At 41.8% G+C, this 266,103-nt stretch overlaps 2 protein-coding genes across 11 annotated transcripts; both read left to right on the top strand.

Annotated features, from left to right (window-relative positions):
- Positions 1-93,384: 93,384 nt before the first annotated feature.
- Positions 93,385-221,257, top strand: MYO3A (myosin IIIA). Of its 10 annotated transcripts, none has more exons than XM_037385718.1 (37): positions 93,385-93,697; positions 106,112-106,294; positions 110,458-110,592; positions 131,118-131,222; positions 131,987-132,086; positions 146,138-146,214; positions 147,551-147,696; positions 149,365-149,430; positions 149,847-150,002; positions 159,972-160,071; positions 162,354-162,470; positions 164,571-164,675; positions 164,760-164,843; positions 165,596-165,798; positions 168,038-168,136; positions 168,237-168,351; positions 171,641-171,767; positions 172,787-172,997; positions 174,128-174,275; positions 181,662-181,815; positions 182,323-182,411; positions 184,144-184,273; positions 184,391-184,561; positions 186,708-186,787; positions 186,918-186,959; positions 187,418-187,495; positions 189,495-189,700; positions 191,852-191,963; positions 194,207-194,369; positions 195,017-195,103; positions 198,125-198,248; positions 199,345-200,323; positions 201,008-201,146; positions 212,055-212,164; positions 214,615-214,655; positions 216,405-216,545; positions 218,748-220,226. In XM_037385718.1, exons 2-37 carry the CDS (start codon positions 106,127-106,129, stop codon positions 218,860-218,862), a joined length of 5,223 nt encoding a protein of 1,740 aa, XP_037241615.1. In that variant the 5' UTR covers positions 93,385-93,697; positions 106,112-106,126; the 3' UTR covers positions 218,863-220,226. The 10 variants fall into 10 exon arrangements, with proteins under 10 accessions (XP_037241615.1, XP_037241616.1, XP_037241621.1 ...); XM_037385719.1 differs by lacking the exon at positions 93,385-93,697 and adding an exon at positions 96,648-96,709; XM_037385724.1 differs by lacking the exon at positions 93,385-93,697 and adding an exon at positions 96,760-96,859.
- Positions 221,258-221,553: 296 nt separating this feature from the next.
- GAD2 (glutamate decarboxylase 2) lies at positions 221,554-263,176 on the top strand. Its single transcript, XM_037385728.1, has 16 exons — positions 221,554-222,017; positions 222,279-222,338; positions 222,493-222,642; positions 223,713-223,946; positions 228,832-228,922; positions 229,764-229,876; positions 233,845-233,960; positions 243,818-243,897; positions 247,591-247,645; positions 249,102-249,218; positions 250,309-250,373; positions 254,280-254,358; positions 256,060-256,209; positions 257,976-258,083; positions 259,851-259,940; positions 260,590-263,176. The coding sequence occupies exons 1-16, from the start codon at positions 221,942-221,944 to the stop codon at positions 260,761-260,763; spliced, it is 1,758 nt and encodes a 585-aa protein (XP_037241625.1). The 5' UTR covers positions 221,554-221,941; the 3' UTR covers positions 260,764-263,176.
- The last annotated feature ends 2,927 nt before the right edge of the window (positions 263,177-266,103 follow it).

The raw sequence follows: 266,103 nt of genomic DNA, 5'->3' as shown, positions 1-266,103 counted from the left end.
TGGAAGAGAAATCCATCAAGATCCCTGAACATGGTGGATGCAAAGCTATTAAATCCCTAATCTGTAGATGGCTGATAAGTAGGAGAATTGTCTTTGCATAATCACCCAGTTTTCTTTCCATAATCACCCACTGCTGGATGTGGTGCTAGATGAGCATTTCATCTAGCATGAGCTTTGTACATTCTTATGTCTCCATAAATACAGATAGTTAGGCTCAATTAGTTTATTTTCCATTGTCATCCCTGTTTACCCATTATTGATGTTCAGCTGGATTCTTGCACGGGCATGTATATATTCACTTGTACCTTTCCCCGTGCCTCCTGGGTTGAAACGCTGCCGTTTGGGTCAGCAGTCTGAATCATGTTATCAGGCGTAATGGAGACGTGAGGGGGAGAGAAGGGGAAGGGGTTTACTTATGTTCAGTAAATGAACTGTGTACAAGTCCTTTGCAAGCAATACCAGCAAAATAAGGCCTGGAGATTTTCCTCTGAAGCACTTCATGGGGCTCAGCTCAAACGTAGAGCAGCTTTGCTCTCTCAGGTGCAGGGTGTCAAAACCAATAGTTGCCTTCTGAGCTCTGCTTCTGATATTTTTCAGCTTTTAAGAAGTAAGGGACTGGTTTCCAAAGTTTTGTGGCTTTGGAAGTCATCCACAGCTGTATTTTCTGATACCATCTTCTCCTATTATAAAATTTATTTCATTTGAGAGGAAACTGGCTGCTCCTGCCCAGCCATGAGAAGCTGGAGGTGGTGGGTCCCACCAGCAGTGGGCTGAGACCCACGTGGAGGGTATTGAGAAGACAAGAGATGGGCTTTTCACAGTGGTGTATGGTGGGAGGAAGAAGGAGAATGGGTATAAATTCAGACAAGAGAGGCTCGGATTGAATTTTCAGAAAACTTTTTCACCATTAGAAGTCAGGCAGTGAAGAAGGTTGTCGAGAGGTTATGCAGTTCCCATCCTTGGAGCTTTTCATGCACTGACTAGATAAAGCCCCAGTCTTGTAGCTGACCTTGCTTTGAGCAGCAAGTTGGACTGGAGATCTCCTGAAGTCCTACCTGAATAATCCTATCATCCTGTGAACAGTGGTCACTACTAGAACATGTTCTTCTTACCATTCTTTTGAAAGCCTGCAGGTGGGTACCCCAGGCATCTTTGATTCCTGCTTAGGAGCAGAGGACACGTAGTCGTTTATACAGTATATAACTGCGGGCAGGCCCTCTTCACCAATGCCAGCTGCTGTAACAGAAAGGAATTTTGTTTTTCTTCCGATCCCTGCAGCCTAGAGTGATCACAGTGAGAAAGAAGGAAATTATTTTGTAGAGCTGGTTGGGAAGAACAGTTTTAACTGCCTCTGTTGAGTGAGTGTTTGAGCTGGTGCACAGCTGAAAGAATGTCTTCCACAAAAACACCCCAAACCCTAAAAAAGGGATAATGTTTTTCTGTAACACTTTGAGGATTTTTTTAAAATCAGTACTGGATTCTGAAGGAACCATTAAAGAATTTCTAAACTGGGGGGATGTGGGGGTGTGGTGTGAATGCAGTTCTTCAAAATGGGAGTTGATTTGGTTCAGGGTTACAGGGCTGCATGCCTGCCTGCAGAGAAGTTATTTCAAGCTGAACACTTTTTTTTTTTTCTTAATAAAATAGTATTTCTGACAGGTTGAAGTGAACTTTTTCCAATTCTAAAGGAGCTTTTTTCATCAACTTGGAAATTAGCTTTAGCAATTCTAGACATTTAGTAAAAGATATTGATTGTTTCACTTGGTTTGGCAGGCTGCCATCATATTGCAATATTCAATCTTCTGGTTCTTTAATCCTTGGAAAATTGAACATTATCTCTCCATTTATGCAGGTGATTTTTCTTTTTTTCCCCACTTATTTATGAGTTACCTCTTTTAGTCACTGAAAGTGTACAAACAAACACTGGACATTTTACCATGAAATTACTGGATTTTAGATTTCTGGATATATGAGTTGGGTTCCATTTTTCACTGTGACAAAGCATGGAAAAACATTATGCTGTACCCAAAATAGGCACATATTTTTGAAAAGTGCATTTATATTCTGTATAATATATATATATATATGCCTGCGTGTTTGCTTCTTGGCTGTTGGGGAGATCTTCTGAGGCAGAGCAAATGCAGGTGCCTCTCCAGTCCCACCACAGCAGGGCTGTCATGCCCACATGTGTGGACCTCTTGCTTTCCTGCTTGCTCTTGGCCTGCTGTGCCTGCACTTCATGATGGGGAATCATGGAGAACTGAAAAACCTGTATTTGGCTGATCTATTTGGCAAACACCCATAAGGGTGGCTTTCTGTCATACCTCTTCCCCTTGGTGCTGCACAAATGTTGACAAGAGCAGTGGCAATGAACTGGGTTTGGATGTTGCAAGGTTGCCAGAGCAGGGCAGAGTAAGTCTTTTGAAGGTTGCCTGGATCTCTTTGGCGTCGGATACTATTAGCTGTACTGCCTGACAGATGATGTTGACAGGGAGTTTAGACTGGCTGCAGTACTACAGATGAAAAACAGGTTGATTTGACATACTTCAGTGCTAAAAGTAGTATCATATAATAATGTCTTTGTTCCATGGAGATTTTTTTGAAGCTGCAAGGTGGTAAGAACCATGTGGTTCCAAGCACTCATGTTGGAGACCTCACCAAGGGAAAATGACAGCAGCCCTGGAGAAGACACCTGTCCAGCTCTGCTCCCACATCGTGTTTTATGAGGTACTTGGCCAATGCACATGATTTGTGTAAACTAGAAAAACTGGCTAGTGCTCCTTTGTATGCAGTGTATTCTAATACTTATGTTTATACTCACTTTAATGCTTTTGTTTTATAATATTTGTTTCCCTTTGTTGACAGCAGTTCTGTCTGTGATGATTTTTTTCAATTGTTTTAAAGGAACTTGCTACAAAACTTTGATTTGCATCTCAGCTGCTCCATTGCAAGGCCAGCATTATCCTCACACATTTCTTTCTTTTGGAAGTCAGGAGGCAATAGTTTCACAGTTCATGGAATTTTCCTTCAGAAATAGTTAAATGTTATAAAACGCAGCTTTGACAATTTTTATTCTGATTAATTATGTATTCTGTTTTAATGACCAACAAAATGACAATAAGTGAGAACTGCTAGCAAAATGCTGCATTCATTACTTTCTAAGTGTTATTTAGATGTATTTTTACTTCTAAGATTTGTGATTAATTGTAGATTGCAGTTGTGCACTGCATGACCTTTCCATTCAATTGTTTGTCTGCATTACAACTGGAATGATAAAGTTGTATTACAAAAATGCAGTGTCTAGGTGGAGTTTGGGGCTTTTGGATTTGCCATCGTGTCTGTGTATGACAAGCATTTTTACATACAAACTAAACTACCTGCTAAACCACTTGCTTTGGTGTTTTATGCATTACCTTGTAAATTTAGATATTCTTAATTCTTTGGGAAGAACATTATAATTCAATATAATGGACTAGCAGATAATAATAGAAAATCAATGAGATAAAACTGCATATTTTTTTCTTTTTCTTTGTTAAATACATGATAGTGAAAATGTGAATACCTTGGCATTTCTGGGGAAGAAAACAAAACAAAACAATGAGGATTTTGTTTTGTTACTTTCCCATTCAGCACTGATTATTTTTAGTATTGAGGAGCTTAGGGAAAACTGCTACATGTCTTAATGATCAAATACTGCTCTGTACATTCTGCCTATTTAAAATACTTGTGATTTCAGCTGAAACAAATATGTATCATGTAGTTCTTGCCCAAACTCAGTTTTTACTAGGGGTGCATTTGACGCAGAGGGGATGGATTTCAACAGAAGGTGCAGAAACCAGGTCTGCATAAGGGTCCATGCCTGTGTATGATTGTGTTTATATTAAGGCACCACTTTATGCTGTTCCTGCTTTTACCTCACAGTAAATTACCTTTCTGTGGAAGTAAGTTATTTGGATATTGTTACTTCAAAAGTATGCGCATGTTTAGAGTATCAAACAGGGAGGTTATAAAAGGAAATACGTTTACACCAAACAAACAATGCAGCTTTTAGGGGCTGTTCACACACAGTTTGTACCTTAAATGCTTGTTTCTTGTCTGCTCACATGGGAAACACATTTTCTAGTGTAACTTAACAAGACTCAGAAGAAGACTTAGAGGACAGGAGATATCAAGTTACTGAATGAGAGGCAAACTGTTAGTTCATTAATTCTTAGCATAGAAATTACTGATTTTCAAAACCATCAGAAAAGGAATTTAGTCTCCAGTCCTCTTTGAATTCAATGACTTCCTTGAAAAATCCAATCTGAAAGACTGGATTATTGTTTTTGACAGTGTGACGAATCTTTATAAATGGTAATAGAAAATCTGCAAAGTCAGCAAAAGAGTCCATGCCTGTGTACAACCACGTGGAGAAACAAGCTGATGCTAAGCCAGGTGGACTGTTGGCATGGGAAACTATTTGGAACAGTACATGGGATATGCAGAATTAAAGCATTTTTGACTACCAGCAATGAGTTGTTAGAGCCAAACAGGAGAGAGAATGTGTTTGACAGCATAGGTACCTTTTCACCAAGACTGGGACGGAGAGACCACAAGCTCATTTTAACTAGGCCACTGAATGAGCTGGCCCATGTTAAGTCAGGATCTGGTTCACATTCACACCAGGGAAACAGAAACCTGCTGTCAGCAATCCGCCTGATACAAAAACCCTTAAGGAACAAAAAAGCATTCATCATCCCAAGAGCTGCCACTGCCCGTTCACATCCCTGCTTTCCAGCTGGTGGTCCCACCAGGTGCTTACTGCCCTTTGCCACCCTGCAGGTAGTACAAAAGGTTCGCCTTTTCATTGGAAATGTCGCAGTGGCTTATGTTCGGGATTGCTCTCTTTTCAGCCAGAGGCCAGAAGCATTGTGCTGCAAACTAAAGCTCTTTTCAGCTTTTTCTCCTGGCTGTTCAGCTGCCTTTGATCACCCAGAGTTACTTTCCCAAGCTCAAGTCCTGGGCAGATGGCAGCACTATTATCCTCCTCTTCCCCAAACATCCTACTTTATTTTTAAATGACCTGGTACCATACAGACTAGAGCTGTCTTGGTGAAATGCCTCCCCCCTGCCCCAAACCAGAGGTAGCTAGGATAAAGCCACACTCATTCACTTTTCTGCCTAGCTGTAAAATTCCGGTGTAATATTTGGCTTATAATTTAGGGGCAGATTTTTTACATAGGTAGTGGTCTGGCTCCCAAGCTCCCTGTGCCTTAATTTTCCATCGTTGTGTGGGGATGACCTAAGAAACACACGCATGATACTGCTCCTCACTTTTTATATGACAATGGATTATATACTGTTGAATAGTATAAAATGCATATTGATGCACAAAGTAGGTGAATATCAAATTGCAAGTTATGGAAGCTTGGTTAATGTAATACATTTTATAGTATGTGAAATTTCCTCTTGGCTCTTATAATTGCAGCTTTTCTTAGCAAAACAGATAAAGCCCAGACAAGCTCAAAGTTGAAATGACCTGACCTTTTCCTACATAGAAGTTCTTACAGTCTTCTGAGCTTTTCAGATGTAGGAGATGTATACCTGCTCTTTTTTAGCACCACCATCCAGAGTTCACCAGAATTTCCCTTGCCCACCCGTACAGCTTGCCGGGCTATCATGGCATTCCCGTGTGCACATGAAGAGCAAATTAAAAATTCTCCTTGCTTTTCCAAATAGTATCCAAATGTCACAGGGCCTGTCTTGGGTATTTGTGTCTCTGGTACATCTGGTACAGTTTTGTACGTTTGTTTAATTTCAGCAGCTCTTCATCTCTGTTCAAGTCCATGGAGCCAGGTGAATTTGAAGAAAGTATCAAAGTCCATTCCTCTTTACATCCTTAACAAAAATAGCTGGGGTCTGTAAACAGAGCTGACTCTGCTCAGAAGAAAGGTAAGTTGCGGCACAATGTGGAGATCAAATCTGTCATGAGCATCCAGTTTATTTGTATTTAATGTCACTGTTGTAACCTTCGTGCAAGAAAAACCCAGATCTTGCAGAAAGCTTTAAGTGCATTTACCCTGACGGTCCTTTCTGTGTCCTCTACTGATCTCCAAGGATTGCATTTTCTCCCTCCTCTCTTCTCAGACGCAGAAACTTTGTGTTGTTTTCTTCTGCCTTTTCCACTAGGCCTGCGCTTGTGCCTTTGCTAAACCCTACTCATATTCCTCTTCTTGCAGCTTCAAAATCATTGCAGTTAGCAAAGACAACATGCTCCGTCCTCACATCCCGAACATTCATGCCCCCTCACCCTGACTTCTGCTCTGGTTCTGTCCTCCCCACTGACACACGGGCTTTGCCCCGGGCACTGCTGCCCTCTTGGCTGAACCACCCCTGCTGCCGCTCTCCGCCCCGCAGCCTCTGGATTCCCCCCGCAGCACAAGGCAGGACTGGCAGTATCGTTGCATTAATTCAGGTTGTGCCAGGCACTGGGGAAAAATGCCCATACAAAAATATGCGCTGGTTTTATATATATATATATATTTTTTTTTAATTATTATGTTTTTTTAGTCCTTACGGCCTAGGGTTATGGGAAGATGAAGACAAAAAGAGGAAGAGGAGTGACTATCACGTGAGTATAATGAACACATCACTGACAATAAAAAGATGTATTCACCACTTTTACAGCACTATTTGCCTGTTAAGATATTGTTTAACATTTGATAAGAGTATTTTCAGGCAAAAATAAAAGATAAAAGACATCAAAATAATTTTAAGAGGTGAAAATAATTCTGTGGACTAAACTAAAGTCTGTGCGTATCCATACTGTCTCAGGAACCACATACTCCACAGTAATGTAGGACAACTCTGCTTGTTTGTATAAACTGCAAATTCTCGAAGAGTTCTATAGCTTTGTTTTCTAGCTGCTTTGCCGACAGCAATCTAACCATGTGCATGGACTGCTGCTTCTTTCTGGTCCATCTCCCAAAATCTTGATTTTTCCTTTCTTAGGACTATGCTGGATTAGGATGTGCTTTGTTTGGAAAAAGCTTTTGGTGGCAGCTGGCTGTAGCCAGGGCTGTAGTGCTGATAAATGAATGACACTAAAGGACAAGGTCTGATGCTGCTGTGTTGTACCTTTTGGATGCGTCTTTTAAGTGTCTTGGATTTTGAATTAAATGCTTCCTTAATAGTATTACCACCAGGAGGAGTCGTCCTTTCACCTTGGTGCTGTTGTCCCTCTGCTGTGTGACACTCTGGTGATAGTGTTCATGCACTGTGTTTTTTCCAGCTCCATCTAATGACAAAGACTTCACTGTCTTGCTGATACTAACCAGCTCAGCTTTCTGGCTGAGGTGCTACCTGTCCCCCACTACTTTCCAGTATATTCAGTGCCTCACTCTCTGGAGTCTGTAGACACCTTACCTACACATCATGTAAGTATGTCTTTGTTTAGTGAGTTGTCCATTTAGCATTGTTACATTTTCTCTTGTTTGCAGTCCCTTGCTTCTGCATGGGACTGCAGTGGACAGTCTCCTCTCAGAGGATTTCCGTGCTCCCTTAGCCTCTGTGGAAGTCTCTGCTTCCTAAGGCGTGTATTGCAGTGGCTCAGCGTTCCCAGGCAGGGATTCTGCCCATTTTGGTGGCAATGTGTATTGGCAACTGGGTCTTTCTGTTGCTTTGTGGAACCCAGCAGCAGGTGCTTTTTGATGGGACCGTCTTGAATGAATCTCACCATGTGGAAACGTACATATGAGTGAGTTGTCTTTGGACCCTTGTATGGTCAATGGAGATTTATTCAGTATGCTCACTGGAGTCGATGGCATAATTTGTTTCACACTAAAGACAATGCCTACAGATGGTCTTTTAAATGGCACCCTAAAGCTGCCATCTTTCCATTTTCCAAGGGAGATTAGGATGACTAGCTCAGATCTAGAAGTAACCAAGATGTGTCATCCTAGGTGAGATGTGGGATCCCACATAGGACATGATTCATCCAGTATTGTACATATTGGCACTGACAATGCCTTAGCCTTCTTTCCAGCCTCCCAACTTTTCATCTGGCAAGGATCATTCAAATAGATGATCTTACAGTACTGGTGACTGTCTCAGTAAGGCAGAGCAGACAAGGCTAGACAAAAAAAAAAATCTTTTAAAACAGAATACATAGTACTCCTTAGTGTTCAGTATAGAGTGGTAATGCATACAGAAATAATATACTCCTTATCGCTAAGAGGTAGCTGATCTGTTTTGATCTCTCCCAGGAGCTGAGTAGGGATTTCATTAAACTGAAGTGTCTCCATTTGGTTATTCATCACTGTTTATTGCACACTTTGTATCGTTGCATGTTGCATGTATACTCTCACGCAATCCCTTGCACCCAGCAAATGAATAACAGCCTACCACTGGGGGATCAACAAACCCCGATCCAACCAAGTCCAAACAATAATTATTCCATGGTTTCTGCAGTGGGGAAATTCTGTGCTTTCTGCAGTAAGAGACATCTGAAGGAATAAAATGTAATTACAGTTCCACCTAGAGCTTGGTCAGACTCCATCTGTTTTGCTGAGATGAACGTTGCAGCTACGAACTGTGCCAGAAGCTGATATGTAGGAGTCTGCCCAAGTTATCAGCCTGTTGTCTGCTCCTTTCATGAGTGTGGTTCTGTTATTTAGTGGCAGTCTGATATGAAGCCCAGTGAAGCCACAGGGAGTTTTTCCACTGACTTAAGTAGGTTTAAATCAGGCCCCAAAATAAAAATTCTCTCTTTAGAAGACAGGATGTAACAGAATGATGAGGAGCTGTGAGTGGCTTAATCATTACATTTACTCAGCTTTATGACTAATGCCTGTGTCAGTTAACAAGTTTTATTAACAATGTAGTGACCTTGAAAACTCTGCATCTGACTAACTCATTCTCTTTTATGAGTAAGTGCTCTATATATTGAGCAAGGATGTAATTGAAATGATGTCATATAAAGTGACTTAAGGCTTAAAATGACTTAAATAATATATGGATTGTAATTTCACTTGAAACCGATGTAGTTTTTAAACATTGAAAGAATACCTTAAATTACTGAAATTAAGGATGGCAGCATAGTATCAGTATCAGGTAAAACATATGTGTATAGTGAGGTGCATATTAAGGCTATTAATCAGAGAGGTATGAAGTGCTAGGTAGTAAAGGATTATTCCAGCACTGGAAACTATTAAATGTGGATATGATGAATTTGGGGTCTATAATTTGCCAAGTTTGAATATCTGTTTTGACAGTGAAAATGGATATCTATGAAGTGTATGGATCATAATGTTAATGTTGTGGCAGGTCACGCTGAACATGAAGTGAGGCTTAGAAGATGCTTCATACACAAGCAAGTGCAGAGAGCTGGACAATTACTGTATAGTTGCAGGGCATGGCTGAGATTCGCTGTATCAATGGTGAGGGTGCAAATCATACATCACACTCCAACCCACCCAGAAATCTAACCACCCCTTCTTTCTGGCCCCAAAATGTCACTTATCACTGAGCTAAATCAGCACATCTACTTAGCCATTTAAGTTCTTTCTCTTCCTCAAAAATATATATGCCGTAGCACAGGTATGATATATGCAGTGTAATCACACCTCCTGAGATACATAGCTGGCCTGCCTGCTGTTGAAGCCAATCTTTTACACCACCCAGCTAGATATCATACCCTTTCTCTGAGAAATGAATATCCATACATTTCTCTGCGCATGCATGTTGTGTTTTGCCCTGCATTATAAATCTGCAGCCCATAGCAACCATCAGTGTAATAAACTATATGCATCAGTAATGCACCGTGGTTGAGCACCATGACTTCATATTCCCCTTGATGGCTTCATTCATGCAAGAAACAGATACCAGGACCCACATGCAGGTGAGACATGACCTCCTTCCAAATGCTTAGTTAAACCCTTTATTGAACCCTGCTTAAATGTGCAAGGACAGTACTCCTGTGTCAGTTCCCTCATTCAGGAGCACAGTCATGGCACAGCCTTTCCAAATGACAACATGACTCTACCTCCTTGAGGCATGCTTTTTCACCACAGTGCCCAGCTGCATCTGCCCAGGCTCCTCTCATCGCTTTTAGAGATCTAGCACAGGCCTGTTGACATCATGTCGTGGTGAAAGGGCTGAGCCCAGTGTAGGCAAATAGTCCCTGTGAGTACCAGAGCCTTCTGTCAAACCTGCTGTACAGATCACAGTGGTCTACCAAGATGACCGCCCTTCACACCACGTTCCAGCCAAATCCTATATTGGGAACCAAGAGGAGCCATGATTCTCCTGTGCTGCAGGAGTTGGGGGGAAAAGCAGCAAGAGAGAGAATTCCACCATGGAAGGTGTGTGGGAGGGATGAGTGAGGGAACTGAGGAAACCTGGGAAGTACCAGCAGCTTTCTTTACAAAGACTACCCAAAATAGTATCTGCCTGAGTAAGAGGCAGTGTCTCTATCTGTAAGACTCCTTGGGTCCCCTTTATAAACAGAGATTGAATCAATATAGTTGAGGGAGTCTGGGACACAATTATTCTCCTGCTGAACTCTGCATCTAAGAGATCAATTAAAACACACCCCAAAATATCTTGCAAAGCACTGGAACAGGCTGCCCAGGGAAGTGGTTGAGTCACCATCCCTGGAGGTATTTAAAAGACATGTAGATGTGGTGCTTAGGGACATGGTTTAGTGGTGGATTTGGCAGTGCTAGGTTGATGGTTGGACTGAATGATCTTAAAGCTGTTTTCCAACCTAAATGATGATTCTGAGATAGTGTGATTCTGTACTGATTCTCTCTCTTGAACATGAAGGAAGTTAAGGTTCAAGTTCAAACATCAGTGTTGACCATATACATGTCTAAAATATAACCAGGGTAAGAGCCACCACTTTTGTCTTTACTAGGTGTGCTGGTTTGGGTCAGGAGAGTTTGTTTTCTTCACAGTAGCTGGTACGGGGCTGTGCTTTGGATCCGTGCTGAGAGCAGCGCTGATAACGCGGGGCTGTTCTCGTTCCTGCCGAGCAGGGCTTGTGCAGCCCCAAGGGCTTTTCTGCCTCTCACCCCCCACCAGCGAGCGGGCTGGGGGGGCGCACGGGGCTGGGAGGGGGCACAGCCGGGACAGCTGACCCCAGCTGACCGGAGGGACATTCCGTACCCCATGGCATCATGCTCAGCACGTAAAGCTGGGGGAAGAAGGAACGGAGGGGTGTTTGGAGTTGTGATGTTTGTCTTCCCAAGTAACCGTTACATGTGATGGAACCCAGGTTCCCTGGAGAAGGCTGAACACCAGCCTGCCCATGGGAAATGGTGAGTGAATGCCTTGGTTTGCTTTGCTTGTGTGCACAGCTTTTGCTTTACCTATTAAACTCCTTATCTTAACCCATGAGTTGTCTCACTTTTACTCTTCTGATTCTCTCCCACATCCCACCAGGGGTGACTGAGTGACTGTGAGGTGCTCAGCTGCCAGCTGAGAAAGCTACATTTCCTTCCCAGAATACTGTTAAGCACGATTACTAATTATGAGTAACAAAGCCTGTGTATGTCAGGTGTGTCGATAAATGTAATCGTTAAGCATTCATTTAACTTCTTGTGAGTATACTGTAATTTTTTTCCTCCTAATATTCCATAATTATAGATCTCCTTTTTAATCTTCTTATCTTGAATAGTCTTGAAACACTTAACTAAAAGTTTGGGAGAATCTTATGTTTGCACCAATTCAGTTTGCTGTCAGGAGGCAGGTGAAGTCTTTACTCTGAAGTCTGTCCCTGTGCCTACAGTTCCTGCAGCTGCCTGCCGGCCGCCCTTGGCTCTTCACTGACAACGTGCATTCTTGCTCCATGAAGGCTGCTCTGACTTCAGCCAGAATCCCTTTGGGAGCATCAACGGTAGGTAGGAAGCAACATGCCACGACTGTCTGCTATGAGTCTTCAAAATCCCTCTTGTACCATTCTTTCATGAATAGCCAACCAAAGTAATTTCTGTAGAAAAATAGTTTGTGCGTGTGTATGTACATATATAATGTATATGTGTATATATAGATACATGTATGTATGTATATATCTCTGGAGGGAGGGTGTGTGTTGGTGTGTGTATATATATATAATGCATGTAAATACACACATAGGCACACATACACAGGTATATCCAGCTATTCCTGATTTGTCTCCTAGGTGCTGCATAAAGACCCTGACATATAAAAGTAGTTATTTACAAATACAAACAAAAGCTCTAAAAGCAGGAGGCTGGTACTGTATGTTAACTTTGTTGTTACGCATATATATTCCATCACCACTGCAGCTGCAAATCCATTAGGCTATACCTTCCCTCCAGTAATGTTTATGCAATGCTCCAGAGTTTAATTGATCAAATAAGATGACAGTCAGTCCATGTACATTGAATAGATGCTACTTCAGAGAAGTGTGACTCAGAATAAAGTGCCGTTGGGGAGATTTTCTGTGTTATATCTACTGAAGTGAGTCACTACGGAGTGAACTGCTACTTTTTGCAGGCAGACCTTTAGACAAGAGACTGTGAAACATCAAGAAGCTCTGCAACATCAGCCTTGTTCTAGAAATCCTTTTATGTAAAAAATATCCAATCTACTCCAGCCTACTCTGACATGAGATGCCAATCCAAGTCTTCTTCTGTCTCAGTTTATTGGGGTTTACTATCTGGCAGTGCTTTTCCCGGAGTGCAGGAATGCTCTGGTGGTGTTAACATTCCCATTCAGAGGTGTCCAATGTACAAAATGCTTCTGCTTTCTGTACCTGAGTGTTATAGATGACTAGGCTGTTGCAGCTGTAGTCCTGATTGTTGCTGGCAATATGCAATATTCTTAATATCTTATTGAACACAGTTAAAGTTCATCATATACAGCAGCAGCCTGAAGAGAACCAAAATGTTTATGTTACCAGAAAACGTGTAGCAACTTATGAATTCAGCCACAATTTAAAATCTAAAAGAAATTATGAGCATTTTTGAAAGTAAGGAAATGCATAGCTTAAATACCTTGGAAACCCCAGCTCTGCCGCTCTAGCAACATCAATCCAACTTCCTCCTGGCAGAGCTTCTCCGAGACTTATGTTCTTTGAGCCAACATACAGTGTGTTGCCATTAGGGGAGGACTAAGGAAATCTGGAAAAATGAAACTGTTCTGTGGAGAGTGTCATTGCTTGCTTACGTGGTTCTTTTCAAGTTTAATAAAAAAATTTAGGAAGCGTGATGGTAGCTTGGAGGTCATGGCGACATTGGTGCATCATGGAGAATTATCTTCTCTTTGACTAGCTGTACGTTATGAATTAAAGAAGCTATTGCTGGGTAAAGGTACATCACTACATTGCCATGAAAAAAGAAAATGGGCTGGCACATTTTCTGACAGCAATATGAAAGGCTTCATGAAAAAAAGATCTTAACCAGCTCCGGTGAGGGTATCTGTGCTATTGTCCTGGCACAATAAGTGTCCTCTGTAGTTTAGCTTTTGCCCTTTGATATGTTGCTTTCAGAAGGGCTTAAAAAAATCTTCCTGTAGCTATTGCTGCTATCTCCCACTAAGCCAGACCGCTGTATGGTGTTACTTCTCTTCCTCAAAGTTATTGCTGAGGAAGTCAACAATAAGATGAAACAGTGATCTTAAGCTGCATCTAAGAGCATTGTTTGCTAGGAAGGGAGCTGCAGAAGTGGCTTCATTCATGGTTTGCACATCTGTGGTTGAATCAGAAATGCATTCTTCTCTTTTCCCCTCCTCCTACACCCTTAAATAATAATGCAGGAAAACATTTGAAATAAAGAGCTAGTCCTTTGATAAAAATGTGTATCTTTAGTTTCCTTACTTAAACACAGGGACTTCATTAGGTAGAGAAAATCAGCTTTCATTTATATGAATTTATATGAATTAAATAGCTGCAAAGAGGATCATAAAAACATGAATCCTAAAGGCTCAAACATCAGAAGGCAATTAAACCTTGAGGCTTTGCACATACTGAGAGAAAGAGCGGCTATACAAAAATAACTTTGAGGAGGATACTTCCATGGCAGAGGAGCAGCTAACTCCTACATGCAGCAACACATACATGCAGCCTACTTTTTGTTAGGAATGGATTCAAAGGTCCCCAGGGGTCCTGTGTGAATACTGTCACTCTGCATTCACAGCTTCAGGCACAAGAAAACCCACTGCAATGTGCACTTAATCCTTCAGAGGAGCCTGGGAAACCCAGCCTGGACTTTGTTACACTCTTTATGTCAGAAATCTTCTTACAAATCCATACCTGCCCCACTTCAGGTTTCATGGAGAGCCCTTCCCTGGGCAGGTGAGTTCATTCTTCTCATTTCCTCCTCCTTTACCAGCAGCCACTGGTCTCTGGGAGTAAGGATGCAGGCAACCATCACGATCTCGGGTGGACATACTTGGGTGAGTATGTAGGCCACCTAGCAATATGAAACTGCACTGCACTCTCCCAGTCCTTTCCTGCACAACTGGACCATCACTGGCATTGGTTGCTGAATTTCCAGGGTCCCTAAAATACTCTTTTTACAACACCAGTTAAGAAAAAAACACAATGAGCACTTCAAATTCCATGTCTGATTTAAGTGTTCCTTGAACTCTATTTAAATCAGGTGCAAAACAAAACATCTCCAACATCAGTGGCCATATCAATTAGTAGAAGATGATATTTTAAGCAGAATTCTCCATGGGAGGCTCCATTTTCCCATTAGAAACTTCCTTCTCTTTCTTGATTATTTCTCCGTCATCACTGGTGGTTGCAGTTCTTCTCAATTACTGAGAACACCATTAATGTTATGCACCAGATACGTAATAACATGACTAAGAAGGGGTAAACTAGTTCACAGTAGGAAGCCAGAAGTGTACCATGCTGTGGATTAGCCTGTGAAAAGGAGCTCCAAGTGTGAGGCCAGAACCTCACAGCTATATGGGTGGATGTATATTTCATACAACTGCCTCTTACTAATTTATTTCTTCTTCCTCTGAGCCTCAAGTAATGTTACTCCACTGGGAGGCTATGAATGCATTGTGTGGGCATGAGCTAGGAAAAAAAATTGGGCCCAGCACGTTTCCATCCAAAGATGTGGAAAACTCTGATCATTCATTAGGCAAGAAAGAGCAGTATTAAAATTGTACTAAAATTAAATCCAAAGTGCAGAAATGAGTTCTGCAGCCTGCCATCAGCCTGATCCCCCTGAGGGCTACAGTTTAGGCGAACATTGTGGCAACTGTATTTGCCTAATTCTGATAGGAGAGTGTCGGTCCATCAGGGCTTGAGAATTCAGTCTTCTTTACATACTGTTTTCTTTTTTTTCCTCTGTAAATTCGTTACATTCAGGTTTGGATTGGAAAACTTTCCCTGTTTCTGTGGTTTTGTATATTTCAGGTGGTTTTGTTCAATGAACCTTCCTGGAGTACAAAGGTACTTACAGCATTACAAGAAAGCGCTTGATGCTGTAAGGAATTTGGGGTAAAAGCAGCTCCTTCTTATCCTTGGGCTTTCCACTTTGGTGTTACAGCGTTCTTCCTCCCCTGCAATGGGGAATACTGAAATCCTATGAATACCATGTTTGGGTCATGTGCTGGAGGAAGACAATCTGGAAATGCGAAGTATCTCTTTAGTGTCTGTAAGCCAAAACAAGACTGGCAAAAGATGTGAGAAACCATATCTCTGAGTAAAGGCAAATGTAAAACTTAATAACTAAGAAAGGTTTACAGACGGGAATAAAAATATAATGCATCTCTGATTTGCAATTGTCTCTTTAAGTCCTCCCAAATAAACTACCTGTATAGATAAAGTATATTGCATACATGAGGTCAGTGAAAACATACAAAACAGGCTGGTAAAGTTCATTCATGTTTTATGATTCCTTAAGAGTTAAGATGGATATTATCTTCAGAAAATAGAGCATAAGGCATGTATCGGTCAAAACTGTAACAGTGGTTGGATTAATGTTGTTAAACATGTGAGTGAATCTTAATATAGAAGCGTAAGTATTGTCGTACTGGTTTCCATATGTCTCTGGCTCCCATATACCTTTCATCCAGTAGGCTGGCTCAGTAAAGAAGCATGTGGAAGATCCTCAAGGAAAGATGCAAATATTGCTTTAGTAAGTCTTTATGGAATACACAGCCTTTTGCAAGGTGGCCCACTTACTCAGAATAATTGTATCACTGATGTTCACCCTCCCGTTGTTGAACCCTGCTTTGTTGTGGTGACCAGATTTTAAATCCTTTTTCTGGTCACAGACAGATTGCTGGTTTGTGATCTGCAGCAATGGACCCTCAGTGGAATCTCTTATGCCATTTCTTCTCAATCTAATTCTCCCTATGCCTTTCCCCACGGCCGATGCGTGCTGAGTGGCAGAGAGGATGCAGGTCGTGGTTCAGCCCAACGATGCTAAGGTCCTGGGAGGTTGTGGAGCTCTGAGGGCTACTCAGAGCACACAGGAGAGGGGCTACCACAGGCCACTGACCATCCACCTCAGGCATCTGAACTACATACCTTTTTCTACCTGGGAGTATTAAATTAGACTGCCATTATCCCTAATTACTCCTGCCAGTCACCACACTGCATGCCATCTCCCACCTCACTGCTCGCCCAGCTTTGCTGCAGTAAGTCTTCCTGGACTCTTCTCCATGTCTCATATTTAAATGCAAAAAAAAAAAAAAAAAAAATTGGCAGCGGGGGTGGTGGGTGGGGGTGGGGGTGGTGTTACCTCCAAATTATCTCATTTTACTGGACTTTTTCCAAAGTAATTAGTAAGCAGAGTACATATTCCTGTAGTGAATACTGTAGGCTCACCTTGTGCCATGCTGAAAATGTATTTGTTCTGATTGTTTGCTTCACTAACTGCCATTGATTCTGGTGAAAAAAAGCCTTGCATAAGAGATTAGTGAGGGACAATTTTTCTTTGGCAAAGTTACAGCAAGAACCTCATGATATCGTGACTACCCAACAGTTTTCACCATTTCACAGTTAAAATTCTTGTTAGAGCCAGCTACATACTACTGAAAATAATCCTGGGTGATGTATGCTTTTCCTGAGTTATGTCTATTAACAAGAGGACAAACACCTATTGCTTTCTGTTTCTCTCTTAGAGCCACTGCATTTTAAGAGCTGAAAAAAACAGACAGTGGGAAGTAGGAAATCCCAACAGCATGGAGGTGTTTAAGCCAACAGCTCATTGCAACCGCGTGTCCAAAGTGAGCCTATAGGAGCACATTTGGTGGAGAAGTTACAGATGATGATTCAGACCTTGGTGACGTAAGTTACAGTAGTGGGTGTAACACGAGGGTATAAAGGAACCATGCAATGCCATAGATTTACCTTACCGCTCCTCAATACAGCTTTAGGTAGCCAAAATGTAATCTTGGGCTCTATAAAATGAGTTGGAGACACTTGATGAAAAACATGGCAAGATTTACAAAATGGGACCTTTACGTCATTCTGTTTGTTCTGCATTTATTGCTAGTTGAATAAAGCGAGCCTAAGGCAATATCCTACAGGAAAAAGGCTTGTTTTCTTGAAGGTTAAGTTCATTAAATCAAATTATGACCTTTTAGAGTTTACTCTGGCTGAGCTTTTCTGCTCCCTGGACCTCCAAACGAAACTTTCGGTCCACAGATCTCACTTTTCCACAAATATTGCCCATCTTCCCGACTATTAAATGCCCCTCCTTGTTCTTAAAGTCTTTGCTGCCATTCATCAAAATGCAAACAACTAAAGGCCATCTATGAAGCAACTGTTAAAACAACATGGCTTCAGTTCTAAAGGAAATACTTTGCAAAATAAAACCATTTCTGCAATCACAGCAAATCAGCACAAATGTATAGTCAGAAGAATATCTGCATGCATTTATACATGCACATACATATTATATTTTTATAAAGATACATGTACACACATGCACACTTAAGCAGGTAAGACACTTTTTAGCTTGTTGTGGTGGCTGTGCTGTGGCCCTCACCTGAATACATCATGTTCCTTTAACTCCAGCCAGAGATGAACAGATTGCCAGCTGAATGGAGTCTTTTTATATCGCTAGTCCATGGGGAGATTCTTCAACAAAAATGTTTTTCTGATCACATTTGCAATTCATATATGCTATGAACAGGATTCTATTAATTGAACACTGAACAAAAATCCTAATTATTGCATATATTATTAATGACTTTCATGCCTCTACAATAAGCAAAACAGTGATGTTCAGTACTGATGCACATTCTGAGAGTTTTCTCCCTGCGGTTTCTGTACAACTGCTCTTCAAATGGTTATTTTTTTCCTAAGGATTTCTACATTTAGATGACAAATCAAGCTTCTCTAATTGCCAAATTGTATCTGCTCCTTCACCAAGAGACACCTCACAGAGCTTCTGAGTCAGAGTAACCAGGCAACCCCAAGCCTCTAGACTAGGAGACAAAGAAAAACCTGTACTCCTACAGTAAGAAGAAAAATGATCATTTCAATCTCTATTCAAAATTTTGTCATAATAGATAAAATGTTTGCTATGACTCAAACATTTTAAAGGGTGTTATAAATCCTCAGGTTCCCAAGATCTCCCAGACAGAAGCTGAGGGGTTTCTTGCCAGTTGTCCCAGTGCTGCTGGGCAAACTGGAGCCCTGGCAAAGAGCTGGTCAGGCAGCGCTGAGCCTCTGAGCTCTACCATGGTAATGCCTTTTGATTTCTGTTAACTGTGTAAAGTCATATCAGGGAGATAGGAAATGCCAGTCTGTTGTCTTTCCTAGTGAGAAATCCCCTGGTGGCCTGGTCAAAGCCAAGTCTTTATAGTGCAGATTCCTGCAAACCCCAGTGGTGGCCTTCCACCAAGGGCAGCTGCGTAAGCCCAGCTGTGCTTTGAGTCTCTGGGGTTCATCCAATGACCTGAAAAAGACCGCAAAATCTGAATTATTGTGGAAACCTCCACCTTATAAATAGCTATTTATACACATCTTGGACTTCTAAGCACTCTGTCATCATTTATCCTCTGTCATCTGAAAAAGCAAATCTCCTCACAGGTCAAATGTTTGTCACATCTTCTGCTGGGACTATCTCTGTTCTCAGTTTAGCAGGTAACATTTTCTACAGCTATCCACTGCACTGTTCCAGGAACACTTTGCCCAATCAGGCCAGACCAAACTGGGTTTCCACTGCAGAGGACCTGGGAACCTATCTGCTATCAGGCCTATGGGGACATACCCTGTGGACTCTGAGAAAGCCACCTTTCCATGCCATCGTATCTGTCCCATGACTCTGCAAAAGCATGGCTCCCATGGTAAAACATGGAAGCTAAAAAATAGATAAAACATTAAGTTAGGCATAGTTCCTGTCTGAAATACCATGTGAAAGGGTGTAAGTGAGAAACAATGTTAAAAAGAGTCAGTGATGAAAAAAAAAAAAAAAAAGAAGAGGCCAGAGGAAAGGGCCATCATCACTGGTCATGATGTGGGAGGTGGCTAAAATGGGGATTCAAGGTATGTCTCGGGGTGCTCCCCATCCTGGGAAGTGTTGTCCTGTGCCGAGGAGTGCTGCTATGGCTTCAACAAGGAAAGCAGCAGGCTGGAGGGCCAAACATTCAATGGTGATTATGTGCTTGTCCCTCTCTCAGAGGCAGTCATCTCCCACAGCTAGGCAGGCAGGAGGCATAGATGAAATCTGCTTTCTATCGAAGTATTGGTTTAGGCCAGCAAATCCCTGTCCTGATTGCTTTTGGTCAGCTTGGTTTCTGTATGCAGAGTGCTAAAATAGCAGCAAAGTGACAGATACTCCTCCTCCAAGCTTCTAACCTTCCCTTCTCTTAAAGGACATGTCTGTTTGCTGATGCACAGCCTCCTCCCTACTCACTTTGTACAGCTTTTGCCCCACTTGTGGTTGTTAGTGGGTGACCTAGAGGCTAGCAAGTCTCTTTTCCATCAGTGACTATGGTTTGGAGACTTCAATCACAGTCCAAAGGGATGATCTTCTGCCTTTAAAAGGCTGACATGACACCCCCAGATTAGTCAGCAGCACTCAGCCACCATGAGATGCCTCAGGTTCAACTATACAAGACCACAAAGGTGTCAGCTACACTGTGGGTACACAGTTCCCAGGGAAACGATAATTTCTGCAGGTTAGTATCAGGACTTCCTGGTATCTAACGAGGAAGAAAAAGAAAATCTAAATACTGGAATTATCTTTGCATGTATGTGTTGCATTTACTCTCCTGTTTCCAGTGCTGGAGAGTTGCCTTCTGGCAGATACTTCTAACAAAATCCTCTGGGACTATACTCTTCACACATACTTGTTTCCCTGCTCTCTCCTCAGGGGCTGGAGCAGCAGGGAGCCACAGACCCCAGCTTGGCTGGTCCCTCTGGCTTCCTCCAACAAGGCTCTTTGAGAATGTTCTCAGGACCTTGGAAGAGCAGGACTCATCCTTTTTTCCTTTTCCTTTTCCTCCTCTTTTTCCTTTCTCATGCCAGTCCATTGGTTTCTTCCAGCCACTTGCACTTTGGGCACTGGCCCCAGGGGCTGCCACTGAGGACTCTGCACAGAACTCAACAGTCTCACAAAGAAAAATGCTTTTGCTCAGAGCACTTGCCCTTGGCCCCACTAGGTGAGACGAAAGAGGAGGAGGAGGAGGAGAAGGAGCAGCGTTCACCGGCCCCAGTTATGGACAGGAACCAGCTGCATGCTGAACCTCAGCCATAGACTTTAGCCCCATTGATTTCACTGGGACATACCTGGATGTTTCTGTGATTTGCTGCAGGTAAAGGGATTTAGATAGTTGTTCAAATGCATAAATTAAAGCTTTAATAGTCCATTTGTATTAGCTGCTCCTGGAGTTAGATGTAGTTTGAGGCAGTAAGAGATGTGACTGGGCCCCATACTGGGTAATTTTTCATTTCTGCCATTCTTAGAAGCATATTGGATTACTGTGTTGGTGTTTTGTGAAAAATCACAGCATGAGAAATGCTATAATCCTCATATCTGAAGTGCTCTGGGCAGCCTGGCTGGAGAAGGCTGCACACACAGGCAGGTGGGTGGGAGAGAGGAGCATCCACAGGGCAAGACCGATTAATGGGCAAAAAGCACCAGGGCAGTGCTGGGTGCTTCTGTCGTGACACGGGGACCAGTCAGCAGAGTCACCCGGCTATAAATGAGGGGCACAGGGCCTTTCCTGGGGGCCTTGTCACCTCTTTTGGAGCTCCCTGGGTGCTGTGTCTCCCAGCCCCCGGGAAACCACCAGTGCTGGCAGCTCTCCCACGGCTGGGGCTGCCGTGTGCCCACACTGGGATGGGATCGCTGGATCAGCCCACTGAAAGCATCCACTGCAGGTAATGAAAGCGTCTAATAAAACCTACGCTCCTTCAGCAAACCGCCAACAACCATCGCAGATGTCCTCCCACCTCCCACCTGGGAGCCTTCCCCAGTCCCCCTTCCCAGAAGAGCCTCCTTGCAAACTCCCTCTCCCACGGGCCCTGGACCACTCCCTGTGTATCCCCCGGATGGGCACAACAGCACCACACAGCTGCACAGTGTTATTTGGCATTGAAAATTTAATTCGAGGGATATTCCTTAAAATCTGTATTTGGTAAAACGTGCGTCCTTACATATGCAAGACGTATGGCTTTACATTTATAGGGAGGATTTTCAAGTCGAACAGAGGGGCAGAGCTCCACCTGGTGATATGCTGCTGCATCTCTACCACGCCTGGGTGGGACTGGGACACTAGTCCTGCAGCTCTTTGCTGTTGGTGAAGGCTCTTGGTGCTCTTTCCAGCTTCCATTCGTAGCTTCTGCTTATGAGGACCCAAACAATATTTTAAATGAAGGAGTTTTAAGGGGAAAAAGCCCTTGTGTTGAACCATTTCTAGCATGACATTAATCTAACTGTTCACAGTGGTTATCTTACAGCACTACAAAATCCTATTTAGCAACTAATTAACATTTTCCTTTTTTTGTAAGTTGCAATACAGTCCAAGACTTAAAAAAAGGTCTTTCAGTGCCGGTTCAATGCTTAATTAGGCACTCACTCAAATCCAAATTTCCCCAAACTATACAATCAGAGTAGGGAATCTAAAGAGTGCTTTGTGTGCGAGTGTCCTAAGCATTTGACATTTCTTAGTGAAATCTGATGGATTTCTATGATATTCTGTGCTCATAAAAGCAGCTGAGTCAGATCAGTAGGTATTTGTTGCAACACAATTTCTTTATCTATAATTAACTGCAATGGAAAAAGTTCCCCCAAGTGGTTTCTAAGCCTATTGCAACATAAAGTAGAAGATGTGGATGACTCTGGAAGGAAAAATATCATGGTTACAAAATAATAGAAAAGAAAGATGCAAGGTGAGTGAATACGTAAGGATGATATGCAGTATTTATGCTTCTCCCCTTTACTATATGACCCAGTTTCTTATTTCCAGGTAGCGTTTTGGTAAACAGAATAAAAGGATACACCGGTGCTTCCAGCAAGGTGTTTTACACCTCAGTTTTAGGAGATGAGCATGCAAGAGAAATGCACTGCTCCAGGCGGCTGCCCCTTGGCCCAGGCTGCAGCAGGTGGGCATGGCCACTGAGAGCCAAGGGCTCAGCCCCAGTGCAGAGCACTGCATGGGCAAGCACTTCGTCACACCCATGGGGCAGCCTCCTCTGAGCAGGCGTGGGAGGGGAAGAGCAAAGCACCACTGTGTACTGCTGGGTTTGTCAGCAATGAAGAGCAACGGATAAAGAACAGGGCAAAAAGTGAAGGTAGGGGCTTAAAAGACTCTTAATAACTGCAGCTTTGCTGCAGGTGCTGCCTGCTGCTTCTTTTGCTCCTGTGAGCAACTCCGTGGACTTCCTGAGCCCTGCACGGATGCAAGGTGCGTGAGGCTTGAGGGAGCTCATCACACAGAACAAACCAGCAGCATCTAAGCTCACGTCTTGGTGCTTTTTGAGTCCCTGCAAATAAAGAATGCTAGCAAAAAAAGTTTGACATCTGTGATAACATGTCTGCAAACAGACGTAAAATCACATTAGTTGCAGGCAGTGGGAGGAAAGGCACAATTTAACTGTATCTGGGCTAATGAGCACCACATTTCCCACCCCCATAAACTCATTTTCCCAAACAAGGGCGGATGCAGAGAGAAAAGGAAAAGCATCTATCTGAGCATTGCATACAGCTCTGGGGTCTCATCATAAAAGCAAAAGCTGGTCTTTGGCAAAACACACAGAATAAAGGAATGAAAAGCAGAGCAGAGACAGTGGGAATGTCACACCTGAAGCACATCAGCTCCTCATGACTTCAATACCAAGTTATCTACCTATGCCCAGAGGCCATTTAGCCTACAAGTTAGTGAGGGCAAATGTGGGATTGAAAAATGGAGGATTTAATTTTCAACAAATAGCCAAAATTGTGATGCCAAGCTGCCGATAGCAGTAAGGTGCCAGACCCTGGAGGGGCCCACACAGTCCTCTCGGACAATGCGGGTGGTGATGTGCGACTTGTGCAGCAGAGAGGGAAGATAAGCAGGAGACAAAATACAAGTTGCAAACATAAAATGGCCCCTGAATAAGTGAGAAAAAGGCCCCAGAGTCCTAGAAACACTTCAACCCTGTGCTTGATAGCAGCCAAAGAGGAAAACTGAATATTGAGGATTTAACAGTGGGAGAGTAGTGACTAATGCAGGCAATGCTGCATGCCTCAGCGTAAGTACTGTAGTTATTATTTGGAGCCACCTTCTTTCCCCACACTAAAAAAGCATATTATAGGCCTGAAAAATTACTGTTTAAGATGGTCAGTGTATCTAACAGCTACTGTTTCAAGAGAGTAAACAGCCTGAAAAAATGATGACCAAAGAGACACACACTAGCAATTATTTTTAGAATAGTTTCTACACAGCAAGCAGTTACTTGGCATGGCTCCCCCTACAAGAGCTGGGAGTCACCCTGCAAAGTTTGTGCACAAAGGACTTAAAATAAAATTAAGGCTTTGTAAAAATCTTTTATTCACCACTGTGGGAATGGCAGCGCAGGTGAGCTGAAGAGCAGTCGTGGTTCCTTGCCATGGCCGAAGCCCTCAGAGCCACACACATTTTCTTCATATTTGAAATTCAGCCCGTGGATTCAGAGCTGTATTTTCCACAGTGGCTGCTGTTTCTCTCATAGGTGTTATATCCTCTTCCCATATTAGTTTCAGAAACTGCACTTTGTATGAGATTAGCAAAATCAGAATATTTTTAATGCTATATGAGATGCAGATGAGCAGGTTTGGGTGGCAGAGGTGGCCCTGGCAGAGCCCCGGGGTTGCTGTCTGCTGAGCCATGCACAAAGAGCAACTGAGCACTGTGGTGAATAGAAATGGCATGGGAGGCAGTGGGGAAGCCCGAGACCCTGGCGGTGCATGTGTCAGTCCCCCAGGGAGGCACAGGGAGCTGGAGGGGTCAATGAGCCTTCAGACAGCTGGGGGAGAATATTGGTTTGGACTTCAAGGTTTTGTCTTTGAGCCAAGAGCATGAGATCATTTGCATTTTGGTCCTGTTTTGAGGGGGAGATGTGGGCTTACGATAAGCACATCCAGTCACCTCTGAAGTTGGTTTTCCATGGAAAATTCATGGGCAATATTAATTTTCCTTCATCCTGCCCTCAAAGTTATACTCCAAATCTGCTTTGTTGGAAAGCAAAATGTCCTCAGCAAATCGGTTCTTCTTTCTCGGTGGGATCGCTGAGGGAAGACTTATTATTTAATGCTGGCACAGTGAGATCTGCCCTCTGCTGCGAATAAAAAATGTTTATTCCCAACCAAAGGCTTCCAAAGAGCTAGCTGCTCTGTGACACTGTCCTAATTTTTAATTTCTTCAACTCTGTTTATGAACAGCTCCAGTTCATTTGATTTACTTCAGTGTCTGTGGTTTATTGAATAGCATTCGCAGTATGGTTTTTGTTGATTTTCCCTAAGTATCAAAATTATTATGACTTGCAGTTAATTGTGCATTACTTTCTTTTCCTTTCTGAGAACAGGCTTAAAAAATATGTTCTCTTTTTGCAAAACTGCTTTATTAACCAGTGGAGCCCACACAGTACAGAGAATTCTAGAAATTCATGGCTATGCATAGGCTGGTATTTACTCTGGGAACATTTCCACTGCTGTGTGACGGCAGGATGGAGACGTGGAATCAGCCTTGTTTCCTCTCCCACGGGGCAGAGGAGGAAGCAGGAAAGTACAGGTATGTGAAGAGAGGCTGTAGCACATTTTCTGCAGAGTCTCTGCCTCCAAGGGAAATTTGTACCGTTGGGAGATGCCTTGGCCGGACAGAGCCAGCAGGTTTCCTCCTCTGCTCACAGGGTCCACGGGGGCTCCAATCCAGCGTACAAGTAGTAGTTCTTCATGGAGGTCACTGCCTTTCTTCATTGTGATAAATAATATTCCCTGAAGGACTAATACTTGGAAAAAGTTCTTTAGAAGGGAGAAAAAATTGGAACAGATTTCCCACAAGACTTTGAACAGATTTTTTCAACATACTTACTGTCATCATTTACTACTGAAATAAAAACTTCTGAATTAAATGTCTTTATCTGTTGAAATGACCCAAAAGCATGTGGTATCAGCCCATTGCCTCCTGGGATGTGTAGCAGATGTGGGGCTGGCTGCTTGGCAGGCCAGCAGCTGCCATGGAGCGCCCACACCTACGTCACTCTCAGCAGGTACCACAGTAGCTGAAGCCACCAAATTAGTCATGACTAATTTCTTGGTTATCTACAAATGTGTGAACTTTTCTTTTAGGAAACGGACATTTGCTGGAGCTTGCAACTAGTGGAAGTGCCTCTCTATGGAAAATACCCCCTAGAGTTTTTGTAAACCATATCATGAAAAAGAGGCACCAAAACCACTGTTAAAATTACATTAGTTATTTTCTTATGTTGGGAAAAGAGCAATGGAAATACCCAAGATATGTTAGTTTCCAGGAAGAAAGGAAAGAAGACACTAAGAGGGGCAAAGGAGGTCCCTAAATTTTCCATGCACGTATAATTTAGAATGTAACACGGTGATAAATTAAATCAAAAATACTTTTTAGATTTAATTTCAATATACATGAAAGGAAACATATTAAATGTTGTTTCCCCTTTTCCCACACAGAATGCCTCTCTTCACTCATCTCAGAAAAAGGCAGGCATAAATCTTTTATGTGACTAGAATAAAGGATGCGGGATATTTTATTCAAGGAAACTTATATGAAAAAGAAACCTAAAAGCATCAACATACCTCAGAAGGATGTGTTGTTTAACAAATGCCCTCATTATGTGTAACTCAGTTCAAGCCGCAGAACTATGTATAAAAGCCTGTGCCTGAGCAGCTGTAAAATCAGAGCCTCACCTAGGCTGGAGGGGACCTCCAGAGGTCCAACGTGTGGTGGCTGGAGGGCTGGAGAGAGCAAATGTTGCACACTTGCAGCACAGAAATGGAAATCACAGCACAGCTGCTGGTCTTAATTGTTTCTATCTTGTTCCCAGCATTCTAATAAGATGTTGCCAAGGCAGAAGACAGCATCTTTAAGAAAGTTTAGATAAAGATTTCGCTAAGAGACATTAAGCTGAGAAGTTCAGTCAGAGGCCAGAGTGGGAATAACCCAAACCCCAATTTCTCATCTTCATCTGTCACCCTTATAAATTCTGATGCCAAACAAGAATACCTGGAAGAAAGCAGTTTTTAAAGGCCACTAAACCTCCAGGCCATAATGTAGAGGAATTATAGATGAATGAGGCAGGTTAATTAACATTGATAATATACAGCTGTGGGCTTGCTTCAGGGGTGGTGGGTTGGCTGATGTGGATAATGTGCAGCTGTGGCTGGTTCCTACGAAGTAGTTAAATAGCTCTAAGGTGTATAAAAGAGGAGGAGTGGATGAAGAGAGACTCAGAAGGAGCAGAGAGAGTATGTGTGCTCTGGATGTAGGTGAGGCTGGAGAAGGAAGAATCTGGATGCAGCAGAGGCAAGAAGCAGGGTGGGCTGGCCTGAAGAGGATGGAGAAACAGCACAGACAGTAGATGAACTGTTGAAACCTTGTGTGGATTGGTGGCTGTGCTGGGGCAGGGCGTGGGAGCTACTTATTGGAGTTAACCTGGTGTGGGATGGTAAAAGCCTTGTTGCAGCCGGCTAGTGGTGCAACACCATAACAATTGCAGAGACAAGCAGTTACGTGACAGGGCAAGCCCTGGCAATGTGTGTGACTGCCCAGGAAGGTGTGAGCCATTTCCCTAAAGCCTCCATTGGTCTATGGGGTGAGAGATTGAGTAAAACAAGTTGTGCTCTGAAGTATATGCCAGACAGCAAATGCTGGCTGGGTGGCTAGTGCAGGTTTCCTTTCTCCTCTGGCACAGGAGAGCATCACAGGGTGTCCCCCAGGGGAAGAAGTGTGGATGCCAGGATTAGCTCTGCTTTGGTGGCTGCTGCCTCTCCTGATTTCTCCTTTAGTTTACATTTGATGTTAGAATTGTCTCTAATCTAGATCTGGGGAGAATTATACCCCCCACAGTCATGTATCTATCTTCTGCCCCTTCCAGTTTAGTGAAGAAAAAACAGAAGTCAAATGGCAACAAATTCTACTTTAGAAGGTGAAGTCTGGCCAGATCAGATGTGGTTTTGCCATAATAACATGTGAACTTGCCTCATTCGCTCTTGTCATCACAAGATGGATGTCACTCTCATAAGGTGGTGGCAACAAGATGTGGCAGCACATCTGCCACCTTCTTTCTCCCCAGGGGAACATTAACTGTCTCCTGCTGCTGTGGATGATGCAATTTAAATGACAAAATGCCTGTCCGGGCCCCCAGGCATGCCACGACTGTGGGCTCATCATGCTAAGGTGGTTCACAGCCGAGGGGAACCAGTGGGCAGCAGCCCTCTGCCTCCCCCGGTCCCTCCCCAGATCTACTCCTAAGGGACTAAAATTCAGGTGCAATTGCCCTCTCTGGCTGCTTCTTCTTGCAAGGGGAAGATGTTTTACTCAGGAGTGGATTAGCAGAGAAAGTTGTGGAGGAGTGCATGCACCTCATTTGGGCAGTGAGCAGCATCTCACCTGACACTAGTCCTCAAAACATGGTACCTCTGTAGCAAGGAGTTAGCAACCTGTCCTCTGCAAACGCCCACCTTAGCTGGGAGTGAACTGCCTTTTTTAAGACCTGTCTTGATCCACTGATTCTCCCTTAAGTGGTTGTTTCAGAACACAGTTGCCAAGTGAGTGTAAGTGATCCCAGCTGCAAAATATTCTATGGCACCAAATGCTCAGCAATGAAGCTGAATGCTGAAGGGCTGTACAGGGCTGATGGGATGGAGGGAGGGTCCTCAGGGCTTCAAAAGGGGATTGTGCTAGCTATTAAGTCATCATTTTAAAGTAGCCCCAAAGATATATTAAATTTCATTTTCTATCTTAAATATTTGCTGTGCCACCAGTAAAATGGAACCAGATTAGTCAGCTTTTCCTTTTGACAGCCCGTGCCCTTTCCTGCAACGCCCAAAACACAAATAGTATGGTGTGCTGTGCCTCATACCAAAATAATTTTTAAAAAGCTCCTCCTTAAACCTTTGCTCCTAAAATGGGCGCATCTCTGTAGAAGTGCAAAGTAGGTGACTAAATGTTATAGGACATGTGGTATGGTGACAGTGTAAATTAAATGCTATAATCACCAATTTGCTCATCTTTATGGGTATGCGATATAAGTGAGTCCACATCCTGAAATGTGCCAGCTGTGAACATGGGCACCTTGCAGCTCTAGAATATGGATTTCTGATGCATTTCTGTTTCAATCTTGTACTGTATCACCCAGGTGTATAACTGCCATTGCTGGCTGCCCTCTCAGCATTCTGGTACCATTTACTCTTTGGCTGAAGATAAATCACAGCAAACATGTCAGAGCTCTGTCGGATCATACATGTGTGTTTGGATTCCTGAGCAGGTGAAATTGGTGATAAAATTGCAGCTCTCATGAACCTCCTGTTCTTTCACCAGGCAGCATCTGCTGATACTTAAGCAGTATCTACCTGTCCACCATATCTAGGGCTATTTGCTTCAGGCTTACGTACGTAACAGGAGGAAAGCAGAGCCATCAGCAGATGGCACTCATGAAGGTGCCGGTTCCCCTTCCCCTCTCCTGGGGAAGAGATGTGAACTGTGAGGTTCAAAAGACCAGACCCAAAGGGCAATTCCTGTGCTTCAGGCCTAGATGGGTTGATATAAACGTTATACCTCTTGTCACCTGTTTCAAGCTGGATAAAGGACGTTCTTTTGTTCAATTAAATCTGCTGTGATTGAGTTAGTTACCTAAGCCTCTCTGTGTAGACTGGTGTGTGCTTCTGAAAGGTCGCCTTGGGTGGGGAGGAGCGAGGCAGGGGGTGATGGAGCAGGGCAGACAAGCAGGACCGACCTGCTGTCACACCTGCTGTAGCACCCAGCAGAGCTGGCAGAGTGACACTGGTCCCCCTGGCCCATGGCTGTGTCCCCTGGGGCAAAGGGCAGCACTGCCTCTGGGCAGCAGTGAGACTGTCTGGCCACCACAGAGGCACTTGTTACGGGATAACTTATAGTTACCTCATGGCACAGTTTTTGTAAGTTGTGCATTTCCTCTCAGCTACTGCTACAGGCTGTCCTGACTTACTGAAAACTTCATTTCACTCTGGCTAAGAAATAAAAATTGTCAGTTATTGCTGTTCTTGAGGATACTCTCGGGTTTATCGCCTTCATTCAAATGCTGAATTGACTAATGGATGTCTTCAAAATGAACAGAACTTTAGGATCATTAAAATTTGTGAAGGGAGGAAAGTTATCAATAGTATTGCAAACGTTTAGAGCAGACTACTTAGATACAGGCTGATACTTACACAGGGCTGTATATGCCACCCAGAACATAAAACTCATACTTGTCATGAAAGTCAGTGTTTGAGGATTTCAGTCCTTTCTGCAGTATTAATATAATACTGTGAAAGTTAAGTATTGGAAAATATGGTGTCATCCTCCAAATTATGAGAATGCATTTCAAATGTTGCACTTGAGCGGTTTTGAAATAATTTCTGGCTAAGATTTATAAAATAAAGCAGAAACTAAAATGCTGAGGATGTCCCTTACCTCCAGTGATTGAGATTTTAGAAGAACACAAAATATTAGAAGAAACTGGGAAAACTTGTGAGAGTTAAGAGTGTCCAGGTAGAGCACCATATAAACCACATAAAGCTGTACTAACCTTTTCAGGCTGAGCAAAGTGCTGTTTTGACAAGCTAAGTTGTTAAAATAAATTGCGCAAAGCAGTTGAAAATCTTTTCTTTTAGGCTGCCATATCACTTTCATGTCCTGGAAATGTAAAAATGAGGTAGTTCATTAGCTCGCCATGCACTGTGACATCAGTTTCCAGTTCCTGCCACCAGCTCTACCATTCCATACATCTCCCTGGTCAGCCTTTCACTGCTCTTGGACACTTCACTCAACATTTCTCATAACTACCAATTAATTATATAGTTGCCATCAAAATTTGTGCTGAAATGCCAGTTTCTGCTTGGAGATCTTGGGGGTTCAGTTTGTCCCCCTGCTCTGCAATGATCTGGTAGCCCCCATAGGGACCTCCCAGCATTGGGTACTCTCAAAGCCAAGTACTTTGTGGAGGCAAAGCTGCTTTGATAACATGGCATCTCCCTCTGGGAAGCTTCTTTCTGGTCAGTGGTGTAAAGGAAAGCCCTGTTAGTGTCATTCCACCTGGCACACCATTTGTGTATCACTTGAACAGATTCATAGTGTTAAAAGAGCTGTTTCTGTGTGTTTTGAGCAGGTGGACGTGGAAGAGAAGCTCCCACTCTGGGCTTTTGCATCTGTAAGTGGTAAGAGCAGCATAGCCCTGCTGTTGTGTGCCTGGGTGAGGGTGATGCTGATATCTTACACTTTAATTAAAAGTGTCTGACCCACTTTTCTTCGAAGAACACTGAAGGGATGCTTTGAAGACTTACTTGTACTGGGCCTGCCATTTGCTTACAGCTGTAGCTCTGTGAGGAAATTTTCCTGCATCTATATTTTTCCTAGGGGCTATTTATGACAAGTAAATCATAAGTGAATACCAAAGATGGGACAGACAGAGGCAGATTTCCTTGCAGAGTTTATGAGTAGAGAGGCCACCCATGCGGTCTCTGGTGCAGACTAAACCCAAAATTCCCCAGGCTGGCTCTGCCAGCAGGGCTGGTTCCTGGAGGCATTCAGGCAAATGACATGATAGAGAAAACATGTCCTGGGATGGAGAAACCGTGACCTAGGATGTGACTTTGGTGGCAGTGTGCCCTGCCCAGCAACCCACCTGCTCACAATCCCCTGTCCTACACCAAGGGTGGTGGCCTGGATGGGTAAATAATGAAGCTCAGAGTATCCTCCCACCCCAAACCTACTGCTCACAACAGCTGAACTAATTTTGGCCAGAGGTGGTTGCATGAAATGTCCTTCATTTTCTGCCAATACTGCCTAACACCCTGTGACATGAGCAAGGAGGGAACTGTATCCTTCAGCCACCTCTTTGAAATGTCTGGGAGAGCTGTGATCTCTTTAGCACTGCTTCCTTAGGACTACATAGAATGGCATGAATGTAGCTATAGCTGTGAGACCTGGCTTTACTGTGAGCCCTGTGACATGCAACATGCTTCTTCCAGCTCTTACAGCAGTAGAATAAACAAACATCTCAGCTTTCACCTTTTAAAAAATTGCTACAGTTGTGAAGACAGGCGTGAAAACATGATGCAAGAGCTGTCTGTATATACAAAAATGAAAATACCCATCATGCTTCCATTGAAAAGGGAATAAGTTAGTTCATTTTAATTTTTGTCTATTAATGAGTCAGTTTGGCAACTTGGCAGCATTTCCAGGCTTGGAAGGGCAGGGAGGAGAATCTGTTCCAGGAAAGCTTGAGCTGCTGGAATGATGCTGGTGAACTCAGTGGTGCAAATGAAGGTGAAGGTTTGCAAAATCAAACTTTCCTACCACATACAATCAAAACAAGTCAGATTTGTCATCCCTTCAGGGTCTCTCTAAGGGGTTGCCTTTTCTGTGGTGAACATCATCTATCCTGAAATCTCCCTTCTTTCCATGAGAAACAATTGATTTTTTAACTCTTACCTTCTTCCTGCTGGCATCTGATCATACTGGTTCCTTACAGATCAGCAGCTGTGCTGTAGGTAATAGCATGCACTGTACCTCGTGTAGTTTCTGAGACAAAGGCAATAATTAAAGAGAATACAGAGCATGAAGCCTATATCTCTTGGCTCTGCTGTCAAAACTGACTTCATTTTTTTTCACCTTAGTTGCATTGATTGAAATGTGAAATTGTGTTAGTAAGTGGCTGTCTCCTACCGATTTATTAGGGTTCATTTGTTCATTAAGGCAGGCGATGGCCCGTATCTAATGCTGAATCCTCTGTTGCTTCACGCAAGCTCCTCCTTTGGCAAAAGGAGGATTTTTACCCTTAGAAATCATTTTGAGAACTGAAGTAAAGCAGTGCAGTACAATGAAATACCTGATTAAGCTAATTAAATACTACAATTGGATTAACATGTTCGCCTGAATGCAGGAAGCCACCGTTGTTACCGAAATCTCGAAATGAAGAACTTAACGACACCAATGTGATGTAGATAAGCAGACACTTCTTTATTAATGGCCGGGTGCGTGAGTGAGTCTTCTCATGATCAACACACACCAAGTTTCAAAATCAGATACCATATATAGAACTTATTCATGCATATTCATTAAGTATTCATACATAATCATGATATTTCCTGAAAATCATTAACATATTCTCCTCCCATATCCAATTCTGCGCAGTAAAGGTTAGAAAGGTCCAGAAATGGGTCTGGGGTACGATTTGAGTAGGTGGTATATGAGTCGGTGGTCGCAATCTCCCCCTGCCGGAATTACCTTTTACTAAAGTTCACGGTTTCTTGGCAGGTAACTAACTACAAGCTGTTCCAGTCGACTCTGCCCAGTTCCCATTAATCCTATATTCTGACATTTCAATACACTTTCTACATACGGAAGACTAGTTAACTACAAAGAAACCTTTCAAACCCTAAATTTATTACCTAAGTTTTAAACACTGATTCTAGCCCATTTTTCTGGCCTTGGTACGTGACTGTACAAAGGATTTCATAACAGCTTTTACTGTGCAAGTATAAGTTTCATTAAAATATATTTCTTATCCCTCTATATTTCTATTAAAAATGATTTTATAAAATCAAATAAAGTCAATCAATCTTAACTTATTAGCAAATCTGTAACACCGTGACTATGACATCTTGACTCTTGCACTGCTCCTGGGCCAGATTTTTTTCAAATTGCCAAGTTCGTTTCATGCTGTGCAAAAGGTGCAAAATTCATCTGACACCAGCTGACGTGTGGACATGAGAACTTGACTGTGCGTGTTAGGTAGTGATACAGGAGGGGAACAAGCTTATGGCAAGGGACAAAGAGCTGTATCAGTGGTAGGAATGGGAAAGAAGGCAGGTGACTTTCTACCTGGATCCATTCAGCTAAGGAAAGAGCGTGCCACTGAAGACATCGTAATACAGCACCTGCTAGATAAGCCCCTGTGAGGTCCAGGAAGCCCTGAAGACACAGACCCAGGTGGCAGGCAGCAGTGGCAGCTCGATGCTGCAGCCTGTGCTGTTGCCTGAAACGAGAACAACCACTGACCACCTTGTGTCAGCAGCTAACAGCAAAACCTACATAGAGCTGCTTTCACGTCCCACGGCTGGACCTTTGAAATAAAAGCCTTCTCATGTGTTTTCAACTACAGCTGAGAACGAGCTGTGGTGGTTTCCAGAACCGAGGAGACAGAGCACTAAAAGTCTAAGCACCCAGAAGGACGCTACCAGTTTCTGTGTGTTGTGGGCTTCGGGGATGTGTGGCTGCAATGACGCAGTGCTGCCAGTATAAGCAGCTGCCTGCGTCCACCAGGACTCCAAATCCAGCTTCTGAGAAACTTCAGCTCTGTGAAACAGTGGTGTGTATTTTGGGTGCCCAGCCTGCCCTGGCACTGCACATCAAAACTTCCACCCCAGCATTGCTCGTCTCTGGGTGAGTGCAGAGATGGAGTTTCTAGGTACCATAACTTTTTGGCACCAAATGTCACCTTGACTGCACTAAGCTGAAGATTACTCATTACTTCTAATGACGCTGCACATACAGACGCTTGTGATGCAGAGCAGCAGACATGCAGCTGACATGGAGGCACGGGGCTCCCACCTGCAGCAGGAGTGCCCACCTGGCATTGCCCAGCCCCATAACATCCCCACCCGCCCATCGGAGCTGATGCGGTTGCAACTTTGGCTCACCCTGTACTTACAGCTCTTACTTCTAGAAAGTTATTTTGATTTTTTAGCAACTGGTTTGAAGGTGGGTTGCCTGCATTTCCATGATAATAACTACTATCAATTGTTTGTGTACTGCTGTATCCCATTTCTAATGCAGGACCCAATTATATTTATGAAAACGAATGTGTCAGAAAGTACCAGCAAATTATACCAAAGAAATCTCAAGATGGTTTCACAAGTCGTTATTATCATCATATGAGGTCAGGAGCAAACTGGTTTGTTTAGTGACACATTGTTTGATTTAGCAGCTCAGTGACTCACACCAAATTGAAGATTTGTTGCTACACTGAATGCCTAATTGCAAAGATAAGCCATGCTGTTAGTTCAAAGATAGTGTGTAGGCTGGGACGAGCAGATGCCAAAATCATGAAGACAATTACTGAAGTTTAAATTATAAAGTCTGAATTTAAAGCTGTGATTAAATATGGACTGTTCTTCATTAATCACTGTTTAGGGTTTTTCCCTCTTTGTTTCATTCCTCACTTTGACAGAAGCAACCCTATAGAGAGGACCTGAAGCGGAGCTAAATACCAGTGTCTGATTTGAATCTAGCTTACAGGGATCCTCTGTTTCCACCACTTAATTAAGACCAGTGAAGCCACCCAGGTGCAAAAGTAATCAGAATTTTTGCCTCATCCATTTTGTCTGAAATGAGGTGACAACACACAGACCTCTCCCATCACCTTTGTGCCCTGTGCTCGGCCCAAAAGGCATGTACGTGAGCCTCACATAAACTGTTCCATGTAATTACCGATGCTCACTCCTTATTCACTGTCTGGTGCAAAGCAGGGCAGCCAGCTGAGCACCTGCTGGCTCAGAGGCAGCAGAGGTTCTGCAGGGACCGGGAAAAATGGGGTGCTGAGGGGGGTGCAGCTGGAGCCTCCCTCCCTGGGGCTGCCTGGGGCTGCGCAAGGGAGAGCTGAGAGGGGGAAGAGACGCTTTTCATCTCTAAAATGTCAGTTTTAAAAGTTCTGGAAGAGGCACTCCCTGTTTCTTAACTGGGAGCTGGAAGTCTTGTCTCAGTGTCTCTGGGGGAATTAGAAGGGAGGCACCAGAGATGAAGCTCTGTCTGAGTGGGGTGTCAGCTATGTATATTTAGTTTGATAATCTTCACTTTTCATCTGGTAAATCCACAAATATCATAAACTGTGGGGGCAGGAAAAGTGTGTTTGGTTAAAACTGAAGCTCCTGGCCTTGTCGCCCCTGCAGCCAAGGGGTGACCACCAGCTGCAGCCCAGCATTGCTGCTACAACACCCCAAGAGCAGCCTCATCTCCCACCATGCGTCCCCTGTGAGGGCCACCTCCCTCGGGTCACCTGCCCACCCTCCGCTTGCGATGTCTTCCCTGACTCTTCACTTCAGGACGTCGCAGCAAGACCATCACCTTGGCATCATGGTGCTTTCGTTGCATGGGATGGTCGTGGTCCCCCTGGCACGTTCTGGGGTGCATTTGGGTTTGGCCCCTCTCCGGTGCAGCGGGTGGAGCACGGGGATCCCCGCAGAGGGCTGGCAGGGCAGGGCGAGGGGTCCCAACATCTCGGGGGAGCCTCGGGCACCAGGAATGGCAGGGACACCCTTGCGACACCTCCTTCCCGCAGAGGGGGGGGTTGATGGCAGAAATCCTCCCTCGCTGACGTGAGCTCCTTCGCTTAGCTCACCAGCAGATGGTGTCGTCTCCGGTACCGGCAGACGCTCAAGGTACAGAAGAGGAAAAGCTGAATTATTCCTGCCAGAGAGCCCGTACGCTCCCCCCTCCCCCTCCCCCCACGCCGCCTCAAGGGCGGCTGCTGGTGCTGCCTTCTCGGGCACAGGCACACGTGTTCGCTGTGCCCACACGCAGCAGAAATGACTGTGGCCGACAGAAACAAAGGTAGAAACTATGATGCAATGATGCGGTAACTCCCATCGCTGCAAGCAATGCCGTGTTTGCAGTGATGTTGCTCACGCTCATTACTGGGGCAGAAGTCCGGCATGGGGCAGTGGCTCCGCAGCCAAGCGCCTCCATCCATCCCACCGCTGCCCTTGTGTGATGGCAGCGGGATAACCCTCTCCTGTGTGTGGGGAAACGTGTCTGCCAAAGCACTGCCCACTTGCCTTTCTAGGTGGAGACTGGTGTAATAATGCCCACCGCACCTTCCCCAGCCCAAGGGAGAGGGTGCGAGGTGCTAATTCCCAGGGCTGCCCAAGGAGCCACAGCTGGGTGCCCGGGTGCTCTGACAGGCGGCTGGCCCGCTGAACCCCCAGCACACTTGCGCGTTTTGCTGGGGGGAAGCTGCAGGATGTATTTGAACAGGGTAAGCACGCAGCGAGAGGACCAAAACAGAAATCATCAATAAAATAACCCCCAAAGCTGTTGGCTGAAATCCCACAAGATAGGCACGCTGAAAGGTGGAGGTGTGGGTTTGTGATGCTCTCAGCACGGCACTCCATGGGTCTTGCCATGAGCCAGGGCAATGCACTGAGGGGGGGGGGGACACGGACGGACAAGGTGGTGCACAGCACTTGCACAGCTTTCCTCCCTGCCACCGCAGCCCCAAACCTGCACCAAGGAGATGACAGAGCCTTTAATCTGCAGAGGGCACCCTGAGCACACCCCATTGCTCTCATCACACCCCACATTCAGAAGCCAAACAGCTGCAATAATTTTATGGAAGTTACAGAAAAAAAAACAGTTATCAACACAGAGCCAATAGTCATCTTTTCTCATTGTTTGGGGGAAGATTAAATAAGAACCCAAGCAAAGCAATAATTGATTTGATTCAGAAATCATGAGCTTGGGGGGCAAGTTAATCGCAAAGCAAAGCTTTTCCCACTTCTGGGAGGGGGCACAACTGCACGGGATGAATCATCACTCCCAGGGGGAAAATAGCTGGGTAAAATCCTCCCCACGGCACCTAGTTGTTCCCGTGGAATAACAATACCAGCTGCAGGGCTTGTTCTCCCTTGCAAATAGATTAGGCTGCTGCCTCGTAAGCTTATTGGAGATATTGCCCCTGAGCGCGCAGGATTACCTTATCAGCAGCAACCAGACACAGCATATCAGGGCCGTGCCAGTCATTCCACACCTGTTGATCCTACATGGGACCCAAAAAATTAATTGCTTGGAAATGTAAAAGCAAAAGCTTAGAATAATGAAAAGAAAGATTAAAGGGAAAAAGCAGGGAGGACAGGGAACTTCTTGCTGATATTGGTATCAGTGTCAGCACATTTTGGAGAATGACTTACGTGGCATCTGATGCAGTTTGCAAATGCAAGAGAGGCGGAGACCCCAGAGAGCAGATATTTTTGGCAAGAAATACCTCTTTAGCAGCTACCAGCCATATTTAATTTGCATACATTTAACTCTTGGAGATAACAGCAAATGCAAAAAGCTTTCTGAAAGGATGCTGCCCAGGCAATGCGATTAGCTTCCCGCTCCTGCTCAGGGTGTCACTCCCACCCAAAGCACCCCCAGCAGGACCAGGGCTCCCTGGCACGCGGCTCTCAGCACACGAGGAGCCGCGAGGAGGAGCCCCCGTGTCAGCGTGAGTCCTCACACCCGGGCAGGCTGTGTCTGCCTCCAAGCCTCCCTGCACTGTGGAGCATGAAGGAACAATGTTTCTCAGCTCCCTTCCCATGACAATCTCCAAGTGCCAGACCCACAAGCGTGAAACCGATCACATCTCCACGGCCACCATGGGAATGTGTACCATGAAACAGCTTGGGAAGCAAACACATGCAAGCTCTCATGGGCAGGATCAGGCTTGTTCTATCTTCTGTGAATCCCTAGTCATGCTGCGGGTGATGGGAATAATGGCAACAAATTAGGGGAAAATGAATGTAAAGATGTGAATGAGAAAACTGACTTCTTTTAGCCTTGCCTTCTGCCCTGACACTCCCAGACCTGGGGAGGAGTTGAGGATATGGGCGTGTTACCCCCTGCACCCATGGGGTCTCGTGCAACCCCTGCAGCACTGGAGGAGACAGAGAGCTGTAATCTCACCCTGCCCCACACCTGGCAGCATCTCTCTGAGCGCTCTGCATGCTGCTTAGTGTTATACACATAATCCATACGCAGCCCTGCCTGTCAGGCACATGGCCTGCGGCCGGGCAGGCAGCACAGCAGCCGTGGCTTGATGGCAGCCACCAACGGGCAAGGTGCCTGTGGGGCGAGCAGCACGCGCTCAGCTGCCTGGCCTGCCCACGGCTATGGGGGACACTGGCTGGAGCCCTGGAACATCACACACCTCCAAGGAGCGCCCTAGGTTGCCTGGCAGGTACAAGCCTGCTGGTGCCAATCAAAATAAGACTCAAGAAGATGCAACTAGGGTGTCTGTGCACACCCCAGAGGGACAAGTTTTCTTCCTCTGTCTCTGTAGGTACCGGTAGCCCAAAGATACAGGTGATAGCAGGGGTTTGTGTTGTGGAGAAATGGGAGAATCACCTGTCACACCCCAGAGAAACCCTGCTCCAAGCAGTTACTCCAGAAAGCCTAATTTTTGGAAATGTCATACTGTTTTGATTCGCTGAGACTAATTTTGCATGATTCACACATATTGCTGTGCCCTATTAAATGATGGCACAAAGAAAATTCCTTTATTTACAGATAAAGAATGAAAATAGCATTGCTAAACCCAACAGTGACCGAGGAGTGCTCCTATTTAATTTGCACAGCATGCATTATTGCACCTTGTGGTTTTGGCATGATTTTTAATTAAAATTGGCAAACCTCTTAGGCCAGCCTGTATTCATGACCTTTAGCCCCAAATTTGTCCTTCCTTGCTAGAATAATTAGGCTTTAATTCTCAATCCTTGCCTCTTCTTTTAGTTCTGTTCTATTCAGTGATTCAGGAAACCATCAGAAATTTCTTATTCTCCTTATTTACACTGTTCAGACTTGCCTGACCTCTTAAGAGGACCTGGATTCTGATACACACTTCTGCACAGCTGCTATCTCATTGCATGGACCATTCATGCTGGGTGAGGTCACTGAAGTTTTAAATAAGTCCCTAACAGTGTTGCTTGAAATTCACATGGGTGTGAGGTGGAGAACAGCTAACAGAGCCAGTCTATTTACATGCAAAGAGCGGACCACTTCCTTAGCATTGTATTTCACGTCCTGCTGTAGTAACAACAGTTCTGTTTTCCTCAGTGTAAGCCTTTGGGAGCTGGGGACTGGGCTGAAACTGGGATTTATGCACCTGCCACCAACAGGAAATGTTTTTTACACCTAGACTGTAGCACTGATAATGAAATGGCACTGGAAGACTTGCTGGGCATGGGAATGCCACTGCCCATACTGCTAAATTGTCAGATCAGCTCCTGGTGTGTTTTCGGCAGGTGCTAACGAGGGCTCTCTTGAACCACTTTCAGTCCTGGGGAAGGATAGCACAGTTGCTGGGGGTTACTTTGGGGAGAGTTATTCAGCATCACGTGCTTCTTCTGGCATGTTTAGCATTGGGGAAATATGTAGAATAGTGGAGTGAAGTTTATGTAGGAAAGATCTACACACTGTTTCCAAAAACCCCTGCTGCAGAAGAAAGGGGTAGGATTCTGCTCGTCTGATGAGTCTACCCTGCAGCTGGTCACTGAAGGCTCCTGCAGCATCAGCTGGCCGAAATAGGTGCCTGTAAGTCTTTACTTACCTGACCTATCTGCTAGAAGTGTTCTTTCAGATGGAATGGATTGCTTTCCTGGAATTGCCTGTTTCTCTCCGTGGTCTTTAAAGAGAGTTCTATGTCTTCATTTGGCCAGCTGAATACCACCCCAGGCAACTGATGGGGGAAAAAAAGCTCTTCCCTTTGTTAGGAATGGGGTCTGAGTTTCTCACTGCCTCATAGTACAGGAGGTGCCTGATTTCGATTTCTGGTCAGAGGCTCTGCACACTCCTCTGTAAGGGTGGAGGGACGCAGACACCTCCGGGCAGCGCTGCCCCCGGCAATGCCTGCCCCCGCCCCCCCCCCCCAGGGCTGCGGGCAGATACAGCAGATGGATGATGCCTCTCACCAGCAGCTCGCTCCTCTATGCGACCACAGCTGCAAGCAGTCCAGCTGAGGTGAGTTACAGTATTTCCCAGGAAATAATACAAATGGAAGCAAAAAAATCAAAAATACAGTTGAAATGCATTATGGCAGCCCTGCCACATGCTACATCTACCACAGCGGAAAGCAATCCTTTATGGGAAAGATGCCTCTTAGTGCCACAAAAGGACCCATAAACACAATCGTTGTAAAATAGTTATTGAAAACGTGAGTGAGAGCTAGGGGGTTGCACAGTGGTTCTGTAATTTCGATCCTTGTGCGCAACAGTTGCGGGGGAGGGAATATAAATACATATCTATTTATTTATTAAACATTATCTGTTAAAAAGCTGTCAGTAAGATTTTTGTCTTTCATGAAACAACAGTGACATCCAGTGGTACTGTACGTGTAGCCAGGGGAAGGTAAAGCCGCCTCCCCCTGGGACGGGGTCCCTCGCCCTGGGACGGGGTCCCTGCGCCGTGGCCCCTTGGAGGACACTGGCAGGACACAGGCAGCTCCAGCTGCCCACAGCTTGGGGTAGCACTTCGGTAATGGATGAACCTGTACATGAGAAAAGAGGGGTGGAAAAGGCGCATGGAGTGAGAACACATGCATTTCAGAGGCTTTGTAACTGCACAGGGGGAAAAAAAAATCAGCCTGTTTTTGAAAAACAGTATCTGCATGTCAGTGAAAGTCTACTTCTATGTAAACAAATGCATTGTAGAAAAATTATTCCTAGGCACTTAATTTCACTTGCTCTAAGACATAATTAAAATTGCCTCTTTCTTTTCTTTTACCCCTCCCCTTCCATTTTGCATATTGATATATAACCTTCTCAAAAATATTTTTGTTGGGCTTTCTTTTTAATCTCTTCCAATTTCCCTTTATCTCCCTATGGTTTAGATTCGGATTGGCCCAGTTAAATTTTCTTTTCTACTCTTGAATAAGCTCTCAGACAGCATCTGTCTCATTCTGCTGTCATTTTGACTTACTTCCTTAGAGTTTTCCATTTATTTTCTTGTAGGACTTAATTTTAATCCAATTTATAGTGTCGGTAATCTGGGTAGCTTCTCTTAGTTAGATTTAGATTCCAACCTATGTCCTTTCCATTGACAAGAGTCCGACTTTCTCAATTTAAATCATTGTACTCACTCTGTCTTGGCCAGGCTGTTCTCTTTCTGGCTGGGGCTTTGCTGGGTCTTGCCTGCTGCTGCCTGGAAAGCAGAGTGAGGGAATGGCTGGAGCTCAGCTGGCAGAAGACAGAGTGTCGGAGACAGGCACCCTCCTTACCGTGGGTTTCGGTTATTTAGTTGTGGCAAGAGCAAGGAGAGGGAATGCAAATATTTCCTCTGCGCCAGCGTCCCCAGCAGTCACGGTGGAGAGTCCCGCTGGATGCAGGAGTGCAGTGGCAGAGGTGATTGCTTCTGGAAGGTCCCAAGGGATGTCAAATCCAGCTTCCCAAAGACCCATGGACATTGATGGGGCTCTGGCTCCATTCAGATGGTTCTGCTGGTCTGGGTTTGTCGAGGAAGGGTCGTTCACCAGGGGCACATGTAAAGAGACATTAACTAGCAGTGTGAAGCCAAGAGTCAGTAATCACAGCATCTGAAACCCTCCCCCTCACCCCCTGAGCACAGATGCATGGGGGTTTTTTTCCTGCAGTAAAATGGTCAAAATCTGTTGCACTTTAATTGCCCTTTGTCAGGCATGAAGCAAGAGTGAGCTGTGAACACTCTCCTCTCCAGGATAAATCTAGGAGGTATTTGTAGCTGTATGATGCGCTTCTTTCTTTGGTTTCTTTCTTTTTCTTCTGCCTTATTTTCTTTTCTTACATGATTCACCCATCCAATTGCTTCTTTGAAATGTAAATGAAAAAGCTATTCCATGAGATCTATGTAGAAAATCATCAATGCTCTTATCTCAAATAGCCTAACCACACATTTGGGGAAGAAAACCTCACATTATAATACAAGTATATTTTTCTCTGAGAAATGTACTTTTTAATAATATTTAATTAAAAATAGAAAAATAGTCTTTCCAATAGATATGCCTTTCATTTCTTCTGTAGGAACAGCGGACAGACTCTTAAAAAGGAATTAAAAAGTAGCTGTGCTTGACAGGAAAGAAGCAAAGCTGCAGTATTTTCTGCTACTTACTTGACCACCACCACAAACTCCACTGCATCTATTAGGAAACATTATGTGCTCTTTCCCTGCCATGCACCCGTCTTTTGTCCAGTTGCCAACTGGCTTGATTTTTCATCAGCAAATAATTTCCACTTAATGAGAATTTACTCTCAAGTGCCTTCTCCCTCAGGAGCATGCATTTCCCCTTTGTCCAGCACGAGTCTTTCTATGCAGATTGCAGCAGTTACTGGAGCATGATGAGACTTATTACAGGTATTGATTTGTCTTAGGCTGCTGTCTAGACAACTATTCGCATTGAACCACCACCACTCCCCCACCCCACCCCCCCACCACCCCACCGCCCCCACTACCCCACCGCCCCCACTGATCTGCCTTAATTTTTCCGTGGCTACTGGCTGGGGGATAGGCAGGTTTACTCTGACCAGCTCAGGTGATCCTCTGAAGCTGTGCTGCTCCATAACTTGTGAGGGCACAGCGAGCAAAGGCAAGACGGAGGCTGTAATGGACTGTCACAACTCACAGACTGCACGGGTTTATTTTTAGATCAGTACATCAGACACGCATTTGAGTGATGGGAACTTGCTCTCAGCTGCTCCTTCTCTAAGTGACTTTTTGAAGTAGCTCAGTGCTCCTCCCCACAATGCCTGCTCCAGGCTCTTCACTCCTGAGAGGCAAGAGAGGGGCTGCTGGCTGAGCACTGTGGGGGGGAACAAGGGAGTACAAGAGAGGTACTGAAGACAGCGAGGGTAGCACCTTGCTATAAACACGGGCAGGGCTGAAAGTCATTACAAATATCTTCAGGATGCCCTATAATGTTCTTACCTTTACATGGGCCCACTTCTTGCTACGCTCCTTGCACTTGCATAACTTTTAGCAAATGGAAGGTCCCTGGTGGGGGGTCTTGGAGCCCAGATTTTGTTCTCTTGTAACATACAAAAACACTTGAGGGAAGTTGCATGAGCAACATCCTATTGTTGTCTTGCATTTCTGCATTGATGCTTGCTGTGTTGCATATTGAGCATGTAAACACTCACTTTCAGAGTATGTTTCGCTTCCGAGGAAAACTGCCATGATATCCTGAGTGCTGCTGCTGCACAAAGGCCTAGTCCAAACTTTCCAAGGATCAATTTGCAAAAAAAAAAGGGTTATTTTCCTTCAAAGAACTTCTCTGGAAAAGATTAACCCTGTTTCTTTACTGTCTCCAGTATTATGCTGGGGCTAGTTTTCATGTACTTGGAGATCTTTACTGAAGTGCTGGGCAGCTGTTCAGTATTTATGTCCTCATTTTTTTAAGGGCCTTAGTACTATTTGCACAGTCTCCATTTGGCTGCTTCTTTTAAAGGGGAAGAACGAGCACCACAGTCTCTATTTTGTCTGGCAAAAGATGAAAGAAGGCTTGCTCTAGACCAACTTTGAATTCAAGAGGCTGCAAGTTTTTCTTTAACAAGGTATGTTAAAGCAACGATAATGTTATGCTTTATCCCCAGGCTTACATCTCCTGGGCTTCTGGTCCCAGCTTCCCATTGACTGCGTGGGACCATCAATGAATGAAGAGCCAGCCAGGCTGGGAACCTGGCCCCAGCTGCCTGCGTCAGGCAGCCAGTGTCCTCCTCTGTGGGCTTCATCAGGCTACATGGCTCATGGGTTGCCATGCAGGGGATTGCACTTAATAGAGAAGTTATTTCAGCAGTGCATCCCTTGCTCTTGAGGGTTCAACACTCTGCTAAAATATGAGAGACAATCTGATCCATCCCAAGTTAAGCAAGTCCTGCAGCCCTGAAGAAGTGCCCTAACTACCACACAGCCCTCACAAGAGGTCCAGGCAGACCAAACCCACGGGGAGTTATGGCACATACTATACCCTGCTGGCTATTAATGTTGGAATCCCCCACTGCAATGGCCTGGAGGACCCTGCGGTCCCTCAGACCTCTCCAACCAGTCGGTGCAGGGAGCAAGGCTCCCACGTGGTGTGGGCTGGGTCTCTACCTACAGCACCTTTCTCCATGCGTATACAGAAGTTAGGAAGAGTCAGCAATCCTCCTCCTCCTAAAATTCTGGGGACACAGTGCCCAAATTAAACTCCTAAAGGAAAGGCCAAGTCTGCCTCACACTTATCCTAGAAACAGGGAGCTGCCAGATACACTTCCCCTTCTCTGCCGTGACCCATTTATTGAGTTACAACATTAGGCGTAATTAGTTGTACTGCTGCATTTGCAATCAATTTAAAATTAGCAACTTCAGTTTGTTTGTTTGTTTGTTTATTTTCAGTAAAACTATCTCAAGGTCTGAAAGTACGTGCAGATTGAGAAATAATTGAAGAGATTTACAGTTCAAGTCAGGCAATCTCCTTAAGGATTCGGCAGCTGTTCAGAAGATAGCTGTTGTCAGTCACCACCAGACCCTGATCCCACCAGCACTTCCATGCACGCAGTCAGCAGCTTATGTTTTTGGAAATGACTAGTGGTCATTGAAGCTTAATATGAAGGAATTGCTACCTGACTGTACACACCTATTACAGTGCCTGAAATTAGACCTCAAAAATGCAGACTTGGGAGCCCACTGCCACTTAGTAAACACAGGGCAAGGTGTGTATGTCTTTTTCAGATCTTTGGCATATATATTTAGTTCCTTACATTTCATGGACTATTTGTAAAATAGGGTAATAGAATCATAAGTAAATCTGAGATGCAGCTGCAGCAGAAGTAGGTATCTGAGTGCTCAACCCTGAATAAAGGAGGTCTTTTTAAAGAAGTCGTTTAACAGACATCATTTGTATGCATGTTTCCTTAAAAATTTTACCTTTAAGGGGAATTATCCAGAGAAAGACTATCCTGCATTGACGTAGAAACAAAAGGAGCGATTTCATGACACTTGAAATCATGGAAGCTCTTCCCATTGAACGCAATGAGAGCAGAGCCTGTGTTTCATGACTCTCACATCAGTGCGGCTCAGACAGGCTTGCAGCTCTGTTACCATAGCATCAGAGCTCCTCTTGCAGCACATTTCCCATTAAGTGCTGGTTAAGATTTTTTTCTTAAAGCCCGTAATTCAAACCAAGTAACATGTTAATGAAATATTTTAAGAAGAAAATATATGGCTGTTAATATTATATTGTAATAAGGATGCTGAATCTGCAAGTTTCCCTTTGATTTTTCTGTCTCCTCTTTTGCAAGATATTGAATTATCATCTTCCATCAATATACTATGATTTCCATTGGCTAGAATGGAAATTTGCCATGAACTATGGAAAATGGGTGGGAGAATAAATGTAGGTACGCCCTCTTAACAGCACTGTGGATTTTGTTTCTTACTATTACATGTATTATAAATACTGCTCAAACAGATAGATAGTAAGGAAAAATCCTTGTCCAGTCTTGGTCCAAGACGCAATTAAACAGACAAAATTAAGAAGGAAGGGTGAAATGGGAGCGATACCTCCTCATATTTTCGGCCTGTGGCTTAGATTTAGGAACTTCAGGTGCTTTTTTGAGTTGCAAAAATTAGAAGCCCAGGATCCCTCAATCCTGCCTGAAGAAATAGTCACCTTCAGAGCACTTTTGATCCCATTGCTCCAAGAGATACCCCAGGCTGATGAGGGTCAGCCAGCTGTCATAATTAACTAGGATAACTTCAGTTCCATGTTCACAGTTTTTAGATATAGAGAGATTTTTTTAGTGCTCAGTTTGTGTTTCTAGGTCCAGGATGTAGTTCATCATTTACAAATATCTAAAATCATATTCTTCAGCTCCATCAAATTACTTTTCACTCAACCTGAACATTTTTATTGGCTTCTCAGCTCTCATAAACCAGTTTGCTCTCATTAGAAGATGGGAAGGCCTACCACTGCTGCCTGCCTATAAATCTAGTACCTTTTAATCAAAGAAGGAAGCTTTGTACTGTAGCAGGCAGCTTATAAAGTGGCTTTTACCAAGCTGAGCCACTTATTTGTAAGCCTCTCTGTTAGGGAGCTACAGATAAGCCATTCGTGAACTGAGCAAGGTCTGAGAGCTGGAAACCACGGTTTGCTCTCAGAGTCACCGATGCAGATTTGCAGCAACCTCCCTGAAGTCGATAGCTGGATGTATATAAGTTGAAAAGACCTCCAGCCATACTTTTGTCCACTCCAGCGTGCAGGCGTTGCTTCTCTGGAGCTTCCTGTTGTTACTGAATGAAATATTTAATTCAGAGGGAAACAGGAACACTGGTTTGTTTTTCAGCACCCTTTTAATCTTGCAGCAGGATTAAAATGCTTTTTGGTTTAATGCTTATCATATGCCCCCTGATTTTAGAGTAGCCTGGAGTTCCTCTAAATTGTTCGTGAGGCATGACGAGGGTGTTTCTGAGAGGATTAGAGAATTGTGCATGTCATTTAAGGTCAAAAAGGCCTCCTATTCATTTTCAAAATACCAACACTTCTTTTCTTAAAAATTCAGTTTCCCTGCAAATACAACCATATGCATAATGCTGAAAATTAAAGTATCTTTTGTCCACTTCAGAGGCCAGCCTGGTGAGGGAAGCATCCCACATGCCATCAGCAGTGGTTACTCTGGGCTCTCACTTCCAGAGGGGATGTCCTGGTGTACCCCCAACACTTGGCTGGTGAGTGAAAATCCCCTTTGGCACCCCAGTGTCACACCAGTGGGGCGTACCCCAGGGATGTGGCTGGTTTCTCACTAGACTTCTCCTCCTGCCAAGCTGGGATAGTGGTGTTTGTAGTATTACTGTTTCCTTTACATCGTTTTGCCCCTCAGGCAAGGCCACCAGGGAAGCTTGGGTTCAGGATTGCACAAACACGAATTAAAATCTCATTAAGGGTCAAAATATCTGTCTGCAGATCTACTGCGCATTTTGTTTATGTAGCCTGCTAAGTTCTGACACACAGTGATAAAGGGCAGAGAGACTAAATCACCTTGGAGAATTAAATTATTTTCTTATAAATTAGCCATTGTCACTTTTCTAGTCGATAAATTTAGCAATGTTTTACAATATCTCTTCCTAAAGTTCTGTTACATTTAAGTGCAAATTTTTAGTTCGTGTAAGAGCGTGATGCAAGACATTTGAAGGTTTGGGGTCTTTGTCAGCAGAATTGATTGGCAGCCTGAGGTGAAAATAACTCATTATAGTCGGAAATATATAGAATATATTAATTTCCTATTGCATTCAAATGATTTGCGGGATGGAATTTTCTATGCTAGCTTAAACTCCTGCTTCTTTTCCTCCTGCCTCCTCTTACGTCTCCCACACATACTTAGGTGGTTCCTGCTGACATTTTTACTTCTGCTTTATTGCAATATTTATATTTTCAAATCTTCGAGTGTTTGAATTTGTTGCAAGACCAGAGGACTAAACAGTGAAAATAATCTTAGCCATCTCAGCACTATCTGAACTGATCTCCATCTTCAAATAGTTATTCTTCTTAGGCATATTAGCTTTATTTAAAAACATTTCATTAAGTTACTTGATTTGCTAATCAGTCATTTAACATTCAAATCTTGTCTATGGGAATATATTCTGTATAAAATCAGCTTAGAGAAACGTGACTCAGGAGAGAGAAGATAGAGAAGTATAGAAAAGGTGAAAAATTAGTGACTCTTTCTCACATGCAGCAAGTAAAGGGCATTAAATGACATTTCCAGTAAGTCTCAAAAAATGAAGCGATTTGACATAGAATGCATAATTAAACCGTGGAACTCGGTTGCTGCCACAAAACGCCAAATGTGGATACCCACACAAGGCTGGGTACTGGAGATAGGATAATGAGCTAACCTGAGCTTTCATCCAGCTCAGCATGTTGGGTCTTACGGTCTCAGGTTCTTGTTGTATTTCTTACCCTGCATCTAGAAAATTTAGAAATTCATCTAATTTCAGAGTATTAGATAACAAGTAAGCGCATTACTAATGCATGAATGTAGTGGGAATTCTTACCGTATACACTGAAGGCATAACTCCCTCAACCCATGGGGGCAGGACTCACGGTTCAGGATGACTTCCTGGCCCTAGCCCCATGGCCCATTCAGCATGTGGAACAGATGCACCATTTTGTTTCTCAGCCCTCAAGGAGAGTGATCACATTCAGATGGTAGATGGCTTTTTGAAAATAAGAGAACAGAATTTGAATAGACATGACAAGCCATGATGCACCGACACTTTGGCAGGGAAAAATGTTCCCTTTCTGTGCCAGTCCCTCATTGTCCTCTCAGGTAAATACATTGCCTGCCAAGGAGATCTGCTGCTTGCATATACACAGGAATATGCAAATCTTCAACGCTGTGTTTCAAGGGAAAGCAGGAAGAACGAGGCAGCCTGGACTCAAAAAGTCTAGTCACTGTCAGATTTCAGCTTCATGTCTTTTTCTCTTCCTTTAAAAGAGAAAGAATAAGTCTGTGTTGCTTGGAAAGTTGTGCCTGAAAGCTGCTGGCGACAAGTTTTTTGTATCATCCATGGCCACAAGCAAGCCAGAACCTTGGCCAGGGGAGCAGTGCACAGCCCTGGCATGTGGCTCAGCGCAGAAGCCAGCTCAGGGCTGCTCCTCCCCAGGCTCTCTGTGGTGGTGCTCCAGGGGTGGAGAGTTTCTGAAGCTGCAGAAGGGCATTTTTTGGAAGAGCCTGAATGCATTTAAATAACCACTGGGGGTTACCATACTTAGATAACCACTGGGGGTCAGCTACGTAAAGCACCTCAAGAGGCTCTGCACTTTTACATAACCTATGCCTTGCTTTTCTTTCGTAAACTGTGCACCTCTGGATTAGCTGAACTGAGGACCTGACCGAACTCCCTAGTCATAAACTCCATGGTCCTGACCTCAACTCCATGATCAAGCTAGGCTAGCAAAGGTACATGGCATTTTCTGTAAAACAAGAGAGATTACGTGGCTTGGTGGCCTGTTTTAAGAGAAAGAAAGATTTGATCTAACTCTTCGAGTCCTTGTGTCCTAATGATTTAGAAATATCAGTGTTCTCAGGTGGGCTCCTCTTCCTTCGGAGTCAGAGAGTACTGTGATCCTCTCCTCCCTCCTACTTACAACAGAGGTTAAAAAAAAAAAAAGAAAAAAAGTATTGATAGCTTTTTCTGTGTATAACTTACTTGTGCACGTATTTTTTGCAAGGATGGAAGAGCATTTGACAGCTCACAGGATGAAGCACTTCTGTCACTATATGGTTGCCCATGTTGTCAATGCCCATTTGCACAGCAAACAGGCAGGATCCCCTTTTGCAGAAAAGAGGGTCAGACAATGCAGTGTAGAAGCTCCACAGCATTTCTCCAGCCCTTCAGCCTTTAGAACTCCCTGAAGAATCAGTATGCATCTGTTTGGTGTTACACTGGGAAAGATACAATTCTCCTTTATGGTTATCCTAACGCTGTTTTTCTAGGCTGATGCAGTATTTCAAAATCATGCAGCTTCACGTGGCAGCACTTTGGCTCCTTTACTACTTCTGCTTGAGTTTTTTGTTTCGTCCATCTTTGCAGTTCAATAGATCAGCTCCGTTTAATTTTAAATAAGGCAATGGATCTCAGCACTGAAAATTTCCACTCTTTGGGAGGAGAAGAAGGAGTCAATAAGCAGCTGCCACGTGCACAAACCTTCTGTGAGGGCTTTTCTCAGACTCAGCAGGGGAAATGAGATTCAGGCGGACTGTGTAATCAGTGATTCTCTCCAGCTCCTGAAAAAGGGCAAATAGACTTAAACATCCAAATTAAAAAATGCAGCTGAATGGGCCATGAAATACAGTATCTACAAAACTAGCCTTCTTTGAATGGTGCTCGCTTTGCAATGCGGCTTCTGTGTATGAGTAGCTGTGGGAATAAAAGGAAGAAAATAGAAGACAGCTGTGCAACATAAATATTACTTTACTTCTGTTTTAAGCATAAAATATCTCTAAGCTCATCAGGGTTTGTAATAGAGGGTTATTATTTTTTGTAAATGAAAATGTCAGAAGTCCAATGTACACGTTCGTGAGTTTAATAGAAATGGTCTCTGTTGTAACGGTATGCTTTATATTCTAGTCGTGATGCATCAGCAGTTTATTCTGGAGTTCATTCTGAGGAGGTAATGACTAGGAAAATGACAAAGAAAACTGTTACTGACCATTAGTGAGCAATCACTCTGTCATATTACCAAGATAATTTAGATAAATGTGGGGTTTAGCTGTCTCCAAGGGAGACAGGATGCTGATATCTTAGATAGTGCTGCTTTTTAAAGCTTTTCCATTTGATGAATATATATTTTAGCCTCAAAGACACAGACTAGTTTCCCATATCTTCATGATGGAAATAGTAATAGCTCATTTCAGTGCTGTCATCTTTGCTTGGTTGTGTAGAACACGAAGCTACATAGTTTTGCGGCAAATATAGAAAGCTCTGTTTGGAAACATAAGGTATTTAATAAATGAATGTAGGCCATACCATGTTTTTTCTTCAATTGGCTTCCATTATTTTAGCAGCTGCTAATTATGCAGTGTTGATATTTAGAGAAAGAGTAACAGATTTATCTGTTCCGTCTGGATAGTCAGGCTTTTAGACCATGTCCTTCTACCAACATTGGACTTAGCTTTTCCTGTTTCTTTTTTCCTCCTGAGGCCATATCAGGTTAAATTAAAAGGTGCAGAATTTCATTTAGCTAGACATTTTTTTGTTCTAGTTTTTAAAAGTAATTTCACTGCAGTCATCACTGGCATAAGATGACTTACAAGGAGCTGCATTCGATCACCTTGGTGTTAATGTGCGGATTCACAGCATGGAGGCCAAAGACTTTCAAGATCCATCTGCCAACAGTAGGTTTAGGCATCCTGTATAATATGGGCTTTTCCATGTTGTACAAAAAATAGCACATCCTTCTCCAAAAGTATACAGTTTTGCAGGAAGATTTTGCAGCAGTCAAATGGTTGCCCAGCTCTAAAACCCGATATGCAGGTGCAGGGTACCCAGAGAGCCACATTTACACATTGTGCATACAGTTGAGCTACACATGCACAAGGCAATCCTACAGAGCATGTGAAAGTGCTGTAAAGCCACTTCTGTGAAGAACTCGGTTATCATTGTCCCCACAATTGCCGTATGTCCATGAACAGCCCTTAAATGGATGTGCACCTACTCATCTTGTTTGGCAGGAGCCACTCAGCTGTTGTTCCACAGCCCGAGCTTTCATCTTTAAATTGGCTTCACATTCTTTAAATTGATGCTCCACAGGACAAGAGGCAATGGGCATGAACTGCAGCACAAGAAAATCTATCTGAATATGGGGAAAAACTTCTTTACCTTGAGGGTGACAGAGCACTGGAACAGGCTGCCCAGAGAGGCCGTGGGGTCTCCTTCTCTGGAGACATTCAAAACCCACCTGGATGTGACTCTGTGCAACCTGCTCCAGGTAACTCTGCTTTAGCAGGGGGGTGGCCTAGATGACCTCCAGAAGCCCCTTCCAACCCTGACCATTCTGTGATTCTCGAGCATTGCCAAAGTGGTGAGAACTACCTGGAACTGAAAACATCCTGAGCCAGGAGCAGAAGGAGGTGCAAATCACCCTGATTCACCCCCAAGGCCATTAACTCTCTAAGCACAAATGACAATTTATATCTTCAGCTTCAGTAATCTTTGAACTAGGGATCAAACTAAACAAAAGGAGGGCTATTATAGTGTCAAAAACTGATGTTGTAATAGCGTTAGGATTAGACTTTGTTACTCCTGAACTTGTGGTCAGTTTTTGCAGTACAGCAGGATACTTTTGCCTCAATTTAAGTGGCATAGCAGCTGAATATTAGAAGGCCAACATTAAGTGCATGGTTGGAATGTGGGGGAGCAAAAAAGACAAAACTGGTGCAGTGGGCTTGTCAATGGGTGGGCTGGAGACGCAGGCTACAATGTCTTTGACTTTGATGGGATAGAAATGGTACCTGGACAGTGCGTTCAGATTAATTTGGCATGCAAAATAAACTGCCATAGGCTTTCTGTGGGGCTGAGATTTTGTTGGGCTGATGTTTTGTGGGGCCCTGCCAGTCTGTGAGAATAATCAGCAGCCCTGGCTGCAGCCTGCATGCATGCAGTCCCCTGGAGCAGGCTGCCTTTGCTCTCCAAAAGCTACTTAATTTTTCCAGTTAAGTCATGATTTCTCAACCCATGGTGTCAGCACCATTGGGTGAAAGCCAATAAGACCACCTCAACTAAATATATACTCAGCAAAATAATAAACTCATTTTGGGTGCTTGGGTGCAAGTAATTCCTCTCTGCTGTAATCCTCTTGCTGGGGGTGAGGGGCGGGGGGCAGTCCCTCTCTCTGCAGGTAAAAAAAGCCAATGAAAGCAGAATTAATAAAGGCCAAATTTTATTATCACTATTAATGTATTGTTGATACAATTCACTCGATTGGTCTACTCTGTTGACTTGGTTTACCTGGGTCAGAGTTTTCTGTTTTTTTCAGCCTGTTTTTTAAGACAGCAGAAGTCGTATTGAGCACACGATGCTGTGGCTATTTCCATAGCAACAAGCTCTTCTAAATCTTGATAAGGATTTATTGGCCAAGCTGTTTTCTCAGTGCCTGTTTTTTGAAGGAGAAAGCTTTAGTCAAATACAAATATCTGAAGAATACATATACAAAGAAAACTTTTTATGGAAAAGCTCTTCAGAATTTGGTAGGATGTGTTTCCATAGGGTTTTTGAACCTGCAACAATTGTGAGATAAGATATATGCTACATAAATCACATGGTATGTGGTGCCAAACGATGAGTAAAAAGATCAGCCTTGGGACAACACTTGTTTCTTCATATCTAAACCATACATTTTTCCCCCCAAAAGGCATGTTGCAGCACCTCCTTTCTTTACAACAGATCTTTCTCAGTGTCAGTGTGCTGATTCCTCTTTCAAGTCAGACATGTTTTCACCAAGGCTGCCTGGTCTTTATCTGGGGACAAAAGAGAGTCTATATGCTTTTGAAGTCACTTAGCAGGTACTCATTTTTGTTTGTTTTCTTTTTTCCCCTAATACATCTCTACTTTTCTGAACTTTTCAGTCTCCATGTGTTTAATTCACTGAAAGTGCAGTTCCTGAAGGGGAAAAAGAAAAAATATATGCTTGTTATGTAGTCAAAAAACTCAGACCAAAGATGCTGATGAACTGGCATAATCTCTCTAATACTATGTAAAGGTTTCAGGAGCTTTCTGATTAATCTGAATCAATCCTAAGAAATAACAGAAGAATAATGAAGCCCCAGTGTACTTTCTGCAAACAGTAGCATAAAGGCCAGCAATGATTTAATTTGGTAATCTTATATAAGCAAATTTTTTTTTATTTATCCTAGCTGGTAAATATGAGCATGGTGGTCCTCTGGCCTCCGATCAGTTCTGTACCAGCAGAGCACGGTCACGGAGCTGGGTCAGTTATAAAATACCAATTTTGACTCCCTTTACCAGGATGACAGTGCAGGTTCACTCCCCAGAAAGTCCCTGTTTTTTCAGTCTGATCATTAGTGAAAATGTTCAAGCTTACCATAGATGGACAAAACTTATAGAAACATATCTCCCAGGCAGACTCTACCAGAACAGCAACTACTACAGGATCCATTACTGCACTGTAAGGTGTTTGTCAGTTTGCCACTTTTTCAATTCTTTTTCAATATTTGTATTTAAATAATTGTAAAATGTGGAAACGTGTATTTATTGTTTGATACTTTTTCTCACAAGAGCGGTAATAACGGCCAGACCCCAACCACAGGTAGCCCAGGACTTTGCCCCGAGTAGTGCCCAGCGGCTAGAGAACAGTAAAACCACCACAAGGCAAGCTTGGAATGAGGCATCCTGGCTTTACCATTCCAGCCTCTGAAAATTTTCACCTCAGACACTTCTTGAGACAAAAATAACTTTGTATTTAATAACTGACAGTGGATTTTTCTTCCTGGAATTTGTCTCCTTGGTCCTATGGAAACAACGCTTAGAAGCCACAGTTCTGCAGCAAGGAGTATCACAGTTGTACTGTACATCATGGGAAAATCAACCTCATTTGATTTGCTTTGAGCCTATGACTTTTTTCATCTGAAGTCTGTCTACTCTTTCCTCACTATTACATCCACCCTGTCTAGGTCATTTATGCTTTTATAGAGTACCTTTGTCATGTATTACTACTCCAAGTAAAAACATCCTAGTGTATGTAATCAGTACTTAAACGGAAGCTACGCTATATCAATAACCATCCTTCCCCCTTTCTCTGAACTTCTTCCAGTTCCAGTATGTCCCTGTGGGCTGGACTCTGAGGACCAGAACTACATAAACAAGTCAAGATGCAAATGCATCATGCATCTATACAGAAGTACAACCATGTTCCCTGAGTTGTTCTCTGTTCCTTTCCTGTAACTCCTCGTTTGGTGCATTTCTTTGACTGCTATTGAACTTTGAGATGACCGTTTTAATGGGATACTTCTAGCCCAGGTTTTGCCCAAGTCAGTTTAAACAGTTTCATTGTGCTTTACATTCAACCTTATTTCCTACTTTGTTTCCCCAGTCCCTCAGCACTTGCAGGTTCTTCTTCTGCTCTTAACAATCAGCCCTTGTCTTTTTCTCCCTGAATAACTTTGTGTCACCAGCAGGCCATGTCACCTGCCTGCTCATCCCTTTTCCAGATTGTCTATGACGATGCTGCACCACTCAGGCCCCACTGGCAACCACCTCTACTGTTAAAACTGACCATTTATTCTCATCTCCTTTTTCCTATCTTTTCAGGCCAGAGCCATCTCTCTTCCTCCCTGACAACGGAACTACTTGACAAGCCCCATGATAAGGAACCTTGTCAAATAACTCTTGGGTATATACATGACATCATGTGTGTTAATGTCTAGATCTATTGATGCTGGCTGGACGTTCATCTGGCCTCAGCAAGCTGTTGCAGTTCCATTTGTCCATATTTCCTCCATAACTTTCCCCCCTGACCCTTCATGATTACTTTTTTCCCACGTATTTGGTACTAGATGTCTCCGGTACAGTCTGATGGTTCATAAGCAGCACCTGGAGTGCAGGCTGTACAGGGAACATGCTATACAGGAGCACTGAAGGTAAAACAGCCTGAGCATTACCAGGGCTCTCATTTCACATCTTATTTCTGCAAGTAATTCTAACACTTAACCTTTCGTGTCCAGTATGGATACACTCCCTAACGCACACTCATTCTTTGTTAACAGTTTCATATGTTGTTCAATGAATACAGCAACTGTCCTGTTGAAAAAAAAAGAAAAAAAAATAGTGTGAGGAAAATGCTACAAATCCTCCTGTCCTCCTTGGAACAGGGTAAAAAAAGGTCCAGTAATACCGTGTGTCTGCTGGTACCCCACATAAACAAAAACAATTCAACAGAACATTGGTGGGACGGAAAAACTAGTCAAATGGTGCCAAAGTGAAGGTCAGCAGTGCCTTGCTGAGAGCACATCAGTGGTGGTCTCCTTGCTCCTGCTGAGACCCACCAGGCTGAACCCCACCAGGCACTGGAACACTGTCACATATGCCCCATGGGCCCTGGGGCTGCAGCACACCTGTCTCACTCCTGGTTTGGAGACCTCTTCCACAGTCTCATTGCCCTTCATGCCTCTGACATCCCCAGGTGTCTGCCTCTCCACCCCCCTCTTCAGCAGCATTATGAGAGGGTGCTGACCCTCCATCTTTATTGCTCGCTGCTCTTCTTCAGCACTGCATGTCAGAACAGGAGCCATACAGTAACGACAGCCCCAGCGAAGGCAAACCACAGGATCCAGTGTCTGTTCCGTAGCTGGAAATGGGCTCCCCATGACTTCCCTGGTGCTTACAGAGCCACCCCTGCAGCCACCCCTGCAGCCTCTGTGTGCTCCTGCCACCCCCCCAGCCCCGCACAGCTGAACAGCTGGTCTGTTTTAATAAGGGAGGAGGAAAAACACAGGCTGAAACACCAAAGCTGCCAGCAAATCGCCTTCCAGGATGTTATGTTTCCCTGAAATGGTGATGCTCTTATACAGCCTAGGGAGATTTTTAAATTGCTGTTTCTCACAGCACCATCATTCAGGTTGTGGATACCCGATAGTATGAGGGGAAGCAAACTGTGCCACTGATGGAGGAACATGGGCTGTCCACCTGTGGCTGGGGAGAGATGTGACCTGGTGTTGCAAGGCAAAACCAGAGTCTTTGTTTCCTTCTATTTTTAATGATGAAAACGATTCTGTGTTAAATGTAGTAAGAGACACTACAATATTATTTTGTTTTTCTGTCAACGCACACACACCCTGCAAAACCTAAATTTTCCAAAACCAGGAGGAAAAAAGTCAGCTTTCTGTCACAATTTTCTAATGTTTTGTAGTCAGCTGCTTGAGGTCACCATTAATTCCAAGCCTTTTTTTGAGCAGGGATTTCAGTTATCATAGCAAGTGGTTATAAGCTTGGGCTTGTCTATTTGGGGATAGAAAATCTATGCAAGATATATGAAGTAAAAGGATCTGGGGGAAGTAAATGAGTTCCTCTTCTAGCTGGATCGTGCATAACATAAGGTCACAGCAAGACAAAATAGGGTCACTTTCAGATAAATTATATGTAATAATATCAGCAAGGAATGTCTTTGATTAAAGATAACTTCTAGAGGAATTAAGTGATGTTATGAAAGTGATTTCCAAATATAGTTGCAAGATAACCTTTACTGCACTGCCTTTATGGTTATCAATTAAAATACTTATTCCCATGAAATTTAATCTGTCAGTTATAATAGCTTTGTAAATCTTAATGTTCTTCCATGTGTAGTTCAAGAGGTAAATCCATGACACAAAAAGAGGACATATTCTTTACTTCAAGCAAGTATCTGGTACTCCACAGGCATACCAAGCATAAAGAAATATAAACTCTTACACATACCAGACACATATATGCATATACATACAAAAGTTATTTAAAACCTTGTATTTCTTTTAAATGTGCTGCATCCATGGTGCTCCATGTTGAACTGGGTGCTTAACTCCTTTATCTGGGGCAACGTGGCTTCAACATTGATCACATTGTCCTTCAGCCACTAACCAATAAAAATGAAATAATTCAGCATAAACTAGACAGACATGGACCCCTGATGTCAAGTCTGCTGGAACCAAGACAAATGAATAAATAAATAGATGTCATTCTTTGCTTAGGTTCATTCTCAGACAGCAGAGCCCCGAGCAAGCCAAGCGGTCATTTTTGCAGTGCTGTTCAGGGCCCAACACGGTTTTGATGGTTTCAGTCTCCAGTTTCCTTTTGCCAGCCCAAGGCATTGCAGCTCTTAGGGGCTAAGCACAGCTTCCTAGCCCCACGTCTTGCACATCAAGCTACCTTATGTCACCAGGGTTGCTTTTGTCCACCATGTTCACTAAGAGGAGGGTAGGGTGACATGGTGGCATGCTCCTGCGCTGTCTTTATAAGTCTCCCCGTCTCACACTACCCCAGGGAATTACCATCAATTTTTTCAAGCTAACAAAAGGCAATCCTAAAAAGGACCTCACTGGTAAAACCTCAGGAAAATTCAGCATACTACAGAAAATAATGCTTTGTGAGACAGACACAATGCAGCATGCTTAGCTGTATTGCTTCGCTCTCCAATAGACTCCTTTCATTATTATATTATGACAACCTGAATAGGACTACACGTCCTCTTTATGCTTAATGATCACATGCATTTAACTAATTTTGCCTTCAAGATACTGGTAGGGACCAAGAGCTGTACCATGGACATGCCATACCCTGGACTAAAGCAATATATATTACTCAAGCAAAATGAAACATGTTTTAGGTTTGGTGCGCTGCTGAACATCACAACCATAAATTGAACGTGAACGTTTCTTCAAAATAATGTGGATACCTCAGGTAAATGTTGCCACTGTTATTACAGAACCTTTTATACTCATATAGCTATAGAAGTTTTATTATTAGGTTTTCTTCCCTCAAATCTCCTCAGCCTGCTGTAGGTGACAGGTATAAACCCAGAAGACTGACCCTCCACAAATGCCAGGCAAATATAAAACAACTGCAGTGCCTTTTACAAATGCATCAGTCACTCATATCTTAGCACACCAGTCACTCACCTCCCAAGGCTGCAAGTTTTTGATCTGAGTCATTGCAGCCTTTTTTATTTCTTGTTCTCTCTGTCCTTTGTCGGGTTCAGGATTGTCTCAAGCCCTGAGTGAGTGTGCTGTTGCTTGTCCTCCTCCAAAAATCAGCTGGTTCACTTCCAAAGGGAGAAGATTCTTTGGCTTTAGTACAGTTATCCTGCTTCCCTCAGTAGGTGCCCTGGTGCAGCCCAACATACCTTCACTAGGCAACAGTGAACTAAGAGGGTGCATTTTTTTCAAGTTTTGCCTACTAACCTCAGACCCCAGGTACTTCCCTTGGGAGTATGATTTTCAAAGTATTCCCTCCCATTGTAAGAACTTTCTAGTAAAACAAAATCTCAGTAAATTATGTTCAGCCTCTGCTTTTACAGGATACCCCATTTAAGCAAGATGTTCACCCCAAAGTATCTTCTTAGTCCTAAAACTGGTCCCCTTCAGTCTGGTGGAAACATAAAGAGTTGACAGTACATTTTACAATACAACAGGGCACAAATCCATCTGTTCAGTGCTGTGATTGACTTTTGGATCCTGATCTCTTAGATGACATTGATTACTCTGCATCCAGCAATTTAGTAGCAATCTTGCTGACATTCTGGGGTCTCCATAGATAGAGAACTCAATGCTTTAATTTATTAGACTGACATTTTGTTCTGCTATTAAACAAAAGAAAAGGAAGAGTTGAATGTTAGGGTTCATCAGAACAGTTATTTCTGATTCAGTCATTGACTAGCTGGAGCATAAATACGGTTGTTTTATGTAGGAGCAAGATGTATTGCTTTTAGCTTTGCCTTTAGGGAACAGATCATTCACTTCCCATTGCATTTAATTTTACCATAGGGAAAAACTTAATGTGACTTATGAATAAAATCATTATAATCATGATTATTGAGCATGATGAGAAGAAAGTTTGCCAGGAACTGAGCAATTTCTGTTCCTTGGCTACATATTCTATTTACTGAATAATAATGTCATTTGGAAAACAAATGAAGACTAAGATTAGCCTTGCTAAAAAGAAGACAAGAACTGCTATTAAGCAACATTTTCTCTCAGGTTGTTAGAAATAATATTCCATATGGTTTATGTTTCAGCATTTCTAGTTTTGCTGATGTAAATATTTTTCTTTTTACATAACTGACTTAAAAAATATGTCCTAGAGATCCACAAAGATACATGTCCCTCATTCAGATAGCTAGATCTTGCTTTCATGTCAAGGCTGATTAAGTCCGAGTCCATATTAAAGCATTACGCTATTGGCCATGGGAATCATAAGATGTGGCTTTTCCTGCTTCTCAAGAACGTAGAGCTGATTATTGTTATAGGCCAGGCTTCTCCTTGGCTGGGGCATTTCTGTGCCTCATTCGTGGGTGTGTGTCCACATCATCACCGTGGTTCTGACCAGGAGAGCGCTGTTTAAGCTGTCACCCCCTATCATCCAGTGTAATCTGACAGCCTGCGAAGTGTCTCCCTTTTGGGTGAAGCCAAGCAGAAGCTGGGCTCTGCAGCCACACCTCGGGTGCTTCGGCTAGCCCTGGGTGTTTGGAGGTGGCCCAAAGTGGCCCCCAGCTGCAAGCAGGGTGGACATCTTGCCCTCAGCACCAACTGCTTCACTTATCAGCTCTGCTGCTGCCGTGCCGCTCTTCCTAACACAGACAGTGGTTAGTCATTCATGCCACATGTCAGGAAAAATGATGCTAGATGAGCAACTGACAGGTCTGTTTGAGACGTGGCTGGTAACTGATGGGTGTCACGGGACTAACAGATCTGTCTATTGTAAGGGCAGAAAGAGGCTGCTGTGCTCTCTTTTTTATGACTGTGGATATTGCAAAGGAGAAAGATAACCCCGTCATTAATATTTGTACTACCCAGTCATAACACCTGCAACAACTGGAGGAAGCAGGACAAACATTTCAAAAAGAAACCCAACTTGTTTACATTTTCAAGTGGTGGCAGCAAGGACACAATCTGTAATGGTTTGTCCCCATGACTTATTGCTCTCCCTATTTAAAAAAAAAGGCCTTGTTTCAAATTGTTCAGTTTGCTGAGCTTCAGCTGCTCAGCTCCGCATGCCTGTAGCAGCCAGCCAGTGCTGGATTGCTGCAAGACTGTCTTGGTGAGGGTGCCCCCCATCCATGTCCCACCACTGCCCCATTCAGCTCCTCTCCACAGCCCCCAGCCATGTCTGTACGGCTTATGCACAGGCCATTGCTGTGCCCTGGCCTTCACCATCCCTGCCACATGCAGCACGTGAAGTTTTTGGGGAGGAAAGAAGTAGTTTGAGGACTAAGCTCTTTTCCCTGAGCACCACAGCAAGAGCAAAGGTAGCGTGTTATTTCTGAAGGCAGCTAGATGGTTTCCCGGCTGTTTCACCAGTGGGGCATCCTTGTGGCATCATCTGCCTGGATGTCCAGAGCAAAACAATGTGTGTAGTTGACAAAGTGGTGCTACCACCATGCTCTGTGACATCCATATAGATGAAGACCTGTCTCTCACCCTTAGAGCTGGGGACTGCCTGTGTGAGGAGCTGCTACCTAACATGAATAACCCCTCTGGACTTCAGCATCAGTGCCCACACATATTTCTAATATGAAGCAGATGCCAGCTGTGTATTGAAGAAGTTTAAAAAAAAAAAAAAAGAAAAAAGAAAACACAAGAGGTTAGACAGTTGTGTGTCATACTAGTTTTAAGTGTCTCTTATTTGGCATTTTCTCCCATAAAGTGGCCTTTGGGTGAGGGGTGGAGGGGTGTGTGTCTATATGGAGGGAGAAGAATGGCTTTTTATGCTCAAAAACTTGTAGCCAGATAAGATAAAATTTAATAATCTCACCCAGCACAATTACTTGGATTCTAATAAAACATGTAAATATAGTAAAGATTAAAATCCTCCTGTCAACAAAGAACATGAATCTTTAAAAGTTCACTCTGAACCAGAGGGAATGTCTCCTGACAAAAGCCTGTCAGTTCAGCAGGATCCTGTGACTGAAGCTTTGCAGTGGAAATCTGGCCAAGAAACTACTGTTCTGCTGTTCCCCCTCCATCCTCCTGGACACACAATAACATCAATTAGCTGAAGGGCTTGCAAGGCTTTCACTGCTTGTGTGCCCTCATTTCAGTTCTGCAGGCACATCTGGCAGTGTCACACTTCACTAAGTGGTACCATATAAATGGGTGAGAAACAAATGGAGGAATAGTATCAGCCAATATGAAACTGCATCTGTCATGTTAAGATACATTAAAGTAATAGCTAATGTAATTTTAATTAGGAGAAAATGCATACCTTTATTAGTATTTAGCAGGAAATTGTAAATAGACCATCACCAGGAATATGTTATGCCTATTGATTTTGCATGGTATCACTGAAGGTGGTTTTAATTCTTTTTGTGTGATTGTGAGAATGTGGGACATTTTACTTTCTTCAGTTAATTTTTCTGTTACAAAAGAACAAATATATTTGTCTTTTTACAAACAGGATGATGCCAATTGCTGGACAAGGACTCTGTGAAACCACGTGGTATATGGCATCTATTTTAGCTCTTGTATTGCCCTAGCACATTCAGGGTGAAAGCTTCACGAAATACAAAGCCCATAGGTCTCCACATCCAGTAGCTGCTCCTTGATTTCCACAGCCTACAGAACATTGCTGAGTGAAGAGGCTCTTCCATGCAAACAAGCTGCTTCCCAAATTCAGGATAAAGGTAGTTCCACTTCACTGCTAGGAAGGCTGAAGCTGCACAGTGTCACTGGGGTCAATGAATTGTCTCTTTATGAATGACTGCATCTTAGTGAATGGTAAAGAAGTTATTTAAGGAGAAGTTTGTCAGGGAAATACACTGGAATTTTATTGTGATGGTCTGGCTTTGGAGGACTCACACCATTAAATCACCGAACAGGTGAGAAAATGAATCCCAACTGACTGTAAACACAGAGCAGTGGGGTGCAATCGATAGCAAGCCATCCTTGGTTCTTACTGCCTGTCTCTTTCTAAGCTTTAACTAGAGTACCTGTTTCTCTACTAAAGAGAACAACATAGGAGCATAACTACTGCTACTAGTAACATGCAACTGACACCTTTTATCTTTAAAGTGTTTGCAATGATAACTAAATAATCTTCAGAACTTCCCATCATGTATAGCCAAAGTAATTTAAAGTGTTTTCTAGACCTTCAAGGCAGAATTTTCACGTATTTTGGCAAGATTTCTGGTTCTCTGCAAGCAGCTCAGATGGAACTTTAGAAAACACTGTATTAAGAGGAGGGATTTCTCTTACACGTGAGTTCTGGTTTGATCTTGTGAACTGTCTGTGTCCTTAGGGAAGTAACTTTCAGGACCCCCAAAGACAAGGTAAGTAACTACCTGGGTCACTGTGAGGCTGTCAGCCAGCCATGGCCCTGCTGCCTGCTCTGCCCATGCCAAGCCCTAGGACCCAGCCTGCTAACTGCTGGCACTGAGGAAGGAAGATGTGAAGACTGGCAGAGAAGTAATTACTTTCAAAAGAGTTTTGATACATTTTCCCAAAAGCACTTACTACCCTCCTTCACGTGTCAGCAGCAACAGAGCAGCTGCGTTAATGACTTTTCACTGTTCCTCTTTCCTCATTCCCAAACTCAGCCATACCTTCATCCTAGTTCAGATGCTTCCCCAACACCTTCGCTAGCCCCTCTCCCTTAGAGGGGTATTAAATATATGAACTTGCCTGTGCTGCGATTGTCAGCTATGCTGTATTTTATACTATACACCCCCTGTGCTTGTGTTGACAAGACAGAGAAATTGCACACCACAAACAGATCTTGTTTGGGAAGAAAAAGGCCACTGGCAGGACAGCAGCAGGAATGGAGCACAGGAAAAGTTCAGAGGAGAAACTGTATTTTGGTGCAGGACTCCAGGTACAGAGTTCCCTGGTCATATACTGGAGCAATGAGGGCACTGAGACATAGATCGCACATTTGCGCCTTACCTCTTGGGTAGAACAATACATTTTAAATGTATTTAATGTAATCTGAAGTGAATAAAGGACATTTTGCAAAGGATGGAGCCATTCCATTCCCAAGTGCTCCTGAATTGCTCAGCAGTATCCTACAGCAGCTCCGAGATTGGAGATCCAAGGAGGACCACACATGAGCAACTCACATCTAGGAAGGGTACCTGTGCTGGGCTGGAGCATCCCATTTTCCAAGAAATGAGAAAGGGCAGCCAGTACTCTGCTCAGGAAGGATTCCAGAGGCTGAAATGTGAGATAATTCTAGAAAATCTCCCCAAAATCTGGAGATATTTCAAAGCAAACTAAGACAGCTGCCTTGAGTAATGGCTCTGATATCTTGACTGCAACCAGCTATCGCTCCTGATTAGCTAGTTATGAAACCAAGGGAAGGACCACTTCACTCAAGTATCTATTTAACATCAAAATTCAAGAGATGACATTTCTGCAGTGTGAAGCCAATTCAAACACTCAGAGAAGGGGACAACCCTGTACCAATGCTGTTGAACTGAACACCAGCCAGCCAGCGCCCTGGACCGATGCACCTTCACTAACTGGCCTCGTACTGCCAGTCCTGAAAACCTGCTTTGCTGCAAAACGTTCCCTTGGGTTCAAAGTAAAACCATCTTGTTTGGGTACATATGAGAAAAAAGGAGCCTTGTGAAGGGGCAGCAGCACAGGGCAGCTGAGGGAAGAGGTGTGACATTTCTGGGTTATTAGAACAGACATGTGACGGAGGTCAGCAAGGTTTGGTGGTCTCCTCTGCATGGATTTAGAGACTGTTTTCTAAAGTATTTATCACTAGGGAAGGAGTGAGAGCAGGAAGCCCATTTCTTACAGATTTTTTTTTTCTTAACATTTGCATTTCCTCCCACCCACACAGAAATAGACTGAGAATGATGCTCACACCTACTGAGCCATAGACCATTTTCAGTCATTTGTTTTTTGACTCAGTGAATCTTCAAGTATTTTAAAGAGGATGACAAAAGCACCTTTCACAAGGATAATTACCTAGCACACCTGCATCAGAAGAGGGCCTCATGTTTGATTGCTTTAAAGAAGAAAAAGAATCCGATGGCAAACAATAGTATTATAAATCTATTATTTGGAATCACTCCATGACAGTAAATCAATGACTGCATCCCTTAGTTCCATTTTCAGCCTCTGTAAACTTCTTGGTACCCTTAATTGGTTTGATTCTCCTATTGATTTTCACAGCCCGCAGGGTCAGCAAGGTTACGGAGAAGCTGCCTCCCTCCTTAGCCCACTCTGTGTTACCACCCACTGTATAATAAGCCTCCTGCTACCTTTTAAAATGCTAACTTACTCTCTTTCAATATTTGAAACAAAGTACCAAAAACCAGCATTAAGCATATAAAGAAGTCATTGTCAGTAAAATGCTAGATTTTTATATAGTTTTGAATGTAGCAAAATATTGTAGAACCTTATTATAAGGATTTTAGCTTGGCTGAGTTTACTTCTATATTTCAATATTTATGTCTGGAAGAGAGACAAAGAAAAGGGGGAAAAGACAGACCAAGAAAAAAAAAAAGGAAAAAAAAGGAGTAATTATTCAGAACTCAGTTGCCTGAATTTCCACTCACAGTGGATACATGATGGTGTTCCTCCCCTGCATCATTGCCATCACCTGCAAAGATTGCTAATAGACGTTATGAGGGTCTCTCAACTATAGAAGTGCTAATAGATGCTATTCTAATGCTGTCCATCATAACAAATTATAATCATTTACAGCATGTCCACAGAGAGGTAGGAACAAAGCAGAGATTAGTAATTGAAATAGTGCAGTGACAATTAAAACACTTGTGGTTAGCAGCTGCTTCTAAATTGCTAGAAATGGGTATTTACATAAACAAGGGCTTTCCTTTACTGAAAGGGGCTTATGTGTCATGTAGGGTTTGCTGTTCTCTTTTCTAGTTTCTGGGCATCTAGCAGCAAATGGAGGTATTCAGCTGCATGATAGTATTTACTCCTTCCTCCTATAAAGAGCTGCTTTAGGGCATTTGCATGTCTGGGTGTCCCCTAGCAACAAAGCAATTAAATTACCCTGAGAAATAAAACACATTCTTAACTTGTAATCCAAATGCAGACATTTCGTTTTTCATATACTTTTTGAAAGGTCTTCCTTAGGTACTTCAAAATGCAATCCAAGACTGTCTTCTAAAGAAATCTGTTTGGTCTTTGGACCTTCAAGGTAATACTGTTTGAAGGATAGGATTTGTCTGAACTCCCCCTCTATGGAATTGCCTTTGGTCCCTGAGGATGCACAGAGGGGTGGCCTTACCAGCTATACCACTGGCAAGTTTTCTTTTCTGATTGTTCTAGGTATTTTCTAAACACAAGAAAAAATAAGGAGAAGTTATTATTTTAATGCACTTAGTTACATTTGTACCTATTATTAATCAACCAAATTACTCTCTCTGGTTGCAGAACCAGTAATTTCAAGAGAAATTTCAATAGCAAGTGGCCCAGGAGCAGCCTGTGCCAAGGTGTGGCAGGGGCTGGGGCCAGGGTTGGCTGTTGGTGCAGGGCACTGGGACACAGGCAAGAAAACGGGAAGAAGGGTGATGCTGGCTGTGAAGGAAGGGATGCTTCAGTGCTCAGGTACCAGTGGGAGGGTGTGATGGCAGGACAGGTATATGTAAGAGGCACGGCAGGGGCACACCTGTGCCCTATCTGAGACAGGGCAGGCAGGGGAGGTTGGTATAGGGTCCTCCTATAAATAAGTTCTTGTGGTTGATGCTTCTAAGGAGACATGGGCAGCTTAAGGTAGAGAGTCTGTTTCAAAGATTATTTGAGAAAAAGGTAACCAGTGAGAAAATAATCAGTGAGCAAAGATGCTTGCTGGCTTGTGTGTTTGTGTCTCTAATGGAAGCAACAAGCTAGGGAGAAGGGGATGTTTCTAGGAAAAGGAAAAGGGATAGTATTAGAACATACTAGTTTACTTTATAAAGACATCCCCCCCTTCTACCCTCTCTGTATAGAGAGCGTTCTTATAACATGCATCCTAGGTAGGAAGGCTTTGCTAGTGCACAGAAATACCACCCAGAAACTTCTTGACAAAAGGCAATTTTCAATGTCTGCTGACAAGATGATGCACTAATGACTTACCTTTACTTTTTTTTTTTTTTTCTATAGGCAAGTTCTGTATAGGAGGCAAAAAGAGAACTTCTATAGGAAAGAAAGAAGAAATAAGAGAGAAAAGCAATTTTCTCTCTGGGAACTGAACACTGTCAATTAAGTTATCAGATACAACAATGTGGAATGTTATTATATTAGAGATAGGTTTTGTTACCTTTTACAGACCACTGACTATGACTTGACAGCTGTCTGTAAGCATCTGGAGGGGATGAAGATTTCTCACAGCACAAGGTTCACTTTTTTCAGAAAATAAAGACATTCAGTCAAAATGACATATTACAGATAGGCAATAGAATTTAACAGTGAGAAATTAAAACTGGAAAATATCAACTTGATAAGGTATGTACCCTTCATGGTATGTGGCTGCTAATGATGCACATTAGTGCTTTAGAAAGGTAGTGGTTTCTCCATTATTTGAAGCCTTAACACTGCATGTTTTCCTAAAAAAACCCCTCTCTTGGATGAGAGTCTGTAGTTGTATTGGGCAGGAGGTCATAATAAAAGGAAGATAATGGTCCCTTTCTGCTTTTAAAACACATAATTCTATTAGCAATCTGCCATCTGGGCAGAAATATCAATTTGTTGGAAACTTCTTCACAGGTACTGGAGGATTCTGACACACACCTTTCATTCATTTCAATTCCCTTGCATGACTTTGCAAAGTGTTGACTAATATTGTTTCTTGAAAAACTAATCTTCTGAGCCATATGACATTTCAGTTTGATCTATAAGCTAGCAATGATTACACTATGGAAAATATAGAACAATAGTTAATATTATAGATTTCTCTATCACTCTCTGTCATGGGTGTTATACCACTGATGCAGTCTGCACATGCTGAGAGCTTTCCACTGTTGTCTACCCAGACAGCTGTAACAGCCCCATTTGCCTGTTGCAGGAACAGTCCTTGTTCACTCCTCACAGTTTATGACAGCGAGAGTCAACTGTGCTAGTATGATCCTTTTCTTTGGTTCCCCCCCCTGCTTTTTTCTATTAAGTGATATCCCAGTCTTATGTGATAAAGTGTCAAAGTCATAATTCTGTTCTTTTTTGTCTTATATCCTTCCATTCCTTATCATTGATTAATGATTCTCATAGACTTTTGCTTTTGACTTCTTTTTTTTGCCATTTTTCATATATTATGATGCACACAGATATGTGTGATAAAGACTCATCAATGTCAGCATTGTTCTACATCTGTTTCTTTTTGAAATATCACTCTATTTGCCTGGATCTGTCTGCTCCTTTCAGAGACAGACTACTCAGGCTGCCTCTCACTGATGCCCTGCTTCATGCTGGCTGTAATTTTTGTACCCAAAAAATCTAAAATGTAGCATTTGGGGGGTTGGCGGATTGTTTGCTTTGTTGGTAGGCTATGTCTCAAAATGAAGGTGAAGCAATGTCCTGTTACAGCTGACACAGCATTAAGGTTTGGAAAATTTCAGTGGAAAAAAGTTCTAAATACCTGTCTTTATTACAAATCCTTGCTGCATCTACTGGTGCTTGTGGCTTCCTCACACGTTGTCAGGGAGGCTGACTAGATGTCCCTCTAACCTGACAGCTGACTATGTGGTACCTGCACCTCGGTCACTGGTAACTGATGGCAGCTGCTTTTCTAACTGCCTTTACATGCTGCATCTTCCAACCCTACAGTTTTCTTGGTCCATTTCGTTTCTTTTCTAGATGGCAGCTAAGATTTTCTTCTTCTCAGTGATGGCCTCCTCCGTTATGTGACTTGCCCATTACCAGTTTTGCTCATTCAGACTTATTTTGTACCTTCAATGTAATATCAACTTTTACCGTGCCTGCTGTGCTGGTGTACTTGCCACTTGAAAAGACCTGTATCACCAGGTGACAAAAACTTGCTCGAGGAGCCAGCCTCACCAGGGCACAGGCTTCCACCTATCAGTCCCAGTGCCTTGACAGTTTGTATTGCCTGCATTTCTTCCCCAAAACTATGAAAGAAATTAAATTTCCATAGGTTTTGAGTAAAGATCCCTTTACAGGTGAAAAGCTGAGTAAGGAGCAAGAAGCAAGTGGTGGTTTTTAACAATCACTTTTCAGGATGGGGAGAAGTCTGCAGTGTGGACCAGACCTCGGATGAGCTTTGTTCAACATCTTCATCAGTCACAGTGAAAATTCCAGGTTTGGACAAAGCTTTACTGGGCAGTGACATACAATCTAAACCATGCCAGATGCTGGTGAATGGAACTGGCATGTCCAACACAGGAAGGAGGTCTTCAGGTGCTCTGAAGCAAGCACAGCAGCAAGCAAGAAAGCCAATAAAATGTTGCATGTCAGCAGGAACAATACTGAGAACAAGACGGAGTGTTGGTGCTACATGTTTTGCATGTTAGCACATCCACATCTTCAGCAGCACGTGCGGTTTGGAGTGCACATCTCAGGAGAGACATGTGGAAGGGGCAGGGGCAGCTCAGGAGTCACAGGTGTGGGACAGCTGCCCTACAAGAGAGGTGAGAACACCCACTGTTCCAATGGGGCACTGGAGAAGAGCCCAGCCTTTTAGTCTGTCCTCATGAGGCAATTGCAATTCCCCCACTGAGGGTGCGCTCAACATTTACAAGATTGTGAAGGTCATGGGAAAAATGAATGTGGGCCATTATTCACAAAGTCCCACAATTCAAGAATTGTGAGGCTTCATGAAATGAGTAGGAGGTGAGTTTAAAGCAGAAAAAAAGCAAACACTTCCTTAACCAGTAGCAACTCAAAAGTTGCCTCCTTAAAAGTAGCAACCAGCTGCAAGAACCTGCTGCCATGGGAGGTTTCAGAGGCAAACAGTGTCAGTAGGTTCAAAAGCACTTACACCATTTTTTTAACAAGTCCATAAGGAGTTCTTAAAAGGATTAGGCTGGGATAGTCCTTCTAATATCCCTAATTCAACAGCCATGGATGCTGGGGGAGGTGTGAGAGGATGGACTGCAGAATGCGACCAGGCCCACATGTGCCCCCCAGACAGCAGCTCCAGCTGATGCTGGCAGAGACAGGAGGCAGGTCCTTGGGCTGTGACCCAGCAGGGCGTCTCTTCTGTCCCCATAGGTGCATGTCTGTGACACAGTAGGGCAGCCATAGCCACTGCAGCAGCCAGGACCCTCCACCCCATCCAGCAGCAATCCTGGTCCCCCATCGCCCCGTGCCAGACACAATGGGGCAGACCCGCTGCAGAGCAAGATAAAACGTGGCTTATCTTCCATGCATGCTGCGTGCAGTAATATACCCTGGCAAACTGAAGATAGATGCTCATATCTGTCTGTTCTGAATTTCTGTTACCTGGAGAGTTAGGACAGCGATTTTTTTTCTTCACACAGCCAGGTCCTATCTGGCACAAGCAGAGCATGCTCATATCTAACAGACCTTCTAGATTCAACATAATTCTCACTGAGCAACTTCAGTATCTGTCCACTGTACTCCCCCGAGCCCCAGGCTGTTGATTAATTACTCATATAATGAAGAGTTAACAGCAAAAGAATTTCCCATGAGGCTGATGTTTCAATTTCTGCGAGTCTGAGATGTGGATGATTCTGTTTAAAAAATGGAACAAATAAAGTAGCAAAAGATTTTGTATGGTCTTTATCAGAGTAGGAACATTAAAGAATGAGAAAATAAATCTCAAGGTCAAAAGCACTGTTATCATACAGTCAACGCTATTTTCATTCACAATATTTCTAGTAAGAATGTACTTCACGTGATGCTGCAGGAGTGACACAGATGTTCTTCCTACCCTTGAAAATCCTGCCCTGCAGTGCTCAGAAAAGGATCAGGTACCTCACCAGGAGGATGGAGTCAGGAACCGCATCAGTCAGGATGTGTCTCAGCAAGTAGAGACAGATTTGACCCAGAGCAGTGTACCAAAGCCCTTCAGAGGCCACACTGGAAGAATGATAATAAAAGATTGCTTCCTCTTTTTTTAATAATCTGGGGAAAATATTCTGAGTCCAGATGGCTAAGGGAAAAGAGGTGAACTCCTGTAAAAAAGCCTGCAGTTTTGGTGTTCAAACACCTGTGGCTTCAGGAAGGAAGATCTCAATGCTGATTTAACTCCCAGATGTTCCAGATTTTCTCTTATGTCTCAAAATGTACATTTTTAAACCTGCCGGCAAAACCTTATGTAGTAACATAGAGCAAGAACCTGAAGGTCAGAAAGCCCAAACGTGAGCTGAACATATCTGACCGGGAAGTAAACTGGCACAGGCAGGAAAGCTGCTGTCTGCTGTGTCCACACAGGAGAAAGCAGAGGACGACATCTAATCAGAGGACAGATACCTTGAATCTTCTCTACTGTGTCCCCAGGGATCAGCTGTGGAACTTGGTAATACCTGTTCATCTAAATGCCATAATAAGCAGCTGTGATATACATGTTTCTCCCAAATGCCAATCGAGGAAATCTTGCAGTTCATGGGACTCTGAGGAACAGCTGCTTCCCATATTGTGAAACAGACTGGACTGGTGGTAACTTATTTTCTTCCCTGTTTCTCTCATTGCAGCTGAATATCACATAGGGGAATCAGAAACCCAAAATTCAGCAGTGCCCTAAAAATTTAAAAAAAAAAAAGCAAAAAAAAAAAAGCTGGAAATGCAAAATCATTGGCATTACTTCTGCTTAAAGCCAAGCAGGCTGCCAGTTTCTACAGAAAAGGAGACTTACAGATGAGAAAATTACGAAGTTCAAAGGTAGAATACAACCACAAAACACCGAGCCCGATGACTGCCTGTGGCTAGGTCCTATGTGAAAACCGGGCAGTCGACCAGCTTCTAGCAGATAATTTAACTATTTGACTGTATAAAACTAACGGAGGAGGTTTCTGCCTAAATGTTTCTGTGCTTGGTGTGGTGCACTGCAGTAACTGTTCCCAGGCTGAGTGGCACTATGAAATACCCTCTGTGTTCCCTTCCCGTGGAAAGAGGGGTTCATAACAAAAGTGACACCGTCACTCAATTCAAAGCACTGAAACGCTTACTCTGCCCAAAATTGCCCCCCACTCCCCCAGTTAATTTCTTTTAATTGTTATTCTAACTTTTATCTGTATCAGATAGTACATTTCCGCACTAGATGGGAAAGTGAGTGTTTTCACTCACACCATTTCACTTACATTTCTGCCTCTCCTTTCTCCCTACAATGGTCCAAACTCACCATTCCTTGTTGTTCCCATTCTCCTTTCTGAACAGGCATCATACAGCCCACCCTCCCCAGGTTTGGACCATCCCTCCCTGATGCCAGGTACCTCTGCTCCAGTACAGATTACCTCAACTGTGGGTTGAGTCTGTGCTCAAGAGGCGGCTGCCCTGAAGGCAGAACTAGTCCATGGGGAGGAGGCATTTGCACTCGCCTTTGGATGTGATCCCAGCTGAACTGGGGTGGAGGATCTGATCTGCCTGGGTTTTGAGGACATATGGCCCTACCAGAGGAGGTCATACTCAGAAACAAAGTGTAATGATCACCCTCTCAGCACCGGTAAGTACCCCTGTAGACACCACATGAAGAGGGGCAAGGCTTTAAGGCAAGCCACAGGAAGACCACAGAAGAGGATGGAGGTGCTGGGACTGACATGTTCTGCCCTAGATACGAGGGGCGAATCCTCAAGGGACTTTTGAGATAAGTATCAAAGACAGAGCTGTTTAAAAAATGTAAATGTGGTGTTTAGGGACATGGTTTAGTGATGGACTTGGCAGTCCTGGGTTAATGGTTGGACTTGATCTCAAAGGTCTTTTCCAACCTAAATGATTTCATGATTCTGTGTTTGTTTGAAGGCAATTTGCCACTTAAGAGGACAAAACAGAGGGCAATGACCAAAGTTTCTTACACACTCTGTCAATGTGGACTATTGCTTCAGGCCATATTTGCTGTGAGGCCATTCTATCCATCCCTGCTGCATGGGCCACAGCTCTACCTGGCTGGTCTGGCAAAAGGGAGTACAGAGCGGTAAGCTGAGAAACCAAAGGTAGACATAAATACAGATTCAATCATTTTTTATCCTGAAGGATATTTTATGCAATAAGATGAAGTACTTCAGGGCCAACCCCTCAACCCAGCATGTCCATCTGTATTAAAGCAGCTGACTTCTCCACTGAGAGCACCAGACACCACTCATTTCCCAGAGTCAGCACATCCACCAGACCTGTGTATTGCACGAGACACACAGGACTTGATGGCAAAGAGTTTCTTCTGTCCTGGCATGACAAGAACCACCGTCACATCCTCACTGTGATTAATATGAAGGAACTCAGAACACATCAGAAAACGGGAGCACTATGAACATGCTGGCCTGGGGAACAGGGCAACTGCACATGAAGAGGTGGCATGCAGGTGCCAGTCTTCAATTCTGTGAGTATACAATGGCTGGATGCAATCCAGTACATTTGTACTTTTTTTTTTTTGAAAAGGAACATCACCTGGAAAAAAGCATTCCATATTGACCTGTAGTGGAACGAAGCTGGGTTAATTAGCATTGATAATATACAGCTGTGGGTTGGCTTCAGGGGCAGTGGGTTGGCCGATGTAGATAAGGTGTAGGTGTGGCTGGTTAAATTAAGTGGTTGAGAGCCAATGAAGAGAGAGCAGCCGAGGAAGAAGGGGAGAGAGAGCACATGCCTGGCATGGGGAGAAGGTAGTAGAGGGACTGGCATGAAAAGCATGCTAGTATGAGGTGGTGAAAGACCTTGTTGCAGCTTGATGGTTTGGAGAGTGCTGCGACATTGACCAAAAACTTTTTTTTTTTTTTTTTAAGTTCTTCACTTTTGCAGTGATATCAGAACAATGATTACTTAAACAATTATAATTTTAATATAAAGAATCATGATTTGTAAATGCAAGTCTAACAGTAAAAATAATCCACCTCTGCAGTTCTCTGAAAAAAAACATCCCTTTCCTTCCAATGAAAAAATGATAGTATTTCCTTCCTTGTTCTTTCAGTAGAGTGTGACAGAAAGTACCGAAATATTGGTATATATTTCCATGACTATACGTGTGGCCAAAATATTTTCTTGCTGTAATCCAAAGCCCTCAGTAAAAGTCACTGTACACCGCAAAATGGCATACACAGTGCATAACTACAAATAGTTCAAAATTGCATGTTTGTATTATATTCATATTTCAAAATGATGCAGTCATTTCACTGTATCATTGACAACATCAGACTTTTCTTTGTGTCTCTTTTCCTAATTAGGAAAAGCCAAGATATGACACATAAAGCAAAAATATTTGTTTTGTTGGTTTATCAAAATGTTGTGAAGAAGTCTTCAAATATTTAATAGTTACATCTTGGAATAAAAATTACAGTGCAAGAGTTTACAAAACCAAGTTCCCTGTATATTTTTAATGTATTAGTAGTATTATTGATTTCTGCTATTTCTAGTAGAAATTTGATATTCATCTTTCTTTTTCTACTAATTAATTCAATAGCCAACTAATATCAAATAAGTTCTCTAGTGATTATTTCCTTCTCTGTAGGGTTTATGAGATGGGCTTGATAATCTTATATGATTTTCTACCTCACATTAGGCTGACTGTGAAATGGAGTAATGCTGAATGAGCCTGCAAAGTACCTAATCATGAACTCAGTTTTAAGCAATTCTTAAATCTCATTAACATTTGAATTGACTGTGCATTGATAAACATGTATCTGACATAGTGCACCAGGATGCTTAGGGAAATGATACTGAATACATACATTTTTATATATAATATGTATATCTATATATACATACATACATATTTGTAGGAGGGTTGGGGTAAGTTGTTATTTGAAGACTTGCATTTTAGTAGATTTGCTCCTAAAATGGGATGAAGAGTTCAGCAATTGCACATCTTTGTTAAGGGCTCTTGTGGATCCTACCTTATTGCTGTAGGTCAGAGGTAAAATATCAGAAGATGTACCTAAGAGAACATTGAATACTCCCTCCTGAACCTATTGGTGCTGTTGGACAAGTGATGGCCTGTGTGACAAATCACACAGAAGAGATCCCTGTCCTAATGTTACAGATCTCCACTTCATGGTGCTTCCTGGAATCATCTATGCCCCGTCCAGCCTGCTTTTCTGCAGCAGCTCTTAAGGAACAGTACACAAGTCTGTGTTGCTGTTAATCACCTTTGGCTGGCCAGGAGACTGCAGACCTTACAGCATTCATCCATGACTCCGTCTCCGCCAGGTTTGTCTATTGTCGTGCAACTATTTTGAGTTGTTCACTGAGCAGTGTGCTGCTGATGGAGGGAACGCCAAATGCCTTCTTGCAAGATTACCTCAAATAGGTATGGTTTTTTTCAGTGATTTTTCTTGTATATTTATACTTCTAAACCAATTAATTTCCATTCTATATAGAAAAGTGATATAGTGAGATTTGGTATTGCATGATGTCTGTGCTGTCTCTGCCTTTCAGTGCTAATCAACTGCCTAGAATAACAAATACAGCTGTAGATGAGCAGGAGTTTCCACACATTCCGTTGAATTATAGACAAAAAGCTTCTAAGTAGCTAATATGTTTTATGGTAAAACGGTTTGCTTGTAACAGTGTGCGGGAAATGTACACTTAGCATACTTGGAAGTTTAGAAGAGAGCCACTTCTTTTAGTAGAGGAAATAAGTACCCAGAAACTGCCTGACTACTAAGCTGCTCCAGTTTTCTTTTACTTGCAAAGATTCTTCCAGGCAGACCTAGAAAAGATTTGAAGTCGTACAAGTGAGGTACACAAAAAAGAGAGATATTAACAAGGTTTAACTTACAGGCCTTCCAGGAGGAGTCTTTCCATATTCCCATGCCTGCAGAATCTGGCTGCTTTTCAGGGCTCTTCTTTCCAGCAGGGCTTGATCCCATCAATCTGTCAAACCCCTACAAACATCGGAAAGGGACAGAGCTCCTGAGGTCACAAGCTGACCCAAACCAGAGCACTGTGAGTAGAAAGAGGGCCATTCCCCTTGCTCCTGACATTCCTTGCTCCCAACTCCCACCCCACACTCACCCACAGGGCTGGGGCAGGCAGGGGAAGGGGTAGGCAGCTGGGACAGGTGCAGGCAGCAGGGGCTGGTGCAGGCAGGTACAGGGCTGGTGCAGGCAGGTGCAGGCAGCTGGGACTGGTGCAGGCAGGTGCAGGGCTGGTGCAGGCAGGTGCAGGCAGCAGGGGTCACGGGCAGGTGCAAACGGCCGGGGGTGCGGTGCTCTCCCGCCTTCCCCCCCACCGGGCGCTGCCCCAGCCGGCGCGGGCTGCCGGAGCCGCTGGCCGGCGTCGCCCCTGCTGGCCGGGCCCTGCGGGCTCCCGCGGCGGGGCGGGCTCCGGGGGCGGTCGAGCTGCTGCCCCCCGGCTCGCTGCGGGCCGCCACCGCCGCGCTGGCTCGTGGTCCCGGTCTGAAAGTGACTCCTCATGGCGCCAGCGATTCCTAAAGCAGGGCTTGCCTTTCTCTGCAGGAGCGGCTCGTCAGGTCGTGTGTTCTTCACCCCGCCAGTCCTGGGAAAAGAGCAGGGAGCGGGTTTGGTGTAGAGGCAGCCCAGCCACCGCAGCCTGCTATGCCCCCGGCGAAGTTCTGCTCTCATCGTGTAGAGGATGCAGGCTAAAACTGCACCAGTCCCATGGATCTGGAAATGCTACTGATTCGGTTGCTAATGTTCTCTAGTAGTCACCTGTCCCCTGCAGCCCTTCCAGTGCACCTCAACACCGGCAAGGGCAGACCCCATCTAGAAACTCGGGCTTAAATCGGGGAGTGGGTGGCCACAGCTGTCTGCAACACTTCCTTGGCTGTTGGGCATCCATATGTCCAGTGAAAAGGCCTGAGAGAGAGGGCAGCAGGGTGGAAGGCTGCTCTTCATCCTGATGGCTCCCTTCCTGGTCCGAGGAGACCGCGCTGTCCCTCGGAGCCATGCAGCCAGCTGAGGGGACGGTGGTGTCTCAGAGGGAGGGGATGGAGGCATAAAGGCAGAGGAGAATGAAAAAGCCCCGCAAGGAAGTACAGCATTGAGGAAGGTTGGACTCAGACACAAAAGTGTTTGTGTACCACAGGAAGCCACTGAAGGCGTGTCAGATGGAGAGCAAGCCCTTACGCGTCAGACCCAGTGCTTCTGTGTCTACCACTACCCACATCTTTGGGGTTAAGAGAGTTTCATCCAGAGTGGAGTACTAAGCCAAGTGCTGCCTGATGCTCTCAGTTTAGGGGCTCAGATGCTCAGCCTGGTAACTCCTGTCTTGGATACATAATGTTCTTCCTTCCTTTCACTGTGGGTGAATGTAATGTGGCTTAACTTGCAGGAAACAGAAAATGGGAAGTGACCTGAGACCAACGTGTAAGAAATGAGTTTCTGGAAATTATGCTATATATATATATATAGTGTGATCAGTAAGTACCTCCCAATTCTGGAGAATAATACACCTACAAAAGGAAACAGTAAATATACAGAGAAGATTATATGCCTTTGGTGACAAGAAAACCTAAATGGTCATAGCCACTTTTTACTTAAGCGTACATAAGAAAAAGGTGCCTTCAGCGACTTTATATAGTAACAACAATAATAATATTACTTATGAATTGTGGCATCGACTGTGCTGTGCATGCTGGGTCTCCAGACCTGCCCACATAGGCTGTGACTGTATCAGTTCTAACATAAATATGGCCAGGCTGGGCTAGTGATTGAGTGAAGGTGATCTGCATCCTGTGGAGAGGTGGCAGGTAGCATTCTACCTTCCTTACCTGTCTGATGCAGCACCTCAGAATGGTTTAGGGACACTATGTTACTGTCCCTTTAGTTTTATAAAACAATGAGAGGTACTCCAGGCACTGAAGAACTCTGGCTTTGCCTGTCTGTGTTTCCCACCACATATACATTTGGCATAAGAAAGGATCATTAGGCTCAACTTCCCATTTTCTCTTCGCATAATTATGCCCTAATGTAGTGAAATGCCCCATCTGGCTGTGATAATCCTCTGTGTATCTTGGTGTGCACTGTAAAATGTGGGGTGCGTCACTAATCAGCTGCCAGGAATTACACTAACAAACTCTATTTCAAATACAGCTAAAGTGATTTCTCTTGTGCGTGTGTGCATTGTAACTTGCTATTACCCTTGCCTCATCTGGAACGTAGACTGTTGAAGTATTTCACATAGATCTATCGAACTATGGGCTCATTTAGTACTTCACTTAAAAAACTATCGCAAGTGGCTAGAAATACGAGAAATCTTGAAATACAAGACACATGCTAGCCTCTGATTGTTACAGTTTCCCAGCCTGCTCGCCTCATTTGCTAGGTGTTAGCTCTAACCTGACCCTAATGCAGAGCGTTTTACTGGAACAGTTTACTGCACAGAAGTTCACAGTTAAGTCCCTTAGGAGACTTTTCACAAAGGTTTGTGCAGTGGGTAATCTGATAGAGGTGATCAGAGCGTTTGCAGTTCTCTGTATTTTATTATTGAATGGAATTTCAAGTTGAGTCTTAATAGGGGAAAGTGAATCACTGAACAAGTGTGTACACTGTCCCAGGTAGTAAACCACAAAATTCCAGGCAGCCAAGCAATGTCCAAACCAACCCAGTGACTGTTCTGAAGGACAACCTGCATACATATCAGAACACATCTACATTTGTATATGCAGGTATAATTTGGAAAACTGCACCTTTTACTCATAAGATTATTATTTTTTTATTCTTTTTTTTTTTATAAGCAGTAGTCAAAAAGAAGTTTTGATGTGCTCACTTAAGTTACTTAGAGTCATAAGCTTTTGATTCCAGAATGGGGTTTGAGCAGACTGAAGCAAAAGTTTAGCTGGGCACTTCGAGAACAGGCAGAGCTAACAACCCCCCTGGATTTCTTCCTTTCGTATCCGAACACTTCAGCAAGTAATTACAGGCTAAGTATGACAGGAATCAAGAGACATACTGGTCCCTTAAATGTGATTTTTCATCCGTATGCGAAATTATTATATCCTTTCATACGTCCTCTCTTCATGAATTATTTTCTGCAAGACTTGTAGGACAAGGTCCACCGGAATTTAATCCCAGAGCGGAGGAATTATGATCCAGTGATACAAGTGCTGTGTGTGCTCTATGCAGACTTCTTACTGATGTACTTAGCTTGATTCTTCAAGCCTGTAAACCAGAGTAAGAGCTTTACAAGTGTGTTAACAGCTCACATTTATCTTGGTTCATAAAAATGAAGGCAGAACTAACACAGAAACCCCCTTTCTTTTAAGAGAGAGATTTACAGGAGTTTTAGATTAGTTCAGTGAATATTTAATGTAGGCCAAAAAAAGATGATTCAGCAAGACCAGGGTAAGATAAAAGCTATTGTGGTTCCTCGTGGATACAAAGACATGTTAGCAGTGGTCAGACCTTTGACAACATATTAACGCATTGTTGAATAGTTGATACTTGGTTTCTCTCTCCTTTGGTATTCCAGAGAGCCTTGGCTTGCTCAAAGCACTCTATGGTACTTTGTTGCTCTGGAATATTTCTTCTTATAGTTCACTACATATGATTTTTCCTCAACAGGAGGTACTGCTTTGGTTCATGCCATCCAGAGTTATACACCACTGCATAGCCATCTGCAGTATATGTACACACATGTGCATTTAAATGCAAAGTCTGGTTTAAAAAAAACACTGCATTATTATGCTTGAGATGTTAAATAAATAATATTTGGAACCCTGTCTGCAGAGGCAGCACAATGTACACACAAGTGCTGGTAAACCCCAAAGTTTTGTTTGATAGCTAGTTATCTGGAGGGATGTGGGAATGGATACCATAGGTAGATGGCTTTATCCTTGATAGGTGAGAGACTGTTCTGTATTTTTGTTGAACATCCATTAGTAGCCTGGCCACTCTTTGACTTGTAACTCATTAACACAGCTCATCAAATTTTAAAAATTTGGTAAAAATAAATTGTCTGAAAATCAGTTATTCAATCATCCAGTAATCCGACAGCACCGAGCAAAGGGGGGGCACCTGTGCATATTAGGTACTGTAAAGCAGTGTACTAACAGTGGGTCTCAAGTTCAATTTTAAATACTTGGTTTTATTCACAAAACAGACCAAAGAGCTCGTTCTGCCACACGGAGCATGTTACTCCAGTGGCTACTTCACAGTCATAGACTGGCTGGCTGAGCCTGTACTGCTCCTGTTAGGATATATGCATTGCCAGACAGGATCAAGCAGCTGTTTTCTGTTTCTCCTGTACCCCCAGCACTCCCTCCTGTTGTAGGTTCCGTGCAGCTCCCTGCCTTGTTTCCACAGCCCAATTTTCTTTCCTGTTTGCAGTGGGAGGATGTCTGTTAGGCAGTCTCACAGCGGTTCCTCCTGTCTTAGTTTCCTGACATACAATGGCTCTTTTTAACTGCCCTAGGGACTATTGTCTTTCACCCAAGAAGCCCGTGAAAGTTTGGCCCTTTGCCTGTGACGATTTCAATTAAAAGTTGCCATGTGTATTTCTGACATTGCTCAATAAATGGATCTCTCATATCTGTCCAATACCACTTTGGTCTGACTCTCTGCAGTCCTGTATGACTGCACACGGGCAGGCATAGATAGAAGTTTTCAGCTGATGTAGCAAAGGAAATTGCAGTAACGAGGAGCCACAGCCACTCTGTGCTTTTCACTGATCTGGAAAGCCCTGCTGAGCGAGCACACTGCAGTTCAAGTTCTGTCACAGCACTGGTCTGTGGTGCATGACTGTCCATACCTATGTCTCTACTCAGGAGAAGTTTCTGGTAATTCTGGAAATGTAGGTATGCTTGGACAATTCTTACACACTTTGCCTTCTGTATTTCCTCTGGATTTCATTCACGGATATCTCTACCTCTGCCAGCTATGTTTCTTTATGGTGATGCACACACCATGAATGTTCCAGACTCATCCCCTGGGCCAGATCCCTGGCTGCAATGCTGCACTGACTTGGGACTCCCAAATACATTTTTCACCTAGAGTATTACCATTTCCATTCATTTTCTTGTTGGTGTTCTTAAGTAGGTAAGTTGCTATTTCCTTCTAGTCCAGTGTTGCATAGAGCTCTCTGCAGGACATTGCTGAAGATGGACATGGCGCTTGTCACCACAGGGGCTGAGCCTCAGCCGAGTGCATCCTCCCGTGCTTTGCTGTTTCTTGACTTGCCTGGCTCACTTCACACTAAAGACAGAGTGCCAAAACTGGGGCAGCAGGATAAACTGGGAGGTTCGACTCACATGCAAGTTTAAGCCCAAGGCTACTGTGACAAAATAGATCTGAGATGATTACAAAGTCCTCTTCTCATTTCTGCAGTTTGAAAGAAATTATCTTAGCAGCTCACGCTGATAAAATGGAGCTCCGAGGCAAAGTGAGAAAGTGAAGATTCTTACCTAGGTTGTGCTTGCTTAAATTCCAGACCTTCTATAGGACATAGATTAAAGGGGAAGAAAATAAATTACTGAACTTCAAGCCTGAGTGACAGACAGCTTCCTCCTTCCAAAAGCACAGGCCTGATCCTGCTAGCAGTCTGTGCAGTGCTGGTGAGGAAATCCAAAGCATCCGATGAAGCACCTAGCTGCAGCCTCTGGCTAGTGGCAAACACCTGGATTTTCCATACACAAGAAATGAACTTAGAGCTTTGTAAGGAGAGCTAATAAGGCAAACCAGACTAATGCAGCTAAGCTGCAGATGTGATATTGAATCCATTTGCATGACCAGACATTTTTTATAGTGAAAAAACTCACTGAGGGCATCAGATCAGCTCCAGAAAGATAGGTGGTAGTTCATGGGTAGTTTTATGTAGCCAAAATCTAGAAATCCCATTTTGGATCTTCCAAACCAAGAAGGTAGTCTAGGAATTTAGCCCCAGAAGCTGCCTTGCTCAGGATTATGGTAAACCAAAAAATTCCCAAAGTCCTGAGATTTTACCTTGCTAGGAGAAAGATTAAGGTCTAGCAATAGAACTGCATGATGGATGCTGCTTGAATTGCCATCCAGAAGACAAACTGGGGGAGTCAAACTGGAGCCAAACAAAAAGTTCAATATAAATCACAAGAAAAATATATTTTACAGGTTTGAAAATTATAGCAAGTGAACTGGATGTAGGTAAGATGACAGATGAACTGTCATTTTGAAAGTATTTTTTGGAAGAGTTCCCAAGTGTTTCTAGTTCCTTCAATGGGGCCAGACTGGACTTTTTGGGGTTTGTATGTTAAAATGTTTAAACAGAAATACATTTCATGCAGCTGAAGCAGTGACAAGAAATGGATGATTGTTAGCTTGTCCTGGTGCCTGAAGAGCTTTTTCAAGTGTGGTTGGCCAGCTCTTCCTTTCTGCAGTCTCTGCTTTCATTTCCTTGAAATGAAAATGCCTTGATTTTTCTGTCTGGGATCCTCAGCATTTTGAAAGACCTCCAAGGCATCTGTAGGCTGCATGAGATATATCCTTAAACACTGAGAAGCCATTCTGAGCTTCATCCCCATTGGCATCATTCTAAGCTCAGACAGCAGGACAGAACTCTTCAGATGCACTTCATGACTCAACACAATGCCAGCATCAAAGCAGACCACTGAGGCACTCACTGATCTCCTCAGGGGTGACTTTTATTTCAGTGCACCAGAGGATGTCTTACACGTGCTCCCACTGCACTGGCAGGGAGAAACCTGAGGAGCAGCTGGTCCACCCTTGCAGTGCCCTCAGCCAGTCTGGCCTCTCTGGGAGCCTGTTCAAGCCCATGTCCCATCTGTAAACAGCAAGGCATTGCCAGTGACAATCCTGGCATGACATCCTGCTCCTCTTCACTGGGCAGATATGCCTGGGAGAGGATGGCCTTCCTGAAGCCATCCAGCACTACTGCACGTGCTGCATCTCAGAGGGGTTTGTGTTGGCTCACGTTGTGCACCAGACGCATTCTCATAATACAGTAATTTACTCGTGAATATACAAGTGGTAGAATAGGACAATAAATCCTTTGCCTCTTTACATGAAACATTTAAACATCCATGACCCAGAATCTCATCTATCTTTGCAGCATGTTCAGATGTCTCCCAACATTTGATTTAACTGTATTTTTTCTGGTTTAGGTACCTTTGTGTCCCGTACTACCCACTTCAGAGATTTGTATCTTTCTCACAGTTGTCCCTGTGACATTCCATTTTAGTGTTACCATTTTTCAACAGTGCAGCAAGGAATTTGAAAGGTATACTGGTAGGACTGGTTTCCAGATAACAGTAAATATGCAGGATTTCAGAAGAACCTTTGCTTTATTTGCACCAAAGGAGTGCAACTGTAAACAAACAATAATTATTGGGAAGAAGCTACAAAATCACACTGTAAGAACAGAAAATAGCTGAAGAGTAACTTGTTGAGTACTACAAATAAGCATGCCTGCATTTATGATGGAAATATCTGCTTATACTTTAAATAAAGTGTAAATAAGCAAATATAAAATTTACTTGTTATACCAAAGCAAATGTAGGCAATGCTCTTATTTTTTTCCTTGATTTTTTGAAATTTATTTATATTATCTTCTTTTTAGTTCTGCCCTTACAATGTTGATTTTTGGACAAATATTTACGTTACTTACTGCTGGGTTTTCTTAGAAGTTGGAATAATGCTGTTGCAATTTACCAGTATGATATAACAAAGAAAAACCCCAGCAGAGGCGCAAGAGTTGGGGGACACACTGCATTATCTTTGTACCAGTGCTGATTTTAGACTGCATGGTACTAACAAGTCAAAAGAAGCCAGACTGTTGGTTGTTGATGTTGGTGTTACATGGTTCAGGTTTCTGTAGTCTCTCAAATATTGACAGTATTTTTATTCTGCAACTGAATGGATTTGTTCTCTCATCTGTACATGAGAGATTAATTTGTCACATTCCCATTAGCATTAATAGGAGCTACTTGCAAAAATCTCTTGATGGCTCTGAGCCAGGTCATTCAATAGCAACACAGGCCTAATTCTGCTCTGTAGGCAGCTGTACGCTGCCTACAGACCTGTGTGAAATGAACAAAAATGGTGTTGTGGACTCAGTGTGCTGTGTTGCATTCTTTGCAAGTCACTCTTGAAGAACTGAGAGCAAAGATGTCTTAGCATTGAGGAACTTTAAATAAATGAGCCTTGAGCTTTGTCTTCTATATTTTTTCTTTGTTCTACTGGTTCTAAAGCAAAAAAAAATAATATTCATTTATCAATATGATGATAGGTGTTTTAGATAGATAGATAGATAGGTATGGAAAAATAGTTTACTATTTACATGGAGAATACAGTAAATAAAAATGTTCCTTTACCACTTTAGTGAAATCTTCTCCTTTGAGAAATGTTTCACGGGAAATAAAAAGACAGCAAAACAATAATAATACAAAAAAAATCTGTGTTATATATAACTGGACAAAGGTTGCTGCTGCCTATCTAATGTAACTTTCTTGTTTGTCTTCTTGCATAAGAAGATGCTCAAGGTAGGTTACAGAGGCAAAGTTATAAGCTATAATAAATGTCATTCAGCATCCCAATTTCCCTAGTTGGATTTAGAAACTGCAGAACATATGATACATGAGAAGAAAAAGTATTTTGAGCTATCTAAAGAATAAAATTACAGGCCCCGATCCCGCCAGCAGCCTGTGAGCTGCTGCCGAAGAAATCCAAAACAACCAACCCGAATTGCAACAGGCCTGAAAAACAAACCTAAGACTCTGACCCAGGATGATAAACATGAAGGAGACTTGGAGAAGACTGACAGAAGCTAGAATTTATTTTTTGAGCAGCTCCAGACTGAATCTTAAGAAAGCTACTGCAGACAAGGTTTGCCTGGAAGCCACATGAATCATGGTGACTTCCCAGAAGCTGTTTGAAGGCTGGAGGTTGGATGTAATTCTTATTTGCTGCTGTGTCTTTGTAAGCCCTTCATTCTGTTCTGGGGGGGGGGTTCACTACCAGATGCTTCAGCACCAGAGGTTTTCACAGACTGCCACATCACCCACTTTGCAAACTAAACAGGTTTTTTTTAGTTCTTAGATTTCTGTAGGATGAATTACACACCTCTCATACTGAGTATATGACTATTTCAACTAGAAAACAGACAACATGTCTGCAGTTTGATTTGAAGCTTTGAGCCCTGAATCTCATGATAAAACTGAGACTGAACCTCAGCATGTTGTGAAACAATCTTTACAGATTGGAGATGTGTCCCTAAACTAGTAAAGACAGAGCTGCCTATTTTGAAAGAGAGGAAAAGAGATAACTCATGTGCTAAGAAGAGGCAGGACACTCGTTTATTGTTCTAACTGATCATAACTCCACTGGTTCCTTGATAAATCCATCTTGGCACACCTGCACAAGAGGACTGCGAATCAGATGCATAACCGTCCAAGCTTCGGTATAGGCCTTCCAACTGACATGCTCAATAAATATGGTATAAAATAGAACTAGTTAAAAAAAGTTTTTTGAGGAGTATTAATTCAGCATTGATTCATTTTTAAATGCCCTTTTGAAGAAAAATGTTATCGCTTTTAGATCAGCCAGTACCTCAATAAGCCCTCTGCTTCTAAGTGAATGAAAAAATAAGACCCTCTGTCTTAAACTGTACCTGGCACCAGAGCAAGCATTGTAAGATGGTACTGCCATCTTCATGAATAAGGAACATTTGATTTATTTATTAGTTTGAAAGTGAGAAGATTCTGGGAATTCGCTGTCAAGCCAAAAGACTTTCTATTGTATTACCTGTTCTTCCAATTTGTATTAATGAAGCTGCAGAGAGAAAGAAACTACCGAGTTTTTCTTTTATAAATTCTTTCCTCAGTTATTTCCTAAGTAATCACACAAAATAATGGAGTCCTCTATATTCATATTCCCTCAGTAGTGGTTTAGGACCTGAGTGACCTGTTGCAAGTCCAGAGGAGGGGCTGAAGATGATCAGGGGGCTGGAGCATCTCTCCCGTGAAGACAGGCTGGGAGAGTTGGGGTTGTTAAGCCTGGAGAAAGAAGGATCCCAGGAGACCTTACAGCTGCCTTCCAGTACTTAAAGGGTACAAGAAAGCTGGAGAGGGACTTTTTATGAGGGCGTGTAGCGACAGGACAAGGGGGAATGGCTTTAAACTGAAAGAGGATAGATTTAGATTACATATTAGGAAGAAATACTTCACTATAAGAGTGGTAAGGCACTGAACGGCTTACCCAGAGAAGCTGTGGATGCCCCATCCCTGGAAGCTTCCAAGGCCAGGCTGGATGGGGCTTTGAGCAACCTGGTCTAGTGGAAAGTGTCCCTGGCCATGGCAGGGGGGTTGGAACTACATGATCTTTAAGGTCCCTCTAACCCAACCCATTCTACAATTCAGCTTGTCACCTAGGTCCTAGGACACAGTCCCATGTAAGAAGTGTCTAGGAAATGAAAGTCTCCTGCCACCTATGTGCCAGGAGAAAGTGATGGAAAGGTTATTTCCTTCCTTGTTTTCTCAGGGCTGGTCACTGTAAAGAAACAGAGCAGTAAGAAATTGGTAAATACTCACCCCGTGTACCTTGTTTATCATTCTGCTCATCAGGGAGTATAGTTTAAAGGTAAGGTAGAACATTTATTTGAATAGTCCACTAGAGATGCTCTTTATGCAAGGTCTGCATCAGTTAACAACATTTTTCCAGTCTGAGAGATGGTATTTTTCTATTATATCAGAAACTGTAGACCTCCTGCAGGCTGGTGAAATTCTTTTTATTAGTCCCAAGGGCCTAGCTGTTCAATAAATTAAGAGCAGGAAATCCAAGACATGTTATCTCTTCTCTCTAACACTACCTGAATTAATTGGCAAATTGTTCTCTGTTGCATAACAGGTGCAAAACACATCATATCCTGTGCCTTACTCCTTCTGAGGTGCCCTGTTGCTTTCTGTGCAGCGGGTCAGATTCCAAAACTGAAATCTTGTCTGTGAGCATGGAGATCTCTACCACCTACTGCAACCCCTTTGACAACGGGATGACGATGTGTGTAGTCTGTGGCATGTGCAGAAATCCTAGGAATAAAAAGTGCTAGAAAATGTAAAGTACTGCTCCTTATTGTTGTCATATGTCTAAACAGTCAGTAATGGAAATAACTGAATTTCTTTTAAAAATACTGCTTTCAAGGGTCAGTCCTTAGCCCATTCTAAACCAACACAAGTTCTACTGTTACCTTGAATGAGATCGAGTTTAGGAATGTAAATCTTAATAGGTACATCCGATAATCAGAAACCTGCATCCGCTCCCCAAATAGAAAATAGTGCCATATTGAACTCCCTCGTACAAATACAGTAGTTAGACGTTCGTTACTTGCATGCAGTAGCGTTCCAAACAGTAAGCCAGATGAGGTAGCTTTTCACATAACAAATTTAGGAGTTCCTTCTTGAGTCAGACAGGTGCCGGTAGCAAGGAATCAGGGCCAGTGTCCCTTGAGCACTTACAAACAGGGGAGTCAGGAGTTTTGCATCACATGGTGAGACACAGGGATAAGATTTTGCATCTCTCCGAACCTGCAGTCCCTTTTTTTAAAAAAAAAAAAAAAAAAACAACACAAAATTGTTTGTATTTGCAGAAAGTTTGTAAGCAATTTTCCGCTTGCTACGCACAGCTCCTTTCTTTGGATTCAAGCAGAACTGAAGGTAGAAATCTGAGCTCAATTGTCAGACGCAAGCAGGGGAGGCGGCGGGTGGCCCTTCTCTCTGCTGTGCCTCTGTGGTGAGCGCCAGCCTTCCCCCGCTGTTCTGATTTCTCTTTCCTTCTGTGTCCTGCGGTGCCTGCTAAGTAAGGCAGTTGCCACAATCAAAGCTAGAACCTCAGGACACAAAACCACCTCCGGGAAAACAGAACCTCTTCTGCGCTCAACAGGCTAATTGAGGCTGGCAGCGCACACAGGACAGCCGCAGCAGCCCTGGCCTCTGTGTAGCTTAGGTAAACAATCAGAAATTGCATTGTGTGTGAAAGCAATGATTAACTAGTGTGTTTGAGCAAAAAGGGGAAAAGGAGACAGTCTTGGAGTGTGCTGAGGACATTCTCCACAGGAGACCATGGCAGGCAACAACAGGGTAGGAAGACACCCTAATCCCGCGGCCAAGTGGCTGCAGTGGGAACACCGAATTTCCATAGCTGTGAACCAGACCTGTGGGCTACCCAGTCCAGCATCGGGTCTCCCGCAGCGAGCAATTTCAGCTCCATCAAAGAAAGGTACAGAAAGCACGGTAACAGGCAAAGGTGCGATAAGCCAACCCCATATAAAATGCCTCATCCTAATCCTTAACTGGGGACTGGCTTGGCAGCTGAAATGAGAGTTCATCTGGTCTTTCCAAATAGTGTGTGGGTTCACAATTGTCACAGTTGTGTAAGGACAGGTGAGGGAGGTGGAAATAGCATTAACTACTATAAGTTATTCTATGTAGTACATACAGCTTAGGTAAAGAGAACATTATTACGGTTGCAAAGTCAAGAACAGCCGTTAGGACAGGCTGTGCTTAAGAGTGCCTGGGAGTGAGGGCAGACCACATCTTGGGAAAAGCTGTTCTTCTCAGTGCTTAGCTTTGTAGTAGTGGGTGAAACAGCCCTACCTCTACTTCCAGCAATGCATTTCCATCCCCGTTCCCTTATCCCATGAGACACCGTGCTCTGGTGTGAAAACCAGTTCAAAGTCCAGTTCACACAAGACTCTGTAAGGGAAAACATGTCACCTACATGGATGCTTATAATTTAAGGCGGATTGACATTAAATCTCACTTTGCATGATCCATTTCTCAGAGGCAGTTCAGCATTAGCCACTGCAAAGGCTAATTGCAAAGGCTGAGTTTGAGGAGTAAAGTTTGCACCCCTCAATCTGTAACTTAGAGCACCTTCATAAAGACCATTTTCATCTTCAGGACTGAAAACTTCCACGTGGTTAGATCCATTATGGCTCCTCTGCAGGTTTGCTTAGAAATCCTTTTTAAAAAGCAATTTTAAAAGGCCAGCTAAAGATCTAATTCTGGCACTGAAGAGCAGCTAGACACAGTAACTGACGGACCATTACACTAATTGCAACTTAAATGTTTTAAAGAACAGCCAGATAAGTTTACCTCAGCTTTGCAAAGGTATATTATTTAACAAACACAAACAGTACAGTCTTCTTTGCTATCTAGAGAATGTAAAGGAGAAAACAAGCTTTTTTTGACTGCTGGCTTTTGAATGTTGGCTTTTTGATTTAATTTAAATCTTGTTTATTGAAACTTTCAATAACTTTCTTTACTCCAGAAAATTTACCTTGCCATCCTGTTGTGACTTACAGATCATACTGAACTGTCAGATACCATCTGAGGGCTAAGTGTATATAAGCCACAAAATCAGTACTACCTGATGTAGAAATTACATATAAACTTATAAAATGCATTCTGTGACAATTATTTTAATTTTTTATAATGCCAACCATAACATAGGACAGATAAGATGCATTTGAGAACTGGGAACTGGGACTCTAGTTGGAAAAACGTGGTGGGGTTATTAATCTTACCTTGATTGTCTTAAGAGTGTTTTTGACAGAATATATTAATAGCTACCTTCTTAAATGTGGGCCCTTGCTAACTACAGCAGCTTATATGAAATACCAGAGCCAGTCATTCTAGACAGCTTATATTAGTCCTAAGAATCTATAAAAGCAGTCAGTCACCATTGGACAGATTGGAAACTGGCTGCTTGTAGGTCTCAAAATCTATCATGAAATTAAAAACATCTTAAACCAGGTACATTTCTAATCAAAGTCTGTATCAATTGGTCTTGGTGCTAAAGATATTTTTCCTGACAATAGCTGGGAAGCAAGAATATTTTCTGAGTTTGTAGCTAATGGGAGAAATTGGAGGAGTTATAAATAATGGAGAGAGATGGTCATGGATAGGGCAGTTGGGACCATTTAGAACACAAGCTGCCATAATCAATATGCAATTAATACTTTCAGGAACACAGAGTTCTTGATGTTTTAACAGCCTTTCATTGTTTTAAATTCTTTGCCTTCATTTGAAGGTATTCTGAGATGGATAATATACTGGTGCCTTTCATATTTCACTGTTTAAACTACCCTCAGTGTTTAAAATCAGTGGTTTTATTTCAAAAAGTGCTTGTCAACTGGAAGAGTCCTAATGACAATTTGGCTTTAAAGAAAATGTCACCACAGAAATGCTGGAAGTACTCTGTGGAGAAGAATTGCCTCCATTGCTGCTAGCAGCTGAGATGACACAGCTGTCCCGTCATTCAGTCATTCAGGAGCACGAAGTGTTTGAAATGCTCCATACAGTTAACTGGTTGAGCACTGGGACACACGTATGGTAATAAAGGCAGATAAGAGGCTAAAAATCAGGATGGCACATAGCTTCCCTCTTTTTTTCTTTTTTTTTTCTTTTTTTTTTCAATCTGTAATTGCTCTAAATAAACATGTTATTTTCAAATGTGTTTACAATCAGCCAGAAAAGAGGAGGAGGAGCAGCTGGGAAAAGAGCAAGCTGCAGAGCAGGGAACAGGAGCTCAGCATGGCTGTGTCGCTGGCATAACCAGGCATGGGCCCCTTCAAAATGTAATCCTGTTTGTGTCACTGTTTGTTATACTCCATAACCGGATTAAAAAGAAAAAGAAGACAAATCCAGATCCTCCAAGGGCTATCTTTGGAACATCCTCAGAGCTTAACGACAGACTCATGAATAGGAAACTGTTTACAAGACTCATTTGTGGTGTGCCTCCAAATTAGGAGGCTGAGGAATTCGTAATAGTACCAGCTGAATAATGGAGAAAAACAACTAAACAAACTTTTCAGGTTATTCTCAGATTACACTGTCATTCTTCTTTTCAGCCTAGCGTGATACAAACAACCTGTCCTTTTTGCCTGAAAGAAAAAGAGAATTTTCTAGGGTTTATCTATTTGTTTATTATTTTGCAACTGTTTGGGATTAATGAAGTGTAGATCTGTGAAGTTTGTGAAGTCTGGCACTGTGCTTGTTACCTCTGGCTCCAAGGCAAGGATGATCTACACTGACAGCAAGCTCCTGGTATGTCTGAAACAGTGTAAAATAGGAAAAAAATGAGCAAAAAAAGAACACTTGAAACTTTCTGTGTATCTTTTGGAAGTATTCTGCATATTATGAGATATTCCAAACTTGAAATTGTCCAAGAATAGTTATTTGAGTACTTCCAGCCTCAAGCTTCCAAACTTCACAAGTCATACCCCTTCAAAATCATTATATTGGCTTTACAAAAGTATGGTATTAAAAATGAAAGCATAGCAAAATAAAACTCATGAAATTTCTTGCTTATCACACTTTTCTATCTTATTCCTGAATATGTAGATTAAATTTTACAGTCCTTTATATATTATGAGGATTAGAAGCTTCATTTTTCCCAATGGTAACCTTAATGTCCAGTTAATCCACAGATTAAGGAGCTGGTGCCCTGTGACTCTTGTGAGGGCCGCTGGAACTGATTCAGTCTTGAGAGAAGTGGTCTTATGTAAACCATAATGTCTTTAGTGCCTGAAATTTAACTTTATAAAGAGCTGTGATGGGTGTTTGTGGGAGGTGTGAATGTGGAGAATCTTCTGCACTAGCCAAGGCTGATTGAAACAATCAGGTCAGGTAGAAGAAAAGTGAGTGAGAGATTTGGACACCTACTGGTCAGGCAGACCCACGTGCAACTTTCTGTACAGAAATGTATGTGTTCTGGCTGCTGATCAAGACTAAATCTCTCTCCTTTTCACTCATACAAAATGCCATCTATCATTCCTGGCTGACACTTCCATTTGTGCGCTGTGACCCCTTCAGAGGCAGAAGAGAAGACACACTTGCTCAACACTTAGCCTTCTTTTATCACCTGATATAAAAAGACCTCTATTTGCTCCATTAATAAACATGGTTAAATGGCAGCACCTGGAATGCAATGAACGCAGAGACTGGATGCAACATGCTGCACACATATATATTATGTATGAGCCTCTACACTAAACAACTTCTGGGCTTTAGGTCTTATTTTAATTCAGGGTGGAAAAAAAGTAGAAATAATCTTACAGAAAGATTCTGCTGTATATCTTTTGGTTTTTTTAGCTAAAGGTCTTTTCAGCTTTCCTTAAGTACATACCAGAGCAGTACAGACGATAACTAGATGTAGACACCAAACATCAGTTTGACTGCTTGAATTATCAAGACCTTGATGCTGCTTATAGTTCACTAGTTGACAGTCCTATTTATGTAACAAAGTACATTTTGTTTAGTAATGTTAATGGTGATATTTGTTTAATGGGTATTTTTCTTAGTGCCAGTCTGATTACCTAAAACTTCAGGGGCTATGGAGAAATACAACTGTAAAGAAATACCCAGTTTATATAGAATATATTTTTGTTCACTTGGATTGTGCATAACATAGGCACTGTTACTCCAGGATATAAATAAGACCCTCCATACAACTGATTCAAAAATAATTTGCGAAAGAATATAAAGTGCCAAACCTGGAATATCTAAGCAGTTAGTAGGGAAACTGATGTATTAAGAAGATGAGCCACATGACCCATATTACCACGTGACTGGTGTTTATTGCTTAGTTTAGTTTTTCAATCCCACAATTTTCAAGCCAGCTTCAGGACTTTGATGGATCTGTTGTGCACACTTGGAAATGGCAGTAGTACAACCCCAGATCTTTATCTGCATGTTTTCAAGATTAGCACCTCACATTATACCCGGGCATGCAAAAAGCAGCACTCCTCAGATGTCCCAGCACCTTATTAGTTCACATCATTGCACGTAAGCAAAATCCTTTAAGGTCATTTTGGTGATCAGTGCATTCCAAGGAAGGGATAAGTACGCTCTCTAAGTAACTGTGGACGCTAGAAGCCATTTTGTAGCACAGATCTTCTCTGCAGTTACCACTTGGCCCCTGACCTCCTATGTGATTATTTTTTGAACAATTGTGAAAAGTTTCATATTCCCAGTTTTCCAATACCTCTTTTCCTGATACTTTATTTAAAGAAAAAAGAAAATAACTTCAGAGCATTTTTTAAAAAATCTAGTTTGAGACATGAGTTCGAATTGGGTCTGACTTAAGACTTTCTTAGATGGAAAAAAACCCACCTGCAACCCCCTAAAACCACTGGCAAACTCCTAAAAATTTGCTACCTCAAACCCTGTCAAGTAGAAACAGCTGTGAAATTCCAACACAATGCCTTGCATATGTTTGCTTGCTTGCTTGTTTGTTTTTTTCCTGCTGGGTATGACTGAGTAAGTGTGAGTTAGGCTATCACCATTCAAAGGCAATACTTCTGTGCTAGATGTGCAGCTCCTGGGTCTGATGACAGGGACTGATACAAGGAAATTGCAGTGAACTGTCAGTTTTCTAAATCACTCCTACTTTCCAGCAATTCCTGCTTTTTGATTACTATAATCCTTGCTTGTTGAGACTATGAAGGTAGTTTTGGAGTGGGAATTTTCAAAATTCTTTTGATTGCAGTTTTAATTGGATTCATTAATTGCCACTGAGCTTTTTAATTATTTACCTGTTTGTCAAATGTTCTGTATTACATGTGCAGTTGAAAAAGCCTGAAAACCACATTCTGTAAACTTAAAATAATACATACATTTCTCCTTTAGGAACTGGGTTAGGTCACAGGAGATGAAAGAGCTGTTAAATAGTCACAACTTTTCATCTGCACTGATCTGGGTTGGATGTGAAAGGTTTTGTATCCTATTAACAATCTCCTGAGCTAACCAGCCCCTTAAATGTGATTACAAGGATCACACATCTAAGACCTTCAAAAGGGGTTACGGAGCTCTTTTGATCAACTAAAGAAAATATCGGGCAAAGCTCAGGGTTTCTTCAGAGAAATCTATGCATTCAATAAATGAAGTATGCTTTTGGGCATGCCTGGTTATTCATTGTGGTGGATGGTATTTATGATCAAAGGATTATTAAGCTAGTGGTAGACAAACTCTGTGGTGGTTTTCCTAGAGGATATTTACTCGGGTGTCGCAGGAAGTATTGTTTCTCTGTAATAAACACCAAAAGGGGAGGAGTTCCTCATATTTGCTACAGGCTGTGCTCAGTTAAGCAGCCAGAGAGGTCAAAAAGCAGTCCCCCAGAGAGGTAAGTTCTTTAATTCTTACAGTGGTTGTCTCTCTTCTGCTAGTTAAACATGTTTGTTTATTGTCTTGTTATAATTTATATACCTGCTGATCTTTTTGTGCGTCACTTGTTATTTGCATATGTACATAATTAGCCATCAAAACACCTCCTCCCGGGTAGAACAGCATTAAAAGCTCAATTATAAAGGAAAGAAACAAGATTAAAAGAGGGAGCATATGCCCTAGGTCACACAAGCCCTCCACAGCTGAGCTCTGCCTAGGATTCAGAACCTAGCAGGAGCAGGAGGACCTCTTTTTGTAGGGGGGTCTGCAGTGTCCAGCACAGCAGGATTCTGACTTTATTTGGATGTGGTAAGGACTTTCACAATACAGGAAATATTTTATTAAATAAATTATAGTCTTAATTTGGTGCCTTAATCACAAGAACTTTTTTTTTCTTTTTGTCATTAGAAGCTGCTAAGAACGTAAAAGTCTGAGTTTTCCAGCTCTGAAGTAAAAGAGGTCCATTCTACTTATGTATGCTTCTGGTCCATTATATTACAATGAAGAGTAAGATTTATTCTATAAGCAGTTGTCTAGTGTGATCTAATGTTGCAGATGCTTTGAAAGGTTCATATTGCTTTCACACTTCTTCCATAGTAATTTAAAATCAGTTTTCAGATTTACACACAGTATTTCTAACAAAGTTTAAAAGTATGTTGAAAGGCAAGGGGAGAGACTGAAACCAATCTAATCGCAATCTGTTAAAAAGGTAGCGTAGTACAGACGCTCTCTCATGGCATTAAGTGCAACTTAACCTCACACAGGTACAGCTGGAGATGATCACACTTGTCTTTTAATATGTATCTAGACGTTATCAATACATAATACTTGTCCTCAATTATTTCAACTTTATTTGAGGGAAAGGGGAGCATATACCCATGTTCCCAAAGGAACTTCAAAATCTCATCTGGAAAGCTTCCTATAGAAAAGCAAAGCAGTAAATTTTTGGGAAAAAAGAGGAGCAAAAGCCAAGGCATGTTGAGATGGAGAAACAGGGAGTGAAAATGAAGGGAAAGGAGAAGTGTGGCTGGGCTGCATGACACAGAAAGTCACTTAATCACTTTGTGTCGAAGTTTTCCAGCACAGTCAGTGTCTATTTGGCATGTAGACTGTCACTCAGGGCTGAGGCTGCCTGTTTGTTTGAACAGTGCCTGCCTTTATAGGCCTCAGAGGCTGGTTGTGACTTTCACTGGTTTAAACTAGGATCCTTTCCACAACAGACTGTCATTACTTACACATCATTCAGGATCATCTAAATGAAGCAGATACTAGTTTGGGGGAATTTCACAGACCAGTTCACCTGAATAATTAATTAATGCAGGAGACAAAAGTGTGTACAACACTCCAAATGTATTCAGTTAGCTGAGTCACATCATGGATTTTTGCCTTTGAGGGCCCCTTTGACAGAAAAGGGAGAGCTCACAGGGAATTTCAGTTCTTCAGTGCTAAGGGACAGTGACTTTGGCACACAGATACTGGGAAGCAGACAAGATGGGCAGCAGTGGTTTTGTTTTAAGACAGCACTGCTAGAAGTGGAAGGGGGTATATGAACCAATCACTGAAGTTACTGTCTTTTCTGGCTCCTAAGGTTGTGTCTAAGCTTTTCTCAGCTCCTTGTTCCAGGCTTGGGATGCGTGCCAGCTCTGCTTGGGAAGAGAGGTGTGGGTGTCCACCATCCCATTTTTGTACCTGAGCTCCCAGAAAGGCTTCTAACCTTTTTTCACGGTGCACTCTGGTCAAGCTTCTGCATGATCAGAGGATTAGACTATCATGCTTCTGCATGTGACCTGCCATCCATCCAGACACACTGCCTAAAGGTGCTGGGCACTCATAAGCACAACTGAAGTCAGTGAGAGCTTTGCTCATGGAGGGGGAACCTTTGCACAATGTTGCTCACATAGCAATTCAGGCCTAAAAAATACCGATGTTTTTGCAACTGAGGCCCTATTCTGCTAGTGCTCCTAACCCCAATTAATAAAATGGGATAATAAAACTAGGAAGCTCAATTTGTATTTTTACAGGGTCTCATCCAGGGGAGGAGGAGTGGCTATAAAGAGACAGAGCAGCCAGCCATGAAAGGAGTTAATAAAGACTATATGGCATCTTAAACTTTCCCTCATAAATTCCTATGTGCGTAATGCTGTGCACAGTCTGAATATGTTAACATTTTTTATACAGTAAATAAATAGTACTTTGAGGAAGGGAATTAAGGAGGCCTCTTGTGCTTACAAATACCTGGCTTGTGGCTGTTTACTTTGGCATTTAAGAATATAGAAATCTCTACTGATTTTCCCCTAGTGATGAATTTTCTAAGTCTTCTTATCCACATCATGTCTTTGATGTCTTGGGATGGGATAAGCCACCTTTCCCATCACAGATATATTCCCATGGAAAGGCCATCCTGGTCTCTACCTTGGCCATGAACTACCTGGTCTCTATTACGCTTTCGTGAAAGACGTAGAAAATGTATAGCTCTGAAACAACTTCCCTACTGTCAAACTTGTCTGAAAACATAAAACATTCAAATGTTACTAGGAAAATGGAAGGAGACAAACTCAACGCAACAGCAGAAGTCTCCAATGGAGGCCCAAGCTCCCTGTTGCTGATTAAGTTCAGCTTCTTTGCAGTGGCTGTGGCCCTCCAAAAAAAGCATAAATAAAGCCTGGCTCACATATCATTTAGGAGCTATACTGATAGAATTCATCCATTTCCCAATGTCTGAGTACTTTGGCTTGCAACTTCACCCTGCTATTGTGTATTATGCTTAAGTTGCGTTGCTGCTGCATATTGGTCTCTCTGCGGTGTAATAACGTGAGCCCTGTGCACGCAGCAGATCTCAATTATTTTTAGCGGCTCAGGTTAAGTCCATTAGGTTTAGGCAGGGTGCACGGCCGCCGGCAGCCCCGGGGCCGCCATTCACAGCTCCCGTGAGCCGAGTCCGCGGGCTCCCCGGGCGATCCCCGGCTGGCAGGTTCGTCGCGATTCCCCGGGCGGCGGGATCCCCTGGATCCCCCGACGGCGCGATCCCATCCCCGGGCGGCAGGTGCGGCGCGATCGCCGTCGGGTGGCTCAGGCGGCGGCGGCGCGGCCCCGCTCGAGACGCAGCCGGCCCGCATCGCAGGTTGGTGGTGGCCCGCGGGCCGGTGCCTCGGCTGCCCCCCCCGCAGCCCGTTGCCCCGCCGGGAGGGAGGCCGGGCCGCCCCGGCGCCCCCCGCCGCGCCCTGCCTGGGGCGGGCCGAGCCCTGACGGCTTTGCCGGCGCTTGCGGGGGATTAGCGGGGCAAAGCGCTCATCCGCCGCTGACCCCGAGGCGGGACTGCGGCCGGCCGCGGCCGGCCGGAGGAGGAGGAGGAGGGCGGCGCACCCGAGGCGCGGTTGCCGGAGGTGGCGCGGCTCCAGGCGGGGCTGGCGCTGCGAGGACCGGAGGTTTCGCTGCGGGTAATCCCGGGACGGGCGGGCAGGGCAGGGCAGGGCAGGACGGGGGGTCCCGGGGCCGGGTGCCTGCCGGGCAGCTCCGCCGCCACCGCGCTACGCAGGGGGCCGCGCTACCCGGCGGCCACGCCTCGCCAAGGGGCTGCGGGGCGGCCCGGCCCCCGGGGGTGGCGCGGCGGGCCGGGCCGGTGCCTCCCGTCGCCGGCAGCCCCCGTGGGCGGGCGGGGCCGGGGTGCGCGGCCTGCGAGCGGCGCTGCGCGGGGCTGGGGGGCCCCGGCGCCGGCCGGCGTGTGGAGGGCGCGGGGTGGCCGGGCCCCGGCCGCTGGGCTCTCTGGTTCTGGCCCCGGGGTGAATCCGGGTTGTTTGTGCTCCTCGCTCTCCCCGTCCCCTCTGGGTTTCTGTGTGAGGAAGGTGTGTAGGGCCCTGAGCAGGGGCGCCCGGGCGGCTCCGTGTGTGGCACCAGCGGCGCTGGCAGCGCGGGGCAGGCACTGCCGCCCGGGGGACGCGCAGGCCTGGAGAGCCGTGGGCCTCGGCGAGGCGCGTGTCACCGCTTGCCGTGCCCACAGCATCCCAAAATACACTCGTACTCCGTCACTTTTTGCCTGCTGGAGTTCAGTGCTAGCAGATTTGCCTGTCGTCTCTACTGCCTGCCTTGTCTTGCCATCAAATGACTATATCGCCTTAATTTCAAGCCCTGTCAAAGCCCATTGGTATAGCTCCTAAATTAATTTTGAGTTGCCACTTCGCCACTGTTAGAAGTTCTGAGAAACAGCAAGTGAGTGAGATTGCACCATATTGATTTTTATGGCCTTATAAAGTTTTACTGTGTTAAAATAGGAAAATCAAGCGATGCTTTAGCTTTGAAAGTGGAGGCCTTTGCTAATACATTGATCTAATGTGTAGACATTGAAAAATTATTCTCATCACTTGCAATGCCTCCCTTTCTGGGAGCAGCAAAATGAGTTAGATATGATTCAGTTCATGGTTTGCTAATGTCAGTTCATTATTTCTGATGGCATGAGGTCCAAATACAAGTTGATAATGAACCATTCCCCCTTCCATTATTAATCATGTTTTCATAGTTGTAATGCCCCTGTGTAAGTATTTTCTGTTGGATGGCCATTGCCACAGAAATTTTTAGGTCTCATTTCTTTTGAAAATATCAGAGCTTTCAGAGTTCATTACAATAATTTAACTTTTGTTTCCATGTTCTTTTCATACCCTCTTCTGATCACTAAAGGTTGGCTTCAAAAAACTGGGATCCTGTACTGATGTTATGTTTGAGCTCTGCAGGATTGTCATCCAGTAGGTAGCCCCTATGCATGGGATGAGATTGAATGTTTATAGCCACTGTTGCTTAAAAACAATCCTCCTCCAACGGAGTTTCCTGAGAACTGTAAACCTCAGCGTGCAGTAGGACTCTTACTGTTGTGGGACGTGGAGGGGAATGGAAGAAAACCAAGGTGGAACCTAACACTGATGTAGATCTTTTCCAGCAGTGCCCTCTGAGAACATTCAGAGAGCAAGGAGCTGGAGCCTTCCACGAGCGGGGCTGGCCAGTTCAGTCTGCAGCAAGTCAAGATGTCAGGATTAGCTGAATAATAATCAGCAGATGAAATGTCAGTGCCGACACCCAATATGCATTTATCAATAGGAGATCAGGTGCTGATACCATACAGTACTGTTTCTCTACTGCATGTAGAAGTTTTACAGAGGTCGAGGAGTCCAGAGGCATCAAGTTTCTCTGAAAGCTGTCTTGCTTTGTTGGGAAAATTGTTGCTGGAAAACAGTCAGCAAAGAGGAAAAATGTTTTTAGAAACAAAAGCAGCATTTACCCAGCTCTTCAGAGAGTGAACACTAAAAAGTGCCCTCAAAAATAGATGAATTTTTTCCTTGAGCAGCCCTAAGATTAACATACATGCTTTGAATTGTGCCCAGGAAATACATTATCTGTGATTAAGCTAAATTTATCACCAATCCTTGGCTCCAAATGCTTTAAAGTAACCACTTATTTCTGCATTTACATTAATTTAGGGTTTGGTCATTGGGTTCAGACTTTGCTTAGCAATGTCATTGCATGGTTCTTGCCTTTTCTGTGCGTCATCAGACTATGTCCAAGTTGCCTGCCAGCTTTCAGGTGATGAGATGTGGGTGGCTTGCAGTTTGCCTGGCTGTAGCATGGAGCTGATACTAATTTTGTCAGCTGTCAAACTGTAACTCTTTGTTTCCAGCAGTTAAGTAGGATAGGGTTCATTTCACCTAACATGTCTATACCTGAAGCTGCATGACTGGGTTCCTGTTGTAGTCAATGGAAACTTGGCCAGTATAAACAACAGTCTGGAGAGCAAGTCTTCTTATGCTAAGGTAGATGCTAACCAGGTCAGATAAATCTATTTTGGATTGCTTTGACTGACTGAAATGGGATTATAGTATCTATCTTAGGTTCCAATAGGTGTATTGTACACCTATCAAGTTAGGTGAATGTAAGCGCTTTGTCTTTCTTACTTGTGTAAGCACACAACAGTGAAAGAAGTGGTCTGGCTGTTAGACAAGGTTGTTGATTTCTATTCTTCATCTACCATAGTTGGGGCTAAAGAGATTTTTTCTTTCTCCCCTCTGGGAAGTTTCTTGCAGATGAGACAGACAATTGTTCAGTTCTGGGAGAACACTGAGGGTTGCGTAGAGTAGAAAGTAGTAAGCAAACTGATATACAGTTAAAGAGGATAATTCAGATAGACACACAGATAGTACAAAAGTTAATGTAATCATGCAAAACTATTATTTGTTGTTGGTTTAGAGTGAAATTATGATGTTAATTGTATTCAGCTTTTGACAAATGAAGTAAAAAAATCCAACAAACAGTTGTGTTCTAAACACTTGTTTTTAACTCATTGTCAAACTAGATAATCTGCTCACACTGAGCTTAGATTTGATTATCGTTGCCATTCAGATACAGGTTGTATCATCATCAAAATCAGAAGCCAAATATCCCCCGGAATTAAGTGGGGGTGGTAGTGGAATTTCCAGAGGAAAACTTATTCTTTGAATGACGCATGAGATAGTATGCTGCATAAATGGCTCATTATAGCTACATTTATCCTAGCTCAGGAACTGTGCTGCAATCCATATTCATGGTTGAACAATCAAATTATTTGAGCATTATCCAGAATATGCTACGTGGTAGTATGGTAACGGCATATTGTAGCCTCATGCTCTTGGCTTGTCTTAAGAATTCCATGCAGTAGCCTTTAACTTTGTTATTAAGTACTTGTCAGTGTGGCATAAAGTCATGAAATAAGAGGGAATGTGTTGTGGGATTTTTATTGTGCTATTGCATTAAGTATTTCAAGACCCCACTGTGCCTTGTGATCAGTACCAGACCAAAGAGCTTCTAAACTAGATATTGGGTAAAGGCATCAGGTGGCGAAAAAGTGAGGCAAGAAGGATTTTTTTCTTTCATACAACAAGCCTCAGCAGTATCTATATGAACGTTGCCTGCAATTTCTTTTTTCTTTTTTTTTTTTTTTTTTTCTTTTTAGGGTGATTATTTTTCTGGCATCCGTTAGGCAAGAGGTTTAAGTTTCAGAATCTGAAGCAGTGCAAATTTCACTTTCTCAGAGGTAACAGACCCAATAGACAATGTAAGCTAGTGTTGCTGGCTCCTGACATCCGCTTCCTGTGACACATGTGAAGATGTCTGGCAAATTACAGGGCAGTATATGTGCAGAAGCTGTCTGGTTAGTGTTTGCAATGGGAAGGAGAGAGTGGTATGGACAGATGATAGAAGAGTTCAAAGATGACCACAGTAGGTGTGTTTTGAACGGAACCAATGAGGTCCTGGTTCTGACTTTCAAGACCAGCAGATTTTGGTAGCCAGGAGACAAGATACTGGATTCATTTTAGGCATGTATGAACAGGTATCTGCTTTGCTAATCATGTAGGCTCCTTTACGGAGAAGGATGAAAGACATGAGGCAAGGTGCCTCTCTTGTTTTATCAGCTCCTTATAGAGGAAATGAATATGCTTTCATCCAAGTGAGATGGTGGTCCACTCAGAAACTATTGCATGGAAAAGTTTAGAAAGAAGTTGCAAATGTAGGTAGTATGAAACAGTAATAATAATTATTGGTTTTACATGTAATGGTCCATGAGATATTCAGGTTCCTTTATACTTGCAACCCAGCCTGTTGCTTGTTTCCACTTGACTATTGTTTGTAATGCTCTGTGGCCTTGACCATAAAGCCTTTGACTGTGCAGTTGGTATGTGTCTTAAGTTTCGGGTGTGGAAAAGTGCTTCACTGAGTTACCTTTGCAGCAATCAGGTAGTCCACAGGAGATATACGGTGTTCTTCAGTAGGCTGCCCTTTCCCCTTCTGTCTCCAAGTGAGCCAGGTACTGAAAATGATGGAGAATGCAGTGATCTACCAGCATTGATGCTGAACAGGGTGTCTTAGGGACATGGTTTAGTGGCGGACTTGGCAGTACTAGTTAATGGTCGGACTTGGTGATCTTAAAGGGTTTTTCCATCCTGAATGATTCTATGATGCTCTTTCTGGGTATCTCCAGTATGCAACTTGAGGTCTGCTGCATAGGGTGTATATGTTTAATGTGACATAGGAAGCAAAAAGTCACATAGGGCAGGCTCATAAGAATTCTCACCCAGTTTGTTCTTATAACTGACACTAGATCCCCCTCTTAGAGGAATAAAACCTACAAAACAACCAAAAAACCCAACCACATTGGCTTGTTGTCTTGGGACTCCAAAACTATTTTTTTCTGCCCCACATACCCTGAATTTAATCATTGTGGCCATTGGGATCTCTCTGGTTTACAGGACAAGATGCTCTGTGCTTTATTTCCTGAGCTCTTTAAGAAATACAGCAAACAAATACAACAAACAGGAGCTCAATCCCCTTTTGCCCAGACTGGTCTGTCACGTGAATTCACTTATTCACCATTCAAGTTGAAAGGGTTGATAACTTATGACCCATAACTCCCAAAGAGTGAGGGTGCTTAGTCCTTCCTCCTCCATCAACATGCAGGCGTCCCCTGTATCACACCAAAGAGCAGCCCAGCTGTGTCTGAATTTGCTTCAGAAGCTTTTTGGGTAAGCTGATGTTTACACCTTCCAGCTTGGAGAATTGGCCTATACCATTTCCCTAAATTAGCAGATTCTGAGGAAACTTCCAGACAAAAGATAGAGGCTGCAGGAGTCAGCAGCTTGCAGGTGGTAATAGTGCTTTAGCTCTTTCTGGCTGCCTGTCCTGCCAACCAGTTGCTTTTACTTTGACCTAAAGACGCTGCTCCCAGCGTACATCACGCCTTAGCAGGAGCAGTGTTAGCCAAAATCTGAACAGAATTTGCGTGAGCTGGTGTGAGTTCTAGTGAGCACACTAGAAGTATTTTAAAGGGTTTTTATAGAGGTTCAAGGGTACGTTCCTAGCTCAGAAGTCTGGACTAAGTTGTAAGTTGTTTTTTTGAAGTAAATTTTTAATGGTGAGGGATATGATAAATTACCCAGTTGTTTGGGCATCCAGACTTATTCCACAGACAGCCCAGTTTATTGCTGAAATATGAGGTTAAATCATTATCAGCTTTCTCAACTTCACTGAGATGTAATAAAACATTATTCATCACCCAGAACAGAACACTTGAAATCATTCTATTTAATATTTTTAATAATAGAAGTAGAAGCTAAACAATTTATCTGCAGGGGCTTGTTCTTAAACATACTGGAAATGAGAAAATATGATGTTCAATACAGCTCATTCAAGTTATGATTTTGAAGCTGTAAATCAAAAGACAAAGGATTAGGGTGAATAATTCATTCTGGAATAGCACTCAAATTATTGAACTGAATGCAACAGCTATTGTATGCATTATTGTTAAGTTTGTGGTGACTTTTCTTAAGACAAGATGATGTGCAACTGATGTGATTTGCAGAGGAAAATGCATGTATATGAAGTGCCTCTCTCTTTTCTGGTAGCCAAATAGTACCTGCAGGGTCATGTTTCCACAGCCCTTTTAACAGTTCTTCTTGTACCAGTCTCCAGAGACAAATAAGCAATTGATACTGGGAGTCAATGAATTTCAGCTGTGTTCTGTTAATGTTTAGAAAGTTAACGAAGCCTGGGGAGCTGTCTGAATCTGCAGGTTTTGATGTGCGTGTTCTTACGGTGTTCTACTTGCTGTAAAACCTGTGCATGGAGGTGTGGGCCTTTGCTTAAGGGTATGTTTGAAGAGTCAAGGTTATCAGTTCCCTGCTTGGCTGTGGCACGGGCTAAACATGTGAAGCTGGTCTTTGCATTCCTGCATCTTAAGTGCTCTTTGAAGGGGAGGAAATGAGTCTTCCTTTCTTTAACTTCTGAATATCTCCTGCTGTAAGCTGCCTGGGTCCCAGGCTGTTGCTTGTATTCTTGTAATGTGGGACACAGCAGGCCCTAGATTCTGATGGAAAACTACATATTCTGTAGAAAATAATTTGTACACAGACAGATCCAGTATGATTTGGACATCTGTTCTTACGAAGGCATCCATTGATCGCTCTCTACTTTGTTTTCTCCCAGTAAATCACTGGTTATGCATTGAGTATCCAGTAAAACTTTAAGCAAATGGTTAACCTCAATTCTAAAAACTAAAGCTCAACTAAAGAAATTTTTAAATTCCATCGTTGTTGAATCCCTCAAAGCAGGGGTTTGGGATTATTAATCCTAATCATTTTATCATCCCCAGTTTGGTTATTATTTTGGATAGTCCCAATTATGAGCTAATTACAAAAAAATTGTATATGTATATATACAGTGACTAAAAAACCACCACAGAACAATTGTATTTGAGCACTATATTATAGGCAGAAGAAAAAGAAAGTGAAAAAAGAAAAGGTTGTAACTCGCTCGTGTTCATTTTCTGAGGAAGAAATGGCCTTGCCTGGAAGTGGTGAAGCTACCAAGCTATGGATAAATACTAGGCATAAGGTGGAAAGGTAATACCTTAGGAAGAGACTGCTTGCTCTGTCCTGGCTGAGTTGTGTCTACATGAATCCCAGGGAGAGGGCTGGACAGAAGGAAAAAGCAAATGTTAAATGTAGAATGGAAATTTGAGGAGTTACATATTACAGCTACATGTCTTTGGATCTTGATCCTCTGTCTTTTCTTTGACCTTAACCTGGGCTTGTTTTAAGGGAGATTTCATTGTAGCAGGTAAAATTGGGTCATTTTGTTCCCAGAGACCTCGAGATCAAGGTGTTGGGCCAGTACTAGTTGCAATCCTCAGTACACAACAGACTGCTGCAGATTGCAGGTTTCCTGGTGTTAGGGTATTTCACCACTTGGCTGCATGAGCAGGTATAGAAGTTGGTAATAGTAATTTATATTTTTTTTTTTAAAAAAAAAGGCCTTGGGGGGAGAGAGAAAAAACCCCTGTGTTCTCACTCCTCAGTGAGCTAATCAACCACGAGCAAAATGATGGGAAGAATCCTCAGCACTGTGTTCCCCAGGCAAGCTTGTATTATCCAGTAGAAAATTAGTCTGAATACACATCGTGTGCCAGTAGTCGTGTCAGATAATTGAAGGAGCTGGTACAACATATGTTTGTATAGCAGTCCATTTCACTTGCTTCTGGATGGTGTATGTGCTCCATGTCTAGTGGGATATGCATGGTTATACGAATAAGAGATGAATAAAGAAAGTATGGCTAGTATGGCATGGATGAAACTGAAATTGAAGCCATTCTCTTCATTATTAAAAAAGCAGTAAGGTATCACGGTGCAATTTCTGTCACTGGAGTAATATCACATAAAATGCTTTTATGTGTGTAGATTTGTGCTGTTGGCATAAAAAAAATCCAAGAATAATTATGCTGTAGTCTGTTGATAAAGTATAATATAAATTTTTTTTTAAAGGGTGTGTGAAAATTACTCTCCAAACCTGTCTCATTTACTACATATTGTGCTCAGGAAGGCCTCAAGCACTCAGTTGCTGGCTCACTTACTTACAGCTTGCTTACTTGGTAAGGGCTTAAGTCTATCCTCTTCCCAGCCCCTTCTCTTTTTCAGTCTTGGCTCTACAATTAAGAATATGAGAATGTATTATTTAACACATTTCTACAGTGGTTTTGGCTGTTTTTAACAATGGGTAAAGGTGGGGTTTCTGTTTTGTTGTCTGTGTGTGGTTTCTTTTCACCACTGTAGCTGCTGGATAGTTAGTCACTATGAAGGCGTGTATCTATAAGTGAATTGTATCCAGCATTAACCAGGGCATAGGTGTAACCTGGTCAGCGATGGATACAATTCCGTCATTGTAAAAGGTGTTTCCTTTACAATATGTAAAGCAGTTGTTAATGAATGTACATCAGTAAACACGTTTTCCATGACTCTGAATGCTTGGTCATCAGCAGACCGTGATGCTGTGAAAAGATCTGCCACTTTGATGTGCTTGGCCTTACAAAATCTGTATAAAAGACCAAATGGTAAAAGTAGGATTATAAAATTGACCACTTGCTGCAAAAGTTTGAATGAGCTTAATGCTGCTATTTAACGTGTCTTGTTTTGAGGATATATATTTTTTTTTCCTTTCTTGCTTGATTCTTGGTAATGGAGCCAAATTCTTTTGGATTTTATGAACTTTACTCCCGTTCCCCTGCCCCTCAAAAAATCTGAGTGACATTATAGTTTCATTGGAGTGCATGGGAAAGTTTCTACTGATTTCACTCAAGCCTGAAATTAGGTCAAATTATTATTTGGATTTCCTTTCATTTGATACTGTGTTGGCTGCACATACCTGTATTAAGTGGAGGATTTCTTGTTCATTATGCTTTCAGTGCATGCACACTACATGCAAGAACATTTCTAGTGCTTGAGACTGGTATGTGTGTGTCTCGTGTTTGTAGGAAACCAACTGCTGTTAGCCACTTGTTGAGTAAAGGTTGAAATCTCTTTTTTTCTAGGAGCCATCATTTGAGATGCTTCCGTTGACTGGGAAAACAATAATATTTGATAGCTTTCCTGATCCTTCAGATACCTGGGAAATAATTGAGACTATTGGGAAAGGAACATATGGAAAAGTGTTCAAGGTGTTAAATAAGAAAAATGGCAGCAAAGCAGCAGTCAAAATTTTGGATCCTGTTCACGTAAGCTACTTAAATTACTTTGTGCTTATTTAATTGTAAGTGAATTTATGTAGTATTTCTTTTCTTTTAATCTTGGTAGAGCATTAGAAGTGATAGTGAAATAAGCTGCTTCAACCTGCTAAGTATCAGGCTAGCTATCAATGCATTTTTCATACTGTAAGGGATCTTGGAAGTGGTTGCATATGGTAGAAGTCAGAAGTATACCTCAACTTTGTTACTTTTATTTCTAGTTACCCCTTGTTTATCTCGTACTTTCAGAAGCAGAGCTGATTATTTTCCTTTTCAGTACCAGGAGTCTTAGCTTCTATTTTTACTGTTGTTCTTTTCCTTTTCTTTTTTAATGTAATAGCCAGTAAGAAAGTTATATACTTGTAAGTACTTTAGATGTACCTTCAAGCATCTATTTTGAGTACATGCTTTTAGCTGAGTTACATGCTATGAATGATACTTTAAAAATAAAATAGCACACTTTATTGTTATTGTTGGTTCTGTGTTTTCAGAATGTGCCAAAATACATAGATATCACAGAGGAATCCATCTTTTCAAATGGAAAATGCAAAGGCAATAGCTCCTACACACAAAGCACCAGGTGTCTGGGAGGTGGAATTATTATGTTGTAGAGTATGCTTTTGTTCTCTAACTGACATTTGTTGGGTGGCAGATTAATGGTCAGAGAGTAAGGAGGAACATTAGTCTGGTTTGTAAAGGCTACCCCGCTGACTTCAGTGGTGCTGCCTGTGGCTTGGGATTTTTCTTGAGAACAGTAACCCGCAAAACGTGGACAAGGAGCTCTTCTTGTTTCAGGTAGCTCCTTTGAACTCATCTTTTTTCACTCCCGGTATAGGATTGTGAGGCACATGCTTCCATTCCCAGACCTCTGGGCAGGAATGGAAGGGAATGCTGTGCTGTGTGAAACGTTGCAGGTCTGGAGCTGCACAGCCACGCAGGGCTCTGTATACCCCTGTGTATCACCTAGTCTCAAATTATGATTCCATGGTCTGTAAATCCATGAAATGTGTTTGTGAAAATATTTTTTGCATTACCTTTGCTGTGTTTCTTGCTGATCTGCTTTTTATTTCAGCATTCTTTCAAAGCAACAAAAGGAGGCTCATCTCAGTACCTCTCTCAAAATAAACATGATTTGCAGCCAACTGATAAGGATCTTGATGAATTCAAATGCATTGGAAACTCTGTTTTTGACTCTGCTGCTTTCTGTAAACAAGGTTCTTGTGCTTACAATGAATAGGCAGGACTTCCTTGCAGTTGGTGTATATCTAAATGCCTGTGTGGCAGGAAAAGCTTCTGCTTTCATCTGTTTCACAAGTGTTCGGGAATGATTCTTAAGTGGCAGCTGACTATTGCAGGGATTATTGAAGGCATCAGGGAAACTTTTAACGTTGTGTACACTTTGGAAGTTGTAGGAAGAGGTAAAAGGATGATGACAGGAAGAAAGAAGAGGTACTAAAGCTGATGCTAGAGGAAAGAGAAATAGTTTCAAGTAGGAGATAAGGGAGTAGAATGTAAAGACGGAAGAAATACTATGGATAAAGATGCAACATAAGAAACTGAAGAAGGGAAAAGGTATAACTGATGAAAACAGATAAATTATTTTAATGAAGAAATGGAAGTTATACAGTCAACATCACACTCCAAGACTTAAATCTTTTTAACTAATTATATTCTTCTTTTTGTTCTAAGAATACTGTTCTTTTCCCCCTGCTATTTACAGGACGTCTGGAGTAGCTGCTGTGCCTTCATGTTACTGTTAAAATGGCAACCCTCTATTAGAAATAGGGTGAAAGCAATAAACGAGTTCTTTTTGTTTAAACTGAAAGTATTATTGATGGCTGCAGAGGGAGCCATTGCAATGAAGAAAAAGATACTGTGTTTACTTCTTTATTTTACTTTTTTTTTTCTTTGAAGATGGTCTCAGAATTGTGCCACCTGAGAGGTGGACTGAAAAAAGAAGCAGAAAAATGTGGGTTTATATCACTTGATTTAACTGGGAAACTACATAATCATGGGTGGTGTGAGACTGAAATAAGCATTTCATGTTTAATCCTTTAGAGCTCTTAGATTCTTTGTGTTGAATAACAGCTCAGCTTTTTGAAACTGCAACAGGAAAGTGAAGGTGTTGAGATGAGAATATATGAAGCTGGAACTGAGAATGTGCTCAGTCTTGTCCTCAGGGCTGTAAGTAAATACCATTGTAATTTAGGGTTCTTAGCCAAGTTATCTTGTGTCTAAGTTCACATGAAAATATTCCCTCTACCATTTCTAGAAGAGGTACTGTTATGCAGATAAATATGTTAAATTCAAACAAATATTTCAAGTTTTCTTCTTTTATAAAATACAGAGGAATATAAATTTTTTTTTTTTTAGTATACACAGAATGAATATTCTATTCATTTCATTCTCTCTCTTTTCATTTCTCCTTAAATAGTAAAAATCTCATAAAATCTGAGTACCCCTCAGGAGATGGAAGCCTCTATTAAATCACAGTAGGACAGTGGGCTAATTCTCTTCCAGTTTCCCCAAGGCAGTCAGCGCTATTGTACATTTTGTGTATAGTTTTTTGGCTTTCAACTCTCTGGGGTTTGGTTGGGTTTTTGTTTGTTTTGTTTTTTTTCCCTTTTGATCTGTCCTTTGTTTTTGCCAGATGCATTTTCTCTCTTCATCACTTCTTATCTTCCACTCTTTCCCTTTCCTTCCTCTGCCACCCTCAGTACATTGGTTCTTTCTTCCTTCTTTGCATCTCTTTGTTTATTGGCTGTATTCTGCATTGTGCTTATGGGAAAATTAACTTAAAGTGACTTCCTCATTTTTTTGAAAGAGGAGGAAAACTTCTACTATTTTTTGCCTACTTCAATTAAAAAGTCTCTAAAGCCCTTCCTTGTGAGAAGACTTATTCTTGTAATCTCAGTATGAGAGTTTGATGGCCCAGTTCCTGACAGGCAGAGTTCTTTGACACCAGTCAGGCTGACCTCAAGACAAAAGGCTAATATGGGGAACATGATTTAGTGTTGGAGATACCTGTATAAGAAACAAGTAAGCAAAGGCCTCTTAGGGGCAGATAGATGACTGGTGAACAAAATGAGGAGTGACATTCATTGGGAATACAAAGCATCCCTTTTCTCTGCCAGGGTCACTTCTGTTTGCAGTGGTGAGACAGGTTTTCAGCACAGAGTAGGTGCTTTTCACTGATAAGAAATGCATTCATATGGATAGCAGACTTCATAGGTAGCCTTCCTCTAGAATTAATTTTTCATTTCTATTTCTTTTTGGGTGCGTGTAAATAGCAAATTGTATTAAAAATGTTTAAATCTGGAAACAAATATGTTAACATGTGGTCAGGATGGATTGAATATTTTCTCAGCATGACTGAAACGCAGTTTGATGGAGTCCCTCAGTGAGCAATACCATGCATATGTGGAAAGGGTTACCCGAGTCATTGAGTGCCCACTGTTGCTACCATCCATGTTTGATCTGAAAGGGTTTGCATGGCTCCTGGTACATGTGTTGGCAAAATTTGCCTTCTCACCTCCAAATGGATTTCCCTCGCTGTGTAGGAAACCCAAAGTCTGTAATGAAAGACTGACAAAAAGCCATAACTCATAGCTCGGTAGGAGAAGCCAGAGAGATCATGGATGTCACCAATTTCTATGATAGAAAATGAGAAAAAAATCCAAATGATTCTAGAAAGTAAGATGATAAATGAGTAAGATGTGGTTGCAGTTGTACTCGTTCGTGCACAGAGGGGTAGAGAGGTAATTCCAGCTGCACCATCTCTAGCTGGGGATACCCTTGAGATTAGAGAAGTAACATGTGACATCCCGAGGCATCTGCATACCTACCCACTTCTGGATTGCACTGGCTTTGCCTTGAAATGCTTCTTCCCCATTCTCCTCAGGGCTACTCTGTCATACCCCTTGTTCATCAGCTGAAACTGGTGAAGACCAAGTAAAAAACAGATGACTCTTTTGTATTGAGTAATGAGAATCAAGTTTTGTAACCCTGCAGATGGTACATTCGTGTTCTGGTTTTTTTCTTTTTCTTTTTTCAAATGACATTTGAATAGCCAGAAAATGCTGTGTGTTGGGTTTTTTAAATGGTTATCACTATTTATTTATTAACCGCTATGTATTCCTCATTTGTGACACTAGGATATTGATGAAGAAATTGAAGCAGAGTATAACATTTTGAAAGCACTCTCTGATCATCCTAATGTAGTCAAATTCTACGGCATGTACTATAAGAAAGATGTGAAAAACGGAGACCAGCTTTGGCTAGTTCTTGAGGTAAGTAATTCAGAAAAATAGACTTTTCTTCCAGTTGGCATTGCTGTGTTGAGAATTAACTCAGTGAATGAGATGCAAGTAATTTGATGTTTTTTTTAGAGTGGTTGTATGTGAACTGATAAATGCTGTTGCTTAGTCTTCTCAGCGTTCTGAATTAATGGTCTGCTCGTGAGTTCAGCATTCTTATTTTGATATTATACTGATAGAGCTATGCCTTCAGAATTAAGATATAAATTCTAATAGGACTGACTTAATGGGATTTGTGACCTAAAATCTTTCTCTGCTGATAAGCTTGTTATGGGAATCTTCCTTTGGTAGCATTTCTTTAAATATGACTAAGATATGACATAACAGTTAAAGAAATCACTGTGATGATTTTTTTTTCCTAAATGAAATTATAGAAATTAATTGAATTGCTTTTTTTTGTGCAAGTAAATGCATAAATAGATAAATAAGCCAATAAAAATAGGCTACTGCTCAAATACTGTTGAAAGCAGCAGAATTTCCTCAGAGTCAGAGCAAGGTGAGGCCTGTAATTCATGTGTTTCAGTCTTCAGTTTTGACTAATCTAGGTGAGGCCTGTAATTCATGTGTTTCAGTCTTCAGTTTTGACTAATCTAAGAGTAAAGAGCTTGATTGCAGGGCTCTTGCTGATGTTTGATCAGTGTTTGATAAGGTTGAGATTGAAGCATCGGTTGTATTTTATGATTTTTTAGCTAAGTGAACACAAATCTCATGCCAAATATCTCAATGATACAATGTTAATCCTGGAAATAAGCTCTAAAAATGCTTAAATTCTAAAAGCTTTTCCACATTCTTCTGACTTGCATTGGGAAGATGTTTTTAAGAATATTTTGCATTGGAATTCCATGATAAATTATTAGGTTAGACTGACATCAAAAGATGTCAGCTCTTTGTGCAGTGAGCATATTTGAAAATATAGCTTCTGTTGTGTCTGCTGGGCATTTAAAACTCCATCTGTGAAACTTCTGGCCTCTAAAGGGTGGGTGCCAAACAGCCAGGATGGAACAGACAATGAGGAAAACAGTCAAATGTTTATATTTTAATTTTTATATTTCACATAGATTTGTTTTCTAAAGTGAAAAATACAAGCCTACATCTGGAATACAAGTTTTATATTTACTCTTTGCATATCAAGCTGTATGTGTGCAAGTGCTAGTATGGAGTGTGTGTCTTGGATGCTTTCTGTCACTGCACATGTAGATCCATGAATGCAGTGGATTGGAGTGTGTATGCATAGATACACATAAGAAAAATAAACTCCAATGGTGAGTTTGGTAAAGCTTTCCTTATAATAAAAGTATCTGAGAAAGAAAACTTGTGGAACAGGTTCCTCTGTTGAAGTATCACCTTCCTTTCAACTTGTATGCAGCTTTACTGTTGGGGGGGTGTTCCACAGTAGCTGTTTAGGTGTCCTACAGTTTATAAGAATGAAGATATCTTCGTCATCTTCCTTCTATTTTGTGGTTGGTTGTCGTGTGTTTTCTTTTTTTAACAATATATTTGTGTCTTAACTTCATGAAGGTGGTGATGAGTCTTTAGCTTACAGAGACCTCTGTTTCCATTGCTTTGGGTTTTAGGCTTTTTATTTATCTTGTCATAAAAGAGCGTTTTGACTTCAGGACTGTTGCATTCCCTGAAGAGGGGAGTCCAGTCTTGAAATTTAGATTTGCAGAGTTTGATACTAAGGAGGAGATCTTTCTCATCTCCTTCTCACAAAACAGTTATCAACTAATCCCTGCAATTTCTGTGTAATCCTCTGAAATGAAAGATGGACCTTTTGCAGTCAGCACCTAGCCTATAGATAAGTTCCCAAAGATGGGAAGAATGAACAGGGTAGACCACTGAAGTTTGCGTAATACGAAGCAGCTTCTGCAGTATCTGAATCCAAAATGATGTTAAGGAGGAAAAGTAGAGAATCAAATGTAGGCTATTGTGTACTGTAGTGTTCTGGATTCCTGCAAAGCTGCAGCTACTAGGAAGAGCTCACAGGAGCCATGGGGCATTGAAGGCAGAACTTACTGCTTTACTCTACTTTTGTGTTCTGTGATGGGATCTGTGGGCAGGAGGTTTTGAAGGGAAAGTTTCTCAAATTCCACTAGGAATGGCTTGTGATAGATGGCAAAACTCAGCAATGGGCTTAGAGCCACCACTGAAGTTTTCTGACAAAGTTACTCTCTGGAGTGTTTGAATCAATATATGTAGATGTTATTAAATATTTTTTTTCCTAGAAGAAAAAAATCCTCAGCTCTTTAAGACATGTCCCATGCAGTATATCAACAGCAAACCAGTCTGGAAAGAAAGATTGTTGCCAGGTTTCTTTTCTCCTAATTTTGTCATCTGCATTGGTTATATGAACCATATTGTTCAATTCTTACACCTTTGTTAGTATATACAGTGTGATGATTTTTGATGTATCCCATAGTTTTCTTTCAGTAGCTGTTTTGTATTGCACTTGATCATGTTTGTGTTTTGGGGAAAAGAGGCTAATCAGATTTGAACTAGGTTCAGGTAAGTGGCTGAGATATAATTTTGATGCTAAAACTAACCAAGTAGCTAAAAAGACTACACTACTGTAAAAGGTTCTTGACAGATTTTAGTCCTGAATACTTGAATTATCATAAAATTGTCAGACCGCATAACTTACCACCCGTTCTGAATACTGGAAAAGACCTTGGATGGGTTTATGATGAGATTATTGCAGTCTTGGTGTGAAATATTCCACTTCACCTTCCATCTGTTTTCCAAAATGAATCTATTCTTATGTGACTTGGTACCTGTTGAAGCTACTCTCAAATTCTAGGATAAGATAGTTGGTCATTCCATTTTTAACTGAAATTAGCATTTCATTTACTACTTGCTGTAAGGTGTATGTCAATAATGAGGCTCTAGATGTTCATGATCCATGTTGAAGGTATTGTCTTCTGACTAGAAATCATTAAACCGGATGGCTATCAAGAAGTATTTACCTACAACTAAATTGAATTTGGAGCTGACCTGTTGCTGTGGGTCATCTGACAGGTTCCATGTCTGTAAAAGCCAAAACTAGTTGCTTCAGAATAACGGAAATAAACCGTTACAGAATAGTCCTGGGTAAACATGACATTTCTTCTGAATCTCCTCACTTAAGTGCCTAATAGCATGTGTCTTCATAGAAAGTTTTTTTTTCATTTTGAAGTAAAATTCCTCAACGTTCGGATTTCATTTTCTCTGTTGTATTTCTCTGTCTCTGTGCTAATGTGCATGTTACCTAACTGATCTTGTAAAGCATTTTGAAGTTGCAGTGCTGTGAGCTGGAAATATGTTTCTGAGAGAATAGGAACTATTGTTCATTATTTTTTTCTTTTAAAAAAACAAATACTTTTTTTATATAATAAATTTTCAAGAGAGATGTAGTCAACTTCTTACTTTGATTTAACCTTTCAATGTAGATCTAATCCGTTAAAAATGTGCGTAATGCTTACTCGAAAAAATAAACAACCTTTTTGTGTAACACTAGTTCTGCATGTGACACTAGTACAGTATTTATAGAAGTGTAAAGTTACTGTGTTGTGTTCATCTTAACACGAGGACCTAAATTTGAGACTAGTATAGAATGTAAATTTTAACAATTAAAAAGTAGAGGAAAACTAGTAATACGAGGGCTTTTAGCATCGCTAGCATTTTTTGGTAATAAAGCAACCTAACTTTCTTGGTTCAGCATTTTTAAGGAAACCACCTACGGGAATGAAAATGAAACAGGAATACATCTGTATGGAATAACAGTACTCTTGACTCTCAGTTCAGAAATGCCCTTCTCTCTGTAGGCTGTACTCAGACAGGCTGAACATCTGCTCCTGTGTGGATACTGTTCTAATCACGGTTGTGATAAAGAATATTGCTGGAAGGAGGATTCTTGTCAGGTGTATTAAGCTTTGTCACATGTGTCCAGAGATGGAGGCAGAAAGAAACTGGCCTATTGAGTCTGTGTTGAAAACACTTGAGTTTTATACTTGGGATGAATCAGCTTAGCAGTTTCATGTTAGCAGACGTCAGCATGGTGACACTGATAAGGCAGAGCATGCTATAGTCCATTTCTTTCAGCTCTGGATGTTAGTTCAGAAGGGAATAGATCTGAGGTAGTTGGAAATAAGCTGATGGAAGATGGAGCAGAGAGGTAAATCATATCAGGCCCTGCAGGTGAGCAGGTAGGTCAAGGGCAGGTAGGGTCAACAAGTGGCACAGCCCTTGCCTGAGATCTGGTGCAAAGAACAACTTAGTTAAGACTGAATGAAGGCTGAAAATACCACAGCAAGGTAAATGGTAGGTGTCACACAACTTTTACTTGCTACCATAAGCCAGAGGCCAAGAATCATCATGCAACATATTTCTGTAGTTCATTTCCTACACAGATAAGGTAGAACTTTAAGCATCTCAGTCCATTTTCAAAAGACACATAGTTATACATGCCATGTTTGAGATGGATTTGGGTTTGTGAGTCACATAAGTGTGTTTTATCATTCTCTGTGTATTTTTATAGGAAATAGTGGGTACGTGAATTATTTTTATAGTAAAAAAAAAAAATCCTTTAATGAGTTAAAACTTAGCTTGATAGGGGGAAAAGTTTGGATGGAGTGACTTCCCACTCCAAAATACAGTTTCATAGTATTAAAGCATTTTGCAGAAACCTCTCATTTCTAGAGAGGTGAAATGCCAAGAAATTATAGAAATACACTCCTTTGTGCTGAATGTCAAGAAGACTGACAAAGCAGGTTTTTTAGGTTTTTTTGTTCTAATGTGTAGGTGAACATTTTGAACATTTGCAGTGCCTTGTTGAGCTGGACCAGTGCTCCATGTAGTGCAGCATTCTGTCTCCTGTGGTGGCACTAGAAGATGCTGTTTAGGAGTCTGTCCAATTTTTGCAGTCCATTTCCCTCATGCTCTCCAGCAACCATGATTGTTGTATTAAGGATGTCCCAGACTATTCTGTTTAGTATCTGTTTATGGACACACTAATCCTGATGGTGACACTGCCATGCTGTACAGTCACCTCTTAGAGCATGCAGGTTTAATTTTTGTTCCATCAATGTACTTATTTCTATATATAATATTGCACATAGTAGAATATAATGTCTTTGTAACGTTATTCATTCTGACATTATGAAAACATTTCCAAATCTAAATATTTTTTTTAGCAATTCACCATTACTGTTATCAAAATGTGCCTGGGCACAGCACAGTATGATAAGCAGTACAGTAGGCACCGAAAGCAAAAAGCAGCCACTAACAAGCACTAGACTCTAATGTACAGTAAGGCAAGCAAGCCCCATGGCAAGCACAGAAACTTGCCAATTAATAGCTAAACACCAATAAGAGCTATAAATTAGAACTAGCATGTTCTAATAAAATCTGTCGTTATCTTGAACCCTTTGAGCCCCACGTTTGGTGCCAAAAAGTGCTGTCGTGGTTTAACCCCAGCTGGCAACTAAGCCCCACGCAGCCGCTCGCTCACTCCCCCCACAGTGGGATGGGGGAGGTGATCAGAAGAGTAAAAATCAGACAGGTCGTTGGTTGAGATAAAGACAGTTTAATAGGTAAAGCAAAGCAAAACAAGGAATTCATTCACTGCTTCCCATGGGCAGGCAGGTGTTCAGCCACCTCTGTCACATGTAACGGTTCGCGAAGACAAAAGCCATAATGCCAGATGTCCCCCCCTTTCCTTCTTCCTCACCCAGTTTATATACTCAGGATGACGTCATATGGTATGGAATATCCCTTTGGCTACTTTGGCTCACCTGCCCTGGCTGTGTCCCCTCCCAGATTCCCGTGCCTCTCCAGCCCTCTCACTGGCAGGGCCCAAGGAACTGAAAAGTCCTTGACTTGCTATAAACATCACCCAGCAACACCCAAAAACATAGATGTGGTATCAGGGTTGTTCTCACACCAAATCCAAAACACAGCACTGCACCAGCTACCAAGAAGAAAATTAACCCTATCCCAGCTGAAACCAGGACACCAGCTCTCACGTTAAGAAGTACCTTCACAAACAGTATTCCAGTAGCTAGTGCAGTCTGTACATGTGCTGGCTGTGCACAGTCCAGGCTGAAATGAACCTGATTCATCTTTGTTCTCTTGTAGAACCTTTTCTTATTCTAGTGTAATCTTCATCAGATGTGTCACATGGGAGTGTAGAATAGCTTGGAACCAGCTTCTCTGAAGCCTTTTTCATTCCCTCAACCTTTTAACATAGGAAAATAACTGCATTAAATAAATCAGTAACTTGTGTCATTCTGCATTGTTGCAGGCAAAGCGGTATGCTTTGAGTTTGATCTTCTGGGTGTTTCTTGATGTTAATTGAACCTGCTAACCAGATACTGATAACTCAAAAGAATTGCAGAAAGATTATCGTGGAGGTTTATTGTGATTCAGCTGGCAGCTGTTTGCTAATATAAAATTTGACTGAAGTGATTCAAATTTGCTACTTCAATCTTCTGAAGTTAACAAGAAGAGGAAAAAATTTAAATGTACAAATATCTAAATTGTGTTTTTTAAATCCTTGGCACTCTTCTATTTTTGTCACTTTTTTTCAGAAAGAGCTGTATCATTAAACCCAGTAAACAGAAGCTCTCAGGAGTCTGAATTAAACTACAACACAGAGAATTGTAGTGCATCAGTTCACCTGGTAGTCTTTTGGCAAGCACAGATTAAGTACAAACCTATAGCGTGGATTCCATTTAATCAGTGAGGACACTGTAATGTATAGGTAGCTCCGTACAGAAAAAAAAAAAAAAAAAGGTATGAAGTGCCAGTGTACCAAACTGCCAACCTGCTGTACCAGGGTAATGACAGTCCATTGCTACTAGATTACATCTGTTGGCTTGCCTGACCTGGAAAAGCTTGCACACCTAGCCAAAATGGTTTGTAACAGGATAAAGAACTGAGAGAGAACCTGTCTAATGGAGGCTGTTGCTGTGTGATGAGCACAGAGAGCAAACCAGTGTAGTTCCCACTCAGATACCAATTACAAGGGCAATTGCAATTGTCTGGTGAGTCACATAAAATGAATGTATAACAAGCTGAGATCCCCTGATACGCTCTATTCTGATTTTGTGCAGATCATTTAGAATTACCATTCTTGAATTTGCACGGAGATGGAAAGCCCGGCACAATGTGTGGAGTATCAGTTACTCACTCCTTTCCAGTTCTAAAAGTGAGCCTTCATAGGAGAGAGTTACATCAAAGCTTTAAGCCAAACAGAACAGATTTTCAAATGGAGGACCAAGGGGATAACAGAAGTCAGTTGTGACCTCAAGCAGTTGCAAGCATTTGTCAGCGTTGTAGCGCAGGAGAGTTACTAAGGAGGATTTGAAGGAAGATAGTGCTGTGGTTTGCTCCTTCAGAGCAGAAAGGAAAACATGTTGTGCCTAGAGTTACCCAGTGATGGATGCCAGCACTGTGAGCTGATCAGGGGTAGGAGAAGATCTGTTGCTGCCTAAGGAAAGATACTAGGACAGCTGTGGGTTTTGGCAGTAGAAGCAACTAGTTCATGTTTGATGTGATTGGGAAGGGGCAGCCAACACAAGGGTTCACGGGAAGAATGGCGTGGTCAGAGGTGGCCAGTTAGGGATAATTGCTCATAAGGCCCAGAGAAGAAGGTGTTACAGTAACTCCTGGGTAGAATGAATAATGCTGAACAACAAACACAGCTGCGCTGCTGTGTCTGGCCTGGAGTGCATTTGCTGTGCTGTATCTTCTGTTTGAAGAGAGAAGTTTAGCAAATCAGATGCTTCCAGATGTTCGCAAATGCTAACTGGTCGTAAAGAGAGCCCTACAATTCATGAAATATGTATACGTTTTCCTCACAGACTCATAAATGAAAAGTGACAGCACAATTTACATATGTGTCAGGTAGAGAAAAATGAGTATAATTAATGCCCAAGTCTTGAGTGGCTAATAATCTTGGATCCTTCACTGACCTACTATACATGGAAGTTTCTGATCATGTTGCCTATTCGACATCACATGTAATTCTAATATATGGTGAAACTCACTGGAGTGCATCCTTCTTCTTTAAACAACAAAAATTAAAAATAAATCCTTTGTTATGTAATGTCTTCTGTACAGAATATATTTATCTAAAGAAATACCGGTCTCAGCAGGTCCGGTTGCCTTGAGGAATGGAGATTCTTTTTCTGCTAGGGAGTTGAGATACTAACAGTGCAACTCTAAGTTGCAGTGTAGTTTCCTGTAAAAGGGAAGCAACCACTGTCCAAAGATATATATTGGTATTTTCCTTTTTAAAAAAGGGGGCTGAAATAGCCAGAAGCACAATATGGATTTCAAGGATCAGGACAACTGTAACACCCCCACATGGTCAACAGAATGAGACTTTTCACATGACACTGCTCCTTTTGTGCATCCAGACACAGACTACCACTTTGGAGTGCTGTTTCTGCCAAAGCAGGCTGGGCACGGAAAAGAAAAGCTCAGAGCAAGGCGGGTGGGTCTGTCCTTGTCTCTTGCTGAGTTTTCCAGTGCCATGTAAGACTTCTGATGGCCAGCAGAAAAGCATGTTTGTCTCCATTAGCTTGACCCCTTTCCTTTCTCAGATAACAGTGTTGTCACTATGGCATCTGTTGGTGCATGGAAGAGGGAGAGAGGAGTTGCTGTCAGTGTTGCAGAGCAGCTAAATGCTTGTTTTTGATGTGGAAAGGCATTTGGCTGTAAAAATCTGCAGCCTGCAGGAAGGCTCAGAGCCTGGGGAGAAGCTGATCATGCAATCTCGTTGGGACATTGCATGGTGGGAGTGACTTAGACTAGCGTATCTGAAGTTTAGCAGGCAATTTTCTGTCATTGAGGCTGTTGGGACTTCAATTGTTGGACTCTATTCGAATGAAGTTTTTTGTCTTTAAAAAGTAATAAAATTGTAAGAAATAAGTAGGAGTATGGGAACTGGAGTTGTTCTTATGCTGTGATAGTTTTGGCAAGAGCGGGAAAATCCAAATTCAGTGACATACATTTTTCTCTGAGGCCTCTCTGAGTTACAAGCACTGGCTGAAGTGAGTCCCACAGGAATCTGTGGGAATGCCTAGAAGCAGGACCCAGCAGTCTCATTCTGGCTTTCAAAGAGGTGAGCCTACCTGAGATAAACTAGAGACATCGCTATCTCAGTTACTTCTCTTTTCCATAAAATAGAGGATCTTGTGGTATGTACAGATGAATAATTTATTTAGGATTTTCCTTTGGCATGTTTACAGTATGCTTTTGTTAGATACAGCAGGATACATTTCCATCTAAGGGTATAAAGGCAAATTTGTGGGGTTTAAAAAAGCTTTGGATGGAAGTTGTTCTGTATAAAAGAATATATGATAAGAGTTATAATAAGAAAGCAGATATGCACCTTTTTTTTTATATGGGAGATTTACTGTAAAACAATAATCTTTCAGGAAACTAGCATAGTGGAAAATAACTAGTCCATTTGGGTTTTATGGAGCTGGGGCTGGGGGAAGGGAATTGTCATTTGTCTGAGTATTATCAGGTATTTCGAAATGACATATATAGAAGAAAAATGAAACAATTGAAAATTACTTTTTCATATTTCTCAACATGGGTCATTTTTCAGTAATGTCTGGTTATGAGTGCTCCATCCAGACTAACACTGAATATTTTGATCCATTACATGCCAGAATCAGCCTTGATTTCTCCATTTCTAGTGTGCCCCTCTTTGCTTCCTAATTATAGTAGTTTTTCACTCTTGAATTATATCCTGTTTTCTCAAGATCAAAGATGTGTGGCTATCATTTGATGCTTCAAACTTTTAGTAAATACTCGTAATTTCTCTGCTTGATGAGTATTTCGTATTACATTGTGGTTTGCACAGTCCGCATCTTTGAAACAACTGGTGAGCATATGTTATGGCCCCACCTTCCCAGAGAATACTGCACATAAAAAAAGCTGGTTCGGAATAACCTCTAACAATTTTGGCACCATGAAGTAAAGCAAAGCCAAGAAAAAAAACCCCAGAGTTTTACCACTCTACTGTGTAATTAAATAACATGTGAATACTATGCCTCTTACATTCTAATATTTAACATCCTTTGCTTTCTGTATGTTTTATTTTTGATCACATCTTTACTAAAGATGTGAGGTTACTTAAAAAAAAAAACAACCAAACACCAAAATAAAACACCAAAACCAAACCCCACATTTGCATAGCTTTTAGTTAAATCCCAGATTACCAAACCTCCTTTAGCTTTATTGTGGGGTGGCATCAATCATTGTAAGAATGCTTAGGCTGAGGCTTGTCTCTTTTTACTTCAGACATCTGAGAGTCAAATGCTTAAGTTCAGGTGTGATAGACAACATAATTGTGCTGTGTTTGTTCTCAGTTTTCATGTTGGGTCCCTTTTTAAAGAGGGTGACTGGAGCAAATGGACTTGTCTGTAGGGAGAGCTGTCTCCTCATCCTTCTTTGTTGGGCAGAGAGGGCTGGAGGCTGCAGGCTATGGGAGAAGAGTACTTAGCAAGGAACAAGAAGCCGAGACATGCAGAAAGCAGCCAGCCAGGTGTCAGCAATAACAAAAACAAAAGTTTCCTGGGCTCCAGAAAAGAGGTCAGTGTGTTGCAGTTCAGAAAGCTGCTGACTTTGCTAAAACCAAACCCTGGAATCAAGGAACTACCTTGCACAGATGCAGTGAGCAGGGAGAGATTGGTTTACGGGGCACTTTAATTTCAGTTCTCTCTGGTCTAGTCTTTCTGAATTAATCATTCCACTAGTTTATTGGAAGAAAAAAAAAAAAGTCTTTTGAGTTTAGCATCCTTTTTGTTCTTCCAAAATTATCTTTAAGAATGTTGTGGAATGTCCTTCAGGATGTTCTTGCTGTGATAGGGTCCCATGACGGTTACAGAGATGCCATAGCTCCTTTTATAGTCACCAGAGAGAGACAGGCAGCTCTGTGAGCAGTGAAGCTGACCTGTCCTGCACACTCCTGTGACAAGTGGAGCTGCTTTTTGGCTGTGTGTTTCAGCTTCACTCCTGTAAAAGGAGCCTTTAGAGAACCCCATTGTTTGGATCTGTGCTTCCCCAACCGTGCTTTCAAACTCAGTAGGGAAGATTTCTATTGCAGTAACTTAAATCACAGTGAATTATATTGTCTTCATGTAGGAGCACAGACATAAAATGAATTATGCGTAGTGTGGACATGATAGTACTCGGAACTACTGTCTGAGCCCCAAATCATATAGAAATAATTCTATAAAAGAGGAAGGTGCTTTGAAATATTTCTTAATTGGTGGAGTCAACAAAACCAACATGGTTGTGAGCAGGCAATAAACGCTGTGAAGGGCTCGCTGTTACCACAGGCTGCCCTGTTTGCTTACAAGATTCTGCGTGTTTTCCAGCACCTCAGCTAAGTTTGCAGCAGTCAAGAGAAATACTTCTGTTGACATTGTTGATCCCAAACTTAGGCCCTACTTTTTCTCCCTAGCCAAGTGAACGGTTTTGCGCTGTAAATGCTATTTTAACCACTGCTTCTTGTGTATAATGATGAATTGCACTAAGTTTTCTGTATCAAAATGTTCTGTCTTGTTAAGCTGCCTCTTGCATTTGCTCAGAAAGTGCTGGGCTCTTCTGCTGACCAGTGCCTTTTAGTTTTGTAGTTAGGTTAGCTCTGATTTTGAAAAATTATCCTTCCATTTATTTGATTTTTTAAAAATTACAGCTGTCTTATGCTGTTGCCGGGCTGTGAAGCTGTAGTTGAAGCCCCTTCAGAATTTCTGTTTGTATTTGAATTATCTGGTGGTTTAGATCTCAGTTGCTTTACACAGCACTAAAAGCACTTCAGCTGTATACTTTTTTAGGGAGATGTGGACAGGTGATACATTAATTTCTTCATTAGCAACTTTGTAAATGTATTGTATCATAACATAAATGCTGTGAATTATGGGGTGGTGCAATATGAAGTTTGTGTCAGGAACAGCTAGCAGGGGGATTCAGCTGGGCTTTGCCTGGTAAACCTCTTGTATAGCACTGTCACCTATTTCCTTTTTTTTTTTGTTTTGCTAGAGACAAAACAATATTAACAATATTAAAAATGTTTTAGAACAGAAAAAAATCATCCTTTGAGGGAATGACTTTCTTTTTGTCTGTGTAAAGCCTAATGCCTTCATTCAATTATGCTGAGTTTGAAAGAAGAAATCTCGAAGAATACAATATTGGCATAGATGTGGCTTTTCCATTTTGACAGTGGTGTGGGGTAGACATATCTATGTCCTGACTGAGAAAGATAAGAGGCTGTGAAGGCCAGCACTGCGTAAGATAGAATAGGCAAACTTCTTCTGGCTGGCTGTCTTGTCAGCGTGTGTACGTGACAGAAAATAAGAAGTTAAAAGCCAAACTGAAAGTGAAGAAATCAGAAGCAACAAACAAACACCCGTGAGGCTGTGACTAACACAGCCCTGGAGGTGCTAGATGATGTAAGAGAGCAAAATTATAAATACCACATGATTTGTGATCACTGAAACTAAATAACTCAGGAAGGATGTCTGTTTCAGTGATGCGTTTCATTCACGCTAAACTGAAAGCATGAATCAACTTTACCTAAAACCACAGAGCATTCCAATGGTTTCTTTTGGTTATGGGTTATCTTGTACTGTTGTTAGGAAAATAGGAGCCACACAGTGCACATCTTTGTTCCATTTGAGGTGAAATCAAAACTGTGCTGCACAGACAGGAGTGGTGTATTGAACCACTTGGTCTGTTGAAGAAGCTGATGTAGTTCCCTGTAAGTCTTCACAAGGATCTTCAAGTGTTTGTGGTAGGCGTTAGGTGCTGTCAGTGGAACGTGCTCTTTGGCGGTAGTATTTGTGAAGACATGTCACACCATAGGCAGAAAATAGGAGTTAATCTGGTCAAAGGTGGCCCTGTGTGACAGCCAGGATTGTGAGATGGACAGTCCATCAAGTTCTATTTTGGAGACAGGTGGCAAAGAAAGTGATTCTTGAAATGGCTCTATCTGATTCTGTTCTGATAGAGAAGATAAGATGGAAGGAAATTTGAGGGAAAAAGTCCCCAAAATAATTGTGTTCACTTTCCTGAGGAAAGGAAGGACAGTGGAGCAGCAGAGTAAGGATAGTGGGTTTTAGAAGAGTATGCTTCACCCAGCTTGGGGAACTGGTAGGTACCTGTGCTAAGGAAAAATAGTGTAAAAAATGCAGGAAAGCAGGGTAGCTGGCAGTTGTTGAAAGACATTAAACACACAACAGCAAATTAGGTGATGCAGAGAAAATATGAAAGCACAGCAAGAGACAAATAAGAGTGCATCAGGGTTTGCTTCTTTTAATATTTCAGAATGCCTTCAAATAGGAGAAACAAAAATGCACAGCTAAGGCACAGGCATGTAAGGGTAAGCTCAGAAAGGCTAATGTGGAGAGTGGTAAAGACAAGATTATGTTACTAATACAAGAGAGAAATGAGATACAAGAATCTCTAAGGCATGTCTTTACAAAGTGAGGAAAAACAATGACCTAGGGAAATACAGACCAGTCTGTTTAACTTTGTTACCCACAATTATTACAGAACAAATTAATAGAAACCTCTGTAGAAATACCCAGAACACAGTAATGTGGTAAGTGGTTGATTGGATTGGGCCAGAACAAATATTAATAAAATCTCATCTTTTAACAGGGTAACTGGTGTTACCTTGTTAACCTTGTTAAAGCAAGGAGAAAGCAATAGATGAGATGTGTCTTTTGTAGGGATTTGATGTGGTGCCATGTGACATTCTTGTAAGGAAAATGTGGAAATACAGAAACTTCACATAAACAACAAAGTGGATAACCTCTTTTTTGTAAAACTGGACTCAGTAGTTCACTTTTGGTCAGGGAGACTCTCAAGTGGGCATCTGCTTGTGGTCTGTTTCTCTTCATTAGTAACTTGAGTGATGAAATAAAGTCCACATTAAAAAGTTGGGAGTGGACACCTAGTTTAATTACAGGCATATTGGAGAACAGGATTATATTCACAGTTGTGAATACCAGAGATATTTTTTTGATCAGAGGGAAAAAAAAAAAATCAGTAGATACATGCAAAGTACAGCTATCCGTAGGAAAAAATGGGACATAGCTGATCAGGCAATGGGACTGCAGAAAGGGATTCTCTGCAAAGTAGAGAGTGTTCTGTTCTGTTAAGCTTTTCAAGCTAAGGCTTGCACAGGAATCCTGTATGCAGTTTGAGGCAAAATGTGTCACAAACATCAGTGGCAAATTGCAGGCAGTCTAAATTTAGAAAACATGGATGATTTGAAAAGGTTACAGCAACTAACTTTGTACAGCCTAAAAAAGAGAAAAATCATATATCATGACAGTAGTCTGACAGAGATGATGTTAAATAGAGAATAATGATAATTTATTATCAAAGCCTACTGTAGGGAATGGCAAAACTAAAGCAGTTTTATTGGAAGCAGAAAAGATTCAGGCTGGATAGTGGGAAAAATGCTTTAACTATTGGGCTAGTGAAACACAGGAACAGGCTACTTGGAAAGACTGGTCTCCCTTACTGGGAGATTTTTAGGAGCAGATTAGACAAATATCTGTCAAGGACCACCTGAATGTACCAGATCTCTACACAATTGCAAATGCAGTGAACTAATTTCTTGAGGTCCCTTTTATGTTTCTGTAGTTCTATGGCAACACAACAGCAACAAATAAGAATCTTTTGCTCTTACAGCAGTTAGTACTAAAAGGAAGGTACAGTTAGCTCAGAGGCTGGCAGTGCTGCTGTACAGCATGCTCACTGGAACAGGTCAGATTATTGATCTATTCTAAGAACAGAAAAAAGTAGGGATTAGTGCCTGAGATGCTTTTAGCATTCTTATGTGTGGTAACATTAAAGCAAGGTTGGACAATGCAATTTTTTCATAACTATCATTCATGCATGCCATAAGTTGTGCACATGTGATGTGCTACCCAGTCATTTATGTCTGTGCAGCCTGTGAAGATGGGCAACGTAGTAATTGTAGTTGCCCTGCTGTTTGCATCCAAGCTACTGAAATAAGATGAAAGCACCTTGACAACTGCAGGATGCAAGCAAATGTTACCTGACAGCTTAGTACTGATGCATGAATCAGGAGCAGTTGGATGATTAAAAGCTGTAATAGCCCTAATAAAAATGCAACTGATAGTTTTCTTAAAAGCAAAGCTGATACTGAATCCTTATTCAGTGGCCATCAGCATCGTGAAGAGCTGAAGAGAGAAATGTATCAGCCGGGGCAGGTGAAGAGTAAGACCCACAAAGAACACCTGCATGACTGTGATGTGATGGCAATCTCAACTGATATTTCCTGTGTTAAGGTCATGCTGTTTTATAAATCTCTTGCTGAAGATCGCTTTGCAGTAGCACAGGGTTGTGGCAGATGGGTGGGTGGGGGAGTGTGTGTCATCCCCGTATGAGTCTTTGCCTTTTGAGTGCCAGAAAATCATAAAAGAGGAGCTCTTTGCTGCCACTGTAGAACAGTCATAAGCACCTCTTCTGATACAGCTATGTATGGCCATCAGAGCTGCAGCCCTTTCAGGCAGATTTTTCACATGGATCAAGCCTTCTATTAAATTATTCTTTCCCTTGATCTGAGTACGCAAGATTTTCTTTCAGGCAGGTTTTCAACATGGATGGATCAAGCCTTTCAAATTATTCTTTTCCTTGGTCTGAGTGTGCAAGATTTCCATAGTCCTTTCACCCTGTTTCTGCTATATAAATATCCAAACTAGGGACTGAATATTTTAAAATCCAAATATTATGAATCATAGAAAATTATATCTTGGAAGGAAACTTGGGAGGTCATTTGGTTCAGCCCCCTGCTCGAAGATGATTAAATTCAGTGTTACAGGTTTGCATGGGGTCTTTTCCATTCAAGTTTTGAGTATGGAGATAACACAGACTTGCAGGGTAATCTGTTCCAGTGCTTAACTACTCTTGTTGGAAGATTTTTCCTTTATGTCCAGTAGAAATCTACTGTCTTGCAGTTGGGGATTGTTGCTTCTCTTCTTTAGCTGTGTGCCTCTGGGAAGCGTCTGTCTCTGTCTTCTCCACCCCTTTTTAGGTATCCTGAAGGGTTCTCTTTACCTCCCTTTTAGTTGCTTGTGTTTGCAGATAATATTTGCATTTTGTCAGCGCAGGCACCAAAAATACTGCCAGTAAAGAAAATTCCTGTAGATCACAAGGGAACAATAGAAGAAGTGACTAACATTAAATTGATGAAAATTGCTTATGTACAAAGTTATCAAGGTGGCATTTCGAAATAACGTCCTTGTGGGAGGTTCACTGATATCTTCCTTTATTGTGCCTCATAGGCTGGGTATTTATAAGAGTCTCTCTTTCTACATTAAGTTTATTCAAAGCTTAAAAGACTATTTTTATCCTTTGTTGGGGAATTGCAGCCTTTGGAGACTTCAAAAAACAGTTCAAACTCAAGGGCTTTGGTTTTACATGTATTTCACATACCAAAGTATGTGGTATAAGAACCAAACTGAGAAAGTCCATTCAGTTTACACCTTCCACTACTTGTGCTGCCAAACTTGAGCTAACATGCCATCAGCACTTCTCCCATACCAGATTTTTCTCCTGGGATTACTAGTTGCTTATAATAGGTATTATAAAACTGATACAAACCACAAGAAATGTGTCTGTGTATACAAGAGAGAATGTGTGTGTGTGTTTTGAGTGTGAGAGGGAGAAACAGAATTATTACTCTCTCCTCCCAGAAGGGCTCATGTCTCATGACAGGTTGAAGGACATTTGATTTGGTGAGTTACTTTGACATTTAGGGTAGGAAGCAGCCTCGTGGCACAGCTCGGGTAGACACATAGCTTCTACTGTATGTCATGTCTGTGTCCTGAGTTCTCCACATGTTTATTGTTTTCTGCTTATAGTACCCCTCATCAAGGTATTCTGAGGAGATTTTACCAAATGATGTGAAGTAATGACACAGACTGGTTAGCTATTTGACCATGTGTGTTCACGATGCTTGCAACAAAATAATAGCTACTAGCACCTTTCTTCTCTAGATGTTTCACTGAAAACTAGAAAGATCTTTTTAAAAAGTTATCTCTGTTGCCTTCATGATTTCTTGTCATCGGAGCATCACAGTTAGCTTAACTTAAACACAGTAACTTTGGTAAGAGGCTACACAAGTTTTTTACTGTGGACAGCATACTGCTAAGAAGCAGCAGAGATCATGATTGTAAGCTGCAATATTTAACAACACCCAAGGACACTTCCAGTCTGGCATTACTGCTAAATAACGTTTATCCCATAATCTCTCATTGAAGGACTGTATGAGTTAAGGAAATGTGATTTTATTTTTATTTGTTTTATGGTTTGGCATTTTTTTCCCTTTTAAGTTTTTATGTCATGAAGTAGATCCTGGTCTACATCCCCAAGTATAATTTATCTTCCTGTCTACTCAGATTCCCAAGCCAGCATGGTCAAGAACTGCACTGGGCAGGAGTGCTGTAGTTTTCTGTAGCTGCTTCTTTTGAAAGGGAGGAGAAGATCCTGAGATCTTCTTGTTATGAGAGGGACTTTTTATGTGTTTATGATAAGCTTGCATTGAACACATAGGCAATTTGATAGCCTGAGTCAGAAGAAAGAATCACCGTTTGAACTTTAGTTATGTGTATGGTTATAGGGACATGTGACAGCTTCATCTGCAAAAACCAGGCAGTAGAAAGGTGAGTGCAACATTTTACCCATAAGGACTTGCTTAGCCTGTAGAAAAATAGAACAAGATTAATACTAAAGTGTGTCGTCATTGTCGTCATCATTCCCCGCCTCCTGCCCCAGGCAGCACAGAGCACACACAGTGTCTGCCGTAATCTCCTTTTCTAATTGTAGGTGTATTCCAATAATCCCTTTTCCTCCTTATAGCTGCTTACATTCTAATACTTAGCCTTTTTTCGCCTCTTACTCCTGTGCTGGTGGTCTCAGAAAAATACAAGTTGTCTGATATACGTAAAAGTAGAAATCTTTGAGACAGAAGTAGCAAAAGCGAAGTTGCCCTGTGTGGACAACAACCAGCAGGTATGAAATCCTCAGCTGAACTCTGCCTAAGCAGTCACCATGCCTTGGGACTCAGTGGAGGATTTCCATGGTGGTGTGGGTGATTTCTGTTTTTTTTTTTTTCTTCAAGACCTGCTTAGCTGACCTTTTACATATCCAGGTTCAGTTTTGATTTGATCTAAAATAACCACAGTTTTAGTATCTTACTTTACCTGATATTTTAGAGAAGTTTTATCTTATAATACAGGTATTTATCTTGTAATAGGGTTTTATATCTTATGAAAGGGATAAAGCAGCATGTTTAAGAAAGCAAAAATTAACATTGTAGACCCAGGCAAATACATTCAGTCTTGCCTTTCCTGCCTAAACATTGAAAAAGGTGATTTCTGAGGTATAGTTTCTTCCTTCTGCCCCGTACAAAAAGAATATATTCTTTTCTGGATTAGTTTTCTTTACCTTGAAGAGAAATACTAGCAGATACCCAGCTCTGTAAAGAAAACAGGAAAAGATCCGTCTATAAGAAGCAAAAACTTACTACTAGATAATGAAGAAAAATAGTTTGAAGAGTATCATATGTGTAGTCTATTTCACAGTTGGTTTGTCACTTGTCAGACAGTTTTAGTGCCCTGAAATGCAAGTGCATTAAATTAACCAGAATTGTTATCATCCATTCGGTTTGATTAAACATGTCAGTGATGTGGCAAAGTTAAGACAATAGAGTCCCTGGAAAGATAATGTCATGGTAAAAAAAAACAAACCACAAACAAACAAAAAACCCCCACCCAAAACCAAAACCAAAAACCCCAACAACTAGAAAAAGTCAATGGAGAAGGCAGACCAGCATGGCTAAAGACAGTAAATTAAATCCTGCTTGGAAAACTGACCCTGATCCAGCAAAGGGCTTAATCTTGTAATTTAAACATGAGTTCTTCCTTCTCCAAGCATGCATGTTATCCCACTGAAGTAAGGGTAAGACTGAGTTCCAAGGTTGTGGCCGTAGAGCTCAGCATCTGTCAGACCAGAGCTTTCATTGACCTGATGGGGGACACATCTTGCAATAAGATGAATGGTATTTGTGTAGACATTCATGTTGTGCAAGTTCACTGCAACCCAGTGGTTCCAAAGGTAGTCAGAAAATTACTGTTATGTTTGGGTGCAAAGAGCTATAAAATGTTTTATACTGTAAGGTACAAATCTTTTTGTAATTGTACCACAGAAAAAATGTAGAGGTATAGAAGAACAGATTTAAAAATCATATACAAAAGTATCTCATGTGTGGAGTTCTGAGTTGAAAGGTTTTATTGATAAATTATGCCATTGGTCTGAATAGACTTCAAAATCTGTAGTCAAAAGGAATTCCTGTTTTGTGCTACATTGGTAAAACATATGGGTATTTTTTTTTCATATGAAAAGCTACTGGATGATGCAGTATGAAACTTGAAATTTGTTTCATTATTCTATTGGAAGCAGCTACGCCTTGACAGGCAATGGCTCTTCAATCAATGAATATTGTTAGGTGTGTTATGGATAGTTTAAGGGCTTAAGTACCAGTTTCACCTTTGTGGGGATGTAACTGCTACAGTTAGTCACTAAAGTTAGATTGCTGCTCCTTCCTGCGGAAAAATTGTAAGTGATAAAAACGAACATATGAAATATTACAGATTTAAACTAATCTGCTGGTAATGTGTGCTCACTAATCTTTTTAGAGAGCAAGGCCAAACTGCTTCCCATGTATATGGGACTGGTCAGGGGGTTGCGGGAGTCTAAGGACCATCCAGAGTAGATTGTGGCTCTGCATCTGGAACAAGAAGCTGACAGGGTTGATGCTACAAGGGCTATAATTAGTCTTACACCTGTGGCCCACCTTGTTTCAGTGGGAGATGAAACCTTTCTTTCCACAGTGCTTCCATAATCTTCCATGATGCCCATCCTTTGTGTATAACATCCTTGAACACTAGGAATTAAGTGTTGCTTGGCAAAGAGGGCAGCTTTCCTCTTGGAAGATTTTCTTGTTGGCGGAATTTCTCTGCTGCCTGTCTTCTGATGCCTTAAATCATTTTATGTTGTATGTAGCTTTTGTACCTGAGAATTGATGCTGTAATAATCTGCATTGCTGGTGAGTTGCACATGATGAATACAAGAAGCAATTAGCGTGACCCACAGAACATGCCTTCACAGCACATTTATTGCACTATAAGCTACTTCTGTTTCAGTGAAAAGCAATCGTGTATATAGGTAAACAGACTGCTGTACTTGTGTTTGGGCAAGAAGAATTAAATGCAGAAAGTACTGGAAAAAATTGGCAAAAGTTGCTGTGTATGTTGTTTGTAAAAATGGTAGACATAAGGACAAATTTATGGTTTGCCACTTCAATAGGAGCTGATTTGGCTATAAATATGAGAACTACTGAAAACTAAAACCAGATGGCCACTCCAACGCTTAATTTCTTTTCATATTCCCCCAATGTTTTGTAGCTGTGCAACGGTGGATCTGTGACTGATCTCGTAAAAGGATTTCTGAAAAGAGGCGAAAGGATGAATGAACTTATAATTGCTTACATTTTACATGAAGCTCTGATGGTAAGATAATCTCTCAGTGAAAGGACAGTCAACATTCAGCTCATATTTTTTTCTTTGAATGTCCCCACTAACATGGCTCACTAGCTTGTATTGTAGCAGTGTTTAATGAAATCAAGGTAATGTGTAATTTAGATGGTTCTTTTTGAACAAGCAAGGTAAAGAGCAATTAATCTGTTTGTTTCATTATTAAAAGAATTAATTTGAATTTCTGACCATTGATTAATTTCCTTAGTAAATACAGTTCTGCATCACAATCACTTTTCTTTTGAGAAATAGCAGAAATATATCTTCAATTTCTTACGACTAGCTCCAAAATATTTTTATAGCAAGATGATCAACAGATCTAGTGAATTCAAACACTGCTACAAGAATATTTTTGTGGGTAGTCAGGCTCAAGTATCTTTATTTTTCATTTTTTTTTAACTGGAATTTGATATTCTGCAGTGAAATTTAGGCCTTAGTAGTTTTCTGTGAGTTTATACTCTAAAGGTATAATATATAGTGTAGATTTATAGTGCTTTTTTCTGCTTTTATCTTAAAATTTCTATTTGACATAAAGTGAAGCAATTAAAAAATACCTATTGGTCATGGGGTATGCCAAGTGTTTTTCTAGTAAGAATGACATCTCTGTGGATTTGGGTTAAAAAAAAATAATATCTGGTGAAAGTTTTTTCATACTTTTCTGCTACCTTTTTGTTTCTGCAAATGTAATACAGAGGACAGAGCTGTTAGTAAAAAGTTCTTGTTTACATCCCACCTTCCAGGGACTTCAACATTTGCATGAAAACAAAACTATCCACCGTGATATTAAGGGAAATAATATCCTTTTGACCACTGAAGGAGGAGTCAAGCTTGTGGATTTTGGTATGTTATGTTTCCTTATATATACAAAATAAAATAGAGTAAAGAAATTGGAAAAGATTAATTATATTAATTTTTTATGAAGTTTTAATTAAAATTCACTTGGAAAACGAAAGTTACTTTTTAACTTGATAGAAATAAAATATTCACAGACTTGGTGTTTTTACAGCTTTGGAAATTCTGGCATGGCTAACAAATTGAAGTTATAATGTGGGTAGTAACTACCAAATGCTTTGGGGCAGACATGGTAAGTGAAGTGGGAAAGCGGGTTAATAGGGTTCAACATCAGGTTGGTGTTTAGTTCCTCCAGGACCATGTGCTGATTCAGTGAAATTAGAAGCTGATAGGCAAAAGCTTCATGTTGTATATGAGAGGACTTAGAACTTACTAGGTATTGTGAAGAATGGGAGAGCTCCACCTCAATCACATACGCTTCAGTAGTTTGATTTGAAATGAAACAAGAGATACTACCTGAAGACAGTAGCAGGGGAGATGCTATACAGGTAATCCCCGCTTTCTGAAGTCTGGGAAGACTAACAGTTTTGGCAAGCCTGAACCTAAGAACTGACATTAATTGAGAAGGGTCTGTTCAAGGCTGTTAGGCCTAAAGTGATTCTTGAATGCTGTCATCTGGTTTTACCACATAAAGGGAAAAGCAAAGACACAGCTAAGTGGATGCAACCTCTTGTTTATTGGCCATACCACAGGGATTTGCCTTAAAAGTGTATTGACTGGTTTTTATGTAAGGAGGGGTATAAAAATTTGCAATGCTTGTTATTATGAACTGTTATCCTCTGGTAGCACGCTGTCTTCTGATGTTTAAATTCAATTTATTGATCACTACTTCACAGCATAGCAGACAAGTGTAATTATCATGTTTCCATTCAGCAGATGGAAAATATTTTTCCTTTACCCTCCTGTTTTGTTAATTGGAATTACTCAATTAGTACATAACAATTGCTTAAACTCATCATGAGTTTTTAACTCCCGTTAGTGTAGTGTCTTCCTGCCAGTAGATTGCATTTATGCAACTCTCATTACTTCACACACAGCCCCCCCCCTCCTCCAACTACTAAAAAGCTAGGGTTGCTAGCTTTTCAGAAAATTCATATATTTATGTTCATTATTTCATGCCTCAGATAAAATCTTCCATTGAAAAGTCTCCAGACTTCCTAAATTATCTGCCATATACCTACTAGTATTTTCTGATAGTCTGGAAGTTTAATGTAAGGCAAGATCAATATCTTTGCCCACAGGTTTTTCAATGTGTTGTGGATACTAATTTTTTTAAGGTGCTGAAGGCAATTAAAGTCATAGAGGATCAATGCTCCTGAAAATTAATTCACTTATGCAGATGTCAAAACACAGAAGCTGTAGTGATGAGGATGTGAATTCTTTATTCCCCAGTTACTGCAATCTACTGATAAGGCTGTAATTGAAAAATAATCTTAAAATCTTGTAGGAAAAATTGTGATGCTGAAGCACAGATGAGAATGTGCACAAGAAACATACATAGATATTTATGTGGCTTGAAGAGGGGCCTATAATATCTGCAGTCCACCCTTTCAAAGGATGACTTTATATATATATATATAAAGAATATATAGGAACTGCACCTTAACTTAGGAAGAGATCAAAAGTTTCTCTGCCCCCCGCCCCCCCCCCCCCCCCCCCCAAGCCAATCTGAAGTCAATAATGAGTAGTTTCAAATGGGGAAAATTTATATAGACTTCACAAAATCATCAGGGAAGTCATGCCATTCACTCTTCAGGCTGATGTTTAAGGTATTCAGGTAGAATTTGGGAGATTTGTGTCTTCTACGTAGGAGGATTTAAATCCACATTAATCAGATTCCAGGAGTATTTTTTTAGCCAGGAATGTGAGTTGATCAAAATCTCTCATGTTGGTGCTGCTACAGACTGTTGTACATAAAATTTGTTGGATCAAGGACTGAAACTCATAGCCATCTTTTATTATATAAGCCTCTGAATCTGCGGGCTACAGAATGAGATAGACATGCAGGCACAATCTCCTTTTCTCCCAATAAATACTGAGTGGAAGCAAAATTTTTGGTTTAGGTTGAACCATTTATTACATTGTGCCAAACAAACAAACAGAAATAACCCAAATAATCACACAGCTCTTTCCAGCATGCACAGCTTTTCTGTTGTGGAGAGGGGAGCAGAGACACTGGATCAAGGAATACATCAACCACCAAACACCAAACTTGACAGAGGCAGTGGGCCCTTTCCAAAATAATTTTGTGTGTGCCATTCTCCTGTATGCTGGTTGATGATGAGATGTTCCTGAAGAGTGCTTTGCTCTTCTCCGCTGATACTCTTTATGGTGGTTTTCATGTAAACAGGTGCATAAAGCCTGTATCTGAAAGATGGACCTGTGAAGTGCCTTATGGAGCACAGTACTCAAAAAGGACCTATTATCAGTCTGTATGTGTTGTGTGGTTGTGTAACTGGAACTGTGTCTTCCCCGCCCCGCCCCCCCCCCGCTTTTTTTTTTTTTCACTACGGTTAGGAACTTTTTAAGACTCATAAGCGAAAAAAATAGTTAACTTTCAGTGGATTAAATCACCTTTGAGAATGGCTTTTCTTTCCTTTGTTCTTTTTGTAGTCTCTGTGCTTGGTGTATAGTGTACCACCATTGTGAGTCCTTTCTTGCACAGCAGTACTGACTTTCCAGAAGCTTCATTTTGTGTCACAATTGATACACATTGCCTTATGGCTGTTGTTTCATGGGTATTTATGTATGCTGTGACCATAGTTTCTGAACACTGCACAGTCTGTAATGCATGATCTTCAGAACACTTATGTGGAAGTATATTACTATAATTCCCAGTTAACAGCTGGGGATCTGAAACTTTGAGAGACTGACTTGCTAGAGGTGACACAAAAAGTGTGTGGAAAAGCTCTCCCAAAATACAAGCTAACAGGCTGTTTGCCTTTCGTAAGGTTTTGATAGTTAAAGAGATGAGAAAGACTTTGAAAGAATAGCATGGCAGTGCAGTACCTCACCCGGATTGCTTTGAAGAGTGAAATCCTTGTTTTCCCTTAATATTTTGCTGTAATATTGTTTAATTACTCCAGTAATATCCTTGTACCTAAGAAACATCTGATCCCAGTTGATAGATTAATGATCAGATCAAGTAAATGAGTTTAGAACATCTCTGCAGCAATGCTTCTGAAGCCCAGTTGCTTATCAAGGAGCTGCCAGACAGAAGTTTCAGCTTAAACTGTCCAAGCCACAAGAAGTTTAAAATACCATTACCGGGGAAGCATCCTTTCTGCTCACATACGTACAGTGCAATAACTGAGATTGGCAGAGACAAATAAAATCATTCTTTTTTACTACAGATAGTAAGTAGCAGCCAAGGGGATCTACTCTAAGCACATCCCATGATCACAGATTCAGTTGCTGAATTCAGAGAAGAAGGTTGACTGAAGGCAGTTTTGCTACCTGAACATTTGTGGGAATTAGCTGTAAAAGGTAGAAAACCTTTGGAGAAGGATGTTATGCCTGAGAATCTCAGCAATTATATTCCAAGCAAGGAGCATCCTCTACTGCATCAATAGAAACAATAAATAGCTGCACTACATTCAAGTGTAGCTGCTATGTTTTCAATATCGGATGTGTTGATATACATTTACATTAAAGTGAATTCCCTGCAGCACTTTAAAGGGTGACAGCTATACAATGTATCATATAAAAAGAGTTGGAGGCAAGCGAGGTGTGAACCAAATTCCCTTTTTATAAATATTCTTAATTATATTCGCAGTTGCTTATTAGTGTTCTGGAAAGGAAATCTTTTACATCTGTTTCTCAGAACTCTGGTTGTATGCAGTGGATTAATGTTAAAAAGCCAGATTTCAGAAGAAATTCTAGCCACTAAAGGTGCAGAAAAAATTCTGGAATTTCTAGCATGTAAATCCAAATTAATTTAATGAGAGATACCTTTTGAAAGTCTTGTGACAAATCTATCTGCAGCCTTTTCAGCCTAAATATCTTTCAGTGTCTGACCTTGTTTCATCAGTTAAAAAATGGCCTGAAGTCACTTGCACACATAGCACACTTCATCTGTAATAAAAATTCATATATTCATCTGCCTTTTACAATGTGTAACTAATTCCATAGGGAACTGAGTGTTTAACACCTGCTTATGCTGACAAATACTTGCTTCTTTTAATATTCCCTCTCAGTTAAATTTCTTTTCTTGAAATCAGGATGCTGCATAGGGCCTTTCATCTATTAAATAATGTTAGTCGAAGACATAGTTCCTATTTGGCAATTCTGAGATGTCAAGTAATGTGCAGTTCCAAAATGGGACAAGAGAAATTGAGCTGTATTGTTATTGTTATTATTTTAACTTTGGTCTGAAAAAGTCCAAATGACATTTCATTTTGAAAGACTGGACATGTTTCTGAAATCCCCAGCTATTGCAGTGAGCCTGGGAGCCTGAAAGCCAGAGCTTTTCGTGCTTATTGAAAGAAGAGGATCCTAGAGGATGCAATTCCCTATCAGCAAACTAGACAGGTTGCTGATGTGCAGGGAGTCATGGAGCAAAGAATCATTTTTCCACTAAAAGTTTTGAAACATCAACAGTCACATGGCAAGTGATTATTTTAGCTAAAAAGAGGAGAGTGTAATGCTGATGGAAAATTCCTCCTCAGCTATGTTTTTGAGGGTTGACCTTGTAGGTTGATAGTCTTGAACAGGAGCAACGTAGCTCATACTTCTATGGGACTGCTAAAGCCTGCTGTCACAGACTAGAAGTATCTCGAGATGCACAGCTGTTGCCTTGGAAATGTCCAGAAAAAATGTAAGTCTAAATTGTACTTCACCACTTAGGCAAATGCATAGTTTTCCAGCAGCACTGTTCCTTGCTGAAGGCCATGTCTTTCTGTGCATCAAATCAAAACATACTTTCTAACCACATGTAATTAGAATGTTGACATTATTACCATGAAAGGTCATTGGAGGAAAAAAAAGCCAGACATCTAGATGGATATTAAAAATATTCAAGTTCCCATAATGAAAATAAGAAGTTGGAGGACTCATTAAATCTTTGGAATTCAAGCTTATTTTTAACTACAAGAGATGATTCCCCCAGGTTGGCCCAGTAATTTTTCTGTGGGAAAGGGATATTGAAAAGAATTGGCACTGTCCGTTCTCAGTTTCTTCTTAAGCATTTCATTAACGGTATCTAAAACTCTCCATCATTATAGAGTCTCTGGATAAGCAATACGTAGGAAAGATCTAAGATTTTTTTATAGGTAAAACAGGTTCCAGTGGAAGACATGGAAACAAGGTAGTGTAATCTCACTGCTGCTGGCAGATGGTGGAAAATTACAAACTGTTCTGCATGCAGTTAATAGAATAATGACTTCAAGGGTTCCTTTAGTACTGTGGATAAAGTGATTGCATAATTAAAACATGCATTGTAATATGGAATATATAGTGAAGATATGGTGATTTTTGTACTTCAAATTTTTCTGCTTTTGTTTCAAATGTTAGAAGTGTTGGATTTAAAAGTGGTATGTGAATATTGTCTTGGCATTCTAAATGCAGTTTCAGATATCACACTTTGCACGTAGCTAGCACAATTTTATCGTGGATGTATAGTAGACTGAGTCAACTACAGATTTAATCTGAGTATGACTTATTGGGAAAAAAACAGAATAGGGAAGGAATACTGTACTGTTCTATTTAGACATACTGAAAACTGCCATTACTTTGTTTAATACTTGAACTATCTCTTCTATGTATTTGGGAAACTGCAGGTAGACAGAGGTCAGCCTTTGTGTTTGGAATGTAATAGGGTTATTATTTTGTTATGGAGAAGACGATCTTCTTGTTTTAAAGCTATCTGAAGTCATCCAAAGTTAAAAGCCAAGGACATCTTAATGCTGGCATTTCTGGATGGCTGCCTGATTATTCAAAATTGCAATTTGGTGAAACAAGACAATTGCAAGACACTTTTTGGTAGTGTATTTTTATATTAACTCTATTTTTACTTTGAAATGCATAAATAATTTCATTTAGGCAATAGTAAATGAAAGTATTAAGTTCATGTCATAATTCATTTGAGTTCATAAAATAAATTTCTTTGAGTTTTTTCCCCCTGGAAAGACTGTGTAGTAGTCGTCTCAGCATTCTCTGTTGTGACTCCAGTACTGGTGTGCTACTTCTTCTTTACAAATTATTGAGTGTTAGTAATGCTTTACCACTGCTAGTGATCAGTAACAATTGATCAACATAAGTTAGAATGCATAGGTGGTTTTGTTATGTTTTATTGCATCATATTCATGCCAATTCAGATACAGAAATACAGGCCAAAATATTTAAAATTCTGTGACTATGCTAAACAAGTTGAGTTTTTGAAGTGTAGATGAGCCAGCAGCTGCTATAATAACAAAGCAAGAGTAGTAAAATCAGTTATACTGTACAGTATACTGCCCAAAATAATAGGAACAGTCTCAAAGTAATTAATGAGCCCATGGTAGGATTCCATCCTGATAGTTCCATCTGCTTAATTGCTCACCTCTCCTGGTTTTCTGATGCGTGAGAGAGCTTTCTGCTGGTTTTGTGGGGAAAGCATCTGAAATCTTGGGTCAGAGATTGGGGAGGGAACCACAACACTGAGCTTCATCCTTTCATCATGACTGCTCACTAACTCTTGTGTTACCTTGCTGTGATACAGTACTATGGCTTCTCCCTACCATGAACAGGCTTGATAGATGCAGTTTGTTGACTGATCACAGATCAGTCTAGCAAACCCTGTGTGGCACATGGCGTGGCAGAGGGAGAGAAAGCTCACAGGACTGTGCTGCAAATGTACACAGTACAGGTTGGGCTGCAATGGATTGGGAGTCTGGAGCCACCTTGTGCTCAGTGAGTAGGTTGAAAAGTCAACTGTGAGTGATCCAAGTTTGAGTATTGGGGCATTTGGGGGAAGGATATTTTAATCTCTGTCCCTTTTAATATCTACCATGGTTCCCAGCCTCACATGTCCTGCTGATATTGAAGAGGAGCTCAGCGTGACCTTGAGTAGTTTTCCAAACTTTTATAGATTACTTATTCTGGAGTAGTCAGAATATCCTATTGTGTCTCTTTCGTCGTGCCCTGCGTTAGCTAGAAATGCTGTCTGAATCATTCTGCAAAAATGAAACAATTAATTAAAATAATTTAATTTGAAAGTATCCAAAACTAAATTAATCTTTCTGCCCTTAGCTTACTTTAGGCAGTGAATCATAGCAAGACTTGTATTTGCCTTAGTCATTCTAGCATGTATCCATAATAAAGCTGTCTGCTTCACTGATTCAGATCAAAACCAGACTGTTATAGTGTTGTCATTTCTGCATACCATATAGCATGACATTCATATGTTGCTTCTAAAAAGCGTAACTAGGGGACAGTGGCAGAATCCAATAAAAGTAAGGACTTTGAAGAAGGCTTTCTTCGTGAGCAGCTTGTCAAACTGCTTTGAACCCAATCAGAGTAATAATTCTGATTTTTTCAGACCAGGGTTAGCAGGGATAAGATGGATTGCATTGACTTGAGCTGTGGAACATTTTCATTGTTGAATGTTTAATTCTTTGTTGAAGGCTTAGTCCTTAAAAACTTATTTTATGGGCCATGTGTGAATGAAAGCCTTTGTGCTGTCCACTAACACAAAAAAAGTAATCACGTGGCCAAATGCTGTACCCAGGATAAGCTGTTCACTTGGTCTTTCAAATATTTTCTTCTACTAATTCACATAAAGATGTCACTGATGGCTTAAACATTAAAGAAGCTTGATACAGAAAGCTGGTGTCATATGCCAGAGACACATGAAGCAAGAAAACAGCCCTTTGTGGCCAGCAAACACTTGCTTTGGGTTTTCTCATGGGTCACAAAATAGTCATCTTGTGAGGTTATTAGAAACCTTCTGGTCTCACCTGTGTATACTGAAACCTATTCATTTTTACCTGAACTTTGAACCCAATCAGTCATTTGTACTGAAGTATTCCGGTCTTTAGGTATTCTAAATATTCTGTCCCATCGGCATAGATGTTACAGTAACCCAGATAATCTTGACAGGAAAACCATGTCATATAACAAGGAGAAAAATCTCCAGGGTTTTCCCAGTCATACAGGGAAAAAATTCCTTTTTGGATCTCAGAAATGGCAGTCACTTTGAAATCTGTTATTTAAGGAAGGCAGCATCTAAGAAGGAAGGCTTTCTCCACCAGCATACTGCAGCAGATTGTGTGTAGCTGCACAGATCCCCGAGGCTCCAGAGAAGACTAGTTCTCCTATCTAAATACATCTGGCCAATTGTGCATTCCTTTCAGGAAACCAGCTGAAGCCCCGAAGCATGAGATTTGATTAGAAGCATTGGCCTTGTGCTGCACTGAACAGTCAGGAGCATGTGGAGAGCAGCCCATGGTCACCTGCTCTACTGGCAGCCATGGAGAGAGGGTGCAATCAGAATTGTAGACCAAGGGAAGCTAGAGTACATTGCCATACCATCCTGCCCAATCTCCTGTAATATGAAAGTTCTCCGATTTCTTAAAGAAAGAAGCTGTATTAAAACCTTTTGTTTAAAAAAAATTATGTATTGTATAGATTTAGTGAATGTTCTGCCTTTTTTTAAGTCACTATTTGCTATTTTATTATCAGTATGTACCTTGTAATGATTCTGTATCTGGTTTAGTATTTCCATTTTGTTCCTTACATACCTAAAAATGCCTTTTCTTTGTCCTTAATCCTTGTGGTGAGTTTACTATGAAAGTCACTGGACTTCAATGCCTCTAGTTTCCATTTATATCACTCTATATTTTTTAGTACAGATTAACTATTTTATCCCCTTTTGCTCCATGCCTCTTGGTTTTGTAGTGAACACTATGGATTTTTCATCTCCCAGGTAGTTCATGTATGTGGTCTTGGATACTAAGCTTTTGATCTTTCTGGAGTTGTAAAGCGCCATTTGGTTATCTTTTGGATATACCCTGTTTCAGTTAAAGATTTGCATCTGCAGCAGATGTTTTCCTGAGTGTTTGGGAAAACTGTAGTTTTCATCATTAAAACAGTAGGTGCATTAAAATAATGCATAAAGGCAGGGAATGTGGTGACAAAGGACATGGAAAAGGCTGAGGCACTCAATGTCATCTTTCCCGTGGTCTTTACTTCTAAGACTGGCTTTCAGGAATCCCAGATCCCTGTGATGGCTGGGAAAGTCTGGAGCAAGGCAAAGTTACCCTTGGTAGAGAGGATCAGTTTAGGGAGCATGTAACAAAACTGGACATAAGTAAGTTCATGGGACCTGGTGAGATGCACCCAAGAGTGCTGACTGAGGTAGCTGGCAAATGTCGCTGCAAGGTCATTGAGGCTGGGGGAGGTTCCTGAGAAGTGGAAGAAAGCTATTGTCACTTCTATCTTCAAGAAGGTCAGGAAGGAGGATTCAGAAAACTACAGGCTGGTCAGCCCTACTTTGATCCCTCGGAAGGTGATGGAGCAAATAATCCTGGAAATAATTTCTAAACATATGAAAGACAAGAAGGTGATTGGAAGTAGGTAGCATGGATTTATGAAGAGGAAGTCATCCTTCATAAGATAATGTTAACACCTTTCAACTTAAAATGCTGCTGAAAATTCTACTTTTTTGGCTCCTCATTTTAGCTTTGTTTCCTACTTCTTTATTTCCATCTTACTGATTAGAACCCAATTTTAGTTCTAAATTTAATGTGACCACTTATCACTGAGCAGAAGTTCTGAAGCATGCTTTTCTGTCAATAGGTCACCCAAGGAAACAGTATAGCCTCTGCACTCTTCATTTAAAAGTTCGCTTTTAAAGTCAGTTAAAAGTCTATAAGGAATTCTAATTATTGACATTGTTTCAAAAGAGTTCTGAAGCATCTCTTGTGAAGTCATCAAATCAACCACTTGTGTCTTTATGGCCTTTTAGTAACATTTTCTATTAAATATCTTTATGCTTTCTATCCGTGCTAAATAATTAGACCTGGAGAAGCTCTGTGATCTCCCTTTACATCCCTTTAGTGGGGGTGCCACCATACTTGCAATACGGTTGCCTGTGGTTACGCATCTGGTGTGTTGTGATGTTTGACATTTGGACTATCAGAATTGCTTTGTTTTAATCGTGCTTTTTCCTTGTTGTCATTATGGAGTTCAAAGGAACTATGTATATTACTTTTTTAGCATGTTTTGTGCATTTGCGATGATCTGTCCGAAATTATCCTGTCTGGATATGTACCATTAGCCCAATACAACCTACAGCAAGCAATGAGATGATGTCAAAGATATTTTTGCAATTATAGAAGAGTTGAGTTATGATCCCACCATTGTTGAATAGGAGGTAGCTACTTCCCTGTCTGCCTCCTGATAAGAATGTTGGCTGCTTCTCAAAGTAAAGCTTAGGATGCTAAAGGAAAACCTTAAGCTGTTAGGATCTGTCACCTCCAGATCTAGTGAAAAGGTGGAGCAGAGTGATGTATGAGGGACTGCCTTCACACCCTTGGACAGAGAGCCAAGGAAGGAGAGGCCACTTTTTGCAGCAAACAGCATGGAACAGGAATGCCAAAACCTATCTGCCAGCAGGCTTAAGGGGAATGCAGTGGAAGGTGCTGCTGCTATTTTACATCTCTTTTCTCTAAGGAGGTTAAAAAAATGTTGGGAAATAATTCAAAGCGTTTCAGCCTGCTTAGATCTGCAAAGTTAACAGTGTGTGCAGGTTTTGCTTGGGGAATGATTGAGTTGCAGATTCTTAATCCAGAGAAGGTCAAAATGACGATGCTTTGGTAAGGAAGTGGACACTGAAGGCACAAATGAAGAAGGGTTATGGAAGGGGCAGCCAGAGGCAGTGTGATAGCTAGAGGCTATCACGGTGTGATGGCTTTGGCGTAGGGTTTGTGGTTTTCTGTATAAATACAGTAGCTAGCATGTTGGGAATGCAGTCTCCCTGCTGTGTGCCAAATGTGAATTCAGTACAATTTTTTAGGGCTCACCATTCCCCCATTAGCATCAGCCAGTAAATTGTGCATACCTCTGTCACAGGACATAATCATAAAATGACGTTGTACAGCCTCCCAGTTTAGATCAGAACAGTGTCTACTCAGATTGGGTGCTACTATGAGACAAATCTTTTCTAATAATAGGGAGCTCATTTCTGCACTGTTTGACTTTTATTGAGTGCTAAGGTCATAACTAGGTGGCTTTACCTTCAACGTTATTTCAATATGCCAGTTCTTGCATTAAAAGGCTTGTATAATACTCATGGTATAAGTCTGCTAATTTCCAGTTTTTATTAGTAAGCTAATGCCTAAAAAAAGAAAAAGAAGAAAAGCTTTTTTCCAACTATATGCACAATATTTCCTTTTGGATATTGTGTGCATTGGTACTATTAATGCACTTACTCAGCTCTTCACTTTCATAAGATTTGATATTTGTGTGTAATAGAATACTATGTTGTGACCTATTTTTAGATTTTATTAGGAGAATATTTGACTCGTTTTGCAACAAAGCAGTAGTAAAGGGGAAGGGGGAGGAGCAAGATGGTTTTGTTAGGAAATATACAAGTTAAAAAAAGCTGGCCAGCTATATGCTTGGCTGGTTACTGAAATGCTGGAAGAAATGTTACTAAGTGTGGAATTACAGCATCTTTCCTCTATACACAGAAAAGGCCCAAGGAAATAGCATTTGTCATAAGACCTACACTCCATAATCTGAAATGCCACTTTACTGCTAAGAGCAAAAGGATAAAAAAACCAACCAAACAAAAAGCACACAAAAACCCCAAGAGCCTAAAAAATTTAGTGGTGAACAATTCAAATTAAATCAGCATTTTACTGAAGTAAAAAGAGAGAGAGGAGGAAAAAATCCTTCAGTTTATTTAATAATTACAGTTCAAAGAGAAAAAAAGCCAACAGTGCAAAGACAGAGAGGACTGTGCACATTAATGCTCCTTTTATATTTTGTTCCTTATCTCTACAGAAAGTTACTATTTATAAAATCTGACACTGGAATCATAAAAATCTAGTTAGTGCCTTTCTTTGCCTGCAGCTTTGAATCCTGTTTCCTCCTCCAAGGCTGCAAAACAGAGCTTAGCACAGGGGACTCCCACAACAGGTAAAAGGGGAGAGGGAAGCATAGCCTCCTCCTCCTCCAAAACCAAGGGTCACATAATGATGTCCATTGGCATCACTGCAACGGTGGCAGACCCGTGGTGATGGGTGCTTACTGCTTGCTTTCTGAATAATGTGTCTTGCCAAGGGCACGGGACAGCCACAGACTCCATGAGCCGGAAGCTGGATCTCAGACAGCAACTTGAGAGAGCAAAAACAAAGCCCCTGCTTAGCCGAGCTGAAGTAGGATTGATGGACTTTGCGCTAAGACTCACATTGTCCTGCTTTCCGTGGTGCAAATACTGTGTATTGGCCTTTCTGCAGGCACGAGGAGAGAAGGAGATTCAACTTTCTCAAGCTTGGAGTAGACTAGAGGGAGGCAGCCACAAAAGCAATTGGTTGCGTTTGTCTCAAAGGAACAGGCAGGATCTTTCTTGCTGCCTTATTTTCAGCTGTTATATACATTTCTGTGACAGACAAATGCAAATATTTTGTGAATCAGAGCTGAACACATAGCTTTAGAGTAAAAAAACAGATCAAGCACTCTATGGTTTCTTGACCCCCACTGAAAAAAAAACCAAAACAGTCAAATTCTGTCTAGGCAAAGTTTTAGTTAGTATTTCCACTGGGCAGGTAATGTGAATTGCTTTTGTTAAGAACCATCTACAGAGTTTCAGGAAGATAAAGGTCAAGTGTGTTCAAACCAGATGATACAGAGTTGAAATTGGCCAGTGGTGCTCACTGGAGGGTCATATATTTCAGAATAATGAAATGGCATTCACAGGGTGAAACCGAGTCTTTTTACTTTTTTAAAGAGAAAGCAGATATATGTATGAAGGCAAAATAAGTGAGCTTTAGTGTCAACCAGAGTGAGGTTGGAAGAACTGCAGAACACAGCACCTTTGTTGCCATCCATGATAATCAGCACTTTAGAATACGCCTCTGGTGGACCTCACAGTTGACTTACTCAAATCCATAATAGTTCAGGACTTGCTAGCTGAGGGGCTTTTTTTCTCCGTGCATGGACCTCACAGTTGATTGTGACTCATAAATCCCTAATAGTCTGGGACATGCAAGCTGAGGGGCTGTTTTTCTCCATGTGTTGTACTCTTCTCTTTGCACACGCTAGATATTTCCAACCAACATACCCTTGTTTTGTAAGAAAGGAAATTGGTGGCAGGCTGGTCAGAAGTGTGCTGCAGCCTACTCCAATTCCTAATGTTTCAGTGTCTTTTACTTTAAAACCATAAGGAATCTTTGGACTTCGCTTTAGAGTTCACTTTCCAGCTCTTGGCCTGAAATAGTTAATTCCTTAAAGTACAGCTCATGTTACAAAGCTGATTTACAGGCATTTGATGTTGCTTTGAGAATGTGCTTTGAACATGGAGGGACTTCTGTTTTTGTAAGAATTTTTGAGGTTTTGCTCTCTTGTTTCTTTTTTATGGCAGAGCAGCTGAGGGATGAGGATAAGTATCTCTTATAGTGTTCAACCTGGAATATATAAATAATGAAACAAGAAGTCTAGTATCAGTACTGAGCATTAAAAGAAAAAAAGAATCTGTGGAAGGTACAATACTTCCCCCCCAACTCAAAGGGCTTTATCGCTTCCTAAAACAGGATATAGAAAAAACTGGAATTAGCCAGTCAAAATATGTGGAGTCAGATTACTAATGAAATGCTCATTTGGGACTGAATCCTGGTCCTGCTGAAGACACTGGAAACAAAGCATGCGGAGAACCTCAGCTGAAATGCTGGGTACCTTTGAGGACTGGGCCTCTCTTTCCAGGGAACTGGGAAAATGCATTTGAGATTCACCTGCAGAGGAAGTAATAGCATGACAAGACAAGGATGTCACCGTTCAGAAGGGCTGTCTTGGATGGAAATAGCAATTGCTCTGGTTATAGCTTCCCTTCATTCTTCCAGGTGTGTCTGCTCAGCTGACCAGCACTCGACTCCGTCGGAACACCTCCGTGGGCACCCCATTCTGGATGGCTCCAGAGGTTAGATTCATGTTTCAAAACATTTTGTCATGGGTATTCAAGCTGATGCATTCTGCATTTCTGCTCTTTCTTTGTCTTTCTTCCTGACTGCTGGTACTTTCACCAAATGAAATAGTAATGTCATTTTTTAAAGTGTTTTAAACCTTCTTTCCTACATGTTTGCAAAGATTAAGTTAAAATGGGATTTATTTTTGAAATTACAAGGTTAGAGCCAGAGAGCAAGATGTTGAATTGCTTACGAAAGTGTTAAAGAAGGCAGAATACTATCACTGATCCTTTCCAGCCTTCCAGACTCTGAAACTATGGCTGTCACATTTCCCCATGGATGGAAAGAGCCCAGGGTGGTAGTGGTACTGTAATACTTTATAATACTGTAATACTGTAATAATTATAGCTTTTATTTTTTGATTTCTACACCTGAAAAGTTTTTAATACTATATATCCGTAGCTGACAGCAAGAAATGAACAAAGCTATTATGAGTGAATAAGATGTACTACATATCTTTGGAGATTTTTCCAGCCTGAAATTGAAGCATATAAAGATATATTTTAAACTGAGGCAGGAAAAATAATTTTGTTATAAATAAACCTATGTACTTACATTACTTGTGTGCACATACATGCGTATACATATATTTGTAGCACTTGAAATGACTCTGTACACATGTATTTTTATAAACCTATTCTGTTTATACACAGTGGTCTAGCCACATAGCTAACAGCATACGTGTTAGTTTAGACCAACTAATGTGTTGAAAAATGGGAGGAAAAATTCTAGATTCATCCAGCACTGTGGATGAGCTGAGATATATATGACGCTAAATACATTTGCAATAATCCAGTGGCAAACACATTGTTGAGAAATTAACTTGATCTTGAAATTGGCTGATTTGGCTGAATAAAGACACAGCAGGAAACAGTGAATTCAGCTTCTGCTTTCCTGCTCTTTTTCACTTCATAGAGAGAGCAATAGAGCTCCATTAGTTACTTTTCAGGAATAATCCACAGAAAAGAGATTTAGGGTTGCTGAGTTTCCTTCTTCCCTCAGGCAAGGGATGCAGTTTACCACCTTCAGCTGAAAAAGCCAAGGATTTGCACCATTTTGTCAGATCAGGGAACATCTGGTCAGAGAACCTGGTGTTCATGGACATTTGCTTTCTCTAGTTTAAGCATTGCTTTTTTTTGGCAACAGAATGCTTTAGCTTGCTAAATATGTGCAAACCTGTTTATTTCACCAAGTATCTCCATCCTGTAAGGGATTCCCCTAGCTGTGGGTGTACTCCTAAATTTGGACATTTGACCATTAAATGACCATCCCAGTCTTTTACTCCAACAGGTGATTGCCTGTGAGCAGCAGCTAGATAGCTCCTATGATGCCAGATGTGATGCATGGTCACTGGGTATTACTGCAATAGAGTTGGGAGATGGAGATCCACCCCTTGCTGATTTGCACCCTATGAGGGCACTTTTCAAAATACCAAGGTAATATCTTGATGTGTTTATTTCCTGCCGGGTTAGGCTGAACTTTTCCCTTAACTGTTACTTTCTTCAAACTTAGACTGTATAAGTTGGTGAAGTTTCTTCATATTATTTATGCTAGGAGGAAGTTAGAAAAACTTTATCCAGCTGTATTTTCTGCAGACTGTACTTCAGATGTGTTCACATTGAGAAGTTCATAGCTGTCTGTGGCTATGTTTGAGAAGAAACCATAAGGCCTTCTCCTGAGTGGACTGATGCCCAGTGTACGTGAGCACAGGACTTAGCTGGGTCCCGTATATTCTGTTACAAAGAGTGACTAATGATGGCAATACAGAGCCTGAGTGTGCCACTGTGGTGAACAGACCCCATACCTGTCCTCAAGAGTTAGCTCATGTCCTTTGAAGCAAAGTATTTTTCCACCACTCACATACATTTAAACTGCCACTTTTCATTAGTTTGTGCTGCTCCTGGCAGTTCCAGTGTTGCTGTCCTCAGACAGTGCAAATAGCAGCTTCATTCATGTTTTCTTTGAAGCTGGAGATAAAAGTACCCAAAGTGCCACTTACAGTGTTTCAAAGAACATCAATCTCAAAGTCTGTAGGGGATGATTGCACAACAGTTCATGGATTTCGCTCTTAACAGCTGGAGCAGTACCACAATATTTGAGACCACATAGTACACATGAGTTCTTCAAGTCCTCATCCAAGTCACCCAAGTAAGTTTAAATTACCTTCAGGTTTAAGAAATCTTGGCTAACTTGGAAGAGAATGAATGCTCTTCTTACCTTTACTTGCTATGGGAAAAGCAGTTACAAACTGCTGCGGTCAGTCATTTCAGCTAGGCCTTCAGAAAAACATCTGGCTTATGCCCTTATAAATACTGGGCACCTTCCTGCCCTGGAGCACATATAAGATCAACATCCTTTCATTCCATTAAGTAAAACCTGAAGGTGATAGAGTAAACGTTAAGCGTCACTTAAAGAAAAGCAGTTATGATGACTGAGAATAGAAAAATCACCTCGTCTATGGGTCATTCCTTTTGTCTTTATGATTATACCCAGTGAAAATGGCACCTCTGAATGGAAGACTATTGAAACAATTTGAACCAAATTAACACCTAGAATAAACAGCTCTAACAACAGAAAAGAAAGTAGTAGTATTTATTTACAATGGATCTGTACTTAGTCCTTCAATTCTAATTTTCGTCTGATAAATAAGAAGCAGTTAATAAAGAGCTAGTTCCTTCTGACACTCTCTTCAGCAAGTTGATTAATTCAGTCCTTCTGGGAAAACTTAAAATAGATACTTTTTTTTTTTAAATTCTCTTAAGAAGGTATATTGTTTCAGGCTTGAAAAGAGAAACTTGCCATTACAAGTGAATAGTGATTAATGGGTTGTTAGTTTCATTTCCGTTTATTGATTTGATTGAAAAAATTACAGTGATTCTTAGTTAGTTATGCTTGGTAGCTCATCTCCATGCTATTTCTCCTTGTTATTTATGTAAAGTAGGAGAACCAGTGAGGCATTGTATCATCTGTCCATGCTCATTTTACCAGTGGAAATCAATATCTTTTTTCAGTGGCCTTCTAAAACTCATTACTCAGCCTGCCTTCATGCATTCTTTTTGTCAAGTGAGTAGCTTATTAACTTACCATCAAACTGACCTTTGCAGGAATCCTCCTCCAACACTACAGCAGCCTGAACTGTGGTCACCTGAATTCAATGACTTCATTAACAAGTGAGTAACAACTGAGACCACTGTAGCTGAATATGGAACATATATAAATGTCATGTGTAAAATATCTTTGCATTCTCTGTGGAAATCTATTGCTACTAATACTTTTCCTTAAAAAAGTGATTTGAGAACCCAGTTTGACTTCCAAGTGAGGCTCCAGATTTAAAACATGAAATAACAACATCTTAACACACTTGATGTTTCTGTTTTTCTTAATTATAAAGAATATTTAGTTTTGAAAGTGCAGTAATTTACTTCTTGGACTCATCAATTCTGTGAAATCTTAACAATTTTTCAGTACAGAGCTGTTGTGATTAAGATGGATATATTTATTATAGAGGCATGAACAAACTACAGACAAGCATTTCAGAATTTAACAGCAATCCTTCAGCAATCATATGCTTTTTCTGCCAGCACAGGTGCTTGACTAAAGATTATGAGAAGCGTCCGACCGTATCTAGTCTTTTACAGCATGATTTTATTAAGCAAATTGAAGGAAAAGAAAACATGCTACAAAGGCAACTCATGGAATTTATTGATGTTCATCAACAGATGGGAGTCACTGAAAAGGCAAGGTAAAAGTAGCTATAAAGCAGACCAGCTGGACAATTTTGATACTTCCACTGTTTCAGAATGGCTAGTGCTCAAAGATTCACCTCTCATAACTTTAGCCAGCCAAAACCAGAGAGCTTAACCTTTGAGGTCCACTATGGAGCCAATGGAAAGGGGGAGTGGGTGGGGGTGTGGGGCATCGTGCTTCACACGAGGTGAAACAACCTTTAGAAGTGCCTCCCCTTTCTCCTGTGACTCAAGATGCAGATTAGGATCCCAGCTTTCAGAAAGCTAAGGTTAGGTGAAATCAGTGTTTGGCACTTTCTTACATTTGCATGGTCAGCTAATGTTTAGTTCGAGTATGCTAAAAATAACTGGTCAGGTTCTTGCAAGAATTGGATGCTACCAACTGAAAGGACTGATAGTAGTACCAGTAGTACCTTGTTTTGCAAACTTACAAATCTACATACTTTCTTTCCTCCAATAGTATTTACTAATATCAGTTCTGGATGGCTTTTATTTAAAACAACTGAAAATGGCTTGGCTCAATTTTACAATTTAAAAAACCCCACCCAGTATGCTGAAGTAACATCTCAAATGTGAAATGTTGTAGATTAGTATTGATGTACTACTGGTGCGAGTGCTCCTGTGCTTCAAGGTAAAGCATGACAATTTTTTCTTGGTTTTTTTAAGTGGAACATAAAATTTAAAAGACATTTTGGCATTATCATCTGTATTGAAAAAGCTTACATGTTTCCTTTCAAATATATACAGCAATCTTCAGTTACAATTATGGAGAATTTTCTTTCACTCTGTGCTTTGAACATAATAAAAAACACATTTCTAAATGTATTTTATATTATAATTTTCAAGTTTTTTGGACTTTTAAGTGGATGTGGGGTGAGCAGTAGTTTTCCTTCTCTGGCATTTCAGTAAAAAAACTAGGCAGTTGGCTTAAATTCAGGCCTCAGGCTGGATTTGTATGTTCTGAATGGTGCAGACTTCACATTTGCTTAATCCAGAAAGAATCTGGAATTGAAATAAGCTTATCGGATGTCAGTGCTGTGCCCTAAACCAGCAACATATTCCAGACTTTTTAAAGTATTTATAAAACACAGGGAAAAGATATGTGGTAAATCAAGTCCAAACTACTGAATTACATGAATTGAGATAGTGGTAGTGCTTGTGACGCTGGTCCTTTCAAATCTTAAATAATTTTTGAAAATCAAGTTTCTTAATCAATTAAGTATTTTGAGCTTTTTTACCCATTTTATAGAACTTATATGTTTATTTTCTATCAAGTCCTATTCTTTTTTTCAAAATTCTTTCATTTTTTTTCATGTTAATACTGCATTAAAGCAAATTACATTAACTTTCTTTTCCTATACAATACAAGCACAGAGTAGCCCAATTTGCATGTGCATAGAGCGGTCAAATGGCACAGGAACAGGATGATCTATTGGTACTTTCTCCATCCTGTTAGACTGATTTGTTAACCAATCTTCACGTGAACCAGAGTTTAAGGGAATGTATTACTATGTGATGAAGTTATTCTATGCTTTTACAGTTAATCAAGTGTAATTTCTACATACATTTTCCCAAAGGAAGACAGAATTTTCTCTCTGAAAATTATAATTTATTATCTGAAATGGTGCAAAAAAATTTACTTATTTAACTAATGATGTAATTTAAATGGGATGGTTAAGCTAATGGCTTGGTCCATACTTGAGTTTAGCAATTTAAAATATCAACATGTAGGCTGATAGTAGTTTAAATCTCATTTGCATTGATTTAACCAAATCTTTTAATATCTGAGATCAGTGAAGGCAGTGTGAAATATTGCAAGTAAAAACCACATTTTACAGTCACTGTACCTATAATCACTTCAGCTTTAACCTGTTTATTGACTATATTTGCTGGAAGATTGTCTTTCATAGCAGTGCCTGCAAAAAAGATTAGCTTTCTCCTAGAAACAGTAAGAATATCCATCTTAATATCTGTTGCTGTCTCTGTACAAGCAAGAAAAGCAGACATTATTTTCCAGTAGCTGAAAATGTAGTAGAGTATGTACATGATTTCACTTAAGAAGAAATTGGAATTCCAGACTTGTAAAGGACATTACTACAGAATAGCATGTTTTTTTTCTGCTGTTGAGTGATAAAAAGATTATACAAAGATCTTTGAATTCAGTAACCATACCTTTTAAAATTCTTTCAATATTAATCATATGTGTCTTCTGACCTTCAATCTGCACAGAAGAAATGGTGTAAAAAGCAGTGTCTGTACAGAAGTACCATGTCAATCCATCTGATTCAGAGTCAAGACATAGGCTGTGTGATGACAAGTCACCTGGAAGTCTGATCTTAAAGTCTTCTGGCTTTCTTTTCTTGATTATCCTGTTCCGGGACTGATTTTACACTGGTGTGTTAGGGCCCTGCTGTAGAATTCCTGAACCTTCACCAGTTGCTGGCAACTTCCCTTGTCAAGCTCCCACCTGATCTCCAGCTCCCTCTCTCTCGGTCCGTAATTTGAAGGCATAACTCTCCTGCTTCTTGGCACTGGGAAGCAAGTAGTTTAAAGGAGTAAAGAACTCTTCCTTGTACCAAGGCAAGAAATCCTCCTTCTTGTGTCATGTTGTTTAAATTGGCATGGCATATAAACTCAAGAAATTTGGTATTATTGACTTAAAGTTGTAATTAAGGAATCCAGTTATTTTTCAGTATGTGTTTCGTTTGCTCTCCTCTTCAAATTCAACTCTATTAATAAATTTTCTATTTCAAAAGAAAAATGCCTGGAAGTTAATAGCTGAGGTCCAGCCACTGGGTTTTCCTGTATGCACGATTCCTGTTTTCACTCAAAATCAAATCACCCTCTTTGTCCAGCATGCTGAAGTGTAATTAGGTTCTGCCTGCCTTCTGCAGTGGTAATCTGTTAATGTGCTTGTGATTTTATCTTGTTGTTTGCTGAATGGGTAGTTGATATAGTTCAAAAAAGAAGAGATTGTGTTAGGTTTTGTCACATTCTTAAAAGGTTTTTTGCAGAAGGCCACATCCTCAGATCCAGTCTTTGTGCACTGTGTCTGCTCAGGATCAGTGTGTGATCTCTAGGCACGGAGTGGAGCTACCCTACAGTCACTCCCATTAACACCACTGTTCCTGAGGTATTTTCTAACATAGAGTCACCAAGTCATTAGGGCATTGCACTGGGCCCTCTGAACCTTCCCATTATTGTTATTCTAGTGAAGAGGAACCTAGTTCTATGTTCTGCATTGTATTGCATCCTTTCTAGACGCCTAGCAAGAGGAACAGAGCCCACCAACCTCCTGAGTAACTAGAGAAATCTCAACGTACACTGATAAACCTTTAAATAGCAATGTGCTGTAGACCTGCTCCAGACTTAATGAAGATGATATAAGATTTTATTGTTTCTTCAGTAGCTTCTGAAAAGTCTGTTATAGTATATTTTGTGCTACTCAAGGCTCAAAACAGCATGAATACTAGCAATGATTCAGTACAAATCCCACTTTTTTACTTTGAGTAACTTTACAATACATTTTTCTCTGAAGTCATCACTTCTTTATGCTAAAAATATCTGCAACTTAACCTTTCCTAGCTCAGATGTCAGGCTGAAATTACAGTGGGAAGACCATGAGAAAATATCCCTGGAAACACTAATGTTTCATCTTGACTGAAACATCTCCAAAATCTGCTCTTTGGAATGATGAAGTAAGCTATAGGAGATACATTCGTGTTAGGGAGGAGGTGAGGCAGGCAAAGTTGCATACTAAGAGCAATTAGTTTTGGGGGTTTTGTTTAGTTCTCTCTAATTTGTGAATTCCTGATGAGGACAGTGCCTTGGGCTTCTGCAAGAGTTGACTTTGCCATGGCGGTGGCAAGAAAAGCCTATTTCATTGTGCAACTTCATAAGGTGGTATTTGCCTCTTTTCAGAGGAGTTCATGACTCCTAATCATCCTGATATTTCTTTTCCCTAAGCCTTTTCAAACTGATAAACTTTAAACCACCAGAAAAATTCTGTGACATCCTAGTAGTATGATCTTGAGGTTTTAAATAAACTCTATCTTGTATCTGTTACTCCAGACCTCAGGACCACCTAGCTCTTTAAATACTGTATTCCAATTCTTTTTTGTGTTGATAGTGACACAAAAAGCATTATAATGGAATTTATTGCACAATCTTTAATGGAAACAAGACAAATTCCCTAATGAAGAAACAATAATGTCATTTGAGCCTGATCACTCACCTTTGGACACTGCTCAAGTCTCCCCTCATTTTTAGTGAATCCTTCGATCATGTACTTGCATTCTTGTAAGTCACATTACAGCTGTTAAAATGTACAATTAGTGAAGAAAATAATTATTGAAATCAGTGCTGCAGCATATACCCCAAAACTGTTCTAAAAATACACTTCTTGCTAAGCTGAATGAGGGGGAAAAACTGCATTGTAAAGAGTTTTACTTTGCAACAGAAATAGCTGTCTTTGAAACGACCTTCAGAACTGTCGCATACTACACCTGACAGTCAGGCTTGTAAAGACTTATCTTGAATTGTTTGGCTGTCTTAATCTTGACTGCTTTTACAATAATCTCTGCAGAAATATGCAATGATTAGTACAGTGTGTATTTTCTGGGAATTATGACTCATTCCAGAATGAGCTGCATATGTGAGGGATATTCACTGCACCTAGATTTCAGGAACTGACTCTGGTCCCCAAGTTAAGAGCCTCATCTTTATATGCCCTCTGAATAAATATGGGTAAGAGACCTATTCTACTGCAACATGATTCAGAGAAAGGGATTTTGGGTGAGATGAGTTACTCTCCTAAGATTTTGTCCTGTATCGGCCATGTAGGGGTAGCACTGATATCCAGTGACAGGGTGCTAAACAATTGCTCTCTTTAACTATTTGGAAGGTTCAGGGGGTAAGTTCATGTACAACATGCATAAAGGTGGTTGTCAGTTTATTCACCCCGGTTAAAAACAAGGAGTACCATATTTTCCTTCCATGACTTTGCTTGATTGTGCAGACTTGTGTCAATTATTTTCTGGGTGTTCACTCTCTCTCTGACTCATCCTGCTAGGGGAAGGCAGCTGACAGAAATCCTTCAAGTTCATTTCTGCCAGACAGGCTGTAGTGGAGGGTAGGACATCACTACACTATCTTGACAAAGTCAGTTTGAGGAGCAGAGTAAGGTAGCTCGCAGAGTCCAGTGCTGACTTGGTCAAGGTCTGCAGATGAAATATGTATCAGAGTAGGGGCTTAAACCTGAGGCTTTGGAGTTCTAGGCTAAACCTTGAGTACTTTGAGCCATTTCTTCCTCTCCTGTGACTAACTCAGTGTGGGCTTTGTTGTACCAACAAGGAGTTGTAATTCCTGCACTGAGGATACTCCTGTATAGGATGGCTGTGCTGCAAACTGCTCTCAAGCCATAGAAGCAATAAATTGTTTCTGGCAACGCAGGCCTTAGAATAAGCAGATCTCCAGTCTCCTACGCTTCTAGCTAGTATGCATCTTTACAGCAGGTTAAGAATACGCTTCCATATAATACAATGGACAGCAGCAACGCCTGAATGTAGAATAGTTTACCTCCTGAAGCAAAACAGGAGAAAGAAGTTCTTCCTGCATTCAGGTCTCCGTGGCAGTAATGCTCTGCAACTGCTGCTTTACTGTTGTGTCAGTTCACTTGCTCAGCAACTCATTTCTCCTGAAGGGGGAATACCTCACCAGGCGTTGCTTACATTTGGAGCTTCGTCCTTCATCTTCTCAGTATGATCCTGACCGTAGAGCATGTGCCTGACTCATGAGGGCAATAAAGAACCAATCCCAATGAGCCTTTTAGAGATCTCTTATTTGCTCGGTTAAGAACAAATATTTTCCCCTGAAATTTGTCAGGGATACAGCCATTTCTTGAGGCTGTTCTGAAGTACCAATAACGAGCTTTTTTGCAGGGCATGGTAAACCAGCACAGACTTTGGCAAACAGATCATGCAGAGCAGGACATGACCCAATTAGCTGGATGTGGGCCATCTCTAAATCAAAAGCCCCGTAGCTCTGCTGAGGAGCACTGTGCTGTCAGCAACATTGCATGAGCTTGAGCACAGCTCTCTGAGACTGCAGCCAGTGCTGTACAATCATTTAAGCATAGAGGGAGTGCAGGTTTGTCTGCAAAGCATTGTGCACAGCTGGAGTCTTATCAATACATTTGTCTAAATTCAGCTACAGATTTTGCGTAGATGTAAGACTATGGTTTTATTTAAGCATATTTCACCAGATACATCTGTCAAAGACAAAATTTTTCTTTTAAGTGTGAATTAATATTGCTGTGTGCAACCTCCAGAGAAATACAATCACTAGCAATGACAGATCCTGTACAGGTTTCTCTGTGTTAGTGCTTTTCTGTTTGTCACTTTAAATGCTATTTGTAACTGCTGGGAGGTGTACAGCTGTTCCCATCTTCACCTTACAGCAAATTTGATTACGTTTAGTTTCTTCTTTTCATCCTGAGTAAGGCCAGCACTTTTCCTGTCACTTTTTAGTCTATAGATGATTCTCCAACCAGTTTAGGCAGAGAGTTCAACAGGGCATCATGAGTCACACTTCCCTTTTTGTGGTATTTTTGGAACTATCAAAAATCTTTTAAATACGTTCTGACAATTTGAAGAAGAAAAAGCTGCAGTTGCCTCATCTTGATTTAACTGAATCTTGAAAGATAAGTGGGGGGAGGGGGGGTGGGATGGATGTGTAGGGCATGAAGGAGAATGCCCAGAAACAATGTTGCATTGACTCATTTTCTTGTCCATACTGACTTGATTTTTCTGGCCTTTAGCTGCTTGAATTGCTTGTTGAGAATGGCTGTGAGATCTAATGCCTCCAACAAATAATTTCTGAACAGAACAGAGAAACATGGTCATTTCAGTTCACAATGTCTATGTGCATGATGATAATGAAATTTCAGCATTGATGCCAACAGCACTGATGTGGGGGGTTTTAAGTGGCTGGAGTTTTAGGAAGTGAAGCAGTATAACTGCCCTTGAGGGGTCTGTGCCCTTTGACAGCAAAGCAGAAAAATACTGTGTTCTGTGAAACTGCTGTTCTGCTGTACTCTGGAGAATAGAGAATATAATCTGGTTTAACAAGCACTAGTGTTCTTATAATGTCAGCTGAAGAAGATTACAGGAGAATCAATTTTATGTAATTAAACTTCCCTGGCATAAATAGAGATTGTTTCCATAAAAGGAAAAAAAACCCACCAAACAAATGTCTCCATGACTGGAGTGTTTTCCTCCCTTCCTGCAAGGCAGTTTTTAGCTTCCTACATCAAATGAAAGATGGTAATTGAAACAAATCAATTGGGAAATATCACTTTCTCACTGATATGCAGTAACATTTAAAAAAAAATGTGTTCAATGTGTAACAATTCCACTAGAAATGGAAACCACAACTTGACAGATGTTTTGTGTCCTCCTTTGGCAATGGAAAAAACAGAGCAGAGCTTGACATAGTCCTGCACTTCCCTCATCTTTCCCTCATGTACATGTTGATAGGTCTTTCTCAAAGTCATACTGGTATTAGATGCATCCTCTGGACACAAAATTACCTTCATGCAGGAAGAAAGGATAAATTGTTTCAACTGTGCAAATTTAAATTTTCAACTGAAACTGTTAAGAAGAGGCAGAAATAGGAGTGTGAGTTATAGTGGGGACAGATTGCTGTTGAGGGGGTAGGATTTTGCCTGCATCTCTGGCTTTGAATGTGCAAATACCTGTTATCTGGTGAATGCAAATCAAGCAGCAGCAGACCATGCAAGGCTGAAAAGTTAATTTGAATCTTAAATATTACCTTTTATATTAATTTTCATATTTAATACAACCTGGGTGTACATATAACCAAAAATTGCCTCACAGTGTTGTTCCAAGGACAGTACTACCAGGGCAGCTCTCGTGGTATAAATGAGTTCCAAAAGAAAGGGAAGAAGAGGTTGAACCTAGGAGATGTGTGGTTCCTTTACACGTGGCCCATCCCTTTTGATGCTGCCTGCTTGTTTTCCTGTGTGTTTTCTGCCTCAGCGTATCTAAATACATACCAAATTACAGCCCAGTTATGGGTTTATTGCAGCAAAAGCTGCCTTTCTTCCCCCACAGACATGTGCTCCTCCTGCATCTTTTTTTGTCTATTTGCACTGTTCATGATGGAATAGGCCCACGTGTTGCATGTTCTGTGCTGCATGGCAGTAGCAAGGCTCTGAGACTGTGCTGCGTAGTATTCCCATTGCTTTTCACTTCTGTGTAATTCAGCCTCACCATCATCCTTACAACTATATCTACAACAGCCTTTTTTGTCCTGTATTAAATACTGAAAGAAACATTTGGAAGTGGGTTGCTTTCCCATGCAGCTCCAGGGCCCTAACAACAGTTTGACAGTAGTCTGCCTGCAAAGCAGCTGGGTGTAAAACTGGCAAGGCTTGGTCCCTGTCTTCTGTCAGGGCAATGCAGATACTGTTGATCCATTCTGTTCATCGTGCTTCCTGGTCGTTTGGCCTCCACACTGAATATTGTGCTGCAATACTGGCACAGAGACCGTGAAACTGGGCTGGCTTTTGAAATGAAGTCTTACATGTTTGTGTCTTCATATTAAGGTTGCAGGATTAGTCAGCTGTGGGTGTGAAATTCCTGCCTTTGCACTCTGAACAATGGGAAGACCCCAGTGGTACCTGGCACCTACATAAGGGAGGAAGAAACTGTGCCATTACTGGCACCTGGGTGAGGACATGCCATTCTGTCACCCTCACAGAACAATAGTGAGAGACAAGAAAAACTGAAAGAAGTGCTAGATGAAGTGCACTCATGCCTGCACTTCCATCTTTCAGATCTTGATTGCACTCAGTTTGGAAGGGCATCATTTGCCCATTTCACACAACACAGTTTCCCTGCTGTCTCCATGTACAGCTGCCTCAGGTGTATGTTCCATGTGTTTGAGAGGTGCCTTCCTACATATAGTATCAAGGGGAGTGAGGCCATATCAGATTTACTTGATAATCTTTCCGTGCTTGTGCCGTATTACACATCAGAGTTTGATTCAATTTGTGAACTCTGCTGTTACATACCCAGTTTCCCTTTCCCTGATTTTCCCCCATCTCATAAAGCAAGTGAAATAACATGAATTGTAAGCCTTGCATTTGCTGCTTTTGCTTTTGCTTTTTTTAGCAATGCCTTTACTCTTGGATAGAGAATAATCCAAGTCTCTGGGAATGTTCTTGCTATTCTCTGTAAGATTGCATAAAATTTTCTTTGGTTTGATTAAAAGATAAAAATAATTCCACTTTAAGACAAATTTAATTGAAGTTTACCCCAATAAGAAAAAAATCTGAATTTTTTTTCCCTTATTTTGTATTATTTTTTTCCTGTAGAGTCCAAGAAAATTCTTCTTGGTCAGGATGTATTTCACATACCCTAGTGGTTCTGTAGCACTTTGCTCTACAATGTGGTCATCTCAGCCAGGCTTTAGAGCATTGTCATTACTAAGCTAGAAGTGTTTCCATCCTGAGTGCTTTGTCTGCATCATTCTTGTGATATTGTTTCATCATACACCCCTGGATCTTTCATATATATAATCTTTATCTGGATCATTTTTCTTTTCTCAGGTAGGTGCCAGAATTTGACTGTTAGATGCTTTATACATGTGTTCTTTCTTACCCTGTACTGCATAGCTCTAGACTTTGAGTGATCAAGCAGGGATCTGTACAGTGGAAAATTTCTTCATGGTATCAGTTGTGGGATCAAACCATAGATTTTGAATTGTCAAGTACGAGTGTGTTGCACTGAGTTCTATCCTGTCCTGTTATTCATTCATTCATGTGTTTGAATTTGGAAAAGTGCAAAGCTGGAATGTTTTGGCTGAATTGCCTTCAAGATGGTTACAGTTGCAAATCTTCTCTGTTTTCTTACATTAGGAAATCACATGTCTGTCTTTTCTAGATTTGAACGTATTCATACAAAGAAAGGGAACTACAGTAAGTCACTAGTTTCAAACCAGGAAGAAGTAGATGATTTAGCAACCCTGGAAGTACTGGATGAGGTAAGAGCCTCCTTTTTCACACTTCCCTGAAGAGGGGTAGGTAATCACATATTGAAACACAATAGTGTGCTGTTGATTTTCAAGTTCAACTATATTGTCAAACTTCAATTGTGTAAGTGTACAATGGCATTTTACCAGTTTATGGAAAACATTTTAGATGAGATGTACTGTGTCAGGAGTGAGTCCAACTCAAAGCTAAAACACGCTCTGCAGTTACAGCCTTAGACCGAGCAGTATTGTAGCACTATTTGCTTGACAGGATTTATGTTGCTGGATTTTATTACACCTAAATATCTAGTTTGCAATTATATGTTAACCTGAAATTGGTTCAGGTCCAAGTACAAGTACCTTCTTCCCTGTTGCTTGGACATCTAGAGTTGTCTTAAACTAGGTTACCATACTTTCCTAGGCTGGATCCCCACTGACTTACTTTGGTGTGGAGGTGCATTGAGATCAATGCATGTCTGCTGAGGCTCTATCCTGTCAATGTCTTCTGTTGAACTTTTGATGAAATTACTGGTTACAAATCTCACTGGTTTGTCAAAGTTCAAAAATCAGTCCACTGGGAGCAGAGGAACATGCATAATTTATGCTTTAACCTTCAAAACCAGAAAGAGGAATCAGGCCACAGCACTTTATCTGCAGGTCTTAGAGGCCATCAGTGGTTGTAAAGAAACTGTCATTCTTCCTCTACCGGGCTGTGCATAGAATGTAATTCACATTCTCTTATCTGTGAAACTTCTCTGGTATATTGTATCTTTGTCAGTCCAGAATACTAAATATGGCTCTTGAGCTGGTAAACTGCATAACGTTAACAGCCCACAGACATCTTCCATCTTCCAAGAGTTGGGTTATAGTAGCTTAGTGTTTAGTTAATATTTACTGAGCTAATCCAAACTTTGTCTATTTCACAAAACTCAAATCTAAGCATTTTTTAAATATTGGGAATAGCCATATGCTAGCAAAACTGTTTTTTGTCTTTTGCCATGAAGCATATAAAAAATCTGAGCTAAAGAGAAGACACACAAAAAAACAAGACAAGCTGGAAGATTACCCCAATCCTACCTCTTCAGAGGTGGAGCATTCTCAGGAAAGTTCTCAGGAAGCCTCCACCTAAAGGCATTATTTGACTATGTGATATGTTACTAAATCAAATACAGTTTCAAACCTCTTTTACATATTAATAGCAGCTTCTCAAAACTGTTCCATGCAAACTTTTCCTGAAGTTTGTATAACCCCATCAGAAGAGCAAACCAGGAGACTGGTGCAAGAAATAATTTCAAAAAGGGCAGAAATTCCCCTTAAAAATTCTGTTAATGGGAATCTAGTTATGGCCAAAACTATGTAGCATTGAAACCCAAAAAAGGGAAGAGTTTATCAAGGCAATGGAAAACCCAGGTTTTCTCCTTAGGTTTTCCTGTGAAGGAAATTTAACCTCTTCAGTTGTTGAGAAATCAGGTTTTAAGTGCACTGGAGAGAACACAGTGCACAACACTGGGAACAGATAGATGAGGAGGGAAAGCAATCCTTCTGTAGTCCTCTGTAGCTGCCAGTCATTCTGTTCCAGTGGAAATAGGGCCTGGATATTTTCACATGTACCTCAGAATAGTCTTGAGGCTGGTTTGAATGTCTTCATCCAGTTCTCACGTCCTGTTTTGACTGGAAACCTAACGAGGCACTTTACATACCCAGCTCTGTATGCAGAAGCAGCTGAGGGAAGTTATGTCAAGAAACTGGGTACCTTATTTTTCTTGGTTCAGGGGGAACTGGCTCTGCAGCAGCAACGAACAATCACAGCAGAGGCTGGTTATTTATATAGAAAGATGCCCGATTGTTTACATGAATAGGATCCAAACAGTTGAACATTTGTGTCTTATCATAAATGACAGTAATGTTAAGAGCAGCTGTAATGGCAGTTATGAATTCAAGCATATGGCTCTAGCTTGATGGGCTAGATGAAGCCGTAGTGTTAGAAATGAAGACAGGACTGTCTCATGGAAACCTTTGATTAATTGAATTAAAGCAGTACTTCTTAACTCATTTTTCTACAGCCCCTTGGGGATCTATAAGTATATATTGTTCAAAGTGAGTTTGGACACAAGCATTTAGGAATACCAGTGTGTTTGAAAGTGTTACTCATTTATGATCATAAACAGTTGTATTCCTAACTATCAATACCTTCTCTATCTGTCCTCACTCATTATAACTATATAAATAATTTCTGCATTTTCTAATGTTTTTTTTCCCTGTGTGATTCAATGTTCCTATTCTTTCTCCATCAGAATACAGTAACAGAGCAGTTGCAGAAAGGTTACGCCAAGGATCAGATCTACACATATGTTGGGGACATTCTCATTGCTGTCAATCCATTTCGGAACATAGATATTTATTCTTCACAGGTGTGAAAATCTAGGTTTGGTTCTTTTGTAACACAAGTTTCCATTAAAATACGAGTATTTGTGTTATGACTACAGAAAATGTGGGTGGGGTGCTGAATGAGGTGGGTGCCCTGGTGACAAAGGACACAGAGTAGGCAGAGTGACTGGGTACTGCCTTTGCTTCAGTCTTCACTGCTAAGGCCAGCCCTCAGGACTCCCAGACCCTGGAGGCAAGAGAGAAAGTATGGAGAAAGGAGGACTTTCCCTTAGTTTAGGAAGACCAAATTATGAGATCATTTAGGCAAACCTGACACCCACAAATCCATGGGCCTTGATGAGATGCACCTCTGAGTGCTGAGGGAGCTGGCAGATGTTATTGCTAAGCCACTCTCCATCATCTTTGGAAGATCATAGAGAACAGGAGAGGTGCCTGAGAACTGGAGGAAAGCCAATGTCACTTCAGTCTTCAGAAAGGTCAGGAAGGAGGACCCAGGAAACTACAGGCTGGTCAGCCTCACCTCCATCCCTGGAAAGGTGATGGAACAGCCCATCCTGGAGGTCATCTGTAAGCATGTGAAGGAAAAGAAGGTTATCAGTAGTCAACATGGATTCACGCAGGGGAGATCATGCTTGACCAATCTGATAGCTTTCTGTGATGGAATGACTGGCTGGGTAGGTGAGGGGAGACCAGTGGATGTTGTCTACCTTGATTTCAGCAAGGCTTTTGACACCATCTCCCATAACATCCTCACAGGCAAGCTCAGGGATGTGGGTTAGGTGGGGCGACAGTGAGGTGGGCTGAGAGCTCGGAGGGTTGTGATCAGCGGCGCAGAGTCCAGCTGGAGGCCTGTAGCCAGCGGTGTTCCCCAGGGCCAGTACTGGGTCCAGTCCTGTTCAGCTTATCCACCAACGACCTGGATGAAGGGGCAGAGTGTGCGCTCAGCAAGGTTGCTGATGATGCCAAACTGGGAGGAGCGGCTGGTAGCCCAGAGGCTGCGCTGCCATTCAGCGAGACCCGGGCAGGCCAGAGAGCTGGGCAGAGAGGAACCTCCTGAAGTTCAACAAGGGCAGGTGTAGGGTCCTGCAGGTGGGGAGCAGTAACCCCACGCACCAGCGCAGGCTGGGGCTGACCTGCTGGAAGGCAGCTCTGCGGGGAAGGGCCTGGCAGCCCTGCTGGACACCAAGGTGCCCGTCAGCCAGCAGTGTGCCCGTGGGGCCGAGAAGGCCAGTGGTACCCTGGGGGGCATTAGGGCCAACGTGGCCAGCAGGTCAAGGGAGGTGATCCCCCCTCTGCTGTGCCCTGGTGAGGCCGCATCTGGAGTGCTGTGTCCAGTTCTGGGCTCCCCAGTACAAGAGAGACAGGGAACTGCTGGAGAGGGTACAGCAGAGGGCTCAAAGATGGTGAGGGGACTGGAACGTGTCCCTGATGAGGAAAGGCTGAGAGAGCTGGGCCGGTTCAGCCTGGAGAAGAGAAGACCGAGAGGGGATCTCACCGATGCACCCAAATACCTTAGGGGCAGGTGTCCAGGGGCTGGGGCCAGGCTCGTTCAGTGGTGCCCGGCGACAGGACAAGGGGCAACGGGCACAAACCGCAACAGAGGGAGTTCCGTCTGAATATGGGGAGGGACTTGTTTAGCTTGAGGGTGACAGAGCACCGGAACAGGCTGCCCAGAGAGGCTGTGGGGTCTCCTTCTCTGGAGATACTCAAACCCTGCCTGTATGTGATCCTGTGCAAGCTGCTCTAGGTGAACCTGCTTTAGCAAGGGTTGGACCAGATGGTCTCCTGTGGTCACTTCCAACCCTCGCCCCTCTGTGATTCTATGGTAAGTTGGTCCTTGATGTCTGGCAACATTAAATTCTCTTCTAATAATTTGAGTTTCATAGCATAATCAGGGCTGACATCATACCAAATTATGTTTCGTCTTTTTTAGCAGTTCTTGTAGTACTGACTATATACAGATTAATGGTATAGTGAGCGTGGTAACAGCTCACTCAGAAAGGATTACTGCTGGTAACCTCAGCATGCTATACACTAATCTGAAAATAAAACTAAGTTCTGATTTTAAAAAAAAAAAAGTTGTTAAGGGGCACTGATAACATTTTCATTTTTCTTACACTTAGCATTCCAAACTGTATATTGGAGCCAAACGGACTGCCAACCCTCCTCATATTTTTGCTGTTGCTGACATAGGTTATCAGTCCATGGTGACATACAACTCTGATCAGGTATATATGAGGTGTCCTAATTATTTATATTGTCAGGCTGAGAGATACGTAATGAGCTCAGAATCATGCTCTTGTTCTCTGTAGTGTATCGTTATTTCTGGAGAAAGTGGAGCTGGCAAGACACAAAGTGCCCATCTTCTGGTCCAGCAGCTCACTGTCCTGGGCAAGGTATGTTTCAAAGGGGATGCTTCTGTAAGGCTTTGGATCTTATGCCTAGTTGACTGAACCTATGGACGGGGCACTGGCAAGGGGGCAAGACTGTAGTACATTTTCCAAAGAACTTCTGTAAGGTTAGATTGGAACGTGATGCAGATCTGTCTACCCCTTCCTCCCTCCTGAACTAGGGTCACTTGAAAATGTGTTGGGGATTCCGCAAGGAAATACCCACTGCAGTGAGGTCTGTGACTTTGTCCTTTGTTTAATTGTCTTCAAATCACCCTAACGGTACTTTTGTAGCTTTTTACCTCCTTCTACAACCACATTGCTGTCAGTGGGACATGCTCATTCTGGGAAGCGGTCACCATAATTGTCTAAATAAAATGCCATTTTTGCATGTCCCAGGTGAGATACAAGCAAACTGATCCGTTGGTAAGGTGCCGTGCAGCAGTAAGCAGATGCTAACGAGGATCCTGAAAGCAGGCTGGCCATTGCAGAGTGCTGGACCACAGAAACTGATTAGTTCTGGTGGTGTCATTGTCATTATGTGTGTGATCTCTTCCAGCCAGCCATTAGTTCTGCAGATTGCTGTATTCTGAGAGTTTTCATGATATATACGTCTTTCTTTCCATATGAGTCACATGGGAATGGCTGCTCTGATGACATCACACTTTACAATAACAACTAGAAGAGGAAAGAAACACTTAAAAATGAATATATTTGACTGATTACTGGTAATTTGAAGTAATATCTTTCATATCCAGGCTAATAACAGGACTCTACAGGAAAAGATCCTCCAGGTTAATAACCTTGTAGAAGCATTTGGGAATGCAGGCACTATCATCAATGATAACTCGAGCAGATTTGGAAAATATTTGGAAATGAAATTCACTTGTGGTGGCACTGTAGTAGGAGCCCAGATTTCAGAGTATCTCCTTGAAAAATCCAGAGTTGTTCACCAGGCAGTGTAAGTATAAAAATTACATTTTACCTCAGTTGGGTGTTACAGAGTAGGCCTACAATGCAGGAAATTATCTTTGATCAAAACATGAAAATTAATAAGGTACTGGGATTTTTTCTCATAAATGATATATGAATAGTTTATAAATCTGTAAGTTAGCTGAAAACTACTGATTTTTTTTTCATTGCCTCCTGGGTTATTTAAACAAATCTCATGAAAATATATATATGATATATAAAGTGTATCAGAATGTGTAAAGTATTAAAAACTTTCTAATAGTTTAGTTATAAATGTCTTTGTGGAATTTTGAAGTATTATGTCAAGTGTATCACTTGGATTTATTTCTTCTGCGTTTCCTCTAATATTGTAGCTTGTTTGTTTGTTTGCTTGCAACGTGCTTGTTTTCCATTTTGGTTAGAAAGGGTTATGGACGAAATGCAGAACAGATCCATCTGTCATGTGTGTGATCTCATAACATAAAATGACAGTAAAATTAAATGGCATTTCCAGTTATTTTAAAATATTGACATGTATTTTCTATCCAAAAATACAGGACATCCAAGTAAAAAATATTTTGGCAACTCTATTTCTGCCATAATAACAATATGAAAAACCGAATTTGAGACAAGGAATGTTGTCACTGACTTAAATTTTTCTGCTTGCTGATCTAAGTATCTAAGTATCACTAAGTATCACTTTGAATGTTTCACTAAATTTAAAGTTAGAGGCAATTTTATGAAATTGTGGTTTTTCCCTGTTTGAACATAAGCACAGAAACTGCTTTTTCAGAATAAAATCAGCTTTTTTCTCAAAATACCACTTTTTTCATCACTTTTCATGTGTTTGTTCTGTGACTGTCAGTTTATATTTTGCCACACACAGAGACAGGAAGATAGTGAAGAATTTACATGCCTCAAATGCTATTTAGGTAGCTGTTTAGATGTGTGGATTCACAAGAAAGTGCCACCAAACAGTTTAACGTGAGAGCCACTGTAGGAGGTTAAATTTTAAGGTGTGAACTTGCAAGGGCAGCTGAAGCTGGTTGTGGGAGCATGTTAGCCTCTTCCCTGAGGTCTCTGTGTGGCTGGTCCCTGTGGCTGTGCCAGGGCAGTGAGCGGGCGTTCAGGTACCTGCATTGCAAGGGCAGTCTGTTCTGCTGTTTGGGAGAACCTGACTCCCAAACTCACGTGGAGAGCTAGGAATGACTTTTTGCGGAAAAGTGGTGACTGATTACCCAGAAAAGGGAGACCCAAGTTCCAGACTTATGTCAAGCCAAGAGATTTTGAACCTACAGGTTCTCCTACCTTTCCAAGAGAATGCACAAACCATCAGGACACAGTGAGGTTTCAGAGAGTGTGCAAAGCATGGCTCTGCAACATAATGGTTAAGATACAAAGGGGGAAGATAAGAGATCTGCTTCTACTCCTTAAATTGATTTTGGTCTCTATTACTGACTGTCCACAGTAAAATATGCAAACTAAGTTGGCCCTGGACTCTGATCTTGGCACCCCCCATGTAGAGAGGAGTGTACTGGGCTCTGATCCTGTTTCAAAGACGCACGTAATGGTGCTCCTGAGACACACCTCAGTCCATGCAGAAAGCAGGGCTTTGAACACAATTCCTTTTTGCCGTTTCATAGTGACTGACTTGGCTATCTCAAGGTTCAGTGGTGGTTGCAAATTTCCATCTAAGCATCTAGTTCTTCCTCCTAAGGTGCACAGGAACCTTGGATGTGCAATAAACCTCCTGTCCTGGGTTTGGGCACCTAATTGTTAGGCAAAGGATGCCAAGTCATAAGGCCTTTTGCTGAATGTCTGCTTATGTGCTTGGTTTAGGGCTAAAGGGCACAGCAAACATACTGGATTCATTGAAACAGGAGTGTATAGCTCTCCCATGGTCAGAAGATTTTTTTAAAATAACTGGAAGTTAAGCAGCCCATTTAATGCTAGTGGTGAGCAACATGCCGTATCTCACCCAGCATCTACCAATTGCATCAAAGGCAGAGCAGCATTTAACTGGTTGTAGCTCTGAGCAGCCACCCTGGCAGCTTCGAAACAAGTATACAATGGCACGGAAAGGGTGTTCACTTCACAGGAACTTGTCTAATAAAGCTTCTTTCAGAGTCCTCTGTCAGTTTGCATGAGCCTTGCCTGTTACTAAAATAGCTATTTAATAATAGCATGTATGTCATCATTAAGTGTAACAGTTATGTTACTAAAGCAGTTCGTTGTTTCTGTTGTTTCAGAGGAGAGAAAAATTTCCATATTTTTTATTATATTTATGCTGGTCTGGCGGAAAAGAAAAAACTGGCACATTATAAACTGCCAGAATATAGACCTCCCAGGTAATGGAGTTTATTTTTACTTAAATTGATTACTAAGGAATGCGGTGTTGAATTCACAACTTCATTTACATTCTAACTCTGTATCTATCAACTCTTTCAGATATCTGCAGAATGATCATTTCAGAATAGTGCAAGATTTCATGAACAATAGCTTTTATAAGTCTCAGTTTGAATCAATTGAACAGTGCTTTAAAGTCATAGGTTTTACACTGGAGGTGAGTGCTGATAACCCTTTTTTATTATTTTTTGTTTTGTAAACTTTAATAGCTACCTTGATCAGGAAAAGCTTGTATAAAGCATTCAAATAATATCCCTTGTTAATTTATTCATTTAGCAGTAGTGTGTTTATGTTTTAGGATATTGCATGATCAACTTACTGTTATATTACCGCATTTAAATTTTTAAGGTTTCATGGCATTGATAAACTAATAAAATTGTATTAGTCAACAAGACTTTGAAATCAATGAACACAGCACAGCTTAGTAATTGGGAAAAAAAGGCTTTTACAAATTAAATGCATAGAAAATTATGTTGTAACTATTTATTAGCCTATAATTTTAGGCCTGTGAATATGAGTCTCATCTCTGTTTTAAGATTAAGTCCATGGTGAGAGTCCTAAAAATTCATTGAGTTGATCTGAGTTTTGATGAACTCATTACATTTTCACAACTCCAGGGGTAAAGTAAAATGAAGTTTTTACATCCCATTGGAGTGAATCTCATCACTAAACATTAACTGGTCATATCATTGTTCTGCTGGCCATTAAACCCCCTCTCCTCAGGCTGTCTTTGGTGTAATTAAAATAAAAACAGGCCTCTGGATTTAGAGTAGGATGCAAGGGAAGGAAACCTCATCCTGCACCCTAGTTCTCTCTTCCTGGGAGAAGTGGTGCATCATGGCCGTAGTTTACCACTGACTAACTTTATCACAAATGATAGTAGGACTATGATCCATATAGCATCTGTGAAATATAGCACTAGCGCTGCAAAGTGGATGTATTTTTTTAATTTCTTCGACAAAACTGCATGTTTTAAGGAGCTTTTCACAGAAGATTACTCACTTCAGTTGAATATTTCTGGCTTCCCTCAATGTAAATATTTGAATAGCTAGCAGAACAGATTTATTAATCTATTCTGTTCCTCCATACTTGTTTTGCATTAAGTCATAGTAGCGGTGGCATTCACAGTCTCTTTCTCCTCTACATGCTTATTTGCAACTGCAGTTAGTAATATCACACCTGTACTAGCACATCCTTTCACACCTGTACTTTCATCTTTCCAGAAGCAGCATGGAAGGATATGCACAGCTCAGCGCTGACAGCAGTTTTGTCACAGCACCAGAGACCTTGATAAGTCCTAATTTATACCATGAAAAGCAGCAAGTCTGGTTTTGTTCCCAGTTCTTTTGTTCACTTGGATGAACGAAGACAATAATCCTGACCATCCAAAAGAGACCTTCCTTTCATATTGAAGATCCACTTAGAACTAGGTCACTAGCTGCATTGTGCAGTTCTAGCATGGATCTTCACTTGATTAATTCAGCAAGCCACTGTGAGCTGAATCTCTAAAGAATTATCTACCTGTAGAACCCCCACAGTTTCAGAAGCAGGTTGAGTACCATAGGAACCAACTGTTTACATGTGAGCCCCATCTGCATTAGCCTGTCTTACATTCTCCACAGGGTGAATTAGCCTGTCTGAGGCTGTGTTTGCAAGACTGAAGGAACAGAGAAGTCTTCTTCCCCCACTGAGGTTTTGATATAGGATACATGTGCCGAGACAATTTATTTTCAGTGACAAAAAGATACTGTAAGACAATGAGTTCCTTTTCTAAGATCACTTTTTAGTAACACAGCCTTAAGCTTTGACATGCATCCCAGTGCACAGAGGAAGTTCTATAGAAGCATGTTCCATGTTTTATTGGCAGAAAACCTTGGACAGAGTATTTTCTCCACTTTAACTAAAACTGAGAATTAATCAAAGCTTTATTTCTTTTATTTTTAATGGATTGGCAGGCTTTAATAGAAACTGCTGTCACTACTCCCCATCTTAAAATCACACTGTTTTAATTTCAGTCTGCATGGCAAAATTAATAGGAAAAGACTGTCTGAGGTGGACAGTAATCATGCTGTATGAGACAGATCAAGCCAGATTTCAAACACACTGGAAAAGGCTATACGTACTGTACACAGCATAACAGCAGACGTTAAGCTATGTATTTCTTTGCATTTCATCTGTGTCCCTAAGCTTAAAACCCAGGTAAATTGTGTGCCAATTATTCTGAGCATAATTTTTTAGAGTGAGCTTATCTAGTTTGTCTTGCTGTCACTGGACTAATTAATTTATTAACTGCTAGATTAACTTCTGAAAGTGTTGAAAACAAGATCAAGAATTCTAAAGCAATTAAGGATTTTATCTGAGTAAATGATGCCTGACATGATACCAGCAAACTATTGAATATGAGGGAATAAAATGCTGTGCAATTATGAAAAGTCCATCATTATAAAATACCAATCAAATTTACAGAACTGTTTCTTATAAAACTACTGTAAAGCTTATAAACCTGCTATTTAAAAAATACACTATTACTGCATGCCTCAAAATATATAGTATCACAGATTCCAAGCTTCAAACCTTGTCTGCTTTACAGGAACACCTCAGCATTTCTGAGTAGAAAATACTCAGATCATCAAGTATACAGATGTCCACAGTTCAGATGAAAATTCACAGTTCAAAACTAAGTCAAACCTGCAATGACATCATTATTTCATTAATTGCAAATATGATTTTATTTGCCATATATAAGTACTTAAAATAATGTACTGTCTGTATCTCTTCACTGTCCAGGCTAATATTAGCCTTTTTCAAGGCAGAATCCCCTTCAGAACCTACTAAATAATTTGGAATTTAAATATGTTAAAGTCCATACTAAAGTGCTTTGATGAGTACACAGTTTCTAACTGACATTTTGAGGGGTAAAGTGCTTTGCCAAATCAGAGATGTGAGGTCTCACTCTTCTCCCAGTGAAACTTTTCCTGATGACATCAGTGGGAGCTGTTGCAGACCTATTATTTGGAGTACCTTGTTTCCAAGAAACACAGATGCAGATTTTTTTACGGTTTTGTTGATCTGGGTATTATTTTTTAGACATGGTTGTACCTGCAGACATGGTCAAGGGTGGATATAAATAACCTCTGAGTTCTTTCTGTGTAAGAGGATTATGTTCACCACTGTTTTGTGCTTCCCCTGCTCCATGTCAATCATGTCCTGTTGACAAGTATGGAAGAAAGATTAGGTTATAGTTTGTCTTGCCCTCTTTGGTGTCTTAGACTTGAAAGACTATGCTGAGTACAGAACAGGGAATAACTGCTGAGAACAGTATTCCTAAAAGTAGGAAGCATGTGGCAGACAACAGGAAACAACACGCACACATGCCCATTGCACAAACCAAAGTGACAAATCTATCTGGCTGTTAACTATTGCATCTTTTTTAATATACTTTTCAGGAACTTGGAAGTGTGTACAGTGTCCTGGCTGCCATTTTAAATGTGGGTAACATTGAATTTTCTGCAGTAGTATCTGAACATATGATTGACAAGAGCAACATTTCCAATCCAGTAGCCCTTGAGAATTGTGAGTGTTTTTTCTTGATTTAAGATTGGTTTCCGTTAGTGTTTTGGTAGTGAATTTCTTTTGTTGCAGGAGAGTTATCCATGAAAACTGTATTCACATTGAAATTTTGCAAGAATAATTAAATGCTGAAGATAGATTAATTCCAAGCCCACCTGAATTCAAATGCAAAAAGAAAACATCTTCCATGTTATGCAGCTTATTTGACTAACCAGTTCACTGGTATTCAGGAAACATGACTAATACTGCAGATGCTTGAAAAGAAAATCTTTGGATTTTTTCCAAGGTTATTTGAACATTTGATGGAGAACCTCATTAACACATTGAATAGGTTTTTTTCCCAGTTTCTTTCTCAGATAGTCATTGCTTGTTCCCCACTTGTGCCTGTTGAGATATGGCTCACTAATTCTTTGGAAGGGAAACCTTACACTGTAGGCTGCCAGGATACAGAGGAGGGAAAGGGGCAAAGATTATTAAGAAAGTTACTACTCTTTCTCAGTAACTACAAGTGGGGAGATAATGAAGTCCTTATGCTATCTTCTTGCATGTTTTCCTACCATAGATAGAAAAATATTGTGGAACTGGGAAAGAAGAACCCCGATTTTGGAGCAGGAGGAGGACAGCAGTGGCTTATATGGATGGATTATAACTGAGAGGGATAGTCACACCTCACAATTTACATACTCCTGACATGGTCACCTAGATTCCCTAGCATTTCTCTGTAGACAGTTTGGAGAAATAACCTCCTTGATAAAGCAATTTAGAAGCCTCCTTAATAAAGCAATTTAAAACCTACAGGCCTCTGCTTTGAATGACTTAATGACTGCAGTGGAAGCTAGGAAGGTTGGTGACTAGATTAAATATTGACAGTTGTTTGGCATGAACGCCCGCATTAGTCATAGTTCAAGACTTTGATTTGGCCCTTATTCATAATATGTTGCACTTCCAGCTTTGATTGCAGATATGCGTATTTTCACTTCCAAAATCTGCCTCTGAGCTGTGCCTGTGACCTTCCTTCCTAGGTGCATCCTTGCTGTGTATTCAGGCAGATGAACTGCAAGAGGCCCTCACCTCTCACTGTGTAGTGACTCGAGGAGAAACAATTATTCGTCCCAACACTGTGGAAAAAGCCACTGATGTCAGAGATGCCATGGCCAAAGCACTCTACGGGCGCCTTTTTAGCTGGATAGTCAATCGCATCAACACTTTACTCAAACCTGACAAACATTTAAGGTAAAAAAAGCTTTTCCAGAATAAAGATTTTCTGTGGGAATAATATTGTCTACACTAGAGCATTTGGTGTTCTCATCTACTTTTTGTCTGCTACCTTTTGTTCATGACATCTCCATGTTAAAAAAAAAAAAGAAGTTTTTATTCTATTCGTAGTATGCAGTGAAGATACAGTGGATATGGATAGCACAAGCATCTGGCGTTTTCATGTTTGACCATTGCTTATTTAACCTTTTGAAAATTACATACTAACTATTTTTCCTTTATACTTTTCCAGGGTCAACTTTTGACATTCATCTGTTGATTACATAGGTCAAATTTGCTCGTATTTGTGCTGGTGCCAATGCTTCTGTCATTTTTGTTATGAGCATGGTTTCATATATTTGTGAGAGTAGTTTCCAAACACAACTTCAGTTTGATATAAAATTATATCCCCTTAAATTTTTGTTTCAGCAAATAAATACAAATATTAAAGCTTTTTTCCAGTTGCAGAAATGACCATGTACCTCTCAGAATGCCTTAAGTAAAATTTCAAACTGAAGTTTTTACTAATAGTACTTCTTTAGACCTTAATTGGTAATTTAAGTTCATGCCACACCCTGGTCCTTAAAGTTGTTATTTAGATGCATAAAAGGTTTAGCTTTTCATTCTTTTGAATTTCATGTGAAAATAGGCAGTTTTAATTGTTGTGAAAAAGTAATATGAAGAAATAATATTTGATGACAGCAATCTTTAATTTCAAGATGCTTGTAAGAAAAGCCTGTTTTATTACAAGAGAAACAAAAATAACTACATCTTGTTTCTGTACTGTAGTCAGCTTTTTACAGTAGAATAATAACTAGCAAATACTAGTTTAAAAATAAAATTGTAAATCCTCTATACACTTATCAATTGAGTCGGTCATTATGTGATTCAGTGTATCTGGTCTGCAAATACAGGCATCTTTGAATTGATATGCATTTATTGTATTTTTTTAAAAAATATTGTTATTTTAAGAGATATCTAATGTAGCAAAAATTACCCTGTTTAACTGGTGTACAGATTTGGCCCTTTATTTCCTTTTGTGAAATAATAACGAAGCTAGTTAGTGTAAAATAAGATGCAACAATAGAAAGTTTATTTAATCTTTGCAGTGGAAATGATGATGGTTTGAACATTGGAATTCTTGATATCTTTGGCTTTGAGAATTTCAAAAAAAATTCTTTTGAACAACTTTGTATCAACATTGCCAATGAACAAATTCAGTTCTACTTCAATCAACATGTCTTTGCCTGGGAACAGGTATGTGTTGAATATTTTGATAAAGCTTTAATATTTCTTAACATATAAAACCTTGTCTGAAGAAACTACGTTGCTCCTTCTCCATAATAGGTTGTAAACTGCAGATTATAACAAATGTTTTCTGAGTGTGTGTTCTGTGAAGCTGTGCTTGCTATTTGCAAGTGAAATGCTTACATAAAATGCATTGAACTTGAAATTTACAGTATCTAAGCAACATAACACAGTGATAGTTGATTTGATGCAAATGCAGTTGTTTTCTTGAGGAAAAACATGAGTGATGTAATGTATGATTTTACAATAAAAAAATGAATGAGCGGTAACATAATTTTTAAAGTGCAGTGTTCATAATAGCTTGCTAATAACCTTAATGAACACTGAAATTCCATTATTAAAACTGAAAATCTCAACATTATTTTGTTCTTATTCAGGAACTAGTTCGTCTAAGCTAAATAATGATGCATTAAATCTAAATAATTTGATGTAAAACAGAGAAAAGAAATAGGGTTGTAATTATAAAAGTTTATGAAATTGAAGATAATACTGAAAAACCTCAAAAAAATCACCTCAAATTTTTAAATAATTCCATAGTAATTAGCTATCTTTAAATCTTTATTCAATATTTTTATTTGAAAAAAATAACGTATTTGGGAAAAAATATTAATCTTGCTGAAAATAGAAATATTTCAGAATTCTGTATGAGCAGAACATTCAACATTCAAATTTTAGGTGAAATAATACTTTCTGTGGTTTATTGAAATTATTGGGGTTTATGATACATAGATGAAAATCTGTCTGAATACTGATTTTAATTATTAGTAGAAAAAGTGTTTCATTAGTGTTAATCACTGCTTGTTTTAAGGAAGAGACAGATAAAAGTTTGGAATGTGTCTATGTATGCAAGTGTCTACGTGCATGTGTCAGTCTAGAGGTGTATATATCTATGTGTAAAATGATTTTTTTTTTCTATGATCAATGTTTTATCCTGTTTCCAGCTATTTCAGGAAATGCTGTCTTGCAGTCTGAGACCTTGTAGTTGTTTTTATAATTTATGTGCGAGATTCTGAGTCACAGGTATTTTCTTGTCTTTAATACCATCTAAAAGTCAGAGAGAAATTAGCCAGAACTACTGTAATTGCTTAGGCATCTTCTTTCCAAAGTGCATGAATTCACACTAAAAAAAAGAGTGCTTGGCTACTGCTGTTTCTTACAGCTGGAAGATGGAAATAGTACAGGCTGCAGCACCGTTATTTATTCCTGTCAAATCCAGGCACTGACCAGGTCCCATGGACTTGTGTACATCTACTTTGCTCAAATGTTCCCTAATTGATCCTATACCACTGAGGGCGTCTTCCTTGCTTCAGACTTTCCCTTTGGTCTCAGGGACCTGGGATTATCAGTCAAGACCAAGGCAAAGAAGGCATCAAGTATCTCAGCCTTTTCTGTGTCATCCACACTCGTTCAGCAGCAGGCCCACATTTTCCCTGGTTGCCTTTTTGCTGCTGATGGATGCGCCTTGGCTTTCCTGACCCTATCCCTGTACATGCAAATATTGTTTTAATATTCCTTCTCTTTTTGAATTAGACTTTGGTCCTGTTCAGTGTGATCTGCCTCTACTTGTTTCTAGATATCCTAATACAGAACATTTTGGCCAGACCTATATTCATGCAGAGGTTTGTGGTGTCACCATCTAGCAGCAACAGTTTGCTCTCCTGCGCGTGCCTTGCTGCAGAGAGGTCAGGGTGGTTATTTTGCTACTGAAGAGATGAGGGAAAAAATGAACTTCTGATTTTGGCAACATACAGCTTACTCATTTCTCCCTGTATGAAATTAGTATGACAATTACAGACCTTATGGCCGGCAAAGGTGACCTTTATTTACACGATCTCTAAGTATGTCAATTTTACCTGCTCCCACTCATTCTCTCATAGATTTCATTGACTCACACCCAGGAAAGCACTGGGATGTGTGTGTTTAAGTGGTGTGACCAGGATCATTTGTGAGCAACACAGAGAACAAAGGACACCAGCTGGCAAGTCTTCATCATGTCTCTTAGGTTCTTCTTGCTGAAATAGTTTTTGGACAGATCTTTTATGCCCTTTAGCAATCACCAGTTTTTATGGGACAGTTCTTTGCCTCAGAACCTTATTTACTTCAGCCTCCATAATCTTTAGGCAAGGTTATTATCTGGTTTTCCTTGTTTGGAACATGTACACCTTTATGCCTACAGTCAGTTTCCTTGGTGGTCTCGTAGGAAAAGGAAAGGCGTATGTGATGTGCTGTTAACCTTGCGGCCATCTGCCTGTTGTCAGATTTGGAGGGTGTTCCGTTCTGCTCGCAGTCTTTATGTGAGTGAAGGCCTTCTGATCTTGATGTAAGCAACACTTCCCTTGATTTCATCGCTGTGAACAAACGTTCTTCATTCAAATCACAGGCCATTCTTCTAAGACTCTTCTGGTACTTACACACTCATTTCCATTCATATTCCATTTACAGCAATCCTAATATTCCTAATACAAGTGTCCACATTCTGTCTGTAATGCCAATTGAGGTAGATGTCTACTTTAATTTACATGACACCACTACACCAGTTTATATCAAACTTCGTTATATTATCTTGTAGCAGTCTCCAAAGGTAGTAGTACAGCAGTGAAGAATGAACAATATAGATTAAGTTTGTGCAAGCGTGGGTGTAAATTCCCTTCCTTTCAGAGCCAGGAAATGACAAATGTATTGTTCTGCCTTACAGCCCAATGGCACGGGATGATTTGCAGTATGATTCATAGTCATTATAGGACATCAATGTTCACTTATGTATAATGGGATGGTTCCAGTTTTACATCACAAGAAAGCAGCCTTCGAGAAGGCAGGTGGCTTCAGAATCTTTTCTGTTCACTGTAAGGACTCACCTGTGTTAGCACCAGTAATGTACTTTAATTGTAAGTACAAGCCTTCCCTGCAGACAAATAAGAGAAAACTATTTGCAGGGAAATATAAGGTATAATTACTAAATTTTCTATTCATGGGGAAAAAAGGAAATACTTTCAAAATCATGTGACTGAAATTATTCTTGTTAATGATACAAAGTATCACTTAGGTAAAAGCCAAACAGTAGGATGGCTGCTGGCCTTTGCTGTGTGTCTGCCTGACTTTAATACTAGAAGGCAGGAGTTATGTTTAGAAGGCGGCTGATGCCAGCAGTCACAGAGACCTTCGCGCTGACTTGCATTAGCCCAAGCTGACTGCCACACTGATGGAGCTGTCCTGATGCTGGGCTCCCAGGCTAGTATCTCTCCACACCCCTGTGCAATGTGAGACAGATGTGTGGGATCGTTCTGTGCCATCTCAGGAATCTCTGACATGACACTGCATTGCACCCTGTAGTTCTACCCAAGGAATACTGCAGTTTAATTTCTTTCACACCTCCCTCAAGAGAGGTAAAACTTACAGGTACATTATTTCTTCATTTCTTTCCTTGTTTTGCCCTGTTCAATTCCATGACACATGCAATTAGATGAAATTTGATGTATCTAGTGGGAAGTCAAGGCCTAAATCACTTGATTATAGTCTTGTTCTCGATTAACCAATGTCAACCTAACAAGCAGCGATTATGGATCCAGGGGAGGTGAATCATTTTCTGGCAACTTGAGCAGTGAAGCCAAATAGTAAATGAATTCGCAAGGCTGAATTGGGCTTTTGGTGTTTCAGGTGATGTGTTTTTAGCATTATCAGTGGTTTCTTTTCTGAGAAGTGTTGATAGTTTTGCCTTCCTGGGAAGCGTGGCCTGCAAAAATACGGCCTCAGAAGTGGTAGGAAAGAACAGTGGTACTGTCACTGCCCAAGGCTCATGGTGTCCGCTAGAGCAGAGTGTCTGCGTGCCGATGTGGAGAAGACAAGTCAAAACTGAGGGAACTTATTCTTTATTGTTGACTTAATGCTTGAATTTAAGAATGAAGGCTTTTAGCCCTGAATGCAATATCCTTTCCCCAATTTAACAGAAAGGCTGAAGTGGAGGAGTATAGTTTAAGGTAAAAGTAGTTTAGATTCCCAATAGTCACTAGGGACAAATAGATACATCTCTGTCTCCACGGATGGGGGAGGAAATACAGGCTCTCAACTGCGCCACTTCTTTTATGTGTCTACAGTTAAGTGGAATGAATGCCAGCACAAGCCTTTTTTAGGTTGATATTAAGCAAAGCATAACTTTTTCACCTTCAGTGCTGTCCTTCAAGGTGTCTCCCTTACATGTAAGGTACCGATGTAAGTTAATTCTGTCAGCTCCGTGATCTGCAGGTAACACTGTCTAGTAAGGCAGCCTTCCCATTTCTTTCTTGCTTGTGATTATTTCATAAAAAGTAAAAGCAGTAACGTCAAATACCTAAAACATTTTGGAAAGGGGCAAGTTTACTGTCAGTTGGAAGGATGCTACTTTTTGCACTAAATGTATTTTACATTCATATGACGATTTAATTTTCTAGTTTAAACTGGAAAAGGTTCATCCTGAATAAGTTGCTGGTGTTCCCGTTTATATCAAAATATCATGATACCATGTTCTCAGTAAAATGCCATTACTTTTTTTTTTAATTAAACATGGAGACGATTTCCTAATGTCTTTAATCATTCTTTTGTTATTAAGTAAAAACAGGTTGCACAAGCTAATATTACCTAGTTTTGATAACAGAAAAGATACCATGTAATATGAAGTTGAGATAGGAGCCCAAGTATTAGTGTAACTAACTCAGTCATTCCTTTTGACATCCCATCCACAGGAATACTTTCTAGTGGATTATGTTTTAGAATTTCAATGAGCAGCTGCTGTTTTAAGAAGCTTTCTTGTCATAAAACATTATGGGGGATTACAGAATCCTGTAGCTGATTCAACCTATTAATTCAAATAGGATCCATTTCATTACAGTTTTATGATGTGCATCATTAGGCTTTTATCCTTGCTGCTTGTATCCTAATAATATGGTTGAAGACCAGCATTGCATAAGAAAATGTGATGTGATATCTTATTTCTGAGCCATCTGTCACACTGGTGCCTGGAAGACTTGCTTATCAGCCATCCTCCAGGAGCCCATGGGAAGTGATGGAGTGAAGTCCTTCCATATTCTGCTGGGCAGACGGCAGCATTACCGAAACCGTCAGTGCTGACACTCATTCAGTTGTTAAGGTGCACACACAAAAGACTGAACAGTCACAAAAGCTGCAGGCATGGAGGTCAGGCCCCGGGCACTGGCCAGGCAGGGAGGAGAGCAGACATTTCTGTTACAGTGTAGTAGTACAGCTATTACAGACCTCCTTTCAGTTCCCAGGAGAACTCTTTTTCCAGCTCTCTAAACCAGCCTCTCTCACAACATTTGAAGTTGGAAAAAGTTAATCATTATAGATAGGCTGTTTGTGAGAGCTTGTTTGAGGATGTCTGAGTGTCACAGAAACACTCTTCTCTGATAGATTCATCCTAAGCAATCTCTTCCCTTTTGCCCCTAAATAAGTGTACTCTTGGTAATCCTAAGCAGTAACAGCTGGTTTCACGAACATAACATCTGTGTGTCAGTACAGCAGCGGCCCTTGGTTAAGGTGCCCCTACTCCAGTGCTCTGTTTAGGAGATAACACAGACTCATTCCCTTCTGCCACTGGCTCCTACAGGTATGTAATTAACTTCTTTCCTATATCAGTGATACATTTATTATTCTCCTATATTCTGCTACTACTCAGGTCATTGATTAAAATAAAAAGCAAAACTCCACCTGCCCACTGCTCCAGGGGAGACATGAATGAAGTTAATGTTATGAGCTGAGGAGCCTTCATGGGGCTGTAGCAGAGATTCTTACTTACACCATTATACAGGATATAAACTGAGCCATAACCTATCCTTAGAGTTAAAAGTGTCTTGCAAAATTAGATCAGTCTGGATACTGGAAGGGTTTAGGTATATATTCTGTGTTCTCTTTCAAATGAATCAGCAGATTTATTTATTTTGGTGTGTATTTCCAGGATGGTGTTATTGATTTTATTCATTTCGTTGTTTATCTCTGACTTAAGAGATTAAGAGGTATGAAGTCAAATAATGTGCTTTTCTGGTGTATATGGCAGTTAACTCCTTTTCAAACTGCTCAATATATTGCCTTCTTCATTCATTCAGACTCAAGTAAATGACACATAAGGAGAGGTCTTTCAGGGTTAGAGGTCTTTGAACTCATTAATATTAGCTGTCATTCATGTTTATGACATTCTTCTCACAATGAATTCAGGATAGCACAACTATGTTGTTAACACCATGCATTAACGTAACACTTCTATAGAGTCCTATCTTTTGGAAGAGGCATATTTTTTAAAGTAGATCAAATGGCCTAATTATGTGTTTCATAGTATAGCCTACAGAGGACTGAAGGCAGCCTTGGTGTATGTGGGAGCACTGTGCAGTGGATAACTGCTACTGCATTATGTAATGCAGGTGACAGTAGCGGAGGGGTGGCGATCCCCAGAGCATTCTTCTCTTGGTAAATGTAAATCTGTCCTCTGCCTTGATGAAGGATTAAAGAAAGTAATTCTTGTATTCTTCAGATATAATTTATATTATTTTCAATATAAAAACTTGGCATCACACTGTGGACACAGCATTTGTTACCAGGTTTTTCTAAGTCTGGTAGAAATCCAAAGATACTTGCAGTTTTCAGGAGAAAAAACAAACAAACAAACAAACAAATAAACCACAGAAGACCCACTAGTTTTTCTATTGTTTCTTAATCTTGCTGAATACCTTTCCCTAGTTCCTTAAAAGGAGTGAAAATGTTGTAGAGGCCAACCTGAGACAATTTATTTCATTTTTAGTAAGTATGTACACCATTCTTTAATTATTATAAACTGTGTGCACCATTCTTCTCCATATAAGAACTTTTCCAGGTGTCTGAGGAGAGGGATCACACAAGTGAGGCTTCTGTAACCTGTAGTCACTTTTGTAAATCTTGGCCGCTGTACATCATATAGATCTGAGCAACAAATTGGGAAAGTAAAGGTAGCTCTAAAAGATGAAGAGATCATTTTTTACGTTGGAGACCAGGGAAGTAAATATACACTGAGATCTCCATCTGCAAACATTCAGTCTTCTTCAACTGTTTCTTTAATTCTTGTGTATTCCCGGAAAGCATCTTGCTTTACCAACTGTACCATAGGAAGCACTTGCCTATCCAAAGAGAAATTAAAATCTATAGCCTGACAGTGTGATAAATCCCTACCGACATTTGTTCCTGTAAAACCTTGATGTCTTTAGCCCTGGAGCACACTTTTTCAATGTAGTTTTCATTTGCTACAATTAAGTCTGTGAATTATTTTCTGAAGTGTTTCTGTCTACGTAGACAAAACTTGCCTTCTGATGCTTGTTGCAGAATGAATACCTATATGAAGGTGTTGATGCAAGAGTTATAGAATACGAGGACAACAGGCCCCTCTTAGATATGTTCCTGCAGAAACCAATGGGTTTATTGTCCTTGCTGGATGAGGAAAGTCGATTCCCACAAGCAACAGATCAGACACTTGTAGGTAAGTATATGGCTTATTTTATTATGGTTTTATGGTATGTGCAAAGTGTCAGATGAGAGTTTTAACCAGCAGCAAACAAAACCTGATAACATCCAGTAACAATGCCCATGCTATAGCAATTATATGAGCTTGTTGTCCTCATACTTTTTAGTCTACAACACAGAGGCCCTCAATCAGTTGGTGTTCCCTCACAATTCCCCAAGGAATCCTTAGGAAGGATTACTACATTGTTTAATATATGAAGATCCAAAGCTTAGAAAGGCAAACAATTTTCTGAGGTCACACAGAAAAAAATTGGTACAAGTAAGTGACTGATCCAAGAGCTCCCATATTCTCTATCTAGTTCCTTTTATTACAAGACCATTATAGTATGTTTTTCCTTAAAAACATCAGAGTTCGTTTTGTGCCTCGGTGTTGTCTGAGAAGTCAGGCAATATCCTTAGAGGAATGCAGCTTCAGAAGACAATATTGTGCAGTAACTCCAGTAAGATATGTGTTTCCTTTCAGAAAAATTTGAAGATAATTTGAAGTCAAAATATTTTTGGAGGCCCAAAAGAGTAGATCTAACCTTTGGGATTTACCATTATGCAGGAAAGGTAAGCGCCCTAATGATTTTAGTTGGGGATTGTGAAATGGTAGGGCTGGAAGGAAGCAGAAGAGGTCATCTGGGTTGGTTCTCAATGTTCATGTATTCAGGCCTGACATGGAAATGTTGGCAGTGCCTTACAGATCAAAAGTAAATTGAAAAGTTATTTTCCCTCAAAAAAAAAAGCATTAGCAGGAGTGTATTTTTTGTAAATGTCACCAGGTAAATGAACTGACTGTATTATAGAAGAAATGAAATGTAGCCATTATGTAATGCAGCTCTGCTCTTCCTCTTCGTTCTTCAAAGTCCTGTGCCATGCTTGTTCCCACTGCTTTGTGGATCTACCTCCATTCTTTCTACTACCCCCTACATCCCATCAGCCATACTTAGTTCTGTACTTTGTCATCAGCCAGATAGATAGTGCAGGCCCTGCTTTCTGACTCATTTGATGAGCAGTGTCTTGCCCTCCTGTACAAGGTGACTTGCTGCACGTGTCTTTCAAACTCAGGAGTTGCTGACGCACTGCAGCAAGATGCCACTGGTCACTTAAACTTTGCCTTACGAAAGCAGGACTTCCCACCTCCTTTTGAGCTCCTTCAAAGGGTATGGAGTAGGCATTGCTGTCTCACATAGGAAACTATATTGGGTCTGTGCAGTGCTGGAGCAGCTGGCATGGAAGGAGGCAACATACTGCCCATCAGCTGATGGAAGATAACTTGCCCCATGCAAGACAGCCAGCTACAAAAGGCCTGCAGTAACTCATCTGAACTACACTTCACCAGCATAACGTATCACTGCTGAGGAGCAGAGAGCCAGCTCTTCCTGTACCATTCCTGATATCAGCCACTGAAGACAGAGGTTCCACCAGTGCCCCATCAGCCCTTTCCAGTGTTCAACAAGCTTTTTCATTAGGAAGTTTCTCCTACTGTCTAACATATCTCCATTGCTGTGATGCAAGTTCATTACTCCTGGTTCTTTTTACTGTGGAACTGGAGAAAATTATATTTCCTCTTCCTTTACAAGCCTTTTTTGTAATTTATGACTGTTACTGGGTTGTTTTGTGAAGGTTTTTTCTAAATCAAATATGCCAGTATCTTTTACCCTTCTTCACAGGCCAGGGTTTAGGGGGTTTTGTGGGATTTTTTTTTTTACAGCATCAGTGAGATAGAGCCTTGGAGCTACATTTCGAGTTAGGTACACCATTCCTGGAATTTTTAGAGAGATTTGATTTGTCAATATGCAGTTTGTGATTTTGCAGACGACTTCTACAATTAATTCAGAGATCTCCAGAAAGAATGGTAAGTCCTGGATCCAGTACAGCATTATATGAAAGGGACAGAAAGATTGTAGTCATATGGATAATCCTGCATAATATGGTTGAAATCAAGTGCATTGTTAATTGGGCATTTACATGTACTGGCATAAAGGAGGACTGCAATACACTTGTCCTAGTGATAAATCCACACTAGCTAAAACTAATATTAACACAACTGCATTAGGGAAAATAAATGCTTCAAGCTACTTTGGAATGATGGATTTGCTTTCAGTGATCTGCATCATAATGGTTCTCAGTATTGAAAAGTTAGAACTTTCAGTGATCAAAAGACTGTCAGCAAGAGCGAGCCTGATGGCTGAAAAACTATTTGTGTATCTTGATATATCAGAAGCCACATGCCAGAGTGCTTAAATCTACAATTACTTTTCAAAAGCTCAGAAGATGCATAAATGCACTTTTTAAACAGGTTCTATATAACGCAAGTGGATTCCTAGCCAAAAACAGAGATACTCTGCCAGCTGATATTGTGCTGCTACTGCGATCATCTGAAAACAATCTGACACGACAGTTGGTAACCCATCCTCTTACAAAAACAGGTATTGTTATTGTGGTAATCTTATTCTTCTCTAGCCTTCATGATGACCACTGCTAGGTTTCATATGACCACTTGTTGATGACGTTATACACTTTGTGGCTTAACTTTCCAACCCTAGAATCTATACAGAATGGAGCCCCAACCATCTCAAGCTGCAGGGGAGGGATTGGTCTGGTCAAGTGCCAAGGAATTGGTAGAGGCTTCTTTCAGGGTCCTCTCTTCAGGGTAGGGGAGCAAGACAGGGAGTGGAGTGCATCCCTTGAGTTGAGGACTGAACAGAAAGGATCAGGTAAGTCACCAGCCTTTCTTGGACAGGGCATATATAAATTGCCTGTTTTGTCTCAGTGCAATTTTTCTTTGAAGTAGTAGAGAACCAAGGTTGGGGCTCCTAACATCTGCTGCAAAGAGTGAGGAGACACTCCTCTGTTTCCCCAGTCTTTTAGTCCTTTACGATAGGTAACTGATGGGGTCCTAGTAGTGAGCACTTCCTTGGGGAGTTCATAAGTCGGGGTGGAGGACTATGACTGGCTCTACAGAAATTACTCCTGAGTTGCACCTTAGTTGAACCAGGTCCTTGCACAGTGTCCTACCTGACATTTTAGGATGATGGGTAAGTCTTAACAACCGGTTTGCTATTGTGTTGTATTACTCCCTGTGTGATGGCATTGATGCCATACAATCAGTACTTTACATTGCTTTCTTGTACAACTACATGGGAGATATAATTGTAGTAAAACAGCAAAGCTAAATTGGAAGAGCCTAATGGAAATTTCTCTAAAATGTTATCATAGCTTACAGAAACTAAGGTTTTGGTAACCTTTTTCTTCCCAAAGGGAGCTTTGCTGGTGGAATGCAAGATTTGGTTTTGAAGGTCTGTTTTCCAGTGTTCCTAGGAAAACACTGAGTTCAGTGTCCTTGCCTGAGCTTTTTGACTTGTTGATATCTGCTAAGATAGTAAACTATAATTTCTGTAGAGCCAAACTTAGGGCCCAGATGGTCCCAAGAACAGATCCCAAGTCTTATGTAATGTTTTGCAAGATAATTTTGAAGGTTGTTTTAGTCTCTTTGTTAAATGTTATGAAACAGTGTGTGTAGCCTTTCAAAACTGACCCAAACCATCCAGCTATACTCAATTAAAAATTAGATTTCTGATCTAAGTTACTAATCTAGAAACAGTGGGAATGTAGAGGTTTACCCAGAGTCCAACCCATCTTGCCTGTCTCAGGTGTTTCTCATAGGATGGGATGAATCTCCTCTGAAGGTGGCACTCTCACTGAATACAGCGGGGATCTTGTAGACACCCCGCTTTCAGATAGCTAAAGTTAGATGTGAGTAATCCTGTCTCTTTCCTTCCCACCCTGTAATACTCAGCTAAGCCCAAGAGAGGTTTAGTACTTGATATCATCACGAAATACATGACGCATTAACTTAGCATGCCAAATATTTGCAGCTGTTTATCCAACTGTTATCCACCTCTTACCGGTAGTAGCTGAGCACAGAGAGATTACAGGCTCTCCCAGTGAAGAGTGAGATTTCAGAGGTGTTATTAGCAGAAGCAATGGCAGCATGCAGCAGTGGGTGGTGTTTATCAACATAGAGTGACATGGTGGAAAGCTCAGCAGAACTTTCATTATTCCTTTAGAAGACTCATGTCTGTGTAAACCACTGCAATGCACCTAGCCCTTCAAGTCATCATAATAAAGGTATTACTTGAATAAGAACTCCAAGGTTAGAGTCTTAAGACTATAACTGTGCTAGTAAAACAAACAGGGCCAGTGAACAGTAGCTGAAACACTCCCACGGGATTGCTCATTCTGATTAATTGTTAGCACGCCTCCCTGGGACAAGTTTGGACCATGTCAGCTAGCAGTCTCCCAGAAATACCCAGGCACACTTGAAGAGAAAGCACAGGCCAACGATAGTTTCCAACAAGCTCTATGGAAAGATACAACCTTATTTTTACCAGGAAGTTAAAAGAGCAGTGAAGTATAGAGTGTAGCTGTGTGGATTGGAGTCATGCAATGTCACTTGCCCTTAGGGCCGGAGAAGGGTACGAGTGTTATTTTATTTTTTAACTAATATATATGTAGCCTTAGAACTAGAATAGTACAATAACATCCTTAGGGTAAAACCACATGGAAGCTCTCAGATGTATCTTCTTACCTTCTGCAGCAGTCTGTTTATTTTTTGGCTCTAGTAGATGACGTAAGTGCTGAAGGAGGAAAATTCAGCCCATGTTCCATCTTCATCTTCTTCAGAGCTTGTTCCAACCCAAGGGTGAAAGGGGAAACGAGGACATACTCCGAAAAAGTCAACGACCTTTAGAAAGAACCATGTGGTTGCACTGGGGGCATGAATAAGGTGGTTCAGCATAGTTTTTAGTTTAGATGAGATGTAAGCATCTTGGTAGGTTGCTTTCTTTCATTTTCCCATAGGTAACCTGGCACACACTAAAAGCAAAACTACAATCAGTTACCAGATGTGGACCCCCCAGAAATCAATCAGTCATACAAAGGTAAGAAAACTGATTTCATGGTTCTGCACTGAACCTTAAACTAAAAAGGCAATACTGTTATTGGTACTAAAAGTAAGCAAGTAACCCCTTCCTTGGTTTTTCTCCCTCTCCTATTTTCTTTTCTGTTTAGCTGGATATCTTTGTGTTGTGCAATTCATATTCCTTCCGTGAGGTAAAACCTAACATTTCCCTTCTTTCTGGCTATAGTTTTATAACAACTGTAGGGGGAAGAAAATGTTTCCTAACTGCATTGTAGCAAAAAAAGAAGTTAAAATATTGGTGTGGAGTATAGTCAAGTTCCTTAGAGAACTACCAAAATAACAGTGGTGATGAAATAACAGACAGGACCTCAGACACTGTCAGGTTATTTGTGGCAGTTATTTAGATGCTGCATTGTCAAATTGTGTCCTCTGTGTGTGAATGTTTGTGTATTGTGTAGCAAAGTAATGTAATGTACTGGTGTAACTGATTTGTGCTAGTGATCATGCTGTAACCTTTTCTATTTAGAATACTTTTTTTTTTCTTTTTAATTAATTATGATCTCTGAGGGTTGCTTTATTGTGGCATTGGAAAGTGTGCTACAGGCTCAACAGAGATAAAGAGTGTCATTTCCTTTCTTCATCTTTATAGAATGAAGCAGGAGATACTGGACATCACCCGAGAGAGACAACCAGCATGAAAACACAAACAGTCGCTTCTTATTTTAGAGTAAGATATCAGATCTTTTAATACATTTTTCTAGAGTAGAATGAATGTTTATTCTTTCACCTTTTGAAATATGCCTGTTGAGTTAGAGTCAACAGTGATCCATTTAGAGTTTGTGGACTGTATTTATGGTGTAGCAGAGGAGATTGTGATGTTCATCTTCAATTGTACCTCATTACACAGCTACATTTCTGTCATGGTGATACATGATGATCAACATTGATTTTTCACTTGCCTATTCTTCCACCAAGGGATACAAAGGGAGCCTGGACATTAGTGATACAGCATTTCTTTTAAGAGTTTAAGAAGCAAGAGGGGAAAGTTAATTTGAAGCAGGAGCTCCCGAGAAAGATCTTGATGGTCACTGCTCAGAGGCTGTCCTGAGTCCATCCTTGTAGCTCCTTCAGCAGTGCTCTTGACCTCCCCAAGCACTGGGTGTGCTGCTGGTCTTGCAATAGAAAATAGCTGTGGAGAGTATTCTGTCCTCCAAAGTGGTGCACAGGGTTGGTTGACCTGGGCTCAGCTCTGAATTTCCAGCTCTTAGTCATCTCTCCCAGAAGAAACATAAAGATGGCTGAGGTGATGTTCGTGACCTGTAAGAGTTTATTTACATCTATGACAGAGAACAGTAAGAAGAAAGTGTAGTAAAAACAATTGCACAGCTTTGTGGACTGTGAAGCATAATTTCAGCCTAGGTATCATGGTGGTCCAAAGCTGCATGGTGTTTTAAAGTTCTAGCTGGAAAACTTTATTGAATCTCTTTCAAACCTAGTGTCTGTGCTACATTACCAACACATCTAGCATCAGAGGCTGCAAATGAATTAATTATATTTACACTTCTCTCTTATTATTTTCTGTAGTGGAAATCCCTGCTCAGATCATGCTAGCTAATGCTCTTAAAGGAAGATTCAGCTTCAGCCCCAGTGGTTTACTCATACACGGAATTCTATGGGTGATTGCGAAAAGCATCTGCCACCTCAGACTGAGTGGAAAAAAAAATTATCCATTAGTGTGTCCTACTTGTTTGTGTTCTGTTGGCACACTAGTGATGAAGCTAATTAAGCACTTTGCTGCATGGTGCAGCGTCTGTCCAGAATGGAATTGCACATTTTAATAGGAAACATATGGCTCTTGATGTCCTACACTAGTTTCATGCATCCAGCTTACTGCTGAACTGCATTACCTCGTGGATGCCTCTTTCTGTTGCATCAGGTTGAATCTTGAGGAATGAGCCCCTTCATTTGTGTTTTAATAAGATCCTCCCGTGAAGCAATTTTACAAAACACCAGTCAAGGTTGTTTACAGCCAGATGAGGTGACTCAGCGTGGGGAGCTACAAACTTCATCTTCTCTGCTAGCCTGGTACCTTGGTGAGGTGGAGACATGCAACTTTGGAATTGTGATTTTGTGTACTTGTAGTTTTGCCGTCCTCAAAATTTCCTCTTGGCAGGGCAGCTGTAGTATCACCATCAGCCTATACAATGAATGGCACATGCTAGGTCAGAGCAGTCTAAACAGCCCCTCTTCTGGGGTGGCCTTAATTACCTCCAGTCTAATGAAGGGATGACAATATTTACTGGCTTGCTGTGCACTTCCACTTCCCATCTGTACATGGATGATTTACTTTCTGGGTGAATAAGGATTTCAAGTAGGTGACAAAAGGAAAAAGAAGTGGGTTGTAATTACCTAACAACGCTCCAGGAGAAGCTAACAAGTGTAAGGCAAGTTTCTGTTGTATGTGAGATATTATGGCAGTTTGTGAGAATGTTCTGGGTAAAATTTAGTACATCCATTTGGAATCAGTGTTTCTCTCAAGTAGTATATGCTAGTAACTTAAAGATCTTATCAAAGCTAGAATTGTACCCTTAAAGTACCAGCTTACTGAAACGTAAATGGGTTTGGACATGATTCTGATCATGTGGAATAAAATTTTAGCTACACATGGGCCTATATACAAGTTTTATGAATATCCCGGTGGCAGACATCTTGTTACTTTCTTGCAGTATTCTCTGATGGATTTGTTATCCAAAATGGTCGTCGGCCAGCCTCATTTTGTCAGGTGCATCAAGCCAAACAACGACCGCCAGGCAAACAAGTTTGATAAAGAAAAAGTGTTGGTTCAGCTGCGTTACACAGGAATTCTGGAGACAGCAAGAATTCGAAGACAGGGTTATTCACACCGAATACTGTTTGCTAACTTCATAAAACGGTAACATTAATGTGCAGAAGCCTTTTTCTCTCCTATCATTACTGCCGTGTTTGCTAAGCATCAGCAGTGTCTTTGGCATAGTCTTTAAAGAAAAAATGCAAAGCCATTTGCTGTGACAAAGAAGATTACAGACTGGATGACAGTAGTTCAGGCACAGGATTAGTGACCTGTTTTGGATTGGTGGGGGGAGATGATGCACCTCATCTCCCAGGTGCGGAATGATGCATCTCATCAACAGGGTGACTGTTGCAGGCTCCCTGCGTGTTTTGGTAAAAATTGTCTTGCTTATAATCTGCAAGTTTTCCTCAAAGATTTGAGGTTTAGAAATGTAATGCTTCAAATTAAAGCCAAGAATTTGGAGCAATAGCATCCAAGGAGCACAACAGTTTCTCTAGCTCCTGACATTCAGCATTGTGAAGCATCTGCTTCTGCAAGGTGGATGATAATGTGGTATGGCTAATCTAGGGCTGAGAAGTTCATTAAGTGCATATTTTTGTTTAAAATGTAATTTCTAAATATTAGTCACTTGTTAAGAAGAAGAGTAATGAACTTACTATGATTTTTTAATTCCTTCATTTCTTCTTCCTCCGCCCCAAAAAATTAATCCTTAGCACTTAATCTGTGCTTCTCTCTTACAAATAAAGAACCTGAGTATTTGCCTCAATCAGAACTGAGATCTGTGAAATGGATATCAAAACTGGGAAGAAGCAAGCAGCACCCATTCAAACAGCAGCACTTAAAAGTAACAGTGCACTAGAAACAGAGAGCTAGCAGCAGACTGTTGCAGGTGAACAAGCAGAGAGAGGGAGGACAAAGTGATGTTTTTAAAGCACTGTTTCTGGAAAGAATCCTGGGACTCTTACTGATTTGGAAGAGCTCATCATGGGAAAGGGTAGTTATCACTGCACCAAGATGTGCTGTGGCTTTTGGTCACTGCTTTTTATAATATTTTACCATTCAGGTAAAAGAGCAAAAAGCAGTGAACATAATGGGGTAGCTCTCCAGAGAGAGTGCCCCTGACTGCAGTGAGGCTGTGCAGATCTCTGGCACTGAGAATATGGCCCTCAAACTAAAAGGGATTTTTATTAAGCATCTATCTCCTTGTCATTTTTTTTTTCTTTTTAATAGTTGAGAGTTACAGGCAGACCTGGGATAACGGCAAAATTACTTTATTAGAATAAACATAAGCCAATTCATTGTGTAGTAAAAAGAAGTAAAAAAAAGAAAAAAGAAGCTGTAGAAATTGGTGATAAGGCAGGAATCAACATTGTCTCTTTTTTATTATTCCATGAGGAAATTGTTACTGTTATTTAAAGCTGGTACAACCCAAGCTTTGTGTATAAAGGCTGACTAACAAGAAAAAAGCAGAATGTACTGTCTGGAAGCACACATAATTCATGTAATTTTCCTGAATTAAAAAACCACAAGATAGGTATGGTTCACTTTGTTACAGAGCATTTTGGAAAGTCCTGGAACACACAAGAACTTTCCTACCCAGCAGCTGAGCTGGTAATTACCAGGGTAATCTTTATGCGTGAACATCCTGACCTCTTTTCCTAGTCAAAATTAATTCTGAGTAATGAATTTGCCAGATTAAGTGCTTACATATGATATGTCATAACAGCATGTATATGTTCCCAAAGGATCTGCAAAGCTGAATCCAAGGAGGTAACAAGAGATGTGGTGCATCTCACATCATGTTAACTACCTCAAGGGTAGATGGGCTAGCACATGAGATAAGATACAAAATTTTCATGACATTTCTAGATATGAAGTAAGTTAATTTAGGCAGAAAAGCTTTAAAAATATTTTTGTTTTGCCACTGAAATCACTTCCAGGGAATGCAGAGAGCCAGAGCAGCAATGAGCTGGTGCACTACTTTACTTGGGTGGCACACTTCTTAAAAGCCTTCTGGTGTTGCTATAGAATTAAACAACCCACCAGGGTGTGCAATATGCCACTCATCCACTTTTGATTGAGTTCTCAGCATTGCATATCAATCAAAGCGATTTCTTTCATATGCTGTCTTGGTTTTTTCAGTGTTACATTTTCTTTCATGCATCTGTTTTTATTATTTATACAAATGGTTTAAATGTATTTGCATCTATTGCTTGCTATTAATGGAATAACGAATCATATATTTGTCTTTAGGTATTACCTCATCTGTTACAAAACAAATGATGATCCTCCAGTCAGCCCAGAAACCTGTGCTGCCATCTTGGAAAAAGCCCGCCTTGACAACTGGGTTCTTGGAAAAACTAAAGTAATTCTTTAATATACTGTATCTGCATTATTGCAGTATGTCAATGTTAACTTATTAAGCAGTTTGTTTTCTCACCCATTTGGTTGGGGTACCTCTCATTCTAAATTGGTTTAAAAAAAACACACCGTTTGCTGGGTACTGGTATCTGGCTGAAATCCTGACCCTGCAAAGTGTTAAAATTGTGATCAGCTTTAGTGAGGCCACAGTGCAAAGCAGAACATGACAACAACACTGCTTGCATTTTCTTCCAAAAAATGTAGTCGTAAGGATCCCAGTGAGCTTAGTCCAAGCTTTCTTAAGGAAAATAAGTTATACTGCTTCCCAAAAGCAATCAGACTCACAAAGGGAAAGGGAAATGGTTTGGCTTTCCAGCCTGAAGCCTCTGTGGCACTTTGCTGAGCACTGGGGGAAGAGGGAGCTGATGGTCCCATATATGTGAAGTAGGGAGAAGCCATTATTGTAAAAGAAACACATGCCTGTTCCCATACTCTTGTTTTTGGTTCTAGTTCAGTAGTCTTCCCGGTGTGCCACAGAGGGACACACCACTCACACACCCTCCCCCAGTTAACAGATCTCAGGAGGTCTGCCAGAGAAAAGCAGCATCAGACAAGTACTGCACCACATCTCTTTGTTAACGTAACAGAAGTGCCCAGGAAGGAGATGGAGAGAGAGAGAGATGGATCCCAACCTATTTGAAATCACCTCAGTGTAGAAGAAAACTGTTCTTCTGAGACATCTTCCTGGATAGGTGGGACAGAAGCCATGAAGTTACCTCCTCCTCAACCTTTATTTCCCTCTGCTGTCTTAGTGAGGCTAATAGACAACATGCAGCCAAAGGAAGCGTATCTGGAGATGTGAGATCTCGTTGTGACTCAACAGGCTTCCCACCTGCTACCCAGGCTGGGGAATCCACTTACCAGCTATAGACCTGGGCGGTGCAACCAAACACTAGGACTCACTGTGTGATTAATGTGATTAATAAAACACCATAAATCGCTGCTCACAAGCAAACCACTGTCCCTGTTGATATAATGGAAGTAGTGATCATATGTTGATCACCTATGATAGTATTATAATAAACAACACACAGAAAGGTAAAGAAATAGACTACAAAGTTGATCGACCCATTATAGTAAGTGGACAAAGTAAATAGACACACGACCTGCTCGGAGGAGAAGCGCTCTGTGACGATGATAAGGGGTCTCGGGCCAGCTGAGAGGGAGCTTCACAGAGCACTTTCTGAGTTAAGATTTTATACCTGTACAGTCATGAAGGCAGTTTGTATGGATAACTTTGACAGGCAAGCCTTTTTTATCAGTTTAGACACAGCATGGAGGTGTTACAACATCAGGTGGGTGCTCCCCCTTAGCCGATAGGTAGTTTTTATCTTTGGGCTTTATTCCCCTTGAGATGGAGGGTGTGAGCGAGGTACTGTTATCACATACGCACAGTAGGGATGGAGGGGTTCAGAAAGGAGAAACTACCGGGCCTATGCCTGGTCCTGCTCCTTTCTTTGTGGCTTCAATGGCTGTTTCCCTTCTTCAGCACACTACTTCTTTGTTGGTGGTGTTTTCCAAATAACAGCCTGAAGCTCACATATCTGTAGCTTACATTTACTTTAATTAGGGTTAACCTGTATCTGTACCAATTAGTGATCAAAGATCAGGGGAATTCTGCAAAATAAGAATAATTAATGTCTTAATTGCACAAGCTCTTTCTACACATTTTATTTTATTGTCATATACACCAGGAAGGTATTTGTATCCCTTGTGCTGGACTAGTTTTTCAGGGGTTATATCAGCTTCACACTTGATAAAAACAATTCAGTAAATAAACAATGCCTTAGATTTAAATTGGGAAGCAGAGAGGTTGAAGGTTCCAGATTTCATCACATTTATGTAACGCACATCAGATTTGCGAGGTTAGCAAAACTGTCAGCCTCATAGTTTTGCAAACAGATTTACAGTTACAGACTGAATTTTTGCACTTTAAAACATCCTCCCATGAAAGCACGAATAAACAGGGACTGACAAAATATGTTGAAGGGGAGAGTAAGGTAAACTAATACCCCAAACAGTGAAAATGCTATATTTAATAAGATTGACCCTTTAGGTACTACATCTGAAGAGTCTGTTCATCATTTGAAAGCAACGTGTAACTCTTGTTGATGTTAAATGAATTGAGTGAATACAAGGCCTGGGAGGGTAACTAAAACTTTTGCATGTCTGCATCCTCTTTTTAAGGTATTCCTCAAATACTATCATGTGGAGCAGCTAAATTTAATGCGGAAGGAGACAGTTGACATGATTATTTTGATTCAAGCTTGTGTCAGAGGGTGGCTGGGTTCAAGAAGATACAAAAAGATAAAGGAGCAAAGGGAACAAAGTGCTATTAAAATACAGTCAGGTAATAGCTTTAAAACATTTAACATTTTGCTTAAAGCTAATGCATGTGTACAGTTGATGGATGTGCATGCTGGGTGTGGATTTTGCTGTTTTCCCGCTGTTGCATATGACAAAATAACTTCTACTTGGTGATAACTGTTCTTATGAAGAAAAATTTCTTTTAACCAGTTATGACAATCTCTTTACCGAAGTTATGTTTATCAATGTTACATTTAAAAGGCAATTTTAACAATGGAAGGACATGATTGCACAGATGATACCGTTATTAATAATATTCTGACATGCTCTGACAAGTTAGATAATATAATAATGAAAATAAAATGTATTAACTGTCCTGGGTAATAAGACCAATTACTGTTGATGGAGACATCAACTGAAATTTTTAATACAATTCAAACTTCATCTTATTTTACATTCTGATTCTCTTATGTTTTGTATTCATTTCTTTCACAATATCTGTACTCACTGGAAGATGTAGGTTTTATGTAGATTTACTTGTGCTTGTTTGCTTTTGCTTTTTGAAAGATAAAGCCTGCAAAATATTTATGAATATTTCAATGGAGGTCTGTAATTCTTTCCAGACTTTTTTTATTCTTACAGCCTTTTGTGTAACTAATGGATTATTTCATTTTTGACATCTCTTTTCAGCTTACAGGGGGTTTGTTGCTCGTAAAGAATACACAAATGCAAAACGTAATAAAAAAGTGGAAGAATATATTACTAGATTTCAAGCAAGTAAGGACTGTTTGCTTTCATGGCTTTCAAATGTGCTATTCATACACAATATGTTAATCCAGATTCTTTGCTATTACCTAGCTACACTGATTGACTATGCTCATTTACATATTCTGAGGTATAATTTATCTATTATGTATCTATATGCAGTGGTTGAAATGGGTCGGTGTATTGCATTACCTGTAGCTCAAAGTGGCATAGAAGTACTTTGCACAGCTGTGAAGGGGGCTGGTTAAATGCCATAGCAAAGCCTTTTCACTCCTTATCCAATATAAGTGTTACAGCCGTTGTTGTTGAAGCCCCATATGACACTGCGTATAATGTGTGTGCATGCTGCTCTACTAGGAATAGGATTTGTTACATATCAGTAATAGTTATGTTTGACAAGACTACAACCTGTAATTTCACTCATGGTTTTTGCCATCACTCAATCCAGCCTAGCAAAATATTTCTTCTTTTCCGCACCAATTATCACCTTGGGCCCAGATGTATATTATGTGACAACCCTTTTTCCTCCCTATATTTCTGTCTCCCCTGTGCCTGCAGAGATGTCCCCAAGTCAGATGTAGTGTGGGCAGCTCTGAAAGCAGCAGCAGTACAACTAGAGAAGCACAGGTCTGAAAACAGCTGGCACAAATCTGTGCAGCACTTTCAGTAATTGCAAAGGCAGCAACCCCAAATATAAGGTAGTGCTGCCAGTACCCAGGCAAATCTAGATTTAAACTACCTCAGATATGCGTTCACGAGTGTATACCAACACCAATGCTGGTTTTAATCATTGTCTGATCAGTTAATTGCACTGAGCCAATGTTAGTGTGCACTGATGAGCGTGTTCTGCAGTTGGATGCAGAACTTCATCAGTGTAGAAAACAAATGAAAACCAGAATAAAATCCAGTGATGTGCCAAAAATAATGACACCTCTGAAAGTTGTCAATTATATCAGGATTTTGAGCAAATGCAAAAGTATGAATTTACCACTTTGCTTTATTTGTTGATTTCCCCAATGTTTCTTCTTGTCCACTTTGTCCTGTGTGCAGTTTCATTTCAACTTCTTTCAGTTTACAAGAAGCCAGAACAAAATAGAAGCCCATTTATACTTAGCTCTCTCAGGTTCCCACCCCACCCCTGCCGTGTATTTCTATAGCAATACAAAATTCCTCTTTCAGTTTGAAAACAAAGCTTAGACAGTTACTATCTCCTAACTGAGTTCTCGGGAAGTTTCAGAGGTGGTCCAGAATAAGTCTAAAAAGCCCAGAATTAGCTTATATTGGCATGTCCATTGACATTGTAACTTGATTTATTTCAAAATAACTCCTGTTGAGTAGCTTTTGTATGCAAATGAAATGAGGATTGGCTCAGAAGTCCAAGAAACTCTACAAGTGTTCCAAGTACTTTACAATTTGCACTTTCCTAAGGCCCTGTCAGACTGCAGTATAAAAACCAGTTGTACTACTCCTAGTAAGTATTTGGGTTCCTTTACCTTGCATCTAATTATCAAGATGTCATTTATGTCCCTTTTATATAGTGCTTCTTACACAGAACCACTGCACCTAGTGGATCCCAAGCTGTCTAAATTATGAGGGGTATACTAAAGCAAAGAAACCCTAGCACCAAGTTATGTGAATGTGTTAGAACAAACTGCTTGTGCTCCCTTCCCATTCTTAAGTGAGCTTGACCCTTTCCCTCTGATACAAACCACTGTCAGCAGAGCTGGAGTAAGAGCTCCCGTATCTACCATCTCCTCAGGGTATTTAAATCACCTGAATCCTTAAATCACCTAAACCGCCCAAGTCACGGCATTGCATTTGGAATTAAGAGTTTAACAGAATGCTATGCTCTTTTTAATTTGCCAGGGATTAGCAGATTTGTGCTGAATTCCTGGAACTGCAGACTTGTCCAAATCAAGCACTGTGGAGACTGTGCCAGTTCCCATTAGGAAATTATTTGCAAGTTCAGGAATTTTTGAAGCAACATTTCTGAATGCAATTCAATTTCTGATTAAGACACTTCAGTGTAGATGTCTACAACTGACCTAAGTGTCTAAACAACTCTTACAGTCAGCAGAGCCTATAGTTTGATTTATTTTATTCAAAACCACCAAATGCACAGCTCATTTGCCCCCATATTGGTATCTAGTGTCATCTGAGATGCCCTAGGTTATCTTGCTGGCCTCCACAGCTTTATTTCATGTGGTATACCCAGCTTTCTCTCTCCAGAAAGTCCTGTCTGTCTGACTCTTTCTGCCAGCTCTACATAGATGCCTCTGCTATGGCAGTAGATACCTAGATGCCAGCAGCTGCATCAAGCCCCGAGTCACTAGTCAGTGCCTACACATCTTACAGAAGACCCAAGTCCTTATTCATCCTTGTTCACACCAGAAACTTGAACTTTTACCTCCCACAAAGCACAAGTAGCAAGTTACCCTTGCACCCAACTACTGTGGAGCTTAGCACATCTTTCATGCTGAGCTTTTTCATTCTGACGGATGAGTCTTTGCAAAAAGGATCATGAGCTAAGTATTCTCTAACTGCTGAGCTATCAAATTTTCCAGTTTTCTCTATCTATTGAATGTTCAGCTAATTCCACGCCTGTGCCAGAAGAGAGCCTGGTAATCTCTGTAGCCTTATAATCAGGCATTTCCCAGGGAAATGAAAGACTGAGTCAAATAATTGCCTGAATCAGGCAGAGCAGGTACACGAAGCTGCGAGCACTGTGTTCCAGAGGCATTTATATAGCACTATGCTTCTGCTTCATTCTGCATCTTCCTGTATTTTCTTAAGTCAAATAAAATACAAAGAAAAAGCTTGTATGCATCCTCATGTAGAATGGGTACAGCTTTCTGAAATCTCAAAAAAAATTTTGTGGGACAGAATAATTCCAGATGAAACGTAATCATAATAACCACCCCTGTCCGTATTTCCTTATTTGTTGTTCAATGCTGTTATCATTTGACTCTCTGAAATGTGTGGGACACCCATTGCTTGTTGCCTAAGCTTGTTTTGTATTACAATTTGTGTCAGTTGCCAGAGGGTACTTACTCAGGAAGAAGAGAAAAGAACTAACTGAGACAAGAAACAAAGCAGCCATAACAATTCAGTCTCACTACAGGGGGTATAAGGAGAGGATGATCTTCAAAAGGAGCAGGTAGTAGTATTTTCTATCTCTTATGTCACTGAAATGTGTCACTGAAGAACAGTGATAAAAGATAAAAGTGAAGTGAATTAGGATTAATCTAGACATGTATGCAAAGGTAATGTACATTTATGTGGAGATTTTTAATGTCAGTAGCCAATCTTCTCATACTTTTAAGACCAGAGAATAAAGGCATATTTAGGGGAAAGATCAACAATATTGTGCTTACCTGTAATGTTAATGTGATCTGTAGACGAGTCTTTTTCTAGAACTAGCTCATCATAAAAAAAATGCTCAGGCAAGGGTGAGACAATAGCCATGTGCAAGGATCTGTTCTCAAGTCACTGTTTCAGACAAGCATAGGTGATAACAGCGGGAACCCGGATGTCTTGCTCAAATCAAACAGCTAGAAATTAGGTGAGGTGAATCACATCCTAAATCTCTCTGCAATGTGCAGTCCCAGTCTCTGAAATGGAGCTAGTAGCGCTTTGCTCATCGCCGTTGTTTTTTCAGTGATAGCATTTAGGTAGGTGGAGACTAGTCCAGAGAGGTGGAAAACAGCTGTGAGGGAGTGCAGAGTCTTTCGGAGGGAAAGAAGAGGGTGGTAGATTTCACCTGGCACTGAAATTTTATTCATAGTAACAAAGACAGTTTAGGGAATAGGCCCTTTCAATGTGACCTGGACGTATGCCCAGCATTGTTCTTTTTTTCATTCCTAGTATGTCTTGAGACAGTTTACTTTCATGAATACATTTAGGATTTTGTGCATTTATACATATTTGAGGTGCTAAAGTGTTTCTGCCTTCTTTTTTTTTAGCATTTAAATTAATTCTTTACTACTTTATCAGCCCTCATGCACCCTAAATTTTCCCCCTAGCAATTTTCTGTGAAGAGTTTAAATTATGTCCCTTTTCACTTTAAGAAATAATGATAATAATCAGAAAGACAGAAATTGTTTTGTTTTCTTTAATCCCACGAAATCTTTCCCATGTTGCAATGTATCAAATTGCCATTTAGTACACAAACATCACCAAAGGTAGTTATAAAGTTGTTGCTATCCTTCATCTCCTTCAGCTATAATTTTTGCCCAAAACTCTGTTCCATTCAGGGAATTACTTAGTAAGGAACAAACTGAAAATGCAGCATCCATTAGCGAAAAGGAAAAGGATGAAGAACTTCAAGATTATGAGGGGAGTCCAGCTGGAGTGAAGAGTGCCCTTCCTAAAAATGAAGAAGAAGCAGCTGTCATTGTTCAGAGCCATTACAGAAGCTACAGAGTCCATGTAAAAATAAAGGAACAGTGTGAAAAAATAGCAGAGGAAGAGTTATCTGCTGTGGAATTCCTTGAGGCGCAACTGCAGCCAGCTCAAAATGATACACTGGAAGAAGTAGCAAATGAGGAGACTGAAGATGAAGCTGATGCTGTTACTGACAACGAGTGCTCAGGGTACAGTGACACAGGGAATGTACGGGAGCAACAGAGGACATCTGCTGAAGGAGAAGGAGCTTCTGTGAAGCAGAACCCTGTAGCAGAAAGTTTTGGTGAAGGTGAAGAACAGACCTCTTTGGAAGAGTTTTTGAGCAAATCTTCAGTCAAAGTCACAGCTGAACCTAAGCCCAAGCAAGAGCAAGGTAATCCAGACACACTCAGTGCAGATGGGCAGAATCACAAATCTGCTGTTGTCCAGCCCAGGACTGAAAGGGATGTGGAAAGAAACCACCTGAAACATGAAGCAGTGATGCCTAGAGGAGGTAAAGGAATTATAAGAAGGGTGTCACTAAGAGGCTCACGGAAGCAAGTTGAAGCAGAAAAACAAGGTTCAGAAGACAAAGAGAAGGCAGCAGTGGTTATACAGAGTAGTTACAGGTGTTATAGAAGGAGGGGACAACTCAGAAAAGAAGGGAAACTGCCTTGCAGAAGTCAAGAGAAAACTATAAAGGAGCCAACAGAAGCAGTATGCGTTCAGAATAATGATCCTCAAATAAGAAAAGATAGGGAAAGCACCAGTACAGAAGCTGAAGTCTCTAAGACACTGAAGGGAAACTCGGAGAAAGAGGCTTGTGATTTGGCAGCCTTTTCACGGCAGGTAAGAAGCTTCTAAGCCACATATGTTGAGCATAATACTCTGAGCAGTGACGGGATGGCAAAGTTACTTCACTGGCTTCAGCGGCACCAAGGTTTTACTCTCCAAGACTGAGATTTTGGAATGGGTGTTCTACAAAAATGCATATTTTGGGCTGCAAGAGAAAATACCCTTTTCAGGAAGGAGGGAAAGACAAAGAGCAGTGGCAAAAATTATGTTGTCTTAACCTAGTTTATGTTAAATGCAGAAGCTTTGCCTTTGTTGAAATGTGCATTTGCCAGGCAAGACCCTTAATTCAGTAACCTCATGAAATATCTCTGTAAATAAAACTAGAAGTTGCTGTGTCAGAGACTCACATGTGCAGAGAAGTGTGCCTACAGCTGTAGAAGCTATTTTGCATCAGCAAGGTACCGTCTGCTCACATGTGAACCAATATGACGCAGCTCCAGGGCTGGGCTGCAGTGTGGAGTTTCCGGTGTGTGGGGTTTTTCCTTCTTCCTCCCCTCCCCCCCCTTTTTTTTCCTTCTGTTTTAAGGGAGATGGGGAGGTAAATGTGGTAGGGGTCTACACTGCAGTCAGTGGAGCAATACCTTTTGAATTCATTCTCTAGTCCACTATTTTACCTTCGATTACTTTGGAACGTGTATACTTCTATAATAATGTAAACTCCTGTGTTATATTTTTTAGATATCAAAATTATCTGAAGACTACTTAGCACTGCAGCAAAAATTGAATGAAATGATACTGTCACATCAGCTGAGACCCGTGATGCTGTCCAAAGATAAGCAAGCTAATGGCCAACTTTCTTCTCATGTTTGTCAGCCAGGTAATGTTGAACCTTACTGTTAGCAGAATTTTCATTTGTAAACAGGACTGTCAAGAAGTGACTCCTAGTCATGTTTTTAAAGGCCAGGGAACAGTGTAAGAGTTAGCTCTGGCTTTTCATATAATTCAGGTTGTACATTTTTGCACTAAACCCCAGATCAGTACGTGTCTGGAACATAGTTTTCATAGAAAAATCCAAGCCTGGTTGGAATTTATTTATTTACCATTTTTCTTGGTATTTCATTTCAGTGCTGCTTAAGATTGGTGAATGAATCATTGTAAGACCTAGACATAGCATCTCTAGGAATACTTTTATTTGGTAAAAATTCCACATTGGCTCTTTTTTACTTCTATGTTGCTGAACTGTGTGTGCTATTGGTAAGATACGGGACTATGTGTTAAAAACAAAAATTTTTTAGGTACTATGTCAAACAGTTTACTAAAGTTTGTCACATATGTGCTGAGTAAAGTTTTAGCTAGCCACAAAAGCTACTGAGGCTATAAAAATTTAAAACTTCTACCCATGTTCATAGGTAAGTCCTTAAAATTATAAAGTTTTATTAATAATTGGACTGCATTTAACTGGCACACTTAAGAGGACATTACCTCTGAATATATACTCCAAAATTATTTATATTCCAGTTAATGTGGGCAGTGGGGGCTCCTAAAATGCAGGCACACTTGGAGCAGGTTAGGTGGCAGTGGGGAGGAATGCTGGTAGAATAAAGGTGGAAGATATGGAATTCAGAGCATGCAGATAGATCATGAAGATCTGTGCCCCGTGGAGAGGTCCACAAAGAGCTGACTGAGCAGCTCAAGCCCCTTCACTTGGAATAGATGTAACATGGGATTTCCTCAGTCTGTGTCTTGGGGCTGCAGTTGTGGAGGAAAATGAGGATAAACATGGCAGATGACGGGGTGGGTCTCCATTTCTGCAGTGGGATTTTGCCAGCTCATGCCACTGCACTGCCTCTGGGGAAGATTTCTGCTTGCTCCTGCACAGCAGAGATCAGATGCAGGGCTGTCCCTTGCTGCCCAGAGCTAGTTGTACTATTTTCACAATAATGTTGTGGATTCAGCTGTCACGTATGCTGAAACTTCCTTGTGTTCCCATGGCTACACTGAAGAGATCCTAAAAGTACTTCACCCCCACCATACCGCCCTCTCAAATGGGCAAGCTGCTAAAAGGAGGGCTTGGTGTTTACAAAAGCTAAACCTTGAATTGTAAACTGGCTGCTGGTAGATACTTCACATAGTTCAGGCTCTTTCAAAGACCAGTCTGCAAGAGAAAACAAATGTGAAGTGGAAATCTAAGTGCCATGATCTTTCATTAAAGACAGAGCAATGTTTCTGATTGCCATCAATGTACAGAGTTCTCTATCAAATGTTGCTGATTTTGACAAGATAAATCTAAAGAACTAAAAATGCATGCTTTGGAAAGTAACTCTTGGTTCTCACACATTTTCCTACAGAAGCTAGAGAAGAGAGGTAGATAGAGGGAAAGGGAATACACAAATCCCTGTTTTATCAGTTAAAGATCTCATTACGTACAGAAGTGAACGAGGTGAAAATGTACCAGTATGTTCATGCCATGTGCAAAACACAACGAAGTCTACCCTTCACATTGCTATAAATTTAAGTAGCATTGCAGGAGGCGAAAGGATGCCAGGATTAGCCACCTCTGCAGGCAACCCTGTAGAGTGGTCATCAGTCAGACACTTAGCTACCCTTTATCTCTGAAAATGTCCCAGTGCTTCAAAAATCCGTGGTGTCATAATGCAGAGGTTTTCCAATGGCAAAGTGTGTGAAAGTGCTGAGTTGTAGCCTTTTGAACATTGACACGAAAAATGTCATACATCTCTTTGAACCAAGTCACAATGCTTTTTAAGACAACACTGAAACAGTTGTTGAGTTGCACAAGAGACCACGTCTTTGGCCTCATTTTAATGAATAAATGGAAATAAGAACAAGCTAACGTTGTGTGGTCTTAACAAAAGGAGTATTTATTTTCTTTGTTTTCTCCTGACAAATGTCTGCATGTGTGACATGACAGCACTTAGCTCTTTTGTGCATCAGGCAAAATCTTTAAGAAAATTCTGATTAATTACAAGCTCACGCTTTTCTTCTCTTTATCTTATGGGTGCAAAAATTAACTATTTGATATTTTGACTTATTGGCTTTTGTAAAAAGGAAGTCAGCAATAGCAATCATAACTGTAAAACAGTAGGAAGCATCAGAAAGAGTCCGGAATGCTCAGATTCATATAGATTAAAACATACTTTGTAGTCAAGGCATACTCATTTCACTATGGCTTATTGTTGTAGTTTAACCCCAGCTGGGAAGTAAGCACCACACAGCCACTGGCTCACTTCCCCCCCTACCCACCAGTGGGATGGGGGAGAGAATCAAAAGAGTAAAAATCAGACACTCATGGTCTGAGAAAAAGACAGTTTAATAAGTACAGCAAAAGCCACACAAGCAAAGCAAACCAAGGAATTCATTCATTACTTTCCATCAGCAGGCAGGTGCTCAGCCATCCCCAGGAAAGCTGGGTTCCATCACGTGTAACAGTTACTTGAGCAGACAAACACCACCACTCCGAATGTCCCCCCCTTCCTCCTTCTTCCCCCAGCTTTACATGCTGAGCATGATGCCATGTGGTACGGAATGTCCCTCCGGTCAGCTGGGGTCAGCTGTCCCGGCTGTGCCCCCTCCCAGCCCCCTGTGCCCCCCCAGCCCGCTCGCTGGTGGGGGGTGAGAGGCAGAAAAGCCCTTGGGGCTGCACAAGCCCTGCTCGGCAGGAACGAGAACAGCCCCGCGTTATCAGCGCTGCTCTCAGCACAGATCCAAAGCACAGCCCCGTACCAGCTACTGTGGAGAAAATTAACTCTATCCCAGCCCAAACCAGCATACTTGTGCGGAATTTTAGCAAAATATTTTTATCAAAATAAATATGGTGGACACATGCTTTTGGTTTTGATTAAATTGCTTTAAGTTGGCAAATAGACAAGGTGAATACAGAGCTCAGGAGGAGTTACTCTTTTCAAAGCTGAAATGGGTGCCACTCAACTAAGAAGCAATGACAGAACTCACTACAGAGAAATTTGCCACTAAAGCACAAGCCAGCTAAAGTTGTCCTACGAGCCCTTAAACACTGTAAAGCATGAGTTGGTACCTTCTATCTCAAACCAACCTATCCCTCCCAGCCGGGTTACTGCTGTCCAGCTCGTCACTTAGCGAATGCTCTGCTCCAGTAAGTCAAACCACCCCAAAACCAGCCCTCGTAGAGTTCTTGACAGAACTCTTGTTCCCAGTCTTTCTGTAGCCATCTTTCCCTTTATACAAGAGGCAGTTATTATCCTTTGAGCTAGGTCTGGCTCCTTGGCCCTCCTGTCCGGCTGGTCTGAGCTGGGCAGCCGTAGTTTGTGTTCGCAGTGTTCTGTTGTTGACTTAAGTGTAGCTATTCACGATAGATGTCGTGAAGGTGAGTTTTGCCAGACACTGAACTTCAAAAAAGTGCAAAGGAAAGCCAGCCAGGTTCTAGTCAGGCTCTGTGTTCTGCTAGCCTTGCTGGCCATGATGTGAAACTTCACTCCCTGCAACACTGTGGGTTTGACAGTGGATACCAGGCTCAGCCGCCCACCTGGGGTATGGAGTGATGCAAGCCTTGACTTCTCACATCCCTGTGGCTAATCAGTCCACTGAGAGACCTTTCTAGGTGTGGAATGTGAAATTTCTTTTTCTGCATTTGAGCATAATTCACACAACAGGAAAACCGTTTCCTTTCCAGCTATGACCAATGGGCAGGATATTGAAATAAGGGTAACATATAACTTACAAGGGTAACGCTGCAGTAATTCCCCAGCTTGCCTGTGAGCCGATTGGAGCCTAAGCATTACAAAGCTCAATAACAAAACTGCATTGTCTAAAGTAGACTTTTATTATAGCAAACATGATCTAACTAGTGGAGGGAATATTTAAGTAAAAATATGCTGTGTTTAGTTCATTTAGGTTGTACTGTCTACAACACAGGAGTTACCAGCATTCTGGATACTGTACTTTCTTCCTGTATGCAATACAGCAAGATAACTACATAAAACAAAGACTTGCAGTAGCGTACTGCAGGTTGTCACGCTGAAGTGAAGCAGACAGATGTGGTGAGTGATCCACTGTCTATTAAACAGGGAGGAGCCTCCCTGTCTTCTTGCCTACATGGTGTGTTACAGTACAATTTATATGCACACATTTACAGATGGATATGCTTTTAATGCAGGTTTCCCTCTAGGGCTACCTTTGCTGTCCTGCCCTTATGAAGGCAAGGATTGTTGAGCTTTAGCTGTTCTTTAAATCATGTAGTACTTACCTATTTGTAATTACTTTGGTCATTTACATTTATTTACACTTCTTCCTCAGCTTCACTAGTTTTATATGTCATTTTACAGCTATAACACACGAATTGTATTTTATAGCTGTATGCCAGATAGGAATACTTGTCTGTCTTCATCTGTGGGCAGGTGGCCGTTGTTCAGTTTGAGAACTTACCGACTCCTCTGATAAAATATTTTATTACATTGCTACCCACAGAAGGGGAGGAACTGTGGGGCAGCTGGGTGGTGTGCTGTGACACATTCAGATTTTCAAAACTGTTTATTTTAATAAAAACACAAAGCCTGCAATTTAAAGAACATATGAGGAGAAAGGTTGAATTAGTCTTAAATCCACAAGGTTAAGTTGTTCTTAAGTGAATGTGTTTTTATAAAAATGCATAAAGCAAGCTGCACAAGGTTCCTGGAATAAACAATATTCTCTGTGGCTCAGATTTCTTGAGTGGGTTATATTTGCTTGCCAAATGTTTTCAGCTAAATGTAATGACTGCATCCCAGGACAGCACCTTTGGACTGCTAGTGAGCCTTGGGTTACTGTGGTGTCAGAATAGATGCACAAATGGCCACTGTCAAGTTTTTTGAAGTCAAAGCTTGAAGTGAGGGGAATTTGACCATTAGGGGAGCAAATTCTTTCTTTTTTTCTCCAGATGAATAATGGTGCCCATCCTTCTAAGTATTAAATGACAGTTCAAGTACAAAATCTCAGGAAGATAATTTTCTATATTTAGAATGAAATTCACACAGTACGAGGAACTCCAGTACAGCTGAGGACCTTTTCAGCTACAAGAAGTGGTGAGACAGGCAGGGTTTTCATCCAGGATATTTTACACAGCACTATTTATGGGGGCTTCATGGGCAGCCTTTGCAAGGAAAAGGGAGCCTGTGTGGCACTGGGTGAGCAGAGTAGTATTCTCTGGCTGGTCTTTCTTCTTTGCAAGGCAGGGAGCACTGAGGCGTGGGACTGGAGAAAAGCAGGGTAGTCAAGTGCTTCTGCTGTCTGATTGTTCTCGGCTACTAGAGTCACCCTTTGGACACCATACAGCCAGGACGTACAAGGAGTGTTGGGAGCTGGTCAGATCTGTGGCAGAGCATAAGATCTGGAAGGTCACGGAAGTGGAGTACAGCATTTTCTTTAAACGTCCTCTCTTAAATAGCAATAATCTCCAGTCACCATACTCCAGAAATGAGAGTATTAGTGTCAGCCAGAGACTGAAACTGCTTCCCTCAGTGTGATTGGTAGGACTTAGGCCAAGAGATCAAACTCTCAACTCCTGCTGCATGCAATTGGAAAGTTCTCGGTCTCTTGCAGTTGCTAGTTCTAGGTCTGTGCCAGAATAATTGCTCTGTTTTTTTCCAGATTGCTAAGAGTTTGCACCCATCAACTGTAATTTCCAAATCTGGCCATGGTAAACATTCCATGAATAAACAATACCTAACAATCACTAACCAGAATATTAAAGAGCAGTGCTTTTCTATGTGCACATGCCAAACTTGAGTAATTACATCCTCACACTGCGTACAATTAGGACAGTGAAAAGGAATGTACATAAATGTTGTAAGCAGTAATACCTGTTAACTTCTCATTATCAAGCCCTGGAATTCCAGTCACTATATTTGCATTTTTCTGATTATTCCCAACCCTCTCTACAAAACCCATACAATTACTGCTTTTACTCGTTATTCTTCCTGCTTTATTCTGAGCTACGCTTTATACTTCTGTCCCTGTAAGATGTGGAACAGTGCTGAATCAAACATGTAACATTACACTTAAATGACCTGAAGATGGGCTTATCTGTTTCTCCAGGTGTCCTAATAAAAGAGACCTTTCATCACTTAGATGCATATCACAGCTGTAACCACACTATTTCTCTAGTCTTCTGTATAAGATCTGTTGTAAGTCATACATTAATTTACATTAGCATCCATGGATGTTGATTCCTTGAGATTGTTGTCTTCTAAGCTTATCATTGTATGTCAGAATGTGCAGACATAGTTCAGCCTAAAGAGCTGTTGATACTGACTTATCTTTATTCAAGCATTTCTTGCACATACTTGGATGTTTCAAGCTCATGCAGCTCTCCACAATTTCCATAGTTTGTGCTGGTGTTCAGGATACACATAAATTAAATGAGCTTGTCCTAAATTTCATTGTCCCTCTTCTTATTTTTTCAGTGTATTTGGAGCTTTCAGTGAGGGGTGAGTATGAAAGTAGTAATACCTTGTAACTGAATACCATAGAGTCAAAGAGTGTGTGTGCAACTTAAGTAGGAACCTCTGAGGTAGTGTTAAATGAGCTAGCTGAGGTACTGATAGGAATAAGGAATTTTCCTTAGATTTGCTAAACCTTCTTTAATGGTGCCTGGCAGCCACACTATTCACATGCCTTCGCTGACCCTTACCTCTGTAATTCATTCATTCTCAGGCAGAATGACCTTAACTTTTATTAAACCTTCCATCATCATTTGATCAAATGTGTTTTGACAGTCTGCTTCAGGTTTGGGCAGGAGAGAGATTTAACTTCCTAGGCATAGATTACAGCGTGTTTGACGTTCACTGCTGAGGTTCAGAAGCAAAGCATCCAGGTCACGAGAGCAAAATCTCTTTCTTTTGACTAACTGAGTACTCACTGCGTGTTTGTTCAGCCTGTCTTCCTCTTGCTAAAACCTTTAAAAAGGAATGTCTGTGGAGCATCAAATGTTTTTGTTTCCGGTTTCTCCTACATGTTCCTTCTAAGGCATGTGTGGCAGCACAGACGGCACCTGTTCAGGTAGATACAACCGCAAGGCATGGGCTGGCTGCAGAGAGGGGAGTCTTGGCACAGTCCTTCAGTCCAGCTCCTTAGCTGTGTTAATGACTAACTGGGACATAACCTTAAGCAAGTCTCGGTGTGTCTTGCTTTGTGTATCTCGTTTACACTGCTAGTAGGATAGGGATAATAATAGTGCCAGCCTGACATTTCCAAAGCACTTGGACAGCTAATGTTGTGAATGGGTTTCGTATCAATGTTGTAACAGATCTGTTTAGATGTTTGTTAGACAGAAAGCATCAGTTTTCCTTTTACATATGAAGCACATGGCCAGATCTTGCTAGAGATACTTGAAGTCTTAAGGAAAACTAGGCTATAAGATATTTTACTATGGAGAGACTGGGCTTCAGTAAAAACCTGTTCTTTGTAATGGACTCTAGAAGCAACATAATTGGCCCATTAGTAAGTGAATTTACTCCTCCTTTCTGTTTCGTTGGCTACTGCAGAAAGGTATAGTCCATCTGGAAAACAAACTCATCAAACTCAGCATTTATCAGGTTTGGGTATTTAATTTGCCTTCCACCTTTAATTCTGCTAAGTAAATGATTTCTGGAATGATCAGCAACTAATAAAAAAGCAAATTTTACCTTGTGCAGTGAGTTATCCAATACAGGCAACTATCATGTCAGCTGTATTTCAGTAGCAATGAACACACAAATCTAAGGGCAGAAGGGAATCACAGGTTCACTTTCCGGTGAAACAAAGCAAGCTAAACCCATCAAACTATTTTTTACTTACTGTGTAATTTGGAGACAAAACGCAGAATTGCATTTTCAGCCCTATATTTAATTTTAAAAAGCAACAATGGAGGTCCAGACTTAGAAGACTGCCTGCCCCAACATGGTATTTCTGTCCCCTCAGTTCTTTTGTATAGCTCATACGTATAGTACAATGCATGAGCCAAGATGAAAACCTATTTTTTATTGAAATCATTATCACTGTCATAATGATGGTTTTTGAATGTAAAAGGAGTCATCTTTGCAAAGCACATACACAAGAAGTATACAAGTAATTTCACTGGAATAATTGTAATCTAGAATATGATAATGCTTTATGTGTCTGACAGTGATGAATTAAATAATGTAACAGCATACATAATGTTGAGTTCTTAGGGGACAATAAAAAATCTTTAGGTATTATGAGAGTCTTTTCCCTGGGATTTTCCTAAAGCCCCCATTTTGGCTTCATTTTTTTGCAGATTTTCATGCAGTCATGGTCTTTGACACAGTTTTTGAAAACATCCTACAGACAAGAGCTTAGGTGTTTCTATTCAACTACACTGAATTTTAAGTTGTTGGGGTTTTTTTAAGGTATTGTTTCCAGTTTAGGCTCCTGTTGTGTTTAAAAATAAAATAGAGAAGATATGCCTCTACTCTCTCATAAATGGAAACCCAGATAACTCCAGGTGGCCCATTTGAAACACAGCAAGCTAACAACAGCCCATGTAAGAGCACAGTTAGGCCTGCTATACCTATAAAAATCAAATAATATAATTTATGTTTAATACAGGTTACTGAAATGAATTTATTGCATCTAAATTTCATTGTTTAACATAAATTATCTGTACCCTGACTTAGAATAACAACATTGTTCTCTTAAGTGCAAAATGTTATACTTGTTCATTCATTACATGAGAAGCAGTCTGCATTTCAGATAAGAAACTAAAACAACAAATGTAATCATTATCCAACTGCAATTTAAATTAACATTATTCATTCTGGCTCCTCTGTATATCCATGACCTTTACAAGCCTCTATTTATCACACATAACAAAAAACTTACACAGCTAATTTTGCTGGAGTCAACACTGATGTATTACTGATCATTTCCCATTTTAAATGATTGTGCTACCTCCTTAATTAAAAAGAGATCTGAGGTACACGGGTGCTGCGGGCATTTCGGGCGAGCGGGAGTCAGATACGAATACTCACAGAGTTCAAGATCTGATCCGTTTATTGTACAAACCAGGTAAACTTTTATAAGGCATTCTATAAACGTGCGATAATGTGATTGGCTATCTTACAAGCGTATAATAATATGATTGGTTAACAATTGTTTACTGGGAAGATTTCTGTTTCTGCTTGTTCTGGCACGTAGGCTCCTTTCTGCGGTCTCCTAGTTCCTCTTATTGCGTCCTGTCGGCCTTGGTTTTGTGCAAACATCTGCAATTTGCTCCTTTTTCTTCATCCCACTGTTCTGGTCGTAACCTCGTCTTATCTCTTCAGTATTTTTCCACTTGCTTCAGAGTTCAGTATAATCATTCAATACAGCAAGAGCCCCAACACACGGGAGAGATCTTATTTTTATCATGTAGAACCATTTCTGATGGTCATTAGAGAACAAAATACATTCTTTGTTCTAAGACTCAATCGCATGTAGTTAGCACATCTGGATTAAGGAGTTAAAGTTGCTTCATGTGAACAGATCAGATCAGCAGAACACACTTCAGTGATTCATTGAGAGCTAGATCGGCATTCCACCCTCACACTACGTTTACGAGTAAGGAGATGTTTCTTCTCATGGACAGTCCTATGAATACTTCTGTGATGGGACAAGGGCAATATAAAACCTCACTGGATAATGCAGTATACCGGGACACATGGTTCATTGTGCCTAAACCTTATGCAGTGACTTCATTCATCACCCTGTACGTGTCCCTGTGTCCCATCTCTATCATCGGTGTTCTGCTGCCACACAACTCCCTCCTCCTTCATCATGAAGGAATTGCTGTAGCCCCCTATTAGCTTTTCCTATGGCTGAAGCTGAATGTAACATGACCATGCTCACCATGCTGTATGTTTGTGGTCCTTCAGCCCCCCACAGTCAGTTCTGTGGTTTCCAAGAATCAGTAATTAGGAACCTATGCACTTATGTCACTCTGTGACAAGCAGCCTGTGAACCCTTAGCAGCCCTGCATCTTAGCACTGACAGAATTGTGTACAGATTTTTAACAAGCAAATATGCAAGACATTTTGCTAGTTCCCCACGTGCCAACAGTGTAATCCACAAGTCAGTGTCTAGCTCTGAGATGGAGACTGCCAGAGGACAGCAGTTCCATTTTGTGTTAAAATCTTGATTTCGTTTCCATTAGAATGAAGTTTGCAGGAAGATTTTGTAGAAATAGAGACCAGAAGTTGAGTACACTCAACTAGATTACACTGGATGCGATGGACATGGTCACGCTGTGTTGCCCAGAGATACATGATTTGGCTTGAACCAAGCAGCCTCAGCGGGAGTCCTTGGGGAAAGCCTACACCACGATAGAGGACCAGCCTCTGAATCAGAGATCTAATGCTAGTTCCCGTATTCGGCACCTTAACGATTGAACTGAGTCTGAAAAAAATATCATCCCTGCCGCCCAGGTGCCTGTTACAAGATGATGGGCTTCCAGTAGCCATTACTCTTCAGACCCCTTTTCTGAGTGTGGAGCACTGTCCCTTTTCAGGAGGAGACACCTGTACCAGGCAGCTTGTGGGCTGTTCCAGCCTGCCATTCACTACATGGCACGTGTGCCTGTGGGCAGTCAGGGCTGAAATGGATAAACCCATTCCCCTTTCCAGCCTGGTGGTGGAAGTGCCCCAAACAGTTGCTTTCTTGAGTTCCTGCAAGCAGAAGTGCCTACATGCTTTTGCTCTCTTTGGTGAAATTCTCTCCTGTTTTCATAAAAGCTTCCTGTTCTGTGAAGAAATAAGCATTGCTGTCTTCTGCTTTTTTACAGTTGCAGCCAAAGTAGAAGACTCTCGCCCAATGCAGAGACCCCCAAGGAGGCCACGGAAGCCCAAGACATTAAATAATCCAGAAGACTCCACGTACTACACTCTAATACATGTGAGTTTAGCAAGCTTTTGTGGGCTAAAACTGCCAGATGATTCCCCACCTGAACTTTCTAATTGGCCAATTCCCTATATTCCTTTCTAATGCAGCATAAAAGTGGCGTCCTGCTGAAAGGAGGCAGGCCACAAACTGCACATTTCAAACTAGGCTTGAAATTGAAGTTCAAAGTTAACCTGATTGGGGACCTAGGTCAGACTAATTTTTACTTCTGTACCTAAACATGCATACATTAATTTGCACTTTCAATACCCAAAATAAGTGCCCAGTCTCCATAGTTTCTTTGTAAGTCATGCAAGAGAAACAGGTTCATTCGGAGAGCTATTTTGAGTGTCTAAATTAGTGCTTGATCTTGCAGAGAAAGCAAATACTAAAATAGGCTGTATTAGTATGCGCACTGTGACTTCCTTTACAAATGTGTCAGATTGTGATTATGAAGGAATTGGCAAATACCAACAGCTCAGGAGACTAATGGATTTGAGTGTCTCTATATATAGCCTTTGGTCCAAGTTCAGATACCAAGTGCTGCTTTCCACCCTTGACTTCAGTGCACTTAGATATAGAAAAAAAACCCCACAACAAAAACACAAGAAAGCAAGCAGAAAGAGAGAAAATGTAAAAGCAGCTCAGAAAGCAGTTCCAACAAAAAAAGCAATTAAACTCATTTGCTCGAGGTGCCTGTATCTTAGTGACCTATTTTAACAGCCGGTGAGAGCCCAGCTAATAAACTAACCGTAGCAATTGCTTCTCCTTTCAACAGAAGGTGTCACCAGGGCCTTTAGGGAGAGTTGTGTCTGGCATACCAAAAAAGACAAATATGGCTGTGTTTTATGATGGGGGCTTTGAAATAATACAGCTTTGGAACAGTGATATTCTGAAAAGAAATTATATTCTAAAAAATAAATTCATATATAAGAATAAGATTTGTTTTGTGAAAGCGAGATTGGTGAGATAAAGGATTGAAATGAAAGGCATGACACTGAATTCTGTATTAGGAAATTACTGAGAAGGGTAATTCTGAAGTAAATGCATATTTAGAAAGCCAAAACTATACAACCAGGAACATAGTATTTTCTGAAAGTATTTTTTCCATATCAGAAAACAGTCATCACACCAGTGCAAACAAAAACTGCAGTAATGCTGGGGAATTTTTAGACACATTTTTAACAGCAGTTTTTCAAGGTATTAATCAATATTACCTTCAATTAGTTGTATTTTTCAAGAAGCTGTGAAAAAGAAAAGCCTGTCTTGCTGACATTAATTTCACTGGTAAGTGAAGGGTTCAGAATAAATATCTATACACTGAAGCTTAGAAGGAAGACCTACTAGTTCTTAAATTCTTAGACCTTGGGTAAGGCCTTGAGCTCTAACTTGAGATACTTGAAGCTAGTCAGCTTTCCCAGCTGTCATGGGTTTTCCACCCTATTAAAAATCTCTGTGACCTGCAGGTATTCGCAGATGATTATCAAGCCCAGATCACCTGAAAGCGAAGGCAAACAATAAGTGCATTTTGTGAAAAATTTTCTCTATCTTCTGCAAAATCAGATATTTCTCTCGCATCCTGTTACAGATATTAATTGGACACCTTCTATTCTCACTCATCTCTTTGCATATCATATGAGCTGAAGGGGTACACACGTATAAATGAAGCCTGACAATAGCTCATTGTTCATGCAAGGCACTGAAAGTTTATTTTGGGGTATATTTCTTTCAATCAGCCTATCTTTTTGAAAGACTTGCCAGTCACTAATTCTAGTAAGTTTTCACTCATTTGCCAGAAACACAATTAAGACCAAAATTAGGAGCATCTGCACTTAAAATACTGCTTTTGCAGTATGATGCATTAGGTGCCGCAACACAGCATTGTTTTGGCTGTAGGGACAGAAATCTATTATAGATAAGAAATTATTCACATTCCCTGTGAATCTTCTTTCCTCTGCATTTCTAGATGTCTTGTATCCTAAAGGTGCTTTTGCCACTGAGTATATACTGCTTTTTAAATGGGGCATTTGTCCCTTTTATTCTACTAAAACCTGCAACAAGACTGCATGGACTTTAATGAGAACAGGATTATGCCTGCTCCCACTGCGTTGCCTGTATTCATGGAAATTCTCATGGCATCACAGTAAATTTGCCTCAGTGGGATACTGTTGTTAACGTCATTAAAACAGCTATAGATATTTGAAAGTTTTTTGTTCTGATAGCAATTACTTTAGGTTTTTTTCACATTATGGTAACTGAAATGTGAGAGTAACAATGCTAATCCCATTCTCAGTTTCAAAGATTCTGAAAAGAGATTTTTCTGGGGCAGTTGCTCAGCAAACTAGATTCTCTGTGTTTTCTTTTAATGAAAACTGTATGGCACTCTCCTATCTAACATATTGATGAATTGTACCTTTCCATAAGTTTTTCTTTCAGTATTTTTTAATTGCTTTGTATTTTCTTAGAAATCTATACAAGACGAAAAACGGAAACCAAGAAAAGAAAGGTAATTTTTTTCATTATCTCACTATTGTTGTTTTAGTACTCTGGAAATAGTTCTTAGCTGTGCTTCAACCAGGAGAACAAAGCAATAAAAAAAGGCATGGTAATTTGGTGATTCACAGGAAGGACATCATATGCAAAGTTAAAATATGCAATTTTCAGCAACAAAAATCCATCATAGAATTCAGTCATTCGGCTTTACTACAGCATGGCCCTTTACCATGGCAACACAAGCATAATAATAAGTTAAGATAAGGTCCACATCAAAGATAGTTCTGACACAGAAAATAATTGAAGGTGCTTAAAATTCCAGTCAAAGCAAATGAGCAGCCAGTTCCTTTTTGTTAGCAAAAATACAAAGACTGTTAAAATTCTCTCCTAAAAATACATGGCTGTTTGGAAATAGATCATAAAAATTAAAACAATAATTATTAAGAACTGGTAAAGAAGAGTAGCCCTTGAAATTTCAAACAAAAATATTTTCTTCACAGTGTAACTAACGTATTTTGATGAAACCCTGCAGAAATAAAGCAAGCAATAGATAGATTCAGCCCTTCTGTATCTTAATAGATCCTTATGTATGCTATAGACCTGGTTCACAGCTCCTGACAGACATCATAGCTTTATTGTATTTGTGTTTCTATACTTAAACTTTTTTGCTGCTCCTCAGTGACATTGCTATGGTACCACAGCTTGAGTGTCAAGGTAGGCTGTTCATAGATGCAAGATGAATGGGCCTTTAGCACTATCCTCGGCTGAGGTTGCAGAATACAAACTCTGTATCTAAAATATGTATCTTAAAGGAAGTTACATGACATTATGTGCACGTAATATGTGTTCACAGCATCTAGCTTCATTCAACCACAGTTTAAATTGCACTTGATTATGCCACTGCTTAAAGGATTCACTTAATGTCCATGTCCCCCATGTCTGGTCCGTTACAGCTCTTTTTCCGATGTCATTTGGATCCTGAAAAAAATTCCTACCTATTTCCTGTTGTTGCCTCCTGTTTAGTAATTTAAAATAAAAATAAAAATAAAAATCTAGCTTTTTCTTTCATTTGGTCTCAGTTATCTTATCTTAAATCTAGTTAACCAGTTCCATCTTCTTTCATGTGCTGACTCAGTATTAGTAGAACATAGCAATTGAAATCAATGAGTTATTTCTGGGTTCTACCAATATGAGAATTGAATTCTGAACTTTTTCCAGGTTGCTTTTAGGATATTATTTTTTTCCCTAGCCATTCTAAACTGGATGTTTGGATTGTTTTTTCCTGTACATATGATACTCGGATACATATGATAGCATTCATCTAACAAAATAAGAGACATCTGCATTATTGACACCAATATCTGAACTAGTTGCTTTAGACAGTCTTGTACTCAGAGAAAAAAAATAGTCATCTTTAGAGAAATGATTCAAATTTTCCTCAAAGAGATATCTAAAATAGGTCAGATGAATACCATAAAAATGCCTGTCCATTGAGTATAATGGCAAACTCAAACAATTTCAGTCATATATGTCTGCTTTATGAACATAGGAAAATATTTAGCATTTCAAAATTCTCAATATCTACATTGTACAGCAGTCACATTTCAGAGACTGACTTCTTGTGCTTACATATATATATCTCTCTCTCCTTAGATCCTCAACACATAAACACAATTAATAATATTTGGTTGCCTTATTTTTGAGTGTTTAATATAATATTGGAAAGTTAAACTGTTAACTTAGTGTACTTATTTATTTACAGTCTGAGCAAAGTACTAGATTTAGATATCTACTACCAAGAAATTTCATCTACTGATTCCACCTCAAAGGACAGCAGTTCTACCACAAGAAGGAAGAGGTACCCAGCTGAGCGCAGGACTTCAATTTTAAGAGCCACTGAGCGGTAATTCATACAAAATAATAATAAGAAAAAATAAATGTTGCAATATCCTTGTTGAGATACTCAAAAGATTCATAAAAAGAGAGATACACTTTCAAATTACATATAAAACTTTTTTATTGTTATTCATGGAATCTTGCCAAATTAACTTGTAAAATGTATAGCTGAAAATTTCCCATTTCTTTATGCAGCCGGGACAAATGCTAGTACGATTGGTGTTCAGCCTACCTGCTAGTTTTTGGCTTCCCAAGTGCCAGATGAGATAGGCAGACATAGATCTCTGATCTAAAATCAAATTAAACTAAAGCAGAAGGTGAAAATTGTATTTCTGATCAGTTAGGTTTAAAACAGGGTGGATGTGCCCCAAAAACGAAATTTCTGCCTGCGTTCTGCAGGTAAGACACCAGCTTGACTGCCTCCTTTTCCTGCTGTCCTGTAGGAGCATATGTGTTTATATAGCCCATGGTGGACTACACCAAGGTGGACAGCCAGGAGGAAAACCCCAGAGGGAGGGTTTGCCTCACCTTCTCTCTTCCCACATAGACTTCACAGAGGGTGACGTCTGCTGGGCTGTGGAAATTCATATTCGCACTCTTGCCAGTGAACCCGCACACATTGCATGTTCAAACACATATTAATATATCTTGATATATTTGTATCCTCATGTGTCTTCATATATGTGAGAAAAGCCTGGAAAATATCTAGGTCAAAGGCTTAAGGGAACCACTAAGCCTAGGATGATCACTGAATTTTAAAATGTTTCCATAGTAATAGAGAAAATGTTTGTAGAATATTTTGTGCCCGTTGTGTATGTTATTTTTGACATTTTTTCAGGTAGGATCTAAATTATTTTTAGGAAGGCATTGTGAAGGCATGGAATTAAAAATACTCATATTAGGGAATTACCATATAATTTACATCCCTTAGAAGATGTTGCATTTCTAGGGTGGTTAATTACACCAAATCTGTCACCCTGAGGTGTGGGTTTAGGTGAATGAGAATTTTGCCACTGAGCTTACTAAGAGGAGTGTCTTACTTTTTACTGTGTGCTGCTCTCATTGCATCCTAACTAGCAACAGTGAAAAAAATATGCATAACTTTTAAACTTACACTGTTGCCTCTGAGGGCAGATGAATGCAATTGATAAACATTTCTGCACTTCAGAATCACCGGAATGGGGTCACCTGGATCTGAAGACTATACAGTCAGTTCAATCTGCAGAAGTGAAGCACAGAGTATTTTTTATTTGGCAGTTTACCTTCAACACTGGCGTAGGACCAGTGGCAGGGTACACCTTTAGCGCAGAACACTACAAATTGTTGTAATTATTTCAGAGTAATATACTTTTTAAATAACTGAGGTTTATTTTTGATCTTGCTCCATGGTAACACCTGGTGCCAGTTCACCATTCCAGCCCGTCAGAGGTGGCTTCCAAAATGCACCTTGCTGTTGGGGCCTGCAGCAGGTCTGCAGATGAGTTAGTTGACTTTAAAGATTTGAGTCATGTACCTTTAAGATAGCCACAAAAAAAAGCACGTAAACAGGATGTGAGAAGCCAGAACTTAAAACCGCAGCATAGGGGCACATACAGCAACAGCAAATAGCAAGCAAGAAGAAAGAAAGCCTTTCAGCGTCTGACACATGTACTATCTAAGATATATAAGCAATATGTAAAAGTAATAAACACCATTTTGTTTGAACCCAGCCATGGGGATATAGTGTTTTTTGCATCCCTCTAGACTTGCATCATCACACCTTGCCATCTGAAAAAAAAAAAAAAAAAACAACAGAAAAAACCCTAACAACAAAACCAATGCGATGGACACTCACAGCGAGCTCTGCAGGAGGGTTAAACACTGAGTAAACAAATTTATGCCAACTGAAAGTCTGGTTCAATAACCATCAGGCAAACACTACTGCAAAGCACCCCCATGTTCTCAACGGTTTTATTTCCTTTTATTATGACCCCTTCGTAGAAGAACATGTTGTTCTTCTGTGTTCATCTGCTTTTAGTGTATAATGTATTTGTTCCGCGGTGCCTGCTTTATGCAGCACAGGAAGAGGCCTAGCAAAGTCAGTTGCTTATTTTTCTTTCTCCTTTTATTTTTTCCTCCGAGGGTGAAGGTTAAGCAGTCGGTTAGGAGTGTTTGCCAAGGTAAATGTTTTTACTTTAATTTCTAAAACACCTCTGCGCTTAATCCCTAGGTCGAGGGTTGCAGAAAGCCCCCTAGAAGAGAGTAAAACCGAAGATAATCCCTATGACTACAGACGACTGCTGCGGAAGACCTCACAGCGCCGGCGCCTTATCCAGCAGTTCTAGCTGCTGCTGCTGTTCCAGCTGCCATTTGGCTTTTATTAGCATAATCTTTTTTATCATTTTATACCATGTGCTTCCTTTTTTAAAAAGAAAATCTCCAATGTTTCAAGTTTACAATGTGTGTGTTCATGTGAATGTGAATTATTGTGGTTTACAGCCCAACACTGTTGCAAAGGGACACTGTCAGTCTACCATACCATATCCTTTTAAAAAAACTAATATGAAAATCAGCTTTCTTTCGGATACCACTCCTACATCATAAAATTATTAGACATTAAGCAGCTTAAATTTAGTTTACTTTCCTCTGCATATGTCTTTCTTTTTTGCATTTCATCAGTCTCATCCAATTAAAATAGATCGTTTAGTTTATAGTTCCCTGGTTAAGCTTTCAAATTCCCATATGCACCTTCAGAAAACCTTAGTTATTGTTTCTAATAAACTGTTCTACAGGAAAAAAAAAAATTATAAGAACACCATAGGGGAATTTCTGCTTATTTTAGGTTTGCAATGCCTAAATTTTGGGATGAACTGTTTGTGGCAAGTGTCCCTCTAATGAAATCAAACATAAATGATTAATTGGCTAGTATACTATGGCAGTTTATTTCATTATTGACTTTACTGTAAAGCTAGTAGCCAGTTTTAAAGGTCAACATGGTGTGTATAATCTTTATTTTGGAGATGTCCATTTATGGGAAGTATATCCAGCCCTCTGCTCTGCCTCTGAGGTCTGTGACTAAGTGATGAACTTTTAAATCGTGTTTGCTTTGTTCTCCTTTGCATTAGATTTTTAGGAATCTTAATCTCTGGGGTGCCAAGAAAGGAATAGAAATGCGCTCTCTGGTTGATTGCTGCCTAAATGTAATGATCATTCTTAATCAGTTCCACTAGAAATTAAGTGGAAATAAAAGCAATATCCATCGTGTTCAAATTCCTCCCCCCCCCCCCCCCCCCAATTCCTTATTCAAAAGACCTTGTTTCACAGAAACCACACAGATAATTGCTGTGTTTCCTTTCTGGATTCATAATTGCATATTCCCAGCTGCAAAGCAAGAGAAGGCAAATTTCATGATGCCAGTATAAAGGCCTGATCCTGCTCCCTTGCTTAGCTCTCCCGAACGCCACAATTGGCAGCAGCAGCCAGCCACAGGGGTAGGGGTTTTATCTGTTCCCCACACAGGCTTTGGCCCTTTCCCCAGGGACAGGTAACCATTGTTTCTTCTTCTGCAACTAGTTAGAAGGCTGTGTACCAGATTAAAATTTGCTGCAATGTAAAATTTGCAATCGTTTAAATTTCAAAATCCGTTTTAAAGTTGCTTTCTCCTGTATTATTAAAACAGTAAAGTAAATAAAGACGCACAAAGCAGTGACACCGTTGCCTGTGTCTGAGTTACAGCCGGACCTGACGGAAGGCTGCGGACTGGGGCAGGAGCGAGCGAGGCAGGGGAGAGCTGACAGCCCCACCGAGCCGTGGCGAGTCCTTAAAGCTGGTGTGATGCGGGAGCTGGCACAGAGCCGTGATTTCACCCGAAAGGATGCTTGGGCTGGTTTGCTGTTGCTGTCCCATCAGAGCAGTGTTTTAAAACAGCCAGATACTTCCGTGAGATTTCACGGGAGGGACACACAGTCGCGGTAACGCTGTGGGCGCCTGCCGGGCCGGGAGGGAGATGCCCTGGGCTGCACACGGGCGGGGAGCCCGGGTCCTGGCTGCGAGGCGCGGCGGGGGCTGCGGACCCGTGCTCGCGGCAGGGCCGCATCCTGCCCCCGCACCGTCCTGCCTGCATCCCACCCTGGCTCAGGCTTGAAATCCCTCCTGTGCGGGAGGAGAGGCAGCCACGGCGAGGAAGGGCTCCGTGCTCCCGCGGAGAGCTGGCTGGGGGGAAGGGGGAGGTTTGGTTGCCTTCAGGAGCGACGTCGGGGAGAGAAAAGGAGCGCTGTTTTCCTCCTTTCCAGTCTCGCCCGCCGGACCTGCTGCTTCCCTGGGGCTGCTGCGGGTGGGGGGCGGCTCCGCCGGGCTCCGCATCCCTGCGGCGCTACGGAGGGGCGCCGAGAGCGGGACCGGGGACCCCAGCAGCGATGCCGGGGCGGGTCAGGCGCCGGAGCCAGGGACCGGACCCCTCCCGTCACCCCTGCGGGAGCGCAGCCGGGACCACTGCCCAACTCGGGGGCGGGAGGGGGCAGCGGGAGCCGCCCCCGCACCGGCCCCTCCACAAGCGCCTTCGCCGCTGCCGTCCTGCCCGACGGGGCCCCCGCCGGTCACTGCGGCCGGGGCGGGCCGGGGAGGCGGTGGGGGCTCGGCAGGGCTGTCCCTTCCCCGCCCGGGGACCGCTGCTCGCCGCCTGGGGCAGCGGCTGTCCCGGCCTCGGCGCCGCCGACCGGGAGTCCCCTGTTCGCAGCCGCAGGTGTGCCCGATGCAGGGGGCGAGGGGCGGGGGTGGGATGGGGTGTGATTTCTCGGCGCTTTGCCGCTCACGGGATTAGGGACGCTTCCCCGTAGCCCCAGGGACCGCTGTCCCACCTCTCCCCTCGGGGCACCGGGCTAGACCGCCACGGCCGCCAGCACCGAGGCCCGCAAAGCCAACCTCCCCACCCGCTCGGCGCTCGGCGGCTTCGGGGGGGTCGAACCCCACTCCCACCTCGCCGGGCAGCGGCCGCAGCGGCCGCGGGGCCGCCTGTGGGGTGGGGGCGGCACAAGGCACCTCACTCGTCTCCACCCCCCGAGGCAGCGGCAGCCCCACCGCCGGCTGCCCCGATCGCTCGGCTTTGCCCCGAGCATCCCCCGCCCCGCCCCTTCGGAGCAGGGTGCGGGGGACCCGTCACGGCCCGCCTCGGCGGGGCACCACCCCGCCCCCGCGGCGCCGCCCGCCCCGTCGCAGGCAGGGGGCAGCGGCAGCGCGCCCCGGGGGCGCCCACGGGAGACGCTCCCACCCACGCGTGCCCGGGGCGCCCCCGCCCCTTCGCCTGCCGCCGCCTGGCGCAGACGCGCGCACTTACACACCCGCACACTCACACTCACGCACACTCGCTCAGGCCGCCTGGGCTTGCAGCTCGCCGCTCCTCGCCCGCCCCGCCGGTTCGCCTCCGCCATGGCAAGCCCCGGCTCCGGCTTCTGGCCCTTCGGGGCCGAAGAGGGCTCCGCGGCCGCCGAGAGCCCCGGCACAGGTAGGGGGGGCGCCGAGCAGCCGGGCGGGACCGGCCCGACGGAGCCGCGGAGCCGCCGCGCCAGCGCTGCCCGGTCGCCGGAGACCCCTTTGCGGCAGCTCGACCGGCGGGACGGAGCGGCGGGGACCGGCGGGGGCTCCAGCCCGGCGCAGCGCGGCTGGGCTGGGCAGGGGGTTCCTGGGGAGCAGTGCTGGGTGTCGGACGGGGCGCCCCCAGCCCGCGCCTGTCCCCACGCACCCCCCGCTCCATTTTCTCTTGCAGCCAGAGCCTGGTGTCAGGTCGCTCAGAAGTTCACGGGAGGGATCGGCAACAAACTCTGCGGTAAGGGCGGGGAGGCCCGGCAGCCCGCGGCGGGGAAGGCTGCGCGCCCGCAGAGCGCTGGCGGGCGGCCGCGGGCCCTGCCCCGGGGCGAGTGGGCGGGGGGCCGGGGGGTGATGCCGCGGTGCTGAGGCCGTGTGTCCGTGTCGCTGTCAAGCCCTGCTCTACGGAGACGCCGAGAAGCCCGTGGAAACCGGCGCCAGGGCAGCCCCGGGGGCAGCGGAGCCGCGGCCGGCCTGTACCTGCGACAAAAAGCCCTGCGGCTGCCAGAAAGCGGAGGTGAATTACGCCTTTCTGCACTCAACAGGTAACGGCGCTCCCGGGCCACGCCGCGACTCTAAAACGAACCAAAACCAGCCGCTCGGTCGGGAAACGGCCCCCCCGGCGGTGCGCGGCGGCCGGTGGGCCCGACGGTGCGCGGCGGCTGCTCCGCGGAGCTCCGCGCCCCCGCCTCGGCCCGCTCCTGCCGCCCGCGGGTGCCGGGCACCTCCTAGACCCGGAAAATAAGCCAGCCCGGAACCACAACAAACAAAAAGACCCCAAACCCAAGGCAGTAAAATGCCGGCGTGCTGGAGCCTGCCGGCCGCTCTGCCTAAGGAGCACTGGCAGCCGCGACCTTCTCGTTGAAGTACCTGCGATGTAATTAAGGTTTGAGGGGAGGAGGGGGAAGGAGCGCTCTCCAACAGATTTGTTATAATTCGAGGTCTTTTTGCACTTCATCTTCTCTGACCTTGGGGGTGGCGTCTCCGCTGCTCCGTAGGTCCCCGCTCCCGCAGAACGGCGCGGGCCAGTCACGCTGCCCGCCCGGCCCGGCCCGGCCCGGTCCGGCGCTGCTGCTGCCGGTGCCGCTGCTGCGCTGCCACAGCTCGGGGGGTTCCACCGCGGGCCCGAGCCACCACACTTAAACAACAGATGGCAGGGTGTGCCCTGAGCCACAGTGCAGCATCGCCTCGGAAAAAGGCATTAAATTATCAACAAGTTACCTGCATTGGAGACTCACCGTGAAGCTATTTTATCCCAAGGCAAACGGCAGTTTTTAGAGCGCTTCTTGGAGCGTTTGTTTCCCATCTTTTATTTTTCCTGAGAATCGTTTTCCCTTTTTTCTTGTTTCCCCGCTCACTCTCATTGTCTTAAAAATTGGTCCGAAATATTGCAGTGGAAAAATGTGCTGGGTTAGATAGGGTATTAAAACCTAACTATTATCTCTCAGAATATTCCTTAAAATACAGTCTTGCCAATTTGCTTATTAAATGAAAACAAAGTCTGTTTGTATGGAATACAGTGAAAAGCTTTCCTAAACGTAAATGGGAGAAGCCGTTGTTCAAAATCTGTGTCTGGTTGTAAAACGAAGTTAGCTTTTCATTTCTCCGTTCCCAGATCTTCTGCCGGCATGCAATGGAGAAATAACAACGATGTCTTTCCTGCAAGACGTTGTGGACATTTTACTTCAGTACGTGGTGAAAAGTTTTGATAGATCAACGAAAGTTATTGATTTCCATTACCCAAATGAGCTGCTCCAGGAATATAACTGGGAACTGGCAGACCAGCCACAGACCCTGGAAGAAATTTTATTGAACTGCAGAACAACTCTGAAGTATGCAATTAAAACAGGTAACGGCCATGCTCATTTTCTACCCTATAGGATCTCATCCATTGATTAAAGGTGTCATTTTATTTTATCTTGAAACGTTAGAGATTGAAGCAGCGACTCTTATTTTGTCAGTTCCAAGCAATTTCTAGCAGAGACAGAAATCGTTTTCCCGAATGATAAAATCCTCCAGCAGCCCCGTCTCGTAGCTGTCCGTGCAGCGTCGCACACCCTTTCCGATGTCAAATTAATGATTGTGTGCCACGGAGTTGCCGAGTGTGCCACTGAGCAGCCTTGTCACCGCCTTTGCGACTTTCCTCCTTTGCTGTTCGTCCATTTCACGGGTTCTGGCCCGGGGGTTGCGCCCCCCCGGCCCGGGGATGCGGCGGGCGCGGGGCTCGGAGGCAGCCGGGGCAGGGGGGGGCTGCCCCTTTAGGGGGGCAGCGGGGACCGACCCATTTAACAGCCAAAACCGCAATAAACATCCTGTAAATGGGAGCTCTCCGCGGCCATTTGCCGTGTCTCTCCCTTTAACCTGCAGGACATAAAAATGCTAGAATTTGGCAGAACTGTGCGCTGGGATAGTGAGGGTTTTTTTTCGACTTTAGGCTCAAGCAATAAAAACAAGCCCCGAATTGTTTTAGTGGCCTTTTGTTGTTGTTGTTTTCCACTGGGGAGGGCAGGGATGGGTTCACTGCTGCCTGCCCGGGACCACCGTCAGCCCTGCCCCGGTGCGGGCTGCCTGGCGCGGGGCTCGGCCAGGCGTGGGGCACCCCCGGCCCCGCACCCGGGGCCACCTGAAGTAAACTGCGGCGCAGCGGGCAAAACCCACAGTAGCTACAATTACGGCTTTGAGAAATCATGTGAAGTGCGGGGAGCTCTTGGTGGGAATTTGAGTTACCGAGAAATTGCTTAAAAATAAATGTGGAGCAATTACTGAGGGAGACAAAGGCTGATTTGTGAATAGAGGCTGAGGGGAAACAAAACCCAGGTTTTGTCGCCTTTGGGGAACAGGACAAACTGATCCCGGTAAAGATTGTGGGGGATCTGTGTAATCATCCTCGTTTAGAGGAGGAAATGTCCAGCTGGATGTTTTTAATGCATGAGTCGGGTACTGTCAAAACGTCTGAAAAATATGGGAACAAATAGATAAATGATGTCCACGGAAACAAAGTCGATCAGTCCAGTGATCCATGTGATGCATCTGGGTAGGGCATAGGAAACATATTTGCACAGAATGCTGTGAAACACAGCATCTGTGAATTTGGGAAATCAAAGAATATTGTTTCTTAAGCGATTTTCGTTAATCTTTTTTTGTTATAGCCAGTTTCACATAATGGACCTGTTCCATTTTGTGCATCCAAAAAAGACCTTTTAAAACGGCGTTTCCATTTCTCTTCCTCCCTGTAAATATGTGAGGCTTTCCCTGCTTTGCATTTTTTAATTTGCTTTAATGGAAATAATGTTTTCAAGGTCCAGGGACTGGTGCTGGGGGTGTTGTGTGAGATGCGGTGGTGTGGCAGGGTTTGGCCAGGGAGTGCAGAGCCATCTCCGCTCCTCAGCGTCCTGGGGCGGCTGCCACGGCCTGGGGGGGGCTTACAGAACGTGCGGGATTTGTACCCGGAGCCCTTCAGCATGTGCTTCGGCGTGAATTACCCTCAGAGGAAGGACAAAGGGGTGAGGTTTCTGGCAGCGGGGGTCTGCCTCTGCTCCCACTGCAGGAGCCCTTTGGAGCGGCCCCTCCTGGGCTAGTGGGGGCGCCCGGCCTGCGTTTGGCTGCAGGGCCAGGAGGGCTGATTGGAAAATAAATTGTATTGCTTAGATTAGCCTCGTAGCTGGATCCCCGAGTCCCAGCAGTGATCTCGTGTTGGGATTCAAGGAGCCAGATGGCTGATTTTTCCACTGTGGGGCAGCTGTGGGATGCTCCCAGGTGTGGCCTGTGTGCCACGGTGCGCTGGGATGCCCAGGGGAGCCACGTGCGGCTTTCTGCCCCCTTACCAGCTACCAGCATCCACCCCCAGCAACAACTCTGAGAGACTGTGAAAGGCAGCGTCTGCAAATGCGGGGAAAGATGGATGTGAAATCTGGTTCCTGTGCAGTGCTTGCCAGGGGAATTGAAATGCGAGCGTTCCGAAATGGCTCGGGAGCCCCAGGAAGGGAGCGAGGAGCTGGCGCTGGTCCAGCCTTGCTCCCTGGCAGGCCCTGGTCCGGTAGCAGGACCATGCATGTGGTGGGGCCACGAGCAAGGCCGATCCCGGAGCTGCCAGCTGTGCCTTTATCTGTGCTGCCTGGCTTTGCCCGGCCCTTCCCGTCACGTCCCTGTTGAGGCTGCATGTTCGTGCTAGGGGATGTCTGTGCTGGGCAAGTGCAGGTGGGAGCATGTCTGAGAGGAGGGTGCATGGGGCAAAGGCATGTTCTTGGCAGGGAGAGCCCAGCCCTGGCTGTCGCAGTGCCTCAGCCCCAGTTCTTACCCATCATCTCCCAGTTTAGTCTAGGATTTGTGTAAATCCGTCGTGTATTACCAAACCAACCGGTAAGCAGTAATCTCCTATTTTCACATCTCTCCCCCTTCCTGCATCCTGTCGCTCTCTTTGCCAGTCACCTCTTCGTTTGGTAACAACCACCAGAAAGGATGTGCGTTTCAGGCAGATGGCACTGGGGTGGTGATTTTTGAGTCTCTCTCACAAACTCTTCTCACCTGGCTGGTGCAGCCTATATTCTAAGCAAAGCCACAAGTTCCTGGGGCTGTCTAGCGGAGGGAAGAGAGCTCGCTTACGTATTGGGGTGACAATGGCACATGGACGGACAAACCCTTGCAGCTGAGGTTGGGGTCAGATTGGGGCAGCACATTCTTTGCTGCTGTGTGTTAAAGGGAAGGGCGCCGCGTTACAGGTGTAGGTACTGGGGGCTCTTCCAGCACCCACGCCAGCAGCAGCAGCTCGTGCTGTCCCTGTCCTAACGCCTCTGCAGGAGCACAGCACCGCTCCCCCCACGCGCGCTCCAGGGTATGGCTGCCCCCACGCCAGCATGCAGCCGCCCTGTCCCCACGCCAGTTCCAAAGCAGGAGGTGTGCCGAGAGGTCTCCTTGAAGAAACAAGCAGTGACAACAGGGCTGTCGCCTGGGGGTGGGTACGGGGCTGATGGAGAGCCACTGAGACACTGCAGCTGCAAATATGAATTCTGCTATTCCCCAGCTTTTCAGTGGGGATTTATTTCCAAAGCAGGAGCTTTTCTGGCCTTTTCGAGCCTTCCTATGGCACAGGTTTACCAAAAGCTTTCAGCTCCTGATTTTCTGTTTCTGGTGGAATTTGGGAACCCACGTGGAACCTGGCTGTGATATTGAACCCAGGCTGTAAATACCGAAATCTCTCTCCAAATCCCATCGGCAAGGGAGCTGCAAGCAGAGCCCAGGGGGGTGGGATTGCTGTGGCTTTGGTGGCAGTGGTGGGTTGCCCCGGGACCACCTAGCACCTCACTCGGGAGCATGCAGGGCAGGGGATGGGTCCTGTTTGTCCTGGTGGATCTGGGCAGCATCCCTCGGTGCCTGACAGGCTTTGGCTCTCTGTCCTGGGCAGCGTGGACCGGGGGAAGGTGGCAGTCCCTGTCTCCACTGGAGAGGGCTCAGTGCAAGATGCAGTTGGGCTGGATGGCAGCAGTGTGGGGCTTGTCTCAAGTTAAGGGCTCAGGGAGCTGGATTTTGCATGTATGCCCAACCCCCCCACACACCCACACACCCCCACCCCTCGGCCCTTGTCCCCTGCTCTGATCTGCCTGCACAGCCTGATATCTGTCTTTGTGTGCTGCAAGGTGGAAGCTGGGGAGCAATTCCCCATGCTGTTCTGCCAGCCATGTGTCCGTGCCTGATAAGAGACCACCAGGGACCGAAGATCAGTTTTCTCTTGGTGCTGTGTCTGCATTTCCTCAAGCGTCTTGCTCATTCTTTTGTTTTCCATGATGGCAATAATAGTATGTCGTCTGTGGGTCAGGACAGGTGTTTTCCAAGCAGAGGCTGCCTTCCTTTGAGTCAGACGGCATTTTAAGTAATTGTGAAGCATCCGTAATTTGTATGGGTAATTATGCCACTTAACAGGGGCTTGCAGGGAACAACTCGTAAAAATGGAGTTTTAATGGTTCCTGGCTTTAATGGCTCTGGGCAGTTTTTAAGAAAAATCTCTAGCAGGATTTTAGAAAAAAAATCAGGAGCCAATTAGATTAACCAGGTGAATGGACTACCAGCTCTTTGAGTATATTCTTGTGCATCATTCTGCTGGGGCAGCGGTGCTGGTTTTCTTTAAAATGAGGTTTCTTTAAAATCATAATTGCAAACAGCCAGGCTATTTGTAATTGCACTCTGACAGGGAAGAAATGACAAGGACCGCCACCTTCCCTGCCATCTTCATACAATCATCAGCCATTGAGTTATGTGCAAAGCAGTCACCAAAATGTTCCATTTTCTCATTTCGCCCTGTCTATTATAATCATTAGCCATTCATCACTGATGTTATATGTACTGGCAAGCTCTTCAGATGGTGTCTCGTGCGTGGCTTTCAAACCTAGCCAGGCAAAACCACATCCAGTGACAACATGTGACACGCTAACGGGAGCAAACAGCTATTTTTGTGAGGCAGCGATGTGCAAATTTTCAAGGCATATTGAGAGGATAATAGGGAATGTTGGAATTCATTACTCTGCGTTCAGTGTCTAATTACTCTGATTTTACTGAGTTTGGAATGAGGAAGAAAAGAAATCCTGCCTTTTCCAGGAAGTGTATTTATTGCTGTTTGCTTTGTTTCATACCTTGAAAGCACTTCCTTCTCTATAGAAATCCAGAGGTAAATACACTGTTCAGCACTGAATAGTTTCATTCAGAGTCATCAGCCTTTTGGTAATGTTTTCCATTTTATGCAGGGCACCCTAGATATTTTAATCAACTTTCAACTGGATTGGACATGGTTGGATTGGCAGCAGACTGGCTGACATCAGCAGCAAATACTAATATGTAAGTAGCAGATTTTTTTCCATAGTAATATTTAATCTAATTTTACAGTTATACTCTAAAATATTAGCTGCTGTAGCTGAATGAAAGAAAGAATACATTTAATGTTAAGGTTGCTGGAAAAAAACTATCTGCTTTTTAAATGGTTGCTGCAGCTATTTACGTAAAGACTTTCAACATTGCCCTGTAGGCTGTCTTCCATAAAATTTCAACAGACTAACATGATACTGGTTTTGCTACTCACCCACCCTCAAAAAAAAAACAACAGAAAAAATATTTTAGCATTTTACATGCATAAATATGTAAAATTAAAGGTGTGCTAAGTGAACAGTTGCATTCATGTAGAGGGGTTTTGTACTTCCCATACTCAGAGCAGTTAGAGCCATTGCTTTCTGTAAGAAGGGGGTGCAGAATTTAAAGTGTGAGAGTTTTTTCACTTTGGGACTAGGAGGCATTTTGTGCACTTCCTTAGCTTCATGCACTGTCTTGTCATCGTGAACAGGATTGCTGGCATGTATGCTTCTAGACATGCACACAGGTTTTTGCAAGATGAAGGTCTGGCTCTGTCCAGCAGCTCTTGATTATAGGGCAAAGCCTTGAGCCTGGAAGAGGTGGGCAAGATTTGTTTCACTGAAATGGGTGGGAATAGAGTCTCAAGCACTCTCAGCATTTCTCCTTCTAGACATTTGATGTCAGGTCAGAAGGAGGATTATCCAGGTATTGTAAAACAGAACTCTTCCCAGTGCAAGATAGAGTATATTGTGGCTATAATGTAATGTAATATTGGAAAAAGATGTTAGTGTTATAGATGAAAGCATTAAATATGGACATTACTACGTTTCAGGTTCACCTATGAAATTGCTCCAGTGTTTGTACTTTTGGAATATGTCACACTAAGGAAAATGAGAGAGATGGTTGGCTGGCCAGGGGGCTGTGGCGATGGGATATTTTCACCTGGTACATGACATTTCAAGCTTTCTTTATTTTTCAGACTATGCTGTATGACATCCCCTGTAGTTAAAGAGTAAACATAATTAAATATGCATGTTCTAGAGGACACTTGCTAATAACCACCAGTGGCCTCTTTGAGATGAAGTATTGCATGTTTATGAATTTCAGGGATGTGATTATGAGGGTCTGTTTGAGCAAATTGCACTGCATTATGAGCAGCTGTAATGGCACATGGGAAACATAATCGGAAGAGACAGTTGCCTTGCAGTTTTCCTTTGCCCCCACTTTTTATGGATTACATGAAATAGAAAGACTGTTGTATTAATAATGGAGGGAAGACACACAGCAATGCACTGCAGGGGAAATTGGAGCAAAGAGGGAAAGACGTAGCATCCCTTTAAGTAATTTTACTGGAGTCTGCAAGATCCTGCCAACATTAAGTTTGTGGTTAGCTTTCCATGTGTGAGCTGGCCTGTTGGGCTCAGTGGGGTGCTTGGGTGGCTAGTTAATCTGAGCACCTAAAGGCTCAGAAACCTGGTTTCTTCAGGGAAAATCAATAAGGCAAAAAATTATGATTTTTTGATTATTATGGAGAAATCATTGACTCTGACAAACACTATGTTATTAAGACTTTTTTTTTTTTTTTTGTCATTCCACTTAGTCTTTTGATTTATACTCTTTGTCACCTCTCGTCTTACTCTGGAATTCCATTGCTAAAAATTTTGGCCTATCTATCTCACCAAATTGCAAAAAAGTGGATTGACATTGGGCATAGCATCTTGGCTTGTCAAAAGAGAACAGACTGATAGCTGGTGGGGAAGGAGCCCTTCTGGGAAGAAGGTCCATTGAGTTGATGGAGCAGAAAAGAGTGTTTGGACTGTTGAGCAAAGGAAGGGCCTCACTGATACAGCCTAGGATGTTCAGCTCTCTGAGGGCACAAAGGGTAAAGTTCATGCTGCGCAGAAGATCAGCCCAGGTTCATCTTCAGCTTCTTGTATCTGAATGCACACATGGGAAGTGGTACAGGAGTTTTGTCCTGGGCCTTTCCACAAAGGTGGAGAAAAAGGAGGATTTACATTACCTTTTTGAGTCCTTATTTAAAAAGCATTGAAAGCAAAATCTGTGACAGCTTTACTGTAGTACTTAGAGGTCCTGAGCCCTAGAGGCTTCCATCTCACAGGGCAGCATCTAAACGTGTATCAGAAGCCCAAGACCTTAGCCAAGGTTTTTGGAAACTGGGCAGTGATTGGTAACTGTTCAGTCCCTGGCCTGGTTCAGTACAGCTGGTCTTCAGTTCCTCACCTTGCAGGCTTGAGCTGCAGTAGCCCCACCAGGCTGGTCAGAGACCTAACTGGGGAGAGGAGAGCGATAGCAATGCTGCTCAGCCAGACCTGGTGGGCAGGGGCTGGGCACAGGCAGCAGGCAAGGGTGAAAGGCTCAGTGCATGTGCTACATCTGCCCAAGTCAGGCAAACTGCTTGAGACAGTGTGAGTCAGGAAAGATGTGTGCTTCAGGAGCTGCTGTCCCTCCCAGGTCTGTGAGAGGTCCCTGCCTGACCTGAGGGGCCAGGGTGTTGCTAGTGTGTCAGATGCGGGAGCTCACTTCATCGAGCTGAAACCTGCACGGGGGTGGGCTCTTTGGCAGGCGTGTACCTGTGCTGGCCGTTTGCATTGCTGCCCCATCTCATCCTTTCTTTCTCTGCCATTTCTGGTTTGTGCAAAGTGCATCTTCCTAATTCATTCTCTTAAGGCAGCAAAACCCAGTGTACACGTTCTGCTTTTTTAGGCAATACTCAAAATCATCTCTATGCTGTCTTCATGTTGTCATGTCTTCTACTGTCAAAAAGGCTTCAGCTGAAGACCTTATGGTTGCAAAGGAAAGATTCTAGCTACTGCCTTCTCTGGAATGAAATACACAGTATCAGTACGTGCAAAGCATAAAGGCCTGATTAGGTTCTCTAAATTCTGTAGGTGTGTTTTGTTGCCTGCCTGCAGTTAACTGGGTGTAAACACAGCTGCAAAGTTAAAAGGCAGAATGCGGGCTTATTAGTAAGGTTAAGGTTAAATGGCTAGGTAATAAATACTAATAGGAAAGCCTGGTATTAAAGAAGCTTCATGTTTCAGTCTTGATTCTTTTGATACTGAGCCAATGACTTTGGACAAGATAGGCCAAATTTCTTCAACTTGGTCACTTTAGTTCAGTCACCTAAATCATCAACAGCAGCTGTTACATGACATCTGCATTTCTTTAGGGACAGGTACCCCAGCATTGACTCTTAGTCTCTCCATTTCTTGCTTTGTTGTTTGTGAAAAGAGGTGTAGAAATACGTTCATACCTCTCAAGGTAGATGAAAGGGGAAGAAAAAGCCCAGTTTGTGCTCACCCCCATGCTAGCATTGCCATCCCACTCTGGCATTTTCCCTTGGATGTACAGGAGAGACAGCGACAACAGGGAAAGCCGAGACCAGGGGCAGCTTCACTGCAAGAGCAGAGCTAGGACACTGATGAGAAACGAAGGGCACAGTTTCTGTGGGTGGTGGAACAGTATATATATATCTCCAATTGGATAAATACAAATCTTATAAAAGTCAAAATTACGTTAAATGTGCCAGCACATAGACCCTGCTGGTGTAACGTGGTATAACGTCATTGCTTTCAGCAGAGCTACGTTGGTCTGCTTAAAGGGTGGACTTTTATCTTACCTCGCTTTGGGTGTCTACCCTGGGCTAGTTACAGCAGCTCCCATATATTCAAGGGAGAAGGGTGGATGTGTCCGCAGGGCCAGTCATCCCACCTACTGTGAACAGCTACCTTAGGATGAGCTGGACCATCTTCTGGAAGTTCATGTCTTGTGCTCTTCACTCCATTTTTAGATGGATAAAAGTTGGGTTAGTTGAACTGTACCTCAGCTGCACTCTGACCTATGCATTTAAAAGCCTAGACTCATGATCAATACACACCTTTGCTTTACATAAATATATGTGCATAAACATCAATATATAATTAAACTGTATATATATATATAGTATATATACAGGATAAAACTGATGGATTTTTTTGTATACGTGTCTATGTCTGTGTGCACGTGTGTCTTTGTGTGCATACATACATAAAAGTACTCAGACTCTGCCTCAGGTTCTGCATTATATTCCCATAGTGCTCATGCAGCATTCTTGTGTAACCACACATCCTGCCGCTGTGGGCACAGAGGCTCCCTTTGTAAAAATCTCTCAAAGGGGAAACAAAGTGCTCATTTTTGATACATGGACTGACAATTGGAACAGAACACTGCAGAGCTGTCATCTGATACCCAGCTTCAAGTGGGCAAAATACCCATCTCGAAATGGGTATTTTAAGTCAATGTGTGCCAGTGATTGTAAGGCTAGTATTGGGGACAGCTAACCTTTTCCCCTTGGTCCCATCAGAGGACAAATAAAAATAAAAATATTTGTTAGAATGACCCTTTTTCCTTTCTCTTCCCTCTCCGCACTCCAGTTACCCAGATGTAGTGTCTGTTGGGACTCACTGTGTGGGTTTACTCAGAGCTGGGGCATGAAATGCCACCCTGACTGGGGAGGGGAGAGCCCAGGTTAGGTTGCACTTGGAAGCCCCTTAGGAAGTTTACTTGTGGTGGCACCTGCTTGGGAGGTGGAACACAGTGGGGATTGTGCGTTGATGGCGTATGAAAAGATAAGATTGGGGACTAAAGGAAAAATGGTAGCAAAAATGGGGATGCAAGGAAGCCTCGATAATTTTTTGCAGTAGTACTTTTTGCATAAATTGTTATTTGGGTGCAGTAGATCCTGTTATTACACAACTCAGCTGTAAGGGGCATCAGCAAAAGAATCCATGTTTCTGCCTCATGGTAGAAACATTAAGATTGGAGTTAGAAAAACTGTAGCAACACTTGTCGTTTGTTCTGCAATGATATTACAATGCATAGAAAAAGTAACAGTATATTACTGTGGACTCCAGGTGGTGCCATATCTAACATGTATGCTATGTTGATTGCACGTTTCAAGATGTTCCCAGAAGTTAAGGAAAAAGGAATGGCAGCTATTCCCAGACTGGTTGCCTTCACATCAGAACATGTATGTGTTTCTGTTTTTTTCCTACCTGTTGCATCTGCTTGTATGAATTTATGATGAAGAAAATAGCTGAATGGGAATTTGTAGCCAACTGTCTTCATTTCTGTTATTCCTTCACTGGGAATAAAAAAATGGGAAAGGACTGGCTTTTTGGTATAGAGAAGGATGAGCTGTGTGGTTATCTGTGGCTGAAGCCCAGGGAGAGCAGGCTCTGCAAGCCCCTGCCATTTTTTGCTCTCACTTGTGTCTGCATAGCTGTTGATGTGAATGGTAAGGACCGCATGAAATGGTGAGAGTTCATCATTGGGCTTCAGCACTTTTTGCCAGGCATGTCTTTTGTTCGGGTCACTCTGGGGAACCGAAGACCACTTTCAAGTCACAATGTTTCTAGCTGAAACCACTCATGCTGTTACTTAATGAGAGGGAGATAACATATGTGAAGACAGTAGTATGGAAATATGTGTGTGTACAGCAGAGCAGCTGCAGTGTGTGGTGGGAACTGGGCTTTGCTGTGGGTTTCTGCCTGTGAGCAAAAACTTCAGCACACGGGGGATTGTCACAGGCACCAGCAGGATCTGGCAGTGCAAGAGGTGTGGGGAGGTGGGCACAGGAGGAATCAGAGTGGTCCTCGTGGGAGAAACGCAGGGTTTTTTGCTCTTTGAACAGCCATACAGAAGTAATATTTCTGTCTGTACCGGGGGGGTGTGGGTATTTCGGCTTCATGGCCATCTAAAACTTCGCAGCTTATAGTGGAGAATGTGTGTGCAGGAGGAAGGAACAAAGGAAGGGTTATACCCAGGAGGGGCTGTGAGCTCTCTTCAGGCTTCATGGTCCCCTTCGAAATGTCTCCCCAGCTGTGTGGGCTCAGCCAGAAAGGACTCTTCCATGGCTGAGGCTCAGCGAGATAATGTCCCTGTTCGGTAAAATCATCTTCCTGGCTGCCTTCTTTGATACATCGGAGAACGCGTTTCATTCTGTGCAAGCGCAAATTGCAAAGTGTCCTAAAAACCAGCCAGAAATGTCCAGGAGGAAATCCCTCTGAGGATGCCTTTCAATGGCAACAGGGTGAGATCCAATACAAAACTGTGGGCTCTATGTTGCTGAATAATTGTCCCCAGAGCAAAGAGAAGGGTATTCTACAAATGAGCAGCAACTCTCCAAAGTTGGCTGTGCAGCTAGAGATGCGTTATTCATATGAAAGTTACAGACCTATTAAGTCTTGCAAATAAGGTTCAGTGTGATCATTTAAAATAACAAATCCTATTAATCATCAGAGAATTTCAGTGTATTCATCACGATGGAATGTTGAACAATGAACCAAATTGTGCTATCAAGCTCAAAATAATGAAATGAGCTTTAATAATTGTGGTTTCATGCCAGGGAAGAAGCAGTTCCCTTAGCAAATTAAACATTCCAAAACAAAATATAGTAGAGAACCCATAGAACAGCATTTAAAGTTACAATTTAAAAGTATCTTAAAATTGTAGTTTTGTTCCTTCCTCAATCAAATTTTTTGTAAAGTATGTATTCGCACATCTTCTAGGGAAGTTAAGAAACCATGCTAGGTGAAGACAGGACCCTGTAACCCTTAATCACCTAAAGGATTTGGCATCGGGGTTTAACCCTCAAAATAGCAGAGGCTGTTCCAGGAATTGCAGAGGCCTGGATGCACAAGCCCTTTTTTAGGTAGGAAGTGTCATGCAGAACCTGAATAGACACTTAAGATATGAGAATGTAGTTTGTCTCATTTATCACATCATGCTGATCTTCTACTTACTTCTGGGCTCCCCAGCCTGGTTCTGGTTTCTCTCTGCTACAGTTGGATGCTCTGGTAAGATGATGGCCATGGAACAAGCAGACTATAAGTGGGATACTATAATTTCCCTATGCTCTGCACATGTGGCATGATAGTAAACAAAGCTAAAAGTTACTGTGTGTGTTTAGAAACTTGGAAGATTTTTGTCTCAAAATTTTCGGTCAGAAGTATAGTGGCAATTCTCAGACAAGAATTTCAGCATAACAGATCAGACTCTATTTTCATTTCTACCAGTCTAGAGCTTCTATTACTATACATGAATGAAGTTATGCTGCAATTGCTGCCAGTATTACTGCATCAGAATTTAGCCTCAGTTTGATGCCATGATGATAGGTTCAGCTGCCAGCGCGGGAGGAGTAACTCCTAGCTCCTAAGTGATTCCTTTCCTAATTTAGGAGTGCATCATGTTCCTAAATTAGGAGCCTCGTTGTCTGCACAACCAGTGAAGAGAGGCACCTCTGGAGAGAAACTTGAAGCATCCAAATTAGGAACCTAAATATTCCTTAATTTAGGTGTTCTAAATCACCTTTGGGAGGGGTTCACCTACTTCTGTGCATTGACCATACAGAGAGATCAGCCTCCTGACATACACAACCTACATTAGGTGCCTGACATAGGTTATGTGACTATTCCAGCCATGCATGTTCCCAGTAAGCAGATCTTCCCTAAGCTGTTCAGCAGGACCGTGACGTATCTCTCACTCTGCTTCTGTTTATTTATTTTTCACCAGTGACAGTGAAGCACAATACTTGGGTCAGTCTTGGCCCAGGTATGATTTCAGATGCATTGGTGCTCAGGACTTAATTCAGTCCTCTGTATTCACCAGCATCATCAGCGGTTCTTTCATCTGCACTGGTGTGGGAGCAGAGTGATGTCCTTCAGGGCAGCTGTTCTGGACTGCACGTGATGCTAGAGACCCTGACTCAGGGGTGTAAAAGTGATGGATGCTAGCTGTAAAAACCTATTTTATTCCATAGTTTGAAACACAATGAAAAATCTAAGGTGAAGGCCTCCTCCTGTGTCCCAGCACATCAGCTGAAGGCTGCTGTGAGTGTTCAGCTGAGCACAGCCCGTTTTCAGGGTGAAGAAAGTGGATGAAAGGAGAGCTGCCTTCTCAGAATATTTTAGTTGATCCATTTGTCTATAAGGCAAGTCCTGTTGAATTTTAACCTGTTCCCTATTGTGATTTTGACCTGGCCAGCTAGCACTGTCTTACAAACAGCATCCAACAGTAGCTGGGAATAGTATGGAGCAGGGATCGCCCCTAGTAGACAAAAGACAAAGTCATCTTACCCTGAGGAGGAAAGAGGTGCAGAGGGGAAAAGTTTAGCTGCAGAGAATAGTTGGGTGCAGGTTACAGAACAGCCTTTGGCCTTTTTATTGGTAGAACAAAAGTAGCTTAAGAGACTTCAAGCTTTTCCATCGACTTGATGTTTAATTTGGGGCTGTATAGACTCAATCCACAGTTCAGAGAATGAAAAAAAAAACCAAAACTGGGCATAACTGGAAAGACATGAAAAAAATTTCTATCTCCTCTCTTCTCCAACCCAGCGAGGCTGTACTCATGCAGCCCACATCAGCTTTCCTCGTTTCCCACCCCTCTAGAACCCCCCTGACATGACGACAAGGAATGCCTTGTCAGGTGCTCAGAAAGGACATAGCAATTCAGCTGTGTTCGTAGTTTTGGAGAAGAAAGTGCAGAGGAAGAACTGGCAGGTGATGAGTCTGAGCTGACAATAAGGGACCTCTTCAACCCGTTAGAGACCCAAGGAACACAGGGAGGCTCTCTGCCTCTGGCATCCTCCTGCCTGCACTGCTGTTGGGGTGAACTAGTGCCTGCCCAAGGCTTCACTGGGAGCAGCTCTGGCACCCATAACTGTGAAGGGAAGGTCTCTTGGCTGCTCAGGTGTAAAGTGTCAGCACTGTAGACAGCCGCATGTTCTTGGGGGGACCTCACCCTCTGGGGGAGCCCTAGGAGTGCCTCTGAGAGGTGGCCTGTCTGTGGTTGTAGGGGAGCACCCTCACAGCAATGACACACGCAGCATCCACATGGCAACTAGATCGGAGGAGGTAATTAGCAATAAATCACTGCTTCAGCTTCTTGCATGTTGATTTCTCCTTGTGGACACGCCCCATTACTTGCAGGGAGTACAGCAATCTACATCGATAGCTGTGGGAGAAGAGTGGCTTTGGCAAAATTTTTGTATGTGGGAACAGTTTCTGAAACCTAATATGGAGGTTCTTGGTGCTGAGGCAGAACGAAATTAAAAAGTGACTTCTGTCCCAAAGCAGACAGCTCGATAGACCACCATTTCACACAGCCTGCGGAAGATTTGGGTTTGGTTTCTGTGTAGAATGAAAAGCAGATCTCTAGTCCCACCACTTCCATGGCATGTAGCATTGTCTTCTGGCCAGGCAACTTAGGAGACAGTTGGCAGCACTTCCACCTGCAAGAAGCAGTCCAAGGGGTGACCTATGAGGTGGGACTTCCAGGAAAAGATTTGAGGAGCCTGGAGATCACATCTTCTGTTGCGTAGCATGAATTACAAACCCGAAAGTTACACTTCTGAGCGTACAGAGTATGTAGGGAATAGTTTTGATTTCACCTAAGGAAACTAAAAATCAAACTTAAATATTCATGCATTCTTTCTTTGAATTACTTAATACATAATAACTAGAAAAGTGTATTTTGGTGGTATTTGAAGCCAGGGGGAAACAGTGAAAATTTGGTCATATTTGAGGAGCAACTTAATTCAAGTAACACCATTCGAATCAAAGTAAAACCATTTTTCCAGAAAAATAGTCCTCTAGGCCCAAAGGAGGCATTTGTCATTTGGGTCTAACCCTTCATCTGGTCAGTATCTTGTGGCTTTTACACTGTCACAGGATCCTCCTGAACTCAGTGCGACATTTCTTATCAACAGATAATTCTGTAAAACTATCCACACTGGAGAAAAACAAGTGAGTCTTCCTGGATTAGAAGAGCAGTGTGAAGTTAAATAAAGATGGAAATATTAGTATGTTGTACAGAAACACAAGTTTAAAAACTAAATAGCAGGAGCTAAAGGAAACAATAGCAAACATATACATCATTACACTGTGTTTAAAAATGTGATGGGACTCAGTATACTCTTTATGTAGATAATTGAAGGAAAAGCTATACCTTAAAATTAGATGTTAAAGATAGGATTCATGTCACTTAACCTTAATCACCTAAAATGTAAACATTTCATCTGAGTTAGTCTATACACTTCTTTACAGCCATTAAAAAAGAGAGCAACTTCTGCAGCAGACAGCTCATCCTAGTCTAAAATGGATGCCACAGCCTCGGGGATGAGGTGCCTTCTAGAAGTACCTTTTCTTCCCCACTACCGAGGGGGCCCAAACAGCCAGTCTACACCAGCCACACATTTTTAGATTATTAAAGTTAAGAGAAGAGTAGCCCAGCCTACCCGTCCAGGGATCCCACATTGTTTAAAGCCCAGGAGAGGTGGAGAGGAATGCATGTTCGCCTCCTTTCCTGGCGTGTGGCTGATGGAGTGAGGCTGGGGGTCCAGGTCTGCTGGGTACCAGGCTGCCAGTGACCAAACCTCGGAGAGGATTCAGCTGCTGCATGGCTCGACTTGCACAGCATTTGGGCACTCACTCCTGATGAGCTCCTTCTGCAGAGCTTGTGCCACTCTGGATTTACATGAGCAAGGAGAAACTGCAATCTGAAAATTCAGCCGTGGCCTTTGGGGCTCATGGCGTTAAGATGGTTCTTCCTGACAGCTTCAACCATGCCAGATTATGAGCACGTAATTTAGCAAGCTATAAAAATAGAAGCATCTGTATATATTGAAGCACTGTTCTTTTAAGATAACAGTGTCATACTTTTCAGCATCATAGCTTTTTTAATTATTCTAATTATTTCTTTTTCCAAAAGGCCTATTCATCATTACACCTGTAATAAATTTACACTGTTTTTACGTTGCAAAGCTAACTATGAAAAAATGGCAATCAAGTAGACAAACCTATGCCTAACAGCATTTGAAATTTTGGACAAGGAAAATTCCCCTGGCTCAAAATGATCAATTTTTTTTCTGACCGGTAATATGCTTTTATTACTAATACTGGCTAATACTCTATACCTTCTCCTTCACCACTCAATTTTAACCACGTTTCTTTTTAGAGAGGAATTGTGGTTCCTCTCTACTGGGGATGTATTTGTAGCCTTCCATGCACCCTTTTGTAGTGCTTGAAGGGAGGGAGAGAGAAAGCCTCAGTGACAGCCCACTGCCACTTGGGTGTTCTGCCTCTGGCAAGCGCAGGACACTGGTGAAACTCTGAACCTGACAGCTTTTCCCGGCCTGTTTTTTTCTTTCAGTGCTGGCATCAGGCAGTCTGCCTTTGTCCTCCCTTTTTGACCCTGGTTCTCCCACCATAAGACTTAAGATCTGTGTAATTCCTGCATGGCTGTGTCGTGAAAGATGGTGTTCAAGCTCACTTCCTTGCATGGCTGAACAGACTGTAGCCCCTGTTCTCCCAAAGAGGTCACAATTAATGTCCTTCTTCCCCATTAACCCAGCTGAACGTGTCAGTAGTTCTCTCTAACCAGGCTTATTTCTGCAAACCTTTCCTTCTCTTTGACCTTTACGTTTTCCTATGTTTACCTTTATATTACACAGGCAATCAAATTTTCAGCACCATACCGGGAATATTAAAACAATGTTTAATATCCATCATCATTAGGAAAGCTTTCTTTGTTCTTAAAACTATATTTTTTGCATTTTCATTTTCATCATGGCTCTTTTAGAGCCTCTCAGGCAGTTAGGGTAATTCCTTCGATGCTACCCTGAGACAGAAAAATGTAACAGCAGTCATATATCTGTGACTGTATACACAGATTGAGCAATTTCATACTGAAAGTTTGGTTAGAAATTGTAAATGCATTTGCCCTTCTGTGCACAGACTTCTGTATTTCTTCCTAATTTGTCCCTAAACTTGGTTTGGTTCCTGACCGCTGAATTCCCCTCAGTCTGTAAAAAGTCTTCAGGCAACGAAGCTATCAACACTACATTCATTTTTTTTCCCCAATGCTGTTTTAGCAGAGACTTCTCAATGAGGCAGCTGAGCTTGGCCATATTCCAGTGGATGCCTCTGAGCACATGGGCATAATTTTCTTCCTCATAGTAAACCATTCAAATCTGTATTTTCTTTTTTAAGGCACTTTGAATACTTCTATTTTTTATTAGAACAACAAATGGCAATAGTAAATCTATTTTAACTAGTATGGAATGAGGAGCAACATTTATCAATGTAATGTCATTGACTCAAAACCCAGTGAAATATGTCTGACTTTTCACTCCTACATCTCTGCTTGTATTTATATATTACACTATCCAGTATGTGCACATCAGTTTGTGTAATACTTGAATAAAAAAATAGATGAAATTTTTTTAACATACATAAATTCGGTTGTAGCTTCACATGGCATATCAGTGAACTGTCGTAATGCTGGCAGTATTCTAGCTCTGTTCCATTTTTTGCAAAGCTCAAAGATACCTTCCTAAACTTGGGAATTTTTTATAAGCCTCCTCATGGCCGTTCTTCCTCGCTGCTCTCATAAAGTTGCAGTGCTGCACCATGGGGCTCAGCGAGACAGGGAGACCTGCGAGGCTGGTAAGAGACTCCAGTGTCTTCCACGTGTAGAGGTTTGTGGATTGGTCACAGTCTACAGTGCATTTGTACTTGGGAAAAGTCCACGGACTGCAGTGGAACTGATGAAGCTCATGGAAATGTGTTTGTTCAAAAAGGCGCTTTCATGAAATAAAGGAACATGCCATGAAAAATACTGGTGTGATGGCTGAGCAGGCCTGTGACGTTCAATATATAAATACTTCCTAGCACCCTGTGACTCCAACTAGAAAAACAACAGGGAAACTCCATATCTAATCCGAGCATACCACTAACCTGTGGTTTTAATAGAGCAGATAATAACAGTGTGTTAAAGTCAAACATCTGCCATTTTCCAGAGCACTGGTGCCTGCAGGTGCTGTGCTTTCCACTCTCACAGACAGCAGATACCACAGGGCTTGGTCCATAGGGAACGGGTAGAAATCTCCTCACCTGACGTTGTTCAGGGCCCACTCCAAACCAGTAGCCCTCATGCTGGATGAATCCTTCCCCAGAGGTGCCCGTTTCCCCCCCGAACACAGAGGGACCAACTTGATGACTGAAGCGTGATGAGGCTAGCGGCAGTGAACCCGCTCTAATTCAGCACAACACTGAAGCACAGGCAGAAATCCCTCGTTGCTCATCTAAGCGCGTGGGTATGTGTTTCATTTGATCATCAGCTTGTGCAGAAGTCAGTCCAACGTGCTTATGTTTACATTTCAGAATTTGCTTAGTTCAGGGGCTAGGGTGGTTTGCTGTACCAGGGCCTTAAAAGCTGATTTTAGGCCTAGGCGACGTGATCAATGGCTGCTCAATACACACTGATGGCATAGTGCAGCCATGCTCCATGGGGGAAAGCTATACCCACCCTCTGCATTAAAAATAATTAATGTAGTATGAAAAATTTTACCTAAAGAAGTGTTTTCAAATTTTTCACGTATCATCAGTGAATCATGGCTCAAGCAACCTGAACTTCTTCAAAATGTCTAAACATTGAAAGAGTCAGTGGGCATCATGAAAACTTGAAGCATTTCAGCCAAAATGGTGAGAGACAGGCGTATTGAAAAAGGAGCTTGGAGTGAAAACTCTTCCACAACCTCAAACATAGCTGTCAGGACTCAAAGAAAACTACCTCCAGAGCAGTTTTTAAAACACAGGGGCTTTTTCACTTGTTAAGTTGAATGTACGTGTTGCATTTCTACTTTCCTTCCTCTCTCTTCCATAAATTTCGTTTGGAATTGGTTGGCATTTCCCGAAATGTTCGTTATGTATGGAGTCCTTTAGTATGCAGTGAAATTCCACCGACTTCACGGCCTTTAAGTGAAGTAGATGTGTGTAACCATCGTGTCCATCTCTTTCCCTACAGCTCTGTGCCGCTAGCATTACCGCTGAAGCCAAATACTCCCTTGACAGAGCAGTAGTGATTACTTCTCTGCTTTGTGGTCTTCTGCAGACTCTGTGTCTTCCTTTAATGTTACAGACACTTAAAAAGCCCTGTTAGATTGTTATCTCCTTGATCTTCTTTGTAGTGTTATCCTAAGCTAATGGTACTGTAGTATATATAAAGAATTTCCTTTTTTTTTTTTTTTTAAGTTTAATAATCTGTGGTTAAAATTACTTAGGACAATATTGTTACAGCTGGGTTTGAGTTAATACAAAATCAGATTCTTGGTGGTATAATTTGATATAAAACGATTTCATTACTGTAATCACTAGGATTTAAATTGGAATTATAAACCAACACTGGCTCAGGAGTTAAGTCCTATGAGCTAGAGAAAATTAGGCTGACTTGTACTCTAGTGTAGAACTTCCACATTTTATTCTGTACATACAGATTAACTAATAGCCTTACTAATAGCCCAGTTCTGATTTTAAACTGCAGTAGCTCTACTTGATAATGGGAGTTATTACTAGCTTTCGCTGGCATGAGATCACAATTAGGCTTCCTATCTTAACTTCTCTCCGTATATTATTTGTCCACAAGTTACATAGCAGAAGCACATCGCTCTGGACGCCAAAACAAAATGAAATCTCTTGGGTGGAAATTTTTGTTTCAGTAAATCAAGTTCATAGCTGAATCCATACAAGCAATAGAAGCTGCAGGTATGCATCAAGGACAGAATTTGAGTCCATCATCAGCCACAGTTGTGTATTTAATATTCCAGGAGTGAATCCAGACTAGAGTGATTGTTGTTTCTCTAATTGACTGTAGTGACCTGATACGATAGCACCTCAAATTACAGTGATCAGTTTCCAAAAAGGCTGTGAAAAGAATTACTGCCTGTGTGCGACTGCTTGCTGAAGGGATTGCAAGAGTGTAGTATGTTGTGTTAAATTAGATAAGAAATAATAATAAAAATGATAAATAATAATAAATGTATTTTTTCAGAGTCACTTTTCTGTGAAGAAAGGAGCTGCAGCCTTGGGTATTGGTACAGATAGTGTGATTTTGATTAGATGCGATGAGAGGTAAGTAAAGGTGCCAAATACAGCTCTGTTCATCGGTATGTACAAGAGGTGCTCAACTCAGAGGGAGCATATAGGATGCAGTCAGCAGTTGGTATAATTCATTGTAGCGCTGTCGTCTTCAGCCACCTTATGCTGATTTACCCTGCCTGAGGAACTGGCTCTGTCAGTAGCTTCTTCACGAGTCAGTTTTTGGGGCTCATCAGAAATCCTGGAAATTCCCTTCCGCAGGGATTTCTTATGCTGCTTTGATGCCAAAGTGAAACAAAACATCAAACTAACAACCATTCTTTACACATTCTTCTAAGAAACCAGGAAGAAGCTTGTTTTGGTCCAAATAGAGCATTTAGGGACTCTCACATTTTGATCCATTAAAATGAGCTGAAGTGGGCCTTTTGTAGGAGTGAAATGTCGAGGAGCGTTTGCTGATGTAATTCTGTCACTTCATGCCCCCACCATCTTTCTCAGCTGTTTCCCACATTTCCCGCAGTGCCCTTCGTGGGGATTGCAGTGGGATGTGGAGAGAAGGGTTTTGGCAGCGTTGTGGGCAGCAAGGCCAGGGAGAAGGATGGCCTGCAGAAGGGAGTGCCACAGCAGGCACCTGACCTGCAGGTCCCATGGGCCAGGGGTAGGTAACTTCTTGCTTAACTCACCCAACTAAAAGGTTTTGATATTCTGTGAAAACCCATTTTGAGAAAGAGAGGTATATTAACAAAATCAACGTGTTCTGATGAAGACTTTCAATTTTAGGGAAAAAAAAACTTTCTATGGGATAAAAATTAATAGAACAATCCTTACTGATTCTGCTGAGAACCTTTTCAACAGAAAATGCTCTTACTATGAGTCCCAACTATCACTATTACAAGGTATTGAATTATTTATGGCTCTGGCATAAATGGAAGGTTTTACTGCCATCAAAATACTCTGCTCCCACATTAAAAGAAGAGCACCAGCTAAGCAATTTACAGTGCTAATCACAGCGTCTGCATATTGACTTATGGGCTTATTATCTCTTTATTAACAAAAGACTGAGCACACTCTGGAGAGGAATTAATGGCGACATCAACACAACCAACACACAATAAAATAAACCTCCGATTGTTTCTCTTCACTAAAGACAGGCATGGATCAATGAAGTCGTGTCTTCCTTTTCTTCTTGTGCAAATTCAGCATGATGATTTTCTGTGAAGACCACAATGCTTACCCTGCCCACCCTGAAGTAATCAGCAGGATTACTGTGTCTCTCCCCAAATCCCGCAGATGCCACCAGGACAAAGCAGGTTGTTTGCACAGGATGTGGGCTGGTGCGGTGGAGATGAACCTCTGTGAAGATGGGGACCTGTGGAGGGATGAAGGAACACCATGAGATCTTTTCTGATGTTTTCAGCGTGACCAAGCATACTTCCTGGTGGCTCTTGCCCGTCCTGACCCACACCCACCAAGTGTGCCTGGTTTTGCTGTCTGTGTAAATGTGTGGTCAATTTTAAGCATGGAGAACATGCAGAAAGTCATGTTCTTCTTGCTCATGCTCCAGACTGGACAACATACATCTCCTATGTCTGTTTTACTTCCATGCAGACATACTGGTAGCAGTAGTGTATTAGTTGCAGGTTTGGGGTCAAAGCACTTAAGGCTGGTGTGGCAGCAGTGAAGCCTGTGTGCAGATGTGGGTGATAGGAGAAGATGTTGACACCAGCACTCACTCTATCCTCAGTGCCCTTTAGCTGCTGAGTCTCTTCTGCCTCACCCAGCAGCCCTCCTGCCTCTGATGCTGCCTAGCCCATGTCTTGCAACCCCCTGCCCCATTACCTGGGTGAGGTTTGTCTAAGCACAAGCCTGTTCATTTTGCGGTGCATCTTAAGTGTTGCATATGAGCTCAGGTGATAACACATAAAAATGCTGTGCAAGTAAGCAGGGCTCTTGGCTAGTTTACTAGATTTGGAGCAGGGGGGTGTTGTGCTCCAGCATGTGTTTAGACCACGCTCAAAGCCACCCTGCTGCATGCTCCTTGATAAAGGTTGACATTGCTTGGACATTGCCTCTCCTGGCCATGAATTCCTGCACGTACTCAGTGTGGCCACGGGCTGGATGATCACTTGTCTTGGTAAAAAAATGTGGGCAACATAGGGATCTGCCCAGCTCTGTGTGTGTTATATGCACAAGGTCAATAAATTAGGAACTATTAAAGATCAGCATCAAAACTATGTTTGGAGGAGGAACTCATTGCCTTGTTTGGCACATTGTTGGTTTTTTCTTTATTTCTCTGATGATCCCAGGAACAGTTTTTGAAGATAAGACAACTACTGCTTTTCTCTTAACATGTACATGTAAATGGGGGGAACTCACAGTGAGCTGAATACTCTTCAGACCATTCTTGAAATTCGCAAGAACCAGGACTAATTTTTAGACTTGTAGAGATTTTTATTTTCAGTTACTCTTTTAGTGTTTTAGTGTTTAGAATAAGTAAAATGCAGGACAGATTTTGCAGAAAACTCAGCAGTACAAACCCATTTCTACTGAAATAATTATTGTCTTATTGTGAGCTCTGTAAGGATGACAACTTTAAAAAACGTAGCAGTATCTTATTACGATATATTTGTAATGTTTTTTTTTAATTTACATCCATCCAAATGTCATGAAAACACTTCAGTTTTTTTTAAATGCAAAATCAGAACTAAAACTAATGTTTCTTAATTTCCCTGAAGCTACTGTTTTGAGCTTTAGTGAAGGTTGTTCTTTTTTTACAGCAGTAGGAAATCAGTGCTTAGTGAAAGAAAATTCTGAAAAAGTCTTAAAAAATATTCATCTAAATGGACAACATTCAAAGCCAGTGAAGCCTTTTTTTCCTGTAATGTGGGGAGCTGTTGTGTTTGCATTGCTGTTACGTGTCCTGTCTCTTCTTAGGTAGGCTTGCTTGTGGCTAAACAAACTAAACCTTAACCTCATTACTCAGTGTCAGCACTGGTTTTGTCTTGTGCATAATTCATTTACAGGATTTCATAAATTAGCCTTTAAGCCTTATACCACTAAATCTCAGTCTCAGGTAAATTGTTCATACTAAAGGTGTTGCAAATACAGTGTACAGTCGACACAAGGGGTCTCGCAGTGGATTTAATGAGTCTAGACTGGTAGCTTCTTCCAATATCCTGCTTCAAGCAAATGCGAACGTGTAATGCACCAATCCATGAAATAATTGCCCTCAAATGAGTGTCCCTGGGATGGAAGCACAGAGGTGACTGCTTAACACCAGAGCTGAGTCACATTGCTCAGCGCTGTGCAGCTCAGCTGGCATTTTCTGTGCCTGCTGAAAGGGGACGGTGAGATTTGGCACCCAGTGAGCTTCTTGAGACTCTGGGCTGAGCTTCTCCCTGGGAGCCTGGAGCATATTTCTGGGGCTGTAACATCAAACAGGACCAGGAGGCTCCATGGAGTAGCATCAGTCTTCAATGGGGGTGGCCATGAGGTAGCTTCTCTGTTACCATCTTGATGTTACCATATTGATGCAGACTGGTTGGCAAAATAATTAGGGTGAAAACTCAGACTAATGGACAGAGTCTTTCTGTGCTCTTCCATGCTGCATAACCCTTGGGCAAAAAAGTCACTTTGTTCCTTCTTTGATTTTCCTATAAAGTGAAGAAATAGCAGCAAGAGCTGATTTCAAGACCAAATTATTGATATAACTCTCTCTTGCTCCAGAGGGAAAATGATCCCATCAGACCTTGAAAGAAGAATTCTTGAAGCCAAACAAAAAGTAAGTTTATTAGCTTTTCTGCTTCCAAAAAGATAAAAAACCCCCAAGAATGATACAGCTAGTTGTTTTGCTTTCCTTGGTAAAACAACACAGACTTGCCCATTAACTTTTTCTTTCTTTCTCAGAAATGTAGCCTGGCAATTGGTGAGGCAAGGGTTGCTGAGAAAAACAGCTTTAGAGCTACTTTATAATATCCATGAGCTGTTTGGCTTTTTTTTTTAATATGTTGCCCTACATAACACCCTCCTTTTTTACATTATCCACCTATGATACGGTTTCTCAGCTGAATATTAAAAAAGCCAGAGTAATCATTTGGGGAATTGCTGTGTTTTAATGCATTGAAAGTGCTCCTCATAGACTCGCCAAATCAATGGAAGATAAACTAAAATCCACAAAACTCTAAAAAATTCACTGCTTTTGTATGTGTTCATTAACAGAACCTAGAATTAAAACATCAGATTAAAATATGCAGTGGATTCAGCCCAGTGCCTTCAATGTTTATATAAATAGTCATTAGACACACAGCATTCAAAGCTCATTAATAACACAAATCTTCATTAAAAGCTCCCTTTTTATAAGGAAAACAATACAGTAGATAAAAAATAAGGCAAAATGACAGTACCGAGTGCCACTCAAACCCACTGACCATTGCTGAAGGAAGTTTGGACCTTTTTGATAGCTTAAACCCCAGTTCTGCAAAAAAATAGCTAGTTTTTACCTTTGTTGCACTGAGTAGTCGTTATGAAATCAACAGAACTACAAGTGAATTTAAAATGAGACACTGGTATGAATTGCAGCAGACCCAAGACCTCATAGTGCCAAAAGCTGTGTGATGGACAGTGAGTGCTCCTCTGTGAGGTGCGGCGTTTAGCGGAGGGAATCCAAGAGATGGCCCCTGGCCTCCGTGGAGGTGGCTGGCTTGCTTCAGAAGAGCTGTCTCCCTGCCCTGCACAAGGGATGGGGCTGGAGGTGAGCCCCACACCTCCCCTGTGCGCTACCCCCAGGAGACACTCCTAGACAAGATGCTCCTGCTGACGGGACTGGGCCACCACACGTTCAGGCACCTGCTGGCATGACGACAATGCAGCGCAGGGCGCAGTCCATCAGAGATGCTTTTTGCACTGTGGTGCCTGGGTGAGGTTTGGTTTACGTGGCGTCAAGAAGAGCAGACCTTTTTGTTTCAGGCAGGTGGCGTGGAGCAGAATTGTTTTGAGTCCTTGCCTGTGTCATACATAAATGGAGGATGCTGGTTTGGAAGTTTGCTGCCACCTTAAGGTAGAACTTGTAATATCACCAGCATCTAAACTGGGAGAAAACCAGTGTAATGTAGCAGGGGTGTCCTCTAGGAGACACTTCTAGGCTCACTGTGGAGACAGCACAAGAGAAGTTGGGGCTGCTGCAGACTGAGGGGCTGCAGCCATCTGACCTTGCCAAATACCTCTGGGCTTTCTTGCAGGGATTTGTTCCTTTTCTGGTGAGTGCCACAGCTGGGACAACAGTGTACGGGGCGTTTGATCCTCTCATAGCCATTGCAGACATCTGCAAGAAATACAAAATCTGGATGCACGTAGATGTAAGTATCATCTTATGTGGGGGGCTGTTCACTTTGAACAGCGTCATCTTACATAAAACCCATTGTATTTGGCTCCTGTAATTAATTTTAACATCCAAGCGCTGACTTCCCACTCCTCTGAAAGCTCGGGTCAGGGGAACGCTTCAGGAGCTGTGACACTGTGGTACTTTGGCAGCTGGGACGCTGAAGGTGACCTGGTTTGAGTGCTTTTGGCCTTCAGCGTTCTCTCTTAATGCCGTTAGTACAAGAAATACATAAGAACCATACTGAGCACTGGCCTAGCTTCTGCAGCAGCTGCAAAATAAATACGTACAGAAAAGGCTACGTTTGTCTGGAGTAAAGTACCGCAAATTGCTGAACAGGTTAATGCGAACGATAGAGAAATTTATCAGATTGGCTACTTAGCCTTATCTGGGCTTTTGCCAATAAATCTTTCTGAAGGATCATCTTTCAGCCCTAGAATGGCTTTTGTGTCATTTTTGCAAATCCTTTCTCCAAAAAGGCTTGGTAATTGAATTTCCGTAGAGCTGGGTATCTTGCTTTTGGATTACTGCGTCAGCCAAAATCAGTCCAATTCAAAGGAAGAATTAGTATTTACCTTAAACTACTTCTCAGTCACATGAAATGCCTGCTTGTCCCACATCTCTGTCAGCGAAAGCAAACAAGTAGGGGGCAAGCAGTAGTCGTCTGAAATGTGATGAAAACTCTACCAGAGCAGCTGAGATCCCAGTCTGGTTTATCATCACTTAGTCCCTAAAAAAGAAAAGGCAGCTTACCCAGGAGCAGCTCTGCAAGTCATTAATTCCAGCAGGGGGTAGCCCCGTGTGTCAGTGTCACAGGGGGTGGCGAGGGGGGGATTAGCAGACCATAAGGGTGGGCGCTCAGGCTGTGGGCTGTAAACTGCTGCCTCCAAGCTACTGGAAGAAAATTGTTAGCACAGCTAATGCCTCAGGCCCCATCTGCCTGGTCATTTTGGAACGTGCCACATCAGCAAGAAAAAATGAAGGGGCCCCAAACTGATGTGAACGCACAGATGTCATCACAGAGAAAAGCAGAGTTCTCATTAAGATAATGTGTGTTGCCTTTCTAGGGAGCGTGGGGTGGCGGGCTCCTGATGTCAAGAAAACACAAATGGAAGTTAAATGGCGTTGAAAGGTATGATTTATTAATGTTAATTGAACACATTTATTAAATGTATTTTAACACACTTGTGATCACCGTAGCGATGTCAGTAAATAAAATAAAAATCAATGTTGTCTCCAAGATACAGCAAGAAGAAATTATGCAAACTTTCCTTGTTGAAGTAGCATTGCTAAGTGCCTTTGTTCAGTGCTACAGTAGTGTGGCACTTTTTTTTGTAGTACAAACAGCAGGCATTTCTTGTTTGTTTTTCCATTCCAGCGTACATTCGCAGATCCAGAGTGTTTTCTGCAGCATTCTCTGATTTAGCGTCCAGCGTGAATTAGCAATTGCATTTCTCTAAGAAATGAATCTTGGAGGTTTTGTGTGCTGAAGTCTTAAGTATAAAAGGTGGATGCACCTGCAGTTTGTACAGGTGTCCTGGCAGTCACTGACCACTGCTCCATCACTTCTGGAGAGAATACCCCCCTCCAGGCTGTGCTAATGACATCTTCTTAGTAAATCTGTGCCTGCATGTATACACCGTTGTAGTCAGAAGCTCATCGATATTACAGATACATACAGAAGAACGTAAGGGATGCCAATCCTGTTCAGAGTCTGGAAGGACTGAGCTTAAACTTAAAACCAGCTGATTATTCAGAAACCTTTAGTTAAGTTGTGTAACTCCTTGCCATAGGATTTTAAGATTTACCTGCAGTCAAGGAAAGACAAAAACTGTTTGGGACTCTGTGAACCACAAACGAGTGGGAGCTCAAGGGAGTATTTAGAGGAAATTTTGTATATGTTTGCCCTGTTTTGTATTCTTCCCAGGCACCTTATTTAGGCCACTTGCTAGATACGGTATACTGCGTCACTCTCACATTTGTGTATTTTCTGAAGCCCATGCTGTTTGAGAGTAAATCATTACTCCTTTCCACCTTTTTTATCTCTAAATCAAATTGCTGTTCCTTGCCAATTAAAATTACAAACAACTTCCTCATCCTGTTCCTGAAGATTAGGAGAATACCTTGATGATTCAGTTTCTTTCTCATACATATCTCATCCAAAATTTGGAAAGCAGCCAACAGTTCTGTGAATTTGATTTAGTTAAATTAAGACTGCCTCCAGCACTCCACACTTACATAGTGTGCGTGAAAAGGACATACATCCAAATATCCAGCAAGTTAGAAAAATCTACCCAATTGCCTATGAGGACAGAGTATGAAAAATGGAGTTTGCCTCTCACACTGCTCTCCAGGTTCTGCCGGAATGAGACATTCAGGTTGAATCTATATTGGAGAATTTTCCAAAGAACACACTTTAGATCCAGAACTCCACTGGATTTTATCTAGTGCTTTGATAAGAACCATCTCCATACGTTTGGCAGTGAATGAATGAAATTTGTCATTTCCAGTGCTGTTCCTCTGCTTCATGGGCAGAGTGGCTCGTTTCAGTTTGTCCAGATCTTAAATGTGAGTGCCTTTAGAGCAGACTTACCAGACCTAACTTTTATGGACGTTCCTGTTTCATGGTAGATATTCGAGTACAACCCAGTCATTACAGGTCTGGATAGAAGAGAACTGGAGCTGATACTCATATTTGATAGGGAGGAAAGGTACAAGGAGGGAGCATTAAATGGTGCAATCACTCAGTGCTCTAAGTACTTGCATCCTTCTGGTGACAGGCAGTCCAGCAAAAATAGCCTGTCAAAGGTAGGAGGAGTTGCAGGGCCATCCTTACCGTGCCCTCCAGTCCCCACGTGGCACATTTCAAGCTGCTCCAAGGCATCAGAAGGAAGCATGTCCCCTGGTGTCTGGAACAGATAGGTCTGGCCACCGTCAGGAGTTCCAGGCTCTCTGGTGCCCCTCACCCAGAGGCTAGGGCAAGGGGTGATGGCTACGTGAGAAAAGCGTGTTTGCAACTGAATGAGCTCTGCCATACAGGGTCTGGGCATCCTTCCCAGGGCTGCAGCTGGGCTGTGAATGCACCTCAGTCTGTTTTTAATGATGGCTGAGGACCAAATTCTGCCAGTCTTGAACCTCTCCTGTCATCCATTTGAAACCTCCAAAGGGAAAATTTTCCTTTGTTTTTTTCTTTGTGACCCACATCCAGAAAATGATATAGGTGCTTGGTGCTCAGTTATTTGGGCAAACATGAGATGCTTTAAAAAAACATCTGTGGATCCGTGTAGCTTTTTTACTTTACTGTTTGTCTCAGTCAGCAGCTTCTTCAAGCACATACTGATGACTGAAGCCCAGAATAACTGATAACAAATGAAAAATGGTAAATTTTTATTTTACATAATTATTTTTTTTCTCTGTGCAGTTGGGATGTAATTGGGGGAATAAGTAACCTTAGGGTAAATTAAATGTTTCAGGCAGATAATTAACATCTGGCTTTTGTCACTAAAATAATCCTTTTGCTTGAGAAAACACATACCACTACTACTACTACTAGGAGTCTTTTAAAGAATTTCTCTCTGGTTCTGCACAGGCACAGATAAAAATTAAGAGGTATCATGTCAAAGGAAATTCATAGACCTGAATGCATGTTCAGAATCATTAGCTTTAGTGTTGTAATCAGATGACTGACTCTGAGCTGTTTAAAAGCTGCCAAATACTCAAAAAGCCAAGCCAAGTGGCCAGATGTTGCCTGTGGAAGACTGTTCCCTACAGATTTTGCATCAGGCACTTGCGCAGGCCCATTTAAATAGCAAAGAAGAAAGCACAGAAGTGCTGCTCGATGTCCATGTGAGTTTTGGATTTGCTTGCTTTGAAGGAGTGGAAGCAATTTTGGCAGGAAATTATGAGGATATGCATAAACCTATAGTGCTATTTCCAGTTCCTGCAAAGGAAAATACTGCCAGATTCTAACACGCTTACCTATGTTCACATCAATGTTACCTGCAAGTGTGTCCCGAGTCCCTTAAATTTTTACATGCCACAGTTGACTGATTTATCCCAATTTATACCACCAGAACTCAAATCATTGCACTACATGAAATCCTGTGCACAATGCATCCTTGACAGCCTGCCAAATAGAAGGCAAATGTATACATCTATCAGCTAATCATCATACTTAATAATAGTAATTAAAAAATAGCCAGTCGAGCATAACACAACATTAAAAAAATAAACAACTGGACAATCTTCCATTCAGCCCTTGCCACAGTCCTAAATGCTCCTTCTCTAGGCTGTGCTGTGACAGCACCCTGTTTGTTCACAAGATCTAGAGTGACAGCTGTTTTCGCAATGAATGTGTCCTGAAGGGAGGCAGGATTAGACTCTTCTGAAAGGGTGGATCAGTTCTGTGTTTATTACTGTGGTAATTTTGGACCCAGTCCTCCCGTTGTGTGAATTACCATAGCCAAGCTACAATTAAGGAGCCATGAAAATTTACCATCAGTAGAGCAATGAGAAAAATTACTTTGGGCCAGGTTTTCCAAGTTACGCAGAGACTTCAAGGCACCCAGAAGTATTTAAAGGAATTTTTACAAATGCCTATGTGAGCTGCTTACTAAAATCTTGCTGAAAGTGGAATCAATAGGAGGGATTCTGCTGGTCTGCCAGCTTTCTATGTGTGTCTTTCATCAGCTGTGTGACTTCAGAAAGTCAAGCGGGTGTTTTTAGGAAGTTTGCCCTATGCTTATAAAGTATAGGTGACTCCCCAGAAAGTTTATTATTGATTAAGTTGAGTAGATAAAGCAGTTATCCTGTAGTTAATTGCCAGGATTGTAATCCAAAAACCAATGAGAGTGGATTAGGTCCCTTATGAAGGCATTCCTTTCCTAGTATCAGCCATTATTATTTTAGTTTTGCTTGCTCAGAAAAGAGAAAGTTGTGCATTGCTACATGTTCATTATTATTCTGATTATTTCTAAGTGTCTCCATGGTTTCACCACCGTAGTACAATGTCTGAGTTTCATGTGGTTTGCTGTTCCAGGGCCAATTCAGTAACGTGGAACCCTCACAAGATGATGGGCGTCCCGCTGCAGTGTTCAGCCCTGCTAGTAAGAGAAGAGGTATGTCCCAGTACACTTGCTTCTCTGATCTTTTCTGACATTTTGCTTCTGAAAATCCTGGATATTTTCTTCCTTACTGTGTCATAGCTAATATTTGCTGATGTGATGGAAGACGATAAAAGAAACTGAGAAATATACCTCTAGTTACATGCTTAAGCCGTGACTGCAAAAGAAATTGAAGCAGTTGTCTAGCAGAAATGATAGATAAGTCAATGGCAGTACAGCGTTTTGTGGCTTTCCGTTCAAAATGTCCGTAGTTAATTTGTGGGTGCATAGCTGTGTAACCCGACTAGTTGCTGTGTAGCATAAAACGTAACTAGGAAAAACTCTAATTGTCTTGTGATGAATGGTGTAGTACACATGCAGTAGAATGTTTGATCCAGAATCTAGGCATCATTACGCTTTCTAGACTTTTATGACAGGTATTTCTACACAGCTTTGATCCATATATCCACTTTGGGGCACATGGGAGTAAAAATGGAACACTAAGTTTGCTTGGAATAAAAAGTAGACATTTCATTTAGTACAAGAATTTGAATTACCCTTCAAGCCTATAATTTTCATATAACCATCAGTTACTGGGACAGCTGCTATACAACCACCACTTACTAGAGCAGCTATCAAAAACCTGGTTGCTGTTTTGCTAACAGCTGTACAACAGATTGTATACAAAGTGATTGCACTTAGGAGGAGAGAATCTGGCTTTTATTTGCCCTCTGGGTCAGTTCCCTGAGACAAATCCTGCCTGGCTGAAGTCAGTACCATCCTTGACCTCTAGTGAGAACAGATGGCTCAGATTAGGAGAAAGTAAAGTTTTTTTTCTGTCTCATTTTACTATCTCGGTTTTGAGTTTACACATCGAGATTAGATTTGATGATAAGCAGCCATGTTTTGATTCTTCTTGGACTGGAAATTGCAGTTTTAGGCAACAGTCCTAAACTTGGTTGAGGACTTAACTAGAGCCAGAGCATGACTCTCTGCATTTCGCTTAAAAAGCTAAAAAGGAAACCTCATGCTTTCGTGAGCCAGGTTTCTTCACCTTGTTGGCTTCTGGCTCTCCCACAAAGCTGCCTCTCAGAACGGTGTCTTGCAGCCCAGAAATAGCTCTAGCTGGCTGTTTAAAGGCCATATGCTCTTCTGTCTGTTCAAAGCTTTCTATACCCCTACCACTTAAGCATCCAATCTGCAGCTGAGGGTTTGCAGAAAAGAATGGTGTCTACAAAGAAAGAAAACAAAGAAAATGAGGATTTTAGAAACCAAAGCGATTAGAAAAGTGGTTTGATATTATTTAGATAGTCACCAAATTGGCTTGGTCTGACTCAACCAGAAAAGATGCCTTCCAAGGAAAGGGAGCAAAGGAACCAGAACAAAGAAGAAAAAGAGAGATCCAAAAATGAACTTACCCATAATGATGCTAGGAAGCACAATGTCCAGCTGTTTTTTTAAAAAATGCCTTGGCTCTGAGAGTGGATTACACATTGCTGGATCAGATACCAAGGTGTCCTAGGCACTGAATGGGATATGAAAAACTTGGTCCACTGGGCAGCTAGGTCTGGTTTTGTCCTTTTTTGTTGATCTTTTTGCACTTGGACACATATTCCATGAATTTGGGTGTTCATAATTTCTCACGTAAAGCAACCCTCAAAACAGTAGTCAGTCACATCTGTGCCAACATCACTTTTTTGTCTTTGTTTCTGTAAGGGATTGATGCAGAGTTGCAATCAAATGCATGCTTCCTACCTCTTTCAACAAGACAAACACTATGACCTGTCTTACGACACAGGAGACAAGGCTTTGCAATGTGGGCGGCATGTTGATGTCTTCAAGCTATGGCTGATGTGGAGAGCAAAGGTAGGAGTGCCTGTAATATATTTGTTAGCATTAAAATAATGCACACCAGATACAGTTGTGGGTTTTTTTCTGTAATCATCATTCTAGAAAAAATCTGACCTGCATTTCCCATATATAACATGAAAGAAAGAACATTATTATTTTCTGGGTTTTTTATACTTTTAACAATATAGCTTCAAAGCAGCACACATGATTTTGAAACTTGAACTCCATGGCTTTGCATAGCATTTGCTTTCTGTAACTGTAGGAGTCTAACAGCATAAATCATATACCTTGGAATGTTGTTATGAAGATTTCTGGAAATAAGAAGTTTTAATGACATTCAGAAATTAAACGTGACAAATCAAGACTGGAATACTTAGTTTCATTGCACGCAGTAGATATAAAGTCATCTTTTGAAGGAGCAGAGGAAAACTCATCAAAATCTGTTCTCTGGGAAATCTGAAAACACCAGCTTTAATGATTAATTCATCTGTATTTGTAGAATGTTGCTAAATAAGTTCTTCCATGTATTTATCCAATTAATTATGTCAAGCTGCCTCAGGTTTGTTCAGAGGAGATGACATCACTCTTTCAACTTCCAGAAAGCCTTGAGGATCCTCATGTGCTTCATTAGAACTCTGAAAACAATTCTGAGGCAGGCATCATGTAGCTGGAGGTGTGGGAGTCTGCGAAGGAGGATGCAGGTTTCTGTCGTTGCAGGAGCTGTTGTGCTAACTGGGGTCTCCAGTGTGGCAGGCAGTTTCAGCCACACGTTTCTCTTTCACCCCAAGCCTTTCTCCTTGGGCTGTGCTAGCTCTAGCCTGTTCTGAAATCTCTATACACAGAGGGATAATGACATGGGCTTTTAAGTCAGTTCTGCATTGCCAGAACAGATTTAGCAGGGACGTGCACTCAGAGTCATTTCTTCTTCTAAACCCCATTTTTTCAATATGCGTGGTACTGCTTTTTCTCTTCTCACACCCTGCTTGTAATATTAGCGTTACAAAATAGGATGTGTGTTTCTTAAACAGTTTATCTGTTCCAGCTGTTTATTCCTCTTCCTCCTTCATGAAGCTGGATCCTTTGTTTGTGGCATCACAGCTGGTGATTGCAGGAGCAATTATGATGTCACAGAGAGAAGATTACGACTTCTGCCAGAGAAGAAAAAGCAGGATTTGCTGCAGCTCTTAAAAACACAGCTTCTGAGCTTATATGGTGTCTGTTAGAAAAGAAGAGAGAAAAACACTGCAGAGGCAGGACAGCATCTAAACAAAATGTTCATTTTCACAGGCTGGACTCTAAAAGCGTATCAGTCCATTCTGTGTTAACTAAAAAAGAAACATTATTCTTGGCAAAGCCCCCAGCACATCACCCCTAGAAGATTAAAATCCCCTATTCTGAAAATAGCAGGAGACTCCTCATGTCTTGAGGTCAAGACCTTCTAGAGACCTCTTTCTGTCCCCGTCCAGGCTGTCCAAAACTGTGCTCAGCCTCTTTGCAAAATGTACCGAGGGCACCCTTCCTTGGAGGTTTGCAGTATTTTGCCGAGAGCCAGGCGAGTTCCCAGTGCTTATTTTGTAGAGATGTCTGTAGCATAGTCACTGGCAAGAGCTGGAGACAAATGAGCTCTGCTTAGCAAAGTGGCCTTCATCTTGTAGAATCCCACAGAGGCTTCTGAAAAGTGACTTGTGCTGATGCTTTGGCAAGTGCCACATGGTCCTGTCACCCTTTCAGTTCACAGAACAGATAGTCACATAACTTCTTGTCTCCCTCTCTTTGTACAGGGAACCACAGGATTTGAAGCACAAATTGATAAGTGCTTGGAACTTGCAGAATACCTATACAATAAAATAAAGAACAGAGAAGGGTATGAAATGGTGTTTGATGGAAAGGTATGTATTGCAACTTCCTTTTCCAAGTTGGACAATAGCACTTGCTTTAGTCACCTGTTGGGATGCTACCAACAGGTCAAACCAAACAGCACATGACAGAAAGCCATGTCCCTTGTAACAAAACCTGTTGTTTTGCCAATAACTCTTTTTTTTTCCTTATGGGATCCAGGCACAAGGGAGATGAGGCAGTTGTTTTATGAGTGCATGAGTGTACAGTTTTCTCAGTTTCTGAAACTAAACACTGGCATCTTGGGCTAACATTGTGCACACACAATTAGAACCAGCTCTTAAGTAATAACAAGTTGCAGTTTCCTAATAGCAGGATCTGTTATGAGTGGGTGTTACAGTGCCCCACACAGTTCTGAAGGGGTGGCTGTGCAAAGTGCTTTTATCAGTGTTCTCAGGTGGGCAGTCACAGGAGACCTGGAGAGACCTGGAGAGACCATCTGCACTGCAGTCCCTGCTGCATTGGGGTGCAGCACAGCGGGGCAGGGGCTAGTGTTGCTCAGGATCCCAGCTGGCTCACGGGGCAGAGGCGACACCACTGTGTGTGTTGTGAATATCTCTAGGCATGTTGGTTCTGTTGGGGGGGAGGGAGTCCAGCTGAGATGGGACCCCTGGGTGCCACGTGCTGAGCTGGAGCACAGTGCCCAGGGCAAGGCAGTGCAGCCTGGGTTGTGTGGCTGTACCTCTGAACTGCGCTGGACTGTCCAGTGTCTGGGCATCTCTCTGTGGGCAGCCCTCTCCAGCTGGGGTGGCTGGGGACAGGCCTGGTAGAGACCTCTGTTACAAAGTTAACTGGTATTTTGCCTGAAAAAAAGAAGAAGAAAAAAAAAAAAGATGTAATTTTAGCTTTGTTCCTCCTCCTTGTGATGGCTTTTGCGCTCTGTACTTGCCCTGGGAGGTTTTGTCTCAGAATGTTGCTCTCCAGTAGTGATCACTTCGTGCGTGCCTAAGGTGAAACATCACTACGTTTCTTCAAACAGAGATCACAGGCTCATACTCACAGGCCACGATGTGATCTATTTCCCCTACCTCACACATCATCACTGAATTTGGTCTGCTGGATCTGATGATGAGTAAAGGAACTGGCAGCAGTCGGAGTTGCTGTAACCCATACATTTAGCACGTAAATGCTAAGAGGAACATAGCAAGGCAGGCAACTCTTGGGAAACTGCAAAAGTACACAAAATGTCAACTAGTTCTTACTTTATGCCTTTCTACTTGGTGCTCCCATGTAAGTTAAACTAGCTAAGATGCTGTGGTGCATGCATATTAGTACAACAGCTAGGTGAATCGAACTGAGAAGAAATAATTTCATTAAATGTAAGAAAATCTTACACTGTCTCATGCACCACCTGTGACTTCTGTTTACAGAACCAGATTCTGTATTCCTCTGTCAGGTGATAAAAGTAAATGACACTGTCCTCACCTCTGAATGATCTGTAGTAGACTTGTAGCCACATGATCCCTTCAGCCTCTGGAGGGGATGGCACCTACAAAATCTAGATGCCTCTCAGTGGGCCATAAATATATTTGCTTAGCTGGATGATGTGTTTCCACATCACATCCACCCTGGGAATAAATCGCCTAAAATTATTTTTTCTGCATTAATAATGATGATGACTCTCAGTGGACCACAATAATGAAAACCATTGACTGCTGTCACAACGTGATGTATGAGACGGAGGGAAGGCATGAACGTAATTGCAGTTGAGATATTATGAGCTTTTGTTACAGTGTAAACCATTATTTTTCTGTGTTTAGCCTCAGCACACAAATGTTTGCTTCTGGTATATACCTCCCAGCTTGCGCAGTATGGAAGACAATGAAGAAAGAATGAGCCGCCTTATGAAGGTAAGCAGCACCCTCCAGGACATCATGCAGTGAACAGTGAAACCCTTGCAGGCAGGGCATCCACGAAATGCCCTCCAAGGGCACAGGGCAAGGTCACCTCATGATATTCTGGCAAATGGCACTTCTGTGGTCATTGTACTAGAGGTTTGTCTGGCACCACATTTGCCTCATCCCTGTGGCACTTCCCTGCCCTGCGTGTGTGTACTGAAGTTACGGTGAACTGCAGTCGCTAAACCTAGCAAGTGCCACAGAAGCTCAGTAATCCCGTGGTACTCTAGCATATGAAAACAAGATGGAAAACGATTGAACAGTATGTTTTGAGCACTGCAAAAAACAGCTACTGTCCCTGTCAGCAACGCTGAGAAAGTAGGGGGGGAAAGTTCCCCCAGTGATTTTAAAAGCAGGACAAAGAAACAGGATAAACCCAGCGTCTCTTCAATAAGGCATTTATTCCTTATCGGAGGTTAATGGTTTTATCAATATTGGATGTAATTTCAATTTAACTGCTTCTTGTAGCTGTTCATCTTTTTTTAAAAAAGAGAAAACATACTCTTGTGTTTGTTATAATAAGGATGATACTAATAATGAAAATAATGATGATGGTCAGCATCCTCCTCCTCCTCCTCCTCCGCTTTTTGTTACGCTGCAGGTGGCACCAGTGATAAAAGCCAGGATGATGGAGTATGGCACAACCATGGTGAGCTATCAGCCCCTGGGAGACAAAGTAAACTTCTTCCGGATGGTAATCTCAAACCCCGCAGCAACTCACCAAGACATTGATTTCCTGATTGATGAAATAGAACGCCTGGGACAAGATTTATAATAATTGGGTGTGAAAGTTGGTTCCTGGACCTCTAAGTAGACAATTAAGTTGTCACAAACTGTGCGAATGTATTTGTAGTTTGTTCCAAAGTAAATCTATTTCTATATTGTGGCATTGGAGTAGAGTACAGTTTAAAATCAAGAAACATGGCTCCTTTAAAGTCCTTTCCTGAGTTTTAGAATACCTCCTTAATAATTAGCTGCACAAAAAGCTGCATTGAAACAAATAAGGAAGAACAGAAGATACCTAAAATTTTATCCCAAATTTTAACATAGAAATTACTTTAAATTAAAAGCAATTGGACTGAATTATGCCAAATTTGCCCAAAATTAGGACAAAATCAAATTGGGGGAAGTGGGAGGGGGTGGTGAGAAGCAGAGTATACAAGCTGTATGTTGAAAAGTGAAAGTATTTTGCCTTTTTCGTAGTATTAGAACAGAATTTCTAATTTACCTATAGCAACATTTCAAATGTATTTAAATAGGTATAGTTTTACAAAAGGAAATATATATATATTAAAAAATCCTATTTTGTAAACTATATATTTTTATTTTATATGGGTTATAAAACTGCAAGGACAGAAGCTGAAAATTAACTAGGGTTCTTTTTCTTTTGATGGAGGTGCCTCAAATATTTATTACTGCTTATTTTAAAATACAAGCCCACATACTACATTCCTTAGAGGTACCAATACCTCATTTCTCCATGTCATACGGATTGTACATCTCCAGGGTTGATTACTGAAAAACCTCAAGAGTACTGCAGCTCTTAAAACCACTTAAGATCAATTACAGTACAATAAGATGCTATTGTTCCTAATTATGTTTCCCACTTGGCCTAACTAAGCAGACGCACAATCAATATACAGTGCTAACCAAGACTGAAATAAGGTTGTATTTGGATGGTTTCTGTGTTCTGTGATAAAAAAGCCTATCCCCCAAAAAAGTCACATGTCTGAATAAATGCTTAGCCCATAACCAGTTCTGCTATGAGCAGTTCAAAACTACGTTGAAAACAAAGGTGGACTGGAAGTCTTACTACTAAAGAAATAGCGCAAAACCTCACTGCTAGAGTGAAGACCTTCTTACAGATGTACATGTCTGCAAGACAAGGCCTGAATTAATGTGACTGTAATCTGAGTGACAGGGATGGGGTCTAAGTAACAAACTACTTCGTCAAAGATTTCTCCCTGTGCTGGACTCTATCCTTGTCTGCAGCAGCTTTTGAAATTGCAGAAAAAATTGCGATAAGGCTACATCTGCCTAAAACAGCCCACACAGAGCCTCACAGCCTTTTTAGAAACCATGGGCACAACTCCTGCAGAATTCATGTGCTGCATCATTCCTTAACATTAGAGGTGACTCTGGCATGGAAACTGAAATTTACCCTCTTTCCCCCCAACATCTGGAAGTGTTGGTAAGAGTTCTGCAGCTCAGGCCTGTCTACTTATAACCCTACTAAAGTTTTGGTTTTGACTTTGCCTAAATGGCCAGCTTTTGTTTGTAAAGCAATATTGTTCTGCTGTCTCTCAAATACTTGAAGAGGGGAAAAAAAAAAAAGTGCAATGTGGTTTTAATTTCATCAAAAATAGCTAAATGGAGTATTGATTCAATGTAATGTCACAAGGACAAGAAGTAAGAGGAAATAATTGTGTCTGTAATTGTGTTGCCTTTATTATATTGATAGTACTGTTTTGTCACCTCAGATTGAGGCTGTGCACTTTAGATTTAAACTGTACAATGTTGCAAATCAACATGTGTTGCTGTATAAGCTTGTACAATATATTATTGATATGTCATTATTTGTGTGGTAGTAGTATTGACACTTGATATTGTAAGAACTGCATTCACAGCGGCCCCTCTACTGTATCTTTGCTTGGTACCAACCTCTCCTCGTGAGCTTTTGGGCAGACCTCTCACCTCACGTCGGTGGACTCCCATTGCTACCTGTGATGCATAGTGTTGCAAGTCAAGCTACAGAGGAGATACCAATTCTGTTAGGAGGGCCTTCGATGTGACCTTGGCTAAACGTCTCAAAATCAGCAGACTAATCACTGAAATACTGAGTAGAGCAGCAAATTATATTCTTTTTTTCTTGCTGGGAAAAAAAGCAAGCAGAGAGTTTAAAAAGTAAAAACAGTGCAGGGACAATGATGAAGGTGATCAGTAGCCTGGTTACATCTTGCATGTGCAATTCCGTTTTAGAGTGCTAAGTGCAAACAACATATTTATTAGCTGTATGTGCCAATCCAAGTTTTACATTTGGTGTTCCAGGAAAACCAGCATATTTTTTTTTCACGTTACTGTATTTATTGCAGCCAGAAAAGAGCGGCATAGCAATCTGTTCTTGTGTTTGACCAAAGTATCTTATCTGTGGTGTTGATCTAAATCCAAATAAAAAGTGTAAAACGTGACTCTGGGTCTTTTCATTAGCAGCACTGACGGGCACTCTGAGCATTTATCATGTGTGCCATTTCAGAGCAAGGCCCCAATAAAAAGAATGTTTAATTGTAACTTTCTGTGTCTTCTGGATTTTTTCATGGTGAGATGCATTCTGTTAGCTATCGTAACATTAAAAAAAACCACCTCTCCATCACCAGGCCCTTTTTGAGGTGATACTCGGCACCAGCATAGAAATGTGAACCTGCCATCTGGTATTCCTTTACCTTATCTTTGCAAGGTGGTGTTAGTCAGACAGGCTGAACAATTTTTTCTGGTTTGCTTTGTCTTTTTATTCCAGAAGCGTTTATCCCCAGATTAACCATAGATTTTAATCAGCCTCCAGCACAGCAGTGAAAGCAGTTAGGGCACTTTCCAAGACAAGACAGACTTACATGATGGCAACAATTTAAAAGGGTCATGAAGTAAAAAAGACAAAACAACTGACAGAAAAATTGAGATTTTAATCCTTATGTCTCCCCTGGGCCAGGGCCTCATTCCTCCAAAAACTGCCACCTGTCTGTTCTGTTTTCCTTCCCCCACTGAAGTGATGCCCAGCGTGATGCCAGCAGCAGAGAAAGAGAAAACTCTGCCGTCAAAGCAGCAGCAGTCAGAAAGCTTACACCTGAAATGAGATTTTCTGTATCATTTCTTTAAGTCTGCAGCAGAATTTGAGATGAATGCCTGTGACAAGTACCTGCACAGAGTCCGGCTAGGAGGTCCGTAAGGAAATAGAAGGAGAAGATGTAGGCATATCATCCTCACTCCAATGAAGCTCTTTGTTTGGCACTTGGAGAGGAAGCCCTCGTTTAGTATTTTTGAGTGCTACACCCACCAAAGTGCATGAAGCTTGGGCTCTGCTGTAAACCTGTTGTACCCAGAGCTGCATGGAGTCTCCCTGAGAGAGGGGTGGCTGGAATGGATTTTCCCAACCAAGTTGAGCTCAGAGTGCTGGCTGTGCTCGAGGAAGGCAAAACAAAATTGCCGAGCAAGAGGGAATTCACACAGCAGCCTGAGTGCCTGCTCTTTACAAAGGCTGATGCCTTTGGCATTCTCCTAGGAGAACAGCAGCCCTGATTTGCCATTTCTCTGCTCCTTACCACAAAACCCCCCAAAGAGCACCCTGCACAGGGAGAACTGTGGATCTAGAGGAGGAGATGACCTAATTCACTGCAACAGCATACCAGCATGGCAGTCTCGTGTCTGCAGCTGGTGGGTTCCCATGCTGCTGTACAGTCCCATAAAAGCCCGGGAGCATTGCTGCCGCAGGACACTCTGCCTGCCCCTGCCACCCCACTGTGCTGCTTCTGCCGCTCTGCATCAGTCCCCTGCTCCACCTTTTCACGCCTCTCTTCCATCTTGCCCCTTTCCCACAACATACATATACGTGAGCATTTTAACCCTCTTCACAACTTGATGGGACCTTTTTTCCTGAAGAGATTAAGATTCCTTTGAAATGCAGTCTACAAATTCAATTAAAACCCCACCACAACAAAGCTGAGGTCCTCAATCCAAGACGTGGCAGTTCTTTCCTTTGTCATGGGGTGGCCCTGGTCCAAGCTAACTCCACAAGAAGCAGAGTACCAATGGGTGACCCCATCCCAGCACCAGTCTGCTGTGAAAAGAGGCAGAGCGCCAAGGAAGAACCCCACAAGGATGCCTCAAAACCTGCCTGGGGCTATCCCAATTGACTCACAACCACAATGCACTGTGTTTAGTGCGCTTGATAAATTGTATTGTAGTTCACTTCTTAAATCCGAGTTTAATAAAATATGGCTTAGTAAATCTTAGAAAAAACAGGTTGTGTGAAGCAAAGACCGGCTGAATGAGCAAACCTAATGGTGCCTGTACACAGCCTCATGCAGCTTTGACACACTGGTATATGGCATCTGGGATTTTACTCTGTGGTGCGTAATTTCATCCAGAGACACCTTCTTCCCACTACTGAAGAAAGCCGTTCTTACCTAAATGGGTACTGTGTCAGGAAATGGACAGAATGCAAAACTGTATCATGTCAGTAAAATGCAGCACAATATTTTACTATGATGATGCCTATGTGCTATGAGGAACTAGGGAGCAAATTCAGCTGTTGAAACAGCTATTACATGCACTGTCCAGTGCCAGCAGAACCGCATACTAAGAGCTGTGTCTGCACCAAAGCAAGCCACATCTGAAATGACATAAAACCTGGGGGATTTTTTTGTTCATTTCAATTATTATTTGGGGCAGAGGGGTGCACAGTGACACATGATATTGAAGTCCATAGCTATAAAGAACAGCAAAACAGTATGTAAAAGCAATTTCTTGACATTATGTGCCTCGATACTCAGTAGCTGCTGCTGAGGTTAACACAGAAACAACAGTGTAGGGTGGGCTTTCCTGCAGCTTTTGCAAATCCTCAGCCCTGGGATCATGTTGGTCAGAGCACGGGAGTGGCTGAGAGGCAGATGAGAGGCAGAAGTTCTCAGCTCCACTGGCCTGACAACACAAGATGGACCACTCAAATACATGGCTCATGAGGTGGTTGGATCTCAACAGTTTTGACTGTTCATGAATGCTGCTTGCTCTCCTGCAAGTGGCCTCCAGGAGGGACCCAGAGAGAAGCCCTCACCCTACAGCCCCTGGCTCCAAGGAAGGCAAGTTTAAATATCAAGTTAGTTGTATTAAACCCATTCTAGCATGGTTAAGGAAAGAACAAAGCAAGACAGAGCTCAAGGAAACGTGTAATCTTTTATCTGACTTAGCCAGGCTAACTGCCAAGTAAAAAATCATTCTAGGTAGAAAATAGAAAGTCATGGGATACTGTCTTTAATGTGCTAATGTCTTAGACTTATGTCTGAACTATCAGCTTTCTACCTGAGCAGCCTAACTAAAGGGAGTAACTCAGCCATCAAGTGCTGCA

This window comes from Falco rusticolus, chromosome 4, assembly GCF_015220075.1.
Source record: "Falco rusticolus isolate bFalRus1 chromosome 4, bFalRus1.pri, whole genome shotgun sequence".
NCBI lineage: Eukaryota > Metazoa > Chordata > Aves > Falconiformes > Falconidae > Falco > Falco rusticolus.
Note: the sequence above shows the minus strand (reverse complement) of the source record. Positions and strands in the feature narration are given on the sequence as shown.

What these genes read in the sequence shown, in the direction of transcription:
- GAD2 (XM_037385728.1), top strand. Translation starts at nt 221,942, where the DNA reads ATGGCAAGCCCCGGCTCCGGCTTCTGGCCCTTCGGGGCCGAAGAGGGC. An exon ending in TTGATTAGATGCGATGAGAG is followed by an intron (nt 243,898 to 247,590) that starts GTAAGTAAAGGT and finishes CTCTTGCTCCAG; the next exon opens with AGGGAAAATGATCCCATCAG. An exon ending in GAATGAGCCGCCTTATGAAG is followed by an intron (nt 259,941 to 260,589) that starts GTAAGCAGCACC and finishes GTTACGCTGCAG; the next exon opens with GTGGCACCAGTGATAAAAGC.
- MYO3A (XM_037385718.1), top strand. Translation starts at nt 106,127, where the DNA reads ATGCTTCCGTTGACTGGGAAAACAATAATATTTGATAGCTTTCCTGAT. An exon ending in AGAGTTGTTCACCAGGCAGT is followed by an intron (nt 165,799 to 168,037) that starts GTAAGTATAAAA and finishes CTGTTGTTTCAG; the next exon opens with AGGAGAGAAAAATTTCCATA. An exon ending in CCATCCTCTTACAAAAACAG is followed by an intron (nt 184,274 to 184,390) that starts GTATTGTTATTG and finishes TTCCAACCCTAG; the next exon opens with AATCTATACAGAATGGAGCC.